The following is a 225,859-nucleotide window of genomic DNA, read 5'->3' as shown; positions in this document are numbered from 1 at the left end:
TTGCCAATCCAACAACCTGAAAAGCAAAGAATGACGAACAAAAACACAAGTTTTTTGTTTATTTGCATTTTGACATTCACTAAAAATCAATATATACTCACCTAATATAAATATAAATAAATAAATAATAAAATAAATATATAAATATTATTGTTAAACTTGAATTTAATTTGCATTGCTCTTGGGACTTACTTTGGCAGGTTAATGGCTCTCCGGATGTAGAATGTAGAATGTATGCAAATATTTGAGATGATGTCATTTGTGTTGTATTCGGAAGAAGAAGAAATTGTGACAGTGTTGCAAATTGGCTTAATACTTTTTGCTTTTTGTTTATTTTTGCACTTTATTTAGGTAATTGATTTAGGTATACATAATAGATCTTGATTGATTTAACAAACAAAATTTGTTGCACAAAGTATAACACAAAGACATTTTTTCACACACACACACACGCACACACACACACATGTAAGTGTATATGTGTATGCGTGTGTGTGTGTGTATATATATATGTCGTATATAGAATATACATATAAATATTCTCATAAGCATATAATTTACCATACTACAGAATGTCTTGTATATAATAAGTAATAATTGATTTAAAGCATATAAGTAGTATGTGTGTATGTATATACATACTATAAAGTATATATGTACACATTTACACACATATATAAAATACATGCATGTATGTATGTGTATATGCATAGGTATAGTATGTTTATCATATAAGTAGTATATATATATATATAGTCTGTTTAGGAAATACTCATAGAATATAAACGAATCGATCATGAATTCGTCAATTAGTTGTGGTTTTTATTATTGTTGTTGTTTTCTCGCTTGTTTTTTGTTTTTTTTTTTTTGTTGTTGTTGTGATTGTTTCTTTGATTATTGGAAGAAGCGTCGCAGAGCGACAAAACAGCAAAAAAAATTATGTATATTATAAAAAAAAACTGTATCATATATGTTAATAAAGAGGAGTAATAATAATCAACGTTTAACAAACAAAAAAATATTGGATAATAAAATACGCATACACACATACGCTCGCTCGCACACACCCACACACACACACACACAATCACACACACACAAGCACACACACACACACACACACAGGCACACAAAGACACAGAAGAGCACAGGCTAAAAATGTGCATGGAAAGATTTAAGAGAAAGTTCAGAAAATAGCGACACAGACGAGGACGACGATGCGAAGGACACGCAATATTAGTATGCAAATTATACTTATTGTAATTGTTGTTTGCTTGTTTGTTTGTTTCTTTTGTTTAATACACGGTGTGAACAATGTTATCCTTCTCGACAAGTAGTCGAACTTTCATGCAGCCATCGGAGCCGCAGGAGAAGAGACGACCAAACGGATCCACATACACCTGGCTAACACCCTGGCCGGTGTGCTTAAAGAATCCATTCTTGGCATGCTCATGGGGGAACGTATTGATTAGCATGAACTGGTTCATGTCCCATATCTATAATCAGATCGAATACTCATTGATATGCTATATACAATGTGAATGTGTACAGTATGTGGACGCACCTTAATATCGCCCTCGATGGAGCCAGTGACAAAGAACTCCTCGTGCGGATCCAGCGCAATGCACTTAATGGTGCTATCGTGTGCCTGTACAAGGATTCAAATTCCAATTCAAATGGCATATTGGGGACTAATTGCAAATCACCACTCACCTGATAGCGATGCCGCAGTGTGCGCTGACGCACATCAAAGACGCAAACGTCGCCGCGCTTGCCGCACGAGATGAGCACCTGGTGCTGTGGCGCAAAGACCAAACAGGACGAGCCCTGGTCATGACACGTGAAGGCTATGTGCAAATATAAAAAAATAAATAAATAATATATACGGTATATGATTTTCTTAATCTTAGCCAGACTCCAGCTAAAGGCTGAAGCGGAAAGGATTACTTACCCGAAACACAGGACTTCTTGTGCGGCAGCAGTGTGTCCCAGATGTTTATGTTCTTGTTCTCGGAACTTTGTCCAGCTGAGGCAAGTAAATCAAGTAAATTTCAAGTTAACAAGTCTTTAAAGTTATATCAAAGAGGACGAGAAATTTATCCACTTACCGCTGGCTAACAAGCTGCATGAGCCGAGGAAAACGAAATCGGAGAGCGCCTTATTGTGGCACTGATAAGTCTGCGGATGGCAACAACGGATAATACAATTAATAATGCATACTACTACTACTACTACTACTACTACTGCACTCACTATAAAGGAGCGATTGTGCTGGGAGGCGATGCCCGCCTGCCACAGACTCAGGTTGCCGTCGCCATCGCCGATGCCAAACTTATTGCCCTGCTCGGAGAAGCGACAGCGGGTGACCTTGGCAAAGGTGCCGGAGGTGCGCGGACAGCAGACTGGCTGCTGGTGGCCCCACTCCCAAATCTGCACGGATCCATCCTGGCCGCCAGTCAGATAGAGCGGCATCAACGGATGCGCACTCATCCGCTTCACATTGTCCACCTTGTGGCGCAGCACCTGCAAAAGATGCCAAAGATATATAATAATGATATATCTAAGCGACATAGCGAGGTCCTCAAGGACTCACCATCGATGTGCCGCGTCCCGACTGTGAGGCGCTCTGTGTGGTTGCGCTGGCTTCACTGTACGCACTTCCCGTACCGAATTGGGCCCTATTTTAAATTGGAGCAGAGATTTGAATTGAATGCGACTTCTGTGTGTGTGATGGAAGAGATGTCAACTCACTGGTCCTGCGACTGGATAATAAGGAAGGAGGAACTGTTGGTGTCCGCATCTTTCGAGAGGTTCATCATATCGTAGTCGCACTCATCCTCATACCAATTGGGCGATTCCAGCAGCAGCGATATATCGAACTCCTGTATCTCCCGCGGATTCGCAAACGCGATCATCGATGAGCTGTTGTTCTTCAAGCAGAACGTGAGAATCGATTCGTGATCCTTGTGTATGATTCGTATGTGGTCTGTGTTCTCGTTCGTCGAATGTGATTGACCTACAAACATCGAGAGAGAAACAGAGAGAGAGAGAGAGAGCGAGAGAGACAGAAAGAAACACATGAAACAGAGAGAGAAAGAGAGAGAGTATTTAGTATCAATATGCTTATGACAGAGATAATGGAGCTATAGCTATCCAAAAAAAAAAAAAAAATGTTAATTTCAAATAAATTATTGCAGTCGCTTTGCAAATTACTTGCAAAAATAAGAATTTACTTGTTAATAGAATTAAATACATTTTCTTCTTCATTCATCTATAAAGAAAGTAATTCATAATTTTTATAAACTATAGTTTCAAATTTTTAAATCAATTTCAAAATTAAATTTTAAGCTCAAAATTAGTTTAGTATTTGAATGTTGCATTTTGCGAGAGATCACTGTACGCTGTCGTACACAGAACGTAGCGTTGCAATGTTAAGGCCACAATGTTAAGCAACTAATGTTAGTCTTGGTCTTGACACCGGAGGTGTTAATCACTTTCAATTTGCAGCCTCTTTAGATTACGGTATCTTATCGGAGTTGTTGATATTGCCTTTAGGCTGTTACACATTTAACAGTGTCCCGGCAAGCAGTCGCCACAGAGTTAACAGAGCCAAGCAGTTCAGTGTTATCGATTAACAACTGATATTTGCACAGATAATGTGTGATAATCTCTGCTCTAATTAACAACTGTAAATACGTTTTCGCAAATACGTTTTTTTGTTGATATAAAAACAAGGTAGGTGTTTATGTAAAACAACAACAATAATATAATCAAAAATATAATTTCTGTTTCAGTTTTTAATACATTTCACTGGTATAATACCATATTCAGTAATACGAGAACATCTCAACAATAATCACACATTTCGATAATCGTTTCAAAAAGAAAACAAAAAGATTCGACACAACAAAACTAATTAAAAAATTACATAAATATCGTAATTTAATGCATAAGAAGCAGAAAAAGAAGAAACAAAGTCGAATCTCTTTTAAAACGATCATACGAAATATGTTTATAAAATTAATTCATGCCTAAAATTAAGTAACATCTGCCACCTGAATTAACTATTAACTACGATTGAATTAACTATTAACTACGATTAACTATTAAAACCAAACAACAAAACAACAACATATCAAACATTATATACATTATATATATAAGTTGAATAGATTGCGAATCATTTTCGCAACTTATAGCATTGGTTTGTAATTCAATTAATCAATCAACCCGTGCTGTTAAGCTGATTAAATGATTCTGCATATAAAACACAATAAAGTTTTTTTTTTGTTGATTGTCAATAGGAAAATAGACTAATTAATTATCAACAATATATACATATATATATATAAATATATACGTATATAAATTTAGTGTATTGTAAATATACTTCTCTAGGTGTGTGTGTGTATGTGTGTGTGTGTGTGGATGTGTGTGTGTGGCGGAGGGTGGAAGAGGGGATTGGGAATTTGTTGAATCAGAGGAATTTGCAACAACAACAACTATAATAGCAACATTTTGGAACGAAATACACACCTTCATCGGTGTCGTTGTCGTGCTGATTGGTGTGATGTGAGCTGCGTGCGCTGGGCTCGGTACTCTTGCCAAAGATGCTCTTGATGAATACCTCCTGGGTGGGCTCCTGGCGCACCAGATAATTCCATAGACGGCGTATCGGGCCGGCGGCGGACCCCGAAATGAACGGTGTATTATCCTTGTTGAGTAGCGATCGATATTTGTGTATGCCCAGGCCACTGATGCCGCTTTCCGCCGAGCAGCCGGGTATATAGTGGCGCGACGGTGGACCCCGGCTTATCAAATCACTCAGCGCGAAATCCTGCCAGCGATTCAGGGTGCGCAGCACCTCATGCGACAATGGACTAATCACGGGCAGATCTATACCACAATAATAAAGTAGAGCAAAAAAAAAAGAAAGAAAAAAACAATATGTATTTGACATGTGAGGAGATTAAGAAGAGATTTGGCGTTAGCTCACCTTGCAGCTCGATGCCGGCGACTTTGACAAACTCTTGAATCTTATAGGTGCTAAACTTGATGAGTGCCAGTCGCAGAATACTCCACGAATAGGACATGGCATTGGTGTGCTCCGTATTGTCTTTGGCCTTCAATTGCGAGCGACTCACATTGACATCATCATCGTCATCGTCCTCCTCCTCGCCATCCGACTCGTGCGAGTCATCCGTGTCGTATTCATCGCAATCTACAACAATATTTAATTATACCATATATACATACATATATGATGATTGAAAAATATATATACCAATGTTGTTTGGCTTGGCCAGGAAGTAGGAGAGCATCGATGTCTCGGGCGGCATAAATTGTTCCCTGTACGTCGGCTTGTCCTCCTTCATGTTGCTGGAGGTGCTGTTCTGACTGAAGCTGCCCAGTATCTTCATATTGAGCTTCATGCGTTGCTTTGTTATCGATGTGACCGTGTTCCAAACGCTATTCTCATCCGCTGTCTCCTCTGCTGCGCCACCGTTGCTGCCACCAGTCAGCTGTGCCTGCCCCTGCGCCTGTACAGCGTGTGGCTGGGAGGCCGGCTTGATGAGCAGCTTCTTCATGCCGCCACCAAAAAGCGTTGACCAGGTGTCATTGGTGAAATTCTGCCCGCTCAAACGGTAGAGCAGACGACTGTCGCAGGTGGAGAGCGAGTAGATGAACAGGGCCATGTACGTGGACACAAAGGATTCGAGCAGCAGTACATTCAGCTTGGGCACATCCTCATCCTTCTCCCGGGCGAGCAGTGCACGCAAATTGGTGACACCCGGCCACTTGGAGGGCGTTGTACAGATGCCAGCCGGCTCATCCGTGGAGTACTTGCGACGTCGGGTGAACGCATTGCGGCTGCCAACAAGATAGCTGCACTCAAAGGACGAATTGATCTTGGCAATGTTCTCCATGCCCGGACTGGGATAGCCATTGATCATTGAATTATTGACCACAAAGCTCTCCGAATCGCACAGCGACTGGTAGATGCATGAGGAGAGTGCCACAGCCAGATCGCGCAGCACAAAGATCTCGCTGAGGGCGCTCGATTCGATGCCCGGAAATGGCAACAGCTTAATGATGCTTTGCAGCATGTCCACCGTCTGCGACTGCAGATACTTGATGGGATCGGCAATTACCGTTTTGTTGCCGGCCACGCAGGCGCTCAGCAATGGCAACGTTGTGGGAAACGGCAGTGGGCTGAGCAGCTGCTGTTGGGTCTTCTCCTGCTGCAGCTCCTGCAGCAATAATACTAACTCCATTCGCACCGATGCCAAACCTCCGCCGCTGGCGCCATGTAGCGAACAGTAGCTAAGCAGTGTTCGTAAGAGCGTCTCGTTGGCTGCAAGATAAGAGAAGCAAATTTAGGATTAGGATTCAGCTTTAACTAAGCAGCGGATGCAGTTTTCAGTTACCTTTGAGCCAGCGCTTGCGTTTGGCGGCACGCATCACCTTGGCCTCAAAGTCCTGCTTGTCCTGCATGAGGATCTCGTGGAGCGTGGGCCGCTCTGTGCTGGGATAGATGCTGGCGTTCATGTCCTTGTCCTTGGCATCGCCGGCATCTGGGTCGCCGGCATCGTTGGCCTGCTCGGAGCTGCAATAGTTGCAGAGCTGCTTCAGTGCCTCCACCTCGCGCTCAAGCCACATGTAGAGCTGATAGCGCAGCTGGCCGCCATCCACCTCGAAGCCGGTGGCCAGCGTTGACAGCTCCTCCATGAGGATCTTGAGGCAGGCCACAAATTTCAACTGTTGTGCCATGATGTCCATTTTGCAATCACCTTGGACGGCATTGGCCAAGCATTTGTTGAGACCACCGGGCTGTGGAGTGACCAGATCAGGGTCATCATTGTCCCTGTTATTCGCGTTGTCGTTGTCCTTATCCCCATTCTCGTCGTCATCGTCATCGTCATCGTCCCACTTGATCTCGAATTTGGCCTCCGTGATGCCGGCTGAAGCTGGAGCACCCCAATCGAATTGATCGGCGGTGGCTTGTGTGGTGGGATTCTTCTGCCACTGATCCATGATGCCCGTGTTGATGAGATTGGTGTCGGTGTCGGGCACCTGGCTGCCAGCTATGCTGCAGGTGGAGGCAGCACTGTCGCTATCGCTAATCTTCATGGGCAGCTTATTGAGCACCTCGAGCGCCAGAGCCGGGCAACCGGACTTGAAGTGTCCATGGGCCGTTGTGAAGTACAGCTGCCGTTCGATCGGCGTTATTGAATCCTCCAGCTGCAGCTGCTTATCGCTGGCAACCGCTCGCGATTCGCCCGCATAGCTAAACCCGGAGAGGACAACGTGAGCGATGCGCTTCTCCTGCGCCGATATCGCAATATTCTGCCGGATGAGCAGCGGATGAGTTCGCAAATAAATGTAGAAGTTGAAGACATTCGGATTGGCATGAGGCAACTCCGGTCGCAACAGATCCTCCTCCCGATAGCTGGCGTGCAGACTGCCGACACCGTTGAGTAGCAGCGTATTGAGGCTCTCCTGATACTTTTTGATGTTCCAGTACGTCATGGAGCGCAGAAACGGATCCGGATGCGCCCGCGTCAAATCACAGCGACCCGTCTCCACATCCGTGCCGAGGACATGCTCGTGCAACAGCCGATGATAGTAACAGCCCTCGACATCGCCCTCGTACAATCGTGCTATGATCAGCGCCAGCTGGAAGTCCTCCAGCTTATTGATGCACACCTCGATGGCATCGTTGAGCGAATTGGCCAGCAGAAAGAAGGCGACAGCATGCTCGAATCTCTGCTTACCCAGCAGCACGAAGGCATTCTTGAGGGCCGCCTTTCGCCAGCGATCCTCGGCAAAGTTATTGCCAAAGAACGCGGTCATCTTCTCGTCCCGCATCGACCGGAACAGGCCCCACACAAGAGACTTCTTCTTCATGGCCAGATAATAGATGGCCGCATCCAATGGATCCTGCTTGAGCTGATAGGCGCACTTGGCCAGCTTCTCGACGCATCGCCTCAGCGTATTAATGTTCTTCAGCCAGTAGCCGACGCCCAGGTCCCGCAGCGTTGCCCAACGCAAATCACCTTTGGTGTAGCTGGGTATCAGATGCAGTAGCTCCTCCTCGCCCTCGGAGTGATAGGCCCACACAATATTGGCGGTGCCGACGCCCTGGCGCTGGAATTGAGCACGCTGCTGCAGCGGCAGGCAACGGAGCAGATAGGTGAAGTGCTTCATGGCGAGCAGGAAGCGCAGGCCGCAATCGTCCAGCGATTCGGTGCCCGGTTGCTGTTCCTTGCCCAAACCAGCACCAGACGACATGCCAGCGATGCCGCCGCCGCTGCCACCACCAGCGACACTTCCGCCACCCTGCCCCTTGCCCACATCGGTGGCGGCAAACTTGTCCGAGAAATCGGTGTTGCAAGTGGCCACCGTGTCGGCCAAAGCGAGCAGATGCATCTGATCCAGCGACGACAGACCCGGCAGATGTGTGTGCGTCAGCAGGCGAGACAAGAGCTGACCCTGGCGGGGACCAAAATGCGAAATGGATTGCTTATCGGGCAGCGAGAGACGACGCTCCTGTCGCTTCTGTTCGCCATCGCTGAGCAGCTCATCGAGATTGTCATCCGAGTTGTGCATGTCGAAGAGCTCATCGTAATCCTTGTCGCTCTCCGCCGCGTTCGGCCCCTTGCCCGGCTGCTCTCGATCCGCATTGAGCAGCACCCACAATGGCAGCGGCGGTATCGAATTGATCTCGGCATAGTCGAGCATCAGCTCCTCGGGTATTTGGGTGGTGCTGCCGCGATGCTCCGCCTGTAGGTTGCTCGTGTCCGCCGCATAGCTGATGCTGAGCGTACGTGATCTTGACCAGCTGCGCTGTCGTCCGCCGCCAGCGCCGCCACCAGCACCACCGCCGGCGCCGCCACCACTGCTGCCATCATCATCGTTTGGCAGACCGCTGGCGGCGCCAACACCGCCACTGCCACTCATGCAACGAACGAGATGCGCCAGTATGGCCTTCACCCAGCGAATCTTGCCACAATTGAGCAGTTCCATCAGCTGCTTGGGATGATACTGTGGCAGCACAGGACACGCAATCCGTGATGCTTGAAACAGCCCGAAATCGGTCATGTAATCATCATTGGGCGGCGCATCGCCAGAGAAACCGGCTGCCGCATCCTGGCTAGAAATACCACCGCTACCGCCCCCATTCATATTGGCCATGCTGGGATTGGCGGCGAGGCGACGTTGCGACAACAATTGTAGATTGGCGGTGCTCACTTTGCTAATCAGTGGCATGGAAGCGACATTCTTTAGCCGCAGCTGCGTGGACTCATTGGCCAGCGAACGGAGATCCTCGTCGCGCAAATTGCGCGTATCGGGCACATCCTCGGCCAAGGCAGCAGCCGCCGCCGGTGACATAAAGTGGGCACCATAATGCGGCTTCCACTGCGAATAAACGTGCATCTCGGAGTCCATGGCAACGACCAGAATGCCATCACGCACCCAAGAGATTTGCATCGGTAGCGGCGGCAGGCCATCTGCCGTTTGCAAATCAATCTGTCGCAGCTTCATCCAGCGTATCTCATCCACGAAGTTGGGCTGTGCCAGGGAGCTGGCCTTGCGCAGAATTGGTCGATTCACCGAACGTGACTCCTTCATCGCTTTGATGTTAGCCTGGGCAATGTCTGAGCTGACGGGAGTGTACAACAGAATCTTGCTGCCGACAGCAACGGTAAGGATGTGTGAACCGTCTTCCTTGGATACCCAGTCGAGTTGCACCAGATGCTTCTGGGTGAGCGGACATGTGTTGCCATTCTCGGCGATGCTCTTCCTCAGCGATTGCAGCGTGCTGAAACTGGGCACAGTCAATAGGCCGGAGACCGCAGCAGCCGATGATTGCTTGCCAACCGTTGTCAGTTCGGGTGTGGTTTCACCGCTGCGCGGCGAACGATTTTCCGGATCGTGGGCAAAATTGTGGAGAACCTGGTTGAGTCGTTGCTTCTTGGCCAGGAGTCGGCTGTCGTGCAGATAACTCAGATCGATGCCGTGGCCAATGTTGATGCGCGGCAAGTGGACATTCTTCAGATGAATTGTGTCCTCGAGCACCCATTCGCTGCCGCCGGAACTCTCGCACTCGTAGATTGCGACACAAAGATTGACGTAACGTGAATCGGGATCACCACGATTGGGACGAGTGAAACTCTTGCCGTATTTGTACGCACAGGCAATGCGGCCGGAGTAGGCGGCACTGATGTTCAGCGGCTGGCCGGGTATCTCAATGGCCGAGTGCTGGACGCGACTAAACATCTTCCACTCGGACCAGTGATAGGCATCGCTATCGACGGGTTCGCATTTCCAGAATCTCGATATCGAATCGGAGCAGGCGGTCACAATGATGTACGGTGCAAAGCAGGCGGGATAAATGCTCGAGCTGCTCAAATGGCCAGCGGCCGGTGAGGCATGAATGACATCGACGCCCTCCGGTAACGGTAGCTCCTGGGTGCACACCTTCTTCGTTGTTATCGAGATGTGTGGCGCTTCCACTTGCGGCCCAAAATGCTCGGCACCAGTTAGGGTCTCGGCACTCTGCGACATGCGACGCGGCTGATCCTGATCATCGGGTTCCTGGGTCAGATTCGAGTCCGGCACATACATGGCCGTCTCGGATAGGAAGGAGCTCTGCTGCTTCGAGCTGATGACAATGCGCCACATGTGGATGGTGCTGCCGCGCAACGTCTTCTCGATGTTCACAATGTAGAAGGGCTCCTCGAAGTCCACGTTGCGCTGCAGATCAACAATTGCATCCATATCGGACTCCAGCAGTGCATTCATCTTCGGCTCCTCCAGATCATTCATTTCCGGCGCCATTGCTGTACGCTGGCCACCCGTAATTAGCTGCGCCTGAAACACGTGCAGAAACTGTGTGTTCTGCCAGTCGTGTTTGGCATCCGAGATGGCATCCAGCTGCAGGATGCAGCCGGGCCGTGCCGTCGATTGCTGGGAGACGACCTTAAGCTTGTCGTGCAATGCCGAACGTGTCGCCTTCATTGTCGAGGACGCATTCGAGATCATCGAGGATAGCGAATGCGATTTGTGCAGCGTATTCAGATTCTCCGAGCACGAGATCTCTGCGAGCAGTGTGCGTGCATCGATGACCGCCTGATAGACGCGCAAATTCTCACCATCGCTGGCCACAAAGCAGGCCGAGGGCGAATTGCTGTAGCTGCCCAGCGTTGTGCTTGGCAGGAGCGTCGGTATCCAGGCCACATTGCTAAACGCGGATATTTCCGGTGAATTGATCCGTGCCAGTTCACTGACACCACCCGAATGACAGAGTGGACCCACCGAATCGACGCGCCACAATATCAGCTCCGAGCAGAAACCCGTCGGTGTAAAGATGTCCTTGTCGCCATTGACTGAGGTAGGAGTACCACCTCCACCTCCAGCCCCAACACCATTACCACCACCAGGATTAGTGCCACCCATAGCCAGTCCAGCGGCAGCTGAGCCGCCGGCAAGTGGTTGCTCAAAGGGTGACATGGGCGATTTGGCCTCCGCACTGTCCGGCAAATTGTGATGCGAGGTGGAGACGAGCAGCGGCAACACCGGATGGCAGGTGATGTCATTCACACGGAAGCGATGACCCGAGGCACGGCTCACATGACCGATGCTTAATACTTGGGTGAACTTTGTCTTGAACGCAAACGTCAGCTGCCAGAGATTGAGGGTACCGTTCGAGTGTTTTGTCACCATCGAAACGGATGGTGAAACATTCAGTGGAAGTGCGGAGCCAACGGCGGCACCAGCTGAATCCTGTGAGCTGCTGCTTGCAGCGCCAGCAGCGCTTCGATCGCCCCCATCCTCCTGCTGCTTGTCGTCATCTTCGTTTTGTTGATCCTGATCCAGCTGCTGCTGCCTGGCCGTCTGGTCGTTATCATCCTCATCCTGTTCGTCATGCTTGTCGAGATTTTGATCGCTGCGCAATGAATTCTGATCGCTGCCGCCAGCCTTGTGGAACTCATCCTTGCTGCGCACATTGTTGGCAATGTCGCGAAACGCAAGCGGATGTGTGCCCGTATTGAATAGACTGACCGTTGTCGACATGGACATGGCATCGCCCAGCGGGAATGCCGATGGTATACGCGTCGAAAACGATACCTGTGCTTGTCTGTACGAGCCCGGATAGTAGTCATCCAGCCACTCAATGACCCAAATCAAATAGCTCCCATCCACGGGATGGATGGCAAAGAGCAGATCTGGACTCTGATGCCAGTCGCGCAACAGACACTCAATCTTATTGTCCAGCGAGTCCGTCAGCTGTGTGATAGGATTATGCTGATCGTTGTTCAGCGAATTCTGCGATGTCGTATTCGACATGGAGTTCAAATGCAGGCCGGCACCAGTGGCGGCCGTGTGCTGTGAATACTTACTGAACTCCTCGCCGCTATCGTCCACCGATACGGACTTGGAGTTGCGCATGAATTTCTTGTGCGGCGGCGGCTGTGCATCGTCGGGCAGATCAACGCCGGCCGTTGGTTGAGCCGAACTGTGATGGCCTGTATGGTTGCCATTCTCCTCGTCGATGACCTTTTTGGTTAGCTCCTGGAGTATGGCCTCCGCTTGGAGGGTGAAATGCATTTCCTTGTTGTTCAGCCAGTGCAGGATGAAGACATTTTGATTGGCCGGATCCGAGGTTTGCATTGACGGTACCAGCGGTATGTCCGTCTCGGCATTAATCGATGCCGCCAAATGGAAATGCATGCCGGGCGTAACACCGGATCCCTGGAACCCATACGAATGGAAGTCGTGGACGCTGCACGACGATGGCAACGATGGTATCGGACCCTGGTAATTACTAAAGCTCGCCGGTGAGCTGCCCAGGCCCATTGTGGCGCCACTGGAGCCAATACCAACGCCTCCGAGCATGGCCAATCCACCGGGTCCGGTACCGGAAGCTGTTACAGCATTACCATGGGCGCCCGCCTTCATGTGGCGACGCAGATGGAAACAGGTCTTCATATGCTTCAGACGTTGCATGAATCGATGCTTGTGGCGATGGGTGCGAAACTTGGGATTTTGGGAAGCGAGCGGATCGAATTGTGTCATATTGACCATGCCATCGTCCGGCAGCACCGTCTCAATCCAAATGCGACAGATGTTGTCCAGGCAGGAGGTCACCAGCATATTGGCCACCGAACCCTTCGGCATATACTTGCTCGTCTTCCGCCACACAATGTTGGAGACGGCGCGCGGATGCGCAATATAAACGTATGTGAAATTTAAATCGCCAACACAACCTAATCCCGATCCGGCTGATGCTGCTGCATCGTGTGCCATGCCGCTGCTGTTGCTCGATTTGGCTGGGAATAGCACCTGCTTGTTCTCGTACCAGATCTTGACTAGACGATCGTTGCGGCCGCAGGTGGCAAACAGGGTGCCATCGGGACTAAATGCCATATGATAAATGGGTATCGCCGTCTGGCACGACCAGATATTCTCCCACGTCGACACATCATCCGACTGACCATTCTGTGTGCTCTGCTTTGTCTCCTTGCTCTCGCCAATTTCGAATTTGACACCTGCAAGGGAAACAATAACAACGATTAATAAACGCTGCAAAGCTGTTAGGAGCTGTTGCAAATAGTTGTTGCCAACATTATCAACATTCCGAAGCCACTTTCACTTTCGATTGTAGTTCTTACATACGTTATTCATATCATAGAACAGAATCTCACACAATAAGGAGACTAAGACATATTTAGGAAACGACGTGCAGTGTTATCAAAAATATTATATAAATTTGATCTCTAGCTCTCCCACGTTACACCTTAAATGGGCACAAAGAGGTGCCTCTCTTTGTCTCTCTTGTGTCTGTCTTTCAGTGTGCAGCATGCTGTAGCGCAAACTTACCCGTGTGCTCCTCCTCTTGCTGGTGTAGGGGCGATTTGCTCTTCCAGAGCTGTATATTGGTGCCGCCGGTTAGGAGACGCGTGCCCTCCAAATTCCAAGACAATGTGACCACATTTGAGTGGCTGGTAAACGAGCCCGTTTGCACCCATCTGCAAGGAATGAATATAGTTCAAGACCAGATCACAGCGATCAGTCGACTCGACTCTGGGTGGCCAACTTACCTGTAGTCCAGAAAATGTGTGTTATGCTTGCTGGACTCAATCACCGGCGTTGGCTCAAAAATGCATATCTTGTTCTCATAGGCGGCGGCTATTTTGCCGGTGTCGGTGCTGCAGTCCAGTGCCGATATCTTCACATAGCCATGATTGGCACCCGGTATGATCTGGACGCGCTCGAATGTGCTCGCCAATATCACCACATTGCAGCCGGCAGCATATGCCTAAAAAAACATAGCAAATTATCAAAATAGTTCAAACTAATTCATATATATAGAAAAAAAGAAACTCATATCAATAGAAGTCACGGTAGACAATATAGCAAATTATCAAAATACTTAAAACTAATTCGCATGTATAGAAAGAAAAAAAGAAACTCATATCAATAGAAGTCACATGATAAATGTTAAGAAAACCCATTAGGCAGTATACGCCATAATAAGCATTATATAATATCTACGCGACTGAAATAAATACACCATTAAGATAACAATCGATTAAGTGTGTAATCACAGCTAAAACAATGACTAATTGGTAACTAAAGTATTTCTAGAATTAATCCTAAAATTCCACATAGAAATTCTAAGTTATTAATGATGAAGCTTAGAGATGTGAACTATGATTCTAACTCTTTGTAGAGAAAGGCCAAGGATTTTACAAATACGTTTCACAGCTGAACTAGGACAAGGCCAAGAATCTCATGGGAGGATGTGCCAGTTAAATGGGAGGGGGATTGGGTTGCCATACAAAGTGATGTAAGAGAACACAAAGTGAGAAAAAAAAAACCAATAGATATATATGCAAATTGACAGGCGATAAATGAGTTGATAAATGGCTGGGGATGACCAAGTTTGAACAGAGATAAATGTAGTCTGACATGGACCGAAACTCATATGCATGCAAATTACACAAAACAAAAAATCCCCCAACCCCATTCGAAAATTGAGGTGGGCGGTAATTTCTAGTTTGAACGCGTGCCACAAATCTAATTTAAACCAATTTGGATTGATTCCGGAAAGCACAGGAAAGGTTCAGTTTTTTACACAAAAAAATAAAATAAATAAATGAATAAAATTACTAACTCGTTTCATGCCCTTGAATAATCATCCCTCTGGCTCCCCCCCTCCCTCTATATATCTCTCTCTGTCTCTCTCACACTCTCTCTGTCTCTATTTCTCGTGCTCACGTGCTCTTGAGTCGTTATCTTGGCTAATTGTTAGTTATGGTTGTTGTTGTTGGTTTTAGCTTGGTTAGTTCTAGCTGGTAAAATGTGCCTGCGCAAGGGGCTGTTTCTGTTTCACAGATATGTATAAATACATTTATATATAAATATAAATATATATATATATATGTGTGTTCATTATCTTCAGTAGGAGCCAAGATATGGCTGCGGATATTTTCTTGCATGAGGCCCCTGCTGCTGCATGCAATGCTGAATGCTATGACACTCGGTCACTCGCCACTTACCCATGGCCAGAGGGCGCCACTCTATGTACAAGTGTGTGCGTGTGTTTTCAAGTTCAGCTACGCCCGTGCCTATTTCTTAATATTGATGTTGTTGTTGTTGCTACACAAACAACATACATACATAAATATATACATATGTGTTTATAAATATTATAAATATACACTCAGTATAATACAATAATTGAAATGATGGCATTTAGTTAAATGAATGGGTGGCAATGTCAACAGCAGCGGCTCGCAGCTCATTACAGAATATAATGCAGATATGTACACACTGTACACACAAACCCACACACACATGTGCAGCTGTTCTTGTTGTTAAAAATGAAATTTTGCCAGCCGAATGAAGAGAGTTGGGGAAGGAAGGCAGGCAGCCAGTGTTGCCATACACACACACTTATTATTATATTTATTCTTTAGTTATTGACCGTGCACAGTTAATTATGCTTGTGACTTTGTTAAATTACATACATAGAGAGAGAGAGGAGGAGAGAGAAAGAGCAGAAATGAAAAACAGACCTCAAGAATTAGCGGTAAGCAAATAAACGCAAACAGTGCACAAGCAACGAGAGTCCGGATGGGAGGGAGGGGGGAGGGGTTGTGGTGCCGTTGTCGTTAGTAATTAATATTTGATATATGTATATACATGTACACACTGTACACTCACAAACACATATATATGATCATAAAAATAAACATAAAATAAAATGAACGACTCCACACCAGAGACAGTATCTACCCCCCTCTCCCTTCCCCACCACAACACACTAAAAAATATAAATGCGTGCTCACGACAAAATTTTTGCAGCATGTTTTATGGCCAGTTTATAATTTATTTTCTATTGGCGTTTGCTCGTTTGTTCACATTTGTTATTATTATATTTGGAGAGGATTTCGGTTTTGGGTTTCGATTTCAATTTGTACTGAAAATTAAACTGAACGCGTTCATCAGAATATCGAATTTTGTTTAGCCACAAAAATATCCAAATAAATATACAATATTTGGCTAGACAAAATTCGATATTCTGATAGACGTATTCATTTCAATTTTCAGTGCAAATCGAATTCCAATCCAACCATAATTATATATATATATATATATATATATATATATATATATGTATATATATATATATATATATATAATCTATATATGTTTGTTTGTTTATCGAATTTAGGGCATCAAAGGCCATATGACCAATCGAATAATATATGTATGTTGTGTGTGTGTCTGTATGTGTGTGAGAGGCTTGTTTACAGCAGCAGCAGCACTTGACCTTTAAGTGTAATTAAAAGCCACAAAACATGTTAATATTTCATTGATTTTAAATCGAAGCAGCAATCACAACTCCCCTTTCCCTAATCCTTCCTTGTTTGCAGACAACAACGGCAACAAGAACAAGAAGAAGACTGAAGCAACAACAAACAGCTGAAACAGCTAACAGCACTTGCTAGTTGTTGTTGCTATCGAATTTACACAAAAAAAATTCATTGTAGCTCATCAGTTGCTTTTGATTAAATTGACAGCATGACAAGCATCACATTTATTTATATGCGCTCCTGCTCACATACATGCATACAAAAGCACAAGGTGCAAAATATGTAAATAAAAACATTAAAAAAATATTTGTGTATTCCAATTGGGAATTCGCAAAAACCCCAGCCGTGTTGGAAAATGTGTAGATATGTATGTATGTGCCACAAGTCCGTACCCTTAAGTACTAAGCGTACCTATATAAATACATGTACATATGTACCAATCTATATACACACGTAAGCCGTCAGTCATATATGTACGATGTTTTCGTGTGTGTGCGCAGGTTGTACAATATGATGGATGCGTGATAAAAACGAAAACGAACAAAAAAAAAAACAAAAAAAAACTTGGCAATATAGTAATCGTAATCGGTCGTATTCTTACTGTAAAAGGTATGCCTTCCACGGAGCCAATTGCGAAGCACCGGTCACCTGCATTGCAGGCACCGCTTAATATTTGATGACAATTCATTATTTGTTACAATTGGATATCACATCACAGCGCACAAAGTAATATTCTTGGTTCTTTGGTTTGGTTACTAGCACGATTTTTTCTTTGTAAAACGACAACAAAGTGATGAGTGACATTACATAAAAATGTAGGCCAAATAGTGATGGACGCTATCGACTGGTGCTATCGAAATGAGCGTGTGTGCAGTGTGTAACAACGTTAACAAGCACTTGCTATCGCTTGCACAACTCTACGCTTATTCCCATACGTTCATCGATAGTAAGCACTCTATGTGAAATTGCTGTCGTTCTAACAATATATCGTGTGCAGAATATCGATATGGTATCGATAATTGCGGCCCTGCGCCCTGAACTACAACCCTGGCAAGCGAAACGCCGTGAATGGTTTGACTGCTTGCATGGAGAACTAATTGTATTTGTTAATTTTGTTGATCGTGTGTAAGTTTGACGAATACTCTTCTAATAGCAAAATGGCCGCAGGTCCAATTGCCGAACGCAACCAAGGTAGGCCGCATACATAACATACTTTTGCCATCAAATAACATATTTTGCATCTAGATGCCACCATTTATGCCGGCGGCCTGGACGACAAAGTATCCGAGACGTTGCTATGGGAACTCTTCGTGCAAGCCGGTCCAGTGGGTAAGCAGTGAACTTCATCCAAAAGTAAACAATACGACAATGCGTTTCTCTCTGCTTAGTCAATGTGCACATGCCCAAGGATCGGGTCACACAAATGCATCAGGGCTATGGGTTTGTGGAGTTCCTCAGCGAGGAGGATGCCGATTATGCCATTAAAATAATGAACATGATCAAGCTTTATGGCAAACCGATACGCGTCAATAAGGCGTCGGCACATCAAAAGAATCTGGACGTGGGCGCCAACATTTTCATTGGCAACCTGGACGTTGAGGTGGACGAGAAGCTGCTGTATGACACATTCTCAGCATTTGGTGTCATCCTGCAGACGCCAAAGATTATGCGCGATCCGGAGACGGGGAAATCAAAGGGATTCGCATTCATAAATTTTGCCAGCTTTGAGGCTAGCGATGCCGCCATGGACGCGATGAATGGCCAATATCTCTGCAATCGTCCCATCTCCGTTTCGTATGCGTTCAAAAAGGATCACAAAGGCGAACGTCATGGTTCCGCCGCCGAACGACTGTTGGCAGCACAAAATCCATCCGCACACGCGGATCGACCGCATCAGTTGTTCGCCGATGCGCCCGTACAGAATATGATGCCGGTGATGGGTGGGCAAATGATGCCGCCACCGATGATGGCACCGCCACCGCCAGTGATGGCCGTCTCATCGAATAACATGGGTATGATAGCGCCGCCGCCGCCGGTGCCGCAGCCGACACCATATCCGCCATCAATACCACCGCCACCGTTACCACCAATGGGCGGCGGGCAGCCGCCACTGCCGCCAGCGATGGGTATTCCGCCGCCGCCACGCATGCTCCAGCCGCCAAATGCATGGGCACCGCCCGGTATGCCGGTGCCGCCGCCACGTCCACCACCAACGAACTGGCGTCCGCCGCCCGGCGCCTTTGCGCCGACGCCATTCTCACGTCCCTACCAACCAGATGGCTATCAGTACTAAGTCCAACATCTAGTTATACAATTTAAAAGTGACCGAAATAAATCCTAAAATCCAAATCAAAAGCATTGTTTGTACGCAAATGAAAAATGAGCTGAGCTGAATGCTTGTTTTGATTTGTTTGTGCGTATATAGCTTATATGAGTAAAGCTGATCTATGGATAGATCGTCACTTTCGAGAAGTACAGCATGAAAATAGGCAGCAACCATTGAGATTTATATCGAAATTTATCCATATTTCCATTTATTATTTATATTATCCACATCAACCATATAGATGCTGGGTATTAAAGCCCCTTACAAAGTCTGAAATATAAACGTAACTTAGCCTGAGGCTTAGAATAGATGCATGCATCATATGCTTGGAATGCGTGAGCCAATTGAGATTGGGACGAACACACAAGGAGTACAACGGATAATTAGCACCATGAATGAATGGATTGCTCCAATACTATATTATATATAATATTTTATTGCAATATTTGCTATGCTATTGCACCACCTTGCGATAGGTGGCGTCCATCAGGTGATCTACGAGTTTGTCAATGGGATGCACAATTAAAGGTATGCTTGCCAGTCCAATGATCGTTGGCACTGTTTTCAGAACAAATCCTGGTGAATTTCTCAGCAACATACGACTGGCCGCCGTAATCCTGTCAAGGATTGAGTGAGAGAGGGAAACTGTCAATCGGGAATAATATGTAAATATATATTTACCGATTAATGGTCAGGCCCGGAATTATGACGGAGGCGAACATTTGCCAAGTGAATACATCTGCACCAACTAGCGCCACCTCGCGGTCGGTGGCGCCGGCCATTCTCTGACGCAGGGACTTGTCAAACGTATCGGTGCAAACATATCCAATGGCCATGCCGTAGGAAGCGGCCACAATCGATTTGGGCACTAGCGGGCGAAACGCTTCGCCCACCTCGTTGCTATAGCCTGCAAAAATTGCCAGATAGCTATTAAGTTTGATAGGAAAGGCACTCGCAGCTCGGAGGCAGCTTACCCATATAGCGTATGAATGTGTCTCGATATATGTCTACATCTTTTTTCTCACTTGTTGCTTCTACGACACTCGTTGTTGGCGGTGTGTCGGTGGCCATTATCAACCGATTTAAGTTGGCACTTAGTTGCGTAATGACTAATGGTCATTTAAATAACATTCAAAACGGCTCCACTTTGTATATATATCGTTGTAATAATCGCGGTCTGGCAACTCTTGTCGGAGTTGATAACGTCAATCGATATTTCTTATCGATTGGCCGCCACAATCTATCACATACACGTCAAGCGTATCATGGTTCATTTTTTTTGTCGTGAGCGTGCGTGCGAGTTTTTTTTTAAATCAAAAATATCCTTGAATTAGCCACATTTAATTGGAGTAAGTTTTGTTTTCCTCTTTGTTATTTTTTGTGCATTGTCAACATTAGTTCGCACAGCAATGCGGCATCAGCAGACGTGCAATTGTTGTAAAAGACGCGCGCGCGGCAAATAGCCAGCCACAAGCCACACAAACACAAACACACACGCTGACACATGCACATTATTACATTTACCAACACAGACACATTCAGATGATGCAAAAAACACAAACAACTCGCAAGAAAATTGTTGAAGCCGCAAATTTCCTATCGTTTATTTATTTATTTTCATTCCGTTTGTGTTGTTTATGTTTTCAGTACGTTATTGGCAGCGTCGCGAAGCGTGTTAGCAAACTTTTGCGCCAGGCGACGTGCAGTTTGGAGCAGCAGGTGCAGGTGCGGGTGAAAACGACGCTTTCATATCCAATCCGGCTGGCTTCTCGACGGCACAACGATTGTTGTTGCGGGTGCCATCATGTCCGATTACAGCGATCTCGATCGCCAGATCGAGCAGCTGAAACGCTGCGAGATTATCAAAGAGAACGAAGTGAAGGGCCTATGCGCCAAGGCTCGCGAAATCCTTGTTGAAGAGGGCAATGTGCAGCGCGTCGATTCACCGGTAACCGTCTGCGGCGACATTCACGGTCAGTTCTATGACCTCAAGGAGCTGTTCAAGGTGGGCGGCGATGTGCCCGAGAAGAATTATCTGTTCATGGGTGATTTTGTCGATCGCGGCTATTACAGCGTCGAGACATTCCTGCTGCTGTTGGCGCTTAAAGTTCGCTATCCGGATCGCATTACGCTGATCCGGGGTAATCATGAATCTCGTCAGATCACCCAGGTGTATGGGTTCTATGATGAGTGCCTGCGCAAATATGGCTCGACAGCCGTTTGGCGATATTGCACAGAAATCTTCGATTATCTCAGCCTATCTGCCATCATCGATGGCAAGATATTTTGCGTGCATGGCGGCTTATCGCCATCGATACAGTATTTGGATCAGATACGCAGCATCGATCGCAAACAGGAGGTGCCCCACGACGGGCCCATGTGCGATCTGCTGTGGAGTGATCCCGAGGATCAGACTGGCTGGGGTGTATCACCGCGCGGCGCCGGCTACCTCTTTGGCTCCGATGTCGTCTCACAGTTCAATCGGACCAACGATATCGATATGATCTGTCGCGCCCATCAGCTGGTGATGGAAGGCTTCAAATGGCACTTTAACGAAACGGTGCTCACCGTTTGGTCAGCGCCCAACTATTGCTATCGGTAAGCAATGCTGCATGTACCCAACAACAACTCATTCAATTATTGCAATCTCTTTTTTTATGTTCAGATGCGGCAATGTGGCCGCCATTTTGGAATTAAATGAGTACCTGCATCGTGACTTTGTCATCTTTGAGGCGGCTCCGCAAGAGAGTCGCGGCATACCATCAAAGAAGCCACAGGCCGACTACTTCCTCTAGACGAAGCAATGGCATCGCATACACACACACACACACACACACACACGCAACCACAACGTAGCTGTAACATTGATAACTGCCTGCCTGCCTCAAGCAAATGAAATTAATCAACTATATACAATTAACACATATTTAAGGCCACAGTGACAACAACCAGCAACCAACAGCAACATCCACACCTCAACACATGAACACCCATCAGCCATCAGCCATCACACACATTAAGCACATATTGCATATTGTCCGTTCTTTAACTGGTGTCCTTTTTTGGTTGTCTTCTGAACATAGCTGATTAGCTGATTACTATTAGATCTAGAACCCCAATTCCATTACAAAGATGTTGTGGGAAAACGGGGAAATTGCATTCTGGGCGGCATGGAGCACACACACATTTTTAGTTTGTAAGTAAGGCATTAATTAGCTCTCCAGTCAGTTTTCAGGCTCGGCACTCGAACAAATCCAAAACGTGGAAATTGTGACCGCAAAACGTAATCATAAATAAAAACCAACATCAACAGAGAACGCATTGTAATAATTCAAATGTGTGGCCATTAAGGAGATGTCCTAATTAACAACTTGTGCAGGGATTTGTATCATCACATCCCCACCCCACACCCCTCCCCCTCATACACACACAACAACAACAATTTATACATAAATACATTCACCAATATCTATGTATCTATATATATATATATATATCCATATATATATATATGTATATATATACATAAATACCGATATTTACAAATATAACTTTGTAAGCTAGTACGTACCACTATATATATATATATATATCTATATATATATGAAAAAAGGCATTTTTTCTTAAGGACCACCATAGGGATGTCGATGTGGATTACCCCTTTCGACTCCTGACATGCGATTTGTCTGCAGTTTGCGCAATTTATTCGCATTTACACTTAGCAACTAAACGTGTAGCATATTAAGTTAACAAAAAAACAAGACGGAAGAAGAGTTGATCATGCGACGCTTGGTGGAGAGTGGTTTGAGTTGAATCCTTGGTCCTTGGTTGCCGTTTAGTGCTCATCCAGAGCCAGGCCATGCTCCTGCATATGCTCCAAGAAGCAGCTCTGATAGGCAACAGCCGCATCGCAGCTGAGGATTGGCGAAAAAGCATTTGAAGCTTTATCTAAGAAGAAGCCACTTTTAGTGGTCACTACTCACTGATCCTCGGGCACCTCGATGGTCTCGCAGGTGTCAATTATTTCGGCGCCAGCTGCCTCCTTATCGGCATCGTCCTTGCTCATCAGTTTGACCAGCTCCAGGGCGTGCTCCTTGCTCAGCTTGCCAGCGTCATCCATCTAAAGAAGGTTTTTCAATACAAAACATAATTTGGGAAAGAGAATCTCATCTTGCTAACAAAGCTGAACTTCTTCATCATGCAGGCGCGGAGGCACTTGCTCTCGTGTGAATCCGCTGGCTCATGCTTCATCATGCTCTCCACTTCCTCTGCAATGCAGGAGATATATATAGTAATATAGTGAAATTGGCTTATACAATAATAATCTACCATCTGTGGCACCCGTCTCCGTTTTGCACTCTTGGGCCTTCTGTCCGGCGAGCTCCTTGTTGTACACCTCGTGCGGCTTGGCAGACACAGCTATCGCAGCGGATAGGAGCAAGATCATTGCCAGGCAAACAAAACGTGACATGTTTGCTTGTTTTTGTTATTGTTTTCTTGTTGATTGCTAGACGAACGACGACGACCGGCGACTTGGATGCGGACTGCTGGCGATGCCGGTGTTTTATATAGCTGGGATTTGGTCTCTCGACAATAATCACAACTGATTGACTTGACAGATTGTGCGAAACGTCTCCCATCTCTCTCAAGCAATTAATCGCAATTATTATTGGCAATTGGCATGGGAGGCAATTGCACTACATGGGCACCACATGACACTCGATCTGGGCGAGATCCGGCGACGGAGATGCCCTCCGCTGGGCGACGTGTGAAATAAAAAATTGCCACTCGCAGTTGACTCCCCCAATGACTGACTGACTGACAGTCTGACTGCCTTACGCCATGTGTTATTACATGTTTAATTGGCGACTGGCATGAAATCAAACACAAACTCAATCGAAATGTGAAAATCCCAAATCCGTTCAAAATTGTTGATCTCTGTGATTGACTACGAGTGACAGACAGCGACGGGGTTGAGGACGAGAACAGCTGAGAGATGAGGTCAGTCATCAATGCAATTTTTTACACGTCTCAATATGACTTATCTGATATCTACATCGATTCTAGATGGACATCGAGAGCAAGTATGCCTGACTAGCGTATGCCCTGCAAATATGTGCAACGAACAAAAAAAGAACCCGTTTCAACTAATTTACATGATTCCACTATTCTTCTTCTTCTCGCTGCAAAGCACCGTGTGTGCGTGTGTGTGTGTTTGTACTTAATCATATTGCAGTGGTGTAAAATACCTACTGTGTTAACAGTTACAAGCTGTTTGCCATGTGTGTGTGTGTGTGTGTTGCAGTTGCTCCACTCGTATTTACGTTTGTTTGTGTGTATGAGTGCACTGCAATTAAATTTGTTGATTTGCGTGTTTTTGGCTTGGCAATGGCTAATTACAGCAAATACAATGATAAATGTGGAACGTGACTTGGAATTACTGTTGACTGCTGACCATCAAAATTTATTACACCAACTGAGTGCAGGGCTGATACCGTTATTTATGTATGTGTGTGTGTTTCTAATTTAAGGCGCTTGCCTGTCAATTAAAGTGTTGAAAAGTGTAATTAATTTATGAGTGTGTACATACAGCTGCGTTCAAAATAATGCATATCTTTTGGAAAATGTTGCCAAAAATTATGAAAAAAAATTTTTGAACTAAAGCCATCAATATTGAAGATAAGTAAATATTAAAAGATGAATTAGCTATAATATTATTAACAAAAAAAAATGTAAAGTGTTTAAGTAATAATATTAAAGCTTTCTTAGCTTTCTCTGGGTTAAATAATACTTCGAACAACTAGATAGGATGACTGGGTGTATTAATATGTATATATGTATATTGTGTTAATATATATCATTAGAAATATCCTGATCGTCGGTGTACCGTTGGAATGTTTAAATGGCATATCATCGTCTCACAGACCTCCTCGGTCTCCGTATTAGTAAACCACTTTTGGATTCGATCGAGCTCTAAATGCTCATCGATTTCTTCAATTGTTAATTCTAATTTATTAATTATAAGGTATTTTTGGATAATATGAAGGTCTTTCATGGTTTGCATTCTATTAAGCAGCAGTACTATTATTTTGAACACAACTGTATAAAAATATGTGCAGTTAAAATGCAGTTATAGTTGCTGAATTGCGCATTTTGAGATAGTTTTTTTTTTTCGGGGAATGACAATGTAAGAAACTTGAACTTGGGTCGCTTTGATAGCGACAGCGTCAGCAGAGATTTTGAAGATGTGGGAAGGTCAACTGTTCAATGTGCTCCATATAAAAGCGAACGCAATCTGGAGCAGAACCAGAAGATATGATAATGATGATAATGATGCGTTTGGAGCTGCTCTTACTAGTCTCTGCACTAACCGGCTGCATTCAGGCACAGAGCAAGACGGTCTTCGATCTCAGTCGCCTGTTTGGTGCACGGAACAATGAGCCGCTGACAAAGCTGCTGGACCGCAATTTGCCGGAAGTGCAGCAGTTGATCGACAGGACGAAGGAGACCTGTCTCGAGAAGCTGGATATGCCGCCATCTCAGCGATCCCTGATGCGCGTCACGAGTCCCAGCGAGCAGGAGAAACTACTCATCGAGTGTGTCCTCAAGGGCATTAAAATTGTAAGTGAATTTAAATGTTAATTCAAATGTAATCTAACCGATAATTCAAATATTTCCTGGCAGATGGACAGCAGCAGCAACCGGTTGAATTTGCACCGTGTGCAAGAGCTGACCAGCATGGTGACTGATGACAACAAGCTGGCCATGGCAGTCAGCAGCAGCATGGCCCAGAACTGCAATCGTTCAATTCTCACAAAGAGTTCCTCCGAGGCAGCCCATCAGCTCAACCAGTGCATCAGTCGCCAACTGGAGCGCAATATGATACAGCTGAGCTGGTAACTGCGTGACTTAAATTGTTCCAGTTGTCGCAGATTGAGTTCTACTTGTTTATTGTGCTGTGCATGTCCTCGAATCAGGAATCAAGAATTTTTCAACCAATTTAAATATCTAATACAAATACAAATACACTAAGAAAAAAAAAACAACAAAAATGTGATTGAAGCTGGGTTCTCCCACGGGAGCTGGGAGCTGGAGCTGGGAGCTTGACAACTACTCCTTTATATTGGGTATTTTGTAGTCGGCGTTGCGCATCTCATTCAGCATGCACATGGAGATGAAATGAGCCACCTCGCACCTAGACAGAGGAGGGAGTAATAAGGATTCATTCTATCTCTCTTTCTCTCTATCTATACTTACTCATCGCTAACGTCGGTGACCGCCAGATTGCATTTGCTCATAATTATCTTGGATTGGTCTTCCTTATCGGAGAACATCATGTTCATCATTTCGTTGGTCTTTGCCTCGTTGAACTGCGTTGTGCCCTCGGGCATCAGATCAAACTGTTTCAGCAGGCAGCGTCTCAAGCATTTGCTCTCATGCGATGCATCCTCCTTGTTCAGCACCATCTCCTCAAAGTGACCTGCGAGACGAATTTTGTTTAGGTTTTAATGCGATTTCAATTGACAATCTGTTGAGACTCTCACTTTGCTCCGGCTTCGGGTCGCAGCCCTGACCAAAGGGCTCAATCATCTCGACTACCTCCTGCAGCGTCATGCTGTCGTCGTCCTCGGCATGGACCAGGCTCAGCCAGGCACCGGCACAGGCCAGCACCAGCAGGACGCTCAACCAGGTATGTTGCTGCTGTTTCTCCATCTGTGTCATTCTGCTACTGCTGTTAATGATGTACGTGGTTGTGGTACTTGTTCTGGTTCTGGTTCTGTTGGTTACTCCTCCTTGTTGCTTACGCTGTGTTGTATTTGCCAGCGATGCCGCACCTTTTTATAGCTTGCCAACGCTCCACATCCGGCGGCCAACATGCGAGCATTACTCGAAAACAGATCACAGATCGCAGATCGCCGGATGGCACAGCATTTTCAACATTTCCATGTTCACCAGAGAGATTAATGCAATCGATTGCCGGATTTGGGGCTTGTAACTGTAACTCTGTCTGTCGACGTCTAAACTCGGTTAGCTCGCTGGCATCCAATCAAAATACGACACGGAAATAAATATGAACATTGATCGCATATATATCGCTTCTAAAAATTAGCAAATTTCAAAATACCTAGCAGGCAGAAGGTAGCATCTGTGACTCCATAATGTACATGTATATATACATATATATATATATACATATTCTTGATCAGCAACAAAAGTCCAGTCGTCTTAGCTCTCGATATCCCTCCGTCTATCCGATATCACCAACTCAAATTTAGACTATAAGTTCTCATTTGATATTGGTTTGGGTTTTATAATATTGGCGTAAAGTTTACAACGCATTGAAACAGTGAACTATATATATTCCTGATCAGCATTATATGCATATGTTTAAGGCGGTTCGGATTACCATGTCAAAGAACTGCTATTGGAACAATCAGTCGAAAGATCTGTTCTTTCAATAATTTAGATGATGGATATTTTCTCAGGGACTACCAGCTTATGTAATTTATTCACAAGAAACTAAAATTAATCGTCAATTAGTATTGGGAATTTTAAAGCGACAAACATTCTTTATATAGATATCGGTCGCTTAGGGGAAAATAAATATTTCAATCGTGCCCACAAAGCAGGTGAGAAGCGCATGGGCGGCATCGCAGTTGTTTTTGATGCCAGCGCCGGCATCCTTGCACTCGCTGAGGCCCCTGCGATAGGAGGCTTTGTAGTGATCCGGCATGAGCAGCTCCACCTGCTTGAGCGATGACTCCAGCTGGAATTTGCCCTTCTTTATCTGTGGATGACGAGAGATGTGCACTTGTGGCAGATAGTAGCTGCACTTTTACTGACCGTTTGCATCATCTCCATGACGCAGTTCATGTAGCATTTGGCATCCTTGTCGTTGGGCAGTCTGCCCTCATGGATGTCATCGGCAATAGCCACCGACACCTTGGGGAACTTGGGCAAGCACACGTCACGCATTAGCTTACCGGCGGCCCACATCTGCTCCTCGGTGGCCTGCAATTGCAAATATTGAGCAAATCACAAATGGCACTTAGAAATCCGATCCTTGCGTACTCCGGACCAACAGAGTGGCAAACCCATCAGGAAGCTAACGAACAGCAGTTGTATGTATTTCATGGCTCCAGCTCTACTTATGATTGAAGAGATTACAGTTTTTATGCAACTTTTATACGATTGCAATTGTCATTTGCATTCGCATTCCCATTTAAATGAATTGTACGTTTGTCTGGCTGTCTGTCTGTCTGGCTGTGTCTCTGTCGTCGCCTAGGCCAGCCCCTTGGGGGATCATTAGGCCATAATACCATATAATCATTGCCCAACAATTGGCATGGAATAAGGATTGCCTTATTGTTCAGGCCATTGGGACACGCCATATTGGGGTAGGACCAGTAGCACCATCAATTCCATTCATCCACCCACCATCATCACCACAGCTACTCATCAATCTACTGAAATATTTATAACTATAATGGAAACGAATGAATTATAATTAGTCGCAACTGGTTTCGCCCATTCCGCCACTTGATGCTACACATACATGTATATTTTGATTCGGTGCAACACGCAAGGCTCAGCAAGATTGGAGGGGCTTGGATTGCCACAGCAAAAACCGAAAAAAAATCGTCATTTTACATATTCAAATACTTAATCAGATTTGTAAATTCGAGGGCACTTTAAAAAATGTTTAAATTGAATTCGAAAATGAAATTTAGTTTCAGAAAATGAATTTGCTTTTATTTGCTGCCGCTTCTTGTCTACTAAAACAGTCTTTATTTGAATGTGCTTCTCGCATGACTTATTTTCTACTAAATCACACTTTACTTAATACGCGTCTCGATACGATTATTTTTTACTAAAATACTCTTTAGTTAAAGGATGCTTCTCGCTTTCCTTTTTTCTTCTATGACGCTCTTTAGGTGAATGTGCTTCTCGCTTAGCTTCTCTTCACTCTAAATTCACGTCTCGGTCTCCATCGTGTATACTAAGATATGGCAAGGACCATATACATATTTCCCTTCTATTCTCAGTAAGTTCTCCTTCAATTTCCTCATCACTTCCAGACTCGCTTCTCCTATTAAATCGCTTTTCACTTCATTGCATGCCAAGCATTCCATTTGTTGAAGTGATTGAGCTGTAAGTGGAGATAAATGTTCGTGACCTGGCCAAATAATATAGTACTTAACACATTTGCAATCGACTTGCCGTAATCACATGGTATATCTACCACTTATTTATTCAGAAAGTGTGTGTACATATATCTAGTCATTATATATTACCTGTAGTCAGTTCGAAAAACTTTTTATTTTTATTAATTCTATATACGAATTTGCTTTGTGTGATGAAGCCAAAAATTATAATATCGTATTTCAAGATGACAACTGTCAAGCATCTAAAATTCTATTTCGACTTACAACTTCCCATCAGACTGAATATCCGAATCCGAGTAGGCCATTCCGTTAGGAGTCCAAAAAGAAATCATATGTCGAAAAGTGTATTAAGCAAATTTAACGAAAACATTGTGGAAATCGTTAAAATTATTTCACTTTTCAATTGAAATCGATTTAATTGGGATAAATAGACGCATTTCTCATTCTCATTTTCAGGATGCCGGGTCAGTTCAATTTCAAGGAGCTCTTCAATAGCAATACTGTGCGCGGACGTGCCAACGTAAGTCAGATTTTTTCTATCTATGCCAAGGCCTAGCTTACGCCTCATCCAACTCGAATCACAGTGTGCCAAGGCCACATGGGCCTCTGTGGGTCTCATTTATGTCCTGGTGAAGATGCATCGCTACAACGCTGAGCTTCGCGAATCCGCCAAATACTGCAAGGGATGCCAGCGAAAGATGTGCACTTAACGTCCAAGTCGCCTTCAATCATGCTTAATCTTCGCTTTAACTTGGAAATGTTATCTCAAATCTATTGTGTTCTGTTCGGTTCAGCCTGTTAATAAAACTATTTCGTGTTTTGAGCAACGACAATTTGAATGTCCTTTGGCCAGTTGATAGCTCTAGTCAGTGGGTATTTAAGTGATGGAAACGCCAAGCTTTCATTAATATTTGCATTTTATTTCAGATGTTTGCAATTTTGTATATTTTTTGTTTGTTTGTATTTTGGTGTTTTTTTTTGTTTGTTTTTGTTTTTTTTTTTTATTTATTTTTTTATTTTGCATTTGTTTTTGCGGGAAACACACAACTAGAATTGATCATCATTAGCATATTATTATTTTGTATAGCATTATCTCAGTATCAGTAAACATTCATAGTTAGTATATAATATCAATAATCTTATCAACAGCATCGGGCAGCAGCTGCCAACGGTAAGCTAAGTAAGCATATATGTGTAAGTGTATCTTTATGTTTATAAATGTATGTATGTATGTATGAATGCGTGTATGTATATGTATATGTATTTGTTTATATTTATGTATGTATAGGCATGTGTACGTGTGAGATTCCGTGGACTTTTTTAACTAACATTTATGCAATATGGAAATAACATTTAATTAACTTTTGTTTGCTTAATATGCATATTTTTGGTTTCATATCTCTCTCTACTTATCACTATCTTTCACGCTCTCCCTCTTTCTCTCATTCTGTGTATCTCTCTGTTTCGGTCTATCGTTCTGTCTTTGTCCGTTTCAAGTGTCTCTTGTCCAAATAATGTGCAATTGCCAATCGACAAATCGATTGAGCAGCTAATCATCTAATCTAATGCGTTTTAAGTGCGCTTATCATGTTGTATGTGTAATTTGTTGTGTGTAATTTATTTGTTGTGGGCAGCAGCAGGAGCAGCAGCAGCAGCAGCAGCAGTAGCAGCAGCAGCAGCAGCAAAAGCAGCAGTTTCCTCTTATCCCTTATATCCCATTTCGATTCATTGATCCAGCGTTGGTTCGTTGATTTAGCCATCGTGACTGGCAACCGACTCCAGATCGCTATTATCCTCGCTGCCAGTCGCCTCGGTGGGTTCGCCCATGGCCACACGGGCATATTCATCCGTATCGATGCTCTTGCAGAAATGAATCGCATACTTCAGCTTCTCCAGCAGCACGGCCTGTAAAATAACGAACATAGAGTTAAAATTTGATGGTCAATGGTCAATGGTCATATTATTACCTTGCAGGAGTAGCGCGGCATTTTGAGCAGAAAGAAACACGTGTAGCTTTCGGGCAGAAAATGATCGGGCGGATTCTTCTCGAGCACCTGCAGCACAAAGTCGCGTCCCCGGAAATCGGCAATGGTGCGCGGCAGTCGTGTACGGCCCCAAACAAAGCGCAAGAACAGCGAACGTTCCTGAACATCAATTACGATATCAATATTTAAATAAATGTTCGTTCAACTTGAATATTTATTATTTCTTACCTGATTGGTAAACTCCTCCATGACGTCCCAGAACCAACCGACTAGCGCCGAACCGGGATCGAAGCCCTTGTAGGTGGCCACCGATTTGAGCAGGCCGAGCGGAATGTCCGGTGAGCCGCAGACCATCGCTTGTAGCTCAGCGGCGGAGAAGAGCGAGAGTAGCGGCACTGGTATAACCTTGGACATGCCGTCGCGTACCGCCTTCACCTGCTCATCAAACTCGTGCAGTCGAAAGCCGAGCGCCAAGCGAACGTATTCGGATCGATTTCGCGGCGAGATGTGGGTATATCTGGTGGATAGAGGCACTTCGTGACCACGCGCCGACGATGTCGAGAACGGCAGCTCCAGTGTGTTGAAGAGCTTAGCATCGTCGTCCATATTACGGATACAGAGCAGCCCGGCCACATAGTCACGATCGACCTCGGTGAGATCTGTTGGCCGCAATGCCTCGCCAGTCAGCTGCCGCCACACAGGCTCCGCCAGGCTACAAAAGAGATCAGACATCCAGCATTAGTTGAGGCACAATCAATTCAAATCGAAATGTTTTCATTTTCAATTCAAAAACTTACTTCAGACTGAGTGGTGAGCCGGTGCGCACGGCAATGCCCATGAGGACGCCAAGGAAGCGGAACATGTTCATCTGTAGGACGGAGGTGAGCGTCGGATCTAGTAGAAAGCAGTCGCGATTGGCGCCCGCCTCGCCACGTCCATTGGGCGTGCTAATTAGAAGGGGAACACTGCCGTTCTGCAGCTCATCGCACATCTCGGCGATGGATTCGCTGTAGCCACCGCCGCAATCATCGACGCTCTCGCCGACAAACTTCACTTTCCAGACGCGATGCGGCAAAGCGAGCGCCTCCTGGGTGAGCAGCGGCAACTTCTGGACCATCTGGCCGAAGACACTTTTCATGCCATCGATGCCGGCGAGGCCGTTGCATCGGCTGCGCGAACGTTTTACCTGGATGCGATTCAGTTCGATGACGGGTCCATGCTGTTTGTCCCGCACCATCGTCGTTTGGATGACCTTGCGAAAGGCGGCCTCCTTGATATTGTAGACGAGTACATCCTTGAGGGCGCCCAGACTCAGATCGCCGGCAATGGGCAGCATGGCCAGGCAGGGGCACAGCAGCTCCGAGAAATGATGCAACAGAATGAGACGGGCATGAAGTGCCTCCGGTGCCATATCTCGAACAAGGTCGTATTCCAGCGGCGGATTGGGCAGCGGACGCAATCGTTCGCTCAGCTGTGATGTGGACAGCGCCAGTGTGTGCGCCGATCCGCAGGTGACCTTCACAATGTGCTTGCCTTGGAGGGCGGCAACAAGCCGGGGCCGTTGGATGGCGGTGACGGTGCCATCGCCCAGCTGTCCCTCGTCATTGTCACCCCAGGTGTAGACCTCGCCGGCATCGCTGCAGGCGACACAATGCAGCGAACCGGTCGCAATCGAGATGATCTTCTTGCCCTGCAGCGCGGCCACCTTCTTGGGCCGTCGCACATGATCGACGGAGCCGTGGCCCAGCCGATGGAAGTCACCCTTGCCCCAGGTATAGACGGCACCGGATTTCGTTAGCGCCACGGAGAACTGGGAGCCGCACTCGACTTTGATGACACCCAGGCCGGCGAGACTCTCGATCTTGTAGGGTAGCTTACAGCCATCGCTGCCGCCACGTCCCAGCTTACCATAGTCACCATCGCCCCAGCTCCACACATTGTCATCGTCCGTGATGCACAGCGTCTGTGCATCGCCCGAGCCGCAAGCAATGTCTATCGCCCGATAGCCGAGCAATGCCTCCACAAGTTTTGGTCGCAGTTGATCCTCGGAATCGCCATGTCCCAAGCGACCATAGCGTCCCTTGCCCCAGGTGAGAACGTGTCCGCTGGCCGTGATTGCCGCCGAGTGAGCGCTGCCACAGGCAATGTCCGCCACACTCATGCCATTGAGATGCTCCAGCAGCTTGGGTCGATCATAGCTCAGCCGATTGCCGTGGCCCAGCTTGCCATCCTCGCCCTCGCCCCAGGCATACACCTCGCCATCGGTGGTCAGCGCCAGGCAATGCTTGCCACCCGAATTGACCGCCACCTTCTTCACAAAAACATGCTGTAGCGAACCTAACAGCGTCGGTATTGACCACGAATCGCTACCACCGACGCCCAGCCGTCCACCGGAACCATAACCAGTGGCAAACAATTTGCCATCGGGCGTGACGGCAAACAGGGATTGTTCGCCGCCGGCCAGCTGGACGGGTCGCAGCAGACTGAGCGCTTCACAGGGCGTTGGCGTCTTGATGCGACTGCCCTCGAGACCGCCCAGTTGGCCGCGATGATTGTGTCCCCAGCCATAGATGGTGCTGGCGCCGCCCCAGCTCAAGGCCCAATCGTCGGGTCGTCGATTCAGCCACTGCAGCAGCTGGGCATCGTGCGGTGCCTGGAATAGCTGGTGATCCTCGTGGAGCAGCAACAGCAGCGGCTGCTGCTGCTGATGTTGTTGCGTCTGTGCCAGTTGCTGTTGCTGGTCCACCAGCAGCAGCAGTTCCTGCTGTTGCATCTGCTCCGCCAGCGATGCATTGCTCACCGTGCTCGAGGAGAGCGATGTTGTCGAATTGATCAAAGATGCGCCCGGCGATGGGCAGCTGCTCATCGTTGTTGTTGTTGTCGCTGGAGCTGGCGCTGGCAACATTTCGGCAAACTTTTTGCGCACCTCCAAGCAGAATTGGCGTGGCAACTCTGTGCGTCGTATCAGGGATTGGGCGACGCGCACCGCGATGCAGTAACGCTTGAACCACGCCCACTTGTGCACATCCCCCGAACTGGAGGCGGAGCTTGTTGCGTTGCCGCAATTGATGGTGCCATTGGTGGTGCAAGCAACTGCACCACCACCACTACCACCACCAGCTCCAGCACCAGCACCGCTTCCACTGCCAGTGCCACTGCCACTTGGCAACGCTGCATCCAGTTGCATATCGCAGGCGAGCGCCGCCAGCGTCTTGAAGTAATCCGAGTGCATCAGATGAATGCCACCACGCACCTGCGGCTCTTCGTATTCGTATTGGCGCAACAGTTCCGGTATGAGTGGCAGGAGGATCGCTGCCAGCGCTGGCTCCTGCGGACGTGGCGCATTCTCGAGCAGCAGCACTGCGTGCAGTTTTTTCAATGCCCAGATGCGCTGCGCTGTGCTGAGGGCGCCCAGTTGGGCACAGGCCGCCAGGGCGGCGGCCAAACGGAGCAGCACCTGGGGCTGACGGGGCGCCAGTCGTGCATCCAGCAGTGACATGACCAGTGCCATCGATGGTTGCGACAATACGGCACGATCCGAACCATTTTCGCCAAGCGTCGCTGCCGGCATTATGGCGTGCACCCAAAAGCGCCAGCCCCATCCATTCACCGAGCTATCCGAGCAGAATTTCCAGCGCAACTCGTCGCCGGGCACACGAATCTCGGGCGCCCAGTGGGCGAATTCGCGGCCGGATCGCATGGCCAGCATGCGGCCGGCCGAGTCCATGATCACAAGTGGATCGTTGCGTTTCTCCGTGCTGCACTGGCTATCGAATTCCAGGCGCAACATTTCGGCGCCCGGTATGCGAACAGTGCCACTGACATTCATGTTGTCCACATACGGATGACTGCTCTCCTGCATCACCGGTTTGGGCAGCTTGCCCAGGCAGTGGCGCGCCGTGCACAGGTCTTCCAGCTCGGTGATGCATGTCTCCAGCAGCATGGCTGCGATGGCCGCATTGCTACTCAGCGAGATTAGGGTTTCGGCGATGGTCTGAGCCGTGCTCGGTGGACCGCAACGGCCGCAAACGGCCAGCTTGAGCAGCTCGACCAGACTCTTGGCCTCTGGTTCCAGCAGCAGCGCACCAAAATCATCCAGTCCATGATTATGGCCGTACTGTGCGAGCATCTCCTCCTGCTGTGTCATCGTCGCTGCCATCACGGACATAGCACTGGCCGACATCCTCGAGTGCGAACCGGCCGACATGCCCGACATCGACAGCGAACCGGTCAAGCTCTGGAATGCGCTCAACGGTCCCGCCGGTGGTGGTGGTGGTGGTAGCGCTGATGCAGCTAGCATTTGTGGGGCGAGCGCCTCGTCGGGACTGTGCTGCTCCGGCAGTAGGGCTGCATCGCTGGCATCTGCGGGTGCTTCGCCGCCACCCTGAGCAATCGCCTGTTGTTGTTGTTGTGGTTGTTGTTGCTGCTGTTGTTGTTGTTGGGCCGTTGTTGTTGATGCGGCGACTAAGCCGGTGCCTGTGCCGACACCAGATCCCGAACCGGAACCAGAACCGGCCGCCGTATTGAGCTGCTCCTCGAGTTCAATGTGTGCGCCCGCCTGGCGTGCGGCGGTCTCCTTGTAGTTGACCTTGCTGTGGCTGGTCAGCGCAGCGACGATGAGCTGCCTCGCCTGCAAGATGCTCATCGCGCGCAGCACATGACCGAGGGCCGCTTGGCGGGCCGCTGGCGTCTCCAGGGCCAGACTCTCGCTGAGACTGGCCAGCGTCGAGGAGGATCCACTGCCGGAGCATGCATTGCTACCGGACGATGAGCAGCCAGCACCTGAACCGCCGACAGATATCGCTGCCGATGCCTTGGCATCGATTTTATCCTGTGATGCTTGTGCCTGTGCCTCCGCCTCGTAGATGCCCAGACTGCTGCCGCCGAGCGGATCGCGGGTGCTGCCAAATGGCACCGGGCCACGTTTCTCCTCATCGGGACTGGCGTTGGGTAGGCCCCAGGCCATTGAATGTGAGCTGCCGCATGCCACTCGATTCACAAAGACCGCATCCAGCCCGATGACCAAAGCGGGCTTCTTGTTAACAAACGTATTACCGCTGCCCTGCTGGCCGTGATCGTTGTCACCCCAGGCATACACCTGCCCGGCATCGGTGACAGCCAGACAGTGGAGGGCGCCAACGGCGACATGGATGACGCGACGTCCACGCAATCCGGCAATCGGTTGCGGCTTGCGCACATGCTGATCCCCGCCGTGGCCCAACCGATAGTAGTCACCCTTGCCCCAGGTCCAGACCTCGCCGGCACGCGTCAGCGCCAAACTGAACTGGGCGCCGCATTCGATTTGAACAACACCGATGCCGGAGAGACGTTCGATCTCGTGCGGGGTCGCTGATCCCTCGCTGCCGCCACGTCCCAGCTTGCCAAAGTCACCGTCGCCCCAGCTGAAGACGGCGCCATCCTCGGTGAGGGCCAGCGTCTGGGCATCCCGACTGCCGCAGGCCACCTGAATGACACGACTGCCACAGAGGGCCGTCACCAATTTCGGTTTCAATTGGGTCGCATTATCGCCATGGCCGAGACGACCGTATTCGCCCAATCCCCACGTGTACAGCTCACCCTGGCTGCTAATTGCGGCCGAGTGCGAGGAGCCGCACGCAATGTCGCGTATCTTCTTGGCCCGCAATGCCTCCACCAAACGTGGCTTGTCCAACGTTGTCCGATTGCCATGTCCCAGTTTGCCATCCTCACCCTCGCCCCAACTGAAAACTTTGCCGTCGAGGGTCAGGGCAAGCGCATGTTTGCCACCGGAATGAACTGCTACCTTCTTCACCACATACTGGTGCAGTACGGGCAACTGATGCGGCAACGGCACATTGTGGGTGACGCCCAAGCCCAGACGACCGTTGGTGCCTTCGCCGCAGGCAAACACCTTGCCATCCTGGCTAACAACAAACAGCGACTTGGAGCCGCCGGCTATGTGAATGGGTCGGAGGCGACTAATGGTCTGTGAGAATGTCGGCACCTTCACCTTGGAGCCCTTTAGGCCGCCCAACTGTTCCTTGTCATTGAGGCCCCAGACCATGACGGTACAGGGTACATCCTGTTCGGCACTTGCTGCCAGCAATTCACTTGCTGTATTCGCTTCTTGTGCGGCTGTTGCTGTTCCTGCTCCCGATCCCGCTGCAGACGGATCTCCTCTTGCTGGTGCAGCAACGATGCCAGAGCCAGCTGCAGCTGCTACGGCTGCTGCTGCTGAAGTGCCACCGTAATCGCAGGCTAGAAACTGGGCATTGGCGAGCATATGCTGAATGTCGGGCTGCTGGCGACGTCCAACGAATTGGAGGCCATGCACTTTGCACTGGATGCCATTGTTCTGGCACTGTTTGATGACAATCTCGATCCAGGGATAATACTGCACCACCTGTTGCATGAGTACGACGCGACTGGCGCCGGCACCCACCGGTATCCAGGTGTACTCCTTCAAGCTATCGATGCACTCACCGACACGCACCTCAACCAGCGATGGCATATGCGAATGATCCTCTGGGCTGACACGCAACGCCAAACTGTGCACAAGGACGCGATCGTGCAACTCAAGCCGGATCCAGTGGCGGCACGGCACACCGCTCGAACAGCTCTGCCAAGCGATGGGGCTGCCATCGAGCAGATGCTTGGCGGCACCCTCATTCGAGCTGACGGTCAGCGATCGAATGCAGCGTGACCAATCCTCAATTAAATCCACATTCGGTGGCAATTGCAACACGGACATTGGACACGGCACTGACTGCTGTTGTTGCTGCAATTGCTGCAACTGCTGCAGTTGTTGACTTTGCGGTATTAGGGGCTCCACATCGTTGATGTGACCCTGCCAGTTGGGCTGCTCCGGAAACTCGACGGTCAGCTGCTTGCCACGCAACGCGGTTACCTGCCCCACATCCAGTTGACTCCGTGAGCCACCCAGCCGCATTAGCTGGCCATGGCCGGGGGCACGAGTGCCGTTGCTCGCTGTACGCAATCGGACGCGAGCGCCCACCGTTAGTGGCGGCGGTGGGCGTGGCAGGGTGCCAACTGGCATCGATTCAACCAGCTCGATGTGGACGAAACATACCCAATAGGTGCTGCCATGATTGCGCCAATCCACTTGAACATTAAGATCGTGCAGCCCCTCCGTATCCACAACGAGCACGGTGCCCATGTCGCCCTGCTTAATCTCCTCAAAGTCCCGACAGCAACGCACCAACATTCCGGGCCTAACCAGAGCACGCACATACAACGCATAATGATCGGCCGTCTGGAAGTCCTTGCGTGTCTCGAATTTGTGTTGCGGCTGTTGTCCCTCCTCGACGGTGTCGGAGGAGTTGTTGTTGCTTTTACTGGTGCTTGTGTTGCTAGTGCTGCTGGTAGTGGTGGTGGTGGTGGTGGTGTTGGTGGTGGTGGTGGTGCTGCTGCTAGAGCTGCTGCTTCGACTGCTCGCGTTGCTGCCACCACCAGCACCACCACCAGTCGCGGTTGCTCGTCGCTCCAATGCCACTAGATCTACTACCTTTGATCCTGCCTCTGTTGCTGGCATCTCATCCTCCTCTGCCTCCTCCTCATCCACCTCCTCCACCTCCACTTCACCGGTCTCGACCACATCCGACTCAATGGCCACAATGGCTGCCTCATCATCATTAATTGTATTTGCGCACACATCCGGATGCTCGAGTATCCATTGGACAATCTGTTCGGGTGTTGGTATCGTTTCCGCCTGCAGCGATAGCTGTTTCAATGCCAATTCTACGTTGCGTCGCGTAAAGCCCATCTCCATTATCTGGCCAATTAGCTGCGCATCGCTGGCTGGCGCCAATTGTCGCCTCTCCATTCGCTGCTGCGACTCCGCCACCAGCTGGTGCTCCGCCTTGGCCACATTGTAAAGGGGTATGCCATGCACCATGGTCGGCTGCGCTGGACTCGCCAGCTGTACCGGCTGCAGTTGATCCTCTGCATTGAGCTGGGCATGCGCCTGACTGGCCAGCGATTGGACACAGTTAAGCGCAGCCGTTGCCAGATCCGTATAGCTGTAGCATGCCTTAACCGGCGACGGTTGCGTTGCACGCAGCAACAAACATTGGATGAGCAGCTGTTCCGTGGTTAATGGCTGATGGCTGCCATTGATGCTGCTCGTGCTGCTATTGTTAATGTGGTTGTTGTAGCGACTACAGCGAAAAAGAGAGAGAGAGAAAGCGAGAGAGAATGTGAGAGTGAGAGAGACAGATGAGAATTGGTTAAATTGATTAAAAGACTGATTGACTGGCTAAGTGATTGATCAATGTTTCAGTCGTTGACTGTTTAATTCAATCTATAATTGACCCACTGATTGACTGAGTGATTAATAAATCGATTGATTATTAATTAAACAATTACTAATTTATTAATTAACTTACTTTTTGTTTTGGGGCTGTTTCATGCACTACAACCTAATCGAACTGCGCCCCTTTTGAGTCTATAGCTCTACAATCATCCCCATTTTTCAATGTCTTACTAGGATACTTCTTCTCATTCTAAGGCGCTGTGCTTTGAGGATTCATCCTAATTGTCACAAAATTTGCAGATCCCTCTACTGATTTGACCTACTTAAGCTAAGTGATTTCAACAATCCTGTCAAGAGACCTGGTGCCTCTAGTCTTGATGAACTGAATTATTACATATTGGTATAGCTACCCATTTGTATTATTGTTGTTGTTGTTGCTGCTGTTGTTATGGGATTCGGATTGCTCCGACTGCTGTTCCGGCTGTAGTTCTGGCTCTGGTTCTGTCTCCGTCTCCTCGTTGCTCTCCATGCTGTTGTAGCCACCGGCAGGTGCACGCTGTTTAAGTATCTTGCGCAGAGCCGCCTGATGCCTGTAGAGGACTCCATTTGTGTGCAGCACGGCCAGTTGTAGCTGTTGGCTGCGCAGCAGGCGAACATCGAGCCGACCCTCGCTGGCATTGAGCAGCTCCCAGCCGTGGTTGCTGTTAGCCCCGGCTGCTCCATAGAGGAGCACCGTCCACGCATTCAACAGCATCTCGTTCATGGGCAATCGGCTGAGACTGAAAACGCTATGATCAAGCTGGAGCAGGACCGACGCTAACGGCACCTTCACCAGACACTGGCCCTGTCCCGCGGCGGAGGCAGTGACCGCCGAGGTGGCAGCCACCGCTGTAGTGCTGCCCATGGATGGAACACTGTGTGCGAGCAGGCAGCGACCCTTGTGCGTGAAGCTGGCGATAATCATATGGCTGCCCTCGTGAAAGCAGTGGAGTCCGATGCGCGGCCGCAGATCATAGCCACCCATGGCACTAAGAACGCCCAGCACATAGCTGTGTTCGGCGTCCAGCGGTGACAGCGGCATTTGTGGCGACTCCACCTGCAGTAGCTCGGCGGCAACGCACAGTTTCTGTGCCAGAAACGAATTGATAACCGCATTCCAATGCGGCAGCGTGTGCAGGCGGCGCAATAGCGCCACCATCTCCTCGGCAACGGTGCCTGAATGTGAGGCGGTCAGCAGGACGCGCGTCTTGCCACCCTCCTGCACCTGGAGCGTTGCATCGCCCGGACAGTGCAACGCAATGCGGCCGAGTGTGGCGAACAGTTGACGGACAAGCGACGCCATGCGCGGCTCCTCCTCGACACCCCAGGCGGAGAGGATGCACTGCAGTAGGCGCAAACAGTGTAGCTGCCGATAGACACCACGCTCGGTGCCTGCCGGCTGCTCCAGCAGCGCGAAATAATGTGACAGCCAATTCGGAGCACTTAGCTCCAAACACAAACGCGGACAGTCACCTGCAAAGAGAGCAGAAAAGAAACAACAAAATTAAGATATATCTTTAAAACTGTATTTTATTACTATCGGAATTCGAATTCGATCGATCGAAATGTATCGATAAAATGAAATGAAGTTAATCTGCGTGTGGTAGACGAGAGTTTACTGGCTCTTTTAGACTAGATCGGCTCGGCTGTTGACAATCATCAGGAATATATATATATATATATACCTTATGGGATCGGTGACGCTTGCTTCCGTCTCTTACATACTTTTCCACAGCTTCATTTTACCGTTTTAATCCGTTTTTTTTTTCTTTTCTGAAGCTCATCTTGTACTTTTCTTTCAGTTCCCGATTTCAAAATATTTTTCGCCATTTTCCGGACTCGCTAATCGAATTTTATCCAATTATATATTATATACGAGTATACTTCAATTAATTTATGAGTATATGAAAGTGAGACAGATCTGTTTGAAATGCACTTTACTACAACTATTTCTCATTCACAATCTTAACAATTTTGAGGGTTTAAAGGGGGATGCTTTCCAAAAATATTTACAAATAATTTGCAATTTCACAAAATGGATGTTCAAATTTGAGCTTCGTCATGCGTCGTCAAGTTAATAAATCATAATAAATAAATAAATTGTAAAACGCTGAAACTATGCGCAGAGCACAACTATCGATATGAATATGAATATGGACATGGGGATGGAAATGCCATCATGGATGAGGCACTGCTCGATCACTCAGTTTTGGCTTCACAATTCGTTTACCCAGCTGCAGCTGCTGCTGTTGCACGATCTTCTTTTTCAGTTTGCGTTTTTGCTGTTCCGCTTCGCGTCTCTGTTGCACCTTTAGCATGAGCTGCATGTGCTCTTTCTCCTTGAGGATTCGTGCCGATTTCAAGCGCTCATCGCGACGCTGCTTCTCTTTGGCCTCGCATGTTAACTTTTGCTTGCGCATCTGTTCGCGCATCTCTCGCTCCACCAGCTCCTGCTTTCTGCGCTCCTTAATCTGCACCAACTTCAGCATCCGCTCCCTGAGCGCCAAATTTGTGAGGCTTTGGACTCTTGTCAGTTTGCCGCTTGATATTTGTTTCTTGATCGCCTCTTTGGCGACTGCGTGCTGCTGCTGCTTCTCCTCTTTGTCCAGCTTGGCTCTTTTTGACACTTTGGCGTCCTTTTTCTTCTTCTTCTTCTTTTTGATTTTCGTGGATTTTTGGTTCGGTTTCTTGATAGTATCGCAATTAGCCAGCTGGCGTTCGTTCGATGGCTGCTCCTGTTTCTGCTTCAACTTTTGCTTACTTTCGCGCACCTCCTCCAGAACCTGCTCCTGTTTGGTCAACTGATACGCATGGAGCACATCACGCAGATCTCGACTGCTGTTCTTTAGCTCATTGAATGGATACATCAGTTGTCCCTTATCCCTTAGCTGGTTGAGCATCAGTGCAATGAGGCAATTGCGTGCAAACTTCTCCTTCTTGGTGGTAATCGCAAATTTGGCGAACCACTTGGCGCACAGCTCATCCGACATCTCGTTTGGCAGCACTTGAATGCGTTGCATCTGCTGCACAAAGTGCTGATCCAGCCAATCCTCAGAATCCTCAGCACGGGCTAAGTGATCTTTTCCAAGTGCCTTATCCATTTGCCTGTACATTTTTTCAATGTTTTCGTTTTCGTTTCTGTTTTTGTGAATTCTGTTTTCAACTGCTCTGCAGAGCTGTCTCTGATTCACTCTAATTCAAACATTCTCAAATTCACACTTGACAACTTTGAAACTCACCTGAGATGGCACGTATGAAGCCGAGATTCAACCAGTTCAGACAGTGGACAACATTAGCCAAGCCCGGCTTTGGATCGAGCATGGATCGGAACATGCTGGTGACGCCGCGCAATGCATGCCTGTCCAGGTGGGCGCCATGCAGTCCACTGCCAACGGCCAGGATTTGAAGCAGCTTGGCGGCGCAGTGTCGCAACAGTTTCGACGGATGCGATTCACTGGTGGGTGGCGGTTCCGTCGTGCCAAGTTCCTCGCGTTCTGGTTCCGTTGGCGATGCCACATTCAATGTGCTGTCCGCCAGCTGCAGATCGTATTGACCCTCCTTGCCCATGCGATACGAATTGGTTGCGCCCGTATACCATTCCACGCGCACCCAACTGACGCATATCAAGGGAGCGCAGAAGAGATGGAAAGAGAAGAAGAAGGGCGGATTAGGAGCATTATCAATTATCAAGGCAGCATTCAGCATTCAAACTCGATTATCAATGGGCATTGAGAGATATTATGTTTTAAGGAGGGATCATCAATAGAGTAAGTGAATTTGTTGACTGATTCAGGCAACAAATGTGTGCCACGCCCACAACTGATTTCATTTATACAAAATATTGTTTGCCACAGTTTTAGAGTCCAGCTGAATGCCAACTCTTTAATTTGATGATTCGATGAGTCAAGGATATTTAATGGACAATTTTTAAGGCGCATAGTTTGACAGCCAGTGATTACCAAGAAGTAGTCACAGTTGGAAAGTCAACTACTGTTCGAAACTCACACAATTTGAAAGCTAGAGTTACTAAATTGGAAAGGTATATTGGTAGTCACATATCTCCCGCAATTGAAGAGCTAAAGTTAGCAAACCTGGAAGGTCGATTACTGGGAACCTCCTCCAAAATTGTCAAAATTGGACAGTCAAACTTGAAAGCTACACCATCCACCCTGTTCTGTGGCACCCGTTATCAGCTTGTATTACTTATTGATATCAGAGTATTCTGCAGTGGTTATTGTTAGTGCCTTTTGTGACTCACCCGTCCTCGCCAACTTCGCTAATGATGCGTCCCTCGCCGGGCGGATTGCCATCTTGGTCGCCCCATTTCCAGTCGGCGCCGCGCACTATGCGTGTGCCGATCTTCATGAGCTTGGCCAGATCGGGTCCGCTGAGCTGCGCTTTGCTGCACTTCTGCTTGAGAACGCTGTCCTCGTAGAGAACGCTCAGTTCGCTGTTGTTGCTTTTGGCGCCAGCATCGGCGCCCGTTTGGGCCAGCAGGCCGAGCACGGTGCCCAACAATCCCGAATTGATCAGCAATCCCAGCTCGTTGGCGCCCAGCTCCTTGGCCAGCAGACCGAATACGCTGATGAGGAAGCGGGCGCGTGGCAGTCGCTTGAGCAGCACATAGGTGCTCAGGTTGCAGCTATCCTTGCCGCGTACGGCGCCCGGCTGCTCCTGGTTGACCAGACGCCTCAATTCGCGCACCGCCCAATCCAGGACACGGGCCTGCGCCAGCAGTAGACGCGCCTTCTGATAGGCGCTCACCATGTTCAGCTGGCCGAGCACATGTTGCGGCGAAACGCCGCTCGCCGCCGACTTCAGATGCAAGCCCAGATAGCCATTGAGCAGACTGTACTGGGTGGCATCCAGCAGGCCATGCAGCTCCAGCAGCTGCTGCACCAGCTGCAGGCCAGCGAGTCGTAACTGGAAACGCTGCATCTGGCAGTACATGGCACGACGCACTGTCTCCACATCGCAGCTGTCCTGCAGCCCAAAGTCCACAATGTCCTGCATCAGTCCCGCGTCCAGTTCAATGTCCGCGTGTAGCTGGCGTTCATTAAGGCGACGCAGCAATGATTCCTCCTCGTCCAGTTGCTTCTGTTCTTTGGGCTTCTTTTCGATTAGAAGCTGTTCCTGCTGCTCATATATCAGGAGCTCCTGGCCAGCTTGTTGTTGCTGCTGGTGCTGCTGTTGTTGTTGTTGTTGCTGTATGCTGGCATTGAGTAGATCCTCTGGCTTGGCCGCCGGCTGTTGCTTGGCCTTGCGCAGCTCTTGGAGCAGGCGACGCACGAGCAGCCGGAAACGTGGTAATCGTTGAAGGATGGGCAGACGACGCAATCCACGCTGCTGTGGACTGACAGCGGGTCGCACCTCATACAGCAGAAAGCGCAAGCGTTCCAGAATGGGTGCACAGACCTCCTTGTAGCTGCGATTCATTTGCTGGCGTGTGCGCACCACACTCCACTTGGCCTGATGCACCAGCCGTATGATCTCGCCCAACTGCTTTGGCTGTGACTGCTGCTGGTGTTGATCAGCTTCCAAAGCGCTGATTACCAGGCCGCCCAGGCATTGATGACGCAACAGAACGGCGCTTAGAAGACGCTCCAGCTCCTGTACCGGATGTTCGGTGGCGAACTCCTGATGCCACATCAGATTGTGCGCCTTGCAATATCGTTCGGTTAGCGAGAGCCAGGCGGCGACCAAGGGTTCACTCAGTCGCGCCTCAGCCAGGCCCGCAATGAAATTGTCCACACGATTCTGCAGATGCTCTGGTGTGCGACGCACCCGTGTTGGAGTTGGTGGCACCAGTGCCTCCGTTGGCGTATTCCCAGCTGTGCTGTGGCTGCTGCGCGCCTCGCCCTTCTCCTCGTCAAACGGATTATTGGGTTGGAGCATCAGCAGGCCACCACTAAGCAGCGATGATTTGTCCAATTGGCGGCATTGCAACTCTGCCGGCTGCAAACCGGGACCGCTGCACATGAGATTCGCCACCAGGCCGAGCAACTGCGCCAGCGTACACTCCGAACTGAAGTGCGTCAAACGTTGCGCTCCTTGTGACGTTGCCTGCAGCGAAGATTAAAAGATTAAAATATGACAAAATAAAAGGGAGGTCTCTTCAAGCTTACCTTCTCCTCGTTGGCGCTCTGTGTCGCCAGGTATTTGCCCAGCTTGTGGTGTTGCAGCAGTTGCTCCATAACACTCCGATGTCCAGGTGTGCTCAACTCCGCGCTTAGATCCTTGCCGAGGCCCATGTCCAACAGAGCGCGCAAGTTCTCCGATTCGCAGCTGAAATGAAATGCGCAAGTTGTGAATCCGTCAAAGACTGCCCTGCTCGACTCGCAGATACCCTGCACTGCACAGTTTGGCATCATTATTTGGAATAACTTACGCAAAGCCATTGATGTCGCAAACGTAGCCGGCTAGAATGATGCAGCGGCTGCCGTCGAGCAGCAGGTTCTCCATGTCGGCACGTCGGACATAGTGCGTCTCGGGATCAGCAGCTGGTGGCGGTGCGGCACCCTTGGGTCCGCCGCGACAAATAATGCCCGGCCAGCCCATGTCATCGCCGTCGCGCAACTCACCCTCGCCCAGCGCCCGATTCAGACAATCCAGGACACGCAACAATGGCAGGCAGAGGCGCGCCCAGCGCAAGCTACCCAGGCACTGTGGTCGATCCCGTTTCAGCAGCACCAGACCCACGAGCAGCTCATGCATAAGCGCATCCGAAATGTCCGCCTGCAGCACGCGACTCAATGCCCCGCCAAACGGATGCACGCCCAGAGTGCCCAATTCACTGGATTCGCGGCACTGCAACGCCAGTTCGTGTGCCTGCTGCAGCGTCGTCACGCAAGCTGGTATCAAACTGTGCAAGTATTGGGCAAGCAATGCTTCCGCTCCCGTTGTATCCTCGTCGTCGGTCGCCTGGTGTATGTACGCCAGCAGCAGACGCTGAAAACGATGCAGCAAACAGAGACTGGGACTAGTGCTGGGATGATGTTGATGCTGGAGCTCCTCCACAGGCAGCTGCTGTTGCTGATGATGATGATGATGGTGGTGGTGATGGTGGTGATGATGATGCTGCTGTTGCTGCTGCTGCTGCTGATGTTTGCCCAGCATCGCCAACGAGAGACGACTCTGTGTGAGCGCCGCATTGTTGTTCAGCAATCGTGTGATTAACTGCAGCAGCGGCAAATGTGCTCCATCCGTGCAGTCTTGCGTCGAACACGAGCTGCTCTCCAGTCGTATCGCATGTTGTAGCGCCGTCTCCAATCCCCCCTCGGCCATTAGTGAACTAACGAGCAGATCTGTCATGAACCGATGGCCCGCCGAGCACGCCTGTCCCGGCTCCGAGGGCAGCAACGCTGTCAGCGTCTGTGCCCGTTCCGCTGCCGTCGGCAAGAGCACACTCCAACCATCCTGCCACACACACAGACAAAATGGTATTTAAAATGAGTATATTAAATAATTATTGTTATGACTCATCAGCCAACCCACCTGGATTGCCTGCTGTGCGGCTATTTGAATGGTGCGCAGCACTTGGCTGCCACCGGCGAGACTCAGGATGCGTGTCTTGAGGCTGTTGAGCAGCCGGCCACCGCTGGCCAGACCCACATTGCGCGGCTCCACACCATTGGCGATAAGCGCGAGCAACTGTAGCCGCACCAGATTGAGACAGGCGACCGCAATGCATTCGGACTCCTGGTTGGGCGTCTGTCGATTATCCTGTGCAGTGCTGGCACTGCACATGCCCAACAGTTGATCGAGCAGACGGAATGTCGGTTCGCCCAAATCGATGACGAATGGGGCACGCAGCGGCACACCCTGACGGCTGCTCTGGGTCCAGATCAGGCTCTGGACAGCGGTGCAGGCCATTCCGCTGGCGGGCAGCGTTGGTAATGTGACCAGTATCGGTTGACGCAACAGCGGTTCACTGCAAACGGAGGCGGGACAGATCTGTTGGTTGTCGTTGCGACCCCAGCCAAAGATCTCCCCGGCGCTGCTCAATGCCAGGCAATGGGTCACGCCCACAGCGACGTCCACAATGCGCTTGTGCTGTTAACAAACATATAACCAGAAATATATAATATATGAAATAGCTGGTTATTATTTTTGTGGTTTACCTGTAGACTGGTTATAAGTCTGGGCACACTGCAGCCCTGCACATTGCGCTCGACAAGCTGATGGCCCAGACACGAGGCTTTGCCCCAGCTATATAGCTGACCCTCGCCGGTTAGCGCCAGCGAAAACTGTGAGCCGGCAAAGACGCGCTGCACACGTGGCAGACACTCAATGAGCAACGGTTGGAGGCTGCTGTTGCAACTGGCGTTGCCCAGTTTGCCATAGTCGCCATCGCCCCAGGCATAGACCAATCCCTCGTTGGTCAGACAGAGAGTGTGGGCATCACCGCTGCCGAGGGCAACGTCCACCACCTGATGATCCTTGAGCGCCATCACCATGGTGGGCAAGCACTGATCATCCGAAATGCCATGCCCCAATCTGCCATAGTTGCCGCGGCCCCACGTATACAGATTCCCCCTCAACGTGATGGCGGCACTGTAGGAGCAGCCGCAATACACAGACTTGACGCGACGCACCAGACTCTCGATTTTGGTGGGCAGCTCACGTGAATGACAGTCGCCGTGACCCAAGCGACGATTGTCGCCAGTGCCCCACGAATATGCGTTAACTACGTGAGAAGATATGGAGAGAGATTAGCACTAATTTGGTAACACCGGCACGCGCACCAGCACAACCACAACTCACAATTATTGTCGACGGCCAGAAAGTGGCGTCCCTCGCAGTGCGATGCAATCGAGATGAATGTCTCGCTGCCAATGTCCCCAAAGTCAAGCGGTTGGGGTTCCGTGTCCGGTTTGCTAATGTGCCAATTGTAGAGTTTGCCCTCCTTGCTGAGCAGGAGCACAATGTCCTTGCTGCACGCGACCTGTTTTACGTGGAACTTGCAGTTGAGTAACGCCGGCGGCGGCCGTTGTGTGGATGCGCTTGTCCAGCTGAGCGCCGGTTCGACATTGAAGCCCTGCTGCTCCTTGGAGAGCGTTGGCCAGCCGAGCGCATAGACTCGCTGCTGTTCGAGCAATGTTCGCTGCTTTGCAGTGTCCTCGTCATCGTCGTTGCTGAGCTCGTCGTTGCTGTGCCGGCGCAGGCAGCTGGGCATGTGCGTCTGATGTGGCATATGAGGCTGTACCAGGCGATCCAGATGTGAGATGATGACGACAGCGGCACGTCGTAGATCGACAATGGCAGCGCTGCTCTTGGGCAGCATGAGGAAGCGCAGAAAGGTCTCCGTTGCGCTGGCCATGGGTATTGGTGTCTCCACCGAATTGCTGCAGCTGCTTGAGCTGCTGCTGCTGTTGCCGCTGCTGTTCGAGGCAGACACGGAGCCAAGGCGCTGATAGCGCTGCAGGATACGCAGCAGTGGTGCACCAGTTTTGCGTGGCATATCCCGATTATCGGCACCGTTCACATTGCCATGTCCGTGTCCGTGGCCATGTCCATTGTCGTTGTCCTTCTCCCATAGGAGCAGCAGCAGCACCACACACTCCAGCGTCGCCGCCAGAGTGCCCTTCTGGACGCCCAGCTCGAGCAGCAGACATAGCGCCGTATGCCGATCCGTTAGAGGCGCCAAACAGCGTCCGCCCATGGGATCACCGAGTGCGACGAGGCGCAGAAACTTAATGGAGCGCTCCATCACCTCCAGCCAGAGCGGCGACACCTGTGCTGCCGCATCAAACAGTGTCGCCTCGGGCAACTCCTGCAGCGATTCGAGTGCCTCGCTCAACAGCTCGCTGCACATTTCCGTATCCTCGCCGGAGCGCCACGCTCGACGCAAGAATGCAAAACTAAAATTGAGCGCGGCACGCGTTCCAACCCGTGCTAATCCCAACGCTGCATGCTCTGGCTCCAGTGGCGGCACCGGTGCCGGCGCCCCTGAAGCTGCTGCCACCACACAATCCTCCACTAGCTGTTGCTGTTGCTTCTCCGGTTGCTTCTCTTGATGATGCTGGGCCTGGTGTTGATTGCGCTTGAGCGCGACAAAGTAACGCTCGTAGATGAACAGATGCTGGCGCAGCTGCTGTGCGGACAGACAATTGCCGGCGGCGCGCAGCGCCAGCTCGTGCAGCTCGGCGATTAGCGAGCGTTGGCAATCGTGCTTGGCCAGCTGATTGGGTGGCTGGCTCCATAGCCAGCTGTTCAGGGTGAGCTCCGTGGCGTGCTGCAGGCCAGCTGCCGCCTGCTGTGCCGCCGCCGAGGTCAGCTTCTTGATGGCCGTGTCAGAGTCGAGGGGACGACAGCTGTCGCAGTTGCAGGCGGAGAGGGGGCCACAGTATTCGGGCTGACAGCAGACACATTGGAGCGCCTGGGCGCCACAATAATGTTTGCCATCGTCACCGAGATACGACAGCTGGCCACGGGCATTGACGAGGGGTGCGGTGGGCGAGGAGACCAGTTCACAATCCTGGATGAGATGATTCCACAGTATCGAGCCCTCGGAGGCGTTGCGCAGGCAGGCAATGAGATCGGCGCGCAGCCATTTCGTGTCTAAATACGGTAACGGACGCAAATAGAGATCACTGATCGGTGCCACTCCACTGGAGATCGACGCAGTTGCCTCCGATCCGCTGACTGCAGCAGTCGCAGGAGCAGCAGCAGCACCACCACCTGCAGCCGTGGGTGCAACAACAGCTGCAGAAGTCGGAGCTGCAGCAGCAGCAGACGAAGCGACGCCAGCGCCAGCGTTGCCCAACCGATTGAACATTGTGTTTGTCTTTTCTTTTTGACGGGGGCGCGGAGGGTTGTCTAGCGAGTGGTGAGACTTTATTCTTTGTGCTTAGTCTCTAAGTACTTCCTACCAACAATATTAGTAATAATATTCACATGGCACATTTATTATTATTTGCATTTATTTCGCCAGTTTTTTTTTTCGATTTTCTGCTCTTTTTTGTCCGCCTCTTTTTTTTATGTTCGTTGAGTTGGGTTGAATTGAGTTGAGTTCTGTTGTGGACGAGTCAAGAAGAAGCAGTATAAGAAGAAGAAGAGGAAGAAGTGCTTCGGTTACTAGCTGCGTTTCCCGCAGTTGTGGGTGGTGCAGGGGTGGGCGGTCTCGGGGACTGTCGTTGCAAGCTCAGTCAATGTCGTCAGACCCACACACTCAACACATAAACTCACACACACCAACACCAATGCCAGCACACACACACTCACTTATACACGCACAAATAGTGACTTTGGCTTAGAATGATGATTGCTAGTTTTCGTTTTCGTTTTCGTTGTCATTGTGAGTGGGTGGTAGTGTTCTAAAGGTTTAAGTTGCAGTTAAACCATAAATATGTCAGCATGTCCATGACACTTGCACTTATCGCAGGCACTTCCAGCTCACATTGTTGTTATAGTTTATCAATCGAGTTCTTCACGTTTGTTACATCGCTTAAGCTAATGAAGTATTTAATCAATTAATAGTTGCCGTTGTTCTGCTTGCAAGCAGCGAACAAGGCTGCCAGCTTGCTTGCAAAAAAAGCGCTTATCGATTTGTATCCGATTTGTCGACTTATCGAGCCGACTATCTGGCAGCACTGGCGGTCTGTTTACATTTTCAAAATGCAATTGCTGCACGCGACAAACACACACACACACACACTCACACCAAAAACCAGGTCACATTTATTTTCCCACGCACAGACTATTAATAACTTTACGCATATTGGGCTGCAACTATTGATCTGGCAACATTGACCCACCCATCCACCTAGCCATGTACATCGAATGTGCAAAGGCCGGGAAAAAATCATTTTTACTTATTTATATGATGACCTCATCGGTGAACGTCAGGCAGCAGCAGCGAGCGACACTTTGTCGCATAAATCAACCCCAAATTGTAGCTGGCCCACCCTCCATAAATGATTGCATTGGTTTTTATACCCTTCCCAATGTTATTTTTCTTTTCCTTTTGGTTATTCAATATGCAATGGCAACAATTTGTATGTACTTTAGAGGAATAATTCGTTTATTTATCGAATACATTGAAATGCATACACGAGTTGTTCTCAATTTGTTTTTTGTTGTTGTTGTTTTGTTTTTTTTATCTTTATATTACTTTGTATTTGTTTAAATAAATAAGATACATACGTTTAATCAATAATAGCAGTATTTATCGTGCAAATTTGATAAGCATAATAATTGTTTACGTTTACTTTTTGCTTGTTTCTCTTGCAAGTTTTTTGTTTTTGTTTTTTGCTTTTTTATGAAATAAGTTTTGCATTAAATATATGAAAAAAATATATATGTATTTTTTTGTATTTGTTTTAAATTTTTTTTTTTCTTTTTCTTTTTTGTTTGTTTTAATTAGCTGCTCTATATAATTCAATTTACTTTTTCTTTAAAGTAAAAAACGATCTGCGCTTTGGTTCGTCCTTTTGTGAAGTGGCTGGCAGAGTCTGGGATCTGCTCGCCGCAACAGCTGCCGATTCACTCTGGGCTTTCAGGGCGGACACCCACTGTGACATCTCGTTATCATCATGGGCTTGCATCAAGAACTCAGCCCCACTGGCAAGCCTGGAATGGAGTGACACATTGTAGATTTATATTATTCAGCAAGGATATCTTTTTGATAATCAACAACAACATACTTCACTCGCAGCACGTGCTTCTTCTTGGTGTAATCACTGGCAATTTCAATGGCAGCACCTTGCAGATCATAGCTGGGCTCGCCGCGGAAGGTCAATTCGGGATTACTCTTATAACCCTTCTGATCTTTGAAGAACGAAACGCGTCCGGCTCGTGCAGCCATATAAACCTGTCAAGCAAACAAACGCATATTGAATATTAGCAAATTGGAAACAGATTAAGAACAAGCTGATAACCAAATCAGGTTTAAATGTAATTTGTATCGTATGAAATGCTTACCTTATCCCAAGATCGGTTGGATGCCTTCTTGGTGGCCGACTCCCACTCATGCTTTCGTGTCACATAACCCTCCTGACCATCTCCAGAAGCTGGTGTGGCGCCACGCTCTACAGAAGAGACTTCGATAAATTACTGAACACTTGAGAACATCAAATATGTTATATATATAAATATATATATACATATCCACACACATATACATATATATGAATGATTATAGAGCATACAGATAAGATCAAGAGAAACACACACAGATAAAGAGATAAATATAGAAATACAGATAGAGAGAGAGAGAGAGAGAGAGGAGAGACGACTCCGGGTATCCCATGGTCAAGAGTTGTACCTGTTTGGAGCTCGACAACACGCTCAATGTCGACGGCTGAGTCTGCGGCGCCTGCGTTTAGTTTATTTGGTTAGTTGGTTGATTGGGTTAATCCGACGTTTGTTTGATCGATTGAGCAAGCATGATTGAATGAGATGGAATGTTCAGATTTAGTTGGTTATTCACATAGTTCGCGTGTCGATAGATTCTAGTTGGATGATAGATGATAGGTAGTTCGGGTTATGGGGCGGGGGGGTTAACCTCGTTTACGTGCTTTACGGGGGAAGGGAGATGTGAGTTGAGGTGAGGTATAAGTAAAAATGAGATTTGCAATTCGAAATTGGAATGTATTCATTCAAATTCCGTCATCCTACCTGCTTCGTCATGGGAAACGCCCACATCAACATCGTCGCGTCGCTCAGCCTCACGCTTGGCCAGCTCCGCCGCCTCGGATGCAGCTTTAGCCTCCTGCTCCTCCTTGATGCGATGTCGTTCCGCCTCCTCCGCCATCTCCTGGCGCCTCTTCATTTCCTTAAGCTCAAACTGGAGTGGAGCAAAAAATAAAACACACACAAAATGATTAGCAAATAGGTCTTTGTAGTCAATCAATCAATCATTCGGGGGATTGTTGAGGATCAATCACTTACTGTTGTCAAACGCTCAAGTGCACTAAAGCGCTCCTCCTGAGCGGCAGCCGACTTTTCGAATGCCTCATGCTTCTTAATCAGATTCTCCACTTCGTCAATGGTGTGTCCCAGCTCGGAGGACAGCAGGTACGGCTCCTGGGCAATAAGCCAAGCCTCGGCAACGGCAGCATCTCTGGCAAACTGATAGACCTCCAGGACTGCATAGATAAAATTAATAATACAAGATTAGCTTCATGCTGCGGCTGTGGAATGGATTATGGGATACATACTCAGCTGAAGGTTCTCCCATCGCTCCGCCCAGCGCAAGAGTAGCGCATTGCGGCTGTTGTTCAGCGACTTCAGGCGATCCTTGATGTCAGCGGATGCGTAATGATTGCGAGTAAGCAGCTCCTTGCCCAGGGATATGCAGGCGCTAAAGTTATCCTCGCGAGTATCGATCTCGGCCTTCAGACTCTGATGGTTATTCATCAGCAACTCGACGCCGGAGACATCGCGCGGCTTCTCCGAGGTGTTCATCTGGCGCACCAGATCCTCCATCCAGATGGTGAGTATGCGTACCATATTGAAGAAACGGAACAGATCACCAGTGTCGGCCAGCTTCTGTTTGCGTGCATCGCACATAGCCTGCAGATTGTCCCAGGCATGGAGGACCTCCTGTTCCCGATTGGTGATCTCCTTGGCCTTGTCGCCGGCATAGGCGTCCTGCAGCTTGGCGGACTCCTCCTGGATTTGCTGTACCTGCGAGTACAGCGTGGTCAGATCCTGCAGGAAATTGTAATGCTTGCGCTGCAGCGTCGACACAGATCCAGCATCGCGACCCAGCTCATCGGAGACGCCGTGCTGCTTCTCCAGAATGCGGCCAAGCACATCCTTGCAGTCATGGAAGAATTTGTGCAGTTCCCGCGAGGCGGCCAGCATTTGGGTGCGTGTCTCAATCAGCTCGAGCAGATCCTGCCACGACTCGTTCAGGCTATCCTTCCACTCGGCAATGGTGGCCGAGTCCGAGTGTCCGGCCTGTATCAGATTATCAGCAATGCCATTCACCTTGGCCACACGCTCTCCGCCAACAGCCTCTGTGTCGCGGGCGAACTCATTGAAGCGCTCCGAGAGGAGTGTGACATGATCGTAATCCTGGCCCAGCTCCTGGGAGCCGGCGACCACTTCGCGATCGGTTATCCATTGCTCCAGATCATCGACCTCGCGGCTAAGCATGAACAGTTGGAGAGCCTCATTGAGGCGGGCACGACGCTCACCTGCCAGATCCTTGAGACCGGCATACAGTTTGTCCAGTTGGGATTGCTTGACGGCGACGGCATCACCGCTGGACACATCATCGCTGCTAAATTGGCGCGCCACCTCGCCCAGCTGGCGAATGGTGTTCGCATAGTCCTCGACAGATTGCTCCAGATTCTCGTGCTTCTTCATTAGATTCTGTGCGCTAATCTCATCCTTGCCGCGATCCTCGACCATCATGTAGAGCTCCTGTTCGCTCATCCACGATTCGGCCTCCTGTGCATCGAAGAAATACTGTTGCACCTTCTCCGATTCGAGCAGATGCTTCTTGCGATTATCGATGGCATCCTTGAGCTCCTGCCACTTGGCAGTCAAATCGCTGATCAGCGCCTCAAATTTCTTGGCATCCTCGTGACCCTCATCGATCAGTTTGCGTCCATTGTTGCAGATGGCATTGATGCGCGGCTCATGGTTATCAATTTCAGTGGCCAGCGATTGGTTCTTCTTCTTGAGTACATGAACATTGAACAGAGAGTTGCCGTAGTCGGATGAGTTGGCCACCGGCAACTTCTCATCGATCCAGAGCTTCTCGTCCTCGACATCGCGACAGAACTGGAATGCCTCCTTCTTCTTCTCCAGCTGCTTCTGACGCTCCAACAGCGGCGCCTTGATCTTCTCAAAGCGCTCCAAAACGGCCGTCTTCTTCACCACAATCGGTTCGATCTTCTCCTCGGGCACCGTCTTCTGTAGATATTCGGTCTGTTTGTCAATCTCTTCGACTTGACGCGCCTTCACCGCCATCTGTGTCTGGATAACCTGTTGCTTCTGCATCAGGATATTCACCGAGGTCAAATCGTTGGCGGTATCACCACTAACAATCTGCCGCTCAAGGTCTGTAATATACGAGTCGATGTCGTCGCAGGTCTGCTGGACGAGCACCTCGCGATTAGCATCGAAGAGCAGGGCGCCCTTCTCCTTGGTGTGCACCTCAAGATCATCGAATTGCTTGGCCAGCTCCTTGAGCTTGGGCTCGATGACATCCTTGAATTCGGGCTTCTCCTTCGACAGCTCCTGGGCGGACTTTTCGGCCTCATAGAGGCGCTCCTTATTGGCGGCAATCTCAGCCTCGAATGCCTGATGCCGGGTCCACTTGGAGTGAATTGTCTTTGCGCTGCGATAGGTCTCATCCTGGGATGTAACATACTTCTCCTGCACCCATTCGGCCAGTTCCTCCAAATCCTGGAGGAACTCGTGCAGTTTCACCTGATTCTTCAGCTTCTCATGCTGATCGAGCGCCCGCTGGCGATTATCATCACGTCGTCCAGTGATATTCTCGGCCCGTTTGCCAATCTTGTCGGCATCAAAGTGCTCCTTCTCGACGAGGGTGTCGGCCACTTGAAGCAGCGTATTGATCTTGTCATCGTTGGCCTCCATGGTGGTGAGGAAGGCTTCGTGACGCTTCAATTGATTCTCGGCCTGTTCCAGATTGACCGGTGTGTCGTCCTTGCTAAGGAAGTGCTCCTGCTGGCTGAGCAACACTTCGGTCTGGCGTGCATCCCGATTGAAGAGCTGCTGATCGAGACTCTGCGAGAGCAACACCTGACGATTCTCCCACATCTGATGCAGCTCCTCCCAGCCATCCTTGAGGGCGTTCAAGCGTTCGCGGAGGAACATATACTGCGGATCCTCGGATGTGTTGCCCTCGGAAGTCAAACGTTCGCCGTACTCCATCATGGACTTGTAATCTTCGGTATAATTGTCGATCTCCTCGCGTATGGATTGATGCTGATTGAGCAGCTTCTCGGCTTCCGGCAGTGATGTGGGCGTGTCCTCTGAGGCGACATCCGTCTGGGTCTTGGTTAGCCAGATCTGGAAGTGATCGAGATCGCGCAGGAAGCGATGCAAATCGCCAGCCTCCTCCAGCTTAGAGTCGCGCTCCTTCAGCATCTGTGTCAGCTGCTCCCAAATGAGTTCGATTTGTGCGATACGCTCACGGATTAGCTGCGCCTCCTCCGGATGCTCCACCTCAATGCTGTCTGCCTCGCGACCCAAGCTCGACAATTTCGCCTGAATTGCGGCCAGATCACGATCCATGCCGCTTAGACGACGCTGCAGTGTCATCACACCAGTTAGATCCATCTCCAGGCTGTCGGTTTCGGTGAGGATGCGTTTCTTGTCCTCGATCCAAGAGATAGTCTCGCGGCATTCAATGTAGAAGGTCTGTACACCGTGGGCGGACTTCAGGTCATCCATCTTGGCCTCGGCCTTCTCGCGCAGCGTCGACCACTCCTGGTTGAGATGATTCTGCCTATCGAGAATCTCATCGGAATTAGGATGCTCGACGTGGAGCAGCTGCCGGGCAAGTTGATTGACGACGGCAACGCGGGAAGCATTTGCATTCATTTCCTTGTCGAAGCCCTCGAAGCGATGCTTCATAATCTCAACATCCTCGATATCTTTGCCGGGCACCATGGTGTCCAACATCTTGGTCTTCTCCTTGATCCATTGCTCGACGCCATCCGCCTCCGACATCAGCTTGTACAGGCTGAGTGCGTCGAGGAGACGCTGTTTGCGTAACTTGGCCAGTTCGGTGAGCTCCTTGTAACGTGAATCGATCGCCTCCAGTCGCTTGTCCACACTTGCCTTCTCCGGCTCGTTGAGCTTGAGGGTGTCGGCCTGTTTGTGCAGGGCATCGATGACCTCGGCATAGTTCTTCAGCTCTTCGGCGACATCCTTGTGCTTCTTGAGCAGCGATTGGACATTGGCTTCGTCGCGACCCACATCCTCACTGGAGACAATACGCAGCGTATCCAACATCCAGTTGTCCACGTCATCGGCATCGGCAAACAGTTGGAAGTATTCGACGGCATTCTCCAGACGCTGACGGCGATACTTGGTCAGATCGAGCAGATGATCCCATTTGGATAGGATCTCCTTGAGGCGATCCTTGATGCGATCGGCCCCAAAGTGACCCTCGGTGATCAGCTCGGCACCCACCTTGGCCACATTCTGCAGTTGTGGATCGTGCGATGTGATCTCCGATTCGAGTGCCTTATGCTTGCTCAGCAACAGATTGACGGTGGTCAGATCGTGACCAATTTCATCCGTTGAGACGATCTGCTCCTTCTCCTTGATCCAGTTCTCCTCGTCGGCGGTGTCCCAATAGAATTGCCACAGTTTGCGGCTCTCCTCAAGGCGACTGCGTCGCTCCACAGCCAGACGCACCAGTTCCGCGTACGCATCCTCCAGCTGTTGGACGCGCGATACAATAATCTCGGGATCGCATGGCTTATACGATTCGGGATCGTCGCTGAGGAACTTCTGTGAGTTCTGCACAACGACCTTGACACGTTCGCCCAGTATATTGATGTCGGCCTCGACCAGCGAGTGCTTCTGCAACAGATCCTCGACGCCCATCAGATGCTTGCCATAGTCGTCAGTCATGAGGAGTTGCTTAATCTCCTCCATGTTGTCCAGAATGTAGAGCATCTCCTGGAAGTTCTGTTGCAGCTGCAACGAGATCTCCAAACGCATGCGACGCGCTCGCAGCAACTCCAACAGATACATCCAGAGACGCTTCACGTTATCCTTGCGCAACAGGATGCGCTTCACATCGTGATAGCGCTCCGATTCGAGCTCATCGCAAACAGCAACAACAGCCTCGACACGCTCCTCATACGCAAAGATGTCCGTTTCGATGGCTTCGTGCTTCTTGGCAGCCGCTTCAACTGCGGCCAAATCGAATCCAAAGTTATCCTGGCTGACGAGACGCTGATTCTCGGATAGCCACGTCTCACGCATGGATGCCTTGCGATCGAAACGGGCTGCCAACTGTTCCAGTTTCTCCTGGCGTATGAGCTCCTCGCGCAGCGCCAGCTCACGCTCGTGCTCGGCCTTCTCCAGACGCTCCCAGGCCTTATTTATGTCCGATATCATTTTGCCCTCCTTGGGCGTATAGGGTTTCTGATTATTGGCGCGCATCTTCGATTGGAGGGTGAACAGCAACACCTCCAGGTTGCCCTTCTCAACGAATTTCGGTGGCTTCTCGATGGTACGATAATTGGAGAATTGCGCCAATTGTCCCTGAACACCGACCAATGAGTTGGCAAACTCACGTTCGCCCAGCGACTCTATCGTCGTCTCGATCCATTTGAGCAGATCGCTGGTGAAGTGCTCATAGTCGTGAATCATCTTATCGTTCTCCATTGCAATACCGACCACCTTGCCAATACGCTTGCCCTGTACCGTCTCCTGCTTCAGTTTGCTGAAGTAGTGATAGTATGTGACCACATACGTAATTATCGATTTCTCGTCGGGATGCTCAACGAAAACATCCTCGGCATCGAGCAGCTTGGCCAAACCGAGCTTATCCTCGGCGACATCGAATGCATTGTTCAGATTGTGTATGGCATTCGTTTTCGACAGCTTCTCGAACTGCACCAGATCTGGACGGTGTTTGTGTATGATCGCATTGAAGGCCAATCCATCGCGCCATGATGTCGTAAAGTTTCGCACATTCACATTATGATAGCCAGCGGTCTTCATCTGGCACCACAGCAGCAATGCATCCTTCGCCGACTTTGTCTCCTTGTTGTCCACCTCCTCAATTGTGATATCTTGTATCTATATATTCAACAAGGCGCAGCAGACACGTCAAAAATGAATACAAATATTGCATAAGGAAAAAAAAGAAACACATCAATTTAGATCAAGATCAAGATCAGAATGAGGGCTAACTAATACAACACTGAGAAAAACTCTATTAACATTTATACAAATCATATAAATAATGATATTACCAACTAACTATGATGGCAATTAACTTTTTTCTCAGTGCTTTGCTCACCTGGAAGCGCAAGATAATTGTCCAGATGAGGCCGAGATTGAGTGAGGCATTGCCATCAACAATATCGTGGGAGCCAATGTTCTCGAGATGGACGCGCTGTTCGCGAAGAAATTGGAGTGCCTTATCGACATTCTCCAGGCAGTGGATGCGCATCTTTCCCTTGGTCGGCTTGGGCAGACGTTCGCCGGATAGCACCTCGAGCAGCTTGATTAAATGCTTGCCATCGCGCATATCCACATAGAGATCGGCGATGCGACAATTGACGCGACACAGATGCGAATTCACCCACTTGGTGAATGTCTTCTTCTGTACGCTCTCGCGCTCCTCGGCGAGCGCCTTGATGCGCGACCTCTCGAACAGTCGCGAACTGGAGTTGCCGCCATCGTATTCGTATTCATCGATATATTCGTTGCCAGGACCCTGGCTGGGGTCCCATCGAACAATTGAAATGTCCGTCGTCATTTTGTTATTGTTATTGTTGTCAGCTCTCTCTTAGTAAATTGTCCACAATTCACACCGCAAAGAATTCAATTTTGTACTCGTTCAATTCCAAACCGAAAATAAATCTCAAAGAATAACTGCAAAAACAAGAAACCAAAACATTTTTTTAAAATTAATTCACTTGTGTTTTCCTCCATTTCCTTCTGTTATACTACCTAAAGTATATATACCAAATTGCTACAGATTAGTCATATATAATTCTGATTGAATTAGGCATATATAGCTGATTTTCTATTTATTTTTATAAAAAATTGTGTCTAAATAGCGAAAGTAACGCTGCAACTATTTAATACTGCACTCTGTGCCACATACAATTCACGTCTGGGCCTAAATATGGGTGGCGGTCGAAACTGTGCTTCCCCTGCCCATGCCCATTTCAGTGGCACTTCCCCTGCCTCTTCGATGATTCATAAGACACAATGGCGTCACATTGAGTGGCCCGCGGGTTCGCCTGGGTCAACTGGCGTCCAAGTCCGATCACCACAATTGTCTCTCACTGTATTTATGCATGCATACACACATATACATACATACATAGATATATAGGCATGTGTGTGTATGTGTGTGTTCATTATTTTGACTTTATAGTTAACGCGATTACATCACGCCCCATCCGCAATGGGGCATTCTCATTCTCATTCCAATTTCAAAGTGTGACAGGTTGTGGGCGAGTCTGGGTTCGGTGTGTGGGGGGTGTGGGGCCGGCGGCACTCATTTAAGTCGCACGGTGGTGAAATTGCAGGAAATTCAATTCACAAAAACACAACAAAAAAAACTATCAGAATGACCGAAATGTCTCATACAAACCAAAAAAAGAAATATATGAGTATGTGTGCCTGATATTTTTTTCAATTTATCTGTATACCAATGGGAACTGTTGTACACACACACACACATATACAGATATATATATATACATATATACAAACAGCTACAAGCCAACAAACATTCTCCAGCTATGCAAGTGTATTTTGACCTTTATTCAAAGCTGAGCAGGTCATTCCCTTCACGCTATATACACACACGCACACACACACACACACACACATGCATGCATGTATGTATCTACGTAGTTGAGGCAATTATGTTTTTTTGTTGTTTTTGTTTAACACATCAGACTTAAAATTGCACTCAAAGCTACTGTTGTTGTTGTTGATGTTGTATTACTGGTTGGTTGCCTACTTGCTGATTTAATTTATGCTCTCGATGGGGTATGAGCTAATTTTGCAACAACAATGTATTGAGAAAAAAATAACAAAACAAAAAAAAGCAAAAGAATTTAGCACACTTCTTTATTCGCATACATATGTATGAGCAGCACACACACACAAACAACAAAAAATCGTATTCACGCAGCTCTATTATCTATTACGTAATATTTTTCTGATTATAACGAAAACGAAGCTTAAAACTCGCCGACAAACTGAAAAGACTGAGATGAGCGGGAGAGCAAGCATAACGAAAACAGAGCGAAAACACCAACAACAACAACACCAGCAGCAGAAACACAAACAAACAAACAAACAGGCGGCACACGCACACAATGAGAGCCGTTCGTGAGAGTGACAAAATGAAAATGGAGAGCGTATCTGTGTAAGGCAGCGAGACAGAGAGAGAGAGAAAGAGAGAGCTAATGAGAGCAAAGAGCGAGTCCAAGCGGAGATTGGTGGTGTTAGAGGGGAGCACAGCAAGCCCAGTAAATGGGGTAGGTTTTGAACTGTGGCAACAGTGGCAACTTTGCAATTATGATTGCATGTCATACGAAAAACATTATACATGTGTATGTATGTGTGCGTGTGTGCTTAAGTTGATCTTGTTAAAAGTGAGTTCATCACATTGATTTGATTAACAGCGAGCAGCAGCAGCAAAAGGCGCGGTTTTTGTTTCTTTTCTTTTTTTCTTTCTTGAAGTTGTGCAACTGCCGTCGATTCAATTCAATTAACAAGGGCAGCGACGTCGACGCTCAATGCAAACCACCACCACAAACGGAGTGAAAACTCCATATTTTAATTACACTGTTTTTTTTCTTCTATTTTTATTTGGAAAAACCTGTTTCGTTCTTTTTTTTTTTCTTTTTTTGTGTGTGTGTTTTAGCTAACAAGCGCTCAAAGCTGTGAGGCTTCTCCAACTCGCTCAGTAATACACACACACACACACAGATGCATACATACATACATACATTGCGAGTACGTGCTTATTAGCTTACAACTGTACAATTTGAGTTATGGCTGTTGATTTGTCATTCTTTAAGGCATAAGCAAGGTGGGCCAAACCTTAATGCACACATACAAAAACACACGCACTCCAAATGGATGTGTGTGTGTGTGTGTGTAGACAAGTGCAGCAGCGATTTTTTTTCGTTCGATTCGTTCATTTTCCACCCATTCCAATGTATCAATAAACAACTTCAATTCAACTCGTGACCTCTTAGAAGGATTTCCTATTTTTATATGGTACGTGTGTGTGTTGTGTGTGTATGTTACTGTATTTCAAAGTGCATTTCGCTGTCAATGGGCGTGTGAGTGAGTGAACACAAAAAAAAAGGGAAAAAGATAGAGATAGCAAGAGGAAGAGCGCAAAAGATAGATGTGTATGTGTGTGTGTGTGCGTTTGCATATGTGTAAGTGCGTATTTGTGTGTACGATTAAAAACATTTCATCTATATATGTATGTGTGCATGTGCATGTGTATTTGTATATGTATATCTTGATTAAATATTGCCTTTTATCGCACATTTCTTTCAATCAGCTCTGACGCAAATGTTACTCAATTTTTATTTTTTCTTCCTTTTTTGCGTTTGCTTTTCAAACTTCATTTACTTGTGTGTTTCATATTTTTGTTTTGATTTTGAGCTTAATGTTGATGCACGAAAAGTATTCGTTCAATATTTATGTAGGGGCACTCAACAACACTCAACACTCAACGGTCAACACTCGACTCGACTCTCACATCTCGCATACTGAACGACGACGAACTGAAAACACTGAATGATGTCATCAACGCCAAGGCAGTGACTGCGACGGCGACTGCGATAGTGCGAGTCGGGGGCAGGCAATTTTAATCGATGATGTTTTTATTATGTATATTCATACATACATACGTACATCTATCGAAGGTGTGATCGTGCATATATACAGAGATTATATATATCAGTTATTTAATAGCGACTAAAGTTACACACTGACTGACTGACTCAACTGACTGGCCCACTTTTTGAATTTTGAGATACTTTTTAGCTCACTTCGTCGTCGTCGTCGTCATTGTCTTCTTCTTGTCACTAGGCACTGGTGTAAGGTACTTGTTCGGTACGACTGACTACTGGGCGTTGGTCTATTTCCCGACGAATTTTTGATATTTTTTCGTTTTTGCGTTTGCCGCCTGTTTTCACTGCACTTTTTTGGGCAACTTTCACTTACCTACTCGACAAACTTACTGTTCAATTTTCTCGAATTGATTCATAAAACACACAATCCATATAGATTCCTCACGTTATATATTTATTTTTATTCACATTTATTCTTTGCGGCCGAGCTTCATTTGCGAGTAAAAAAAAAAGTGACTGCTGAATACGAATGAAAAATGTATCTATCAATGAAAAAAAAAAATACATCGATACATCGATTCCATAAAGACTCGATATATTGTCAAACAACAAGTTGGCAGCACAGCACGAATGACCTCTCCGGCGTATATAGATATACATATATTATAAATGGGAGATGGCTGAAACAAGCGTAGTAAATTTGTAGATATTTTCTTTTGCTTAACGACATGGCGATTATAATATAAGAGTATTGATAACATTACATTAGACCATGCCGATTGAAACTAGCGCTAATTAATACCACACATTGTAATATCGAACTTATCGATATCGACGGCGATGGGATGCAGCCACTTAAGAACTGAGTGGTGATTTCTGTATTGAACTCAACACTGATACGGACGCGAATGCGGGTGCGGATGCGTATTCGACGGATAACAAGCGGCAGACACAGATACGTGACAGTTGCGAAAATTTGGCAACAGGTACCACTGCAAGCCGGTGGCAGCCGTCGATCACGAACACAAACATATCAGCAATGCCTGCCGCCCCGAACGAAAAGGAGGAAAAGGATAAGGAGAAGGAGAAGGGCAAACAGCTGTACGATGTCTCCGAGCGAGTGTTTGCCGCCATGCAGAATCTGGACATAACACTGCTGGCCAGCTATCCGGAGCTAGAGATACGGCCGGTGTTGCCATCGCTGGTGCGGATGAGCCTGCTCTCGCCACTGGACAACACAACGTCATCGATGGAGTCACGCAAGGAGATCCTCGCTGTCCTCATTGGCATCGAGGTGGTGAACAGCATTGTTTCCTATTTGCAGGTCAATTACCATGAACTCGAGAACGATCTGAAGAAGGAGCTGCTGGTGCGTCAGAAATCGTCCAGTGCCAACAATGGTAATGGCAACAATGGGAACAACGGCTTCGCCGGCGAAACGCAACCACAGCCGGAGTACGGATTGCAGTCGGGCATTGCTCTCGGATTCGAGCGGGCGGATGTGGCGCGCAAGGTGCGTGTTGTTCTCTCCGAGATATTTAGCTTGCAACAACAGGTATCCGGTTCGGCGACGCCCAGTTCTGGCTCTGGTTCGGGTTCCGGTTCTGGGTCGGATTCTGGTTCGGGTTCGGGTACCGCCTCCGAACCGAAGCCATCATCTTATGCTGCATCATCGACTGGCAAACCGGGCTACCTGGAGATACTCGACGATGGCATCTATCTGGAGGAGGTCGTCGACATCCTGTGCATTGCCCTCGCCGAGCTGCCATCGCTGCTCAACATCCTGGAGCTAGTCGACGCCCTCGTCACTGTGCCGAACGGTTATCGGATCATTTGTGCACTGGTCGCCAATTTTCCGGATTGTTATCGTGATGTTGTCTCGCACGTGATAGCCAACTATTGTGATGACAAGGGTCGCAAGCAGCGACTCCTGCTCCTGATGGCCCTAAGCGAGATGAATCCATCGCAGGCGTTGGTCAATCGCTCCATGTGCGTCGAAATGATGAAAGTGCCTTCGTTTATGCTTAAGCTAGCGCTCAAGCATACCGATGACCTGGTGAGGCATTTATTGATTCATTACCCGAATGATTGATTGATTGACTAACTGACTGACTGACTGATTGATTGATTGACGTTTAACAAAGTAGTTTTCTTGTATAGCTTTCTAAATATTGGCATCTCTGTCTGTCTGTCCTGGATTAGGTTGCCTTCCTCACTGGCCTGCTGCTGGGAAACGATCAGAATCTTCGCTCATGGTTTGCACTCTACATCCGCTCCAGCCAGAAACGCAAGGGCGACGCACTAAATCTGGTGCGTGTCGAGCTGCTGCAAAAGATCGTAAAGATCACCGCGAAGGCATCCGAACTGAAGGACTTCAATCTGCAGGGTGCTGTACTTTTGCGCCTGTATTGCGCCCTTCGCGGCATTGGTGGCCTCAAGTTTAATGACGACGAGATCAATGCACTCTCGCAACTGGTCACCAGTTGCCCCAAGGCAACGCCATCCGGGGTTCGTTTTGTGACGCTGGCACTGTGCATGCTTATCGCGTGTCCATCGCTGGTGTCCACCATTCCGCTGGAGAACAAGGCTGTCGAATGGCTGCAGTGGCTCATACGCGAGGATGCTTTCTTCTGTAAACGTTCCGGGACGAGCAGTTCCCTCGGCGAGATGCTCCTCCTGCTGGCCATCCATTTTCACAGCAATCAGATAACGGCCATCAGTGAAATGGTCTGCTCCACGCTGGCCATGAAGATACCCATCCGGCCGAATAGCACCAATCGCATTAAGCAACTGTTCACACAGGATCTGTTCACCGAACAGGTGGTGGCATTGCATGCGGTTCGGGTGCCTGTCACACCCAATCTGAATGGCACCATACCCGGCTATCTGCCGGTGCACTGCATCCATCAGTTGCTCAAATCGCGCACATTTCTCAAACACAAAGTGCCGATTAAATCGTGGATCTTTAAACAGATCTGTAGCTCGGTGCGACCGGTGCATCCGGTGATGCCGGCCCTGGTTGAGGTATATGTCAATACACTGATCATACCGAATCCCACCGGCAAGGTGAGCATCGATCATATGCATCGACCCTTCACCGAATTGGAAATTTTGCACGTATTTCGTACCTCGCCGCTAACAATTTTTGCGGAGGAGCTGCAACCGTTGGCGGCCAGCGATGAGCTTGCCCAGGTGGAGGTTAGCTGCCCGTTAACATCGCAACTGCTGATGATATACTATCTGATGCTGTACGAGGATACGCGTCTGATGAATCTCAGCGCACTCGGTGGCCGCAAACAAAAGGAGTACTCCAACAATTTAATGGGCGGCCTCCCGCTCAAATATCTCTTGCAGAAGGCACATCAGTATCACAGCGATTATCTGTCACTGTTCCATCCGCTGTTGCGTCTCATCATCTCCAACTATCCGCATCTTAGTATGGTCGACGATTGGCTCGAGGTCGAGGAGCACTATTTGCTTGCCAGCAGCAACAACAGCAGCAGCAGCAGCCTCGAACCAGGTCGTTACGACCTAAAGCCGGAACTGCTCAGTGGGGCACTGGAGACCATCGAAACGAAGCCACAGCTGGCGATACAAGTATTTAAGCGTCTGTTGCAGCTGCCACCCGAGTCTTTGGCACAATATGCCCATCAGTTGGTGCAGCATCTGCCGGTTGTCTTTGTGCGGGATGTGCCGCGCTATGTCAAGGATCTGTATCATGATCTCTGGCTGCGCCTCAACGCCGTTCTGCCCACCACCTTCTGGATTATGTCGTTGCGTGCGATCAGCAACAATGCGGACACTCTAACGCGACGCACCTTCGCCAATGAGAGCCTGCTGGAGCCGATGGATGTGCTCGGGTGCGTTTTCATATATTCCTCTCTCTCTCTCGCTTTCTCTTTCTAATAATGAATCCATTTGTATTTGTTTATAGTTGCCCACGACACGTGTTCTGCTCGCCATATATGCTGGTTATCCTGTTGCGCATATTGAAGGGCAGTCTGGCTGCCTCAAAGACATACCTCAATGTCCACATGCAACAGAAACAGGTGCTCGACAAGAATGGATTAGTGCAAACGGATGCGGATCGGGAGGAGCTGAAGACGACACTGATTGCATCGCAGGAGAGCGCAGCTGTGCACATTCTGCTCGAGGTTCTCGAGTATATGGATAGCAAGGCGGTGACGCGAGTTTCGCAACTGGAGCTGCGCGAAATACAGGGCATCATTGGGACGTATGTGCATCAGGCGTTCATATCGGAGCCATCGCTGGCCAAACTGGTCCACTTCCAGACGTATCCCAAATCGGTGATACCAATGATTGTAGCCAGTGTGCCGTCGATGCATATCTGCATTGATTTCGTTCATGAGTTTCTCAATGTAACCGAAATGAATAAGCAACTGTTTACCATTGAGCTGACATCGCATCTTGTGCTCAACTATTCGATACCAAAGAGTTTGGGCATCTCCAAGTTCTGCCTGAATGTCATCCAGACGACACTGTCGCTGCTCACCTCGTCGGCCAAGTGTAAATACCTGAAGAATGTGTTGCCAGCCATGGTGCGTTTTGTCGAAACGTTTCCCATTCTCGCCGACGATTGCATCAACATTCTGATGAACACCGGACGCAGTCTTCACTCGCAATCCTCGCTGGGCGTCACCACAATGCAAATGCCACTCACCGAGAGTGAAAAGCTGTGCTCCTATCGCGATGCCCAGCTCCACATCACGATGATCGAGGACGCGTTCAAAGCGCTAGTCGAGGCGGTCATGCAAAAGGCGGAACTCTACTAAGCCAGGGCACAGACCTATGTCCAAAAGACTTTATTCAACAATTTAATTATACATATACCTATATATATATATATATATATATATTCGTTAAGCTAAACTCTAAAAAGCAAAACAGTTGCCCAACAACGAGGATTAAGTCAGAAAACCACTAAATGTAAAAATAGGGATTATGTGAGCGTTAATCATGAAATCATATGCTAGGCAAAATCGAGAACTATGTCAGGAAGCACTTCTTATTATTATTATATATATATATAGTTTAAGTCAAAAATGATGTTTAAATTACCTTTGTACCTTTTCCCACTTCGATCAGTCAGTAAAGCAACTTTTTCAACAAACTGCGAGTGATTATTTCTTGTTGCATAAGCGTAGCTACCCTGTACTGTAAGGCTGCGTTGGGTATGTTGGACTCAAGTCACTCTAGTGCTACAGAAGTCTGACGATGTCTGTTCGCAGTGATCTCATTAAAACTGCTTCTGCATTGCATTTCTATTTTTGTGATATACATTTTTTTATATATTTTTTTTGTTTAATTTTATTATTTTACAACTAACGGTATTTCTTGCCTTTACATATATAACATGTAAAAAAAAATAGAATTAAGGAATAGTTTAAAAAAAAGAAACGTCGAACATGAATGCAGCTGCGCCAGCAGACGGGATCAGGCCAAATCCGGGCAAACAGCAGACAAGAAGCTGACACAACCAGCAGCAATTGAATCGTTCGAAGGGGGGAATAAATGCGAAAGAAAACCCGGCATGGGCACAAGGCGGAGTATGAAGAACCTGTATCCACTTCGAGCACATATGTTTGTGTGTTTGTTGTTGTTGTGTGCTGAGCACGGATTGCCCGCAAGCCGTAGTCTGGCGTCGTTCTGCATCCATGCGCTTAAACATATGAATGGTGTGTGTTTGTGTGTGTGTGTGTGTGTAGGGATGGGTGTGCGTGTGTGCGAATGTGTGTACTGATTACATCATGCCACCCATACCGCCCATGCCACCCATGCCGCCCATGCCACCCATACCGCCCATGCCAGGAGCAGCATCCTCCTTGGGTATTTCGGTGACAACAGCCTCAGCGGTGGTCAGCAGCGAGGCAACACCGGCTGCATCAGTGATGGCTGTGCGCACCACCTTGGTGGGATCAATGATGCCCTTCTCGATCAGGTTGCCATATTCGCTCTTGAGCGCATCGTAGCCATAGTCACCCGATTGGGTCTCCACCTTGGCCACAACCATGGCGCCATCGACACCAGCATTCTTGGCAATTGTCATGCAGGGCATGCGCAGTGCTCGACGCACAATGTCCACGCCCAGGTTCTGTAAGAAAGTGAAACGAGATTGATGAGATTAAGGAGGACTAGGCGAATGGCCATGCGAGTTGGGTACCTGATCCTCATTCTGAGTGGCGACGGCATCCAGTTTCTCGATGCAGCGGAGCAGAGCGGTGCCACCGCCGGGCACGATGCCCTCTTCAACGGCAGCGCGTGTTGCATTCAATGCATCATGGACGCGATCCTTCTTCTCGTTGACCTCCACCTCGCTGGAGCCACCGACGCGCAGCAGCGCAACGCCAGAGGCGAGACGTGCCAAACGCTCCTGCAGCTTCTCCTTCTCGTATTCGGAGGTGGTGTCGGTGATCTGTTCCTTGATCTGATCGACGCGACGCTGCACATCCTCCTTCTTGCCCTTGCCCTTCAGCAAGAGTGTGTCATCCTTGGTGACGACCACCTCACCCACTTGGCCCAAATCGCTGATCTTGACATCTTCGAGCTTGACGAGATCGGCATCATCACCGAACACAATGCCGCCCGAGGCGATGGCCATATCGGTCAATGTTGACTTGCGATTATCACCGAAACCAGGTGCTTTGACGGCGGCCACCTGGAGACCGATCTTCAGGCGATTCACCACCAGAGTGCTGAGTGCCTCACCATCGATGTCCTCGGCAATGATGACCAGCGGCTTGCGCTGCGAGTTGGCCAACTCGAGGGCGGGAATGATGCTCTGCACCGAGGAGATTTTCTTCTCCGAGAGCAGCAGGAGGGCATCCTGGAACTCCACCTTGGCGCCCTTTGACGAGTTGATGAAATACGGCGAAATGTAGCCGCGATCGAATTTCATACCCTCAATCACCTCCAGCTCATCGATTAGGGTTTTGCCATCCTTGACGGTGATGACGCCATCGCGTCCCACACGCTTCATCGCATCGCTGATTAGTTTGCCGATGGCCAGGTCACCGTTCGCCGATATCGTTGCCACCTGGGCAATCTCCTCGGGCGTCTTCACCGGCCGCGACATGCTCTTCAGATTCTCCTTGACGGTGTCCACGGCCAGCATGACGCCGCGACGGATCTCAACGGGATTGGCGCCCTTCGAGATCTTCTCGAAACCCTCCTTGGCAATGGCACGGGCCAGCACTGTGGCGGTGGTGGTGCCATCGCCGGCCTCCTCATTGGTATTATTGGCCACATCCTGGACGAGTTTGGCACCAATGTTCTGGAATTTGTCCTTGAGCTCAATGGATTTGGCCACCGTCACTCCATCCTTGGTGATTTTGGGCGAGCCCCACGACTGCTCGATGATCACGTTGCGACCCTTGGGTCCCATGGTGACGGCCACGGCGTCCGCTAGCACATCAACGCCCTGCAGCATCATGGCGCGCACCTCGGGTCCGAATTTGACATCCTTTGCATAGCGGCGCAGCGCCACCTGGCGGCTGATGTTGGTGCGTGCAAGTGAAATTGGTAGGCGGAACATCTGCGAGAAGCGATAACAGAAAAAATATCGATGAACGAATGGAACTCAACACGTGCTCGCTAAATGAACTAACAGCAGTTTTTCAACTTTATTAAATACACTTTAATTTTTCAAACCCCCCTCACATACCCAGAGAGATAAGACAATGTCACGACCTGTCGCACCCCTTTACAGTGGTATCGATAACGTTTTATGCGAGAAACTCTTCCAGAACAAATCATTTATGTAACCCACATGTGCATGTGTATGTGTGTGTGTTGATGCAATGTTTTGGCTTGTTATGAAATACTGGGTAAAAATTTCCCGTTGCCATACAATAAATACAGAGTCCAATTAGCACTCTCCCTTTCTCTCTCTCTCTCTCTGTCGTTCACGTGTAGTAAGCATATGTTTAATCAACTTGCATCAGCGTAAAACCGGCAAGGAAAAAGAAAAAACATGTGCGTTCGCTGCTGTTACGTGAGTGTGTGTGTGCGCCTGAAGGCAATTTCCAAGAGCGGAATATGCACCGTTGCAAGTGATAGCAACACACACACCACTCATGGCAGAAGGGAGCCCGCAGTTGTGATCTTTTGTGATTTAAGATTAACTTATGAATGCCCATTGATTCTTAATTGGAAGGTTCTAGAAACAAGCTTGTCGCTCGTCCGCTTTACCGGCTCTCTCTTATATAACACACAAAACGCACGCAAAACAATGAGAATGCAACTTTTTTGCGCACACACACGCGGTATTTTTACGTAAATGAAAAAGTTGCTAAAAAAAAATATGTTACTTACTTTGATACTGCTTTTTATTTGAATATGAATAGAGTTCACAAAAAATATGTGTCTGATATTTCCGATTCAAATATGATGTAAATTAACAAGCTCACTTGCTCCAAATGTGCCGCAGACGGACTCCTAACCTTAGCAAGACTTTTGAATGAGTGAAGTGACCAATGTGACCGCTGTCGACAATAACGAAAATCACCTAACTTCAGTATTTTAATACTGAAAGCCAACTTAACGAACAACGAACGATAAGAATCGATCATTGAGAAGAATTTCGAGCGCGTTATGGTTGCGAATGTTTATTTGAATAAAAAAAGGAACGTACGCTTACCTCTAGTGTTAATAATTTGTATTATTTGCTCCAATCCAAATAAGTGAGTGTGAATAATATGTAAAAGTTAATTTTGGAGTATTAATTTTCTTAATCTTTCTTGCACGAGCGCTTATGAACGAGAAACCAATGTGACCGCTGTGGCCGTGAACGAAAACTATCTAAATTCAGTATTTTAGTACTGGCAGTCAACTTAACGAACAACGAACAACAATAATCGATAATCGATAAGCATTTAGAAAACGTTATGTTTATTTGAATCAAAAAGTAACGAAAATGTCTCTCAATTGTTTATAATTTGTATTCTTTGCTCCAATCCAGCAGTTATGATTCTAACCGTACTCATGTACTCCATTAAAGCATCTAAGTCAAAGGGGCCCTGTCTGTAAAATATAATATATGGTAACAATAATACGTTTAAGTGAATTTTTGAGCATTAATTTACTCAAGCTCTTTTGCATGATCGCTTATCAGCGAGAAACCGTTTTTGCCATTGGCCAGGTATTCCATGACAACCAGGCGATATTCCTGATGCCGTTGCAATGCCTGATATTGGGGTATTGAGCAATTGGCACAACGCACCAGTAAACTGGAAATACGTTGACCTGGCTCCGATCTAAGATTGTAGCTGATCCTTAAGCCAGAGACTTGCAGGAAACGCTTGGATGATGGTGCAGACAGACTGGCATTCATGGAAGCTACACTATCCTCCAGCAGCTGCCACAAATGCTCGCCACTCAAAGTCAATGCATACAATCGATTCTCCCACGGACACATTGCAACCAGTTGCTTATACGTTATGTCTATCCCAAGAAGAGGACATTAACGAATAATTGTGCATATATATATCAAATATGTACCTACTGCCCGCTGGTATGTCCACACGAAAATTACCCTGGCTGGTCAATGCAATCGACACATTGCTCCAATTGCTCGCCTCGGCAGCGGCATCCTTAACGAACTGCAAAAGCTCAAGGATTAGCAATTATTTAATTTCAGATACGATTACGACTGTGACTTACAGCATAAAGCATGGCATCCGTATAGAAATTACCCAAATTGCATTCGCCTCGGGCGCACTCCGATTGCTGCAATTGGACCCGACTCTTGCCCACAATCCGATTGGATTCGTCCTTCAATATGTCCTGCCAGGGCTGCAGTGCCAAGATAACCTCATCAGCTTCGATATGAAAGTAAATATAAGGATATAGTTATATTTTCGATCGGTATTTGACTCATGTGTGTGTCTATAAATTAATATTTCGACTGACACCTCGACTGATTGATTGATTGATTGATTGGCTAACAGGTCAAATGATTTATTAGCTGCTTAATTGATTTCCAGATCTTTCCTGGCTGAAAACCCCAAACAATTAAACTAAACAAAATTTAATATTTATTTAAATTAATTTTAATTTTATTTAAAAAAAAATGACAAAAATATAAGTTCCAGAAATGGTGCTTATGGTTGGATAATTATGCGCTGCTCGTGACCCGTGTAGATGGGACTAATGTTGCCGGTGTACGAGATGAGCGCATCCACATCCGTAACGCCAATTCTAAAAAAAAACACACGAAAAAAGAAGGATTACTTCCGAGGCGGGGAGCTGGAGGGCTGTGTTCAGTTCACTTACTGAATATCGGTGCCTCCGGTGAGCATGGAGAAACCATCGCCGCCACCCTGTAGAAAATCTGGGGTAACAATGCGATACACTTTCGTCGGCTCCAAGGGCTCATAGATGGGCACATTGCAGTCGGCGCAACGTGCTTTGACATCAACGACTCGCGAATTGACCGGCTTGGTGTAGTCATAGGTGACCTTGAGGCCGGACACTTGCATATAATACATCGAACTGTACACCCCATTCGCCAGATCGATCTTGCTAACCGCGTACTCCAGAGCCGCAATCACATTGCTGCCCGGAAGATTGTAGGCAACCAATTTGTTCTCGAACGGCGACATTGTCACCAGGTGCGCATAGGTCAGATCTATGGTGGAAAGGGTTTTGCTGGATGTTGGATTCGATTGGTGTTGTCTACTTACTGCCGCGGAATAGTGGTACTCGCAGTCCACCCGTGGCCGCCAGTCCAATCGACACATTCGTCCACTCCTTCTGGTCAAAGGGCGTCAGTCCCGCAAACTGCAATCCAAAGAGGATGTTCATTTAGTGGGAACAGACTGGGACTAGCGAGGAGAGATGCTCACCGAATGAATCATCGCATCGCAGAAGAAGTTGCCCAAATTGCATTCCCTGTCGCTGCAGTCGTTCTTGGTCAGATCGACCACGGTGCGTCCAACCACCACTTTGCCCTGCTCATCGATTATCTCCTTCCAGGGCACCAGCTCCGCCAGCACTGTTTCATCTGCACAGCAAGAACAATTGGCTCTAAATTGGCAACGTGAATATTGCAAGCTATGAAGACTACGGTTTCCCGAAATAAACCTCTAGAAATAGGCCTCTAGAAATAGGCCTTTGGAAATAAGCCTCTAGAAATAAGCCTCTTGGAATAAACCTCTAGAAATGAACCCCAAGCAAACAAGCCTCTAGAAATAAGTCTCTTCAATTAAACCTCTAAAGATATGCTTCTAGAAAAAAGTGAAATTCCTCGCTCTCAAAATGACGTCAACTCTCTCGTCTGCCCGATCAAGATAATGAACATATTTATATATATATATAGTTACTATCTGCCTTTTGTTTGCGGTTTGATAAATGTGCGATAAAAACAAAACATGCGCCATAAATGGGATCAATATGAGAACACATTTTCGACTATATCTAGCATGTTTCCCATCCGATCTTGATGATATTTGTCCACTGTATCAATAGTATGCATATGCTTATTATATGTTAATAAAAAGCCTTTGCATACGAGAACCTGTATTCCAAATTTGAAGTTTCTAGCTCTTATAGTCTCTGAGATAGACGAAAGACCGGCGGACATGGCTAGATCGAATCGGCTGTTGATGCTGATCAAGAATATATATGCTTTTTACCCATTTTCAATGGCTGCAGGGCATGAAAAGTTGAAGGAACTCACCCTCGGGCACATCGTGGGCCATGTAGATGGGTGCACCCTCAAAGTCGAGTATGTCGCCGTTGGCATCGAAGTAAACGGTTAGATTGCCGACATATTTGGCATAGGCGCCCGCCTGCACGATGAGCACCCGATGGCCACTGAGCTGATGGGTCACCTGTGTGGGATAATCGCCACGTGGCTTATCCGGTCCCGGTGCCACATCGCCCGTAAAGAGAAACGTGTGCGAATGGGAGCCGATGATTACATCGATCACATCGCCCGCATTTGCAGCGATCACTTTGTCCACCTCGTAGCCGCAATGTGAGATCACAACGATGATATTGGCGCCCTGGGCCATCAGCAGCTGGGCCTCTTTGCGAATCGCGTCGCTCTCGTTGCTGAAGATCATGTCGCCCGTGTTGGCCAAGTCCTGCAAGCGATGCAAAGTTGAGAGAGCTGCTCGACTGCCTATTGCCTACTCTGTCCGAAAATACTTACGTAGGTTGTCTCAAGGATGACGCCAATGAGTCCAATTTTGCGACCGCTGCGCTCAATGATCTTCGACTTTTCGTAGAGGCCCTGCGCTGTGGGCTCGTGGGCGCTGTCCATGTTGGCCACCAGCATGCTGGTGTCGACCGTCTCCAAGAAGGGTACCAGACCCTCGATGCTATGATCGAACTCGTGATTGCCCAGCGTCTGCGCAAGTACGCGAATTAGATGGGATCGGCAAATGGGGTACTCTTTATACAAACCATTGCATCCGCTGGCAGCAGATTGAGGAACTGCTGGGTGACATTCCAGCGTCCGATGTTGTACCAGAGCGTGCCCTGGAAACTGTCGCCCGCATTGATATAGATCGGATTCAGATCCTTCTGTTCGTTGAGGAGTCGCTTCACCGTATAAACGGTACGCGCATAGCCACCGATGCAGTCTTCCCCCTCTTCACAGATGCCGCCGCTGGGATTTGTGGGCTCGAATCTGGATTTCGGCAAAATTGGATGCGCATTAACATAACTTAATGTTTAGTCAATCATGTGGTGTGCAGGTGATTGGGTATTGGGTGTGGAAGGTGGGCAATTGAAAGTGGGTGTTGTGTTAGCCACACAATCTTTATCGATGATGTTGATGAACGCTGACGAATGGTTAGGCACTTAGCCTAGTAAATAATGTCGCACTTGATTATAATTGAACACGGTCACTTGTCGATGCTATCTTAAGCTTGATATATGAATGGTGACATTTGAGTACCTGATTTCGATAACGATATATATTTATATAATGATAATCAAATATGATTGGACGTGCTTAGCTGGCAGGCCACTTACCTCGCGTGTAAATCGTTAATGTGTATTATAGATAAGGGAAATCGATCCTCCGCCTTGACGACATCTGGCACACTGGCCCCACAGATAATCATGATCAAACCGAGCACCCAGATCATATTCTCGGTCATCTTGAGATGCAGTTGTACAGTTGGCACGCAAAAGAGGTAGATATAGTTGGGAGAGGTGCCTTGAGCAGCGTGGCTAATCCCTCCGCTGGCTGTAGTATGACTGACGGCCAGCGAACGCTGACCGAGTTAACAAAACAAATAAAATTGCCAATACTGGTAATATGAATGATTTATATATGTGTCGTTTATCAGTCAGTGTTATATGACTGACCGCTATTAATTGTATACTTTAGAATGAGCTGTACTTAATATAGATACATGCATATATACATAAACCAAATACTCATTGTAGTTTTACACATTTTTGCAGCTAGTACATTGAAATTAGCATTTGGCGCGGTTGGCATTTGAATGATGTTCGTCACTAATTTGATATCGGTGCTAATGCCAAAGCTTATCTGGAGATTATCGGGAGATAAGTGCACGGCTTAATCAACTCACTTATTTTCGCTATTTATGGGAATGTGTTTGCCATTCATTCAATTTGCGAAACACGTACACGTATCGATCAATTTCAATTTTTTTTTACTAATTCACACTTAACTAATCAGACGCACTTTTGTCCTTCTCTGTTTATAATTTTGTATCGATATCGATAAACGGCGATGTATCTGATTGGACTTACGGTTTTCGGTGACCTTTGATCGTACTTCGCATATTATATATATATAAATGTATATTTTGTAGTATAATTTTTATTGACAATAGAATTTGGAGCTCGTCGTGGAATTACTCGTAGGTATAAAGCACAGAATATATAATGTATGTTGATGATTTTTCGTTTTGCAAGTATTTTGTAAGTATTGTATATAAATATATAATGTATATGTATCGTGTATATATATAAATTTATCATATATACATATACAAATGTATATATATATATAATATGAATATATATTATTATTATAATTATTATTATTAATTGCTTAGCTTAAAGCACAGAGAATTTTGATATGGGAATGATAAGAGCATTCTGCATTCGGTGATTGGCGCCTCGCACTCAATTGTGGATAGGGGGAGCAAGAGGAGATTACATTTTGGCATCGGTATATATATATGTATATATATATATATATGTATATATTGGGTAAAACGCAAAGGCAACGAGCGAATGAGCTACAAACACATAAACATGGCAAATAAACAATAAATGACTAGAAAACTAAAAAGAACTCCCTGATTTTCTTAGGGTTGCGGGATGTGTGTGTGTGTGTGTGTGTGTGTGGGGGGGTTGGGGGGGGGGGTTATGGAATCTGGGATATGGGTGTCTAGTGAAAGACATCCATGAAGGGAAAATGTGCCTGCTCCGGCTCGAGAAGATCGACCAGAAAGCAAACGGTGCCAGCGACACCCTCATACAGGCTATGCGGACGATCGGGAACGCGAGCGCGCTGCTTGAACTCCGAGTTGGTCAGCAACTCCATGAATTTGTGCGCCCGATACAGGTACTTCATTTCGTTGGTCAGGCGGAAGAGCAGCAGGAAGACATACGCATTGCCGGCAACGCCATGACAGATGCCCGGCCCCTTGCGCAGGAAGCCCTGCTTCCAGACAAGATCAGAGGCGCGACGCAGCGCGATCAGATACTTGTCCTCCTTGAATATCAAATAGGCCTTGGCCAGCACATAAACGGCGCCGGGTGCGCCATGGCACCAGTGCACCAAACGCTTATCGCGTCCCGATCGCAGATCCTCCAGCGCAACCGGAAAATTACCCTCGCCGTCCTGCAGCTCCAGAAAGAAGTCAATGGAGCGCTTGATGTCGCGCAGCTCAGCGGCCGGCGCCGAAATGGGTACGGTGCGGAACCAGGGACTGTCTAGGAGCATGTGCAATATGGCGCACAGGCCATGGGCAGCACCCAAATACTCAGTGCCATGGTATTGATACATCAGCGGCAGCGGTGAGTTGTTCAGTTTGCTGTATTCGCGTCCGCTCGTGATGATCAGTTGGCAAATGGAGGTCAGGTCGTCGTCGGTGATCTTCTTCTCGGGCAGCACATCGTTCAGCCAATAGCAGCCGGCCAGGTAGCCGGCACGGCCGACGAGAACCTCATCGCAGCCGTATTTGGTGTGCATGAACTCCTTGCTGGAGGGTATGCCCGACTTGAAGTTGGCCAAGTCATTCGACAGCTCCTCAATGTCCTTGGCCTCCTGTGAGATGGCCGCCGACACGGCGTAGATGCCAGCGTTGCCGCACAGAAACGAATAACGTTCCGCCGACCGCTTCTTGTAGCGTTTGGCATTCACCTTGGCGTTGCGTATAAAGGCAGCGGCATGCTCCAAGCCCGGATAGAGATCGCGTGTCTGTTCGCAGATGTGTAACTTCCAGAACATGTAGGCGATGCCCGCATTGCCCAAATACAGATCGCCGCGATTGTCCTCCTCATCGTTATTGGGATGACAATGCTCCAATATGGCATCCACATAGGTGCATATCAACGTCTTGATGTGTTCCTCGTCGGTGGCAAACGGTGTGCTCTCGCCGCCCGAGAAGTCCGCAAACGGATTCTTCAAATAACGACGCTCCATCTCCCAATCCACTGCTGCTGCTGATGCTGCTTCTTGTTCTGCCAGGCCCAGTTTTCCCTGCTGCGCAACGTTCACAATTGTTGCAGTTGTTGTTGTTGTTGTTGCTGTGCCTGTGAAAATGTCTTGCAATGTTATCGTTTATCGCGTATCGATTTGCCGGCATAGTGGCGGAGAGGCAGAGAGCAAGGACGCTGGGCGCGGTCTGGCTGGGTGTCTGCACCGGTCTAGGCCGGCTTATTTGCTTGCTTGCTTACCCGTCTCAGGTGTCCTTCGAGATTTGTGACCTGATGAATAGCTGCGACTGCTCGATATTGTTGCTGTTGTCCTTATTTTGCGCACCTGCAACACGTTTATGCACTCAATTATAATTAAATCAATTTCATACCACCAATCAAAATTAATATTTAATGTTCTGTTTTGTTTTGTTATTTGGTAGTCGAAATGAGAATTAAAATTTGTGTGACACTGTTGCCAAGGCAAACGATTTTAAGCTCTAAACTTTTGCATATATCCTGTATAGCTCGACTACTCATTACCCTTCCAACGTTTATACATCGTTTACTACGCTTTTATTTCGACACTTTTATGCGATATTTTTCGATATATCGCCGCATATCGCAATATGCAATCAACCGGCATTTGCGATATCAAAGGAAATATGCGAATATAAATTTATATACGTATTTACGTAATTATATATATATAGTTATTCACTGTATTATTTTTACAAATGCTAAACAGAAAATACTATGAATAAAGATGGTCACTCATTATATAAATGCTTTGCATAAATGCCCATATCTTCTTCAAAATTGCTGCAAGCGTTAAAGTACTCTTTAGCAGCCGATAACGATAGAAGATGAATGGTATCGATACCGCTGCTACACACATAAAATGAAAGCATTTAAATTTTGTTGGCTTAAGCCGGCTTTATTTAAATATTTTTATATCATAATTCATAAGGTTTTTGCATCACACAACGGCTATAGTTCGTTTAGTTTCTACGGCTACCGCCCATAATGGTCGCAATCCGTATGAATATATTCAATACGTCCAAATAGATGGACATTGAACTGAAATAAAATTATAACAATTAAGAATTACTCAATCATTTTCTTGGTCATTAAATAAAATACGTACGCATTAATGGGGTCGAAGGGCGCATACGCATATTGAGGACACACCTCCGCTTTGCGAACCAGCCGCTGAGTGTCGTAGAGCAGAAATCCGCTGAAGAGCAACAAGCCGCCATAGAGAGACATTGAGGCCAGTCCTATAAAATGAGATGATGGATACAGTGAGCAATGAGAGGGTAACATATATATACTTATATATATATATATTTTAAATTGCCCACTTACCAGCGCCAATCATGGTTGTAGGTGGCAGCCACATCGAGGCAAGCGATGAGGCAAATACAACACCAAGGCCAATGGCCAGTGGTCCACCCATATACAAGAATTTATCGTTTGGAGCACAAGCAGCGATCGTGGACAGGCCACCGACAATGCCACCCGTGTAGAGTGCAGCGCGCGTTAGGATCGGACCGCCCAGAAAGCATAATGGCGCAATGACACCGCCCAAAATGGCACAGTGCAGCGCCCAGGCGAGATGCTTGGGACCCAATCCCTCCTGGTATTGCATAGAACGTGTCACCGCACCGCTGCCAATGACAAGCGCCAGTGAAGCGCATGTCCACTATGAGAAATCAAAAACAACAAACACGTTTACATACAGCGATGCCGGGATCTATACAGACTGTGTGTGTTTCTCAATGTATTTGGTGATCCACAAGTGGAGACGAAACTTACCAGCAGACCGCCACGAGAGGCCAGCGAGAGTAGGCGTGGCGAGCGAAAGACTGCTGCTGCCGAAGCAGCCGTCAGTATGCAAGAGCTGCCAAAGAAGGCGTATGTCGACTGAATGCGATCCTTAACATATTGCGGCCACATGCTGATGAAAAACATCGGGATTTCATTAGAATACTTTAGACGTGGAGCCTAGCACAGAATGGACACATATATGATAGAGGTAGGAAACGGAAAGTGGATTTGAAGAAAAACTCCTTCTGCAATTCATTCCACTCGTTCCGTGCTCCACTCTAATATATATACATATGTGTACATAATAAATGACGATGATTGCTCTACTCACATGGCGTTGTCTGCAATGCTAGTCTCTTTGCCCATGCCGACGCCGTAGTAGCAGAGTGCTCCGAGTCCAACGACCGCTGCTCCAGCTGCTGCTCCTTTGCCCAATGAATAAGCTATGAAAAAGACATTGAACAGACATTGACATTGACACAAGAAGATGCACACTCAAACAGACACACACTTACCGTTGGCACTTGGTGGCGACATTAGCTTCTCCTTGAGTGTGGGTGCGCGTGTTGGCACTGGTGTTGCCTGGACAGGTGCACGAGTGCTGCGCACGGGACCACGGGCATAGCTGCGCACGATGTTGAGAGTGGGCTGCGATTTGAGAAATGCCTGCGAGGATTTGGCTGTGGCCACAAGGAAGCTGCTCGGACGAGCCGTTGACAATGCAAGTCTTAGCAACATGTTATTGTTTTGATGAAATTCGCACTGGTTGAAAAGATGGTTTAGTTCGTTGCTGTTGTAGTTGTTGTTGTTGCTGCCGCTGTTCGTTCAATTTAAAATTGTTTACTGTAAGCGTAGCATTAATTGCGTGCTGCTTTATTTATTTTGATTTTTCTAGAATTTGTTACCTACTCACTTGCACTTGAAAATCGAAAATGATTTGCACAGCTGACGGCTGATGTGTATCGATGGTAGTTATCGATGTTTTGTGAAATATCGTAAAAGTGAAACAACCCTGTTTTATACAAGGCGCCTTTGGGTTAAAAAGTTTTCAAGATTTTTTTTGCTGTTGCTTGTTTTGATTTTTTGTATAATTTTGCTTAACAATTACATACATACACAAATCATATATAAATATATATATATATGGAGAATTCAAATTATGGGACGCAGACAATACATTACGATACTAACTAATTATGGCCTATTCGATACAATCACACTACATATAACGCATAACAACAACAGGATCTAACGGTCTACACCTGATACTGACGCACGGGCACTGCGGGCTTATCGGGTGAACCACTTGGACGCAGCTCCTTGCTGATGACAATCACCTCGGTGACGTTAGATGTGCGCAAATTGCCAGCATGATCGTACGTATTGGTCTGCTCCAGTTCTCCCTGCGCACTTGCCTCGTACGTCTTGCACTCGTACAGTGGACAACATTTGGGATATCCCAGATTCGCATCAGTTGGCGGCAGGACATTACAATCGCCCTGTAGCGTCATCGGCACCTTACAGCTGCATGCAACGTAAATTTTTATTTGTTTATTACAATTGGAATATGGATATGGATTCAAATTCAGTCAGTGTCAGACTCACTTGTCCTCCCACAGCTGCAATGTGCCCAGGCATTGGACTCGCACACACTGGTTGAGGCGTGTGAACACCTCGCCCACATACAATTGGCGTCCGCTCAGCGTATCGATGCAGAACTGTGGATTAAAACTGTAACTGGCCAATGCTGCCAGATGCGAATCAGTGAGAATCGTTTATCAGATCATCTATTTTTCAGTCTGACTTAAAAAATACTTTAACCAACTAATCTGCACTTATTCGAATCCAACAAAATGAAATGGAGAAGATTTTCACTTTTTAACAATGGAAAGGAAGGATTTATGAAAGTAACATAGAAAGTAAGCTATCTGTCCACAAAAAACCCGACAATCTCCACAATTGTAGAGCTGAATTCAATAAATCTAGAAAGTAGATTATTGACAATCTTTTTGAAGGGCCACACAATGCCCGCACCCACAAAAATCCCCGCAAAAGGACTTCTTTTGCATGGCCAAATACTTTTGCCGACGATTTTACAAGATTGTCCTGCGACAAATATACTTACAGTTATGTGGCGGCATTGCTTGGCTATTGCTAAGAAAGATCACAAGTATGATTCCCAAAATTAATGATGGGTAATTGTCGTCCATTTTTTTAAAAATAATTTTAGTGACTGTTTGACTCGCTGACTGACTGACTGGATTCACTAACTGGCTAACGGAGCCGGCCCGACGTTTGCAAAGTTTAGTGCGCAACTGAGGCGAATGTTTAATCTTTCTTTCAGTTCAATTTCAATTTAAATACACATTTGTGCCTCTCTGTGTGTATGTATGTGTGTGTGTGTGTGTGTGTGTGTGTGTGTGTGTGTATGTGTGTAATCACATTTACTTACGACATTTGCGCACTTTCTCTGCTGAGAATTTAACAATTTATGTGTATGAAATGTGTTGATGTTTTTATGCACACGCTTATCGCTTGGCCCGCAACGCAGAAATGCTGAAATAAAGCAAACTAAATATTCTCAAAACGACAGCAACACGACTACTCGATACCCTGCCCCCTAAAAGAGGCTCCCCCTTAAAGGGTTCCTTCTTAATAATATTATGATTGATTTGGTTTCCACTTAGATGATGATTGGCAGGTTGTCTTGAAGGGATTGCGGCTCAGAAGGGTTATCGATTTTAAGTTTTAATTGTCTCTATAGCCCCTCTCTCTCTCTCTCTCTCTCTCAATCCATTCTTTTCTAACTAAGTCATTGTTCCTTTTTTTGTATGCGGATATGAAAGCGGAACAGCAACCGGAAACGTTAAGCGAAATTAATCAATTGAAATTGAAAACCGTTACACGTTCGAACTTCAACATTATTGGTTCTGCAACCAGTAAACGGAAATGAAATTATTGTTAACCAAAACATCATAACGGTATTTGTCACTTGTTTTTATTTTTTTGTAACTTTTGTACCGAGTACTGAAAACAATTGGGTGAATTAACCCTTACACTTTCCATACCAGCACAGGAACCCAAACAGTCTGATTCTTATATTATTATTTAAAGAAAATAATTTTGTTACGGGCTCAACAAATAAATAATATACTCTGAATATACACTCCGCTAGGGAGTATAAGCAACTACAAATTCAGATCAATATGCGAAATGGCAAAGCACTCGAACTGTCAGTGTTTATATGTATGTATATACATATTTATACAGTGAAAAAAACAATGCATTTAGAAAACAAGATTTGACAAATCGATTCAAGAATTTACTTAAAACTAGTTATCTCTAACTAATGTATATATTGTATTTGTTGCACTGCCAAGTATCTCATACGAAGAGTAATATGAACACAACAAAATATAAATATTCTGGACTTGAGGTTGTCTCCTTTTTTTTTCGCTGTGCATAAGTAAAGACTATTTATTATTTAGTGTCTATTTTTGCGTCTATTGCGCCTTAAAGTTTAATGTTAAGACATTGTTTATAAATATTTTGAGTCTTGCAGCACAATTTGGGGCCTGGGTCATCGCTGGGTATGGGGATATGACTCATGGACTACTCTGTACAACGGTGCGTATGTGTTTATTTGTGTGTGTGTGTGTGTGTGTGTGTGTGTGTGTCTGTGTGTGTGCCTGTATTTTTTATGGGTACTTCCCCCATTTCAAACTTGGCGTTACGTTCACGTGTCCCCAGGCAAAGTAACTAATTAAGAAATTCATTTAGCAGCAATTATAGATTTATGATTACTGATTACTGATGATGATTACTGAGTGATGACGGCTTATCAATTTCCAAAGTGAGAGAGAGAGAGAGTCATAGAAAGAGAGCGGAAATTATAATTGCAACACGACAGCAACCTTTTTAGTCCGAGCTATATAAGTGAATAAATGCGGATTCACACAAGTGAAAAATGTGGAAATTTCCGCCGTAGTCGCAATTTCCTGCACAAATCTACTAGAAAGTGGGCGGCATCCTGGCAAGGAATAAGCTTCAGGTTGTGTTTTTCTTAGCTAGATAACCGGAAGCGGAAATGGAAATTGACATAAATTCCCAATAGTCCTATCAAATGTGTGATGGTGATTGCCTCGCATAGATAGATAGATAGATAAGTTGTCTGGTTGTTGTTGCTTCTGCTGAGTCATTCTTCTCTCTAGCTCTCTATCTCTCTCTCTCTCTCTCTCTCTCTCTTTCTCTTTCTCTCCCTCTCGCATTCTTTGTCTTTATTTAATGGCTTTTACTGCTTACTTTTAAGCGCTCGCAATATATTCTGTTTATTTTGTTGCATATTTATACAGGTATTTTTCTTCCAGAAGGAAGGGTATTTGGCATGGTTGTGGCAACTTTTATGCTAATTAATTTTTCCCAGTTTTTATAGATAAATGGATAACAATTTAGTTTCTTGTTGTGAAATTAATTTAATTGGAATGCTTAAGCAGCCATTATCAGATCCCCCTGAAAACTGATTCACTTATGACAATTGCAAATGTCGTAAGGAGTGTTAACGATCATATTTGCTTTTGTAAGTCGGGCGTAATCGACTGTGCAATACTCTGATACCAGTATAATGCCAGCTGATAGCTGACAGGGAGTCTATGAGTGGTAAAGGATTTCCTGATTTTTGGCCAAGAAATTTTTTTTTTACCAATCTGAGATGGCTGTTGTATGGACTTAACTTCCGAATGTGATTATTTTAGCTCTGAAATTGAGGGATATATAGGAACTAGGATCTTGATATAAGCTGATCTTTGAAGGACTTCACCAGCAATTTACCTTCCAAAGTTGGTGACTCGAGCTTTAAAACTATACAGTTTATTTTCATTATTCAATTGAATTCATGCAGATGGATAGACAAAACCAATATGCGCGTCTACCTTCGGTATCAGAATTTTAGAACAGATGTCGAATGGACTGTGGACTGACTGACTGATTGGTGAGTGTAAAGTGTTTACCGGATAAATATAGCTTGAAGAGCAATGGGTTAAACTATTAAAGTGCTTCTATGAGTGTTTTGCTAGCTATTGAAATTAATGTCCAAGTCAATTGGTTGGCTATTAATTAGCAGAGAATGTCAAATCATTTGCGGTTAATTATTGCATATAATATATGGGGAAACGCCTAAAACTAATCGTTAATATACCCTTGAAGCGGTTACAACAGTTGTATTGTAGTTTTCGCTACTCCATAAAGTATATATACTTATATATACACTTGATCTCTACATGTCTATTCGTCCATCACTATCTGATATATGTGGCATAGGAACAAACGGTTGAAAGATCACTTCTTGCATAAGCAACTCGTTTGCTTAACAAGTTATCCGAACCAAATTCAACAGCTATTCGTGTTATTTATTATGCTCCCACAAAATATCATCGGTCGGCAAGGGTATGTAATCTTCGACGTGATAGTGATGATAGTTATTCCTGCTGCTCAATGTGAACCTGCATCGAGTGGAAAGAGTTAAGAGTTTGAATTTGATTGCTGCCCATAACTAGCCACAAAGGGGTTAACCAAATCAGACCTTTGCCCATATGACGTTTGCTTGAATGGGGCTAGCTGGATACGTCATCGCTATCATCAATATATATATATATATATATATATATATATATACATATACATAAATATGTATGAGGTCGGTTTTGTTGTCGTTTTGATCGTTGATCGTCTTTCTTCGGCTGGGGTTGGTTTTTTTTATATTTTTATTTAAGCTGTCGTTTGTCGAGTTTGTCGTTTGCCGGTTCCATCAGTAATGCGACGATCGCGGCACGTTGAAGTACGCAGCGCTGAGATACACAGCTAAAGCTACAGCTACAGCTAAAGCTACAGCTACAGATACGGATACAGGTCTCAGATACAGATACAGATGTATATTTGAGGCGTGAGTTTTAAAGTGGAGTTGAGAGTCGTGAAGTTGGTCCATGGCAAAGGGCTACAATCAAATGCAATTAAGCTCCTCAAATCAATTACCCTCATATAGCGGCAAACAAATTGAATTAAAGCGCGTGAACAACAACAACAACAACAACGACAACGACAATAATGTTTAAACAAGCACAGCAGGAAGAACAACAAACAATGAACGCGAATCTGAAATTTGAGTACAAAATAAATATAAATTTTACTATAGAAATATCAATAAAAAATAAATGCAGTTGAGAAAACAAATGGAGAACTTAACGCCAGCGATTCAATTCACATCGATTAATTGCACGAAATAATTAATTAATTTATAACGGCACATTTGCATCAAAGTTGAAAACAGCAAATTCTGTGCAATTAAACATTGCATTTCTTTTTCCTTTTTTCCCTTTTTTTTTTTTTCTTTGTGTGCGTGTGTTTTTTAAATAACACCTCGCGGTTAATTAGCATTTTTTTTTTATTCGACTTTAATGTTGTTGCTTGCTGTTTTTCGAGATAATTAATTAGGCGGCATTTTAATATTTTTTGTGGCGTGCATATTTTTGTCGGTTTTTATGCGCTTCAATGCGGTTGCATTTTTCAATTGATATTTGTGCATTTGTGGATTTGTGTAAATATTATTAAATTATAATTATCAATTTGATAGTGTTGGAAGCAAAGAAAAGTGAATCTTCATGTAAGAATTGTTTCAATTTGGGATGCAGTATCATAAATCTCTAATCAAGAAAATGTTATCAAAAAACTTGATTGTGATTGTGAGGTATTATTATTGATAGAGTCTCATTTCTCTAGCGATAAAGTCTATTCAATATCGGAGAGAGAGTAATTATAAATTTGTTGCAGGGCTTTACATTCTAGAATAAACCAACTTAAACTAAGAGTATTTATTCTTTTTGCCAGCTCTGTTCACTCAAACTGGAATCGGCAATGCAATCGTTAGCCAAAACTAACCGATTGTAAAACCCGTAAAAGCCGAACCAATATTATTATTATTAGATGGTAATTTACCATCTGCTATCAGAGTATTCCGTCGTATCATAAAAATTAAAGTACCCATACAGAATCCAAAAGAAATGTGGCAAATATTAATAAAGTTTCGTCTATCCTTTAAACTATGTGTATTAGAACCACAATCGGAACCTAAATTCGTTTCGGGTTGACAGCCATTTGATAAATTTCTATTAATATTTGATCAATCCTTTAAGTCAACAACATTTACTACATATATTTGGAATTAAAAAAATACTGAAAGTCAGTCGCAACCTGTCGTCGTTGATCACCTGAGATTGTACATTGAACTTTTGGGCAATTGCTTTAGTTGATTGTTGTTGTTGATTTACATAATAAACAAATTAACTTATGCACTTTACATCGCAAATCGATTCTGATTTCGTTTTTTTGGTTTTTTTCTTCACGTATTTGACTCCCATTTCAGCAAAAATGTAAATGCGAAATTAAAAAAAAAAAAAATAAACAAAATAAAAATCAAAGTTTCTTCAAAAACAAAATCGAACGACAACAAATTAGAAACGAGCTGCAGCGAGACACAGGGCAGACCACCCCTCTGTCCCCTCACCCACACTGCTCCCTTACTCCCGGGGTGTAAGGCGTAGGTCGAGTTTTTTTTGTTCCTTTTTTTTTTTTTTTTTTTGTGCTTGCTTCAATGAACATTCGAGTTGAGGCAGCCCCCGTCTGGTAGCGCAAATCGTGGACTATGTTTTGGCGACAAAATGCGGCAACACAACAACAGAAACAAGCACAACAGCAAAAACAACAACCAAAACGTTTAAGTTTTAGTTTTAATGTGAAAATCGCTGTGAATGTCAATACGAAAATGTCGACGATTCACATCAACCCGGATTGCAACAAGCAGCAGCTGCAGCAGCAGCAGCAGCAGGATCAGCAACAACAGGCAAATCGTTGCAGCTCCCGTTCACGTCGCAACTCGGAGACGCGTATTGTTGGCGTGGGGCAGCATCTGATGCATCTGGGACGTCAGCTAACTGGTGCTTGTGGTGGACAGGTGTTCACTGGTCAGGGTGGCATCTCCACAATTCTAATTGCCAATCTGTTGCTGTTGTTGTTGCTCTCGCTCTGCTGTAATGTGTGCGGTCGCTCGCACGTCGAACAGAGGCAGCAGCTGCAACAAGAGCAACAGCAGCAACAACAAGAGCAGCAACACCAGCAGCTGGTCATCAACTATACGGCAAAAGCGAGGACAACGGCGGCATTGGCGGCATCGCTTGCCCAGGCGAATGTGCGACCCACGCTAGACAGCGATGTTGTGGAGAAGGTTGCCATTTGGGCGACGCATATCGGAGCGGCGCCACCCACTCTAGCAGAGGGCATTGCCATCAGCAGTGTGGCAAGGATGCGACCAGCAGCATTACCATCAGCCACAGCAGCAACTAAACAAACGGATGCTGTCGACACTGGCATCGATGAGCGCATCGCCTTGGAGCAAGTAACACGAGACTGCGTCCAGCGTTGTATTGTCGAGGTGAGTCGTTGGCTAAGGCTAAGTGCTTAAGAGACTCATTCTCTTGAAGTGATTTTGTTAAGAACAGCTATCGATCCATCCATCTAAATATCTAAATATTTTTGAATAGTTTATTCAATGCAAGGTTGCAAACTGAATCGAATTTTAGTTCCGTTCTGGGTCTGATAAGTTAACTTTATAGATCTATCTGCTAAAAATTGTTGAACTGTCGGCTTCTATTCAATTTAATTGAGTAAATCGTTTAATGTTGCTTACCTGTTCCGGTTCTGATTGTGGCTTCTCATCCTGTTTTAATTCGTTAACTTTCTCAAAATTGTTTTCATTTTTAGCCAAGGAATAGTTTTTACTTTCGTCTTGTTTTTATCAAAGTGTGATCTTTAATTGTAATGTGGTTTCTTTAAGATATTACTACTTCTTTGTAAGTACATTAACAATTAAGCATTTGTTCTTCTTTCTTTTGTTTTTGAAAAGTTTTCCTCGAGCTTAATCTCAGCATTCTGAGCAGTTCGAATTAATCACTAGAACAAGTGGGCAACTCAATTGGAGCAAGTGATTGGTGTTGTGCCTAGTCACCTGTCAGTTTCCATTCAGCGATTCAGTACACAGAGAAAAAAGTACGAAACTAATTGTAAGATTTTCAATTCTAGTTTTAGTTTCAACTTTCGATCAAGAAACGAGATTGAAAGTGAGATGTTTAAATTAAGAAGACAACAAGATGGTTCTATCTTAATCTAAGAATATTTTCTTTATGATAGATTGCATTTTTTCTGTGTGCAAGTGTGATCTCGTTGCTTATAGTATTGTCAAGTTGTGTATGATTATAGTTTGTTAGATTTGCTTCACTGTCATGTCAAACTGGCACTTAAATCTTGAGAATTTACAATTTAGATTCTAGAACGACTGTCACATTCTAGCTATTCAACTTTTGCTGCAACAGCTACAGCAACAGCTACTGCATCTGCATCTGCATCTGCATCTGTAATTCGTATCTGAAATTGGAGCTCGAGATATTTGGGTTACCTTTGCGTGGGAACTTGTTGAATTGTGTGTTGTTGAAAACTGATGCCAATTGGCGCTAGTGCGGACAAGTTGATATATGAGTTATTTGCTTGATTAAACTGTTTATTTGTTAATTGTGTGCGCCCAAAAAAATAAGAAAAAAAAGTGCTCAACGTACACACATATTTAATATATAATATTTATTATCATCGTCATCATCATTCCTGCGGCATACACGCGCTGCTTTTAATTAGTTTCTCGCTGAAATCGCCAATCGTATCTGGCATAATTAAAAATGTATTTAAGTGCTGCGGGCTTTTGTTTTAATGTTTTTAATTTGTGCTCTGTTGTTGCTGCTGCAATTGTTATTCAGGCCATTTTGTTGCCACATTGCTGTTCTTTTGTTACCAATTCCCGATTGCATGTCAGTGCACAATAGATGGCGCCACCGGCTAGCAATCTCTATTTTAATATTTTTCTAACGTTTCTTTAATTCTTTATAGTGGGTGGCATGCGTTGATTATGTTATCGATGCACATGCCGAATACAATAATACTGAAAAAATAATCATTTCTATTTCTCTCTCCCTCAATATATTTGTATTTTAGAAATCGATATTTCTCTTCAAAATCTCTTTTCTTTCTCTCCCATCAGAATTACTGAATGCTCTCTATCCCTCGATCGTTGACATTCAGAGAGAGAGTCTCTCTCTTTAAAAATTCAATTGATTCAGTAAAAGTTTTGAAATGATGCACTCTTAAGAATAGTGAGTGATAATTAAGAGCTGCTTATTTCGCACTTGGTTTTATTTGACAATAGGGGGGACAAATAAATTGTTGCCACCACCAACCCTAACCAAATACAGACCCAGACATAGTTCAATCCTAATAAAACACCACAGCAGAATCCAACACAACCCATATCCATGTCAGAAGCTTAATTAAAACTAATCAGGCAGCAAGTCGTTAGGCTGCCTAATTGCTGTAAATGTTGGGCGGACTGCCACTGAGATTGCTCTATCCAGATTGGGGATTTAAGCAGATGTTTCTCTTCCTCTCTCTCTTGCACTATCCCTCTCTCTCTCTCTCTCTCTTGCACTCTCTCACTTGTTTTGAAGCATAAGTTTGTAAATTGCTGCTTAATTGGCAGAGTTACAGTGCGTTGTTGGAGAGGGAGGGGCACGATTAGCATCAGCATCAGCATCAGCATCAGCATTGGAATCTTACAAGAAGCTAATGCAGTTGTGGCGTTGCCCGTGTTTTTTGGATCGCATCGCAAACATCGAGAAATGAGCACCACAAAAGAATCATTCATCACGATGCTAATAATGATTGCCATGCTGTTTGTTGTTGATGATGATGTTCTTTGCAAAATGTTGAGCCAATTTATTTGCTTTTTCGGACTGCAGCGCAACAACAACAGAAATGGTGTCAATAACACACACACACACGCACACACACAAAGATATACACACAAGCTGTTAAATGTGTGAGTTGAGTTTGTCAGTCAGTTAATGTAATAGAAATTGTATAACAAAAGACGCGCAATGACGACATAAAACCCCCAACGCCAATTAGTAAGCAGCCTCTGCACCCTCTCCACTACACCCCTGCACTTCAAAAAATAAAAATAAGGAGATTTTGTACTCAAAATCCAAGGCCAAGGTACAAAAACCAGAGAACAACATTATTGCTCGCAAGGTTTCCCAATCATTAACTGAAGTTAAATGAAATTTAAAATCGGCACTGGAATTCGATTCGAAGGGTAATATTTTTTAAATAAGTATTTTAAATTAAAACGGTTGTTCTTTTTTTCCCAATTTTGTACCGGTTCAGTATCAATGGTCTACCAATGCGAAAATGATTTAAGATTTAGAATAGAAAACCATAATTTTTACCCCTCATATTTTAGATACTCAATTTCTGCGATTACCCAAATTTCAACTTGCAATAAATGTAAATAAGTTTGAAATATGAATATTGATTCTTTAATAATCAACTAGAATGCGAAATATTAACGAAATTTAAAGAACAAACTGTTAGATATTTTATACCATTTGAGCATTGGGATTTCGCTTAGTGTACTCATGCCCCACTGCCACTGTCTCGTCGTGAATGTGGCAGCCTTCATTTCTGTGGCCATAGCAAGCGCCCGAGCATCGCTTCAAGTCGTCACACACACAAACACACACACACACACACACACACACACACACACACACACACACACACACACACACACACACACACACACACACACACACACACACACACACACACACACACACACACACACAAGCGTAGAGAACCATGTTCCGTTTGTGAAAAAGCCAATCAAGCTAAATTAATAAAATATTACGTAGAATTCTAAATTAAATTGACGCGTGTGTGAAAAAAAAATGAAAAGAAAAATACTTAGTAGAGCAAATAAAATGTGTGTGTTTGTGTTCGTTTGTGTGTGTGTTGTGTGTGTGTTGTGTTTGAATGAGTATTGTGAATGCTGCATGCGAGAGGGTGGGCTTTAAAAAAACAACCGAAGCTGAGCCAAATCCTAAACCTGACCTTGGCAATGAAACTAGGTAATTGAAACTGCAACTGGGCAATTATTAATTAGTTTGCAATCTGAATGGAATGGCATCAGGGATGTGCTTCTGAAACCTACCCCACTATTCAAAATGTAAGTGCTCTGTACATGTATAATTAGCATAAAATGCTTACTGTTCGACTTGATTATACGCTATAAAATTAGCATTGTTCGAGAAGACTGCCCATTACAAGCTAGATAGTGACTAATAATTGCAAAAGCAACAGCATTGGGGTAACAGTAACAACATTCGAACTTTCCAATTTAGTAAAACACAAAAATATTTAGCTCAATATTTTGATCGAAACTTTTATGCACTTTTGCAGTAGGTGAGAAATGTATCCATCTAATATTGACTTCGTCTGACATGCCAGCAATGACACCACAGCTATTGGATTCAATTGCATCCACATCCAACTCATCTCGTTTGGAACACAGAATAACAAAAGGATGCAAAAGTCTTTGTTTTTGGATAATCAAACTCGAATTTTTGATAGTAAGTTCGTTGGACTTCCAAATGTTTCGGACTCTTGATTAAATTGCAAACGAAAAACACGTTTATGAATTAGTACTTTCAGTAAAACTATCTTAATTGCACTTGATTTAAATTAACAACAGCATTTATAAGTCAGTTTTTTATTTTAAGGTAACTTCCACTTGATTGTGTGATCTTAGCTTGTGATAATTCTATTATGTTTTATGCATAAATCACTAGGTTAACTGACTAGCTTACTATTTTATTTTTTGCTCATATTCGATGGTCTTTAAAGTTGTTTACCTTCTATATATTTAGATGTATATATACATACCTAAAGACCCTACCAGATAAATATGCATGAATACATTTCGGTTGTTGCCAATGTTCACGTGCTGCGGCTTCGGGGCTAAAAGCAGAAACTTGTTTTAGGTCTGTTTGTGTGTTTTGTCGTCTAATATATAACAGCGACTTGTTCGATCAACTTATGCATTTGTAATGTTCGATTATTCTAGGAAATTGTTGTTCGAATCGGTTGTTAACTTAATTTATACTTGTTATCAATTGTCTATTGTCTCTACTTACTTTTAATTGATTACTATCTTGTTAACTTGTGACTTGTCTCATTAAATAAAAATGTTCTCACAGGCAGTAAATGCCCCCTCCCGTCCCCCCCCTAACCCCTTATAATTTTACTGCATTTCCGTTTGCATTCTTTAGTGCTGATTGATTGACTTATTTCATTTTTCCAGGAGGATCTGTTTCTGGACGAGTTTGGGATTCAATGCGAAAAGGCCGACAACAGCGACAAGTGCTACAAAACACGCGTAAGCTAAAACCCCTTCACCGCCACTCCTCCTCCACAAATCCACTTCACATATTTTTGAAATGGTTTCAAGTGTTTTTTGTTTGCGTAATTCGAAACCGCCTTTCAACTTTACCAGACAATTGGACGGCCAAGAACCAGCCCTTGACCCAAAATACAACCAGCTAAAAGTTCCCAGAAACCAAAACGTTAATGTTAAAAAAAACAATTCACATCACCACCTAAAGACCCTAACCAATGGAGCACTCCTAATCGAAAAAGGCAATTCTCAGACAAAGTGCTTGTCAAAGGCAACGGGGGAAAGGGTATTCAACCACTTGTTATAAAATCCGCAAATCATTTGATATCCAAGCTTGCACTTATTTTATGTGTTAACCACAAGAGGGAGCGCACAGGAAAAGGAGATGGTGAAGGAGCTGAAGAAGAAGGAGAAGAAGGAGAGGAGAGGAGAGGAGCACAAGGTGTCCTTTGATGTGTCGACTCAGTTAGCAGCAGTAGAGTTAATTAACGGATTCAATTAGAATTTAGCTAAATTATATATATTTACCTCATTTAACTTATTTGCATATTGTAGAGTAAATCAATATTTGTGTTTAAATTTGTTTACACCGCAAACGCATTGAAAATGGCTAAAATCGGTTTGATGGAGCTGTGCAGAAGTATGTAACAGGCAGCATGAAGCATCACCGTACTCGTATATAGATTCTTGATCAGCATCAGAAGCCGACTTGATCTACATAGATCTGTCTACGATCTCAGGCACCCGAAGAGATAGCTCGAGCGCTCTCTCTGTCGACCCCACATATATATTACTACTATTTTAAACTTGAATTATATTCGACAGCAGGCAATACACAGTTCAGAGCAGACCAAATAGTAGCATTTTACTATATAGCTGTCAAAGGGACAATCGGATTTTTTTGTTTGTTGTTAAATAATCATCCACATCGAATTATTATATATCATATTGTTTCCATAGACCTCGTCAACTCGACTCCAGTCTGCAAGGCCATATAATCCTCGACATGACTCAGATAGTCGTTCGTCTTATTTATTTATTTATTCTGGTTTTTATATCTACTTCATATAACACAAGATAGTTGCCAACTTGATAATTAATCGAAAACAATGAGCAGGAGGCAATTATGTAAATTGGAATGAGTGTGTCAATAGATGTAATAATTTATCAATAATTTGCAATATTATTATTGCTATCCGATTTAAATCATATTGTAAGGCTCATGATATTATCATTAGGTTTAATCAATTGCCACTTTTGCTTCACTTCAGTGCACCAAGGGTTGTGCGCAATGGTATCGAGCACTCAAGGAGATCGAGCCTTGCCAGGAGGCCTGCGTAAGTGCCAGCATCCACAGAATCAACGTTTGTGCAGCTAATCCAATTAATCTTCTCATGTGGCTGACAGGCATCCACACAATTCCATCTGTATGATATGCCCTGCATTGGAGCCTGCGAGATGGCCCAGCGCGACTATTGGCATCTGCAGCGTCTGGCGATGGCTCATCTTGTGGAGACGACACATCCGCAGCTGGTGGAGATGCCGGGCGATTCATCCACGCTGACCATTAAGTGGTCCATACAATTCCCGGAGAACTATTTGGCCAGTCGACCCTTTAACATACAATATCAGCAAGTGGAGCAGACACATCCAGATGCAGATACATCCTGGTACAATCTGGCCGATTTCGACTGCGATGAGTATTATGTGTGTGAGATTCTTGAGGCACTCATACCGTATACCCGCTACAAGGTATGCCACTAATCCCTGATCGACTCTGATAACAATTTTAATACAGTTCTCTGATCCGATAGTTTCGCTTTGAGCTCCCTTTTGGAGAGGGCAGTGAAGATGTGCTCTACTCGCCAGCCACGTCCACATATCAAACCGAAATGGAGGGCGCACCGATCTCGCCGCCGATCATTGAGTCGCTGCTCGCGCTAGACGAGAGCCATGTGGCGATACACTGGCGTCCTGGACGCTTTAGCAATGCGCCCCTTGAAGGATATAGGATTCGATTGAGCAGCATGGGCAACAATAGTCGTGAGCAGGTGCGTCTACCATTCCATCATCCCCAAGCTAGCTGTTTATGCCTCTAAACTCGTTTTTAGCTGCTGCCTGCTCAACGTTTTAGCTGCATCTTTGCCCAGCTCACGCCGCAGACCAACTACACGGTGACCATCACAATGATCAATAAGCAAGGCGAAGGTCCGCCGGTTGAGGGCAGCATTGCCACCAAAAAGCCACCGGAGCCGGAACAGCTGCAGAGCGTGCTGCTCGCGTCCAAGTACACCATCATATGGCAGTCACTGGAGCCGGCAGGCGAGATGCGAATCCTCTATCGATCACCCGACAATCAGACGACAATCAGCGACTTTGCCTGGTTGGAGCGGGAGCAGCGACTATGGTTCCTCGACTCACTTGGCCAGCTGCACAGGTGAGCAAGAATGCGTACTAAATTTTATATTTGTTATCCATGGATGCCATATTGCAGTCAGCTGCTGCTCGATGAGACGACAACGCAACGGTTGCAGTTCCAGTTGCAGACGAATGATTCTGCGAGTAGTTGGACGCCACGCAAGCTGAGCCTCGACTGGCTGCACCGACGCCTCTATATAGCCGCGGAGTCGAGCACACGAGGATTCGAGCTGTTCAGCAGCGATCTGATGGCTGGCGATGTGCAGCAGCTAAGTGTTGAGCTGGGTTTGATTGTGCAGCAGCTGGAACTGGATGCACTCAATGGCTGGCTCTTCGTCAGCAATGCGGACAGCTTGTGGCGCTACGATTTGCACAGTAAGCAGAGATTGCGTCTCATTGCGATTGGAGCGGGACAACACTTTGTGCTGGAGCCGGCGCGTTGGCTACTCCATCTATTGCTGCCCCAGGACAATCAGCTGCTCGAGCTTAGCTACGATGGCATACACAAGCAACTAGCTCAACAGCTGCCTTTGTCCGGCAACAGCAGCTGGCAAAGCTTTGCTTTGTCTGGGGATGAGGCACAGTTGCTGCTGGTGAGTGGCACACAGCTGCAGCTGCTGGAGCGGCACACGCTTCAGGCGATAATGTCGTGGCCGTTGGAGCTGGCGGAGCACTGGTCACTGCTGGCGCTGGGACGACATCGTCAATTGGCAGCCCTCGACGCAGGTGTGCCAAGTCGCTTGCGTGCACTTCTAGGCGCACAGGCGGCACAAATTACCTGGCTGGAGCCGGCACTCAATCCGTACCAGACAGCAACGGCCACGGCGCGTAACTGCACCTACGAGCTGGAGGTGCTCGATGTGGACAGCCAGAGTGCGTACAACATACGCAACATACGCAGTCCACATTTCGGTCTGGATCGTCTGCAGCCGGACAATCTGTATCAGTTGCGTGTGCGTGCCATCAATGGTGAGGGTCTGCCCGGTGGCTGGACACCGGCGATGTCGACGCGCACCTGGCCGCTGGGTGACCATCGCTTGCGCTGGACGACACAACGTGGTGCATTGTATACCACGAATGAGCTGGGCGGGAAGCTGCATCGGTTGCCTGGCCATCTGTCGCCCGGTCCGGGTCCGTTAACTGCGATCAATGCAAGCGTTGCGTATTATGTCAGCCAATCCACGTTGTACTGCGTCAATCTGTTACAGCCTCAACTCAGTTGCTATCTGCCCGCCACAGAGGTGGAGCATGTGGGCGCCGTCGCCTACGATTGGCGTGGCGGACTGCTCTATTGGACGGATCTGGGCCGTGATTGTGTCCAGCGCATGGATGTGGAGACGGGCGCCCGTGAATTGCTGCCAATATTTGGGGCAAGGCATCTGGCCTTGGATGCGGAACAAGGTCATCTCTACTACTCGAGTGCAGTGCACTTGGCGCGCCGTTCCATGCAACAGCCGGAGCTGGAGTATTACCATGTCAATGGTCTGGCCGGCAAGATAAGTGGCTTCTGTCTGGATCTGCAGCAACGGCACATATATTGGCTCGTCTCCGGGTCCAGTGTGGCATTGCAGCTCTATCGCACCACACTGTCGCCGGCATCATCGCAGCCAGGTCCGCTGCAGCTGCTCGCGACGCTGTCGCAGGCGGACGCACTGCCCCATACGCTGCAGCATCTGGCACCGCTGGGAGCGCTCCTCTGGCTAGCGGCGGATGCGAGCAGCGCGCACCTGATGCGACTCCACGATGCAACGGATGCGGACACGATGCGTCTGCATCCCGTCGAGCTGCAGCAACGTTGGACGGCTGTCCAGCTCCTGGAGACGTCAACGGCGGCGCTGCTGCCGGACGCGGGTGTCCGTCCGCTGGCCGTGCTGCCAGAGAGCGTACGTATCGAGGAGGGCGGCCACTGGGATGATTTCCGCTTGCGCTGGCAGCCAGCGTCCAGCGGTGGCAATCATACAATCACCTACAAACTGCTACTCGAGCATGGATCGCAACGTTTGCTCACCCTGCAGCTGGCCACACCCTTCGCTCGCATTACACAGCTGCCGCAGACGCCACTCGCTCTCCGCGTCAGCATTACACCGCACACGGCATGGCGTGCTGGCAGCACCACCCGAGTCCAGTTGGCGACGCCGATTGCGGCGCCGACGCAACCTCGACGTCTGCGCGTCTTTGTGGAACGGCGCTCGGAGCCGCTGCAACTGGAGCCGAATGTGAGCGCTCTACTGCGCTGGGATGTGCCCGAAGAGGAGGCGGAGGCGAAGGCGGTGGACGAGCACATGACCATGTCTGGTAGCCATTCGCTGCAGTATCGCATCAGTTGCTGGCGCGGCAGCGAACTGCATGCCGAAATGTTGCTTAATCAGAGTGTGCTGGAGGCGCGCATCGATCAACTGCAGCCGGATGAGACATATCGGTTCCAGGTGCAGGCTCATGTTGCTGCCACCGGACTGGCTACAGCGGGCGCCACCAGTCACTCGCTTCATGTGTCGCCGGAGGTGCAGTCTGTGCCCCGACTGCTCTATGCGAATGCGGAGCATATTGGTGAGCTCGATCTGGATACGGGCAATCGGCAGCAGCTCGTGCACACGGCCAGTCCCGTCGAGCATCTGGTGCTGCTGCAGGGCGAGCATCGACTGCTCTGGGTCAACGAGCACGTCGAGCTGCTTAGCCATGCGCCCGGCCAGGCCGGTCCAGCTAAAGTGGCGCGGATGCGCGCCGAAGTCCTCGCTTTAACCGTTGACTGGGTGCAACGCATCGTCTACTGGGCGGAGGTGGACACCATAACACAACCGGCGGCGGCATGCATCTATCGTTTGGATCTGTGCCGCTTCGAGGGACGCATTATGCATGGCGAACGATTGTGGCGACTGCCGCCGGGTCAATTGTTGCGTGATCTGATCGCACTGCCACATGCCCGCTCCCTCATCTGGCTGCAGCATGAGTTGGGTGCGCGCAATGCGACGCTTCAGGGCCGCAATCTCACCGATGACACCGCGTTGAGGTTTGAGGGCAGTAGCGTTACCACGCCCATTTGGCGATTGTTCGAGGGCAGCCAGGAGCCGCTGGCGGAGACACTGAATGTGGTCGATCATCTGGGTCAGCTGTGCGTCTACCATGTGGCCCGTCAGCTGTGCACACCGAACGCTCTGCGTGCACAGCTGAATTTCCTTAACGATGACATCGCCCAATTGGCCCAGGATCCGGGTTATTTGTACGCCCTGCGTAATGGCAGCGTTCGCGCCTATGGGCGACGCAGACAGCAGCTGGAGTATTTGATGGAACTGCAACCGGATGAGGTGCGTCTGCTGCGTGCCTACAACTATCAGGCATATCCCAGTCGTCGTTGCCTCCTCCTCCCCACAATGACCACTCTGCCAATGCCCGATCAGCCCTGCGAGGAGACGCATTGTAGCCTGCAACTGACGGAGCTAACGGCCGGCGCCGATTGTCCGTTGCCAGTGCCGGGTCTCAACTATCAACTGAATCTCACCAGCACCAGCAAGAGCAACCAAACTCTGCTCCAACGTCAACTGCAGTCTGCAGCTGGGCATAGACTTAACATTAGCTCCTTGGAGCCGTTCCATGCATATGAACTGCGTGCCCGCCTCACCGGCTACTATCAGCAGCGTTTGGGTTTGGAGCCGCTGCAACTGCCACCGCTGGAGCTGCACACAGCCCCGGCAACGTCCAGTGCACCGAGCAACTTCTCCGGCCGAGCGTTAAGTCCCAGCGAACTGGAGGTCAGCTGGCTGGCCCCACTTTTATTGCGCAGCGAGAGCGTCTACTACACGCTGCACTGGCAATCGAGGCTCGAGATGGATCAGCAGCTGGCACACGAACCGGAACAGGAGCTGGATGAACCACAACCCGCACAGGAGCAGCGAGTGGAGACAGCGGGTGTCCATCGATTGACAGGTAAGGATTATTCAATAACCATATACATCTATACAGTTAATTTATGAGTTATTTCCTCAGTCAGTCAATCAATAATGCGCTCAATCATTAATCCACTGAATTACATTACTTCGTCAATCTGTCATTCAGTCAGTCAGTCAATCAGGTAAACAGTCAGTCAGTCAATCAGGTCATCAATCACTTAGCGACTCTGACGATAAGTTACTCAGTAATTGGTCCCTCTGTCATCACTCAAATCAGTTTGTCAGCCAGGTATAAGGCAGTTATTTAGTGTGTCAGTCAATCAATCATATGGTCAGTTAATCAGCCATTGAGTAATTCAATTCATTTAATTCACCTGTCCATCAGTCAGCTAATCAATTAGTACATCATTCATCACACAATCAGTGAATCAATCAGTTAATGAGTAAGAATCAATCTCAGAGTATCTGCTAGTCGTACACTCTCATTAAAGCCGAGATACGGGGTATATTTTATGTTGTCACTGGGTACAGGGTATATTTTAGTCTTGCGATCTCGATAAGAACACTCTTATTTAATAATTATTCAGTTAAGACCACCAATACCTCTCTTCTCCCCTTCTCTCTGTTTTCTGCCAGGTTTGCAACCCGGTCGCCTCTATGAGATCTGGGTGCAGGCGCACGCGACTCCCGAGAAGTCTAACAGCAGCGGACGTCTGCTGATCCGTTGCTTTGCGCCGCTGCCACCGCTGCAGTTAGTGGAGCTGAACGCATATGAGATGACACTCTCGTGGCCGGGCACACCGGATGCCCTGAGCTCGTTGACGTTGGAATGCCAGTCACTGCGGGAGCAGCTGCACTTCAATGTGGCAGCGAATCACACACGGATGCAACTGACGAGCCTGCAGCCGAAGACGCGTTACTCCTGCCGCTTGGCATTGGGCTATGCTGCGTCGCCGGGTGCACCTGTTTATTATGGCGCCAGTCATGACTACGAGACGCTGGGCGATGCGCCCAGTGCACCGGGTCGGCCCCAGCTCGAGCATATTGCCGGCGAGATCTTTCGTGTCAGCTGGACGCCAGCGTTGGATAACGGCGCCCCCATTCTGCTGTACAATCTGGAAGCATTGCAGGCCCGACGCAGTACACGTCGACGGAGGCGGCGGGAGACAACCCTAGCACTGCTGCCATGGGCAGAGGAGCCCATGGTCATCGAGGATCTGTGGCTTGATTACTGCAACACCACCGAGCTGAGCTGCATTGTGCGTGAGTTGCACACCCGCCGCCTGCTGCTCTTTCGTGTTCGCGCCCGCAACCGTCCACACGGGTGGGGACCGTACAGTGAGGATAGCGAGCGGATCGCCGAGCCCTTTGTCTCGCCAGAGAAACGTGGCTCCCTTGTCATGGCCATCATTGCGCCAGCGGCCATCGTCTCCAGCTGTGTTTTGGCCTTATTTCTCATTCGCAAGGGTAAGCTAAAAAGTCCAGTTTGTTCTTTTTTTTATCAATCTGTTAGCTAGTCGGTCAATCAGTCCGTTCTTCAGTCAGTCAATAAGGTAATTAATCAGTTAGATAAACAATCAATTGGTCACTCAGTAATCAGTCAATCAGTAATCAATCAACTCAGCTTATCAGTCAGACAATTAATGCGGCAGTATTCACTTAGTCAATCAATCAATCATTTAGTCAATCATTTAACTATTGGCTAAATTACTCTATCAACCTATCCGTTAGTCAGACAATCAGTAAATCAATTAGTCTGTTCATCAGTCAATGAGGTAATCAATTGTGTAGTTAATCAGTCAATTAATTGTTCAGTAATTAGTCAATTTGACCAGACTATCAATCAAATAGGGTAATTTACTTCGTCAATCAAGTAAGCAATCAATCAATAAGTTGGTCAAACAGTCAAATCAGTTGGTCTATCATTCCGTCATTGAGTAATTTACTTCCTCAATCAGTTAGTCAATCAAACAGTCAATGAATCGATTAGTTGCTCAGTAATCGGTCAATTTGGCATATCAGTTGATCAGTCTGTCAATCATATACATATTTAACTAATTGTTAACTTAAAAACTGTCAGTTCAAAAACGTCGCCATCGCGCCAAGAAGCTGCTCCAGCAGAGTCGTCCAAGCATTTGGAGCAATCTATCGGCGCTGCAGACGCAGCAGCAGCTGCTTGCGGCACGGAGTCGCACCTTCTCGATGTCGCTGAGCGATGCGGACATTGCGCTGCTGCCTCAGATCAGCTGGAACCGACTGACGCTGCTTCGGTTTCTGGGCAGTGGCGCCTTTGGCGAGGTCTACGAGGGCCAGCTGCAGGGCGGCGAGGGCGACAATTCGCCGCCACAGCGCGTGGCAATCAAGGTAAATGACTACCTGGATTGATTGACCAACTGACTGATGATATTTGTTACTTGCATTCGTTTAGAGCCTGCGCAAGGGCTACAGTGAGTTTGCCGAGCTGCTCCAGGAGGCGCAGCTGATGAGCAACTTCAAGCATGAGAACATCGTCTGCCTGATTGGTATCTGCTTTGACAGCGATACCATTTCGCTGATCATGGAGCACATGGAGGCGGGCGATCTGCTCAGTTATCTGCGTGCGGCACGGCCCACCTCTCAGGTGAGCAGCGCTCTTCATCGAGATTTGCAATTCGTATTTTTGGAATTTCCATTCGTTAAACCAAGTTTGGCAAGAGTTAGTTGTGATTGAAACGAACTTTAAATGGATTTCAGGAAGCGCTGCCCAAACTGCTGTTGCCGGAGCTGCTCAGCATGTGCCTGGACGTGGCGAACGGATGCAGCTACATGGAGGATATGCATTTTGTGCATCGCGATCTCGCCTGCCGCAATTGTCTGGTGTCCGAGGGCGCCGACATTGGCGGACGGCGCATTGTCAAAATTGGCGATTTTGGGCTGGCGCGCGACATCTACAAGAGCGACTATTATCGCAAGGAAGGCGAGGGTCTGCTGCCCGTGCGTTGGATGGCGCCCGAAAGTCTCGTGGATGGCCTCTTCAGCACACAGTCGGATGTTTGGGCCTTTGGCGTCCTCTGCTGGGAGATACTGACGCTCGGCCAGCAACCGTATGCGGCGCGCAACAATTTCGAGGTGCTCGCCCATGTCAAGGATGGTGGACGCCTCCAGCTGACCAGTGACCAGTGCCCCGATAAGCTGTAAGCACAATACCAAACCAATCTCGGATGCTACACATAGTTCTAATCTATTGTTCTCTATTTTTTGGTTACCTTTTTCCGCTGCAGTTATGCGCTGCTTTTGCACTGCTGGCGCTCTGAGCCATGGGAACGGCCGAGTTTTAGACGCTGCTATAATACGCTGCAGGCCATCAGCACGGAACTGCGGCGAACTGAGGTGCCAGCCATCGAGGGGTCAACCATTGTAGCCGGCCCTGGCACAGCGTTGAAGCCCGAAACCAAGGTGCGATTCGATGATGCCCCGGAGCGACTGTCGCTGCACAATGGCACCAAAGATACGACCGGCAGCAGCACTGCTGGCACAATCGACTCACATCCCAGTCGCACAACCACACCAACATCAACACCCACAGCCACAGACAGAGACATAGCCACACCAACATCCACATCCACACCCACATCCACATCTCGTGACAATTGCCAGCTCTATGCAAATGAGGGCGTATCTCGTCTCTGAGAAGCACATCTCCCCTTCTCTCTTCTCGCTGCAAGTCGTCAGTTTGTCTCAAATTGATGAGCATTCGAGAGCATGCAAACCACGTTACGCCCACTTGCCAAAGCCGCCCACACACACACACACACTCACACATAAATGCGTATGCATAACAAGAATTTCGGGGTCGTTAGAATTATGGTTTATAGTTAATCGATTTATTATTTTGTACTGATTCCAAGCGATATTCAAGACCAATAGATCAAAATCTATTGCAAATCAACTGTTTTTTTTCTGTTTTTTTTTTTTTTGTAAACTCGAATATTTATCGATATATATATACATATATAATTAGTTAGAAGGTCAGCAATAAATACGAATATTTTGTATAAACATTAGTTAAGAATTTTATTATTTGGTTCTTTTTGTATACGATTGTCTTTCGGTTGGAAAATCGATAACATCGATAACAGTGAAACGATAAAATCACATGTCCCCCCATTTAATAGATAGAGATACCAGATGTGGCAGATAGATTTGTGGTGAAGTTCTTCAAAGATCAGCATAGGTATTTTCCAAACAACAACAACAACCACCAACGCCTCCAATCCCTTTAAAATAGATTTATTACCAGTAAGTGCTTTAAAAGGACGATAACATAATGCATAATGTTAAGCGATTTGAAAGACAAGTGCGAATTGGAGAAGCAAGTGTTGAACAGTGACACATTAAATAGTGTCACACCTCAGGGGTTGCTGGGGATTATTTGATTAACAAGCAACATATGCCTCGACAACATAATGGCCACTGAGAGAAGTGAGTATACTTTATATACGTGTCTGTCTTCCATGGAGACTGAGTCTTTAATAATGATAATACTAATCATGAAAGACTCATAACTTTAACTAAATTCCAAATATGCTGCATTCATCTAACACAAATCTGCCAAGAAACAAAAAAAAAGTCCATAAATAATGTAATGCAGGCAAACTTACTTCAGATTATACGTACAAATAGATATATTTTTGCATATATACATGTGTATGTATGTATTCACTTCCATTTTGGCTAAGTTGGCAAAGTAAATAGAAAATCAGCTTAGAGAGCAATTAGAAATGTGTCTTAGCCATCGGCTTGTGCTTTAATTTGTTATTGGACACGCGCTGCGGCTTAGACTAGAGGCGCCGCCAGTCAGCCAGTCAGCCAGTCCGGCAGGGCATTATTTTAATTTCATTAAAATTTAGGTCTTTATTGCCGGACAAAGTTTGTGCCTGATATTTTATTATTTTCGCTTCCTATTCTTGCCTTCGTTTCGCTTTTGTTTTATTTTGCTTTAGCTCTGTGTAAAGTTTTTGGGTGCTCAAAAAGAAAAAAAAAGAAAAAAGAAGAAGAGAGGGACGAGAGCTGTGAACCATTTTTAAAGGCGAACATAATCAAATTAAATGTGACTTGGTGCCAAACTTGTGCCCAAAGCCTTTCTACGCACTCTACTCTTGCGGATCTCAAGAGTTCTCCCTCTCTCTCTCTCTCTCTGTCTCTCTCTCTCTCTCTCTCTCTCTCCCTCTCTATCTCTCTCTCTCTCTCTGTCACACTCTCTTTTTCTGCTTGAACTTTCTATGTTCAGCCAAAAGGTGCGTCAGTTACAGAGCTCTTACTATCCTGCTCCCACTCACACGCAGGCAGGCAGGCAGCACTTGCTTTCAGCAATGCTTTGACATCTTCCTCCCATCCTTCGTGATTTGCGTGAATTTTTGCATATGTCTCGCATCGCAATTCAAAAAGCACCGCTTAAGCTTACTTGCTTACAAAAGAGGAACAGGAGGGGTGGGTAGGGGGCACTGTTTGTGCCGCCTAAATAACAAATTGTAAATAGCAGCGCGCATAAATCGATTACCGTCGCGCCTTTCCGCCCCGTTCCGCCCCGCAGTCCCCCACAACATAAATAAACCATTTTTAATATGCGCGTAAGCAGTTTTCTTTTCATACCCTAGCCTAGCACAAGCGACAACAGAGCGGCATATTAGTTGTCGTCCTTTTTTATTTCTTATTCATATTTTTTGGTAGTGGTGGTGTATGTTAAAGTCGAGCATACCCTGAACCAAATTGCTGCTTAGTCGCGTTTGCTTTACTCATATTCTTTATTTCCTTTTCTTGCGCCCAAAACGCAGAACAGTTAGTCGCATGTGGGTTGTTAGGGAAAGGGGAAACGGGGGAAGGGGCGGGGCAGTTGATATTTTGTCGGTTGCTGACTTTAGCATTGATTTTGCTTGTTGGTTTTTCAGGCGCCATTCGCTACGGTTATTATGCCATATATAATATCCTCCTTATATTTTAAGTAAGGTGGGTTTGTTTACTCTAACATCCCCTTCCGCCCCCCTTCCCCCCACCAGTCCCCGCTACGATGCTTTTTGAGCTTTTAAGAGTGCGCGCGGCAAGAAGGATTTAATTTTATTACCGTGGTGCGTTTCCTGTTGACTTATTGTGCTGATATGATTAAGTGGCTCCATGGTGGATACTTGAGACTTAACTTTGTCGATGGAGGCGTGGCTGAGCGTAGCGTGACGTCACAACTAGCTGTCGCTTTAGGCAATAAAATACATATGTATATGTAATATTTGCCACGTGAGACGAGGCAGTTATTAAATTTCGTTTTGATTTTATTGAATTTGATTTTGTTCAACTTTCTGCCATATCTATGGGCAAAGGACGAAAGGAAGGAAGCAAGGCAGGCAGGCAGACAGGAAAGGAACGGTAACTTTTTGTTAAACGCCTGCTGCAGCTTTGGCCCCGGCAAGAAGCACTTAAAATTTACCCTCAACTGGCACAATTGATTGAAATTAGATGAGCTTTTCATAATACACGACCATCTCGCTTTCTCTCTCTCTCTCTCTCTCTCTCTCTCGCTCTCGCTCTCCCCCACCTGGTGTGCGTGTGCGTTTTTCGATTAAGCTCAACCTCTCTTTCTTTTCTCGACTGGCGCCTCTCTTTTAGCTATACGACCCAGCAGCGAAAAGAACCCATTACGAATTCCATTCATAATCTATACTTTGTAGGCGATGTAGCCTCAAATCCATATGACAGCCCACATTACTTTCCCATAAGCAAGGCTACCTCACATGATGAATTACCCTGTAATGTGGACTCCATATATAATGGAAGATATCTACTAATAAGATTCTACCAAATATGTTCACTAGTTATATATATTTAAAATATAGAAAGATTGTTAAGCTTATAGAATTTTATGAATCATACTAGGCTATATAATAATTTTAAATCGACACGTCTGTCCAAACTAGAGTAAGATAAGGGATAGAAAAAAATATATATATATATATATATATAATTAATAAAAAGCAGCATACAACTCTGCATAAGAGAGTATTAATAGGTAATCAATTACATAGTCTGCATACAGAATGCTTTACCAGAAGCATCAGAAGTGATTCACTATTTCGCTGCTGGGGAGTTGCTTTTGTTATCCTTGTAAACAGGGCCAGGACGACATTGACGCTAATACCGTTCTAGTTACTGCTGATGCTGCTGCTGACTGTGTGCCAAATTGGTTATTAAAAGAGTCAACTAGTTGAGGCGGCGCCGCAAAGCCATAAATAAATTGAAAGGTGTCCTTCGTCTTAAATATATGTAGCTTTAAGAGTAACTCCAGGACAAGCTAAAGATACTGTGAGGAGAGATCATTCGAGAGATCGCTGCACATGCAATGGAAACTAATCTGATTTGGTTTTTCAGGATTTTCCCGAAATCCATGCAACAAATGTTGAACCATTTTGCGTTTAAATACCCACAGAAGCCTTATAAATTTTTAATTAGGTTAAATTTGATTTTAAGTTAAAGTTAAAGAATTTTGGTAAATTGGTAATGTGTCGACAGACGGAGAAATACAATTTTAAGGGGGACTGGGCTGTACTGGTTTTTCTTTTTGTGACAAAAAGTGTAAAGTGTACGGAGAAAATCAAGGGAGGATTACAATTTAATTGCTACTCGTAGCACTTGCAATTTTTCCTTCTTTTTTTTGTAATTTTGCTCTAATTAAATTTTGGCTTGCACTCAAACACAGAAAACGTGATATGATTGTCCCAAAAATTAGACTCTGTTCTTGCCAAACAATTTCCACACTTATCAGAGTGAAACTTCTCCATGCAGAAGACAGGACGATAGCAAATTAGATAGATGGAGTGGAGAGATGGGCGATGGACAAGGAGAAGGAGATGGAGAGTGAGATGATTATCTATTGTTCAAGTATGTTGAGTATGCGACAAAGAGCTGAGTTGCCATGCGATAAGCTGTCCAACTAATTGAGCTAGTTTCCACAGCTTTTTTGTCGTTGTGCGAGAAAGAGAGCGAGAGCGAGAGAGAGAGAGATAGAGAGAGTGGGGAGAGAGGGGCGTGGCTTGAGAGGAGAAATCACAATTTGAGCTGCACGAGTATCTCAAGCTTTAACGCTGAAATCCTTTTAATGAACAGGATTGGGGTGCTTGGGTCCAGGCCAGGCCAAGATTCTAGCTCAGCTTGTTCATTATTTCGCACTAATTAACAGTTTTGCTACAAAGGGTTGCGGCTTATTTATTTATTTATTTATTTTTTTATGTTTATTTTTTTATTGTATATGCAGAAATTGCAACTCGTTCTCCGTTTGACGCTCTGTTTGCAGTTGCAGTTGGCTACAGTATGCCGCCAGGGCGCCACTCCATGGGGACCCTTGTGTGTGTGTTTGGGCCACTTTAATTGCTGTTAACGAGCTGGTTTGGTAATTACGCAACTTCTTTGACTGCCGCTCGAGAGCAAAGCAACTGTGTCACAAACACACACACACACACACACACATAAAGAAAATCAACTTAAAATCATGAATATATTCCGGATTCAATTACATACAGTATTTTGAAAGTGAATCGAGGCCAAAACATATATGACACCATTGAATATATTCTAGAATAAAAGAGACAGAACAGCTCTCTGAGGAATGTCGATGATTTGAAACAAACAACAAATAAAGAAACCTACAAATAAAAAAACCTAACCTAAACCTAGTTCTACGATTGAAAGCCAAAAACGAATCATTCACATAAATTCATATTTCCAGCTCGAAACACATTTAATTTTTACGCGAGCGAGATTTGTAGCTGTCCCTTTCTTTTCGAGTGACATCTTTCTGGGGCATGCGACAGATTATACACCCTTTGTGTCAACCTAATCAATTGCGATAATCTAAATTCCATTTGCAATTTTAATATCCGACAGAATATTGCTATGGTATACAAAGGGATACAGCTACATCGACTCGGCTGGTGATCAAGAATATATATACTTAATGGTGTCGAAGATGTCTCCTTCAATGCCATACAAACGTCACGACAAAATTATATTATACTAAGCAAGGGAGTAAGCACCTCAAGTATATATTATATATTTTACAGTAAATAAACGCAATATTAAAAATTTGAAATAATTTACAATTGTATTTAAGTTGTGTCTGATTGCTATTAACACTATTAAGTGAAATATAATGCAAACTATTTAGAATATTATTTCTAATAAAACTCAAACTCATTTTGAATCGTTTTGGAATCGTTTTAAAAGCACAACTTTAAGATTTTAACTTGCTTAAAATAAGGTTGTTTCCAGGCTGACATTCTTAATTTGAGACTTAACGCTTCATTTAAGATTTTCCGTCAACGAACGAAAGTATTCTTGAATCAATGTCAAATCGAATTTTGGTTTTCGTTCCGGTTCCGTCTCTGTATCAATTATTTAGAGTACAAAAAAAAAAAAGATTTATTCGTTACAACAAAATGGAAATGTACAAAATAAATTAGCATAGCTTGGCAGTCCGGATAGATCCCACTGATCCGCTCCAGCTCCTTCAGTGCCGTATACATGTGTGTGTGTGTGTGTGTGAGTGTGTGAGAGTGTTAATATATTTGTACATCTCACGCCCCCACAGCGGTATTCCACTCAATGTGGTGGGACGTTCCGTCCGCCCGCTTGCACTTGTACCGCAACAGGCAGCAGTCCGGGAAGGGATCCGTCTGATGGATGCGTTCGCCCTGATTGCATTTCTGGAAGCGCACTTTTCCGCACCTGAACGGGGAAAAGAGATAGAAGCAAACAGAGACAGAGATAGTGACAAAGACGATTAGCAAGAGTGATGCGAAGTTAATGATGTAGCTATCTATATATGTATGTGTGTGTGTGTGTGAATGTATGTGTGTATATATATTTACACATCTTATACACTCATGTGTCTGTGTGTGTGTTTTTGGTTAATGTTTTTAATATTATAATATGTTCCCCATCTCAATATTGCATGCATTTTACCATTTTGTCGACATGTTTGTACTGCATTGAAAGAGACACCGCCGACAGCATATAGTCTCTATATATATTTTTGATCAATCACATAATACAAACTCACAATTTATGAGTGTTCGGCATGGGACTACTATATCTGTCATCGGAATAATCGATCAGTTATTTAAATTGATAGTGAAATATAGATGTCTGCAAGGGTATCTAAACTTTGGCGTAACTCAGATATCTGTTTTCTTCTGGCTTTTGTTGGAGTTACTGGTTCAAGGAGCGAGTTTTCGTATTTATATGACATTTTAGCTTGTGCCACTCGAAAAAGAAAGAAATTAGCATTCACAGCAAAATATATAATTTTTGCTTAATAAAATATAGATTTGTTTGTGTTCAGCTTTCAATCGCAGAATGACTTTCCAATTTACACTTAATCAATTCTAAATCGAATATGTACATAAATATAAATATAAATGTAAATATAAATATAAATATAAATAAAAATTTCAAAGTTCGACTTGTTGATTGTTTTTAATTTGGACAATATACAAAACAAGATACCTTATCTCGAGCCTCTCTTCAAGGTTATGTCTCTTTCTCTCTCTCTCTCTCTCTCTCTCTCTCTCTGTCTGTGTCCAAGTTAGCTGTTCCGTCGTGTTTTCGGATAGATCTGGAAGCTCTTACGATCCCAATAGATTCTCTTTCTCGCTCACTCTCTTTTAATCTAATTAGCTGACAGTCTTGACCTACAAATTGCTGACCACAACAACTTTTGCGCAACTCTGGAAAATCTATGCGAAAAACTCAAATCTCGTATTTGAATTGCGTCGAATTCATCTTCTTATCAGTTGCAAAACATTTCGAATATTTGTATTGGGTGTTGTCTGCTTGTGTGCGACTGCTTGTGTGTGTGTGTGTGTGTGTGTGTTTGACCATGATCTCGTGACTCACCCTTCGACCAGCATGGAGCCATCCTCGTTGCAAGTTAGTCGCTGGCAGGGCGGAATACCATTGTTGATGCCCAGTTTAAGCTCATCGCCCCGATAAATGCATTTACCAAGATTCGCTAAGCAGAAAGAAGGAGACAGAGACAGAGAGTGAGAATGAGTGAAGGAGTGTAGTGAATGTGAGGGAGTCGTACCTGGATCGGCGGGTAACAGGGCCCTGTAGGCACTCACCTCTGCCAGCTGGAGCAGCAACGGCAGTACCAACAGCAATGGCACAAAAATCGATGCTCGCGCATTAATTGGCAATCCCAATCCACGTTTCTCAGACATTGCGACGCGTTCAATGGTCGAAATGGCACTGCCAGCAGATCTCTCAATTGACTCGAATTATTGGTATGCATCTGTCTCCGTTCCAGCGTCGTCATCGTCATCGTTATCGGCATCGACATCGACATCGACGAATTTTTCTTGTTGTTTTATTGCCTAGATTGGGTGAGTTGTTTGGATGTTGTTGTTGTTGTTGCTGATCGCCTATTTGTGGCTTAGATTGGGTCAATTGATTTCATTTTATACACTAACAGAATGGGGAGTAACCTAAAATTGTTGAATAGTGCTCAACTTTTTATTGTTAACTTATGAAATAACAATTAAAGTTTCTGCACTAATTTCAATATTAATTCAAAAAGAGTTTCTGGGATATTTATTTTGTGATTGGGTTTTCAAAAATTAGGCATTTGAGTTCTGGATTTGAATTAGAGATTAAAAATTCTATATTTAATATTCAATTTTAAATAAGTTCGACTCTTGTAAGGTTGCAGGGTGTTTAACAATCGGCATGCCATAGCTGGCTGTATTTGCTTGTCTTCTATTCAGTATTTGATGTTGTTTGTTTTGTTTTTGTTGCTTATTTTGTATTACTATTTAATTGAAGACACTGTCGGTATCGCCTCCCCTCATCTCTCCATCCCATCGTCATTTGCTCGCTTTTATTCTCTCGGGCCCGGGTCAGTGAGATTATCAAGGCATCGCCAGAGCTCTGATCCCCTCAACCCTCTACCCACTGTTCCGGTTGCCCTGCCACTGTTACAGTGTGTTGATCAATTCTTTGAGCATCTCATCATTTACAAGTAGAGTCGGTTGCTGTTTTACTGTTGTTGGGACATTGTTGGTTTCCTGTTTTTTCCCTTTTTTCATTTCAGAATTAAAGATTGCTCGCCTTGAGCCAATAATAGTTTCGAGCTGAACGGAAAGAAAAGTTTTTACTAAATGAAAAAGTAAATTCTTATTCTTAGCTTTGATCAGCTTGAATGAAGTTGAGTTCGATACATGCTTAGCATAATTCTATAAATCCCAAACCCTTTGAAAAAGGAGTATCATCTGCGATCCATAAAGTGTAATTTATATGTAATTTCATCAAGATCAACAACTCCTATTTACATAACTGATTACACTGATATACACTTACATATATAAGAGTGAAATAGGTCAAAAGTACGATAAGTTCATTTGAAACAATTTAATTTAGTATTGAGTAACAGTTTCAAATTTTCGCTTTTCATTGGTATCGATAACAGGACGTGCAATTGATTGTCTAGTCTAAATTGCATAATTCTTGACATACATATCTATAATTTGATTCGTACGAAGCATATTCAAGTTTGCAAAACTGAATTAATGAAATGCATTCACACTCAACACACACACACACACACACACACACACACACCAGAGCACATAGATAGAAGAGTGAAAGCAAATGTTGTGGCAAGTTGTGCAATTGAATAGACAACTTGAAGGGGCCAAGTAACCAAGAGTTGGAGCAGTTGAAACAGAATAAGGAGACAGATGAGCTGAAGCAAATGTTTACCCTACTGGCTATTAAATTTTTAATCAAGTTAAAGTGTTGCCAAACACTTCATTCATTCAGCTGCATATTCAGTTTGAGGTTGCCTTTCTCGTTCTATACAGTTAACTTCTGCTATGAGCATTGTTGGGGGACGAGTTTTGAGTTTGGAGTTGGAGCAATGTGAAACATGCGTTGACAGTCTGCTGGGAGTGGCTTTGTGTTAGTTATGCATGCATTCATTCATACATTCATACAACTCATTCAGCGACATTCATTTCGTTTCATTGCGTTTTCTTGCAACTTGCCGTTGCATATGCCACATATAGACACATGCACACATAACCATAACCGCATTGCATACAAGCCAACTGCATACAGCACACAGCACACAGCACACTTTCCCATTCCCCATTTCGCCCCATCCATCCCTTATGGAGCCATGGAACTCTTCAATCCCTTGGGTGTCACAACGGCAGCCTTTTGGGGCTCTTGTTCCCCATGCTGCTTGTCATCCTTTTGGCAAGTTTTTTCTTGTTCAGGCTGCTGCTTCTGGTTCATCTTCAGCTTGCTTCTTTTGTGGTAAATGAAATGCAAATAAATTGTCAACTGCAGTTAAATAAATTTTTAATTTATTACACTTTGACTAGCTCGGTATGCCAATGTGAATGCGAGTGTGAATGTGAATGGGAATGGGAATGTGAGTGGTGAATGTGAGTGTGAGCGTGAATGAAGCTGTTGCCATGAATGTGGCGCGTGCCGAAAGAAGACGTTTTACATGCCCCAATTACAACTATACCATCTTGTTTGACTTGAAGCTGATTTGCTAAATGATTACGTTACACGACTGAAACATGTTTGTTATCGATAAATTGACTGAACTTGTATTTTGTGATTGATCATCTGCTATATATTTATGCATATATTTCTACAGATTTCTACAAGTTAGACGGCGTAGGCTGGTGTCTACTCGGAGCATCTATATTTTTATTAAACATATCGGAACTCCACAATCTAAACTTTCCCGGGAAGCCGGAAACCGCCCTCACCCAACCATCTAACCTAATCTAACCCACCCAGGAAAAAAGATATATATACATATTTAGCCCTTTGTCGTCAGCTTGTGCATTCCAGGTGCCAGGATCGTTGCGATCTTTCTCTTTTGCTCGATTTCACAAAATCGATTTCCGATCAAATGTTGCCAATCCCGAAATTGATTCATCGTTCAGTTAAAAAAAAACAACTGACGCGCGATCGATAATAGTTGGTCAATGTGCTAAGTTAGTTAGTTGAAATCGCAATTACTTCTAAATTTAGACACACACAAATTTCTGGGTACGTTGACTGCGACTGGGGGTTCGTAGCCCCTTGACACGATGTGCACCCCCAGCAATGGGGGCGAGCAAGAGAGAACGGCCGCCAGAGTGGGATAGAGATAGACGTTAAGCTAATTCAACGTTGATTATTTAAATTAGCGAAATGAGTGACAGACCAACGAGATGCGCAATCCAAAATACAAAAATACTAAAATACTTACTCACACAAATTGAATAGGTTCATGAATGATGACCGAAAAAATACAATTACAAATACAAATACAAATTCAAATACAAATACGAATACGAATACAAATACGAATACAAATATGAATACGAATACAAAAGAAAAAACAACACAAAAATGCGAAATCCAAAAGAATAAATACAAATGGTGTGCAGATGTGAAATCACGACACAGACCAACTACGGCCACAATGTATATGGGTAGAGTGAATAGAGTGGTGGAGGAGGAGGAGGAGGAGCAGAGTCAGCGTCAGCTTCTGAGCTTCAAGCAAAACAAATTCACTTTTTCAGAAAATGTATTCAGTGCAGGGGCGACATTCGCAGCGGCAACGAAAGCGACAGCCATAATACACAAACACCTAAAGAGAGAGCGAGACCGAGAGAGTCAGAGAGAGTGAGACAGAGAGAGAGAGCGAGAGAAAGTGTGAGAGTGTGTGTGTGTGAGAGAGAGAGAGAGAGAGCGGGAGGGAGACAGAGCGAGAGAGAGAGAGAGAGAGAGCGAGCGAGAGCGAGAGAAAGCGAGACAGAGACAAAGTGTAGGGAAAAAAGTGTGTGCAGAAGTGCAAAGTGCATTTAACAGGCGACCATCAAAAAGTTGCAATAAAAGTGCCACAGAACCCAATCCAAATCCGACCCGCCAAAGGACTTCAAAACACCCAGAAGCAATTGCAGGAAATGGCCAAATTAGTGACGTACATCTTCATCGTTAGCTCGTTGATACTTTGGTATCTGCTGCTATTTGGTGGCTCGCGAGCTGGCAGCAGCCTTCTCGTTGGCGTCGAGGCAACCAATGGGCATGGCAGCCAGCTGGAAGGACGCGACTTTCATCACCATGGCGGCAGTCATCACATTCGACGTAAGTCTTGTGACATTTACCCCGCTATTGGGCAAAAAAACAACAACAAATAAAGGAAAGAAAAGAAAAAAAGATTTAAGAAAAACCCCACTCAAATCACCTCGTTTGCAGGCAATATCAATCACTGCTGGCGACGCTACGATGGCTACAATCTACAGAACACCATTGTCAACAAGAAGGAGCAGCTGAAGAAACCGTATGGCATTCTGTGCAACTTCAAGTGCACCTGGTTCTTTACAATCAGGTAAGACGGCACACACACATACTCCCCATTCAAGAGAGATGAACGCGTGCAACAAATGACTCTAAAATTGAATATAACTAAACTGACACTATTTCAGACATTCCCATCGTCATCGTCATCGATTTGTGTTACTTATCGATATCGATATACATTTATTAATGACTGCATGACTGTCAAATTTAATAGTTGTCACTTTTAGTTTGTTATTGATACCGATATACATTTTGTACTAGATGGATTTGAGTTACTTATTGCTCTCGATATATAGATATACTTTTTAAGGAGTGAGTCGGTGTCGCAAATTATTGTTCTATATATCGTTATCGATTTTATTTACTGTGAATATCGTATTTGATCGTTTTGAGTAGTGCTATTATCGAAACTTATATATATGTATTCCTTGACATCGAAATGTATTTGTATTATTTGATCAATATCGATAAGTAAGTAAGTCGTGACACGTACGATAAGAAAAAGCAGGACACGCGCCCATCTCTTCACTAAATATATGAGGTTTCAAATTCAACTTGAACACATTTCCAATAACAGTTTAGAAAATTTCAATGATTCTGGCATTTAACTCAAACTCTACTCACTTGTCTCTCCCTCTCTCTCCCTCTCTCTCTCTATCTCGCTATCTCTCTGTCTCACTCTTTCTTGTTGCTGGTTTTATTCAACTTCTTCATTTTGTTGCAGTTATCCCACTTGCGAATTCATCTACGACTACAAGCTGTCCTGCGTGCTGTTCACTTCACTGCCCGATTGCACCAACGTCAAGTGCACGCTCTTAAATTATTTTAGCTAGATTGGAAGCACAATACCGTTAACTGTAGATGGACTATAATGGTATACCATTTATTCAGCCCTGGCTGGCTGATCCGCTAAATCTTTAAATATTGTTAACTATTGTACTCAATGCCTAATATGTATTTCTAGCTCTTTAAGCAGTCGATTTTTTTTTTTTTTGTTTTCGTATTGCTTAAGTTAATTTAATATAAATGTAATTTAATTTTTACTTGTGTACAATTTTATAGTGAAAAGAAAGTCGTATTATCACAATTAACTTAAATTCGTTATTTGGGTTTTAATTGTTTTTTTTTTTGTTTTTTTTTGGTATTTTTGATCAAAATATGTTTGAACTAAGATTTGCAAAGTTGTTTTTTTCTCCGATGAGTTGCATGGGGTATAGAAAGTAGTCACACATGTTTGCTTGAGTTGCAAGCTAAATAATTAAATTGCTTAAAATTGTATACAATTTATGTACATTTTCTTAAATGGAGCAACTGGTTCATGAGTGCGTTAAGTGATTTGTTGACTCGATTCACAGCTAGTCGAATGTTTATTCAGCTCGAGCCACGAGCTAACTCCAGGGACGTGACTTGCATTGCATCTCTGACCGAGGATTGCGGATACGCGATGTGTGCTGGATGCATGCATGCATGCATGCCTTCATTCATTCAATCGCTCATTCATTGGCTCATTCAGCTTGCAGCTGAGTGACGCCATTAAAGTTGCACTCTAAACTCTCACAGTCTCTAGAAGAACGAAATTTGCACCTCATTTGACGGCAAGGGCGAGGCCAAAAGGCCACAGAAGCCAACAATGAGTGGCATGTGGTGCAAGTGGCAAGTGGCAAATGCCACACCCCATTTAACGCCCGCCCACCTGAGCGCTGGCCAAAACCAATTCTGACTTTTCCCCCAGTAGTAAACAAATTTGAAACACTTTGTTTGCCGCGTCAGCAGTATGGGGATATATAGATGTATATATGCTCTATATTCTATATGTATATATATATATATATGTATTTATACATATATGCATATGTATTGGCAAGTAGATAGGTATTCGTACCTGTCTGTTTTGTAGGGTGCTTACCTGTACCAGTGTGCAAACAGCCGCAAATAAATCGTTCGACATTTATAAGCCAGTCAAAGTTATGCTGAAATTTGTGTATTGCAGCTTGGGGAGGATGGGGTCTCGGGGCAGGAGGGGAATATAGAGTGGGTTGGGGGCTGGTTGCGGTTTGTTGTGACAGCTTGCCTTAAACGTAGCCCGAAAGTCATGGCCCTAAAAAGTTGGCCAGTGCTAAAAATAAGATAAATTATGTGGCTCCAGTCAATGGAGCTGTTAACTCACGCACCTGCGTCGCCATCAACCTGGAGTTGGAGGAGTTGTGGATACATGGATATATGGAGACGTGAAGTGGCGCAAAAGGGATGCGATTGATTTCACATTGCCAGCTTTGAGCTTCTATTCCCATTTCCATTTCCATTTCCATTTCCACTTTCGCTTTGTTGCCGTTCGCTTAGTTCGCCGTACGCAGTATTTTTATTTTTTGGGGTCGCACTTTAATGGAATCAAACGAAATGACATTGATCGCTGAAGGCCACTGGCCCCCAAGCCTGCCCCTGCCCCTGCCCGTGCCCACTCCTCAGAAGATCAACAGAGTAATGCGACGCATATCCAAACAGTAGTGACCAGTATGCCCAACTGTAATTGTATCTGTATCTGAATCTGTATCTCGGATTTGGGATTTGGGTCGTGGTCGTTGTGCGTTGATTGGCGCTCGTTAGAATTTTGTAGAACACTGCGTTTTACATTTTTATACCCTGAGCCCATTGAAAATGTATGAAAAGAGTATAATATAGATGGGCAAAAGAATGTAACAGGCAGTAAGAAGTAAATTTGATCATGTGCGTGCTTACAAGCCAGCCGATCTGAGAGTTATAAGAGATTGGAAAAATTTGAAACTCAAGTTTTCGTATACCATATAAAGATCAAGTTTTGTTTGTGCATCTTTGTTTTATCGCAAACGCTTCGTAAATATCGATGAAAATCGATTTCTAATTGCAATAAAATATATATTTTTGGTATTAGGTATGTAGATATCCTAAATTTAACATCGGTTGACACACAGACATTGAAAGTCTGAGCCGTGTACGACGTATGACAACTGAAGAGTTGCCTCCAAGGTATCTCCTGGTCGAGCTCTCTCGACTAGCGCATTCTTGCTAGTTTTCGTACATTGGGCGCACGCTCACCGTGCCGGACTTCAGTTTCAATGCTGATTGGCAAATTACGGCAATTTTCGCATGAAATTAGATTATTTCGAAATAGTTATAAACAAATTAATTGCGTGTTACGCATGTAAAAAATGCAACTGATACTCGGAAAGAGAAGCACTCAGTCCCCAAAAAAAACGATCGTTTATTTCATTCAATGTTTTACTGCAATTTAATGTGAATACATTTAAATACAAGTTAGTGGAATTAAATACACAAGTGCTGGTCTTTGTCCTTGCTTGCATTCCAATTTCAAATTATTATTCAAAATTTACTATGAATACTCAAGTGAAAAAGTTATTACGTATGCATGAAATCAAATTTGACTTCTTTTGTTTATTTGTTAATCGACTTAAAGTTTGAAATCGAGTTTTTCTTTGAAATAAATGCCAACAAAAAACTAAAGTGCATAAGTCGTACTTATGTTTAAAAACATTTCAATACATTAAGACTCGCAACAGCTCTGGCATGCAAACAAACAAACAGATTTATGCGAGAAAATGTATCCCGATGGAATTTATCACATTGAGATTGCTGAAGCGCAAAATGCTTTTTATAAATAGCACAACAAAAGTGACTACAAATTATGAGAAACAGAAACAGAAACTCGAGCAGCAGTCTCAGCTCAGTCAGAGACAAAGAGACAAAGAGAGAGAGAGAAAGAGATGGAGAAACAGACAGATGACTGACTGATTGACGTAGCAACACAAAAGGTGTCAACAATATCATCAGATGTGGGCTATTAAGCCTGAAAGAAACAGATACAGATACGAGATACGGGATACGCAGACCTGCAGATAGAAATAACGATAGAAATGCAGATACAGATGATAAGGGCAAATTGAGTGTTAGCTATATGTACATAGAAACACAGCTACGGTTACGAATATAAATAAAGATGGAAATAAAGATACAATTATGCTTAGGTACGAATAGTGTAAGTATAAGATACGTATATGCATATCTAGATGAATCCATATGAAATACTTGGATAGAGATACAAATAGAGATATAAAATACCACAGCTGATGGAGGCGTGAGTGTATGTAGACTGAAGAGTATATGATAAGGATAAACATGTGAAGATACAATCAGATAAATATATATGTACACATATAGAAGAACATGTCAAAATGAATACATGTACATATTAAGCTAGGGATTCGAATAAAGCTAAAGCACAGAGATACAGAAACAGATACAGAAACTGATACAGATACAGATACAGATACAGACACAGATACATTTACATATTAAGATAGATAAATAGATGCTTGCTAAAGATGAGGGCATAAAATAGATAGAAATGGAAACTCGTACATATATGAGCAGAGCTTCTGGCATTTGGGGCTTTAGGGATGGAGAATGGGAATACGAATGAGAATGGGACTGGGACTGGGAATGGGAATGGGTATGAGCTGTGAATTCAGATTTGAGTTGGGCCAGCCAATCGGGTGGCAGTCGTGCAAAAATACTCACAAAAAAAAAGGAAAAAAAAACACCCCGCCAGGCACTTAGTGCGATAATTTATCAATTGTCATCAATTTAGAAGCAACAAAAACAAACTTGTGGCTGCTTTCTTTGCTGTCTTGGGCTATGTGTGTGCTTCAGTGTGTTTGTGTGTGTGTGTGTGTGTGTGTGGGTGCGTTGTCATAGGCTTCGTTAGATGTGGCGCGCATGAAACTGATGGCAGTTAAAAACGCGTCGAGACAAACACCGAACATCGATGCTGATGCTGAACAGAAACAGAAACCGAAATAGAAACCGAAACCGAAATAGAAGCGTACCAAAAATTGGAACATGTTAGACGACGGCGGTTGTGTTGTCAATGATTGTTATGCAATGGCCAAATCGATAACAACACCAACAACAATCACAACGATACACACACGCAAAGGCGCAACAACAACAATCACATTTGTGCTGCTTTTAATTTTATGCTGTTTATGTGATTACAATTATGGCAGTACGTACATGCATACATACAAACATACATATGTACATATACAAACATACATAGATACATACAGACAAGTGTACGTTGTGTAACGGTTTATCGCATTGCATATTCTATTGAAATGAAAGTGTGTGTGTGAGTGTGTGTGTGTGTGCCTCTCCTCGTCTATCAACTGTGCATTTTATTTGCAAATTTTTATTTTTTTTTGTTGTTCTTTCTAATTTTTTTCTGTCTATTTTTTTTTGGTACTTTGTGCGCCGTTAATTTATGGTTTCATGAAAGTTTCAAAAATATTTTGCGGCACTCGTTGCGTATACGCAACATAACGCACTATGTGTGTGTGTGAAGCAAATTTGAAGCAAACTCATTTTTGCATATCCGATTCGTGTGTGTGTGTGTGTGTGTGTGTGTGCGTGTTAATGAGTTAGTTACAATTTAATTTTGATGCACATTTTGCTGATGTTACGCATACGCCGCATTGGTTTGCCCTTCTTATACGCTGATAACCGGTAATAATGTGTAAATAGGGTATACTTTTGAACAACTTTAAAAGTATCTCCGACTCCATAAAGTATATATATTTATATATATTCTTGATAGAGATCATCCACAGACTTTAAATTTGAATTGCAACTTCTTGTGTACCATTCGCGGATCAAGTTTATTTCATTTTCTCGATAATTTAATTCGTTACGCAAATATCGATGTAAGTCGATTACCGATTGTAAGAACTGCAACATTCTAAAAGATATAGCTTTCTAATTGAGTGTGTATAAATACCTTGCAAGCAGCAAGCTCAGGCTTTTCTGTATACTTGTGTTCACACACACACACACACACACACATACACATATAATGAGTGTACGAGTTATGATAGGAAAAGACTTGGTTTCCGGGTACCTCCAAGTCCTTGATTTAGGCATCGGAAACATAACCATAACCAGCATATAGCACGTTAAATATTTACAAGTAGTAGATTAGATTGCTGCTTGCTTTATTTATTTTTTAGGCTAAAATCAAATTAGATAATTAGTTGTTGTTGACTGCGTTTGTTGATTGAGTACAACAAGGATATTCCGTTTACAGGCTGGGCCTCGCAGTGCTGGAAGAAGCACAATTCGGGCTCAATACAAACGCCGGATGGTGAATTCAAGCGGCCATTTGGCATACTCTGCACATATCGCTGCTTCCTATGGTTTCCGCCAATGTAAGTTAAGCAATCAGCAATCACATATATCCGTATATTACATACATAAGCACATGCACACATACATATACATATATACATATAGCGCACAACCCTAACCCCAATGTTAACCGCACCCGCACATACAATTTACAATTTATGTTTATTTTCAACTCGTGTGAATTGCATTTTAAAACAAAACTTGCCAAGTTTCTGCTTTTTATTTGTGGTGTGCCAAAGGGGTTGCCTCTCGCCCCTCCACCTCCCCGCCTAGCATTTCCTCCTGCCACAAGGTAACAAGGTAAAAGACGATTGGTAGGGGAGGCGGTGGACTGGTGTAGTTTGGCATTTGAATTGCATAACAATTAAAATAGCTGGCAGCGCCATTTCATTGCTGGCTGACGCGAGTGTTGCCACCCTCTCAAAATAAATATTTCAGCAGCATTGCGAACACGCTAAAAGAACGCATAAATATATTTATATATATATATGTATATATATAAAACCACATTTATACGTGGTGAAATTCCCAATTATTAAGCAGACCATAACTGTGGTTCTCCTTGCTTCATTCCAATTCATTATATCCTGTACAGTTACGTAGCAGTACCGATTACCCTAAATAATTGGGAAAAAATTCATAGTCCTTATCGGACCCATTAGACTGGATCTGGAACCCAAATTCGTTTCGGTTTGACACACTGCTTAATACCAAGCTACAGTTCACGATACAATGTCTCAGCCGGTTTGAGAACCTAGTTATAATATATTTACTGTGTGGTATATGCATATATATGAATCATACTTGAAATACTTTGGTTCACCCTAAAATTACATCAACTGAAACGAATCACATATTATTGAAACAGGGAAATATAATGAATTCCACAAAACACAATTTGCAAATCTTGATTTAAGAATATATATATTGCCTTTAATCTAGAATAGAATATCTTAAGTTAAGAGTTTTAATGTGAAATCAAGAATATGTTCTTGAAAATAAGAACTAAAAAGGCAGTTAAACTTAGGCTTAATGATTTGTGATCTGATGTGCTTGATCTTATGTTATTTGATTACTAACTATAATTGATTCGTTTCTCAAATATCTGTGTGTCCCGATAGCTATCCGTACTGCGAGTTCATATTCGATTTGCGCTTATCGAGGCACTTCACTTCGTTTCCGGATTGCTACGAGATACGATGTAATGAGACGTTCACCTTCTTTGGCAGCGAGCAGCAGAACTACTGAATGAGCTTCGACCAAGTATATATATTCTCAAAGAATATATAACAAAAAGAAAACGTATGCAGAACGTTTTTCAAATATAATCTAAGACTATTATCGATAAATTGCTCAACAAAGTGTTGTCGATAGTTTTTCAGCACTATTCTATTCTATATAATATGATTTTTTTTTTGTTTTTTTTTTTTCTGCTTAACATTAACATGTATACTTTAATAAAACATTTACTGAAATTATGAAATACAAATAAAACTCAATTTAAGAATTTATGGAAATGCCGGTCTTGGTTTTTCTTTGGAAAGGGGCAGTTTATGTGCCGTCTGAGTTTGTGTTACCTGCTGTTTTAGATTGTTTATGGCGAACATAGCGGAGCCTACTGCCTTGGCCAGAGTGTCCATTAATTTGTGCCAACCTGCCGGCAATTTCCTTTGGAGCGAATTTACTTAGTTTATTTCCGCCAACTGCTCTTGTCCATAATAATAAAGAACCGGCTGGCGCCAACAACAGGCAAATAAACAAAGCGCCAGACAAAGCTACTGCACAGACACAACCAGACAACCAAAACAACCAGAATAAACCCGACACAGCAAACAACAACAAAAGCATCCCATTCCCAAAGACAACTGAAACCTATCCGCAGAAATTTGCATAAAAATTAGCATTCTAATTGACATGAGGCCCAAAATTGAAGTAACCAGGCTAAGCTTTCACTCCTTCTTTTTTACTTTGAATGTGTATGTGTGTGTGTGTGTGTCTGGGTGTATGCGGGTGTGTGTGTGTGGGTGTATATATGTGTGGGCATTGTCTTGGCCGCGTTGCTTAGGCGTCGAGTTAATTGTTTGTTTAGTGTCATAAAAATACAGTTTACGCCTTTCGCAACAACACGTGCAGACGCGGCCACAATTACAGATACGAATGCGGATAGCGTTTGGTTGGCCCATCAGGCTCTACACCTACATGAAACCTAAACACACAGGATATCCCGACTATCCCAATATCCTCTCAGTGCGATAGCACATGCATCCACAATCAAGGCAAACATATCCATAAGCTGATTTATTTATAACATATAACTATTTATTTATAATTTAATGTAAAACATACACAGCATTTAAGATAGATTTAAGAATTATAAATCATACAGAGAGTAAAAACCAACAACCGGAACTGATAAGATTATTATTATCAAACTGAAGGTACAAAAAGATGAAAATAATTTGGAGAACAGAATTTCATAATCTTTATCGTACCCGAAGTCGACCCGGCACCTAAATTCCTTTCCGGTTAGACAATCGAAAAGGGCTATGAATTCCTAGTAGGGATCACAAAGTAAATATGACTTAATAGAAAGGCCGAATTAATGTTGTTGAATGATTAATAAAAAGAAGAAGAAGCCTCCTGGAGTACGATGAGGATTAGGGATTCTAGACGAAGAAAAGGTAATTTTTGTAGCATAAAGCCTGGTTATGGCGGCTGTTTCTCTAGCTGATGATACCCGGTACAGTGTGCTCTAGTCGGGGCACAGGGCATCATCACAATGGCAACGCATTTGGCCACGTGCAAACAAAAGGGTCGCAGCAGACAATGTTGTCGCTGGGAAAACTTTAAATTTGCACAAAACTTAATTGCTGGCTGCTCGTTGGGGCGCAACGTGCTCTAAAAATATAAGTATAGTACTTGAGCATCTCTGGTAGCTGGGAGACAGAGGCCAGTCAGTATCTGTGGACGGGGGGATGCAGTGTCTGTCTGCTGACCAATAAGGAAGCGCGGAAGAAGGGGTGCCAGGTAGGGATGGGGGGATTGCTTTAAGTAGTTGCCCGAAACGCTTTGTTCTTTCGAAGGGCGTTTCATTTGATATTTCGCCATAATAAATTTAATGAAATTAAAATACTTTAGAAATTCCCTAAACTATGTCGCAACTGATTAAAACGTTATCAATGGAATTTTCTACGTACTCTATTACGATGCTATCCCTGCTCATTTCCTTTAAATTTACTCATCGAGCTTAAAGCATACTCAATGCATACAAATATGTCGAATATGAAATGAGAAAAGTAAGTAATTAATTACGAGTTACACTCAAACTTAATCGGTCTAGTATATAGTACAGCTGCCATAGTGTATAAATGAGTTCTTGTAATACAAATATTTTTGTGTATATTGCTGCTTTGCAATTTTCGGCAAAGTGGTGCTACGTCGGCTAGGGGGCTATCGATAAAATCGATAATTCCAAATCGATAAAACACGCAATATGATTGGTATATTATATTATATATGCAGCAATTTAGAAGATCAAGTTACCAAACATGGGAGCAGGTTACTAGGAACTACTAGGGCCACGCTCAACCTGTTCCTTGACACCGGTTATCAGCTGGTTGGCACCAGAGTGTTTCGCAGTCGGTCATACCCAAGTTAAACGTTCTCACTTATTTAATTTACAAAGTTATTCGAGCCTTGCCAAATGCTCCTTACATTTGAACATATAACTTTCATAATCGGTTAACCATTCTTTTTTTTTTTAATTTATAGTTAGATGGCAACGTGTTGATAAGGAGAAGGCGTGCATAGCAAAGGAAGGACTTGGGCTGAATGATTTTGTGTAATGCATCTGATGTCGAGTTGAAAAGAGGCAGAAGCAAATCCAGTTGTTGAAGGAATGGGAATGGGAAACACTTAAACTTGAACTGCACAAAATATTCAGAATGCAATTATGCATGGAATTCGCTGGCACTTATCGTTGCGTTTTTCTCAATTATTGTTGGTATTGCTGTTGTTACAAAACTTGTTTAACTTTTACGATGTCGTTTGGAAAAAAGTTTGTAATCATTTTCGTTAGTGCCTAGTAGTAGTACTTCCAAATTGCGATGGGAGACGGGGCTCAAGAAAGCAATTGTAAGAAATTATTTATACGATTTTACTGGCAAGAGCTTTCAACTAGTTGAAGCCACGCCCCCATTGCCCCCGTACGCAAACATATAAATAAAGCTGCACTGCACCCGACGACTCTTCGCCAGAAACTCTGCTCAACCAAAGGCCAACTAACATCCGCACAGTCCAAGTTTTCTTTTCCATTCCACTTCTTCTTTTTTTGTTGTTTCTTTTTTTTTTTTTTTTGGTATTGTCGAGCCACAAATTTGGCAGCTGGAAGCGGAATGAGACTTTTACTTTTCATAGAGGCACTGTTGCTGCTCGTGGCGCTACAGCAAGGTTAGAGACAGAGAGAGTCAGAGAGAGAGAGAGAGAGAGAGAGAGAGAGAGGGAGAGAGAGAGAGAGAGAGAGAGAGAGAGAGAGATAGACAGAGAGAGACGTTTCATTTATGTGTTTGTGTTTTGGGTTTACTTACAGCAACCGCAGTCCAATTGCACTACAATTCGGAGCCCAGGCTCTGCTCTAATCTTAATATGCGAGGTAAGTACTTGGAGTAATCGGGAAGTTTGACCCATCCAACAGCAGTCTCCCCTCTCCTCCCCAACCAAATGCAGTGTTTGACGCTAAGTGCGAGATACATGGTTTCATCTTATACTCCAAGTGCCTCTACCACTGCGATTTCAATGATAGATTGTGGTATGCCTTTAATATGCCTTTTTATGATTAGACATTTCTAAGCCAAACATTTTGACTCCAGGACTACTGATTGCACAAGGCATTTATTTGGCAAACATACTTTTCAGGAGTGCTCTAACATCTGCTGCGTAACACCTCCATCAAAATCAACAACAACGACAACCTCAACAACATCAACCCCATCATGTGTTGTAGAAAGAACAAGTGCGCAAAACTCAGAATTGATGGAATCTACATATCCAGAGACAATTGAAACTACATCCTCGGTGGAGCCAAGTGAGTCTTCAACAGAGACTGGGACGAGTGATGCTTCGGGTCTGCAAGTGGCAACAGATGACTCAAGTTCATAGCCATTTGGCAGACTTATTTGCGTATAATTTCGGCAAGATGCAGTTGGCCACAATTGCTAACTAATATTAGGATTATTTTATGTTTTTTTTTTTTATTTCGGTGGTGGATATATACTAAATTGAAATGCAGATAAATAAAGTGAACTCTACATATATTCAATGGTAACTCAAAGCTGATTTGAGCTGAAATCATCAGCAAGCACTCAAAGCTTCTTTTTTTTTAGAATGTGTTTTGTTCAGAATGTGTTATCTCTGGTTGGTCGTAAATGTCTTGTGTGCAGGTATTGGCAGCTGTGAATAATAAAACATGATTTGAGCGCTAGATGACCTCCACACCGTACCCCATGTATTTATATTTTGTGGTGCCCAAAGTTGTGGCACAAGTTGCACTTGACATTTTGCACAAGTTGAGATTTAAACTGGGCGACAATTATGACAGACTGCTCAACACAATTCGGCGGATGGCAGTGATTCAGTTTTTAGCGCGAATATACTCATATTCTGTATTTGTATGTATTCACATGCTTGTATATTCATATTCATATTTATCAGTGAGTACTCGAAGGGGATATTTATTAATCATGGGCAAAAATGTACATCGCAAGTTTTTTGTTTGTTTGTTTGTTGATTTAATCAAGTGCCACAGCCAATTTAACTACACACACACACACACGCACACACACACTTGGCAGTACATTGCGTATACGTAACGCTGAGTGGGTGAGATTTTTGTTTGCATTTTATCAGTTGTTGAGCTTGTTGGGGTCTGTGGTGTGAGTTGGGCGCGTAGTTGCCACACATCAGCCGCCAGTTTCGAACGTTTCGAAATACACTGAGATATATTATACTAAATACACTTACATCAAAATATTGAGAGAAAGAAAGAAAGAGACAAAGATATTGAGAGATAGATAGAGAGAGAGAGAGAGAGATGTATATGATGCACTCGCTGCTCGCCGGGATCTGGTTGAGCCTGGCCCTCTGCCTGGGCTGGCTTGGCTGCTGCAATGGCTTTGGCCAGTTTCACATGAAACGCTATCAGCTGCAACGCGGCTACAATTCCCAGGACGATTCCAGCGAGAATGATAATAGCGTGTTGCGTAAGTCCAAATCTGAACAGAAAATGAGCAACCACAATCCACATTCATGGCTCACTCTTCACTCAACAGGCACCTATCGTCGCTGCATGTGGGAGCAGTCCAAGTTTCTGCCACGCCGCCTCGTCCTGTTGAGCCTCTGCTCGAACCTGTTCTGCGAGAACAATCAGATAATGCCGCGCTCCAGGTCTATTTTCGTAGTGGAAAAAATGTCTAGACCCAACGAGTAGTGTCACCCAAAAGATTTCTAGTCGCATGTCCTAATGTCTAATGCATGTTGCATGATGTATGATGCATGCCCCCCGTTTCACTAGCAAGACTAACCTCAATTTGAGTATTGTGTGCTTGTGGCACTTAGCTAATGCAACCTGTTCTCTCCTCTTTCTGTCTCTCCGTCTCCCTCTGTCCAGTTGCCTGGACATTCTGCCGGAGCAGTGCGAACAGGGCGATGAGGAGGACCTCATGTACAAGCCTTTCCCCGACTGTTGTCCCGTTTATTGCAACCTGAAGCGACGCATGCAACGCCTGAGGACAATGCACTTCCGACATCGCATGCTGCGCAACATGCAGGACTCTGGCACCGCCTCCTCTTCAGCCTCCTCGGATGCCAAAAGCCTGCTCAGCGAGATTGGCTACAACAATTACTGATGCAGCGCGTGCAGCAATTGAGGCAGCATCTGACATTGAGATTTGTTAACTTTGTTGCACAAATTATAGACCTGTAACAAGCAGCCGATTGGCAATTTTGATTCCTTCTCCAGTTTGTTGATTGGGATTGAAATTGCACTTGGGGCTTGGGTTTTGAATTGGGATTGAGGGATTGGGATTGGGATATCGATTGAGATTGCGATTGGCATTGAGTTTGTATCGTCTAACGTCTAGACAAAGCTCTTGAAAGTGGCAAGGCATAAGATGGAATAGCTAACTTTACCTAACACTATCGAAGATTGAGTGCCCTTTCTTCATATTCATATTCTATATACATAAGTGTATATTCATGTTAGTCGTATATCCAATGTATTCAACTTTATGCTATATATATATAAGATCGATCAATCATATACAAATTCTCGATATTAAATACTCTATATAAATCAAAATAAATCTCATATTGGACAAGTCTGTTCCATCAAGCTTTTTGAATAAACAAAATATACAATCGCATCTGCGATATATAAAAGATAAAAATAAAATAAGAAGCATCTGCCACAAGTCACACCCTGGCTGGTTTCTATGGCAATCGTGATGTAGAGTTAATGCTCTTATTCGTTCCCTACACTTTTCAGGGAATTCATACAATGCGAATACCCTTTAGTTAGGGCATTCTTAGAAGAGTTGAAAGTAAGTTGGACACTCGAGACATTTGATTGCGCGACGGTTGCTGGCTGCTCCTGAGTAACATTGAGTGGCACTGTCAAGTGGCCAGTTGCCAGTTACCAGTTGCCAGTTGCCAGTTGCCAATTGTCAGTTGCCAGTAAGCAGTTGGCTTATTTACATTTCATTTTTTGTGCAATTTAATTGCGTTTGGCTTTTGTCTAGTTTGCTGCCTGCTTAGCTGACAATCGTTCTCAGTGTTCCTTTGGCGTCCTTTTTGGTCCTTTGGTGCTTTTGTTCTCTGGTCTTGCGGCTGCATGATTTTATGACGCTGCACTTTCCGTTGCAGCAAAATTCTTTATGTCTGTTTTTTTACACTATCGCCGCTTATCGTTTTAACACTCTTACGTGCCACATACAGAAGCTGCCACAGCAGGGCTCCCTCGAGGCGGGCTAAGCAGCTTGCTGCATGCCTCCCTGGCTGCCTGACTGGGTGGCTGGTTGGCTGGCGTCTGTCTTCATTTTTATCAGCAAACAAGCAATAAATTTTATTTTAATAAGCAACACTTTTGATAGCTTGCAACGCTGAGGCTGCTGCTTGCAACCTCCATTACATCCTTCCTCCGTACCGCCCTCCATTGCCACTTTTACAGGGAAGCGTCGCAATGGGGGACTCCCACTCTTGCTGTAAGCAATCCTCGTCGTTGTCGCTGTTGCCGCATATTGCATGCGGCACAGAAGTAAATACAAAAGATTCAAGTCGGCATCATCAGCTGCCATAATGTTGCGGCTGAGTCCAGTGGAGTCCCTCTCAGAGGGATCGGTACAATTCTAATTGAAATGCAGAGCCAAATTCAAGCTCGATTATCCAAATTTATATTTGTTTAACTAAGTTCAATACTTACATAAATAATTGTTGTTTACTTCGCTGTGGAATTCTTAAGACTATGAATCCTGTAGCAACTTGAACACAACTGTACCTAATGTGAAGTAACTTAAGATCCCTAAATGCATATCTTATTGGATAGAAAAGATGTAAGTCGGATGAGATTTGGATTTCCTTTATATTAAGACAGTGATTGAGATTGCAAATGAGAAAGAAACTTCAATTAAGGTTGTTCATTCAATCAGATTCAATTAAAGCAATTGTCTGCTGCAAGGTGTGTGGCGATCCGGTCACTTTTGATACATGTGATGAGAATATTCGAATCGCATCGAAATGCCAATGCGTCCCATTGATGGAACGCCAATGGATTTGGCTTTGGTCCCATTACGCAGCCAACAACAGCAGTCTGCCGCAGTGGTAACGACCACCGAGGAGGCGGTGGCATGCAACCCGAGTTCTCTTCGAACCACCAGCCAGCCAGGCTTCAGTTGTTGGTTGGGCAACCTGTCTGCCTCGTTTATTTGGTGGGGTTACATCCGGGCTGTTTGCTTTTGATGCACGTTGTTGTTGTTGTTGTTGCACTTGGTCTGGCTGCGTTCGGTGTTCCGCTTATTTTTTATGTGGCTTTAAGCAGGTTGCTGGTTGCAGCATCAGATTCTCATTGGGTTTTGTTGCCGGAGCTTTCTTGAAATCGTTGTTCTTGTTGCGGCGCTTGTTGTTTATACTTTGTTGCACTTTGAAGATTATTGCACAATGCAATTTATATTTATCGTACGCTTTTTAGTTGTTGCCATTTCTTGTTTTTCTTTTACATATGCCTTTTTACATACACACAGTACTTATATAATATATTAACCATATAACCCAACAGGACTCACATAAGCATGTATCAGTGCTCAGTGCTGTATCTATTTAAGTTGTAAATAGATAAATGATATTTGCAACTCGAATATTATACACACATTTCACATATATATATTGGCTTAGGTGTCAGCCGAAGTTCTTTAATCTAATTCGTAAGCACAGTGTCTCGCTGGGTGACTTTAATGCTTTTATATCCTAACAGTAGCACTATGATACTTACTATTCCAATCTAAGCCGTTGCAGCCAATTCCCCAACCCTTTCCTTCTACACTCAGTAAAAAATCAACCAAAAAAAAGAACGTTTTTCTTGGTCTTAGAATTGATTTTTAAATATAAGAAAAAAAGATTTTGAAATAATTAGAAAGCCTTGCCCTAAATCAAAAATCTAGAAATATTTTCTATTATTAAGAAACACACTTAAAATAAGTGGCAATGCAATGGAAAATATCCTTTCTGAGATTCAGAAAATATTAATAAAATTGGGTTTCTTGATGCGCTGTTAACTGCCGATTAGCTCAGTGGGAAGGGGTCTCTGGTTCGAATCCCCATAAAATTGTACGTTTTTTCCAAGTTGGTATACTATTTTTTTACATTTTAGAAAATTGTACGCTGAAATTAGGATCAGAAATATGCTTGTTTTTAGGGAGATTCTCTCTGAATCGAAGCGAGTAACCCTTGACGAACATCTAAAATTCATGACGATGTATCTTTTTCTGAGTGTAGGTTGTCTGCTGATAGTGGTAACTATGAAATGTTGTTCTCCATCTCTATCTCCATCTCTATCTCCATCTCCATCTCTATCTCCATCTCCATCTGCATCTGCAACTCAACACTGTACGAGACTAACGTGGAAACTCTGTGTGACATTATCTTGCAACGTTGTGCAACGTTGATATTGTTATTGTTGCTGTTGTTGCTGTTGTCGTTAGTGTTATTGCAATTGTTCTCTTTTTTTGCTTCTCGCCACACAATGATTGTGAAATAAAGAAATGCAATACCTTTTTACGTATGCTTATGTTTTCCTTTTACAACCATATGCTCAGTTGAATTCTATGTGTGTGTGGTGTGTGTGTGTGATGTGGTTGTTGTTTTTGTTGATATTGTGCTGTGTAGTCTGCTCTTAGATGATGGCTTTCCTTCCATTTAAGCACTGCATTAAACAGTTGTCTACCTGTTGCGGACAGTTGGGTAAAGTCTTAAAACTTCAATACTGCAGCAATTGTAATTCACAAGAAAAGCAAGCAGACAAAAATTCAAAGAGAAAGAGAGAGAGAGAGAGAGAATGAGAGAGAGAGAGAGAGACAAGCCGTCGAATGAATGAATGTCATTTCTAATTGGTACTCGAAAGCGCTTAAGGAAAATAAGTGTGGGCTTTTCACTTATATTTTATGGACATGGTACGACCCTTGAAAAGGGTCGTTTTTTAATCTTTTGCTAAAGAGTGGGTAGTGAGAGTGGTCATGTGTAGAAGCTAAAGGTTTTTCTCGATTGTTATGGATAGATAGGCAGAAGGTTTCCAAGTATCCATTTACAATTTGTAAGCCCTATGCTTAAGATTGTGGGAAGGAAGTTTGTAAGTTTTTATCGGTTTACACTTTGAGGACTATGGTTTCGTACCTTTAAAGTCCCATAACTTTTAAAACTTTGAAAGAGATTAAAAAAGTATTTAGCGAAGGCCGATCGCAAAAACAATGTATGATAATAGCAGTAAATTTGACAATTTAAGCATATAGCACATATTTTTTTTGAGTGGATTTCTGCTACATTTGAGTGAGACTAATGGCGACAGCGATAACAATAACCGCAGATTGAGCTGCTCCCACAGTGTTGCCTCAGCTGGCTGACCTTTGTTTTTGCCAGGGCAACGAAAAAGTTGAGTTGCCATCAAATTGACAGCGTCGCTAAAAATGTGCATTGTAATAAAAGTAAAAGTTGCTGTCAACTATCAATGACAATGGCGAGCAGCTAGGCAGGCAGGGCAATGGACGGAATCCGAATGGGAAAGGAAGTGGAGTGGAACGCAAATGGAAGCATCATCCTTGAGCATCCTTGTTTGACCATTTGCTCAGTTGTCGCTGTGTGCTTCCGTTTCGAAGGGCAATTAGCTGACAACGATGCCCGAGCTGAACCCAAGTTGAACTGATTTTCTCGTACTTAATATTTGAATGACGAAGTAAAACGCAAGCAAAGTATAAGCAAAGTTACACACAAGATACAAAGAGTGAGAGTTCATGCAACATCTTGACTAATTAAAAATTTGTTGCAAGTTTCACACAATTCGCATGCGGAAACTTTCGCCAAATATTGTCAGTTCAGTGCAATACTTGAAACTTAAGCCAAGAATATATATTGTTAGATTGGTTCTGCATATTTTAAATCAAGTTTATTGTCTCCTTCTTTTTGTTGATGACAATAATTCTGGTTATGAAAATCATTTACCAATTTGCTGTGCCAAAATTTCAACATTTTTTACAAAGATTCAAGATTAAAATTATGATAAGTATTATAATTTGTAAGAAAAACAAAATTGTAGATTTTTAATTAAGGTTAAAATTCTTAATTTAAGAGCAGGAATTCTGAAATAAAAAACCATTGAATCAAGATACGCAGTTTAATGTATAAAATACATTTGCTTTGATCTGCCATTAAATCGGATTAATTTGTAACCTTGACCAGTAATAACAATATATACATATATTTAGATTCAGATTCTTATATAGTACGATATCGTGTTAAGAGCCCATTTTGGTGAGTGCATCGGCAGCAGCGAGACCCATTTCATGCTCACTGGAACCGGGTGGTTCGAGTTGCAGGATGCGTGCACTGTCCTTCAGCAGTTTGGCGACCTCCTTGATGCGCTTCAGAAACTCCTGGCGGGTCAACTGGCCACTCTGCATGCCCAGCTGGGCAAGCACCATAATCGGAGCATGCAGCTCGTACATGATGAGCCCTGCAACGGGTTAATAAATGCAAGTTGCAACTGGTTTTACTGGGTATATATTAACTCACCTCTCAGACGCGTCAAACCTGGATCCAGTAGATCGACGATCTCGAGAAAATCACGACAATAGCGCTCCTTGCGCTCTATATCCTGCGGCGACATCTCCGGCAGTAGATAGCCCTCGATGCGTCCATAGATCTGACACAGCGAGTACTTGGCCGACAGCAGCAGATAATGATTTGGACGCAACACCTCACGGTACCTACAAGTATTGCCCAATCAAGTCTGGTCAAGTCTAGTGGGGCAAGGTTGGATTCACGTTTGGCCACAATGCATGTGATACAAACCATGATCGCAATGAAGCAAATGCGACTATAGAGGTCTTATAACTCCAGTTCTTGCCAAGTTAGCCAAGTTAGTATCAACAAGAGAAGAGCGAGCTAGGCTAGCGTGCTGGAATTGATGCTAACTATAAATGATATTGTGTTCTGACTGAGAACTGTGTCAAAAACTCCAATTGTAGACAGCTTTTCATTTTATATGAAAGTTTATCGATATCGACACATTCGCAAACTCCGATATAAATCGATTTGCGATTATTAACATCAGCAAGCTGGATTCCTAGTCGACTTCTATCGACTATAGCATTCTAACTGGCTAAGTTATCTGTTATTGAGTTAGAACAAGAAGAAACCACAGCTATTTCAATTTCATTATACATTTTAAAATCGTCACCCGATATTACCATCTTTATCCGATTTTTTAAAAAGGGATTCCCAGGGATACCAAAGATATTGACATTCATATTGAGTCGCCTGTCGGGGCTTAATGTGTATGAAAATGGATTATCTTTATCTGTGGAGTTAATGATGTTTCTGTTAGAAATTTGCTTTAGATGAGATTGTAAATAAAGAACTAAATTCCTGTTAGTTGGAAGCATCAAATATTTAGAGATTGTAAATGGCGTAAATGAATCATAGCGAAACTCACCGTGTCAGAAAGTTCTCCAAGGCGGGAATGTCGTGCACATCGATCTCTTCGAGATCATCGTTGATGCGATCGATAAGACGCTCCAGATCCGCAGCACTAAGCCGACAATCGCAGCGATCGCAGCTGGAAAATATTGTAAATTATGCGCAGATAGAGAATCAGATTCAGAAGGATGTGGAGAGGATTGGCTACTTACGCCCAGTCGGCTGTCTGTTCCAGTGGTGCTGTGGCTCTGATGCTGCCTAAACGGCATGATCTGCAAACGAGGGCACTGCAGTCGCTACCCAGCTCGCGGGGATCGGCACAGCGCTGGCATTGGCACCAGAACAGCTTGCCGCCCTGGATGAAGGTGCGCCGCTTCAGTGTGCCCTGCAGCGTGTACGCATAGCTGAGCGTCAACGGCTCCTGCTCGAGCACGCGTCGCGACGTACGCAGCAGGATGGCAAACGTGGCTGGGTCATCCGTGTGCGCCGTGTTCGGGGTGCAATCGTGCGCGAGCAGGAACGCGCTCGGATATAGCGTGCGCGCCTTGGCGCCTCGCTGACCAATCTCAAAGCAATTCACATCCAGTATGCCACAGATTTCGTGCAGCTCCAGTTCATCGCACACATTGGCCAGCTGCCAATCGTTGCGTAATCGCTGCACCACCTTCTGTTCGTAGTGTTGCCACAGTGTCGCATTCTCACGCCTCTCCGCCGTGTGCGATTCCATGCGCCGTATATTGGCATACTGTTCGGCTGAGTGCTGCTTGAGCAGCACAATGCGCACGATCAGCACCAGCTCGTACAGATCTCTCCGCTGCTCCAGTGTCGCATTCGCTGTGAGCACATCTGCAAGCAGCGCCCGTCGTTCCGCATACAGGGCACATTCCTCGGCGCTGTGTCCGGTGCGCTGTCGGATGCCACGGCAGGTGGGGCCACACAGTGGCCAGTTGCAGTCGGGACAGCGATACTGTTGCGAGTCGAGTTGGACGGGCTGATAGCAGCCGAGGCAGACGGGCTCACAGCTCACGCAGGGTCCAATCGCAAGCGGCTCCTCGCTGATGAGCAGCTCGCCCGCCTCCAACCGACGATTGGCCACCAAATATCTTCCAAATACATCTGAGTGTGCCACACGATATGCTGGCACCGGTTTGTTGGTCTCCGTCTCTGGTTGTGCCACCGAATTTGTCTTTGACTGTGGTTGTTGTTGTTGTTGTTGCTTGTGATGTTTGTGGTGACGATTCTGCTGCAAAATGCCGACAACAACAAAGGAAAAATGCTCATTAGTGACGTTGGCAATGGCTGTCGGCACATTCCCTGCTAATTGTATTCTAATTGCTCTGCCATGCTCTCGTGTCCGGCTCATTAATCACCCGTGCCTCGATGCCCCTCTCCCTCTCCGATGGCCCGATTGACCAATCTTTCGCTCCTGACACCCTGCTCATTTTGTCAACAGCTGGCAATTAAATGACACTCATCGCTCCGCTCCACTCGATTCGACTCACCTCGCCCCTCGCTCCTCGCCCCTAGCTCCACAACAGGTGCACAACACTCATTGTTGCTTACAGTTTTCAATTATGTACACCTCTCCAAGAACGTGCCCAGATCATATTTATTAAGTTATGGCTCGGGGAAGCACCTCTCAACTTGACTTAAAGTCAGAATTGTGTGTTGCCAACTTTGATCGAGATGTCAAACCATGATGCAAAAGTCCTGGCTTGGACACTTTGGCCAAAGCTAGGCCGCTGAGCTCATTTTTAGATTTTAGCAAGTTAGATTGATTGATTGATTCCTGAATCGAACCTATCTTAAGACGCACAAGTCGTAATTATAAATGTTTGATAAAATTCTGTGGTTCTTTGCCAATCTTTTTGCAGTTGATCATTCGGGCTATATTCATAACCGTTTGGAAATACTTTTGATGCTGATTAAGAACACATATAGCTTATCGGGTAAGGCGTGTTTCCTTACGTCTGCCACACAGTTTTCTATATTTTCAACGCAATTTCAGGTCTCGATTGAAGAGTTTTTATGACATTTGAAATGTATCCGTGTTGTGTGCATAGATCAGAGTCGGCCACTATATCATATAGCTGGCAATCGATACAATCGGCCGAACAACGAGCGCTTGTTGAAGCGAGGGAGGGGAAAGACTGCTTTTTGGGGGGCTGTGTGAATATTTTGGTGGTATACAGTGATTATTTATAGTTTCCGTATATTGAGAATAGCTGCTGAGAGAAATGTGCGCCGACTATTAATAGAAGACGTGGCTGGGTGGTGGTGCGACCGGGTGGTGCAATCGAATCGGGCGGGTGGTGGTGCTCTGTCGTGGAATTCTACAACATGTGGCACGGATTGTCTTTTGTTTGTTTGTTATTTTGACCAAACGACGTGGTTGCTTTGGGAACTTTGATGTGTGCCTATTAGCAGCATTAGCAAAATACGAAAATTTGCCCATAAATCTAAGAAATCTTAGAACACGCGCCCAATGATTATTTCCCAATGGGAAAAGCAAAAAAAATGTTCATTTTACTTTTCACACAAATATAAAATATGAAAAAAGAATGCAAAACTATATCGACTTTCTGTATTTTTATTTTTTTTTTCAATTGGCATTTTATATTGGTCGTGCCATAAAAATGTTAATACATACACACACTCTACCGCACACACACACACACACACACACATTTGTGGTTGCGTTGGTCATTTAATATGTGTATTTATTGAGTGGATAAATCCATTTTTAATCATGCTGCAAGCCCACTTTCAATGCAAATCCCAACAACAATCCCATCTCAGTATCCTTCCCCTTTCAAGCGCCCCCCACCAGCCCCCTTCCACACACACTGGGATCAATGTTTACATTTTTTCTTGGAGGCATTTTCGGTCGAGTTGTTTGTTTAAATTGAATTTAATTTATCGTTTTTATGCTGTGAGCATGCGAAGAGTTGTGCATTTAAATAGATGTGATTAACAACTTGTCATTTAATTACACAGATAACACGACAACAATAATGACAACAATAATGACAACAGCAACACCAACAATAACAATAACAGCAACAACAACAACAACGAGAAACACTGCGTTGTTTCTTTGTTCGTTGTTTGAACCGCGACGCACAGATTGCAACTGTGTCCAATTGTCGTCGCCGACAAGATCTTCCTCTTCATCTTCGACAGCGTCTCCGGCACTTGGCACAGTTTCAGCTGTACACACACACACACACACACACACACACACACATACATGCTTGCCTGCATGTAATGGAGCATAAAATAAAAAGCATTTGATGATATTTATAAATTTATGATATTGAAAACACTATTTCACACACAGAGAGACAGAAAAGAGACAGAGAGAGAGAGAGACACAGAGAGAGAGACACAGAGAGAGAGAGAGAGAGGGAAACAGAGAGTTCTCTTGGCCGATCCATACTGTTACGCTCACAAATGCAACTTGGCGTTAGTACACTCGGAAAAAAATCACACCCTTAGCAAAACAAGAGGGAAAAATTATTGATTTTAGTTTTAGATTAAAGTGCTTAATCTTCAGAAGTTTCGCTGTTGATGAATATTCGAATGTTTTTTATACCCAGCACTGAAAATTGTTGTCTTATGTAACAGGTAATTGGCATTTTAATGACATTTTCGATCCCATATATACCTTGACATACATACATCTTTTCTTGTCTATACCTTAACATACACATCACATCTTTATTACAGATTTTTCATATACGCTTTTTTTTGGTTAGTTAAATTTCGTCTGAAAGCAAAGCTCTCAAATCCTTCGCATAACATCAACATCAACAACAAAGACAAAACACACAGAAAGCGATGCATTTGGCTAATAAAGCAAATTGAATTTTTAGGCACATTTTCTGTTATTGCCAAAAACTATGCTAAGGCTTAGTAGGCAAATTTCGCAACAAACATTTTTCAACACAAATATTTAATGCAATTTTGTTTCGCACTCAGTAATATATGCTCTCTCTATCTCTTTCCTCCTTCCCCTCTCTTTTCTAGCTACACTCAGAAAAATAAATATAAAGATTGCTGTACTCAAATCAAGACTTGGTAATCAAGTTCTTATATAAATCATGTTATAATCTAAAACTGAAATTCAACATTTCAAAATTGACAATTTTAGCTTTTGAAATATTTTACAAGAAGTACAAAAATGCTTGTCATGAGTATTGTGAACTTGATCCAATCCAAATGGTTCTAATTGCGTTTCTTGATTTTAGAATTGATAGTTTATGTTGCAATCTTAATTCGTGTAGAAGAATGTAACAGACTTAATTTAAGCAGCTTTATTCCAGCATAAGCGAACATAATTCAAATTTAACAAATTTGCCTAGATATTGGCGGCTTCTTCTCTCTGTGTATACAAATTTACCATATTTTTTTGTTTATAGCAATTTGTTTTATGTGGATTTCAGATTTCTTGCCTTTGGGCGTGTGTCAACACGGTCGGCTGGAACCAGTGGAACCGGTACGGAACAGGGCAACATGAAAACGTGAACCATGCTGCAAATGGAACATTCATAACTATCGCTTCAGCTCTGTTTTATTTATGAAAATTGGATGCATGCAGCGACACCCAAAAATGAACTACCAACCAAACCCAACATAACCTGCCCGACTGAGTGGCTGCCCGACTGAGTGACTGCCCGACTGAGTGACTGCCCGACTGAGTGACAGAATGGCTGAATGGCTGACTGAATGCCCGCTTGTTAGCCAGGGGCAATGGCACAAGTTTGCCAAGCCGGCAAATATTTTTGCCAGTCAAGAGATGACAAGATGGGCGATTTGCTTAGGATTGGGATTGTGGTTGGTATCTAGATTGGGTGTAAACGGCATCTGCTTCCATTGTTGTTGATGATGATTTTTAGTGTCAGCATAAATGTCATTCCCTTCCTTCCTTCCTTGCGCTCACCCCCTCCCTTCCGGCTGTCTGCATGTGCGTCGTCTGCTCTCAGAATCTATGCAACTGTGTCAACTTAACCCATTGTCTGGCCATTGCCAGACACGACTCATGGCCCAGTTCCCTCCCTCTGCCCCCCACAGAGACGAGACGAGAGATGCCAAGTGCAAGTTGGCACTGAATTTTGGCGAGAGTTGCTCAATCGTATAAGTATGTACCTAAATGTAGCAAGTATTATCTGTAGGACATATCTATCTGATCAGACCGGCGTAACCATTCAAAATTTATAGAGAGGGTATAATGAAGTTGTCACAGTCAAATAGAATCTGCGATCTCCGATCCCCGATGGCTTGCCCGAATTTATAAATATCTAGCAATTGTTCAGTTACTCTCTTTGTATTATACATAATCCAATATCGACTAACAATAAGCCTAATTTATGTGTAAGCAAAAAAAAACAAAACATAGATATTAATAATAAAAATTGATTTTATTAACTTGATAATCAAGTACGCAAATCCAGCACAACCCACTGCGAAAAGTATGCAAGTGTAGGGTGTCCATCGGGTGGATGGTACAGGGTGCAGGGGGTTGCGGTACCGTTGGCTTGAAATCACAGTAGCTGTAAGTAAGTAAAGTAAGCATTCCGCAATTGCTTTGTTTTTCTCCTTTTGAAATTATGCATCAGTATCAGGAGTAGTAGAAGCAGTCGTAGAAGCAGTCGTAGAAGCAGTCGTAGAAGCAGTCGTAGAATCAGTGGTAGTAGTATTAGTAAGTTAGTAGTAGCAACGCGAAGTGCGCATGTGTGTGTGTGTGCGTGTGCGTGTGTGCGCGTGTGCGTGTGTGCGTGTGTGCGTGTGCGTGTGTGTGCGTGCGTGTGTGTGCGTGCGTGTGCGTGCGTGTGTGTGTGTGTGTTAATCTAGATTCAAATCAAATTCAAATAATACAATCGTCACTGCAAAGAAAGTAAGGATTATGATTAATTAATGAGAGTTTTTATATTTGCATCAATCAGAGAAACTTACATGTGCAGCAGTAATAGTAGCGCTAGTTACAGGTTCTGCAAAAAATATGCTTTAAAATGCCTTGGATTGTTGATTCCTTTGTTTTTGTATTGGATTCATAAAAGTAAACATTGATGGATGCAAATTTAAAACATTCATGTTTGTGGTGAAAACGTCTTGACACTGGCTGTCAATACTGCAAAAAAAGAGTGGTATAATTAAATAAATACTTAATTCAGTCAAACATGATTTTTATTCCTAATTTACTTTTTTTTTTTAGTATCTCCGAGTCTTTTTTATTGAGTTTGCGATATAAAAATATATTTCCTCAGTTTTTTCCACTTAAAATGTTGCCATTTCGTATTTTTGAACAGAACTTGTTTTTTTTCCCACAATTTTGTGTTTCCAATTTTTTTTCACTTTTTCAAATACATTTACTGCCACTTTTATAAACAGAAAAAATTTTATTTTTCACTTTTTAATTTTTGTTTTAGATGTTACTTGCTCGAGAGCTGAATTGCAAGTGAATTTCATATATTTCTCACATTGGGGGCCCAAAAATTTGCTGAGCTTCAAGGCTGACTAGATGAGAATATGTGTTTTGTTGAACTGTAAATCGCCTGCTAGATGGGAATATGCACTTTGTTTAACTGTAAAACGCCTGATATGACTATGGAAATGATTCTGGCCTTAGGCAAATTGATGCATGCGCAACAAGCAAGAACAAGAACAGCAGCTTAAGCCGCTCGCGCTGTGAGAGAAATAAATGGATTCATTTGCACCTGTGGTGAGTTGAGTGCAGTCGTGCATTTGTTTGCTATTGGAAACAGTCAAGATTTTCAGCATTTCCAATACGAAGTAAGTTGTATTATTAAAAAATGCATACCATCGATGTTTGTAAACATTTCAAAATCATCGATATATCGATGCTTTGTGCTGCATTCTTTTGCTGTCAGCGGACGATAATATTGACTGAATCACATTTCGTAGATGGCTTTGAAAGTTCCTATTGTTATTTCGGCGACCATTTCGAACTCACCACAGAGTGCTTTCGAAGAGAGTGGGAGTGTGTGTGACTTCACAGCCGGCTTTTGTGCGCCCAGCACAATGAGGGAAACCCACTCAAAACAAACAAATCAAAGCGGCCCATGCACGTGTTATGCGGATGAACTGAGGCTCAGACTTTGCGAGACTCAGCGTCTCAGTTGACGAGCCGAGCCGAATCGAGCCGAATCAAGCTGAGCCGAATTGAGTGCGAAGGATGGCAGTGTGTTTGTGTGTTTGTTGAAGCTATATAATTCACCACACAGCCAGCAGTTGGCACAGTCGTCGACCGGCTTTCGCAGTGTTCGCACTTGTCGCCGTGGTTCAAATCGCAACGTTAGCCGTATCGTAAGCAAATATCGGAACTTTACGAAATAATAGCGTAAGCAAAAAAGCTAATCAAAGCTGTTGTCAACACACGTGTGGAGCCAAAGAACAAGCACAAACCGTTAAAAATATTTGCTATTGTTGTTGAAATTGTTGATGGCAGCCGCGGCTATTGGATTTTTATTTTGAGGCCAAGTCCCAGCTGCTGCTTTGGGACAATTTCTCCTTCTGCCGTTTTTTTTTTTTTTTGTGTTTTGTTTTTGTTCTTGCTGATGAGTGAAACTGTAACTGAAACCGCGATTCGCTTTAGCAAAAGCGGCACAGCATGTTTGTTGCGACAAAAAGGAGTGACAAAGTTATTAATCATTAAAGAACATTTATATAGTCTGGTGTTGCACACTCTCTCACACACACACACACACACACGTACTTGCGTGCATCAAGCGGAAATTTAGTTTGTCTTTTATGTGCGTTCTTTTCTTTTTTTACGGCCTCCTTAAATTTGTGTCCTGCCTTTGTGTTGCTGTTGTTGTTGTTTTCGCTTTATTCAGCGTGTCAAATATATTTCATGCGTTCTATTTTAAGGCATTTTCGCAAAATTTGATAGCGGCACCTGTCAAAAAAGGTGTCCATCTACAATTGTGTGAGTGCTTTGGCATGCGAGTGAGTGATTTTTGAATAATATTCGAGTGAATGCTGTCGACTCACTGAATGATCGTGGATTTTTCTGTATATGAAAATGATATTTTCACACTTTTCCAAATTGTATTTCCTTTTCGAGAATTTCAATTCGTTTTTATTTTTCTTCCACGTTTTCCGAAAAATTATTCTTTTTTGTATATTCTTCAATATTAATAAATCAATAATATTATCGATTCAACATGTTTAATCAATAATATAAAATGTAATCATTACAAACATTTTTGTACTTTAATTAAGTGTAAAGTGTTTTAAAGAGTTTTTTTTGGTTTTAGAATTTTGTTTCTTTATTCAAGTCAATATAGTTTTATTTTGAGATTACTAAATAGTTTAAATTAGAATTAACTATCTAACTGCAAGCAATTAAGTAGTTTCCTCAAGAAGAAGATTTGAGATGCTGTTTTCTTTTAATAAATATATTTTTCTGGTATATGATTTAATGTTACTTAATTTGAGCACACTCAGACACAGTGAATTTAGTTCATACTTCAAATTAAAAATATTGGCATATTCAAATTCGGGCAGGACGAGTTGAAGTCTCTACTTAAGCGATGACATTCTAGTCTATTCACATTTATTCACGTTTTGTATTCACATTGAGTGTGATTAAGTGTTCAATCATTTTGTTCAGCTCATGAGCTTGCTGCTCATTTGCACACACACACACACTCACACACACACACACAAAGAAAGAGACAAAGACGTGAATACAATTGAAATGGCATACTATATTGTCGTGACAGTTGGACGGATACAATGAGTCCACTCGCTTTGGCATTCACTTCCAGCTCATTGAGTCTGTCAGCCCTTTTCTTGCCACAGCTGTTAATATAAATTCTCAATGTATTTTACGATTCCGACTCCGATTCCGATTTCTGCACTGCACTTCGCAAACGATTTATGAAAATTGAAGTCTTTGTTTTATTATCCTCAGCCTTTCTCTCTCAGTCTTGAATGCCATCGATTCGATTTCGCCTGCTTCTTTTCAGTCCCTCTGCCCCAGTCTGTCCGTCCGTCTGTCTGTCCTGCCCCATTGTTGCCGCTCAATATTTTATGCAAAACAGGCCAACATCTTGCCAGCCTGCCTGCCCTGCCTTGTCCCATTTGGCTGGGTTTCCAGTGATTTAGCGTTCAGGTAACTCCTCCTATCCCCTTCCCCGTTTCTCCTTCCTCCAAGATGCTCACATTCTGTCTCGACCTACTTTGAATCCGTTGTTGGCCATGTTTAGAGTTCATATTGTGCTAATGCTGCTAATATCGACGAGGATTGCTTTTGGCCCTTATATACCTATGTCGGTATGTGTATGTTTGTATAGACGCAATACTTTTTCGGCTTTCGTGTCCTTATTCCGAGAAACCCCCCTCTATCTCAACTCGACTTCTCAAATACAGTGCTTGGTCGATAAATAGACTTCAGCCCGAAACTCAAATGTAGTCAAATCATTTACAACTTAATGAATTTCACTTTTCGAATACTTAGTCTTCTTATCTTAAATTTGTTCAACTTTATAATTATAGAATTCAATAAAGTTGAACTGCAGAATGTATAACACTTAAAATTCTTTCACATAGAACCCCTTAAATATATATATACTTCATAAGCATTAATACCTAAGTCGATATAGTTATGTCCATCTGTCTATCTGTTCATCTGTCCATAAACATTCACCTAACTATGTGAACTTAGTCAGTTGTAAAGCTATCTTGATGAGAATTTGAATATATTCATTTGCGGCCCGATCTGACTACTATATTTTTATAGTTACCATAGCAAAAATCGATCGAATTGTTGATAAATGATAGATGAGATGGTCTGCTGATGTACTAAAATCATTATATTTATGATATTATCTTCAACTTGGGACTGAAAAATAGATGCCAGTCTGCGTTCTACTGAGCGAGCGACCACTGTAGCCTGTAGCTGTATGCTTCCCTATCCTTATCCCCAGCTTTATCCTCTCTCTCTCTCTCTCTGTCTCTCTCTCACGGTAGTTTAAACTCTGCGCTCGGCACACAATTGCCATAATTCAATTTTAGTTTTAATTTCCGCTTTTCGACATAAATTGCATTTGCATACACACACATGGCTCACACACACACACTCACATATACAATGAGGCACGCTTTAATACATTTGTGTGTATGTATTCTTGTGTAGAAATCGTTAATCGAATACGCGCAAAAATGTCACAAAATTTGATAACCGCGTCCGCCCCCGTTGAGATGAGGATGCAGATGAGAATGCGTCGGGGAGATGGCAGTGGACAATGGCTGATGAGAGCCATGTTGATGGCCTTGTGGGTTTTTGCTGGCTCGGATTTGCTGCCAATGGCTGCAGCCGGCTCGTGCCGCGAGGCACAGCTCTGTTGTAATGGACGCGACTCGTCCTGCGTGGTGCAGAAGGCGCCCGTCAACGCCATCATCGAGGATCTGAGCGATAAGCCGTGCTACTGCGATCACGCTTGCCTCAAGCTCGGCGACTGCTGTGATGACTTCAAGGATCACTGTGGAGGTGAGTACTCAATCTCTATCTTGAAATGTTCTTTGAAAATACTACAAGTTGAACTTAACGCATTCCGCCCATTGTTCTAGTTTTCGGCCATCGAAATTTCTTACTTAAATTACAATAATATTCTAATTATAGCAGTGTACTGAAAAAATATTCAAGATGCAGATTTCTTGTTACCAAAATTGACAAGGAGTTATGAATAGAATTATTATAAATATTATACAGACATTGTCAAACCGGAACGACTTTAGGTCCTGCTATGTAATGAGGAACATTTGCTTCGAATGTTAAAGAATTAGCATTTTTTAATAATCTTTTAAGGGTTTTGATACTTTGACTTTTACTGGGTCCTAAAGAAATATTGAATTTCGTTTTCGATTATGTTTTTGAATGGCAGCTGAATTTCAATCGGTTTCTGATTTCCGTTCCGGTTTGATACCCTGTTTAAACCAACTATTATTGAAAGATTTTGGATCTATATACAATTGTGCTATTGTGGCCGATAAATATGTAACTGATGTATTGATAACAATGTGTTGCAAAGGGACCATTTGAAACACAACCAAACCGAACCGAATCGAACCAAAGCAGACATCAGCTATCAGCTATCAGTGATCCAATTGGAAAGTTAACAATTCAAATTCCCCAATAGGGAACACAACCAAATGCTAATAAATCAGCTCATTTTTGTGTGGGGAATTTCTAAACAGCTGCCAGATAAATATTTTACTAAATGCCACTTAACAGTGAGAGAATGAGACTGATAGGGAGGGGGACACACACAGAGAGAGAGAGAGAGAGAGAGATAGAGAGAGAGAGAGAGAGAGAAAGGGGTTTAATGCTGCTTTAGACTGTGTGTAGTTCATTAACAAAGTCTGCGATATAAACATATATACATAGTAAGATACGAAAATAAACTAGCTAAAGAACAGTGCGAAATCCTCAATATGTCTCAACTCGGCTCGAAGTTTACTTTTGCCCGACATAACTAGACAAGAATGAAATGAGACTGCCTCCCCCCACCCCCTGGCCCACTGTGCCCCTCGTTCCCCTCGTCGATGGCATGTAACTAGGACTATAAAAAGGCCAACTTAATGGCCACATCCACAACTAAGAGGCAACATTCATGGCTCGTTGGCCTCGCTTCTCCTGCTGCTCGCTCTAGCTGCAGCAAGTGTGTGTTTGTGTGTGTGAGACTACAATTTGTTCTTTTGCGTTGTCGTATTTTTCTTTTCTTTTTTTCGAAAGTACAATAGCTAAAGGGCTTTAATTTTATTACACACAGCAAATAAAGTCAACGAACATGCGGCGGCATCTTCGCCCCTCCCCTCGCCTCTCCTCTCCTCACCCCTCTTCTCAGACTGCCAAATTAAATAAGATACAGACACGCACACACACACTGATATACAGTTGCAGACAGAGACACAAAGACACGAAGACTTGGCCAAAAGTTGAAATTTTTCGTGCCAGCTGCGGCTACAACTTGCCACATGCCTCCGGCAAATGAAAGACAAAATGGAAAGCAAAAAAAAGAAGAAGAAAGTAAAAGTTGCAATGACGAATGCGACTCGTAGATATCATATGGTACTATACAAGAATATTTCATTCTCGAAACGAAATTCTTAAGCCGGACACCCATATTAAGAACTATATAATCAAACATCAAGAATTCTGTCATAAAAAATGATAGAAATCGATGAAAAGCAAGCAGATGCCAAGCCTGATGCAAGTTTCTTAACTCTTTAACTAAGATCTTGAAACGAATATAAAGATAGATTTTTATTTAAGTTTCTTAATGCTACAATGAATGGACTCAATCTTTAAATTGGTTTCTGTGTACTTGACAAAAAAAAATATATATTTCCGAGTTGAGCTTGTTTGATTTCTCTTAAGGGATTGGTATACCCCTTTCGGTGATTTTGGCGAGTACAGGGTAAACGAAAAAAAAAAACTACAAACACTTGCAGCAAGTACAACAGCAGCAGCAAAATCAGCAGCTGAATTCTAAAGAAACTGCCCAACTTTATTTAATTTTGTATTAAATTTGATTTGATTTTTATTGTTGTTGTTAAGAGAGAGAAACGGAGAAAATACACAGAGAGAGAGAGAGAAAGAGAGAGAGAGAGAGAGAGAGATCCGAGTGAGATTTATGATTTCGAGTAGGGGGTGCATCAATTAAACAACCACTGCAAAACACACCCAACCACTGACACAAATACAACTATAATAATAACATACACACACACACACACACAGCCAGGGGCAACAATGAAACATAAAACGGACAATGACAATCATTTGCCAGCCTCTGTTGCTGGAGCTAAAGGTGCTATCAGGGGAGAGACAGGGGCGTTTCAATTGCTCGAAGGGGTTGGGCCCAAGAGTGGTGGGGCCCACAGCACAGTTCGTGTGTGTGGAGTAAAAAACATCAGCAACTTTAAACACATATCTTAAATCAATGCCAGCCTTCATTTAAAGTTTACCACCTGCTTTTGATGTCTTCTCTGGGGCGCTTCCTTAGCACTCTCGGCTGTTTCGTTCTGTTTTTCATTTTTGTATTTGTACTTCTATAACTACCAATTAAGTTGGTAAATATATCGTCCCATAAACATAACAAACATGTCAAACTAACAGAAGAGGCAGGCAGCAAACGGACGGGAGGCGTGGTGGAGTGGAACTGCGGAATGAATGAGGGGATGGGCAGATGGACGAGCTGACTGACAGCCAGGCAGACAGGCAGGCATGCAGACAGACAGACAGACAGACAGACAGACATCGAGGCACGCTGGCAGTCAGGCATTTGAAAGGAAATGCGTATAAAGCGATAAATGTCAAGTTACAAAGGGAAAAGACGACAGCAAGGGGCGAACCGAAGGAATGAGGGGGTTTGGGCATTGGGGAGCTTGTAAAGAGCTTGTTGTAGATCGAGCCAGTGTTGACCAGTGTCGACACATAAAGCACGATGCATCGTTTTTGGTTGGCAAATACATCTCTGTCGGGGTCTTAACTGGGATAAGTAGGCGCAGATGCCGTATTTGCGTATCTGTGTGGGTGTGGGTGTGTGTGAATCGGCTCAATCAATCAAAGTCGTTTTTTTTTTGTGTAATCAAAACATATCGATAACGATAACATTCATGAAATTGGCCATTGATGCAGCAAACGCGTCAGCTGAACTTAAAGTTGTGCAATCAATTAAATCTCTCATCGCTCAATCAAGAGAGAGGGAGAGAGAGAGAGAGGAATATGGAGGGGGTGATGTGTGGAGCACCCAGCAACAAATGGTCCATCCAAACTTGCCACTCATCAAACAATCATAATTCAAGCTAATTAGTTGCTACGGAAAAAAGCCTCCAAAAAAATATAAATATTAAATAAATTGAAAGGCTTGTTGCTCCCGATAGCGGTGGCTGTTGGGTGTGCTGCATGGTGCAAAGTGAGCAGTGGACAGCTTTCGGTGTTTTGTATTTTACGCATAATTAATGCCAAACACTTAAATGCGTATTTTGTTACGTGTCTATCATATCGTTGACCCTTTTTTTTTTTTACTGTGCTGTCCTTTCCTAGCACTACAACAAAAAGCTAGATAGAATGTTCTAGTTGAGAGAACTCGACTAGGAGATACCCTTTTAAATATATAGCCGGTCTGCTGATATTAGTTTGACTTTTATGAAGATACAATTTTAATTTGCTCTTAATTAAAATATGTCAGGGAATATTATAAATATAAATATATAAGATATATGATATATATCAATTAGAAGGCAGTATCTTTATGGTTGTGTATTTTACTTCTTGGAAATTGATTTATATTGATGATGATGATCAATAAAACGAAATAAGCTTGATTTGTCTATGCTATTCGAGAATTCATATTCGAAATGTATAATCTCTGAGATCGGCTTGTTCATATAGACTGACAGACATGGCTGGCTCGACTCGCCTGTAGATGCTGTTTGTTAAATACTTTTGCACAGCTTCATTATACCTTTTTTTTTTTTAACTTTTTACTACCCAAATGAAAGTCGCTTGTTCCCAGCATGTGCTCGAGGGCTTCTTGCAACAGCTTATTTTTTTTTTTAGATTATTTATAGCATTTACTCTAACAGCATTTTCTAATTTTACATTTCACTCAAATGCATTATAGCACTAACAAACAACTAAAACACTTTTTTCTAACATAGTTTTCCTTGTGTAGGGTATACGAATGGAGCGGTTAACCCAAAAAGTAGCGAATGCCGTATCGAATGACCGAAAAGAAACTCAGCACCCCTACCACCTCTTGACCCCTTGACCCTTTCACACTGATTCAAATTGTTTGCGACAACTTAAAGGAAAGGCCAAGCACACAGACAGACCCAGAGCGAGCCTTCATTCTCAACTCCTTACATCCTCCTTAACTCGTCCTCACTTCACCTCGTCTATTCATCCAGCCACCCATTCATTCATCCATTCATCCCTTCGACCCAACGAAAGTCAGTTGAAAGAGTGCTGTGAGTAGGTAAATGAAACACATTTGCGTCAAGACTTATCAAATCAAATAAATCAGTTGAGAAATGGAAAAGAAAACAGCTTGGAATGCTGCTCCAGCAAAGAGTGCTCGACCCAAAGATACTCTGTGCATATAGTCGACCCAACTCTTGTATTAATTAATCGATAGACTAATAGATATTGAATAGTTAGATATTGCTTTTATTTCAGTTAAGCTTATGTCTTGTGCAATGTATAAGTGGATCATGAGGACCCAATTACCGCCCTTTTGCAGGGTATACCAAAAGGGTTTAAGCATCGCTTTTGGGCTTGGACCGGGGTCAAAGTCAATTCCTTGCAGCAGCAGCGCCTAATGAGCACTGATTTCAACTTGACACACTCAATTTGCATGGGGATGGGGAGGGATTGGATGGGATGGGATGGGATGGGCTGGGAACGGAAACGGAAGTGGGAGCGTAGGCAGACAGGAACTGTAGACTAGATAGACACCCCATGCCGGATGCCCTTCACTTGGGTGAAACTTTCTGACGCTAAAAGATTTGTGATTTGAATTTGAAATCGCTCAAGAGTTATGACCAACAACGACAACATCTACAGCACTTAAACTATGCAGGGATTTTCAGTTGCTGGCAACTTTAAATAAGTCTTTGAGCCGAGGCCCAAAAGCAAACAAGCGGCATTCAAAATGGGATTAAGGGATAAACAATAATTATTATCAAAATCGCCAACACTCAATTAGGCGAATAGTCCTATTGTTTCCGTCAATAGATGTGTGTGAGCTTGTGTGTGTGTGTGTGTGTGTGTGTGTTTGTGTGTTTGTTTGTTTGTCTGTTTGTTTTGTGACTGCCGCTTGTCTGCACTCAATGATAATAATAATATTGTAATTATAATGAAAACGTTTATAAACGCTTGACACGCCTAAAACACACACATATGTGCGAGTGCGAGTGTGTGTGTGAGTGTGTGTGTATGTGTGCGTGTCTGCCAGATACTGATGAACAATGATGAATGATGGGGGCGTGGCCGCATTTGTGCGTGTGTTTTTGTGAAGGTGGGGGGATGTTGAGGCTAGCCTAATACTTGTCTAAGACTTTGCGGCTTGAAACTTTTAGCACTGTATTAATTTCATTTAGCACATTAAACGCATTTATTAATCCTCTCCGACCATCAATTTGCTCCTGGGCCACACCCACCCATCCATCCGCCCAGTGTGCTAAAGCCCAGCCCATGGGCGGGGCCAGTTTGTCAAATCAAGTTTCTATTAACCCAAGTAATTACTCCACTCAATGCCAGATATAATATGAATGTGGCTGGGGGATTGGACGCTTTACTGTGCTCCTTAAGGAGTTTATCGAATTGTTGAAATGAAAGTAATTGAATTCAAATGATGTTGACTAAATTTAAGAATATTTAAGTATAGAAACAAGACTGGGCTTAGGCCTACAACTTGTTCATGTATAATTATCCAAAATACATCCCACTCTTGCTTTGCTTACCTTGCCAATAACTTAACAGACAACTCTTTAAGCAACCAAACTATTGTCGTTAAATAAGCTTAAATAGGAATCAATCAATCTGTTACTTCCCTCCATCCAAATTTCCATTGTGGGGCATACGCAAGCGATTTATATTCACACTAAAAATTACCCCTAATAAATTATAATGTCATCATTCTTGCAACCACATAAATGACAATAAATACATGTACATAAAATATATGTGCTTTGCCATTTTTATTATATATTCGATATTCTTCAGTCGCTTCAGCCATTAACACCACAAAGTTGTTATATAGCTTTTAGGGGGTTTTACAATGTACGTCGCATCACTAGCCGAGTCATGTTCGTCTCTCCATCTCTCCATCTATCCATCCAACTACGCGAAGTCAGTCAGTTTTATAGCGAAATCGGCTGTTGCCATGAAATTTTTTTTTAATGATTTATGTATTTTTGATTAGCATTAATAATTAAGCAGATCAAGCAATGTCCATTTGATCGTACACCCATTCTTACTTATTGATACTCATCGATAGATGACACCAATTTGCCTATTATACATTAAATGTTACTTCAGAATATGCTTTCCTCATATAGAGAAAACTTGTTTTACATTAACTCAGCATGAGTGCAACATTTTCTCGAATACCAACAATAGTTTAATAACTTTTTATGAGTTTTAATTGCATAGAATAGAGCTGATCACAATATGTTTTTCTTCCTTTGTTGTGGTTGCTGTCGCTTTTGTTGTCCTTGTTGTTGTTGTTGATGGGACATCTTTTGGAATGTGAAATGGCTTTTAAGCTTTGCTCGTTTACATTGTTTGTGCTTTTGGTTTTGGTTTTGTTTTTCGTCTCTGTTTCCGTTTCCGAGTCTTCTCGTACTTGCATTCTAGCACATATTTGCTTTCTGGTTACGCCTTGCCTTACTCCGCCCTCTCCCCCTCTCGCTTATACCTTCCATTCCACTCCGTCTGCGCTTCTTGTACACCATTTGTGACTGTGTCAATGTTGATTTTTGCTACTTGCCTGTCGTAGTTGCTGTTGTTGTTGCTGCTGTTGTTTTTGCTGTCAAACTGAATTTAACAAAAAATCAACGTAAATGTAAATTGAAACCCGTGTGCGAGCCGTGAGTCAACGTTTGGCAGACGGCGACAACACCAACCACTCCCTCTGCCTCACCCAATTGACTGACTGCTCCACATGTGCATGTCCTGGCTGCTGTACACACTTAAGACCCGCCACAGCAGCAGCAGCAGCAGCAGCAGCAGGAGGGAGAACCTCTGACCTGCACTTTGACACATTCCCCTCTCTCGCTCTCCCTCTCTCTCTTTCTCTGTCTCTCATCCTCTGCATGTGTATGTTAAAAAGCAATTTCTTCACTTAGCGTTGTTGTTGTAGTTCTTGTTGTTGTGGCAGGTGCATTATTGCCTCGCTGCTGCAACAACTGCTGACATTTGTGCCGTCATCAGCAGTAAGCAGTTTGTTTTCAATGCCTCCTGCACAGCAAGTACAATTATTTTAAACAAGAAAAGGACATCGTGCATACTCGTATACCATACATATATATATACTCTATTTAAATATGTTTATATACATTCTTAATCAACATCAATTGGAGTGTTTATATATTTTCTTATTCAAAGTCAGAAACGGAATTGCCGTCAAAACCGAAACAAATATTATAAATTTTAATTGAAACATCGTTAACTGGTTCTCAAACGTTTGTCTTGAAATGGTACTTGGCAGTACCGTAAGATAACGGTACTTGGTCTACTTACCGATAGGTACCAATGTGAAACCGAGCACCAAAAATTATTCGAGAAAATATATATATTCTTTCCACTTTATGTTCCACAAACGCAATCGTTTTGATTTGAACCCATAAAGCATATATGTATATCAAGAAATATGCAACTACAGGTGAGTCAATTTAGTCAAGTCCATTTTGCCCATCTTACTGTCAGAGAACCTCCTAGTCGAGCTGTTATAGTTAAATTGTACTCGTTTTTGTTGCTTTTTTGTCGTGATTGTATTGCTTGCCAATTCAACTCTTGCAGCCATGCCCCCCGCCCTTCATCATCCCGTCAACTTGTGTAGCACTTTTATTTCGACATTATATATGATGACAAATTAATTAAGTCGTCACAGCGAATACAAAGGAAGCTGCTGCTTCTTGCCGGCTGCAACTGGTTATTAACATTGCGTATACGCAATGTGATATGGAGCCGCGAGAGCAGCCGTCAACTGATTGCTGATTGCTGATTAAATGCAAATGATTTTCAATACACTGCGACTTGCAGTTCTCTTACTCTCTCTCTCTTTTTCTCTCTCTCCCTCTCTCTCCCTATGTTTTCTGTCCCCCTGTCGCTCTTTCTCTTGACTCCTTAATTGATAATAGAGAAATGCAATCTCAGTTTTATGTTTAATAAGAAAAGACTGCTGCTGCTGTGGCACTCTAATACTCCTAATTGAAACTTGTTCTTGACGTTGTTGTGGTTATTCTTCTTCCTCTTCTTAGTTCGACTTGTCTTATGAGACTTAAGCACAAAGTGAATAAAGCATTTTCTTGGGGTCGCGGCAGCAGGTGACTAAACCACCAGCAAAAGTAACAACGCTAAAAGTAACTAGAGCGAGATGACCTTGAACTAATACACACACACACACACCCACACACACATACACACATATAGATTTTCGTGACATGTTGGCTGGCCTGTTTTATAATTTGGTCGCAACTTGTTGTTGTAATTAGTGCATGTAACATTTGCAGGGATATTAATTACTTTGATGCATGTACGCCATTTGAGTGGGTGTTTGTGTGTGTGTGAGTGTGTTGCGTGTTTACCTAACTTGTTCGACATGCTGCCAACATGCGGCGCCACCGCCAATGGCTTAGCTGACCCACTTCCAGTCGCTCGTCCTTTGCCACCCCCACCCACCCCTCTCCCCATTAGGTATCCCTTTCAGCCTCTTCTCATATGGCTTACAAATTTCAATTTTTTTTCTCTTCAACAATTTTGTTGTGCCCACAGCTTTTTTTTTTATTTTTACTTGTTGTAGTTGTTTCTTTTTTTCTTTTGGAATACCCTGTATACATGCGTTGCGATTGGAGGGTTTTTTAGCTAAGCTTTAAGTTAAGCCAACATAGATGAGCTTACTCATTTGTAGCTTACATCTCTGTATGTACACATACCATATTTGAGTTAATCAATCTATTTTAAAATAGGGTATTTTGTAGACTCGCTTGGACAAACTTGACTTGTTTTAGCTACATTTTCATTAGTTACTCAGTTTCAGGCAGCCATTTGTTATTTTCCCTAGTGACCCTTTTTTGCTTTTTTTTTTTGTTTGGTTTTTTCTTATACATTTTCCACTTGCGATTTTTGCGACAAGTTGTTGGGTATTTGCCAAATTGGTCGGTGGGTTAACAACATGTCTTCAATGGCCTAATTCTAATTAGTTAATGGTTCAATGGAATTTTCATTTATTTATTTTTTAGTGTATCTCCATACTCAACGAGCATATATAATAAATCTTACAGCAATTGATGTGGCTATACATAAATCTTACAGCAATTGATAGACGAGATAGACGTGGCCATTAAAATGTGTATTCCAGCTTGTCGATATTCATCCATTAATTGAGATATAGCGACGCGAAAATGATACGCAGCGAGAGCATTTCAAATGGAAAATCCACAACAATTGCTGCACGCGAATGCAAATGCAGACGCGATTGTGAGTGCAATGAGAGAAAACATACGAAAAACTGTGTTGCTCAATGGCAATTGGGGCAAACAATATGGCGCTTGAAACGGAAGTGCTACGTTTTATTTACACTGGTTGCACAATTGAGCAAACAAAATGGCCAAAAGCCCACCCAATCGGTTGATGCTGCTGTTATTGCTGCAATCAAAACGGGCAGACAACTGAATTATTGAAATACTTACCACAGCCGAACGGACGGGCGAACGGATGGACATTGTCGTATTTGCAACTGTAGTCAATACTCGCTACCCTAAATAATGGCTTGTAATTATATAATTACTTGCAACTCCCGTTACTTGCAACTCTCGTTACTCGTTTCTCATTACTACTTATTTGCAATTTCTAATTTATCGCTATATCTGTATTTTACATCTCGTTGCTTGCTCTTCTTTATACGCTTCTCACTACGTGTATACGACCTCTTGGAAGCCCTCAATACTGCTTCTCAATATCTTTATTACGGGCTACTCGTTACATATTATTCCTATTCGCCGTTTCTGCTCGATTATTACTACTCCCATATACTCGTTCTTTCTCTTCGTTTCTCGCAACTTCTTGCTCTTTCTATTCGTTTCTCATTAATAACTAATTGTTAACATTTTTTAGTTACTTGTTAGTTTTTTCATCTAATTGTAAATTATATTCGTTACTACAACTCGTTACTAGTACTCGTTACAATGAATAAGCCCTTGACAAATGAATATTGCACTTGCAATCGTAGTCTGCTGCTTGCTGCTTGTGGCTGAGCGTTTGTGGCAGCTTCCACTGTGCCAGGCGCACATTTGACTGCAGCGCAACAACGACAAAAGAACCACTGCAAATGAGTGCATTCGTTCTTCATTTAGCTTTTGTTTGAGTTCAACGATGCGTGGCAACTGTGATAAAAGTATCTCTCTCCAGATGCCTGCCAGGCGTTTGCCCCAAACGTTGATGAACTACAGTCTCTGCAGCTCTCGGTGGTTGCGGTTGATTTACTCGAGTTTGTCAGATGTCGAGTTGCAGAGTCCGAAATCAGAGAGAAATCATAACATACCTAACGAGGAGTGAAGTGGAGCAAAGTGTTACCACAGCACGGCGAAAATTGTCAGCTTGTCAGAATATTCATACATATCATTTGTTGGATGGCATGACTTTCTCCTCGATGACATCTGTTTGTTTGGGCCAAATAAATAATTGAGCCAAGGCGCACACCCGCCACACGCGGAAGCATTGATAACAATCTTAGGGCGCAAAACTTGGCCGGGGCCAAGAAAACAAACAATAAAAATTGCGTATACGCCCATATGGTGAGGCCTACAAGGCCGCAAGAACACGAAACTCAACAAAACGCACGTTGAGGCAGAAAGCCTACGAACCAAAACCAAAACCAAAACCAAAAACCGAAACCAAAACCGAAACTTAAACCAAAGAAAACCTACCGAAGAAACCACATTAATCATTCGCATATGCTGTGCAGCACCAGCTGTGGGGTAGAAGCTGTAAATTGTGTAGACTATAAGTTTGGCATACCCACTAATTGACAGAATGCCTAGAAAGGGTATGCAGTTCAACTCTGACATTGCTGTTGCTGCCACAAAATCTGTGTATGTTTAAATTAAGTCTCTGGAAATTGTATGGTAAAAGGTACATCTTTCACCTGATTACAGAGTATGTTTATGTCGAGCATCTTGTTTGTTTTTTTTTGTTTCTTTTTTGACACATAAAGAGAAAAGATATGCTGCATTCAATTAATTGAAATCGTTGAAAACAAGCTTAGATAATGTTTGTTTTACTTGTCGCCAAAGTTTAACCAAAAGAAAAGTGACAAAAAAAAGCTAAAGGGACTTTTAAGTTGGAGCACATTACAAATAGGCTACGCTTTAAGGAACTTGACAAAGTGATGCCAATGTACAAGAAATAAAAGATAACAATCGTAACTTTGAAATAGATGAATTGGCTAATTCACAAATGCGATGCACAAAGCCAACTCAATGTTTAATGAAAGCTATAGAAATATTTCGTCAGATGATGACAGGCAATAAATTTGCCAGCTTTTGGATATGGGGAATTAAACAGCTTGCTGCGTAGGGCCTAATGACTACCCGTCGCAACCTCTTTGTCCACATGGGTTGAACACACATAACCCTTGCAAGAGAAAGTGTATAAAAAGAACATTTCGAAAATCAGCATCTCATTTCTATAACATGGCCTCTCCTTGACTATTTAATGGCATGCCCAATGAGTTGCCGAAATCTTAAAACTGTCCGTTGACTGCGCACAATTACCGAGGTTAAAATGAGGAAAATCACAAAAAGACAAATACTCTTCTCTCTCAAACTGCACAGTCAGCAGTCGCAACTTCCACACCCGCCTAAAAAAAAAAAAAAAAAAATGCTAGACTCCGTGACATGGTCTATAAGCTGCTCAGCTTTGAGCCAATTCCCATTCTCATTTCAATGCCCAACCTGGCTTAACCCTCTTAACAGATGAGTTCAGCTCAATGCCTATTGAATTGCAAATTTTATCGTATGCGCACAACGACAAGCAAATGCAGCGAGTCTATTTTATTTGATCAGTTGCAACTTTATCAATAAGTTTAAAACGCTCGTTGTCTTTCACTCGTTACTTTTCACTTGTTACTTTTCACTCGTTACTTTTAGTCGTTAATTTGCATTTGTTGCTTTTAACTTGTTACCTTTCACTCACTGGACACTGCCATGCTCAGCACACTTTTACCACCCTCGTCACTTCTCACTCCTCACTCGTCACTTTCTACTTTTTACTCGCCACTCACCCTGTCGGTGGTCGTAAGAGAAGCATACATACAAATCCGTTTCAGCTTTCAGCTGGACGCACGCAAGCACAAACGCCCCAGCATACATATTTATTGTGTGTTTACTGACAAATTTAAAAAAAAAAAAAAGGAGAAGAAAGAAAATGCAACACAGGAAAACTCGCTTGTGTTTTCACTCTCTCTCTCTCCCTCTCTCACTATCTCTTTCTTTCTCGTTCTGTTTCCTTGCTCGTTCGGTTTTTGTAGTCCACGCTTGACTGCAAATGCAATGGCATTTTTATGCAAAACAACTGTTTGCTGTCAACAGCACAACGGGCAGTCAAAAATGGAGCGACAGAGAGGAATGCAGACAGATACAGCGATGCAGAGGGAGAGGGGGAATATGATGTAGAAGGCAGAACCATTGGGGGGCAACAGCCAGCAGAGTGCGGCACACTATTTACCACTCTTCTGTTGGTCCTTTAAAATGGCTTTAAATTTATGTCCATCACATGATTCAATGAACAGATTGAAATGTTGCCCGTCTGGCAAAATCCAATGCAATATGCAACTGTGCCTCAACCGCTGACCATAACTGTTGAGCGGTTAAGGCTTTGAAAGTAATGAATAGTTTTACAATTTTAACTTTAATCAACACTTTCATGTGTTTAACAACTCCAGTAATCCCAAGCAAAACGTATATAGTTTTAGAGAAAGTTCAGTTAATTATACAAATTTCTTTGAGAAACATATCTGCAGCTAGAAATATTGTTGATCGATACACCCCATGCATTGATAATTTATATAGATATTAGTGATGTGTAACTGACTTTAAGATCAAAGGCAGCTGAAATTAACAGCAGCCGGCAATTTGTGACCTTATGCATTTGTTTATGCTTGACTGCGTGTGAGTAAGTGCAGTCAGCCAAAAATGAGTCCATACCTGATAATCTATTTAATTAGGAGATGAGTTCTGTTATTGAGTTGGCAGACACACAATCAGTCTGATTAATAAATAATTCTCCAGTTGTGCATTTTGTGAGTTTAATTTAGTTTATTCATTTGTTTGTTTATCTCTCAATCTGTGCGTGTGTGTGTATGCGAATACTACTCGTATGCAAATATAATCAGAAATACACACACACACACACACACATACACATCCTGTTGGAGCTGTGCCGTCAATTTGCATAATGCTTGTCGCTTAGCTGACTTTATATTTACATTTACTAAACGTGATGAATATTTCGATGCCCTGTAACTATAAAATGCTGGCTAGCCATTAACGATTTCAATTTGATATTCAGCAATATAACATTTCTGTATCATACTTCATATATATATATATATATATATATATTTATATGCAATTTCATTAGTTATCATATACAGTGAGTTCTTGTTGTCGCATGCAAAATTGTTCAAATACGTAGTGTCCGTAAAACGTAAAGCATCCATTAAGGGTTATGGATTGGTTCCAAAAGTGTTTTGGAATCCGGTTCCCTTATGGTACTATGTGGACCAACTGGTTCTTAAAATAATGTTGAATTGTTCTGAATTTGAATCGATGACTTTGCGATTCCGGCTTGATACCCTGCTTTCAATGCATTCGAGTTGCCTGACATCAACAAATTATTATTATTTACTATTATTATTGTGAGAGTCTGTGCACTTGCGATCCCTTGAATGTATTTATTTATTAGTATTAACTGTAATACATTTAGCTACATATATTATTATTATAGTTCATAATACAAGTAAGAGCACAAGCGACTCCCCCTCCAATCTATTGTGATTTTTTCTGATAAATGCACTCAACGAGCTCTTGGATCTTTCATCGAAAATCCATCATTTTATGTTGTAAAAATATTTTGATTTATAAAGATTCTTGTGAATAATAATTCTGTAAGGAGTGTGTTCTAGTCGAGCGACAAGCGTGCCTTCAATTCAATTCTTGCTTGTTGTTATTGCTACTGCAATTATTATTATTATTATTATTATTGTGATGGTTATTGCTACTGGTAACTATTCGAATGTGAAACTGATTTTCAATTTGAATATGAATTTCCACTCTCGTTTGCACTTATCCCCATTGCTGTGGTTATCGTTGCTCATTTTGTTATTTACACACGCACAACTTTGGCATTCACCTCATTAGACAGAACGAATGCTGAATACAGAAAACATTCAAGGTAAGGAGACGGGTGCACAGAATTCGTGGTCGATGGTCGGTGGTTGGTGGTGGCTAGACAGCATAGGTTAAATCTGCTGCTAAAATTAGCTTATGTGTAAGTCAAATTTTAAATACACACTCTCGCATATCCACACACCCGCACACACACACACACACCCACCCACACACTTGCACACGCAAATTTGCGCTCAGTCAGGCCATTAAAATGAACGAAATACATTAAAGAGCTTATGCCAACAATTAAATTACTTTTAAGGACTGCAAAAAAGCAACGCACAAATCCAGCTGAAGGGCACACACACACTTGCACACTCACACACTCACACACACACTTGATGTGAGCTGTGACACATAAGTTTCCACCATGCTTATTCTAAATAATGCGCATACGCAGCGTTGTGCTGCAGTAGCAGTATCAAGCTCAAAGGCAAATGACTCAAGTGCGGGCAGGGCAGCTAAATTAAAGTTAAAAACATTCACACACCAGTACACATACACACACACACACACCCACACACGCACGCACGCACTTGTGTGCAGCTCTAATCAATTTGCTTGGCGGGCATTCTGTGTCTGGAGGCGTTGAAAAGTATGCTACACTTTTTTGCTTTCGTGGCACGCGTCCCGTTAACAAACAGAACAGCGACAGAAAGACAGCGACAAAGAGAGAAAGAGAGAGAGAGAGAGAGAGAGAGAGAGAGAGAGAGAGAAAGAGAGAGAAAGCGTGAAAAGAGCAAACAGCAGAACAGCCAACACCTTTTGACATTTATTGTTGCCTCCGCGTCCGCACCGCCAACCCCCAGCACCAGCACTTTGAATTTCTTGCTCAGTTTTAAGCTGATTTTCAGCGTTAATGATAAAAGTTTGCAGCGTTGAGTTTCAGCACAAATGTTAGTGGTTGCCGAAGCTGCTGCTTGTCGGTGCGGCGCGGTGTGGTGCGGTGCAGTGCGGTGCGGTGCGGTGTGGCATGGTGTTGTATTGTGTTGGTTAAGACAGTAAAACCAATGCGAATACGAGCACATTTCCAGCAGTTACACTCACACACACACACCCACACACATTCACACACACTCCGTCGAGCATTTTGCTTTTCAATTAATTGTCTACCCACGTCAGTCACATGTCCCATCACGCAAGCCAGCTCCGGCTGCTCCCGAGCTGAGCCGTCAGCGATACAACAACGGCCACAACATGAATTATGTTGCACGCCAAAATGTCCAAGGGTGCAAAAGTTCAGCACACTGACAAGATACAATAAATACATTTGTTACACACACACACACACCCACATCCACACACAGATGTTGTGTATATCTGCACCAGAGAATGTTTGCCATTTGCCGATAGTTTTAAGTTCGTAAAGTTATAATTTACAAAATGTAGCGAAAAGTTACAAATTATTTTAAGCATCAAATCGTTAAAAACAACCATGTGGCAAAGTTTTCTTAACTTTTGTCGTTGGGCCTTCGAAAGTGATCTAAATGTTTATTTAATAGTATTGCTTTTAAGTTTCTGTCAACTATAATTGTCAAGTGACCACTGGACGTATTTTAATTTGTCTTGTGTATCTTTTGTGGCATGCTTCAGGTTGCTGCTTGTGATAATGTCTCTCTGCATCCCATTCCTATGCTCTCTGCATAATTAACGAATCCAATTTGAATTCAGCTCTGACCTCGGCGATAATACCCTGAACTCATTATAAATTAAGAAAATGGGGTATTCAAGAGACAGAAAAAAGTATATATATATATATATTCTTGAACATTCATGTCTTACTTGCTATGCTTGTACAAAATGTGTATGCTTTGATGTTAAGTAAAGACTTGGAATACTTTTATTTTAATAACCGCTGGCTGAGTTAACTCTACTACAGGGTATTTCGTAGTCGAGCTCTGTATTGCGTTTAATAATCTACCTTGTTTTAATAATCGCTCGCTTACAATTCCGTTTATGAATGAACTCAACTGTGGGTAAGAGTTCGAGACCCAGTTCCAGTTCGAGTCCAAGTCCAATTTCAATTAGTGCTGCTGCCTTATTCAGCTAATTTGCGAACGGTAGTTCTTAGTCCTAATCCCCTCAGAGCTCCAAACTATCTCACTCTCTCTCCCTCTCGGTCTCACCCGCTATCTATCCCTCATTTTCTTTGGTAAACTTCCTGTCTAGAAATAAAATTACCACAATTGCTGCTAGTTGCCTCGAGTTGTTGCTGCCAAGAGAGATAGTTATAAGTATATAACACATATGCCTGCAGCCAGAATCCGAGAATGGTGAATGGAGCCTGTCTCGCCCGCTCCCCCCTGGCCCCTACACCCTATCTGCCTCCCATGCCTTTCGCTTGATAGTGCTTCTCATTTGATTTCATTTCGGTTTGGCTTTTGTGGCTTGTGGCCTTCTTCAACGTTGCCTTACTTCGTTGGCTTTCTATTTTGGCCAGCTTTTTCACACAGCATTTGCGGTCCTGGCAGCCAAATGGGCAAAGGGGGTAAGCTTGCCACCGGTAGCCGGGCAACATGTGTAAATGTGACAGTTAAATAAACGCCACTAGTTTTTGCATCTGCCTCTCTCTTTCTCTCTCTCTCTCTCTCTCTTTCTCTGTGTCTCACCCGCACGCTGTGTGCGTGTGTGTGTGTTATAAATTTGCGGTGAAAAGATTAAGTTGTTTGATCGCAAAATCAACAGCTACATAAAACAGATTAAAATGAAATGTATGAAATGAAGAAATGAAGGTATTTTAATTTTGTTTTCAAGTTTGCAACACCTTTCAAGGAGACATAACACATATGTTTTATATCGTCGTCTGTCCCGTATCCGAGTCCTTATCTTTTAGCTGCAGATAGTGCATTTGGTGGAGTCAGCCAGATTGGATCACTCTATCATATAGCTGCCATATAAATAATCGATCGAAAACTGAACCTTTTTTGTTGTCCAACATTGGTTTATCATAGTTAGAGAATCATCTGCATCGGACTACTACATCGTATAGAACCCCAATATAATATAACTGCTATACGAATAGTCGTTCGGTTTTTTTTTTTATAATTTTTAAGATGTCCTCGACTTGACTGTAATCAGTAAGGGTATATAATTTTCGGCATGCCATTCTTACTTGTTTATAGTAGTAAAAACCAACACATAAACACATATATCGACAGATTGCGGACCTGAACTAAGCCACGTTTTCCTCCTGTGCCTCTTCCCCTTTTTTTTCGCATTTGTATCGAACTGGCATCGAGCCAAAAAGTTAGCGCAGTTAACGACTACTCGCATTGCACTCTGATTGCTTTGTGTGGTGCGCAATTAATGGTCGGCTATTGGCTTGAATGCCGCTATATTTGTGGTGCAGTCAGTGTGGTGTGTGTGTTGTTTCGTGCTGAGCCTGGGAATAGGGATAGGAATAGGGATAGGGATAGGGTTACTAGGGCTACTCATGTGCATATTGTTGTTGTTGAGATATGCCTTGAATTTGTATCTGCTGCCACTGTTAGTTGCAAACCAATCGATTCAACTCGTTTCAAACAAGAACTTCATTAGATGCAAAGAAGATAATCTATCGTTATTTCTGTGTATTATACAATTAACAATTTATAATTTATAATATATTACCTTTTAAGTCTAAACGAACTTATACTTTATTAACTCACAATATCATGGTGTATATATACATATAGAGTACATAAATCACAAAAACGCATTTTGAAGACACACACGCCCACACCCACACACAGAGGCACACACAGACACACATCCGTAGTAAGTAGAAAACCCATTTTCGGCAAAAAGTTGCCTGACTCCCTCCATTCAGTCTGTTCAGCAGTTTGACTGGAAGTTTTTTTCAGTTATTATTATATTTAAATTTACATAATTTCAGTATATACATTTCTGAGAGGGATAAATATAAAGATAAACATAATCAAAGCGCACGACGAAAATAACATCCAAAAATGTGGAGCAACTTTCAGTTTTGCGTTTGTTCTCCTGCTTGTTGTTCTTCTTTTTTTCTTACTCGAATTGCCGCGAAAACTTTGCATCGAATTAAAATAACACCAAATAAAAAAAAGACGAAAAAAAGGAATGCTCCAAATGACAGAGCTCTACTTGGAGATATCCTGTACCCAACTCTGTATATATCACAAATTTCTGTACACTTAGAAAACTATAAGCTTATAAGTTTTTGCTTTTATTATTTTATTCTTTTTTTATTTATATCTCGAAGGTTATCGATAAGTTGCTGTTGAGTTAAGTTTTCTCAAATCTGAACAGACAACGGACAGAAGACGAGATCGCTCTGCTGTTGATTAAGAATATATATTCCCTATGAGGTCAAAGATGCTTCCTTCTGCCTGTTACACGCCTTGGCATACCTTCATTATACCCTTTTCAGTCGATTTCAAGGAACAAAAACTGCAAGCAAGGAGGCAACAATTGTTGTAGCCAAAGTTATAAGACATAAAATAAACAAACGTGGCTAAATATATTTACTATTTCGCCAGATGAGCATTAGGGGGCAGACAATGAACCAAAAAAAGTCGAAAGTAGGATCACGAGCAGTGTCATACTTTATTCCACCACAAATAACGAATTTTAATTTAATAATAAGGATTCACAATCTGAAATAAGAAGTAAGAAGATTGCCAATTTGCTTCAAGTTGCTGCAGTCTAGAATGGAAGAGCTTTATCTCTTTGGCTTAGGCTTAAACACCCAAATTTACCTTAAAGACTTTTATTTGAAGTTTACAAATAATAAGAAGAACAAAAGCAAGTGTTTCTCATGAGCTGGGTGGTGACTAAGCGGGGAGAGCTGGCTGACTAAGTGTTTATTATAATGACCAAGGCAAGCCGATAAAAAAGGGTATTGAAAATATAAGCAAAATGTTGCTATTAAGTGTACTCTATCTATAAGAAGGATGGGGCTTAGTAATAATGATTTCCTTATACATGACACATCTGATTTAATTTTCTCAAAGCAAACGATGTTTTATCCTTAAAGTCTGCTCAACAGAAGTATGTTTGTTTTCTATTAAGGGTTTTTATTTGCTGAAGATATTTTAACCTTGAACATTAGCTGACTTATTTTTTTCACTTAACAAGCCAAAGCCAAAGCTCATCATGTTTGAACAGGTTCTGCTGAGAAATACCTTTAAGCAAAATTCATTCAGACGCCAGATATTTGTATATCTTAAGGCAGACTCAGACCTATAATCATCTTTTAGCGAAAGAGAAAAAAGCAAACATAAACCTGCTGCGATTCGCATTTCCATCAGAACAAACTAAAATGGAGGAAGAAGAAGAAGAATTTGTTGAGATTTAGCTTACCTTTCAACAGGATGAAACTAGTTTACTGGCATTAAGCAAATTTCTTCCTTTTCTTGCAATTTCTCTCTTTTTTCCATTTCTTTTCTTTCTGTGCGAAATTGTGGCCACAAATCTGTGCACTGACAACTCCTGGCATGGAATGTGGCTGTGTGTGTGTGCGTGTGTATATTTGTGTGTATGAATATGTACTCATATCGGCGATATTCACGAATATTACGCATACGCTGGGGATTACGGGACTTACTAGCGAATTCAATATGGATTTCAAATTTAATGCCAGCGACCGGAATATTACATTTGTGGCAGGCAGCACGCAGTACGCAGCACGCCGCCAGCAACAGCCACTTCAATTGGCAACTAAGTGTTTAACTGAGTGATGCAAGGGTGGGTGGTGCTGTGCACAGTGGGGCGTATACGCAACGAACGCGTCCTGCATAATGCACAAAGTTGTCAGCCAATTTGATGCTTAAGTCCGGTCAAAAAAAAACTTTCAACTGAAATGGGCAAACAATTCAAGTAGATAGCAAAGATATAATGATGATCATCCTCATCAGGATGACAGTGGTGTGGGTGGTGTGGTACAGGAGAGGGAGAGGGAGTGTAAATGAGCAAAAGTATGTGCTGCAGTGAAGCGAGTCTGGATGGACGGCGAGCAGTGGAAACTGTAAACTGTAAACTGTGGCCAAAGAGCTTAATCAAAATTTATGATGTCACATGCGGGCGCAGACAAGCCAAGAGCAGGAGCAAGAGGGAGGGGGAGAGGGAAAGGGAAAGGGAGAGAGAGAAATGGAGAGGAGAGGTTATACTCAAATGGAATCTGCGAGAATGAAATGGCATAGAGGAAAGACTAAGGATAAACTTGAAATGGAATTTACTTACTAAGTTGCGGGCTGACTTGCAAGGTAAACAAATGTACCATGACACAGACATATAGACAGACCGAGACAGAGATACTCGTATATATGTGTATAGAGAGAAGGGAGAGAGAATAGTCTGCAGTGTTTTTCTGCTCGATTGACAGTCGACAGTTTTTCCACAGACTAGGAAAAAAGAAGGTGTTGAAACTGAGCTGAAAAACAAAACGCAACTGAAAGCATGATGAAAGCTACAAGTATGGCTATCAAATTGTTGTTGTTGCTGATGATGATTTCAAATTGAATTTGTTTGCCATGTTTCTGCCTTAACTGTTTTAGCTTCAACATCCTCTGTTGGCATTTTTTTTCATATTTTCAAGAATTTTTCATTCTTGCTGGTTTCCATATCCATTTCTATTTCCATTTCTCTTGTTTTTTTAGTTTCTTTTTTTATGCGTTGGCTTCTTTCCCTTTATGACTCACAAGCTGCGTTATTTATGACATGTTTCTGAGCTGATTTTCTTCTCCTTCGGCTGCCATTTACGCTGCTGCTTTTGCTTCTGCGGATACGACTTGTATTACAATACTTCGCAGAGATATATGTACACTCAGTCGCAGTTATAGTCACAGCGATAACCATATCATCATCACTATGCACATCAATTCTGTTGCCTTAATCAGTTCAAAACTGTTTTTTGAAAACTGAAAGTAGTTCTTTACTGTTAAATATTGCAATTCTGTTCTGATGCTGAATAATAAGCAAAGTTGTTGTGAAAAATCTAATTAATAATATATGAATAACAAGAACTGATTGAATTTGTTGAATTTGTTATGAAAATGGGAATAAGTCTGGCAATTATATTCTATAACAGGGTATATTGAGTTGTGCTCTAAGGGGATGTTATAAAGGCAATTGTGCCGCCAATTGTACCCAATGTGTGTGCACGGTAGTTGGACTCAACATCCTGTAGCGACTCTCACTCCAACTCCAGCTCTGACTTTGACTTCGGCTCTTTTACTTCCACTTCCGCACTCTCATTCGCATCCGCTTTTGTTCGTCTTTAAATTTTCCTTTCGTTTTTTATTCTGTTTTTTTTTTTTTTATATATTTCACAAATTTTGTTGTTGTTGCTGCTGGAGCTTCTTCAGTAGCCGCAACATTTTTGGTCATAACGCAAAATGCGGCAACGTGTTTTTCATTTCGGTGCTTTTGCAACAGCCACAACTACAGTTACTATTTTAGCTCCACACCCCCTGCTCCACGCACGAGCAACTCTTTCACAGAGCGCTTGAGAGTGTCATAATCATCACCCCAAAAAGCTAGTGTGTATGTGTCAGCTCTGTTGTGTTGTGTGTGTTTGAGTTGAATGTCGGTGAAAAGGGGGAGGGTGCAGATGATGCTGAAGCTATGAGTTATATTTTATTGTGCAGCTTTTCACTGGCTTTATGATTATGGCGCCCCAGTCTCATTCACATGCTTAGTGAAGTGCAGAGTTTTGCTTCCATTTCTCCTCCTCCCCCACTACCATCACCCACACAGCTCCACTCCTCACCCTACGTTCTTCTGTAGTTTGCTGCTATTTTGGACATTGCTGCTTGGCGTGCACATGATTTTTTAATGAATTGTTTTGGCGCACCAAAAACATACGCATTAAAGCTACTGAATTGGAAATCTGAATGTGTCCATGTTGGTTACAACAAACTTGTTTTTGAATAGTTAGGAATAGTTGCTGCCTCTAGTCGCAATAGTAGTTGTGGTAGTATTTGTAAGAGCTCTACCACTATCAACTATAATATATGTATATTCAGCTCACTGCGTTCATAACAAGCAATAACGATCTGTACAAAGTTGCTGAGCTTTATTCACATACTAAATTTTCACTTGTTTTATAACTCGCCTTTAAATTGCAAATGTATGCAGTAATTATCTGCCTGCAGCACAAATATGAACATAATACCTTAATACGCTAGCAAACTAACAAATCGCAAATGTATGTAGTAAATATCAGCCTGCATCACAAATGAGAACATAATACCTCAATGTATATAAAATGTTTGTGTACATGCAGAAATACAGAAATTTCTTGTGCTTTCTGCTGTGCAATTTGGTATATAGGAATTTATGTTTATATACTCTGTGGGTTCGAGATGAATCGATACGTCGCAACAATTCTTCACACAGCATAATTATATTTCATTTTTAAACTTTGCAAAAATAACCAATATACTTTTTATAGTATTGAAACATGAAAGCAGAAACCAATTAAATTATGGCCAGCACAATTTGAACTAAATTTCCGCTGCAGGGTAAATGCAATGAAAATAAACTGCAGGAAAAGCGTGTCTGAAAAGCACATTTCCACAACACAAATAAAACACAAATGAGAATAACGAGGATAACAATTTCATAATTGTAAAAAGCAGCATTTCCAAATGCATAAAAATATCAAAAGGCACGTGTTCGTTAATAAAAGAGAATACAACAAAGATAACTGAATGTCAAACAATGCGGCGTGCATTTAATTTAATCAAGTTTTGCAGGTGCATAAATAAAAGGTATTTCAATCAGAATAACAAATACAAACTACAAAACATGTGGACTTTGTAGGCATGTTCGACCCATAACCCGCTGAGTTAATATTGAACACATCGACTAGCAGTTACCCTTCTGTTAAGCTTAGCTAGAAATGTTGAATATTAAATGCAATTTCAATTTTCCACTTTAATAACTAGAGATATTTGTTGGATTATGCTTGCATTGAGACTTGTCTAAAATTGAGTGATTTTTCTAGTGCTAACCCAAGATATTTATGACTTCATTGGGAGGATGGTTCCATTGATGTCGAAAACAGGGTTTGTCCTCAACTTTTTTGGTTATAATTGATGTATCTTCAAGCTAGTGTAAAGCATTTACGCTGAGTTATAGATATATTAAATCTAGGTATCCTTAACTCTTATAAGCTCTTTAACAAATGCTCTCTACACAGTATGAAGTGGAACATTAATGCAATTACCTTACAGTTTGTCTCTCGGTTTTTTAAATTTACTGCGCGTCAACATGTAATTGTTACATAAATATTGATATATATATATATATATATATTTATATATACACACACACACAAACACACACACATACACAGTCACACCTACTCCGACCGAGAGATGAATACAAATGTGCATTAGGCCAATCGTTGTTTTAGCCTGGGTCTGTTCCTGTTGGCTTTTTATGCCGTGCTACTGCTTAGCTTTCAGCTCGGGCTGGTCTCTTGTAGTGTTTTCCTTCTCATTTTTTTTATCGATTACACAATGCATGCAGTTTACCATTTATCAGGAGTGTATGTGTGTGTGTTTGTGTGTGTGTGTGTGTGTGAGACCAACACGTTACCTACCACAATTTATGCTGTAATCGAAAAAAGGACATAAATGGCAGCGATAAATTGAGGTTAACGCGCCAAAGTCACGAAAAGGCAAAGAGTCGAAATGTGGCCCATGCCAACATACACACACTCACACACACACACACACACACATACACACACACACACACCTGGGCTCGTTCCAGCTGCTTGCTTCTTACCTTTTTACAACTCGTAGAGCTCTCTGTTTAAGTGAAATTATATTAAGTGTGCGGACGCTCGAATTTGCATGCGATATTCATGTTGCCATTTGCCGCCGTCTGCCACAGAAGCTGTGGCAACTTTTTGCATGCCACAGTCTCTTCACGCCGCCTTTTTTTTGCGCCCAGTTTTTCGTTAGGCTTCATTTTATGCTAGTTGCCAGTGCATTTTATCCATTTGATTTGCTATTTTGGATTCCAATTGATATTCGACATTGGGCCTCTTTTTTGCATTGATCCATTAGTTTTCCACTACTAAAATTAAAAGAGTAAAAATAAAATGCTTCTCTATCCATGCATATACCATACATTTTCCATCTGTTTGCCGGATGCGTTTGCTTAACATGTAAAATAACTTTTTATTTACACAGAACACACACACACACACACACACTCACACACACACACACACGCACACACACACGCACACGCACAAACATGCACACACTTTGCCGCATTGACTTGCAGTCATTCGCTTAAGCGCGCAAATCGTTCAATAAATAATCTTTGCCAGGCGCGACAAACAGATGCGAAAGTATTGCCTACTTTTGAGGGCAACCAAATACGACAACAAACCAAATGTTTGTCTGTCTACTTCATCGATTTTATGTATCGGCATTTTATCTGCATGTTTGCGCGTCTGTGAGAGTTGAGTGTGTTTGCCGTTCTGTGTTGGCGCATTATTGACTGTATTTTGCGGCTTTTGGCCAAAAGACTCAGTGTATATCAACATTACATAAGAAACATATGGGAGTTTTGCCGTCAAGCATATTTGACTACGGAATACACTGATGGCAACATATTAAGCGACACCCAAGCTCATTTGGGTAAAGTCTACAATGGTGGAAGATGTATGGTTTTATCGATTGGCACTGCTCGATTTATCGATTTGACGATAGCCTGGAAGCTATGTGTAAGCCGAACTCAACTCAGCTCAACTCATTCATTTTGTTGTGTTTTCAATTTAAAAACACACAATTCAATGCATTATTACTTTTCCACATTTTACACTGAGACAAATTGCAATTGATAAATCGCACAATTTTTACAATTGTCATGTATCGATATAAGTAATCGACAATCGAACAAATTCAGTAGCTATGTTTTGATTTCAACTATCTATTCTGAGTTGGCTGCTTTGCTCGATTGATTGATTCTCCAATGATTGATATGCATTAAGTTTGCCAATACTGAGAATTCAACAGCAAAATGCAGTTAATTAAAGTGTAGTGGTTAGCCTGATGTTTGACTGATAAGCCCAATGTTAACCACAGTAGCAGCTAAAGCCATATGTAATTACTCTGTGTACTCACACACACACACATACAACAATAACTACACCCAAACCTATACATGCATATATGCGCAGATCAACCGCAGATATTTGATGACCCTGCGAATGTCATTTTAGTAATTGGGTTTTCGAATGAAGCAAAGTCTGCTTGCCCGTTTCCATTGTTGGTGCTCGTTGTGTGTTGGACAGAAGAGTAAGAGAAGGGGGTTGGTGGCTGGGGGGAGAGAGGGAAAGCGGTTGATTACGTCTTCGATTGGGGTTAATATCAAATATTACGCATACGGCCAGCTACCCAGCTGACATTTTAATACAAGTATAAATTCCTAATGAGATTATAATTGATGTTGCTATTCCTATTTAGGTTGCCCATGTTGTTTGTGGCTTGTACACAGCAATCGTTGATATTTGTTGCACGTTACTTAAGTACCACATAATTGCTTTGCATGTCGACTTGTCGCTTGTCGGCCATCGATTACTCATACGCACCATCGGCAACGCGAGCTATTTTGGACTTGGCTAATTATGTTTTGAAATTAATTGATTTATGGTTATGGCATTAAATTGATTGGAACTGCGGCAACAGACCATAAACTTCAACTTGGATTTCAACTAGCTGCTGTTGCTGTAGCTGTTGCTGTTGCTGTTGCTGTTGCAATAAAAATCCGTTTATCCACCTGCCCTTCGCAACTTTCTCTTTGGGTTGTTAGCCAATGAATATGAAATCAAAGCCGCACAAAAATGTTTGTCAGGCAACCAAATTAAAGGTGACCCGACCCATTCATAAACTGGAACGCAGCCAGGCTGTGGAGTGAGCCCAAGAGATGTTAGACGCATCTGTGCCACACATAGAGGAAAGAGAATGTGTTGCGGACAGGGGTGAGGTGGGAAGAGGAAGAGGAAGAGGGAGAAAGAGAGATGAGTGCGGCAACAAGCGGACGCATGGATTATGAATTACTAATAGGCAAAACTGCTGGAATTTTCGCACGCCCCAAACGCCTTTAAGCATGACGACCAGCGAGACTCAACGACTCAACGAGACTCCCTCCGTTCCTCGCCCCTGGCACACCTCCCCTCGCACCGAGCAACTTTTTATGTTTGTGTCCTTGCGCGGTTTTTGGGTCGTCATCGTTGGCGCTTTTGTAATTATGCCTCGCATGCTACGGATCTGCCTCCAGCTTCCACATTCAGCTCGTATAGCAACAGTCAACACTGATGCTCGCTTACCTCCCCGCCCCCTTCTGCCCTCCTTCCCTCTGACCCGGTTGCTCAACTGTGTTTTTCTCCCTCTCTATGACTCTGTCTCTCTCTCTCTCTCTCGCTTTAAGCTAATTGAAGCTGGCTGATAAAGTGCTTGGCAGCCAACTCTTGGCTCAAATGCTTAGCCATGTTTTTCCACATATTACTGTTTTTATTGCATTTGCATTTGGACTGTTGAAAAAAGCGTTGAAAGCTAAATTAAATTGATTGGATTTCAATTTCATAGATTTCATATTGAATACAAAAAATCCATAAATTCAATAGAAACTGTTGCAGCTAAATATAACTTTTGCGTTGATTCTGATTATGATTTGATATACATATAGCATATATTTGATATTTATTTGGTTGTTATTTGCATTGAATTCAATTTTATCATTAATTAATCAACTTAATTGGCATAACTCGATGGATATTTGAGATAAGTTTTGTCTACCTATTATTACGCTTAATTAATAATTTGACTGCCATTATGTTTGCAACAATTGTTGTATATCTGAAATGGATATGGGTAATTAGTTTGGCACAAACACTTATACACACAGCCACACACACGTGTGTGCAGTGTGCAGATTGTGTTTCCATTGTTCTTGCCAATTGACAATTGGTATTTAAGTCCGCCTTTTAGTCGCGCCCAAACAATGGTCAAATCGAGCACATTCAGTTAACCCCAATCGCAATCATTAACCTTAGCATTAGCATTACCATTATCATCATCGTCTTACCATCATTCATCAGCAGTCGCATTCTCAAAGTGCCTTCAGTCTTCAGTTTGAATTGAGCACGATTCCCCTTGCCACCGCCTGCTTGCCTTGTCTCTTCCTGCCTGAGTTAGAGTGCATATATCTCTATCTGTGTCTGTCTCCAGTATTCAGGCTTTCACTTAAATACAAATTGTATTGTCAATTGTCATGCTTGCTCCCCTCCTCTCTTTTCTTCTATTATCTTATGGTATATTATTCTGTTGTATTATTTTGTCACCATGTTAGTTGTTATACCTTGTCTGTTACCCTTTCAGAGGGCATTATAATTTTACCCCAAGGTTTTTAACGCATTGAAGGATAAGTCTTCTGTCCCATAAAGTACTTATTTCTATAAATCGATGTATTCTATGGTATTTGTGGGTCTAAAATATTCGAGCCACTAAATTAGTGTATTTTTTGGGTGCGAATGATTGTTGATGTTGTTGCTGCTGCTGTTGCTGCTACTGATGTTGTTGTTGTTGCAAGCAAGGAAAATATAAATTGTGCATTCAGACTTCGACTTCGACTTTGATTCCTATTCATATTCAAATGCCGATTCATCTTAATGCACAAATATTCGAGTTGGAGTTGAAGTGGCTTTAATCGCTTCCGCTACTGCTTCTCCTTCCGCTTCAGCTATTTCTCCTGCAGCTGCTACTGCTGCTGTTGCATTTGCCAAACTTTTGCAACTTTTCAAAAGTAATTTTCAATGTCCAACAAGCGCCCAATTCCAATTTTGTTTGCTCTACTCCGCCTTCCCTCTGTATGTCTGCGAGTGTGTTTGTGTGTGTGTGTGTGTGTTGCAACTTAAATATTTGTTGAAATGTTTTATCGTACACAACTTTGGCGTTCAAGGTTTGCCTTTAGATGCCTTGGTCTGCACCTTCTGGGTAGATTTGTGGCAAGGTGCGCCAACAAAATCAATCTTTGACAGCTGCAAACTGTTTTCTATGAGCAAAGGGAACATGACAGACTTTGCTGAGTGCTGGATATAGTGGGCAGTGGGTGATGGGTGGTGGGTTGTGGGTGGTGCATTTGGCCATGATTCGTATCTGGCGCTCTATGATATTTGTGTCTCACACACCTATACACACACACACACGGACACACACACACTCACACAGAGAGAGACACACTTGCAGACGCGAAGGAAAGTTGACATTTGTGACTTGTGCAATGGTTTTGCAACACTGGTCTCGCACAGCAGACTCTGCAACCCGCCGGCAATTTGTCTGGTTGTCAGAATGGCAGTTCCAAGTGCTGCCATTTGCTTGCATTCGTCGCGCTTCGCAGCATTCCTCTACACAAAAAAAAAAAAACAAAAACAAAAACCAAAAAAAGACCCGAAAAGTTCGTCTTACTTAACATTTTTAAAATGCAATAAATCATTCACAGCTCTTTCACTTACTTAACGAACTTTTGCCACATCAATGCATGGCATGGCTGGGGGGAGGGGGGTTTGGGGTGATTGCTGTTGCAAGGAGACGCAGCGTTGAGTTGTGGGTCTTGCTTTGGGAATTGGCCAGTCAAAAGTTGGTAAACTTTTCAACTCAACTGTGCGACACGTTGTTTAGCTTATAAGTTTAGAAGGCTCAATTCAACCAATATTTCACCTCTCCCCCCGCCCAACCACGTTCCCACCTACCCGATTTTCAGATATCAAAATGATAAACGCTTTGCGTAGCAGCAAAAGCAAAGCAAAGAAAATCAGCAAAAAAGGGAAGGAAAAAAAAAAAGAGAAAGAGCAAAGCAGAAAAACGGATCAAAAAGTTGCTATTCATTTTTGTCCATTTGCTCTCCTTTCTATTTTCAGACTGGCCATAAAACATGCCAAAAGAAAGCCGGAGCACTAAAAATAGAGTCGCAACAGTTGTACCTCTTTAAAGCGAATTTATCATTAAGCTTGGCCGATAATAATTTATCTTTTAGCTGCTGGTGTTCTTTTTGTATACGAACTTTGCCTATGACAAAGTTATTTCTTATTGTTTCCCAACTGAAACAATATTCATATTTTGACGAGGTTTTAGTTTCCACAATAACAGTTGATTATATAAAAATGCAGAGAAAAGTTCAAATTGATGAAATAAAAATCGCTTAAAGTTTATTAAAAAATATTTTCATATATTAAACTTTGCTTCACTGCCTTTGCTTCCGGAAGCGGTAACTCAAATAGCCCAAAAATAAGTTTATATTATACAGGCTGGTTGCGCTTGTAGCAGTTTTACTGTAATCATACACATTATTATGCACAATGCTTGTATATCGAATATCGAGTTTGCAGGCAACACATTTTAAATTTATTTCACGCACGTGAACCAACAATCCTCCCCTCCCCCTTACCACTTACCACTTACCCACTACAGCAATACCCTGCCATCAATTTTAGCACCAAGAAACTAAAGAAAACGAAGTGTTCTAGTTTTAGGAACTGTTGGGCTTATTGCCCTAATGTTATTGTTATTGTTGTTGTTATTCGACTGGATCGAAAGGATTTTTTGCGTATTAGTATAAGTAGGCAACTCGATATGGGTCGGTGTAAAAGTGTATATGCAAGATGCAATTAGCTAGTTGATAGACAGACACACAACAGACTTCAAGCTAAACCAAAAGGTAGCTAAGCAGAGAGAGAGAGAGAGAGAGAGAGAGAGAGAGAGAGAGAGAGAGAGAAAAAATAGAGAGCGAGTATGTGTGTGTGTGTGTGTGACAGAGAGGAGGAACTTGTGTTTCAATCTCAGGCGTTGAGCATAGTTAATTATATTTTACTTAGTTACTTACCTGTCAATTATTAATGATGCTAACATGCATGACAAGCGCCACGCCCAGTGCCAATGCCACGCCCATCCACCATTACCATTAACATCACCACCACAAAAACAACAACAGGATGAAGCGCGTCAGTCATTAGTCAAAGCCAAGCACAACTTGGGCAGCCTTTTGCTGGCAGCTAGGTCAGCAAAATGTTCCCAGCAATACATAAAGGTAACAGGATGAGGATGAAGAGAAGAAAGGGAGTGGTGGGGGGTGGGGATGGACAGCTGACGACGACTCAATTCTTGGCCCATGATTAAAGGTCAGACAGAGCGTATACAGCTGGGCGGCTTGGAAGGAAGGATTTGCGCTCTTATGATGGTAACTGCCAGGGTCAGGAGACAATTGCAAAGGCAGCATAGCAAATAGTCTTCGACCAGTCAAATAGAAAACAACAAGCAACCAACAAAAAAACAACACAAAAAACAAAGCCAAAACCTCAACAAAAAATATTAAAAAAAGAAGGAAATTCAAGACAAAGCTGAAAGTGGAGTAACTCGTATGAATTTGAGGCACGTTTGCTCATTGCTTGAATAAGCACGTGAACACAGCAAAAAAGAGAGAGATAGGGAGAGAGCGAGAGTTCGTGAGAGGGAGAGAGAGAGAAGAGTTAAAGATGGTTGCTTGAAGATAGCCAATCGCCAGCCCGACCGACACCGTGTCGGACACCTGCTGTGAATGGTGCAGCGAAGCATTTAAGTTGCTTCGCTCTTATCTTATTTATCTTATTCCTACGTGTGTGCTTACTTACACATAGATAGTACGTTAAATTGATAGCTTATGGTTTTATATTAATTGCCATAGCCTACAAATCGCACAATCCACTGCCGATTACCTACGTTACCAGTATGCATTTCCTTGAAGTGAGAGAATATCCGTAAGTCAAAGGGCGATTGAGTTTGGCATAGGACTTTCAGGCAAAGATCTCCGAAATGCCTATAAGTGTATATTTATATAGGAAAATAGCTGGAATAGCTAAAAATATAGTCTTGATAAAATATAGTCTTGTTAGTTAGGCTTTAAAAGCCATCCTAAAATAATTTCAGAGATTTCATTGTTGGAGTTTTTAGAGATACGATTTTTTGTTAGAGATAAGGTTCTTAAACTCTCTCTGTCTCTCTCTCTCTATTTGTCTTTCTTTATCATTTATTCAAAAAGCAAAACTCTACGCACAACTGCTGGCATTTCAAGTGGATTCCTCACTGTGCCCATCAGTTGTGTTCTCCTCTCCCCTTTCTGACAGTTTTGGGCAGCATCATTAGCCAACATCAGCCTAGGACTCTGTCATCTCTATTTTGGTCATGATTTTTGCTAACCATTAGACGCTTAAGCCGCTTTCATTCACAAAGGACCAAAAATGTTGGAAGATGAACTTAAATATGTATACATATGTATGCGTCGTAGTCTACACACCAATAGATTGGGCAGATGGATGGGGTGCGCTGGCTGCTGCTGTTCCTAATGAGTCACACCATAGCTCAGGATAGCAACAAAAACAACAACAAAAACTAAAACATAAGTCCACAAAAGAAACGGAGGAGAAAAGGAAGAAGAAGAAGAAGATGATGAAGAAGAAGAACAACTAGAATTTCAGACATTTGTCACACATGCGACGCAGTCGCCGGAAACATTGCGAATTTTTGTGTCAACAGGCGCTTACAACTAACAAGAACCACAACAAGAACAGCAGCAACAACAACAACAACAACAGCAACAACAACAACAACAACAGCAACAGCAACGACAACAAAGACAACAACTAACAATTGCAACTACATCAGCAGAGGCGACAAATATCCTTTGCCGTTGTCCTTTGCCCATTGCCATTTGCCATTTGGCCATTTCTATTGTCATTTTTGGCCAAGTTGAGTTCAGTTGAGTTCGTCATTCAGTTCAGTTCATTTCTTAGGGGCAGCTTTGGTTGTGGGTAGGGATGTACTAGGGTAGTCGGGGTATTCGGAGTAGGGGTTCACATTGTTTAATAGATGACGGCACTTTGCTTAACAAGTAGCCGCATTAGTTTATTTACTGCACGCTTTGCGCTCCGTTTTTGTTGTTGTCCCTCTATTCCTTTGGTGGTTTCTCTCTGACCCAGTGTGCGTGCGTGTCGGGATTAACACACACACACACACACACACACAGACACAAGCACATATGTGTGAGTGTGTGTGTGGCTGCCATTTATTTATAAAGATATTTCATTTGCTTTTGCTTTTCTTGCCCACCACCCAATTGTTGTTATTGTTTTTGTTTTTTTTTTCTTTTTGTGGAATCTCTCTCGAATGGCACAAAATGCGTGTAAATTGTGTGATTATTGTAAGTGGACTAAATATGTCGAGTTTTTCTTAGCGACCATCAAGAATTCATGAAGCGTTTTTCTTGGACGCGCGACGCATGCCTCAAATTTCAATCGAATTTTTGTCCACTGGGGCGCCGGCAAATGAGTTGAAAGTGTTTCCGCCTGAACGCTCCAACCCCCACCGTTGTAGGCCACGTCGTAATGCAGACCCTAAATAATAACGCAAATAAATTTTAGAGCAACTTCCACGTGCTCCTCCTCTGTCTCTCTCTCTCTCTCTCTCTCTCCCGCCACCGCACTCTATCGCTCTCTCATTCTCGCTCTTTGCTCCCGCCCATTGTTATTGTGTTGCTTTGTGCGGCACACAAATCTCTGAGGCGCAATTGCGGCAAACATAAAATTTGTTGCTGCCCCCGTGGCGGCAAGCAATGACCGAACGCCAAAGCGTTCTCAACTGAAATAGGCGTCCGAAACTGTTAACATGGCCGCAAGTACGAAATTGCTCTTTAAATGGCCAGCCCAATCAAAATGTAACTGTTACAATAAAGCACCAAAAACAACAACAACCGACGAACAACCAAACAACAAAAAGCGCGCAAAAGTATGCTTTAAATTTTGGTAATAGAGAGCAAAGCCATGTGGCATATGCGAAAATTAAATACCCATGGAAACAAACAACAAACAAACAAAATATACAGCAACTACAGAGAGGGTAAGGATATGTTCAATTTCAAACTCGAACTGAGAGCGACAAACTCAAATCAACTCAAACTCAAACAATATGAAGACGGCAGACTTGACGCAAACGCTTTCAATCTTAAGCTGTATAAATTTATGCTCTATACACTCTTAATCGGGCTTGTACTTGAATTAGTAACACATTCTTTAATGAATTCCATTATTTTTCTCTGCGTATTTTTTGTTATCGAACAATACTGTCTTCAAACAATACTGTTTAATATATACATATATATATTTTTGGGAATTAGCACAAGTCGGATATTGTGTGTGTTGAAGGCATCGAAAGTGGCATACCCTAACCGAGAGTGCGGCAGTGTTGGGTAAAGGACAAAAGATAAGCACTGTGCTGGTAGTACGGGTGTAAGTGGGAGGCTGGAGGCTGGAGGTAGGAGAAAGCTTTTCCCATGAATCAGTTGAGGGTTCCGACTGCCTGTATGAAATTTTTATGAAAAATTTAATATGTTTGCTAATGTTGGGCCAAGGGGAAACGATACGCTGACGGGGGCGCATCAAAGATAGTTCGAGTAGGAGAAAGGACAGACGCTGGCGGTAAGCGAAATGTGTGAAGCGGTGAATGGAGGGGGGCGGGGGGGGGGGGAGGGATTATCAGATGCGCCACTGGCAAGTGGCGTAAAAGTGCTGAGGCCTTTGATATGATTTGGGACAGCGGTCGCATTTCAGCTGCTTCACTGAACTTTAATGATTTTTAATGATGTCGCTCGCTACTCCTCCATCTCCAACTCCACCTTCACACGACACCCTACAACCATGCCACAAAAGTTGAATGAAGACGGTAATACTTACTGGGAGCTGTTCACAAATCAAATTAATAAATATATAATGAATGCCGGGGCTTGCCAAAAGCTGATAAAAAAATCGATAAATAAAGTTTGCTTAATCCATTTGCTGACGTCAAAAAAATAAAATGAAAGCAAAATGAATAAGAAAGGAACAACAGTGAATTAAGTGGCAATTTTCATGAAATTTCTAGCGTGCTTAACACGCAATGCCTGCCAGAAGAAGCCAATACCAAGACCGTTCTAGCCCACAAAAATTACCAGATTTCAACAAGTCTCAGATAAAATACCGAAATTTGGTTATACAATTTCTACAATTTTTCCAAAGCGATCTCGATAGAAAGGATGCAAGTATTATACAAAATCCGATTAGAAGTATATATCTATAGAATTGTGTATTTAAATGACATCGGTAATCGGTTTTTCTCGATATTCGCGAAACGGGAGTAAATCAAATTAAAACAACTCGTCGACGAAAACTTATATTTGAAATCATTAGCTCTGATGGATTCTGAGAAAGCGACAGACGGGCAGACGGACAGACGGTTGAGGTTCAATCGACTTGGCTGTTAATTCTAATCAGAAATATATATACTTTATGGGGTCGGAGTTGTTTCTTTCTGACTGTTATTTACATATGCAAATTTTGTAATATTATTTTTAGCGTTCTTTGAATATGTTTAGATTAGGCAGCTCTGTCTCTCTCTCTCTCTCTCTCTCTCTCTCTCTCTCTATGTCTCCAACCTATATTTCTGTTTTAAGCAAAACATAAATTATGTAATACAATGGCCAACTGTGAAATATCACCGAATTGTTTTCATATAATGGAGTAAGCACAACTCTCAATTGAGCACAAATCGAGCACAAATACATATTTATATATATATATATGCCATATATCATTAAGATTAAGTCCAGGGATAGATAAACAAGTAGTGGAATTTTTGTTGTTGTCTATTGGAACTTTCGCTTCCATATTTCCCCCTTCCCCTTTCGGCCCCCTACTCCAAAACTGTTCTGCAAAATATGAAAACTTATTATCTCCGCTTAGTACTGTGCGTGTGTGTGTGACTCATACGTGTGTGTCTCTGTGTGTGCGTGTGTGTGTGTAACAAAATAAAAACACAATAAGCCATACAGTGTACTGAATACATATGCATATATGTATGTTTGTAGTTTGTACCTTGTCTCCTAAGCCAGACTAAACAACAAACGCCAAATGGGAAACTATTCAGATAGACTTACGACTCGTATGACTAACTTTCTTTTGCTTTCCCCTGCCACAAACTAATAGCACAATAACTTACTCAAACCGTTTGACAAGCAAAATAAAAGCTGGGATATATGTATGCTAAGAATATGAAAATTAATGCTCGCTAATTTGTAAAAGAAAGGGAAGGGATATATTTACCTCTAAAATGATCTCTTTGGATAAATTTACCCTTAATCCTCAAACAACTAGAAAACTAGAAGTTTGCCTGTTTGTAGGGAATTTCACATTCGTTGGTTTGCTTTCACAGCGCATAACAAAACACCCGAAAACAATAGCAAAACAAGACAATAAACTGCCAAAAAAGCATAAGCTTTCAGCTCGATGAATGGCGTCCTGAATAATACAAATTGTCTACCGCGTCCTCCCATTCTTCCTACCCTCCTTTCGGTATGTCCCATGAATGTCTGCCATTAGCTTAGTGGCCCAGCTGCTTAGAGTCGCCAACCGTATCGGAAGAGGCTAAGGAATATATGTACATATGTGTGGATGCAACAGACGAAACTTTCAAATCCTTTCAGCCTTAAGTGACTAAAATAATGGTATCAATATAACTATAAAACACCCTGTAATATGCACACAAACAGATTTCGGTTCCGCTTCCGGTACGTCAAGCGTGAAGACAAAGTTTATGAATTGGTTTAAAATATTGTTCGGTATTTGGTTTCATTATGCTACTATGTGCACTAATAATAATAATAAAATAAATAATAATTAAAATGAATAAATAACAAATAATACTCTTAACTGCAGATCAATTTCAAATTTAATAACTCAGCTTCGGATTGAATTAAAATGTTCAACTCAACGCATTTGTAGAAAAAACGGTAGCAAAACGAAATTCTTTTGTTAACAAATGCAATTTTCCAACTTTAAATTGAGTCCAAAATGTTTGTTCTTTTTTAGTTTTAATAAACGAGGGAGAAAACTAAAACTGGAATATTAAGTTGCAACTGCTGCCAGATAGCTACCAAAAGGGGGACGCGAATGGGGGCAGGGACTATGCAAAGAGGTTACGTTAACCCTGCCTCTTTCCCTCTTTAACCTATCCTTTAACCTATGACCAACCCCTCTCGCATATACTTTTGTTGCTGCTATTTCCTTTTCCGTTTGACAGTTTGACTGGCAGTTGATTTGCCATTGGAAATTGCATTTTTATTTATAACAGACATTTTTATTTCTATAGATTTCTGTATACATCTCTGTCAGGCACGCTGACATTTGTCACAACACCAGCAGCTCCCCTCCAGCCTGCTGCAGTTACTCCCTGCTGTTCTGCTTGTCGCCCTTTCAAAATGCTGTACTGAAAAATGAAGCCGCATATTCTGATGTGGAATTTCAAAGCTTGCTCGTCGCCTCTGTCGTCTGTCTATATGTCTGTCTGTCTGTCTTTCTGTCTGCCTGTTTGTCGGTCGGACGGACGGACGGACGGACGGACGGCCAAGTAACAAACAAGCCACAAAAACCCATCAAACCAAGAAAACCGCAACTTGTCTGTCCCTAATGGGGGTGTGGGTTTTGTGGCACTCTATGAAAAGTGTTGTAGTCATCGTCTGCATTACCTGTTTCATCTTTTAGCTACATATGTCTCTCACTCTCTCTCTCTCTCTCTCGCTGACTGAGTGTGCGTGTGTTGTGTGTGGCAGCGATTCATTTGGCAAATTGCAGGTTTGAGATGCGCACGATTACTTGATTAGATGAGCCTCGGGCTTCGTTTGCATTACTTAGTTGTGGTTCGACATTTTTTTGTGTAGCACCGAAAATCTCTCCATACATACCAATTCTCATTTTCTCTTCCTCTCTCTCTCTCTCGGTCTCTCTATCTCATTGCAGGTAAGCAAGGTGACAAGCGTCAAGGGCTGTTGTAATTTTTGGCCCTTGGCACTCACTTAATTTCATAATAATCAAGAATTAACCGTTATGGCTGCCTGGTAAAAGTTGGCCAAAGTTTAACTAAAGCTGGAGCTAAAGTTTAAGTTGTCGGAACTGGCACAAAAACAGCAACAACAACAACAATAATAACCCAAACGGCCGAAAAGTGAAGGAAACCAGCAGCTAAAAAATGCATAAAAAGCACTCAGCGGGTGAGCCGCTTAGTAATGCAGCTAATGCTCAACGGATGCGAGGCATTAACTTGATCATTATCATCATTAGCATCATTATCGGCAAACATCATGATCACACCGATGATTATTAGCATTCGTGGCAATCATTGCTGCTGCTCACTGTGCCACTGTGGCACAAAATGGCACAGCAATTATTAAAAAGAAATGTTATTATACTTATGCCGTGAAGTGTGAAGTCGATTAAGCTTTTACATAGAGTTTTTAATGGCAAGCTTGAAAGTTAGCACTTTAATTTAGAATCGCAGAACATAGTATAACATAAGCGAATACCCCTTCTCTGTGGACGAAAAATAATTTCTCCCTTCGAAAGATTCATTCAGAGATATCCAAAGATATTCAAAACATTTTCTTTTGATACATTTTGGTACCACACATTGAATACTTTGACTAGCTTTCTGATTGCTATTCTTAATTGTTTGCTTTGATTTAACGTTGAACCCACCACTTATAGCACTTACTTCTGCTCATCACTCAATAACTTCATTTATGCAGTTTCTAAAAAAGGATCTAGTTAAATTTTACATTTCAATGATTAACATTCGATGTATGCATTTTAATACCATTTCTTTCAGTCATTTAACGCTGTTCTGGCCCACTGTGGCCCACTGTGCGCTTGGCTGCGAATGGCGCTCTGAGTCGGCTATATTTGTGCATATTTAATTTGCACTCGACAAATGCGCACTTGCCACATTTAAATGCTAAGAAAAACTTGTTTGCCGTGTGTTTGGTCACTGGGTGGATGGTGGATGGATGGGGGAGTGGGTTTTTGGGGGGCGTTTGGGTGGCGCCTCGTGTCAGATAGCTAAACAAACAAAATTTGAAGCTGTTGTAAACTATGCGCCGAGTGCCCAGCATAGTGACTCTTAATCCCCTCACATCCACTTGGCGCACCACTCAAAGCCAAAGCCAAAGCCGAAGCCATTAATATGCCGCAAAGTATGCTACACTTTTGTGCACAGTTCGCGGCTACCTTTTGCAGAATGCCCCCCATCACCCAACAACTCCGCTGACTTGCAAATGGCGTCAATTTCATTGTGATCAAGTGCTCGCTTAATTAATTACTACCAACTCAACATGTGTGTGTGTGTGTGTGTGCATGTTTTTATTGGACTCGAAGCTCGCAGCTCTTCATTAGCATAGCGAGCACTTTTGGTCAGGTGGTGAGGAGTGGAGGTGAGGAGATGGTTGTTGGATAAACTCTGCGGCTTCGTTTGTCATTAGCCAACCATTTGCGAACACTTCAACTGGAGTTTGAAGACCAAATTTAAGACTACCTCCAACTGAAATCGAGTTAATATTTCAGTTGAAGCTTCAATTGATTCAATACAAATCAAATTCAAAATGCAGCTCAGATGCAACTCTTGTGGCTTAACATGTTAAATCAATAACTTGCCACTAACCAATTATTGCTCCAATTAAGTGCTTGAATTTAAAATTCAGGAGTTGTCTTATTCAATAGTAGTGTCTATTAATAAATAGTCTATTTAATAAATACTCACAGAAGTGCACTTTATTTTAATCTGTATTCATGCAAGAATATATAAACAATAATATGCATATATATATATATATATATATATATATATATATATAAAATATGTTTCTAAACGAAAACCATTTCCAGAGAAGTCAAACTCCGATGAAAACAAGGCAAATTTTGCTGCAAATATCATTTTGCGACATTTTAATTGATTCGTTTTAATTTTGTGTGTATTTTTGTATCTACTTAATTTTCATTAGTTTTCAGAGCACTCTGCTAATGTCTGTCATACATTCAAGCGTTGAGCGCATTTTCCGCTGCCTGCGAAATTTACAATATTTTTAATTCACCGCCTCATTTGTTTTTGTTGTTGTTCGTGTTGTTGTTGTTGTCGTTGTTGTCTGTTTTCGTTTTGTTTTGTTTTAGTCGCTTGCTTTTATCAGATTATAAAACATTAATTTAATTTACTTACGCATTTCGAGTGTTGTTTTTTTTGTTTTTTTTTGGTTGCCATTGCTGTTACCTCGCAGACACGCAGCGGCCCCAATTGACGCAAAATTCAATTAAGATATAAAGCGAAATAATTTTTTTATGGCATACGAGAGCAAAACACGGACAACAACAAGGGACAGCAATAGCAAAAAGACAGAGATAAGCAATAGAGAGAGAGAGGTAAAGGGGGAGAGACTAAGAGAGAATAAGGCGACGAGGCATTTGAATTGATTTCCCCAATGAATTGTGTGACTGGGAATGAAAATGGCAGTGGAAATGGCAATGGCAATGGCAATGGAAATGAAAATGAGACCAAGTACTGGGATTGTTCATTTCAGGCGTACATCATAACTAAATGTCAGCAACACGGAATGGTCGAAAGGCGACAGCGGAAATGTGCAGCGCCATCGAGCTAAGACTGAATGAATAAGCCACTTCAAATGCCCCGTGCAATCCGTTTCTTGAAGTGGTGGCATCAAAAGCAGCCCTGCAGGAAATAATTACAACTTGTTTTGTCTGCTGCACAAAAAGCGACTCAGATATGGCACAACATGCATACACACATACCCACATCGACTTGAAGGTGCAGCTATTGTTAGACATGGGTTGATTTCTGTCGACATCCACACACACACACACACACACACACACTCAGTCTCAGGTAGAGTCCTTGTGCAACGAGATACGTACACATATTTATTTTAATTTTAATTAAAACTGAGCAACGCCCGCAGGCAGAGCAGTCAAACACGCAACAACTACAACAACAATAACACACAACAATGCAATCGTGTCCAGGCAAATTACACTGCGAACAATAGGATTGCAATTGGCATCCAAGACTTTTGCTAACAAGATTATATGTGCAGCTGTTGAATAAAAATGTAGATAATATGCAAGGGTATCGAATAGTCGACATGCTTTCGCTCTGTAGCTGTTCTATCTTGATCATATTTTGCAGATAGTAAGCACAACGTTAATTTGGCTTGGCCTTAATTAGCATTCCTAATCAGCTTCATTTAGATTAACTGCTTATTGTATTATTCACATTTGTTATGGAATTCGGAAGTGGAATTAGTGTGGAAAGCCCAAATTTTGTTTCAACTGCAATTCCAATTAGTATTAAATATCGACGCACTAAAAATGCAACGTAGCGAAACCTGTTGTCTGCATCCGACAAATTAAATTGTGACAACCAGCTTCGAGTTTCCATTGTGCCCCAATGTGGCAAGCTTTGGAATTTCTATTTCGCTGCCAAGTAACAAAGCCGTCAAGGCGGCGTATGTGCAATGCTTGTTCTTTGTTCGCTCTAACTAACTTGTCACATAGTTTATGCTGCTAAATTATTATATAACTTGATATTTGATATATACAAACACAAAGACAAATACACACACACACACACACACACAAAGGCAGGCGTCGTTGCATAAGTGAAGGTGTGTGCTTGGCTCCCAGAGCGCTATAAAGTTTGGTACACCTTGCAAAAACTTCAATACCCAGCCAGCCGAGTTTTTGTGTGTGTGTCTGTGTATGTGTGTGTGTGTGTGGGTGTGTGTGTGCTATAGCCCCATGTCGCACACATATATATATATCCGTAACTAATTAGCAACATGACTCACCTGGGAATATGTGCGCACATCTCCCTCGCACTGGGTGTGTAGATCGCTCGGCACGGTGTGTTGATAGACCCACGAAATGCTTTTGTCTTGCCCGCTGCTTGCACAGCGAGCACTGCCAGTGCCCTTGGGCAGCTAACTGAAAGAGGGCGCTGGTGTGTGTGTGTGTATGTGGACCGGGAAGAGGAAGAGAGTGTAGGTAATACGTATGACAGTAATGATGGCAGGAGCGTAAACGCAAACAAAAAAGCCGCTAATTAGTTGAAAATACATAATGAGAATATGCTGCCAAAATGCGACTCAACCAATTGAAACTGGAGCCAGCTACGTGGTCTGTCTATTTATGTGTGTGTGTGTGCGAGTGTGTGCATAGTAATTTGTGGGTCAAGAAAATGAATTACATTTCCCAAGTGGCAAACGAATAGTTCAAAGCCCTAAACATTGAAACAATGAACCCTTTATTTCAACTTGAATTTGAATAGTAATAGTTCTGTCTTGATAGGCATAATCTTCTCAGTCTTTAAGTGCATCGGGGCCGATCGGATCTCATTTTCACTTTATCAGATAGCAACCAATATATCCATAGATCCATATATCAGTCTGTTGCAATATAACTACTTCGAGCTACTTGGAATTAGAATTATGTACTATGTAGTTGCACTTAAAGTTGGGTTAAGATGGACATTGTCCAGTTTGTGTAATTGGAAATGAAATGAATTTAATTTTAAGATGTTTCTAAATCGAGATGGCAAATCAATTTCGAAGATAAAAACGAGATGCGAGAAGCGAACATTGCATAACTGGTATGCGGAAATACTATTAACAGCTTAACATCGGCACCTGACTTGAAGTCGAGGGGAATGCTGGAATGCGGATCTGCGGATGGTGGAGACGACTGTTAGCTGATTTCACTTAGCCCAGTCATTTCTTATTAAATGGATGAATTTGCATATTGCGCAGCCATCTTACTCAATTGAATTTTTATGAGGCACCACGCAAGGGATCTGCAGAAGCTGAAGCTGGACGTGGATAGAGCTAGGATAGAGCACAGATGCAGGCAAGGACAACGCCGGCCAGCTTATCTTGGAACAAGGGAAAATAATGTACAAAATACAACAACAACATAAAGGCAACAATCGAAGAAGGAACAAAAAAACAAAAAGCAAACCGAGAAGCAAACTTAAAGATAAAACGTCAGCGACAGCCGCAACTTGGGCTTAACTTGGTCTTTGTTTCTAATGCAGCTCCGATAACCAACCAGCACCAACCAGAGGGGACGCGAATGATTGGGCCTAGCCGTGGAGCGAGCGCGTAGGCGGAGTGAGAGAAGATGGTCGGAAGTCGACGCTATCTGCGTGCCGGGCAGCAAAACTTTTTTGTCTGTTTGTTGAGCATTGAGTATCCTCTAAACACAAAACAGCCAAGAGCAACAGAAGCACAACAACAATATCGTTGTATAATATAAAAGAGGACATGAGGCGGAAAAGTTTTGGCATGCATTTTTGACCCATTTTATGCAAATCAAAGCGTTTTTAATCTCTCTGTAAGGCCGACTCAAAGCCGCACGACCACGTGCCACCACAAAGTGCCACTCCAAAGTGCCCCTGATGGGATGATGGCTCCGTTAACCGGCAACAGCGAAATAAACACGTAATTAAAACCGCACATTAAAGGACTTAGTTAGTGAGATGGCCATTACGGCCCCTCAACCCCCCGAACATCCCACAGTTCTGATCGCCTTAACCAAAAGGCCTCAATGACCATCAGTGAGCCGAATCAAAAGAGTTGGTTGCAATCTATAGACCGTTTGGGCCGCATTTCAATATGAATTTGCAAATCCAGCATTCGCTTTTAACTGCCAAAAAAAATTCCAATTGCCGACCATTTGACTCTCTCCCTCCCTCTCTCTCTCTCTCTCTCTCTCTCTCTGTGTCTTTGTCTCTCTGGGTGTGTGTAAAACTATTTCAATATAAAATTCATTTCATTTGCACTGAAAAAAGATTGAAAGACTTTAGAACAGAGTAGAAAGGCATAGATTGGCATTGGGGCTGAAGAAAACGAAATAAAAGAACCAAATACGAAACAGAAAACAATGCGCACTAAATGAAAACGAATGAAGCCGAAAACCGCTCGAAAGTTTTCTTGTTAAAAAACTAAAACTGCCAGCTAACTACCCATTTAGCATACGCACCCCACAACCCCTAAAAGCACACCCTTCTGCATTGCCTTTAGCTGACGCAAAGTTTTGTTTCGCGCAAAATTAAAAGAAGATGGCAAAGCACTCAACTAAAATCTACATTTAGCGAGCCCCATCCCCCATTCCCTGCCCCCATGGCGAGTTGCAATTAAGACCAAAACATAAGTTGAATACCAGATTTGGTTTAGAATTTCGTTGCAGCAGCAGTCGCCTATTTATTTGCATTTGAAGGCGCCTTGTTAAGACCTATTGCAAACTTAGCATCGTGACGAGGGTGATGGGAGATAGAAGACGGAAGACGGAAGACAGGAAGGAGTGGACTGAAGACTGATTGTGGCCACGCTCAGAAAACATTGCATGAATTTGAGGAATTCAGTGTACTCTTGTGCCACAGATAACTCATTAACTATTCATCAGAAAGCATATTTCGAATGTTCAGGGTTTTTCCTTTTCTTAATTTCAGGGTACATTTTTCTTATATTATTAATAAACATTACTATATATTTATTGCATGTATATAAAACACATTTTATATATATTATCAGTTGAAATAATTTTTCTACTTCTTTGAATGCATTTCAACTTTTGAAAGCGTTACAAACTTGGCTACAAAACTAGAATGCAGTCTACAGGGCTATAAAGAGATTTGCATTAAAGATACAACACTTTTCGCAAATAGTTTTGACGGGAGTCTTAATGTATTTTACAACACTAACAGCCACGTCAACAGAAAGCGCTTTAGACAAACAAACTAAGCATTTGCATTTGCATTTGCATTTGCATTTGTTGTTTTGTTTCATTTTCTTTTTGGTGCTGTCACCTAAGAAAATTTCATTTATGTTCGGTCAAGGCTCAAATGTGAATGACACACAAATTCATATGTGTGTAACTACAGCTATCTCTCTGTGTGTGTGTGTGTGTGTGTGTGTGCTTGTGTGTAATCAAGTGCAAGCTGAGGATAACGCCACATTTATTCAAATCCAAGTAAAAAAACCATTTTGTTATATTAAAAAACAGTTGCGGATAGAAAGCATCGTCCAAAACAAGAAAAGGTGGGGACGTGGAAATTGGGAAATGTGGAAATGTGAAATGGGAAAAGAGAGGCGCGAAAGGGAGGGAAAAAGGGAGGGAGGGCTGGTTACGGACAATGGGCAATGGACAATGGCAGCGAGACAAAGAGCCAACAAAATAAAACGTGCCAAAGCAAATAAACACATGAAAGTCTAAATTTAATGGTAAAAGCCATTGAGGCATGTTTAAAGCACAACCCAAACACAAATACAAACACCACAAAAAAAAGAAAGAAAAAACAACAAAACACATATACACCTCCACGTATGGACTGGCTCGAAATGTACACAGAGAAAACAATATGTTAAATTCTAGAATTTTTATACTGAATTCGAGAAGACTCAAAGCTCTAAACATAAACCAAGAATATATTATTCTGGAGTCAGTTAATTCAAGCCTTGGATGAAGTTATCTGTCTTCTTACGGATCATTTTCATTATAATATTTAATCAAGATTGGCAATTAAGTTTTTATTTACTATTTCTCGCCGTGTAGCCATGCCAGACAGCTAAAAAAGAAACCGATTTGAAAGAAAGAGACGACAAGAACAATAACAACTGAAACAGTTCCAAATTTTCTCCTTGGCGTTTTTCCTTTCTATTTTCTTCATTTTAATGTGCTTGGGCAGGTTATTCTGATTTTGTCATCGAGTTTGCAGCGCATTGAAGAAGACGTCTTCTATTCCATACAGTATTTATATATTCCTGATAGTCATGTCCATCTGTCTCCGTATCTAGTCAAAGTCAGCATATCATATGGCTGTTCAAGTTCTAAGTTTTGGCATCGACATAGGTGTTGGCAAACATGTCACATCTGCCGATACAATGGAACGACACAAACGTAGTGTATGGAGTTCGAAGCAAGATGTCAAACTGTGAACAGGCTGAGTCTGGTCGTCAAAAGGTATGTTATGCACGGAGTGGCTAAGATAGGCTTTCATACTTGTATACTTTTTGCTGCTTCTTTTCCATTCAATTCAGTGCTATGGTTTTGCTTTTGTTATTGTTATTGTTTCTTTTATTTAACAATGTGCGACAGCTTTTACGAGGCCGCGCCTTGCTCTGATAAGCGAAATCAAATGTTAAAACTGACAATGTCAACAATTTCAAATGTCCTGTGCGTGCGCTCATACATCTGTGCTCATGTGTCCCATTTCATGTGTCCCGTTTCCCATGTCCCATGTCCCATGTCTCGTGTCCCGTGTCTCGTGTCCCGTGTATTGTGGCCACCGCATTACATGCTCGTCAACTCGTGGCGCTGATTTCCGTTTCCCGTTTCCGCCAGCTGCGCTGCCAGACAAATAAACAAACAAACGCACAGCGTTGCCAGCTGTTGTTGCTGCTTAACGGTGCTCATAAGTGCTCCTCGTAATGCAAATGCCATAAATAACAAGCGCAAAGAGCAGACAGAGCCTGCCATTGTCAAGCGACCGATAATGGCTCTCATATAGATACCTACGATACACTCACACACACATACACACATATATATATATATATATATATATGAGTACTTTAGTCAGTATGTTTATGTTACATAAGCAGTCTATTTACATACTCGCATATCCATCTATCACACACTCTTCACAATACAACAAGTCAAGTATCAGTTAAACGCACTGAAGAAAAAACAAGTTAAGATCCTTGACGAGGAGATACCCTGAAAGCAGCTTTAAATAGTTCATCGATAGTATGTTATTGTATATGTTATTTCAATTGGAAGGATATAAACTTGATCTGCGTATGGTAAACGAGAACTTGTATTCCAATATTGAAGTTTCGAGCAGACGGACAGACAAATCGACTCGGCTGGTGATGCCAATTAAGAAAATAAATGCTTCATGCGGCCAGAGATGCTTTCATCTGTCTATTCCATTCATTGCACAATTTCAGTATATGCTTATTATCCATGTTCAATGTGTGTAGATTTTAAAAAGTAAAAACAATAAGAAATTATAGTAATAACAATCTTAGATGCAGATCGGAGCTCGCCTGCTAATTTAAATTTAAGGTTTTACTTCAATTATCTTGCTGTGTTACCTGAAAACTGATATCCAACCTGAGTTACTATATCCAAAAATTCCTTTGATCAGAATTTGAGCAAGTTCGATTGGAATTTCGATTTTCAATGTACAATGCACAATGCCATTCGCATTGCTCGGCCTGTGAGCAGATGACCCTTCCTCTGCGTCTGTTCCAGACCTGCCCCTTCTTACTCCCATATATTCCTTTGTCCAGTCATTTAGTGCAACTAACGCATTTTTAACAGGCCATGGGCTTTTTTGTTTAATTTTTCCTTTTTTTGGATTTCTGTGATGCGCAAAAACACATTTCATTTCACGTTTTAATTGCTTGTAAAATTCCGTTCTTCTCTGCTGTTGTTGTTAGCTTGTTATTGTTGGAAGTGTAACTGCTGTTGCCATTGGCAATCGGTGTCCTTGTTGCCAAACTGTTTTTTAGCCAAGGCATATTACAACTGGTTCATCCACAATGTCTCAACTTTTAATTAACTCCCGAAAAGTACATAATCTTATGTCTATATATATATATTATAGATACCAAAAAAAAATAAAATCTGGGGAAAACTTTCGCTTGCTTAATGAAGAATGCCCAAAGTCGAAATTCTATATAACTTTTTTAATATATATATATATATATATAGACATATATTGGCTCATTTATATATATATGACCTTTCATGAAAGGGTATCAGCCCATTGTCATTTCGCTAATGCAATTTCCCGTGTTATTTTCCGTGTTGGTTGTCATGATTGTTATTGTTTCTATTTTAGTCTTTCCCCAAAACGATTTCCACATATTTCGTTTGTGTGTGCTACTAAATGAAAGCAATTTGCGTACGTGTGTATATAGCTACATGTGTGTGTGTGTGTGTGTGTGTGTGTGTGTCAGTGTGTGCTTGTGAATTATCCAAGCAATTTGTTTAATATTAGTTAAAATTGATTTTCAATTTGTTTGTGCTGCGCTGAGCCCCACAAGAACATTATTATATTATCAATTTACACTTCATTTATTATTTATAGAGCACTTTGTATAAATATCAAATGCCAAATGTAATTTGATAACTTCAAATTGGATTTATCGGCTGTAAATATTGATAGCCCATGTTCTATTTCTGTATTGCATTTATTTATTGAGAGATGGATGCATTGGCAATTGGACTCTGGCATGCAAGGGTATGTAACCGTTACGCTTTCGATTGGTACTTTTCGCGAACGCAAATGTTGACAAGCCATGCATGAGTACGCACACTCATACACTGTCTCACACATACATATATATATATATATATATATATATACACATATGTAGTGGACATGACTGCTAATCCCCAGAAAATAGCCGTGGTCAAGTTTGGCTTTCGGTTTGGTTGGTGATTTGGTTGGGTAAGTGGTGTGAGCAGAAGTGGAATTGGGAATTGGATTAATTGCTTTATGAGCTGCAATAAAGGCGTGACTTTTGGCCCGGCAGCTGGCTGGCATTTTGTGAACTGCAATTAGCAGCAAATAAAATAATTTACGATTGTAACAACCACCAAAAATGCCACTACACCGCACTAAACATTGTCGAGGGAGATGAGATTCCTAATGGTCAGCAGCAACAGCAGCAGCTAGCTTGACCAGTCCATAAGAAGGAGTGGGAATGGAAGTGGGAGAGGAGCAGCAGCCGTTGCCACTTGCGTGGTAATAACAACAAATTGCCAAAAATGTTTGCCCTCTTACAAACTGCGAATTGTGATTTCTCGTATAGCAACACACACACACACACACACACACACGGACACACGCGAAGGCTGAGAGAGTGGAATCTTATTAAGCCAGTTTAGATTTATGGCCGGCCTTTTAGTCATAGTACGGCGGTGGGAGGGGCGAATTGTAGACGGTCTCTTTATTAAATTGGCTTTGTCGGCTGCTCGAAATGGTCGCCGATTTCTCTATCAATTTTCGCTGCAAATGCGAATGCAAATGAATGTCAATATGAATATGAATATGAATAAGAGTATGAATATGAATTGATTTCTATATATAAAGCGCAATTTGTACAATAAACAGACTAACAGGCTAACAGACTAACTAGTACAAATCCAACAGTTTTGTTTTTACTCATCGTCCCCCGCTGAGCTTTTTAACCCGAATCAAGTGGAGAATATTTGAATGGACACACAAGGTGTTGAAGAGAAAAATAAATCAGAGCAAAAGACAAATAAAAATAGGGATAGAGATAAAGCTGACAAAGCCGAAAAGCTGCTCAATGAGATCGACTGGAAAATATCCTAGACCATAAACTGGATCAACTACTAAGTAATAAGGAGTGTTCCAATGGAATAAAATACATATTTAATGATTGCAGATAAAACACGAAAGGAAGCCAAACTGTTTCCAAGATAACGTAATCAATATCAAATAGAATTATTGTAGAATCGATCGATTATTAGTGTCGTGGGTATTTATCTGCTTATTTCTTATCTTATATTCTTTCTCTTTCAACAGTTAACTAAAATATGCTTTAGCCATTTAAGCTCTGCGCCAAGTGTCCTTGTTATAGGGTATTAAACAAACAAAAAATTGATACAGCAACTAGTCACTGGCGTCGATACTTGTGTGTGTGTGTGTGTGTGTAAGGGTGGGTGTCGTGTATGTATGTGTGTGTGTGGTTTGGATGAAACATGCATAAATAAAAATGTGGCATGTTGGGTCAGAAATAGCATGACATTTTAGAGCGGCCAACAAAATGGCGGCAGAAAACGTCACGGAACGGAACGGAATGGAACGAAATGGAACGGCAATGGCAACAACAACGGCAACATAAAATGAAAATGTTTACCAAAGGGTTGCCCCTCCAGCCACTTGCTACTCCTGCACCTCGTCCTACCGTTCCCGGTCACCTACAGAGAATTGTTCTGTGTCCGAGTCAAAGTTGGTAGTGACTGACGTAACAGCAACAGGGGAGTTCGGAGCGTATAGACTTAGGATGACCGGGGGTAATACTAAGCCATTGAGCCATAAAAATCAATAAGGGAAACGAATGTTTTGCTAACAGAGAAAAAGAGAAAGAGAAAGAGAGAGCGAGAGCGAGAGCGAGAGAGACATCCTTTGTGGAGTCGCACCTGGTCACCTCTGTTGCTTGGGGGCAATCTACAGATGATGACCAGCACTTACTTTCTGCAGCTGCATATGCATGGCGTAGTGTATAAGTTTCGAGTCTGGAAACTCAGGCAACCAACTAAAACTCATAATCAACAAACAACAACAGCAACAACAACAACAACAACAACAAAAAGCTCTCGAACAGGCATCAAAGTGAAACAATATCTAAACTTTACACACACAACACACTGCTGCAACTTTGAGGGAAATATGTCAAGCAATAACTAGGATACCAACCCATCCAGCCCCCGCCCCTGAACTACTCTAATGCAGACAATTGCCAATTGTAAAACATTTCCATTTTCATTATATTTTTTTTGTTGTGGTTCTTGTTGTTATTGTTATTGTTGTTGACTTCGTTTTTTTACCATTATAAAATCTGTGAGGAAAGGGAATTGTCAGGCAGCCTGTCAGCTGGTAGTTGGGTGGTTTGGTTGGGTGGTCTGCAGGTCGGTGAGCGACGGCTGTTGGGCTCTTCATTAGCAGCAGAATGCGCTCTGACATGGACATAAGTGTGTGTGTTACACACACACACACACACACACACATGTATATACATACATATATTTCCAGCTAACAACATCAGAACGATTTGGGGTATCTGCTCTGCTTGTTATTTTCAACCAAACCCAGCATCCACACACAAAAGGCAAATTTGGCCAAAAGGCTTTTGGTGTCCTTGCTTCCCTGTCTCCCTGTCTCCCCGATCTGCTTCTGATCTCCTTCCAGTGTCCCGTCCTGTCAACTGTCCACAATTTGTTGTGCTTTTTAGTAGAACACTCGCTAAGGGCAAGTTGTTGGGGGATAGTTGCTGGAGGTGGTATGGGAAAGCACGCGGTCCCGTTTTGCTGCCCAACGAGGCCTGGCATAAATGTTTCATAAATGTCGAGACGTCGCTCGGCGCCGAAAACCAGAGAAAAAAAAAACCATAAAAGAAAAAAAGCTGCCCCTTCTCTTTTTGGCCATCTGAAAATTATGGTAGCCACTTGGCCAAAGGCTGTGGTTTGCCCATGGTTCGTTTGTCTGAGATACTCGAGAGAATAATGGTACAACCATCGAGCAGCGTTTTTTTTTCTTACTTTTTAGGCTCCCAGCGAACAAAAAAAATGTTTCGCTTAAATTTATTGAAAATACACTTAAAATTCTAGAAAGCCCAAAAAGGGTTTGGCACCTACTTTATAACACATGGCCAACAATGTCAAATTAAAAAGAAATGTTTGAAGACCAAGTGCTGCTTTAAAACAACATAAATTATTCAAAATGTATACCAAATTATAAAAATATTGAATGTGAATGAAGGATATATGTACATATGTATATATATACTTTATTTGAAGTCGAAGATTTGGAGAAAATTAAAGATATTGTTTGTATATGGATAATTTGTATAAATTGTCAGATGGACTTTGTTGTTCTTCGCTTTTCCGTAAAATATGGTCTCAACTTAAAACGTGAGCAACTTATTCGATTAATATTCACTTGAGTGCATTCACAGCACAAATGAATAACGAAATAGTAATTTACATTTAATTCTTAATACACCTCAATTACAACTTTCTCTCTAAGACTCCACTCCTCTCTCTCTCTCTCTCTCTCTCTCTCTCTCTCTGTCTGCCACTCTCACTCTCTCTTTCACTGACTTTCATAATATTTGTTGCCATTTTACAGTCAATTGATTTGCAATGTCTGCTTTTATGATGAACTGCGGGGGGAAAGTGAAGCGTTTTGTTTGGGGAATTGTTTGACGGTCAAAAGCATGCTGTACATTTATAGTAGAAACGGGGCGTGTGCGCACATATATTTATATATACATATATTTATACCCAGAACCCATTCAAAGTGCCAAAAGGGTATAATGGAAATGTGCAAAAGTATATAACTGACAGAGGAAAGCATCTCCGAACCCATAAATTGTATATATAAACCTAGAGATTTAAAATTTGGAAAATATATTATCGATTACCCTGCGAGGATCAAGTTTATATCGATAAACTTCGATAAGGATTAAAGATAAACAATATACCCAGACATATTATTTATAAACTGTACAAAATTCCATTAAGATCGGATTTTGTTAAAGACAACGTTTATCATACAAACAGCGAGTCTAATATATATTTAACAGCTGGATGCAGGGTATCTCTTAGGCGAGCTGCCTCAACGAAAGCATTCCAGTTTGTTATATATAGAAGAATGAGTACATGTAAAGGAAATATATAAATTGAGCGCATAAAAATCAATTTGGCGTAACCGCACAAGGCAAATAAAGTGGCCAAGACGCCGGCCAAGATGACGGCGACAAGACGCTCGTCCAGAGACCAAGAGACCAAACAGACCGAAATACCAAAAGATACAACTGGGTCCACTACACACACCCACCCACCCAAACACATACACACACACACAGACACACGCACATCGAGGCATCACAAACATTCTCCATTGGCAAATTGTCTGTTGTTTTGGGCTTTGATGTAGAATGAGCTATGTGAAGTATGCGGGGCAGGGGAAGTGGCATTAAAATGGTGAACATGGCGCATGCTGCTGCATAAAAGACGTCCAAGGCAATCACAGCGTTTATTTGCATACTTTTCGGCTGCTTTACATATTTATTATGATTTCTTTTACCACCAAACCCCAGCACACCACACCAGATCCTCCCCCCTCTCCTGTTTTTCCTCTGGTGTCTGCTTAGCATTTGCTCAAGCAATATACTCAACACACAAAAACTTGTTTTTACTAATCATAAATTTATGCCTGCAACTGCCTGCAACAACATACATACTATATATGGATATATATATATATATATATATAAAATGTTTATGAGTCGGTTTTTGTTTGGGTCAGTTAAAATACATAAATACACACATACACGCATATAGATATAGCTGAAAGGGCCAGCTGCAGCAAACGGCTTGAGCAGACACCTAAGAGTGCGCTATAATTTATGCCCTAGCTTATAAGAGAGTGTGTGTATGTGTGTGTGTGTGTGTGTGTGTGTGTGTGGATATGGGGTAATCTTCTACAAAATGATTTAGAGCCCATGCCCATATTCATGCCGGGAATACCCCAACTTGTTATAGTCGTAATAATAGCAATAATAATTTGCACAACCCTTTCGGAATTATCCGCCCTGTCCCTTTCATCTTTCATTTTCCGTCTCTTTCTTTTTTTGAGCTGTCAATTTTACCGCTCAATTTGATGAGCGCCCCAAGGAGTCGTGCCGCATGGAATAAAAGCTGCCACGGGCATATGCGACTAACAATGTTTGCCCGCTGGAGCGACAGGAGCCTCGCATAAAAGTCGATTGTCTGTCACAAATTCAGCAAAGAAAATTGAAGCTGCAAAATATTTTCAATGCTAAAGTTCATTTTCGTAATAACAAAAAAAAAGAAACCTTTCGAAACTATTCTTGATATGTGCTTGTAGCTCTTAATGTAAGTTGAAATACGTATCTTTAGATTGTTTATTCAAGAAGTAATGAATTCGATCACTCAGATTAGCTACTTTGCCCCCGCTGAGAAATGAATTCCACAACAATTTATGTAGTCCACAGTTGAGGATCGTTTCATTAACTTCAAATTGCGGTCCCTTGAAACTTCCCTGCTGAAGCGAATATTCGAAGTTTATATAGCGGGGCAGTGGTCAGCTTTAAAAAAATATAACCAATTTGCTGGTCACAATTGTCGCACAAATTCAATTATGTATAGTAGTATAGCATATACATATGTGCCTTATGTGTTCGTTGAGTGCCCTTACAGACATTTGCATAACTCTTTTATGTGCTTTTAGCTCTTTATGTATGTTTGCATTAAGGTTTACAACAAAAAAAAATAGAAAAAATATGAGTAATGCCCTTTGTTAGTGCAGAGCGTGCCCACCTTGTCCACACACACAAAACCACACACATCCACTCGTCTCACTTGACTAACTTGTTTTGTAATTGTGATATGCACTGTCACCTGGCTGGAGTCCTATGTGACTTGTATACCGTGTCCTTGCTCTATGGCATGTTCCTGTGCATTTTATAGAGTGCGAAGTTTATGCGTTTCGTCCGTTGGATCAAAATTGCATTCATTAGGTCCACAGCAGTGCAACACAGATCGAGTAGGCTGCACACTTAGGCAGAGCGGCAGTGGGTGGCAGGGGTCATATCTTTTTTGCCTGTTGCCATGTCCTGTTCAACTTCAATATATTCTGTGTGTTTTTTCTGTCGATTATTGATATGCCATTGGCTGGCGCTGGAGCTGACTTGCTGACTTGCTGACTGCTGGCCTCGTTGTCGTTTTGTACTATTAGCAGGATGTGAGGATGCGAACCGAACAAATTCAAGCTCAACCGAGTCGTAGCGAGCCGTTTCAATCTAATTGGAAACCATTCAAAAACGTGGCGAACTTTTTAACTCAATCGATGGCCGCTTGAACGTAACGTTTATTAAGCAATTCACTTCTTTGTTTTTTTTTTGTTTCTTGTGTTGTTTTTTTTTTTGCAGTTTTTGCAACCCTAAGTGAATTACAAAAAATTGTGCAGCTTGCAGTTTTTGGTGTGCAGGTAAAAAAGAATTGGGTATGGCCAAAGATTCGATGTGGCATGTGAGGGGCTGCAAGTAAGTGCCACTATAATGTCCAGCACTAGGTGAGCTGCGGAGAGGGGCGGGGCTCAAAGTTAAAGGGTTGATAGTGGGCAACCGCTTTATGGGGGAGCAGCGGTTAAAAACCAAAAAACCAACAAAAATCTCAGCAATTTATTGCAGTTCGTTTGCTCAACTCGTGGCCAATGAGTCGTGAGTGTATATTTCAGTATGAGTTCGAGTGTGTGTGTCTGTGTGTGTGTGTGTGTGTGTGTGTTAGACTACAGCATAAGCTTGACCTCAAATTGCCCTGGCTTGGCTTGTGGTCAAATTAGTTGCATTTATTGCACTTGCATTGTTCACAATCCTCCTGCTTAATGGAATTCTTGACTCGAGATGGTTTACCCCCAATGTACAATTTGCACAATTTTCACAGTTTTTAATATTATTTTTCAATTTCAAATGGTTGGCAAGTAATACAATAAGCCATTAATATAGAGTTGAAGTGTTTGAGTTGCGAAGCTAATTATGTCCTGAATGCGGTAATAATTGATCAAATATTGTTGAAAAGTATGTAACAGACATCTCCGACCCCATAAAGTATATATATATATATATATTATTGATCAGCATCGAAAGCCGAGTCGATTTAGCCACGTCTCTCCGATTGGAGACTTTAAAAGCTGCCGATTCTACTTTTTTTTTAGCAATAAAAGATACAATTGTAAGGATATAGCTCTCCAATTGAAATATAATATATACCCAGACATATTGATAAGTTCAAAAAACGCTTAATAAATGCAGAATTGAGACAAAATCGTTTAAGCCAATATCAATAAGCTTACTATGTATTTAAAAACCAAGTTCTGGACATCCCGTAGTCGACGTCTCTTGACTATATCATTCTAACTTGATACTTTCTACTTTTTATGAAATAACTATTCGCCGAGTTCGTTATCATTCAGTTGGCCACTTGACTACCTAATATATCAATTCGAAGCATATAGAAATGCACATCCGACCTCGTCTGGTATAGACTATCTATTTTCTAGATGAGGAACAACAGCCGAAATAATTTAGCCACGTCCGTCGGCCTGTCCTCTGTGACTTTAAGAGGAAGAGACCATTAAGTTGAGACATAAGTTTTCATATTGTTGAACTGACTGAACGAATTCAAACAATATATATAGATATATATATATATATATATATATATATATATATATATATATATATATATAAATTTATATAGAGAGACGTTTCACTTAAAGATTACTTCAATCGAACTGTGCTGTAAACGCCTCCCTTTAGTTGCCAGTGCAGAGCCGCCAAAATAAATTGTCCTTGACAGCATTAGTACATTTGATGCGGGTGTAGGATGTGGGGTAGATGAGGAGAGGTGTATGGTGTAGTTGGTGGATGTGGGTTACATGGGGGTGTAGCTGGGTTGGCTGACAGAAGGTCGCATTAAATACTTATGAACATAAAATAGCGCGGTCGCAAAGCGAAATAGTTTCGGGAAGGCTATGGGTACGAGGTCGTTCGTCTAGGTAATTGGACTGTGTAAGTGTGTATGTGTGTGTGATTGTGTGTGTGTTTGTGTTTGTGTTTGTGTGTGGTTAGCAAACTGTAATTTACATTAAGTGTTGACACGTTGACATACGCAAGCCCCACATTGCAATTGTCGTTGGCTTTCGCCGGCTTTCATTTGTTCTCCCATTTCCCCATTAGCGAACAACGAGTGTGTGTATGTGTATGTTTATGTGTGTGTGTGTGTGTGTGTGAGTGTGTGTGAGTGTGTGTGAGTGTGAGTGTTACACAGCCTGTGCCGGCGGCAAAGGGCTATTATAACTTTGTCGTGCCGTTTTGCCAAAGCAAAAGTAAAAGGCAAAGCAAGTAAAACACTCGCTGATGCACATGAAACTCTGGACTTCTCTTCTCACTTTTCCTCTCCAGACAAAGCCTGCCGCTAAGTGGTAAGCGGTACTGATGCAGAGAGAGAGAGAGAGAGAGCGAGAGAGAAAGAGCGCGAAAAAGAGAGTGAGTGGATGCAGCTCTTTGTGGCATTATAACATGAAACGCTTACTAGTCATAAGCCAAAGAGGTTTTTGCAATACAAGGAAGAAAAAAATGAGAAGAAGAATTAAATAAAATTTTAATACGCATATTTTTTTCAATTATTTTAATTATAAATGGGGTTTTTGTTTTAACCCACTTTTTATAAAAAGTAAAAGCTAAAGTGGTTTCATGGGTTACGCTGGACACTTAAACAGCACTTTAAAACTTCGCTCAAGTTTCCAGACACGGACTGAAACTACAGTGATCCCCCACAAATGAGGACCTACGATATGCATTAGTATGCAAAATATTACAAATAAAATATACAACAAAAATCACTTAAGTTGTATTTATTTTCATTCAAAAAAAGCAAGCAACGCACAAATGCGATAATCAAAACATATATATATCTCTACAATCATTTAATATAGAGTTTGTACATCAGGTATAAAGAATTAAGAATGGGTTTCTTAGATAATTTATGACTTTCGCTAAAATTTAACAAAATAAAAAACCAAAATCAAAATGTGCATTATTCAGTTTGTAAGAAAATGAGAGGGAACAACTCAATTTAGGCAAGCTTAAGACGCCTTAAACTAAGTTTTATCAATTGTAGTCATATATGTATATATTTTGTCGATTTTATTGGGCCACTGTTGCCACATTTCACACTTTGGCAGCAACTGTACTCCGAGGTACTGTTATCTGCTGCATACATAGGTATTTAGGTAAATATTTGAAGAGGGGCCTGGGCTGGGATCCATTTCGGCCAAATAAAACGTAAAGTAGCGCTTAAAGGGCCGACTAAGTGGCCATTGGATTCCTATACACACATACAAGTATATATATATTTATATACGAGTATATATATAAGCATGCACATACAAAAATACATATGGGAAAATATTGCTTAGTCGCCAAGTGGCACTTCAGGCAGCAGTTGTTTGCAAAAGGGTTGAATGGTGTTACGGTGTGTGTTCCTGTGTGTGTTTGTGTGTGTGTTTGTGTGTGTGGGTAACCATTTGCCACATTGTTAAAAATACACATGTATAAATAAATGAGGACGCGCTGAACAGCGAAAAATTTGCGTAATTTTCAGCGGACAAAGGCAATGGCAGCAGTTTAAATGAAAACCACTGCAAGCTACAGCAACACCTGTTCCTCTTTCCCTTTCCCTTCCCCGTTCCCCATTCACCATTCACCATTCCACTAACACTCTTGCAACCATTGTATTATTAGGCAGCTTGGCAGCATTGAAGCAGTTTACTGAATATTGGCAATCAACACGATTTCGATGCTCGTTTATTAATTACAATATTTTTTGGCACGTGTTCATGTACGTGTGTGTGTGTGTATGCGTGTGTGTGTGTGCGTGTGTGTGTGTTTATATGTGCGGAATGGCGTTTAATTTAAATCTTAAATGGGGGAAATTGTTTGCCAGCCATTGCGCATACGCCATGTTTTTCTGTAATTGCACATATTTGGGCTAATGAAAAAATAATTATAAATTCATTTGAAACCCGGACAGCAAATTTGACCCAAAGTCCTAAACAATCAACTAACTGACTGACTTACCAAGTTAGGCCAGGCCAGGCCAGGTCAGGCCAAAATGCGCACCTGCTCTGCTCGGTACAATTTGGCAACGTTGCCGACAGCAACAAGAGCAGCAAACATCTTAACAAGAACAGCAAAGCAGGTTAAAGTTATAGACGATAAAGTTAACAAAGCCAAAGCCAAGTATTTGGGCAAGTTTTAAGTTATTGTTATGAGAACACTTTGATGTTGTTTCGGGTATTTCTATGGTTGCTGCTGACACTGCTGACAACGAGGCAGAGAGCGACAATATCAGTTATTAAAAGTTTTTTTTTTTGGGTTACTGCTCAGTTGCTGTTGCTTGTTGCTGACAGCTTTTGGCAGCAAACTTTTGCCACAGCAACAGCAACACCAATAACAAACAAAAAACAACAAACAATAACAACAATATCAGCCAAAGCAAGGAGAAACAACAAAATTTGCTGCAATTTTGATTGCAGAAACAATGCTGAGTCCAAAATACACGAATTAGCTGTGCTCCAGATGACCCCAGCACTTAACAACTGAACTGAAATGTGGCAACAATGTAAGCGGCATTAAGTCGCAGATGCTGCTGTTGTTCTGAGAACTCGCCGCAAGCGCTGACAGCGGTGTAAGCTGTGGCAACTCTGTAAGAAATCTAATTTCCGGGGATATTAACTAAAGCTGCATTCAATCCTGCGATGTTGTCGCATTTCACGGCCAACACCAGTGAAGTGTGGCATCAGCGCATCAGTTGTGATTTAACATTTTACTCGAATTTTGACCATTTACGGGTTTTGCTTAAGCTTGAAGCTCTTCAAGCGCTGTTGCCGCACTTCACTGGCAGGCCAAAGAAAGTGTGGCAACACCGCTCCTGCTATATTTTGTAATTTAATCGAATTTGGACGATTTACGGATTTCGCTTTAGACCCAAACTTGTCAAGCGCCAATGCCTGGAACGCAAGTGAAGTGTGTCAACACCGCTTGTGAAGCGCTGTTGCCGCCCTTCACTTCCCTTCCCTTTACTTTGCTGGGGACACGCGACGCCGTTTTGGAGAACAAAAGAAATGCGACTTTTTATCTGTTTATCTGCCGCACTTGAGTTTGTCAAAAGCAATTGTTTGACTTGGCTAGACACATGCATGCACACACACACACACATACACACACACACACACATACACACACACACACACATACAGCAGGCAAAGTGGAACAAAGTGCGAACGTCAAACGCAAACTGACCAAAGCGGCGAGCAGAGAAATTGGAAGTGGTGCAAGGATTCTAGCACTCTTCAAAACAACGGCCAATAGCAACAACAACAGCAACAACCACAACATCAAGAAGAAGAAGATGAAGAAGAACAACAACAACAACAGCACAAACAACGTCAACACATTTCGAGGCCATTTACTTCACATCGTTGACCACAAATAGCCAAGCTGTGTTTATTTCCGCTGCCCCATTTCGTTGCGTCATGTAGCGAGGCATTTCATGTTGTACGATTTGTTGTTGGCCACCCATTTGCTACCCCGCTCCAAGTTCGTGTCAAGGAAATGCGTCAGCAACTGCAGCTGTTGCTGTTGCAGCTGCCTCTTCAAACTTAGAACGCTATCTGTTGTCTTCGTGCTCTGGGACATTGAGTTATGTTCGAGCAACTCGTGTGTGTGTGCCTCAAGCAAATGCAACTTCAGCAACAGCACTCGATTCTTGTGCGTAACTGCCCCGCCTGAAATGGCTAAATGTGCAATTGCATTCGGCATTTTGATCTTTACAAGAGCTGCTGATTTACATAATTGAGAAGTTGAAGATTGTTAAGAAATCGATACTGGTCGTAACAGGAGTAAAAACATTCAAAATATTTCTTCATCACAGATCACAAATGATTTCCCTTAAAACACTCAATCTAACAAAATTGCTTACTTTGGAAAAGTGTTTCACTTACACAAACACTCAAGTCTAAGATTAAACAAACGGTTCAGCAGCAAACATCAACGTAATCCTTATTACCAGTATTCAAAACATTATCAACGGCAATCGCGTTACATTATCATTATCTTGGCCAGACAGTTGTTGCTACTGACCTGGTCCTGGGCAACCTAGTCGAATGGTAAAAAGTGTGGCTGCAAGTTAACTAACATGTTTAGAGATAAATGAAGTCGCAGCACCACTGAGCACGCCTGGCGCATCCAGCTGCATACGCTGCATCATTCACTCCGAAACCACGCCCCGCCCCGCCCCCTGTGCTCTGGCTGCTTTAGCAATCAAGTGGCATGATTGCTTAGCAGCCTTATGCCATTTATGGCCAAACAAAGGTTCGGCTGGATACACTCAGCAAGAAAGAACTTATTATTCCGAAAGTATATTTCTTTCGTTCTTTTCGAAATTTTGGAATACAACTTTCTAAAATTGAGAATAACATATATGTATATATATATAATCTGAATGGTGCTCTTTCATAAAAACTAGAGAAGCTTTATAGTTTTCAGTTTACTTTTCAATTTAGCGTAATTTTTTTCTGAGTGTAGTTGCTTCTGCTTCTGCTTCTGCTTCAGTTTCACAATGTGCTTGCCTGGCTCAAAGAGCTGCTTCTACTCACTCTCTGTTGCTGCCTCCTTCGGCTAGTACTTCGCAAACATAACTTCTACTCTCTCTCTCTCTTTCTTTCTCTCTCTCTCCCTATCTCTGTCTCTGTCTGTCTGCTGTAGTCAGTTCGCCCTGCTCTCATTCGCATTCATGGAGCTGCTTGCCACACACAATATGGTAAACACTTTGCCGCTTTCAAGCAGCGCCAGCCAATGCAATCATAATTTTAACTACTTTAGTTTTCTGCTTCCGAACAATCTGCGCAATCCTCCTCCTCGTCCTACTCCTCCCCGCCCCCCTCCTTCCAGCACCGCAAACAACGCCCCAGTCCTGCAACGCCAGCAGCGACAGATGGGTGTGCGCAGCTTTTGCACTTAGTCCTATTATCGCAACGCATTGTTTGGCCTTTTTTCTTTGGTAGCCACTTTGCTAATTTAGCGCGGCCACAATAAAAACGCAATGGGTGAAATGCTGTGGAAAACTTGTGGAAACAGGCGAAATGAAAATCTAAATATAAATTGGCGTTATGTATGTGTATATACAAAGAGTACAATTTGCAGGCAAATCGCAGTTGTAGAAACGAAATTATTGAAAAGCAAACGAGGGAAAACTATTCACTCGTATCAATAAATAAGACTTAAATTTCAATTTTGAATTGAAAGACAATTTCTGCCGATTTTCAGTTAACAAATGCACAAGACCAACGAAACCGAAAGAGGCATAAATAGTTTTAGGAACTGGGAGAGAGAGGGAGAGATAGAGAGAGAGGGAATATAATCGGAGCAGAGAATTTGCAATTTCGTTTGCACAACGCTTTTTGTGGCTTCATTAGCGCCTTTTAGGATTCGGACCAAAAGGGCCGCCCAGTTTGATTAACACCCAACTGAACCTCCCACAGTTGGCTGCAAGCCCCCAACCCCCAAAACGCTCGTCGGTCTATCTTCAAACCCAAAGCCAAACGAATGCTCTGGTCGAGAGAGGAATTGACTACGAGATACCCTACAACTAATAAATAATGTAACTGCATCGATATAAATCGATCAATATATCGATCAAATTTATATTAAACTGATATTTTAAAGTGCAAGTCTCTAGCTCTTACGATTTCTGAGTGCCGTCTGACACCGACTCGATTCTCGATGCTGATCAAGAATATATATACGTGATGGGTTCGGGAATGCTTGCTTCTGACCGTTACAGACTGTTCCACAACTTCATTATACTTTGTTGAACAATTTTCAATGGGTGCCGGGTATAAAAAGCAAAACGCAAAAGGCAAAAACCAATGCTGAGGCCAAAAGGAGCGCTAAGCAATCAAGGCAAATGGATTTTAATTAATTTTGCCGAGCTGCACACAGTTTTTAATTAAGAATCTTGAAACGTCACTTGCTGCATTTAGCCAAATGCAGCTACAGTTGCAACAATTGCAACTACAATGGCAACTGCAGCAGAAAGCAACCCTTGGGCAGTCTCACCACAAAAATGCATTGTCCGAGCTGCATTTGGGTCCGGCTTGTCATCTGCTTTCTTTGAATACGGGCGACTATTGGATTAGTTTTCAACAAATCGTTTGGTCTGCCAAACGAACTGAAACAAAAGATTGCCAACAGATGCACTTGAAATGATGCACTTGGCAATCGAAAGCTTTCACTTCCATTAAGTCAGGTACATATTGCAGCATGTTTACTCGTTAACTTAAAAACCACTCAATATATATCTAGATATATATATATTTATACATATTTGGATAGACTTATAAGCTTGTGTTTGTTTTTGTTTGGTTTACAGTGCTGGACTGCCAGGTGGGCGAATGGGGCGCGTGGAGCGAGTGCGACAAGAGTTGTGGCACGGGAATGATGACGCGCACACGCCAAATTCTGCAAGCGGCCCAAAACGGTGGCAAGCACTGCCCCTCGATGTTGCAGAAGCGCGGCTGCCAGGGATATCGCTGTCACGGCCATCGCGATAAGAAGATTCTGCGAGGTAAGTCCACACCAACAGCACAAACAACAACAACAACAACAACAACTGCAACACACACACCAACACCAACAACAACCATCTCTATCTGCATACCTGTTCACACATTTATCAGAATCTGTCCTTTATCTGAGTTCGCTTATGTGCGTGTGCGCCTGTTAATGAAATGTACTTTTAATTAAAAATATCAGACATGACAGGAGAACCTCCCTCTCCCTCTCACCCTCCCCCTTCTCTGTTCTCCTTGCAACTTCCACCTTTCACACAGCGGTCCATTGCAGTTCAGAGGCTCAAAAGACTTGTTCCGTTGCCCCCAAACACATCACACCACTAGTTCTGTCATTGCTAAGACTCGTTAATTAAATAGTAAAATTCCCATCAGCTAACTGTAAAGATACTGATCGGATTGCATTTGAGACCAATCTATTACACTAGATTCTCTTAAGCTAACTAACCCTTGTCCCCAACTGAAGCAAATTTGAAGTTCGACACATTTTCTGTCATTAGATTTGCAGATTTGTTAATTCAATCAGAGTCAGGGCAACAATTATAAAGATAATTTATTATAGCCGCAATTCGAAACTCTTCCATAGCGAAAGGAAGTTTTTTTTTTGGACTCCGAGTAGGCATCTTATGCATATTGCAGTCTTTTGGGGCACGTACTTCAATATTCAGCGCACATATGTCTTATTTTTTATTCCACATTCCCCATATGCATATATATATATATATATATATATATATGTATATATATACATTCAAAGCACTGTTGCATATTTGATGGGGGAACGTTGATATGTTGATCCACTTAGCGAGCACTTGCTTTTTATTGTTAGTGCCAACAAAAAATTGTGCAACGTGCATACATATGTTGCTCCCATTGATATACCCTGTAGATGTAATGTACATAGGCATGATAGGCTTTGTATACCTCACTGAGAACCCTTTCACATCTGTTTGAGACCTTAGTTTAGTTGCTAGCTGAAACTCATTTGATAACCTCTTGATGCAACTCTATTGACACCTGTCCATCGACATCTATATATAACTCAAATTAGTTGCAATAAACTATACGTTATACGCGGGGTACATCATAGTGTGCTTGCCCATTTTTAATATTGCCATGACTGTTGCATTGACAAAACTTGCGTTGCAAAAAGCTTTCCCCAACTAAACGTCCTGTGAAATGTGGAGCAAACTAAGTCACTTGACGGTTGGCTGGATGGTTGGGTGGTGCCAAGGTGCTGCACACGTTTTGCCCAAATCCTAGTACACTTGCCACCGGTCGGATAGGTGTTGTGGGTTAGGTGGGTGTAGGTGCATCTGTCAGCTTAAGCTTAGTAGCTAAAGTTGAAATTCCTTTTGGTTTTTTTTTTGGAAATGCACAAAAATGCGAAATGGGAATTGGTAAATGGCAAATGGCAACTGCATAAGAACTCGACTTGCACGTGAAAGAAACTAAGTTCCCACTGTCTGAGGCACTACCTCTCTCCTTCTCGCTCTTCCCCCACCTCCCCCCTCACTCTCTCTCTCTCTCTCTCTCTCTCTGTGTGATTCGCTCGAGCTGTGTCCTGGCATGCAGAGCCAAAGCAATTTTGTGCAAGTAGCTGACATAAAAGCCATATTATATTTGGCTAAGTGTCGCCGCCGGCATACACGGCCACGCCCCACGTTTACGCCCATGCCAGAAGAAGTGCAGCAAGCCAAGTACTGAGCAAAAACTAAAACAAAAATAAAGAGCAAAATAAAATAAAAAAAAAAGAATTGCAAAAAAAAAAAGGATAAAAACTATTAAAAATCGCAGCAGAAGTTTTTGTTTATGTTTGGGGTCGCCTGCGCTCCATTAGTGTCGGACGTGCCTGTCGCACAGGCTTCAGCTCCAGCTTCGCCATCAGTTAAGACCCCCTCTCCCCTCTGCAATATCACCCCCCACCCACATCCTTTTTAATTTTTCTTTTTTTTCGCCTGTGCTGCTTTGGATTTAGTTGTGCTTGTGGGTATTTTATATTTGTATGCTCTCCGCTGTCCGCTCTTTAAGCGTTTAATTAAAACCTTGATTGCCAGCCATTAAAAAAAAATCGTTTAACTGTATGCATAATGGCCAAAACAAACGCTCCACATGTCACAGGCGTCAATGAAACTTTGTGTTGTGTTGCTCTGTGGCGGAAGTCATAAAGGATATAATTAATAGTGGTTCGGCGCATGAATGACAGCTCTTAAAGTCGCATCGATGAAGATGCCACACCCTAAAACTAATATTATACTATATTACAATACTAAGTATATATAATATAATATTATAATAATACTATTAAATACACAAATAGCTTCGTAAAAATACCTTGATGGGCTTTAGGTGCGCTTGATTCTAGTAAATGAATAGCAGGTATTAAGCTTAAAGCCAGCTTATCTAAAAAACCATCCATCGAATAATTAACTGAGGTATGCGATGGTTTATAGATGTACATTATCTATATCGGTGTCTATATTATGTACACCATAAATAACTGTATATATATATATGTATATGTATGTATATGTAACTAAAGGAAGACAATACCAGAGTATATAAATAAATACATTCAAGTGTTAATCAAAGCAGACACACACATGTCGGAATTAAATGCTTTTAATGCTTTTTTAAGCTGTTTATAGTGTTAACCACACACACACATACACACACATTCACACAGATACGCATGTGGTGTATGTGTGTGTGTGTGTCTGTTTGCCTTTGTTTATCTTGCAAATTGCTGACAGCTATTGCTGGGCAATGGCTTTGGCAGTTGGCTTTAGGTTTTAGTTGGCTTGCCAGCGTCACAGGCAATTACTGAGCATTAAAATGTCGATTACAGCTGGACAGGATCACAGCTTGAACGGCACAGAGGCAAACAGTGGCAGGCGAGAGGGGTGAGGAGCTGGGTGGGTATTGAGGTCAAACAGTGTTGGATATTTGCCATTTAATAGCTTGACAAAGCGAAAGTTGAAACAGCAACAGGCGGACAACAACTACAACATCAATAACAACAATCAGAACAACATTGGCAACAAAATAAAGCCAAGTCAAAAGCGGAGTCAAAGTCGGAGTTGGATCAAAGCAAAAGCGGCAAAAGTTAATAAGCGAAAGCTGCACAAGCAGCTAACGGGAAATTGCAAAGCAGAGCGCGTGACGAGCTCTCAACTGTTGCATATTGTACATACACATAGTTGAAGCGGCAACACCAGCAACACCAGCAACACCAACAACACCAACAACACCAACAACAGCGACAACAAGTACCGCTATAAATACGTGCAATTTGTGTTAGGTAATTGGCCAGGCCACAAATTCAATTTGCAGCAGCGAAGACGAAGAGGAAGACGTAAACGAAGACGCGGCCAGAGGAGATGAAGACAGAAAGGAAGCGCCGTTAAGTATGCTATTAAAAACTGTGTAATGCCAAGTTAATTGCTAACAAACAAGCCCCAACTAAGTGCTGCCCCCACTCCCCCCTCCCCCCCTCTGTGTGTGTGTGTGTGTGCAAGTGTGTGTGTAAGTGCCTTTTTCGGGCATGTGTGTAATAATTAAGGTAAACAAACACACACATATAGGCCATGTGGGTGAGTTTTTTTGGGAGTTGTGGGGCGTGACACACATATAGAATGCCCAGTGCCACTTACAGGTGAGAACACGCTCTCAATGTGGTGGTTACTCAGACACTGTGCGAAATTAGACTTGCAATTGGCCAAAACATAATACACTAAAAATGTCTAGAAATGGTTTAAATAGAGCAACAAGTATCTCCGACCACAATAAATATATAATATAACCTTCAACAGCAGCATCAACTTGACTTCATTATCTCGATAACTTTGCTTATATATATATATATATATTGTAATATTGATTATGATGACAAAGCTGTCAGCTTTTAGCCAAGGTACACACATAAATATTTAATCTTAGGTGTGCCTGAGAGAGCTCTTCTTCTTCTAGTTGTGGCACTTGCTATGTTATTTCTTGTTGTGTGGCAAATACGTGTGCACATTTTCGGCGCTGACTGTCGCCATCGTCAGCAGCCACATCAGCGTCAGCATCCCCATCCCCATCCCCATCAGCATCAGCATCAACATCAGCATCATCGTAGTCGTTGTCGCCGCCATCGGCAGCCACAATAATGCGCAGTGCTCATTAACGTTATAAAAATAATTGCTGCACACTCACATTCACTCCTCATTCAGCAACTCACACACTCGAACCCACTCATTCACTCACTCACAGCGAGATGTGAATTACGGGCCATGTGCTAAATTCCAATTAACTTGCATGTATGCATATCCCTGTGTGTGTGTGTGTGTCAATATATATATATACATATATGTGTGTGTGTGTGTGTGTGTGTGTTACTTGCCCAACTTGGTAATCGTCCAAGATGAAAAACGTAACAGCAACTGGCAAATGGAAAATGTGAGGCGTCTGTTGGGAGGTGCAAGGCGTGCCACAACAATATGCCATTTGATTATGCAAATTTATGTGTGCGTGTGCGTGTGTGTGTGTGTGTGTGTGTGTGTGTCTGTGTGTGTGTGGTACTTGACTTGTTAAATTTGCATAAGTTGTGAGACTGCTGTCGCCCAAAATTATGCAATACATATGTGTGCAGGACAGCAGTCGCTTACACAGGCTCTCTCTCTCTCTCTCTCTCTCTCTCTTTCTGTCTGTCTCTGTTTCACTGACCCTCTTAATGTCTAAAAAGAAAAAGAATACTTTAAGCTCGGACCATCATCATTTGTAAGCCACAACTACTCCGACTTGACAGTTCATCTGTTTGTGAAACGTGCTCGTCATTAAAATAAATATATATGCCTCGATTCTCCCGCATCTCCTACCGCAACTGTTTCTCTACGTTTTTCACAGTGACGTAGTATCGATGGAGCAACCACAAAATTGATGTGGAAAATCTCAAATGGAAAATTTGTATGATTTTGAAATGCAAATCAAAAATGTTAGCTTCAAAATTCAAATGAGAAGTAAGCAGTAAGAAAATGTTTATTCTAGAATAAATGTTTTTGCTTTGATAACTCAACCTGTCGCTCAAAAGAAAACTAGAACGTCCACAGGGTGATAAGGGTGAGTGACTGAAAAAGATAAGTGACCCTAAGGTGATGGCCGGCACAGTCACTTCTCTGACTGCGTCTCTTCACTCTTCACAAAAATCTCCCTTTTTCCTAGAAATCCCAGATTCTTCTGGCACTAAGGTTAACTTAACTTATTATACAGAAAGTATTTTCCTCAAAACTACGGTTTTTCTTTCACTAATTTCAGTCACATTTTTCTAAAATATTCAGGATAGTTCAAAATTTCAGATAGTTCAAAATTCATATCAATTTAATTTGAAAAAACTTCGATTTTACGGCACTCAAAATGATTTCTTCTAAAAATGGGAATCTACATTTCTACTTTTTACAAATGCATTTTTGAATAGTTGAAAATATTTATAAAACGAAAAACTTTTTTTCTTATATTTGGAAATTATTTCTGCAAATCACAAAAAAGTCTCTAGCGATTTTGAAAAATGCAGTGCTTTTTTTTGCTGTGTTCCTGTTCCAGCTGCTGTTTGGCCAGGAAACAAGGCGCACAGTTTGATGCAGATGCTGTTGCCGACACTTATGCTTTTGTCACGTGGCACGTTTGTGTTGCACAGTCGTCTGCGTGTCGGTAACAGTGAGCGGAGTTGCCTTAGGCACTGTCTATCCGCATTGCGAATAGTCAAAAGTCAACATACTGCTGGGCGGCGGGCGACCTCTCTCTTTGCTTTTGACACTCTTGTCACTCTGGTTGTTGACTGAGTATAGCCAGATGCTTGTTGTCCTTGTCGTCTGCGTTCCTTTTTGTGGCTGTATGTGTTTGTTTGCCTGCCTGTTTGCCGGCGCTGTCTAATGGCATGTTTTGATTTCGCTCTCAGCAATGCAAACATCAAGCGAAAAGAAGCAAACGCCAAAAAAGAAGAAAAAGTCTAAACAAGAAACGTGCGCCATAACCTCAGGCGTGTAGGCACGCACTTCCGCACAACAAACACACATACGCAGACACACACATACACACACACACACACAAAGAGGCATACACATATAATCTCAGTTTTGCTGATGAAATTACAGCCACCTCTTCCGGTTACAGTTATGGTACACCTTGGGTTATCTGCGCCACCTCGTAGCATTTACGTGACATCGCAAAACATTTCGCGCATCGCTTTTACAAATTGATTTTCAGTGCATTTTCCTTTAGCTATTCCTTTCATCCCCGATATTCACAATTTCCGTCTTGTTTCCATTGCTCTCGTTTCAGAAATGGCTCTACTGCTGCCCGCCGCCCTCTCCCGCCATCGCCGTGTCAACGATAGCGATAGCAAAGGCGACAGTCGACATAATCTGCGCACGCGCTACCGAGACTCCTTCAAGCACATTCGAGATCATGAGTAAGTACTAGATACTCCACTACTTAAAACTACTTTGACGATCTATTGAGACCTTACTTCTATAGACCTTAAGATCTTAAGCTAGACAGATCTACAAACACAGATCTTTCTCTCTCTCTCTCTCTCTCTCTCTCTCTCTCTCTAAGTAGATGCTTTTAAAAGGATTACTAGTCTTATACCAGCTAATATTTAAGATAGTTTTCTGCACATATATAATGTTTTAACTACCTTAACTTAGTTTGTTAAGTGCTTTAACCCTTCAGATCTATTCTCACTGGACTTTTAAAGATTACCTTAAGATTTACTTATACTAAAGGTGTTTCGTCCAGCATTTCACTTCCAAAGAGTTTCTTCTTCTGTTCCGAGGCATATTTTGTACATTTTTTTCTCTTAATATTTAAATTCCTTAATATGTCGGCTTATCCCCATTATATTTCATTTCTGGAACTGAGCGTGAAATAATATTCAGCTTTTTGCTTTCTTGGCGTTTTTCACGCATGATTTTGTTTAATTTTGATTTACGATTCTTTTCGATTCTATGCAAAAGGTGTGGAAAATCGCTTCCCAAAGCCGCTTTTACGGCTATAGGTTAGGTTGACGGAGGATTGTAAATGGAAATGTGGAAAAATGAAAGGGCAAGGGCAACGGAAAGGAAGTGGAGGTGGCAGTGGAAGTGGAAGACGAATTTCAGTATTAATCCCAAATTTGTTGCTAGCTGTTGTATTTTTTTATGGCCTGCGCTGCATGCAAACAATTTAATGCTGTAATGGAAAAGAACAAGAAAAGCGAGCAATAGAACGAACATTGGAGTGGGGCACAGGGAGCGGGGAAAGCCCAAGAATAACATCAGCATAAGCGTCAGCAATAAAAATCCATCATAAAAGGCGCATAAAAATTGTATAAAATCCCCGTCTTGATTTGACGCGCTGTTAATTTTCATCCTTACGAGAATTTCGTTGCTTTGTTTTCTTTTTCCATTTTTTTTTTTGCTTTTGCTTTTTTTGCTGGTAATGTTTATGATTCATTCTATTCTATTCATCCTGGAGACAGGTTAGGTTGACTACGAATCCTTGACTCGTCCGTGTGCGAGGTAGCCCGTTGTCCCCAAGTGTCCTTGATGTCTTTTTCTCAATTGTCCAAGCGTCAAGCCAAACAAAGAATAAGCAATAGGAAAAAAAGCATAGCTGGCCACAAGCGCAAAAGCAAGTTCAAATAATGATTGCTCAACTGAAAGATACCCTTGGCAAAAAAGTACTCATCGAAGGATCTCTCCAGCAATACAAATTTATATCGCTGACCAGCTATTTGCTGGGTATATATGAATGGGAGCCAAAGTTGAAAGCTTGTCATTGTTGTCCTCACAAATACGACTATTTACTACTGGACTCTGGTTTTCTGATTGCAAAAACAGCAACTGTTATACAGGGGAGTGATGTGTTTGGGGTTGCTGGGAAGAGTATGCCACAATAAGTAAGCGGACATCAATCACGTGCCGAATACACCGCGTTTAGGGGGATTGGATGACGGGGGGGAGGACCAGGAACAAATTCTCAACCTGTCCTTGCCTTGCTTTGTGTGTGCTGTTATTTTTTTCTTTATTGTTACCTTGTTGTTGTTGCTGTTGTCGCTTGTTGCGGTTTGTTATTTCATCTCTTCCATGTTTTGTGTTTCTTTTCTTTTTTTTTAAGTGTTTTCTTTGGTCATCAAAAGCCGTTTATTATGATGCCCCTCACTTTTGTTGCACGAAATTAAATTAAATCCGCAATTTATTATTTTAAGCTTTGAAGACTTTGCACGTTTCTCGTTAAACAAAAATATCAACTTGTTTAGAATCCAATCAGCGAGCATAGATAACATTAACTTGTCGCCTATTTTTACCTATCTGAAATGCCTAATTGATATAGCCAGCGATATAGATCGAAAGCTGTACAAACTCCATCGAGGGAATAGCATATGAATAACTGATGAATATGTATTCACATATTGATGTTATCGTAATCAACTCATCCACACACACACACACACAAATCAATTGAAACTCAATCATAAGCATAACAACGAAGACTGCCTCCACTCCTTGGCCGGATCCCTTCGTGCCCTGGCCACAATTCACTTGTGCAATGATTTGTTAACTAGCGACAAACTTTTATTGCTTTGGCGCTGATACGCAGCGAGGTTGGCAGGTTGGCAGCAACGGCAAGGGGCAAGCGGCAAGAACAAAGGACAAGGACAAAGGACGACAGTGCAAATTATGAATTATGCGCTCAAATGCTAAGAACGTGAAGCACACAAAATATACCAGCAACAACAACAACAGCAAAAACAGTGGAAAGCAACTGGGGCAAAGAAAATAAATAAATAAATTACGCAAATAACAAACAGAAAACCAAACTCGAGCAGAAGGAGAAAATGAAAATGAAAATGAAAAGGAAAACAAGCGAAAAATAAAAATAATAATTCGCCACAATTTCATTTACATAATGACAGTGCGAAGCGATTGCCGTGAAGAAATTACAAAAGCATACAGCAGACACGGACTGAGTGTTCAGGTTCAGGTTCAGGTACAGGTTACAGGACACTAGCTACACAGGACTCTCTGGCAGAAGCAGCTCCTGCGCCAGTCGAGCGAAATTCACACTTTTTAATGCGATAAATTTACAAGGCAACTGGGAAATCTGCAGTCGACAGGGGCCTTAAACTGGGTAAGAAGCTCGGCCTACAAAAGGGCTGCAGGACGAGCTTCAGGAAGAAGTACGCCAGCGAACCAGCCAGCCAGCCAGCAGCAGGAACAAGAGCAGGCATCATCAGGCAGCAGGCGGCAACTCCAACAACAGTTGAAGCTGCTGCAGCTCCACTTGCGTTGGGTGCGACGGGGCAACAATAAAACGTTTTAAGAAAAAATCCCCATGAGGATTAGCTTGGACCGCATAAATTTACCGACAAACAGACAGACACCTAGAGAGAGAGAGAGAGAGAGAGACAGAAATGGAGAGAGAGAGAGAGAAAGAGAAAGAGCGTAGTAACTTGATTACTAGCCTTTAAGTCATCTCTGTGTTGGTGTCTCCTGCTGAAAATTGAAGACAATTGTGCTGCGAATTGACAGATTTTATGATATACGCACACAAACACAAACACACAGACACACACACACACAGGTGCACACAGTCTCATTTGCATAGTAGGTGACGTTGGCTAGACCGAGCCAACAAGCCAGTAAGCAACCCGCCCACCGCCCACTGCCACCCAAGCACGCCTCTTTTTGCTACCTGCCGCGCCGTTGACATTTAAATAAAAACCATAAAAATGCGTAAAAGCTGCTACTTTATTTTCATTATACGTAAACAAACGCAGCTGAATTCGTTTTATGCACAGTTGATCTATGTGTGTATGTGTGAGCCTATATCTGTGTTTGTGTCTGTGTGTGTGCGTCTGTGTGTGTGTGTGTGTGTGTGTGTGTGTGGGAGTCTGTGCTTTGCATACTTTTAGAGGCACTCAAAGTCTGCTTTTCAAATTGAATTATGCACTTAATAGCGAGTCAAGGCGAGCCCAAAGTAAAAGCGAAAAAAATGAAAGAAAACGACATACAAAAGGGAACAAAATTATGAAGAGAGAGAGAGAGAGCGAAAGAGAGAGGGGGAGAAAGAGAGAGAACACTTTTAAGCGGCTCAAAGGCCACACAAAGTGACAGCAATCAAGTTTTAAGTCATCCGTCAATGCCATTATGTAGCACAGTAACAGTAAAAGTATATAATATATACATATATACATACATACATACATACATACATACATAGATAGTTAAATACATACATACATCTATGCACATATACATAATTAACATTTATATTGTATGGCTGTGAATGGATTTTGAATTAAACTTTATTATAACCATGCCCAGATAGTTGGCTAGTTAGTTAGTTAGTTGGTATTTGGTAGTTGGGGCTAACTAATATTCGAGCTAGGTATGTGCACAGGATACATATTACAGGATACCGGATACAGTTGCATGCATAATTGATTCGCTGGCATTATGGCACATATGTTGGTATGCTCAAATATTCATACGCCCCGTTGTCCGCCTTCTCATTCGCTCTATTTGCAGTGCTAATTATAACTTTCAAAGCACATCCATCCATTTAACTAGCCAGCACATTGTCAATATCAATTATTCGGCCAGAATAAGTACGATGAAATTGAGGTAGCAGGGCAGGGTAACGTAAGGACTGAAGGGAGGGAGGGAGGTAGGAAGGGGATGTAAACGGCTTACGGTGCAGAGTCTAATCTGTGTATTATAGTATCTACATATACAGATATATGCATACACACACAAATATATATATATATATATAAACCGTTTTATTTGAATGGGCAGGCAGCCAAACGAAACTGTCACAGCAAGGACGATGAACCAACAAGCAGGCGAAACCAATACCACAATTTCCCCGACCAGCATCCTTTGCATTGCCAAGTCGCCCGAAAGTATGCAACAAGATTTGCGCGCTGCTCAATCATCATTAAAATGATGGCAGGGATAAGACGAACACCGAGACCGAATGACCAAAGGGACGAACACCGGAAAGGGCGAGACTGAACGGAAAGTCCAGCGCAGAGTAGTCTCTTAACATTTCCCCTATTCAGGAGACCCACTCAAGCGCCGCAAAGTGCTTCCTTTGGCAAGCCCTCGGACTCGGACTGGGTCTGCTCCAGCTTGCAGGCTGCAGCTTGGACACGATCCAGACTCGGCTGGCAAGGCTCGCCACAGTTGCCTGTTGCTCCGTGGACTAAATCCAAATTGAGATGTTGTCCGCATCGTTTTCGTTTCCCGTTTTTGTGTGCGAACTGTAGGCAAAGTATATCGAAGTCCCTCGCTGAGACTGCAGCCCACAGACTGGGGGAGGGGGAGGCGGGAAGGGGCAGGTTCGTCCAGAGTGCCGCAAGCTGTGCGGCAACTTTGTCAAGCAATTATTTTTAGCAGCCAGCGGTTTTTTCTTGCTCTCACTTCTCTGCTGCCTCTGTTATGTTTTTTATCGGTGGGTGTGTGTGTGTGTGTTTGTGTGTGTATGTGTGTGTGTGTGTGTGTGTGTGTTTGTTTGTTGTTTGCCTTTCATATAAACGAGTGCAAATACTTTTGTAAGTGGCAGTGTCGCTGCTACGCTTGTTGCTGCCACTGACAGTTGTCGTCGCATCACATTGCCTGCCCTTTGAAGTGGCAAAATATTTGACAAGAAAATGACTTTTTGACAGAGGGTTGGCTGGCTTAGAAGACTGTTGCCAAAGTCGTAGCCTGAAATGGCAATTGCCAAAATGTCGACATTTGACTTAACTAAACTAAACACTTGAAATAAATACACATGTATATATATATATATATACATATATATATAGTCGCCTAACCAAAGTTGTATGCCACAAAAGTTGCTTCGTTTGTTGGCTTTTTTTTTTTTGGCTGTTTCGCTCTTGCAGCTTGTTGGCAGCTCCTTTTGCTAAAGAATTTCTGGCTGAGCCGCAAAACAACAATATGCGGTATTTACCTAATTATGTTGCATTGAGTCATTTCTTAGACACAGGCCACAGTTGGAGAAATGCTAGAGGTGGCAAACAAAAAGTAGAAAGTAAAAAGTAAAAAGTATAAAATATGATAGGAATGCAAAATTTGAGCAAAAATATTCTGTCGAAAATCAAGAAAGAAAATAGGCAAGCCAAAGATTTGCCATTGCCATTGCCATTGCCATAACTTTGTGTAAGCTGAAGCAGCTTACAAGCGAAAATGAATATGAATATGAATAATTAATGGAATCGGCGTCTGCCAGCTTTCTGCCAGTTACATATTTTCAATTCAGGGCTTGAGGGTATTAAAATCTACTTTTTACACTGATACTTCTGCACTTCAACTCTGCCTGCTTCTGACTGAGTGGCGCAAAGAGAAGAACAACTTTTCAAGTTTCGTCTAGAAACTGCCTTAAGACAAACGGCAGGCAGACAGACAAACTAACTGTGATGCCCAAATGGACTCAGCACTCAGCTAGTGATGATAATCAAGTATATCTATATATATATATATATATTATTTATTTATATATACATATAATTTTTGGGACTTGAGCTGCTTGCTGCTTGCTGCTGCCCGTCAAACTATGACCAAAATGATGGTCAGCCACCTTTTTGCTCGAGACATGTGGCAATCTCATAACGTTTTTCTGGGCTCTGTTGCTGACCATTGATAGCTCTTTGTCATCATTTTGAGGCAGCCACAGACAGACCCTGCCACAGACAACTCACCCCCGGCCAACTGGCGTCCGTCGCGTTGGCAGGATTCGTTTCTGGGCTGACATCCACTTGAGCTTAATTATGTTTTGCTGCTCAAGTTTTGTGCATTCATTGCGTGGCTTGTTTATTTTTATTACTTTGTGCGGTGGCTGGCAGTTTATTTACATGCATTTCTCTTTTTCAATTTACCTTTATGGCCGGGCCGAGGTGGGGGCGACAGACGGAAGACGGCAGCTGCGAGCTGGGAGATGGCAGACAGGATACTGGAGATTGGCCAAGTTAATTAAGTGCTCAGCGCGGGGAAAAGCCGTCGACAGCTCGAATTATATTTCTATTAAAATCTCGCGCATTTCTTTTTTTATGTTTTGTTCTTCTGTTGTTCTGTTGTTTTTGTGTGTTTGTTGTTTTGCTGGTTTGCTGTTTTGCTGTCAGTTGGTTTTTGTGTTGCTTGGCCTGGGGGCAATTTTGATTTGGTTTTGATTTCCGTAGTCGTGTCAATTGAATGCAGGCCCGGCTAATTTGGCCAATGTCTGTCTCGTTTCGGTAATTGAGGCCTTGGCTAAGTGGCCAAATATCCGCCAAAATTGATTCGACATATAGACAGACAGAGAGAGAGAGAGAGAGAGAGAGATCAAGAGAGAGAGAGAGAGGGAGAGAAAGAGAAAGAGAGAGACAGACAAATTTGAGGGCGCATTTAAATTTCCGACGCAATTTCCGCTGTCAACACCTTGACAACTGTCAAGTACACATCACACACACACACCCGCACACACACACCCGCACACACACGCACACACACACACACGCACACACACACTTACAGCCAAGACCACTTGACAGTCGCCTTTCAATTGTATTTGTTTTTGTGCGCTGCGTTTTTTGCGTAACGGAAACGGAAATTGTTAGGCTTAATAGACAGTTCGAATTTCCGGGTGACTAGCGGCGCCTTTGAACTGACTCTGTGTGTGTGTGTGCGTGTGTGTGTGCGCGTGTGTGTGTGTGTGTGTGCCCTGCCCTTCACTGCCTCATCTTCTGCCCTTCGGCTGCGCACAATTGCGCAATCATCATTCTATCCATCCATCCGTGTCTGTTCTGTCTGCCAGCTTTGCTCTTATTCTGTCATTCTTTTATTCTCCCTCTCCCTCTCCCTCTCCCTCTCCCTCTCTCTCGTTGTCCTTACGCACGGCAAAAGTCAGTGTTATGCCACAGCACAGTTATTGGGGGCCCATACCCACGACATGTAATTGGAAATTAAATTGAACAGTTTATGAGTAGCTATACACGCAGCGTGTTGTTAACTCACCTGCGGGATCTGTGTGCGAATAGAATGCCTTACTTTATACCTTACAGAATGTATTCTACTCAAATATATATATTATACTTGATAATACAATTAGTATGCCTTCATTCATAGATATAGTATATATATATATAAATGATATAAACATATGAGATACATTTGCCATTGGCATAACTTTTGTGAACTACTTGTTTAGCTGAAAAGTGTCACTTTTGTTGAACTCGTTTCATTTCAGATACTGCGTCGAATTCGAGGTAATCAAGGCATCCAAGGCTGCCACAAGCTGCCACCCTACAATCTCATGCAAGAAGGTAAGTGATTTCATCAAGTGCATCATTTATGTGCTCAGCTTGAATCAAGAATCAGTTTTGAGTGTTGAACATTTTCGAACTGGTCTGCAGGCGATCGCATAACTGTGCGCTGTGACCTTGAGGCGCTCGTGCAGGACAAGGAGGCGAGCGCAAGTGCAACAGGCAGCAACAAGTTGCAGGGTGGCCGAGCAACGACTGCTCCAACAACCACAACAACAACAACAACAACGCGCAAGTATTTGACTGCAGAGGAGGGAGGAGGAGGTGACGAGAGCAGCAACAATGATGATGAGGAGAACGATGAGGAGGACGAGGAGGAGGAGGAGCAGGAACAAGAGCCAGAACAGGAGCCCGAGCACGAGGAGGAGGAGGAGGAGGAGGAAACCAATGAGGATGATGCACAAAACATGCTCGAGCCCGAAACCGATGCGGAAGCGGAAACGGAAACGGGCAGCAACGAAAACAACTACGAATACAAGCGCCAACGGCAATCGCAATCGCAGTCGCATCGTCAACGGTCAGCGACGTCGAAGCGCAGCACCAACAAATCAGCGCCATTATCGCCGCTGGCATTGCAACAGCAGCAACAGCAGCAGCAGCAACAGTTGCTGCTCAGCCATCATTGCCGGGGCGAGGGGCTGTCGGGTCGCACGACGCGCTGGAGTGCGCTGCCGGCGCCGTCGTGTCGTGGCAAGTGGCTACGCCTGACCATCGGGCCGCCAAAGAAGTGCAACCACGCCCAGTTCATATTCGTCTAAGCCACACTAAGCAACTAAGCGACAACAACACCAACAACAACAGTTGCAACTCTTCCTGTTGTCAGCGGTCTTCTTTTTTTTCCCAAGAAACAAAAACAAAAACCAAAAACAAAAAAAATATACAATTGACGAGTCAATATATATATATATATATAAATGTAGTAGAGTATGATGGGTATGAGTATGAGTATGTGTAGGGTATACGCTTAGTCTATATGTAGCGAGTTCACACACACACACACACACACACACACACCCAAACACACACAGTTATCCACAAATCCAGACCCTCGCCCCGCAGGGCAGTTGCTGAACTCACTCAGTCATCCATATCACATATATATTCTATCTATATCATATCGAACTGCAGCTGCCACCCAAACACCCAAAACCCAACACCCTACCACCTACCCCTCCCAACCCTTCTGCCTGCGCACCCTTCACACTCTGCAAGAACTCGCACTTAAGTGTTTAAACTTTAAGACAGTTAATTAAGAATTAATTGATATAATGAATGGTAATTTTTTTTTCTTCTCTCTCCGTGCATAATCGATGGGCATTAAATGTAATTGTAGTGAAAACAAGAATTAAACAAGATGATGAAGATATATATGAGGAGTACAGCAATAACTCGCTCTATATTCACAAACACACACACAAACACACACACAAGTATGTAATTCGCAATTGGTAGCGAGTTATGACTGTAGCAAAGTTGTAAATAAATCAATTTCGCAGGCCTGCCGAGCTCGAAAGCACAACACAATCCAAACAAACAGCTGACCGATAAAAGAACATGTAGTGCATACTTGACATACACTTGACATTGAATAACTCTAACTAATATTATGATATACCAATAATTATAATGATATTAGCCACTCCGTCATACAACAATACACACACACACACACATAAGTAGGTTAGTGTGTGTGTGTGTGTGTATTATTCCTCTAGAAATTCAACACAACTCTGTGCCCCTCCCCTCGATATGCAGATCTTAGATATTAAGCGATAAATACATACCGAATATGAAGAAGATTGAGGATGATTGAGGATGATTGAGGATCTGTCGCTTTAGATATAAAGAACCATTATTAAATTACTCATACACTCACTCGCATACAATCATACACACATATGTCAGCCTAACCATTAGCTCATAGTTTTACTTGCAAAACTAATCCTAAGCACACACCACACACACACACACACACATAAAATACACACAGACAGATGGATATATTCAGAATTGAATTCTTATTATGCTGCTATCACTTCAAAATAAGTAAGTTTGGTAAAACCAAAATGCACTTCAAAGCAAGAATATTTTATTCCCTGCTTGAGTTTGTTTATAGTTTATTGTCTACTTGTTGTTTGAAGAACGCAGTATTGCTCTGAGATTGTAATTCTTGTTTTGGGTTTAATTTGAAATGGGAAAACGGTATAATGAAGTTGTAAATTCTGGCGAAAGGATATATTATATATTATATATATTGTCTGCTTAGTGATATTGTTCATCAGGATCAATAGCCGACACCATAAGAACTGTTGACTTAAAGTTTGACATAATAGTTCTCGTATACTGCATGCAGATCGGGTTCATTTCATTTTATCGATTCGAATTGGTTTTCAATTGAAGATCTTCCATTTTTGATTGGATAAATCTTGAATCATGTTTCTCGAAATCGTTTCAACTGGCAGCAGTTAATTTCTACTAGACTTTTCTCACAGTCTAATTCTTTCACAGCAGTCACAGTTCAAAGTTTGAGGCGCGTATGCTATGCAATCGTTTAAGTACTACTAGTTCCCATTGTTTACAAACCAAGCAGCGCAATGAACCCATTTTTTGTTCTTGTCTGAACTCACACACACACACACACACACACACACTAATATACACCTACTGATTGATATATATATATACATATATATATATATATATATATGTGTATGTAGATCAAAGAGAAGAGGAAACATTTCCAGCTTGAACATTGCTTTGAGCGACTAAAAATAAAATCTTTAAGGCACATACGAAAGTCAAAAAATTCAAAAAGCAAAAGATAATTATTATATAAATATAATGAAAATCGAGCATTCACAATAAAAAATAAATATAATTTTAAAACAAAACCCAAGACGCGAATAATCTTCTACTTATTACTATTAGGTGTTTCTCAAGTGGCATTCATGAAAATGAACTGGAAATGTGTCGATTTGTTGTCGCCTCAACTTGTTGCGACTCGTTTCGCTTTTGGGTTGAGGCGACGCGTCGCTCAGCTGATTTTGGACTTACCGTTTGACCCAATTGCGGCGGTGCCAAGCGCTCAGAGCCAACATGTAGGAGCCAAGTGTTGGCGAATGCCAACAGCAGCTGCTGCCGGTTTTCAAATTTCTCTGCGCACACTCAACACCTGGCACAAACACCAGCCAGAGAGACGGCAAGACGGCGAGAGATCCAAGAATTCTG

The 225,859-nt window shown here is 43.2% G+C and overlaps 25 protein-coding genes and 1 long non-coding RNA gene across 32 annotated transcripts; 11 read left to right on the top strand and 15 right to left on the bottom strand.

Moving 5' to 3' along the window:
• Positions 1 to 1,263: 1,263 nt before the first annotated feature.
• Positions 1,264 to 17,673, bottom strand: LOC6569478 (dmX-like protein 2). Its single transcript, XM_032741259.2, has 15 exons — positions 17,488 to 17,673; positions 14,106 to 14,323; positions 13,885 to 14,033; positions 6,429 to 13,553; positions 5,285 to 6,355; positions 4,997 to 5,221; positions 4,537 to 4,896; positions 2,752 to 3,016; positions 2,594 to 2,678; positions 2,254 to 2,523; positions 2,109 to 2,178; positions 1,952 to 2,026; positions 1,714 to 1,847; positions 1,565 to 1,648; positions 1,264 to 1,496 (listed from the first exon to the last, which is right to left on the bottom strand). Exons 1-15 carry the CDS (start codon positions 17,572 to 17,574, stop codon positions 1,296 to 1,298), a joined length of 10,419 nt encoding a protein of 3,472 aa, XP_032597150.1. The 5' UTR covers positions 17,575 to 17,673; the 3' UTR covers positions 1,264 to 1,295.
• A 255-nt stretch (positions 17,674 to 17,928) lies between these two features.
• On the top strand, positions 17,929 to 19,241 carry LOC6569477 (splicing factor 3B subunit 4). Its single transcript, XM_001995725.2, has 3 exons — positions 17,929 to 18,077; positions 18,132 to 18,215; positions 18,275 to 19,241. Exons 1-3 carry the CDS (start codon positions 18,044 to 18,046, stop codon positions 19,177 to 19,179), a joined length of 1,023 nt encoding a protein of 340 aa, XP_001995761.1. The 5' UTR covers positions 17,929 to 18,043; the 3' UTR covers positions 19,180 to 19,241.
• Positions 19,242 to 19,625: 384 nt separating this feature from the next.
• On the bottom strand, positions 19,626 to 20,331 carry LOC6569476 (mitochondrial fission process protein 1). The gene is made up of 3 exons (XM_001995724.3): positions 20,187 to 20,331; positions 19,894 to 20,119; positions 19,626 to 19,829 (listed from the first exon to the last, which is right to left on the bottom strand). Exons 1-3 carry the CDS (start codon positions 20,281 to 20,283, stop codon positions 19,667 to 19,669), a joined length of 486 nt encoding a protein of 161 aa, XP_001995760.1. The 5' UTR covers positions 20,284 to 20,331; the 3' UTR covers positions 19,626 to 19,666.
• A 160-nt stretch (positions 20,332 to 20,491) lies between these two features.
• LOC6569475 (serine/threonine-protein phosphatase 4 catalytic subunit) lies at positions 20,492 to 22,529 on the top strand. The gene is made up of 3 exons (XM_001995723.2): positions 20,492 to 20,561; positions 20,860 to 21,810; positions 21,878 to 22,529. Exons 2-3 carry the CDS (start codon positions 21,017 to 21,019, stop codon positions 22,005 to 22,007), a joined length of 924 nt encoding a protein of 307 aa, XP_001995759.1. The 5' UTR covers positions 20,492 to 20,561; positions 20,860 to 21,016; the 3' UTR covers positions 22,008 to 22,529.
• Positions 22,530 to 22,899: 370 nt separating this feature from the next.
• On the bottom strand, positions 22,900 to 24,309 carry LOC6569474 (general odorant-binding protein 19d). The gene is made up of 4 exons (XM_001995722.3): positions 23,542 to 24,309; positions 23,392 to 23,480; positions 23,196 to 23,332; positions 22,900 to 23,126 (listed from the first exon to the last, which is right to left on the bottom strand). The coding sequence occupies exons 1-4, from the start codon at positions 23,681 to 23,683 to the stop codon at positions 23,048 to 23,050; spliced, it is 447 nt and encodes a 148-aa protein (XP_001995758.1). The 5' UTR covers positions 23,684 to 24,309; the 3' UTR covers positions 22,900 to 23,047.
• A 1,190-nt stretch (positions 24,310 to 25,499) lies between these two features.
• Positions 25,500 to 26,112, top strand: LOC6569265. The gene is made up of 2 exons (XM_001995721.3): positions 25,500 to 25,833; positions 25,897 to 26,112. Exons 1-2 carry the CDS (start codon positions 25,528 to 25,530, stop codon positions 26,110 to 26,112), a joined length of 522 nt encoding a protein of 173 aa, XP_001995757.2. The 5' UTR covers positions 25,500 to 25,527.
• A 33-nt stretch (positions 26,113 to 26,145) lies between these two features.
• Positions 26,146 to 27,021, bottom strand: LOC6569264 (general odorant-binding protein 19d). Its single transcript, XM_001995720.2, has 3 exons — positions 26,757 to 27,021; positions 26,470 to 26,692; positions 26,146 to 26,407 (listed from the first exon to the last, which is right to left on the bottom strand). The coding sequence occupies exons 1-3, from the start codon at positions 26,932 to 26,934 to the stop codon at positions 26,323 to 26,325; spliced, it is 486 nt and encodes a 161-aa protein (XP_001995756.1). The 5' UTR covers positions 26,935 to 27,021; the 3' UTR covers positions 26,146 to 26,322.
• Positions 27,022 to 27,687: 666 nt separating this feature from the next.
• On the bottom strand, positions 27,688 to 28,358 carry LOC6569263 (general odorant-binding protein 19a). Its single transcript, XM_032741360.1, has 3 exons — positions 28,285 to 28,358; positions 28,057 to 28,224; positions 27,688 to 28,000 (listed from the first exon to the last, which is right to left on the bottom strand). Exons 1-3 carry the CDS (start codon positions 28,345 to 28,347, stop codon positions 27,803 to 27,805), a joined length of 429 nt encoding a protein of 142 aa, XP_032597251.1. The 5' UTR covers positions 28,348 to 28,358; the 3' UTR covers positions 27,688 to 27,802.
• Positions 28,359 to 29,743: 1,385 nt separating this feature from the next.
• Positions 29,744 to 30,205, top strand: LOC6569262 (putative 60S ribosomal protein L33). Its single transcript, XM_001995718.3, has 2 exons — positions 29,744 to 29,898; positions 29,963 to 30,205. The coding sequence occupies exons 1-2, from the start codon at positions 29,836 to 29,838 to the stop codon at positions 30,086 to 30,088; spliced, it is 189 nt and encodes a 62-aa protein (XP_001995754.1). The 5' UTR covers positions 29,744 to 29,835; the 3' UTR covers positions 30,089 to 30,205.
• A 226-nt stretch (positions 30,206 to 30,431) lies between these two features.
• Positions 30,432 to 50,577, bottom strand: LOC6569261 (probable E3 ubiquitin-protein ligase HERC2). The gene is made up of 12 exons (XM_043216195.1): positions 48,417 to 50,577; positions 47,774 to 48,339; positions 47,148 to 47,705; positions 46,042 to 47,069; positions 45,779 to 45,938; positions 43,912 to 45,716; positions 42,893 to 43,266; positions 40,025 to 41,126; positions 32,161 to 39,519; positions 31,592 to 32,075; positions 31,346 to 31,522; positions 30,432 to 31,283 (listed from the first exon to the last, which is right to left on the bottom strand). Exons 1-12 carry the CDS (start codon positions 50,428 to 50,430, stop codon positions 31,131 to 31,133), a joined length of 15,780 nt encoding a protein of 5,259 aa, XP_043072130.1. The 5' UTR covers positions 50,431 to 50,577; the 3' UTR covers positions 30,432 to 31,130.
• A 1,077-nt stretch (positions 50,578 to 51,654) lies between these two features.
• On the bottom strand, positions 51,655 to 63,555 carry LOC6569260 (spectrin beta chain). 2 transcript variants are annotated; one of them, XM_032741327.1, is made up of 9 exons: positions 63,540 to 63,555; positions 59,623 to 60,200; positions 53,813 to 59,399; positions 53,544 to 53,740; positions 53,271 to 53,439; positions 52,918 to 52,968; positions 52,575 to 52,681; positions 52,298 to 52,464; positions 51,982 to 52,223 (listed from the first exon to the last, which is right to left on the bottom strand). In XM_032741327.1, exons 2-9 carry the CDS (start codon positions 60,082 to 60,084, stop codon positions 52,037 to 52,039), a joined length of 6,927 nt encoding a protein of 2,308 aa, XP_032597218.1. In that variant the 5' UTR covers positions 60,085 to 60,200; positions 63,540 to 63,555; the 3' UTR covers positions 51,982 to 52,036. The 2 variants fall into 2 exon arrangements, with proteins under 2 accessions (XP_001995752.1, XP_032597218.1); XM_001995716.2 differs by lacking the exons at positions 52,918 to 52,968; positions 63,540 to 63,555 and having other exon boundaries at positions 51,655 to 52,223.
• A 452-nt stretch (positions 63,556 to 64,007) lies between these two features.
• On the top strand, positions 64,008 to 68,297 carry LOC6569259 (integrator complex subunit 2). Its single transcript, XM_032741439.2, has 3 exons — positions 64,008 to 65,222; positions 65,369 to 67,026; positions 67,101 to 68,297. The coding sequence occupies exons 1-3, from the start codon at positions 64,206 to 64,208 to the stop codon at positions 67,957 to 67,959; spliced, it is 3,534 nt and encodes a 1,177-aa protein (XP_032597330.1). The 5' UTR covers positions 64,008 to 64,205; the 3' UTR covers positions 67,960 to 68,297.
• Positions 68,298 to 68,462: 165 nt separating this feature from the next.
• Positions 68,463 to 71,691, bottom strand: LOC6569258 (heat shock protein 60A). Its single transcript, XM_001995714.2, has 3 exons — positions 71,498 to 71,691; positions 69,348 to 70,718; positions 68,463 to 69,278 (listed from the first exon to the last, which is right to left on the bottom strand). The coding sequence occupies exons 2-3, from the start codon at positions 70,716 to 70,718 to the stop codon at positions 68,928 to 68,930; spliced, it is 1,722 nt and encodes a 573-aa protein (XP_001995750.1). The 5' UTR covers positions 71,498 to 71,691; the 3' UTR covers positions 68,463 to 68,927.
• A 365-nt stretch (positions 71,692 to 72,056) lies between these two features.
• Positions 72,057 to 76,859, bottom strand: LOC6569297 (apyrase). 4 transcript variants are annotated; one of them, XM_032741376.1, is made up of 9 exons: positions 76,735 to 76,859; positions 76,166 to 76,410; positions 75,593 to 75,818; positions 75,339 to 75,536; positions 74,862 to 75,270; positions 72,845 to 73,002; positions 72,687 to 72,783; positions 72,268 to 72,625; positions 72,057 to 72,205 (listed from the first exon to the last, which is right to left on the bottom strand). In XM_032741376.1, exons 2-9 carry the CDS (start codon positions 76,291 to 76,293, stop codon positions 72,106 to 72,108), a joined length of 1,674 nt encoding a protein of 557 aa, XP_032597267.1. In that variant the 5' UTR covers positions 76,294 to 76,410; positions 76,735 to 76,859; the 3' UTR covers positions 72,057 to 72,105. The 4 variants fall into 4 exon arrangements, with proteins under 4 accessions (XP_032597267.1, XP_032597268.1, XP_001995748.1 ...); XM_001995712.3 differs by lacking the exons at positions 72,057 to 72,205; positions 72,268 to 72,625; positions 72,687 to 72,783; positions 72,845 to 73,002; positions 76,735 to 76,859 and adding exons at positions 73,218 to 73,381; positions 73,457 to 73,811; positions 73,867 to 73,963; positions 74,029 to 74,186 and having other exon boundaries at positions 76,166 to 76,390; XM_032741377.1 differs by lacking the exons at positions 72,057 to 72,205; positions 76,735 to 76,859 and having other exon boundaries at positions 72,598 to 72,625; positions 72,683 to 72,783; positions 76,166 to 76,395.
• Positions 76,860 to 77,217: 358 nt separating this feature from the next.
• On the bottom strand, positions 77,218 to 79,216 carry LOC6569296 (lanC-like protein 3 homolog). 2 transcript variants are annotated; one of them, XM_032741382.2, is made up of 3 exons: positions 79,079 to 79,216; positions 77,557 to 78,934; positions 77,218 to 77,295 (listed from the first exon to the last, which is right to left on the bottom strand). In XM_032741382.2, exon 2 carries the CDS (start codon positions 78,822 to 78,824, stop codon positions 77,565 to 77,567), a length of 1,260 nt encoding a protein of 419 aa, XP_032597273.1. In that variant the 5' UTR covers positions 78,825 to 78,934; positions 79,079 to 79,216; the 3' UTR covers positions 77,218 to 77,295; positions 77,557 to 77,564. The 2 variants fall into 2 exon arrangements, with proteins under 2 accessions (XP_032597273.1, XP_001995747.1); XM_001995711.3 differs by lacking the exon at positions 77,218 to 77,295 and having other exon boundaries at positions 77,536 to 78,934.
• A 511-nt stretch (positions 79,217 to 79,727) lies between these two features.
• On the bottom strand, positions 79,728 to 81,572 carry LOC6569295 (growth hormone-inducible transmembrane protein). The gene is made up of 6 exons (XM_001995710.3): positions 81,163 to 81,572; positions 80,979 to 81,090; positions 80,636 to 80,777; positions 80,186 to 80,522; positions 79,965 to 80,097; positions 79,728 to 79,897 (listed from the first exon to the last, which is right to left on the bottom strand). Exons 1-6 carry the CDS (start codon positions 81,383 to 81,385, stop codon positions 79,819 to 79,821), a joined length of 1,026 nt encoding a protein of 341 aa, XP_001995746.1. The 5' UTR covers positions 81,386 to 81,572; the 3' UTR covers positions 79,728 to 79,818.
• Positions 81,573 to 81,678: 106 nt separating this feature from the next.
• On the bottom strand, positions 81,679 to 82,959 carry LOC6569294. Its single transcript, XM_001995709.2, has 3 exons — positions 82,773 to 82,959; positions 82,253 to 82,394; positions 81,679 to 82,171 (listed from the first exon to the last, which is right to left on the bottom strand). Exons 1-3 carry the CDS (start codon positions 82,855 to 82,857, stop codon positions 81,904 to 81,906), a joined length of 495 nt encoding a protein of 164 aa, XP_001995745.1. The 5' UTR covers positions 82,858 to 82,959; the 3' UTR covers positions 81,679 to 81,903.
• Positions 82,960 to 88,108: 5,149 nt separating this feature from the next.
• Positions 88,109 to 104,370, top strand: LOC6569293 (protein sevenless). The gene is made up of 12 exons (XM_001995708.2): positions 88,109 to 89,126; positions 93,936 to 94,010; positions 95,300 to 95,365; positions 95,436 to 95,780; positions 95,843 to 96,079; positions 96,140 to 96,465; positions 96,523 to 100,367; positions 100,967 to 101,797; positions 102,411 to 102,694; positions 102,759 to 102,950; positions 103,064 to 103,503; positions 103,591 to 104,370. Exons 1-12 carry the CDS (start codon positions 88,341 to 88,343, stop codon positions 103,997 to 103,999), a joined length of 7,836 nt encoding a protein of 2,611 aa, XP_001995744.2. The 5' UTR covers positions 88,109 to 88,340; the 3' UTR covers positions 104,000 to 104,370.
• A 5,058-nt stretch (positions 104,371 to 109,428) lies between these two features.
• LOC6569292 lies at positions 109,429 to 111,610 on the bottom strand. The gene is made up of 3 exons (XM_001995707.2): positions 111,438 to 111,610; positions 111,248 to 111,362; positions 109,429 to 110,077 (listed from the first exon to the last, which is right to left on the bottom strand). The coding sequence occupies exons 1-3, from the start codon at positions 111,571 to 111,573 to the stop codon at positions 109,927 to 109,929; spliced, it is 402 nt and encodes a 133-aa protein (XP_001995743.1). The 5' UTR covers positions 111,574 to 111,610; the 3' UTR covers positions 109,429 to 109,926.
• Positions 111,611 to 115,131: 3,521 nt separating this feature from the next.
• On the top strand, positions 115,132 to 116,693 carry LOC6569512. The gene is made up of 3 exons (XM_001995706.2): positions 115,132 to 115,504; positions 115,616 to 115,748; positions 116,445 to 116,693. Exons 1-3 carry the CDS (start codon positions 115,324 to 115,326, stop codon positions 116,551 to 116,553), a joined length of 423 nt encoding a protein of 140 aa, XP_001995742.1. The 5' UTR covers positions 115,132 to 115,323; the 3' UTR covers positions 116,554 to 116,693.
• Positions 116,694 to 120,516: 3,823 nt separating this feature from the next.
• On the top strand, positions 120,517 to 123,389 carry LOC6569511. Its single transcript, XM_001995705.2, has 3 exons — positions 120,517 to 120,779; positions 121,857 to 121,977; positions 123,079 to 123,389. The coding sequence occupies exons 1-3, from the start codon at positions 120,614 to 120,616 to the stop codon at positions 123,203 to 123,205; spliced, it is 414 nt and encodes a 137-aa protein (XP_001995741.2). The 5' UTR covers positions 120,517 to 120,613; the 3' UTR covers positions 123,206 to 123,389.
• A 2,822-nt stretch (positions 123,390 to 126,211) lies between these two features.
• On the top strand, positions 126,212 to 127,274 carry LOC116805960. The gene is made up of 4 exons (XM_032741309.2): positions 126,212 to 126,406; positions 126,546 to 126,608; positions 126,683 to 126,764; positions 126,826 to 127,274. Exons 1-4 carry the CDS (start codon positions 126,352 to 126,354, stop codon positions 127,112 to 127,114), a joined length of 489 nt encoding a protein of 162 aa, XP_032597200.1. The 5' UTR covers positions 126,212 to 126,351; the 3' UTR covers positions 127,115 to 127,274.
• A 639-nt stretch (positions 127,275 to 127,913) lies between these two features.
• LOC6569510 (uncharacterized protein CG1552) lies at positions 127,914 to 128,942 on the top strand. 2 transcript variants are annotated; one of them, XM_001995704.2, is made up of 3 exons: positions 127,914 to 128,214; positions 128,284 to 128,398; positions 128,622 to 128,942. In XM_001995704.2, exons 1-3 carry the CDS (start codon positions 128,046 to 128,048, stop codon positions 128,857 to 128,859), a joined length of 522 nt encoding a protein of 173 aa, XP_001995740.1. In that variant the 5' UTR covers positions 127,914 to 128,045; the 3' UTR covers positions 128,860 to 128,942. The 2 variants fall into 2 exon arrangements, with proteins under 2 accessions (XP_001995740.1, XP_032597199.1); XM_032741308.1 differs by having other exon boundaries at positions 128,284 to 128,437.
• Positions 128,943 to 133,872: 4,930 nt separating this feature from the next.
• LOC6569509 (SET domain-containing protein SmydA-8) lies at positions 133,873 to 138,327 on the bottom strand. The gene is made up of 5 exons (XM_032741307.1): positions 138,054 to 138,327; positions 135,403 to 136,433; positions 135,207 to 135,329; positions 134,285 to 134,478; positions 133,873 to 134,225 (listed from the first exon to the last, which is right to left on the bottom strand). Exons 1-5 carry the CDS (start codon positions 138,069 to 138,071, stop codon positions 134,008 to 134,010), a joined length of 1,584 nt encoding a protein of 527 aa, XP_032597198.1. The 5' UTR covers positions 138,072 to 138,327; the 3' UTR covers positions 133,873 to 134,007.
• A 2,264-nt stretch (positions 138,328 to 140,591) lies between these two features.
• On the bottom strand, positions 140,592 to 141,649 carry LOC116805965. The gene is made up of 3 exons (XR_004365470.2): positions 141,392 to 141,649; positions 141,146 to 141,320; positions 140,592 to 141,075 (listed from the first exon to the last, which is right to left on the bottom strand). It is a non-coding gene; the product is annotated as an uncharacterized LOC116805965 (long non-coding RNA).
• An 821-nt stretch (positions 141,650 to 142,470) lies between these two features.
• LOC6569507 lies at positions 142,471 to 223,453 on the top strand. The gene is given in 8 exon segments (XM_043215982.1): positions 142,471 to 142,550; positions 145,353 to 145,706; positions 208,107 to 208,301; positions 214,624 to 214,753; positions 222,556 to 222,590; positions 222,593 to 222,631; positions 222,722 to 222,930; positions 222,961 to 223,453. Coding segments are annotated over 7 exon segments (1,365 nt in total). The 5' UTR covers positions 142,471 to 142,550; positions 145,353 to 145,378; the 3' UTR covers positions 223,390 to 223,453.
• Positions 223,454 to 225,859: the final 2,406 nt, after the last annotated feature.

This window comes from Drosophila grimshawi, unplaced genomic scaffold, assembly GCF_018153295.1.
Source record: "Drosophila grimshawi isolate 15287-2541.00 unplaced genomic scaffold, ASM1815329v1 contig_848, whole genome shotgun sequence".
In the NCBI taxonomy this organism is placed as follows: domain Eukaryota; kingdom Metazoa; phylum Arthropoda; class Insecta; order Diptera; family Drosophilidae; genus Drosophila; species Drosophila grimshawi.
The sequence above is the reverse complement of the archived record's forward strand: the minus strand, read 5'-3'. Positions and strand labels throughout refer to the sequence as shown.

Coding starts and splice junctions, on each gene's coding strand:
- LOC116805960 (XM_032741309.2), top strand. CDS start 126,352: ATGAGACTTTTACTTTTCATAGAGGCACTGTTGCTGCTCGTGGCGCTA. Junction 126,609..126,682: donor CTCTAATCTTAATATGCGAG/GTAAGTACTTGG, acceptor AACCAAATGCAG/TGTTTGACGCTAAGTGCGAG. Junction 126,765..126,825: donor GATTTCAATGATAGATTGTG/GTATGCCTTTAA, acceptor TTTTGACTCCAG/GACTACTGATTGCACAAGGC.
- LOC6569293 (XM_001995708.2), top strand. CDS start 88,341: ATGTTTTGGCGACAAAATGCGGCAACACAACAACAGAAACAAGCACAA. Junction 100,368..100,966: donor GGGTGTCCATCGATTGACAG/GTAAGGATTATT, acceptor GTTTTCTGCCAG/GTTTGCAACCCGGTCGCCTC. Junction 103,504..103,590: donor GACCAGTGCCCCGATAAGCT/GTAAGCACAATA, acceptor TTTCCGCTGCAG/TTATGCGCTGCTTTTGCACT.
- LOC6569259 (XM_032741439.2), top strand. CDS start 64,206: ATGCCTGCCGCCCCGAACGAAAAGGAGGAAAAGGATAAGGAGAAGGAG. Junction 65,223..65,368: donor TCAAGCATACCGATGACCTG/GTGAGGCATTTA, acceptor GTCCTGGATTAG/GTTGCCTTCCTCACTGGCCT. Junction 67,027..67,100: donor GAGCCGATGGATGTGCTCGG/GTGCGTTTTCAT, acceptor ATTTGTTTATAG/TTGCCCACGACACGTGTTCT.
- LOC6569477 (XM_001995725.2), top strand. CDS start 18,044: ATGGCCGCAGGTCCAATTGCCGAACGCAACCAAG. Junction 18,078..18,131: donor AATTGCCGAACGCAACCAAG/GTAGGCCGCATA, acceptor TTTTGCATCTAG/ATGCCACCATTTATGCCGGC. Junction 18,216..18,274: donor CGTGCAAGCCGGTCCAGTGG/GTAAGCAGTGAA, acceptor CTCTCTGCTTAG/TCAATGTGCACATGCCCAAG.
- LOC6569263 (XM_032741360.1), bottom strand. CDS start 28,347: ATGAAATACATACAACTGCTGTTCGTTAGCTTCCTGATGGGTTTGCCA. Junction 28,225..28,284: donor TGCCACTCTGTTGGTCCGGA/GTACGCAAGGAT, acceptor TTGCAATTGCAG/GCCACCGAGGAGCAGATGTG. Junction 28,001..28,056: donor TCATGGAGATGATGCAAACG/GTCAGTAAAAGT, acceptor CGTCATCCACAG/ATAAAGAAGGGCAAATTCCA.
- LOC6569297 (XM_032741376.1), bottom strand. CDS start 76,293: ATGACCGAGAATATGATCTGGGTGCTCGGTTTGATCATGATTATCTGT. Junction 75,819..76,165: donor ATTAACGATTTACACGCGAG/GTAAGTGGCCTG, acceptor GCCGAAATCCAG/ATTCGAGCCCACAAATCCCA. Junction 72,206..72,267: donor GATCATGCAAAAGAGCTTGA/GTAAATTAATGC, acceptor TATATTTTACAG/ACAGGGCCCCTTTGACTTAG.
- LOC6569476 (XM_001995724.3), bottom strand. CDS start 20,283: ATGGCCACCGACACACCGCCAACAACGAGTGTCGTAGAAGCAACAAGT. Junction 20,120..20,186: donor CACATTCATACGCTATATGG/GTAAGCTGCCTC, acceptor CAATTTTTGCAG/GCTATAGCAACGAGGTGGGC. Junction 19,830..19,893: donor CCGGGCCTGACCATTAATCG/GTAAATATATAT, acceptor AATCCTTGACAG/GATTACGGCGGCCAGTCGTA.
- LOC6569295 (XM_001995710.3), bottom strand. CDS start 81,385: ATGTTGCTAAGACTTGCATTGTCAACGGCTCGTCCGAGCAGCTTCCTT. Junction 80,778..80,978: donor AGCATTGCAGACAACGCCAT/GTGAGTAGAGCA, acceptor GTTTTTCATCAG/CATGTGGCCGCAATATGTTA. Junction 79,898..79,964: donor CCCTTCGACCCCATTAATGC/GTACGTATTTTA, acceptor ATTTTATTTCAG/TTCAATGTCCATCTATTTGG.
- LOC6569510 (XM_032741308.1), top strand. CDS start 128,046: ATGTATATGATGCACTCGCTGCTCGCCGGGATCTGGTTGAGCCTGGCC. Junction 128,215..128,283: donor GAATGATAATAGCGTGTTGC/GTAAGTCCAAAT, acceptor TTCACTCAACAG/GCACCTATCGTCGCTGCATG. Junction 128,438..128,621: donor AAAATGTCTAGACCCAACGA/GTAGTGTCACCC, acceptor CCCTCTGTCCAG/TTGCCTGGACATTCTGCCGG.
- LOC6569475 (XM_001995723.2), top strand. CDS start 21,017: ATGTCCGATTACAGCGATCTCGATCGCCAGATCGAGCAGCTGAAACGC. Junction 21,811..21,877: donor GCGCCCAACTATTGCTATCG/GTAAGCAATGCT, acceptor TTTTATGTTCAG/ATGCGGCAATGTGGCCGCCA.
- LOC6569294 (XM_001995709.2), bottom strand. CDS start 82,857: ATGGACGACAATTACCCATCATTAATTTTGGGAATCATACTTGTGATC. Junction 82,395..82,772: donor AGCAATGCCGCCACATAACT/GTAAGTATATTT, acceptor CGCATCTGGCAG/CATTGGCCAGTTACAGTTTT. Junction 82,172..82,252: donor TTGCAGCTGTGGGAGGACAA/GTGAGTCTGACA, acceptor CGTTGCATGCAG/CTGTAAGGTGCCGATGACGC.
- LOC6569296 (XM_032741382.2), bottom strand. CDS start 78,824: ATGGAGCGTCGTTATTTGAAGAATCCGTTTGCGGACTTCTCGGGCGGC.
- LOC6569511 (XM_001995705.2), top strand. CDS start 120,614: ATGTTAGACGACGGCGGTTGTGTTGTCAATGATTGTTATGCAATGGCC. Junction 120,780..121,856: donor ATGTGATTACAATTATGGCA/GTACGTACATGC, acceptor TTCCGTTTACAG/GCTGGGCCTCGCAGTGCTGG. Junction 121,978..123,078: donor TTCCTATGGTTTCCGCCAAT/GTAAGTTAAGCA, acceptor GTGTCCCGATAG/CTATCCGTACTGCGAGTTCA.
- LOC6569512 (XM_001995706.2), top strand. CDS start 115,324: ATGGCCAAATTAGTGACGTACATCTTCATCGTTAGCTCGTTGATACTT. Junction 115,505..115,615: donor CGGCAGTCATCACATTCGAC/GTAAGTCTTGTG, acceptor CCTCGTTTGCAG/GCAATATCAATCACTGCTGG. Junction 115,749..116,444: donor ACCTGGTTCTTTACAATCAG/GTAAGACGGCAC, acceptor ATTTTGTTGCAG/TTATCCCACTTGCGAATTCA.
- LOC6569292 (XM_001995707.2), bottom strand. CDS start 111,573: ATGTCTGAGAAACGTGGATTGGGATTGCCAATTAATGCGCGAGCATCG. Junction 111,363..111,437: donor CCTGTTACCCGCCGATCCAG/GTACGACTCCCT, acceptor CTTTCTGCTTAG/CGAATCTTGGTAAATGCATT. Junction 110,078..111,247: donor GGCTCCATGCTGGTCGAAGG/GTGAGTCACGAG, acceptor TTCCCCGTTCAG/GTGCGGAAAAGTGCGCTTCC.
- LOC6569261 (XM_043216195.1), bottom strand. CDS start 50,430: ATGTTCAATCGGTTGGGCAACGCTGGCGCTGGCGTCGCTTCGTCTGCT. Junction 47,070..47,147: donor CCGCACAGCAGGCAATCCAG/GTGGGTTGGCTG, acceptor TGTGTGTGGCAG/GATGGTTGGAGTGTGCTCTT. Junction 31,284..31,345: donor TGCCGCGCTACTCCTGCAAG/GTAATAATATGA, acceptor GTTATTTTACAG/GCCGTGCTGCTGGAGAAGCT.
- LOC6569258 (XM_001995714.2), bottom strand. CDS start 70,718: ATGTTCCGCCTACCAATTTCACTTGCACGCACCAACATCAGCCGCCAG. Junction 69,279..69,347: donor CCACTCAGAATGAGGATCAG/GTACCCAACTCG, acceptor ACTTTCTTACAG/AACCTGGGCGTGGACATTGT.
- LOC6569509 (XM_032741307.1), bottom strand. Junction 135,330..135,402: donor GAACAGACAGCCGACTGGGC/GTAAGTAGCCAA, acceptor AATATTTTCCAG/CTGCGATCGCTGCGATTGTC. Junction 134,479..135,206: donor TTGGAGAACTTTCTGACACG/GTGAGTTTCGCT, acceptor CAATACTTGTAG/GTACCGTGAGGTGTTGCGTC.
- LOC6569478 (XM_032741259.2), bottom strand. CDS start 17,574: ATGAATTGTCATCAAATATTAAGCGGTGCCTGCAATGCAGGTGACCGG. Junction 2,179..2,253: donor AGCACAATCGCTCCTTTATA/GTGAGTGCAGTA, acceptor TGCCATCCGCAG/ACTTATCAGTGCCACAATAA. Junction 1,848..1,951: donor CAAGAAGTCCTGTGTTTCGG/GTAAGTAATCCT, acceptor ATTTGCACATAG/CCTTCACGTGTCATGACCAG.
- LOC6569260 (XM_032741327.1), bottom strand. CDS start 60,084: ATGACGACGGACATTTCAATTGTTCGATGGGACCCCAGCCAGGGTCCT. Junction 59,400..59,622: donor CAATTATCTTGCGCTTCCAG/GTGAGCAAAGCA, acceptor TTGAATATATAG/ATACAAGATATCACAATTGA. Junction 52,224..52,297: donor AAGCACGTGCTGCGAGTGAA/GTATGTTGTTGT, acceptor ACTCCATTCCAG/GCTTGCCAGTGGGGCTGAGT.
- LOC6569262 (XM_001995718.3), top strand. CDS start 29,836: ATGCCGGGTCAGTTCAATTTCAAGGAGCTCTTCAATAGCAATACTGTG. Junction 29,899..29,962: donor CTGTGCGCGGACGTGCCAAC/GTAAGTCAGATT, acceptor CTCGAATCACAG/TGTGCCAAGGCCACATGGGC.
- LOC6569474 (XM_001995722.3), bottom strand. CDS start 23,683: ATGTCACGTTTTGTTTGCCTGGCAATGATCTTGCTCCTATCCGCTGCG. Junction 23,333..23,391: donor TGATGAAGAAGTTCAGCTTT/GTTAGCAAGATG, acceptor AACCTTCTTTAG/ATGGATGACGCTGGCAAGCT. Junction 23,127..23,195: donor ATCGAGGTGCCCGAGGATCA/GTGAGTAGTGAC, acceptor GCCAATCCTCAG/CTGCGATGCGGCTGTTGCCT.
- LOC6569265 (XM_001995721.3), top strand. CDS start 25,528: ATGATAATGATGATAATGATGCGTTTGGAGCTGCTCTTACTAGTCTCT. Junction 25,834..25,896: donor TCCTCAAGGGCATTAAAATT/GTAAGTGAATTT, acceptor ATTTCCTGGCAG/ATGGACAGCAGCAGCAACCG.
- LOC6569264 (XM_001995720.2), bottom strand. CDS start 26,934: ATGACACAGATGGAGAAACAGCAGCAACATACCTGGTTGAGCGTCCTG. Junction 26,693..26,756: donor CGACCCGAAGCCGGAGCAAA/GTGAGAGTCTCA, acceptor TTCGTCTCGCAG/GTCACTTTGAGGAGATGGTG. Junction 26,408..26,469: donor GTCACCGACGTTAGCGATGA/GTAAGTATAGAT, acceptor TCCTCTGTCTAG/GTGCGAGGTGGCTCATTTCA.